This window comes from Salvelinus fontinalis, chromosome 26 (genome assembly GCF_029448725.1).
Source record: "Salvelinus fontinalis isolate EN_2023a chromosome 26, ASM2944872v1, whole genome shotgun sequence".
Taxonomy (NCBI): domain Eukaryota; kingdom Metazoa; phylum Chordata; class Actinopteri; order Salmoniformes; family Salmonidae; genus Salvelinus; species Salvelinus fontinalis.
In genome coordinates this window covers 10,399,336-10,669,549 of record NC_074690.1, presented here as the reverse complement: position 1 = coordinate 10,669,549, position 270,214 = coordinate 10,399,336, and the positions used below count along the sequence as shown (strand labels likewise).

General features: G+C 43.3%; 4 protein-coding genes across 9 annotated transcripts in view; 2 read left to right on the top strand and 2 right to left on the bottom strand.

Annotated features, from left to right (window-relative positions):
- Positions 1 to 50,228: 50,228 nt before the first annotated feature.
- Positions 50,229 to 137,464, bottom strand: LOC129823637 (PH domain leucine-rich repeat protein phosphatase 1-like). The gene is made up of 17 exons (XM_055882499.1): positions 135,527 to 137,464; positions 77,296 to 77,492; positions 75,796 to 75,921; positions 73,577 to 73,725; positions 67,849 to 67,995; positions 66,595 to 66,822; positions 64,612 to 64,814; positions 64,082 to 64,142; positions 63,853 to 63,948; positions 58,590 to 58,745; positions 58,066 to 58,266; positions 57,773 to 57,935; positions 57,529 to 57,659; positions 57,280 to 57,393; positions 56,683 to 56,877; positions 56,356 to 56,584; positions 50,229 to 52,745 (listed from the first exon to the last, which is right to left on the bottom strand). The coding sequence occupies exons 1-17, from the start codon at positions 137,130 to 137,132 to the stop codon at positions 51,459 to 51,461; spliced, it is 5,289 nt and encodes a 1,762-aa protein (XP_055738474.1). The 5' UTR covers positions 137,133 to 137,464; the 3' UTR covers positions 50,229 to 51,458.
- A 2,936-nt stretch (positions 137,465 to 140,400) lies between these two features.
- Positions 140,401 to 232,738, bottom strand: LOC129823635 (phosphatase and actin regulator 1-like). Of its 4 annotated transcripts, none has more exons than XM_055882496.1 (12): positions 232,448 to 232,738; positions 184,302 to 184,466; positions 173,657 to 173,737; positions 167,473 to 167,679; positions 165,954 to 166,362; positions 164,154 to 164,344; positions 163,843 to 163,999; positions 147,928 to 147,992; positions 146,633 to 146,694; positions 145,522 to 145,666; positions 143,747 to 143,819; positions 140,401 to 143,542 (listed from the first exon to the last, which is right to left on the bottom strand). In XM_055882496.1, exons 1-12 carry the CDS (start codon positions 232,557 to 232,559, stop codon positions 143,527 to 143,529), a joined length of 1,683 nt encoding a protein of 560 aa, XP_055738471.1. In that variant the 5' UTR covers positions 232,560 to 232,738; the 3' UTR covers positions 140,401 to 143,526. The 4 variants fall into 4 exon arrangements, with proteins under 4 accessions (XP_055738471.1, XP_055738472.1, XP_055738469.1 ...); XM_055882497.1 differs by having other exon boundaries at positions 147,937 to 147,992; XM_055882494.1 differs by lacking the exon at positions 232,448 to 232,738 and adding an exon at positions 191,934 to 192,779.
- Positions 232,739 to 232,869: 131 nt separating this feature from the next.
- On the top strand, positions 232,870 to 240,603 carry LOC129823636 (NAD-dependent protein deacylase sirtuin-5, mitochondrial-like). Its single transcript, XM_055882498.1, has 9 exons — positions 232,870 to 233,094; positions 233,770 to 233,882; positions 234,623 to 234,756; positions 237,155 to 237,380; positions 237,744 to 237,831; positions 237,945 to 237,998; positions 238,229 to 238,352; positions 238,570 to 238,685; positions 239,102 to 240,603. The coding sequence occupies exons 2-9, from the start codon at positions 233,783 to 233,785 to the stop codon at positions 239,172 to 239,174; spliced, it is 915 nt and encodes a 304-aa protein (XP_055738473.1). The 5' UTR covers positions 232,870 to 233,094; positions 233,770 to 233,782; the 3' UTR covers positions 239,175 to 240,603.
- Positions 240,604 to 270,133: 29,530 nt separating this feature from the next.
- Positions 270,134 to 270,214, top strand: part of LOC129823634 (adenylate cyclase type 1-like) — a 71,038-nt gene continuing 70,957 nt past the window's right edge. For 2 of the 3 annotated variants that reach the window (XM_055882491.1, XM_055882490.1), the window contains exon 1: positions 270,136 to 270,214. This exon is cut by the window's right edge and continues 892 nt beyond it. The gene's annotated coding sequence lies outside the window, so the exon portion shown is untranslated. The other variant, XM_055882493.1, reaches the window with a different exon arrangement.

Sequence of the window (270,214 nt, the reverse complement as noted above, 5' to 3'; positions counted from 1 at the left end):
ATAACATCCAAGCCCCTAAGTCCACACAACCCATCACCAAAGTGTTTTTAAGTTGCATTGTTAACAGACAGATGAGTAAGAACTATTTTCTGCTCCAAGGCATAAAGAGGGATGGGAGCTGAGAGTACGCTTGATTTTTTGTGTGTATGTGTGTGAGTGCGTGCGTGCGTGTGTGTTTGTGTGTGTGTGTGTGTGTGTGTGTGTGGTGGGATATCAGAGAGAAATTAATGGGATTATACCTTATGGTAGTATATGATCCTTTCGGCTGCTAACAGCAATGATTTATGTGGTGCTTAGCACTGCAGGGTCATGTTAGCTCAGTATGAATCTGTTTGAGTGTATGTGGTCACACATTTAAACCAATGCATGGCGCTGGGACCATCGGTGGTAGTATGAAATGGATTTCTGCATGGATATTGGCATTGCAAAACTGCAATCTTTATGCATGCATCATTTACTGTAGGTTACTCTAAAGAAGATGGTGTGTGTGTGTATGAGCGAGAGACAGAAACAGATGGAGAGATGGGGGGGGATGATGTGGACTTACAGCGCAGAAGGCTGGTGACACCTTAATTGGGGAGGGTGGGATCGTGGTAATGGCTAGAGAGCAATGAGTGGAATGGTATTAAAACCATCAAACACATAGTTTCCATGTGTTGGATACCATTTAACTCACTCTGTTCCAGCCATTATTATGAGCCATCCTCCCCTCAGCAGCCTCCTGTGACTTATCCATCAACTCTCAGCCTGTTGTTGGTTCAATGTTATTCTCCCAAAGATGAAACATCAATCATTATATGAGATGCTTTTTTCCATTTTCACTTGAAAAGTATTACAGAAATAGGATATTAAATCTGCATTGAAACTAGCAGCCTGAACTAATTACATAATAACTAAGCTGTTAAAACAATAAAGGCTGTATCTAAACTATCCTTTACAGGTGATCCATCTTAATCACCTATTTTCTTTCAGGGGATCAAGTAAAGATCTGTTAGACATCTGATACACCAATGATGTCACCAGACACAGGGGTCACAGGGGTCAATTGCTTTGGGTTGCCTAGAAAGACCAGATATTGAGCAATGGCATAACTAACATCTCCAACCAGATATGAAATCCCAATTAAAATGTCAATGTATCATCTAGTTAGAACTCTTATTATCATTAGTCCAAGACAAGACAAGGATTAGACAAGAGTATCATTATGTTCCAAAACCACTTGTATTGACTTTGAACACTGTGTTGCGAGCTCTGTTTTAAACAACCACCACAACTGTTAAATGAGAGTTCGATTGACTCATTTGACAGAAGTAGGCTACACTATCCAATTGGATAGTAAATGTGAAGTGCAGGGTTTCCACTTACCTGTGTGGATGACAAGACAATGACCTACACTTTAGAACACCACTGCTTTAATCAAAAGTCACCCTGGGGGTTAGCAAACTAAATTCAACTCCATGCTGACTGGAGGAATGTTAAGTTGAAATGACTTTTCTTACGGTTGGCCAAATTCAGTAATGGATTTTCCGTGAGCTCCGTTTCGAAAGCAGAACACGTCATCAACTCTGAAAGGTAATTAATTACCAGGTATGCGCTAACTCTGATTTCATGTATCTTCAGTTGATGTTTTTGCAGCTGAGTTTTCTGTCACACCGATTCCACATCTTTGGTGAGTAACTTTAAATCTAGCCTAGACTATACCGTCTAGATTTTTTCAGTTCAGTGGAATTGAGATGGATTATGGAGTGATTTTTTATCATGTGTGAGTTCTCTCCATTTTTTATTCTTGGATATCCCAACAAAACAAAACTCTGTGGTTGTGAAAAATGTTGTACATGTTTTGTAGAATCCCAGCCTGGTTTAGACTAGACGTAACAAATCAGGGACACTCATATTAGTATATGTTGCGTTTGGCATGGTTACAGAAGACAGAAGCTAACTGAAGACAACATTGAATTGAGTGGTGGGTGGGTGTATAACGAGAATGTCTAGCAATCCAAAGGTTGAGCTTTCTTTGCTCATCACGGACAACTATATCATTTTAGCAACTTGGGAACTACTTACTACTTTTTCGGTACTTTGCAACTACTTAGCATGTTAGCTAACCCTTTCCCTAACCTTAACCTGTCACGTTCCTGACCTATTTCTGTTAGTTTGTTGTATGTGTTAGTTGGTCAGGACGTGAGTTTGGGTGGGCATTCTATGTTGTCTGTTTCTATGTTGGTTTAGGGTTGCCTGGTATGGCTCTTAATTAGAGGCAGGTGTTTGGCGTTCCTCTAATTGAGAGTCATATTTAGGTAGGTTGTTTCACAGTGTTCGTTGTGGGTGGTTGTCTCCTGTGTCAGTGTTTGTCTCACCATACGGGACTGTTCGGTTTGTTTGTTCATCGTTATTTTATGTGTAGGCTATTTTCCCTGTTCGTGCGTTCTTCGTGTTTATGTAAGTTCGTCGTCCAGGTCTGTCTACTCCGTTTGTTATTTTGTTTATTAGTCAAGTGTATTTCGTTTTCGTGTTTTTTCCGTCTTTACTTTAATAAATATTATGTCTTCACAATCCGCTGCATTTTGGTTCAATCCCTGCTCCTCCTCTTCGGATGAAGAGGAGGAGGACAACCGTTACATAACCCCTAACCTTAACCCCTAACCTTAACCCCTAACCTTAACCCCTAACCCAGGGATCATCAACTAGATTCAGCCACGGGACCATTTTTTCTTGAGCGGATGGTCACATAATTACAAATCATTTGTAGACTGCAAAATGACCTCAAGAAGCCCAAATATATATCATATTTGACTAAAACATAATAATTTCAAACCTTGCTTACATTAGTATACGATAACATTAGTGGTGGACATAAAATATTGTAAAAACACCAGCAAATCAGCTCCAAGTGATTATCATTTTGGAAATCTGTATTCCCACGCATAAGAGAGATACTGTATATTATATATATAATTGAGAGATACTGTATATTATACATATACAGTATCTCTCTATTATGCATGGGAATACTTTGGAACAGATTTCCAAAATTAAAATCACCTAGAACTGATTTGCTGCTGACTTTACAGTCTTTTATGTCCAACAATAATTCCCCAAAAGCATCACCAGTGGTGCTTAAATAACAGCAATAAACAGTGTTCTATTGTTATGTAAAATGAGAACTGTAAAAAAATCAAATTATGACACATATTTGATACCAACTCTTGCAGGCAAAGCTTTTATAAAAGTGTTGATAGTAGGCTACATATTGAATCCCATTCCAAAAGCCTAATTGTGCATTCAAAATGAAAAAAAGTCAAGCTAATTCAGTTTCTTACCTTGTCAGAGCGTTCTGCAGGATTCCAGGTATGTTGCTTGTCAATTTCTAGAAAGCCCCAGGAAGTTACCTGAAGATGCCCTCCAATCCACATTGGTCATGTCCAGCCGTGGTTATTCAATGAGTTGTGTGTCGAAAATATGCACACAAAACAATCAGCTCCCCCGGTCTCCAAAATGAACGCTGAGGATCCTGGTGAAAGGTGGCATAGTGCATCTGTGAGAGAATCGTCTGTGTGTGAATTGGGCTTCTGATAGAAATCTGACCACGTGTTCTGAAGCCTACTACACTGGCTTTGTCAAAACACTACCGAATGAATTCAACAGCATGACGCTTCTGTTAATGACTGACATCAGGTGGAAATTTGTAGAACTCTGGAGCCAATTGGAGCCCGGGGCTTTTACGCACACCGATACACGTATTTATTTTGTCAGCATTCACTCATGTATAACTTAGATATTTAAGACGCGCGTGGTATTCAAACAATTATTCATACATGACATTACCTGACTGCACATGATTACACTTATCTAACATTTTATTTGGATTATTTCCATTCAAAATCTAAAACTTCCTCTACTTAACAAATTATACATTGTATTGGACTAGACTCGTCTAAATATGATAATAGTTCCCTTTAATTTAGTGGGATGAGTAACCTACATGAAATGCATAATTTACTTTGTGGATTTGTGTGATGGCATTCCATGGATCAATAGCCTCTCCACTTTGTAGCTTGTGTGAGTAGGATCAGTATATGCTGAAGATAAAAAAAGGCCTTTAATTGTGGACAATACCCCATTATCTAAAAATCTCTGTGTGAAATTGTTGCCTGTATTCTGTGTGTGCATTCCCTGTGATATATTATGGTACACATGTCTAATTATTCCTTAGCTATGTGACAACCCAACCCTAAGGGTCTTTAGAGGTCTCATAACCTTCCAAAGTACAGTATGTACTGATCTATCACCATTTAATTGGATGTACTGTATCTGTACATAATTGTATTCCAAATGTATTTTCACATTCAAAAAGTATAGTGGACATTGGACAACATTCTAGAGGGTTTAATAGGTCAACAACTAGAGTGTTCAATACAAGCTGAACACAACTTTTTAAACAAAATGTATTATTATTAGGGACTCTACATGATTGGCTGACAGAACAGCCCCTACAGTGGAACTGTATGTCATTGGCATGTCACATCTCATTAATAATGAATTTTAGGACAAACGTAATTTCATGCAGTCATCCTCCACCCCTATTGCTTCATTTTAAATTGTTTTGATTGATGTGCCTCCCTGAAATATCTTTAATTACAAAAGTTGCTCATTGCATATCCCCCCACGTAACCTTAAATGGATTCCATTGCTTGGATTAAGCCAAAGGCCCTTTTGGTTACCTCTTAAATACATTCTCAATTTATATTTGTGCATCTGTAACTTTCTCACTCATCATTATTCATGATTTATTCAGGACTATCCGTTATTATGGTAGCAGAGATAAAAGGCTGAAATGTCTTGAGTCAATAAGTATTCTACCTCTGTTATGGCAAGCCTAAATAAATTCAGGAGTAAAAATGTGCTTAACAAGTCACATAATAAATTGCATGGACTCACATATCAAACCTTAATTTACAATATACAGTAAGTGACTCCAAAATGACACAAAATATTATTTTACCATTGATTTCTATTGGTACAAAATAATCTCAAACAGAACCAAAACAAATGGCAACGGCATCCAACACGGTTGTAGAGTCACAAGCTTGATGTAATCATTGTGTGCCAGGAATACGGAACCAACCATACTAAACTGTTTTGACTAAACTACTTTTGGTCCCCTAAAATGGGGGGACTATGTACAAAAAGTGCTTTTAATTTCTAAACGGTTCACCTGATGTGGAAATACCCTCAAATTAGAGCTGACAGTCTGTACTTCAATCATTGTACAGCTGAAGTCAGAAGTTTACATACACTTAGGTTGGAGTCATGTAAGCTAGTTTATCAACCACTACACAAATTTCTTGATTAACAAACTATAGTTTTGGCAAGTCGGTTAGGACATCTACTTTGTGCATGACAAGTAATTTTTACCAACAATTGTTGACAGGCAGATCATTTCACTTATAATTCACTGTATCACAATTCCAGTGGGTCCGAAGCTTACATACAGTAAGTTGATTGTGCCTTTAAACAGTTTGGAAATTTTCAGAAAACGATGTCATGGCTTTAGAAGCTTCTGATAGGCTAATTGACATAATTTGAGTCAATTGGAGGTGTACCTGTGGATGTATTTCAAGGCCTACCTTCAAACTCAGTGTCTCTTTGCTTGACATCATAGGAAAATCAAAAGAAATCAGCCAAGACCTCAGAAAAAAAATTGTATAGCTCGACAAGTCTGGTTCTGAAGGTACCACGTTCATCTGTACAAACAATAGTACACAAGTATAAACACCATGTGACCACGCAGCCGCCATACCGCTCAGGAAGGAGACGTGTTCTGTCTCCTAGAGATGAACGTACTTTGGTGCGAAAAGTGCAAATCAATCCCAGAAAAACAGCGAAGGACCTTGTGAAGATGCTGGAGGAAACAGGTACAATATGATCTATATCCACAGTAAAACGAGTCCTATATCGACATAACCTGAAAGGCCGCTCAGCAAGGAAGAAGCCACTGCTCCAAAACCACCATTAAAAAAGCCAGACTACGGTTTGCAACTGCACATGGGGACAAAGATTGTACTTTTTGGAGAAATGTCCTCTGGTCTGATGAAAGAAAAATAGAACTGTTTGGCCATAATGACCATCGTTATGTTTGGAGGAAAAAGGGGAGGCTTGCAAGCCGAAGAACAGCATCCCAACCGTGAAGCACGGGGGTGGCAGCATCACGTTGTGGGGGTGCTTTGCTGCAGGAGGGACTGGTGCACTTCACAAAATAGATGGCATCATGAGGTAGTAAAATTATGTGGATATATTGAAGCAACATCTCAAGAAATCAGTCAGGAAGTTAAAGCTTGGTCGCAAATGGGTCTTCCAAATGGACAATGACCCCAAGCATACTTCCGAAGTTGTGACAAAATGGCTTAAGGACAACAAAGTCAAGGTATTGGAGTGGCCATCACAAAGCCCTGACCTCAATCCTATAGAACATTTGTGGGCAGAACTGAAAAAGCATGTGCGAGCAAGGAGGCCTACAAACCTGACTCAGTTACACCAGCTCTGTCAGGAGGAATGGGCCAAAATTCACTCAACTTATTGTGGGTAGCTTGTGGAAGGCTACCTGAAACATTTGACCAAAGTTAAACAATTTAAAGGCAATGCTACCAAATAATAATTGAGTGTATGTAAACTTCTGGGAATGTGATGAAAGAAATAAAAGGTGAAATAATTCATTCTCTCTACTATTGTTTTGACATTTCACACTCTTAAAATAAAGTGGTGATCCTAATTGACCTAAGACAGGGAATTTTTACTTGGATTAAATGTCAGGAATTGTGAAAAACTGACTTTAAATGTATTTGGCTAAAGTGTATGTAAACTTCTGACTTCAACTGTAGCTCATGAATCTATATAGGCAAAAAAAAATACAATCCACACGAATAACTATATTATAATGCAGGGGGTGCAACTTTGGTTTAGATGTGGGGGGGACATAACCTGGCGGGGGGTCTGGTGGAGGACCTTTTTTTACCATCTAAAGCTAATTTCCTGAATTTCAACACAATCCAATATGTCAGGTCTATTTAGAACAAGAAAAAGTAGGCAAAATTTCCCACAGTTGTCACTGATGCCCCCGGTACTGCTGCTCATTCCGCTCACCAGCTCCGGAGGTCTACGTCACCGGCCTTCTAAGCGTTCACTGAACTGGATTCATTACCGCCAACCCCAGACTGTCTTGTCTCATTACGCACACCTGGTTCCCATTCCCCCTGATTAGCATGTTATATATGTGCCTCTGAGTTCGTTATGGAGTTCCGGACCATCGTGGCCTCCACCGGATGGAACGTGTCGGCTCTGGTCACCGTGATCCGCAGCGGACTGCGGGAGAAGGTACAGATGGAGATAGCCTGCCGTGATGGCAACCTGTGACTCGACCAGCTCATCAGCATGGCGATTTGTTTGGACAACCTCCTGCGGTCCCGACGAAGACCTGTGCAGAATCCGGAGTCCATGGCTACATATGCCCAGTGGCCAGAGCCGATGGAGATGGGCTCTGCACGTTTGCCCAAGGCAGAGCGTAGGAGAGGGAGGAATCTGGGCCTCTGCTCCTATTGTGGAGAAAGTGGTCATTTCTCCCCGACCTGCTTTCTATCCACTAAGAGGTGAGGAGGTGACAAGCCAGGGAATTCTCCTGCTCCAACCAAGGTAGGATGCAAGATCTCCCTTCCTTTTCTGTCAACTCAAGCAGTGTGTTTTCCCATTACATTCCCTGAATACCCTAGCCTCTCACTCCCATTAGCTCTGATTGATTCCGGAGCTGCCAGGAATCTTTCAGATAGTGCACTGTCCTTGTTTGCAACACTCACTACCGAGTTCCAAACTGCCTCTGGAAGCAACGTCAGCACAAGAACTGTTTGTCGGGAGCGTCATAAAATGGGTTTCCAAGCAAGTGAGATCTATACAGAAATCGTTTGTTGAGATCGATGTGGAAGAACTTGACTGGCCTGCACAGAGCCCTTACCTCAACCCCATCAAACACCTTTGGGATGAATTGGAACGCCGACTGTGAGCCAGGCCTAATTGCCCCACATCACTAATGCTCTTGTGGATGAATGGAAGCAAGTCCCCGCAACAATGTTCCAACATCTAGTGGAAAGCCTTCCCAGAAGAGTGGAGGCTGTTTTAGCAGGAAAGAGGGGACCAACTCCATATTAATGCCCATGATATTGGAATGAGATGTTTGAAGAGCAGGTGTCCACATACTCTTGGTCATGTAGTCTATTATATTAAATGCAGTCCATCTTACTTGAGAATCTATATTAACAGATCGCACCTCAAGATCTAGATACTTTTTTTAATGGGATCATAACACCTTGTGAAGGCGTTAGCACATGACATATATTTTACCATAGCAATGTTTTTCCCAGAATATCCTGTAAGCAATACATATGGTAATCCTTCTTCTTTAGCCATGTAAAAACTGTTCTTCTTTTGCTATTGTCAGCCAAACCATTTGAATTATAGCTACCTATACTCAATTCACCAGGATGGGTTATATTTTGATATACTTACCCTTATTTTGAGATGTTTATCCATACCTACCAGTACCACCAGAATAAATGCCTGTCTGTTATCTACGTAGCTGTACCACGATAGATGCCCTGGTAAACATACTGTAGCTCCAACTGACTCTAAGTAGACCTCCAGTTGTCCTTCAATTTCCCTCCCTCAAAAACCACCCCCCATCCCAGGTAGGGTTGTCGTCCCTGTGAGTAGCAGACCACCCCTGAACACATGGATCCTATGGCCCTTAAGAAGTTGGGAACCATCCCTTGAAAAGAGCACAAAGTGCCACTTGCACAACAAAACCAGGTTAGCAGCCATAAGCATTTATAACCCTTTTGCCTCGGTTGTACTATATATAATTATTTCATTTTTATCCACATACATTAATTCATTCAACAATTGAATAATAAGATGCATAATACTGTAGGCACTTCCTGCAAAGGATTGTTTATATGGTTAAAATGTGCATATGGTTACCTCTCGAAAATGTAATTTGCCACAGAAAATGAAAAAAGGGTGAAACATTCACATTTGTCATACCGTGAAAGCTGAGAGGAATTATCCTCAAACAAATTGCATCTGCAGAGGAAGAGTTACCCGTCTTGCATGTTTAAACTATCTCCATTGGCCCCTGGATAGTCACATGCCTTTCTCTCCCCTCCACTACAGCGCAGCGTTGGCACGCAGAACAGTGAATCATGCTAGGATTCTGCTAAGCTAGTTTATCTCAGAAATGTTATGGTAGTGACCATGAATTAATTGTCTACACAGAAATCCACAGCGGTTAGAATTAATTTAATCTTGATGATGAGATTAAAACCAGCATTACCTGAGGAGAGTTCTGCCTACCAGGAATGAAACAGCATTGTTTGGCAGAAACTTTTTGTTCCTTAGTTCTTGTTTACTATAGCTAGAAAGACCTGGGATATAAACATGGGCTAAACATTGATCCCTTTACATTCCTTTAACCACAGGTTGTTGTTATTGTACCATTACTTGGTGGCGCAGTTAAATATTGTTTATTAAAAGTAACATGAACTGTATGTGACCTGGCAAAGGTCTATTTTGCATCTGTGTTTCCCAAGGGACATTCAATTAGTGGCGTTGCTATAATTGGTCTAATGAAGCACAAAGCTTATCTGACAGATTGTAATGTAGTGTCCTTGAAGCACCCAGACATCCATGAGGGTTAGAATTAATTTAATGTTGATGATAATACTGAACACAGCCTCAGACATAAAAATGAATTGTTTGGCAAAAACGTCTCACAGTTGTTAGCACTTGTTTGCAGTTCAATCAAGGATAAAAAGCCTTAACTGAAGTTTGGCTTCATGTTGATCCAATTTATTTCCTTTATCTACAAGCTGTTGTTTATTGTCATTTTACTATGTTGTATTATAAAGTGGAGAACTTCATCATGAAAAATATCTATGGATGGAAAACTCAATGCTTATTAGGACCCAAGTCACAGGCCCATTTTTACCACATTCTTGCTAGGATAAGGCTTTTATATCTCCGTTGCTCATGCCGGCAAGTTTAGAAGTGGGCATGGGCATGGACTGGCTTACTGAGAACTTTACCACAATTATGAGTATGTCGATTTGAGGAAAAAAACGCTTAGGCTTTCATACCAGTAACACCTTTCAGAAAAATTTGACGGGATGCTGAATTTAGCAAAAAAAAAACGTCTTGGTTTGATAGGTGTATATGATTGAAGTCTTCATCATCATTTAAAATTACACATATGCCTCCTCAAAATTTCTTCAAGAGTCCAGGCACTAATTATAACATGTTTTATTTGTATCGACTGAAAAGATCCACTGGGCAGAAACTGGTTGAATCAGCGCTGTTTCCACGTCATTTCAACCAGAAATCAATGTGATGACGTTGAATCAACGAGGAAAAATCATTGAATTTGCAAAAAGTCATCAACGTAAAGACATTCTGTTAATTTTTCACCTACTTTTGAACCTAAATCCAAAGACATGGTGAAATGTTTTGTTGATTTCACGTTGAATTCACAATAGTTGACAACTCAACCAAATGTAAATCAAAACTAAACGTTAAACTTACGTCTCTGCCCAGTTGGAAATGTGTATACTTTATCTGATTTTATTTTCATTCCCATTTGGGGAGAATTTGAATCTGACAAGACAAACATTCAGACTCTCTCGCAGACATTAGCATATCCGTTCTCCCTGTACATCAGTTCACTACAGCCTCAGCCAAGATGTGAGTCTTTTTGGCACAGGTGGAAGTGCACTCTGATTCCACAGGGTTGCTTGTTCAAACCTCACATCTACTCTTCCTCCTTAATTGCTACATGACAGTAAAATGATTTCTCCCTAGGTACTGCATTACAGGTACAGTGCTTTCAGGAAGTATTCACACCGCTTGACTTTTTCTGCATTTTATTGTGTTACAAAGTAAGATTAAAATTGATTGAATTCTCATACGCTGTCAATGATTTACACAAAATACTCTGCAATGAATGGAAAATATAACACTGATATATGTTGATTAGATAACTATTCAAACCCTTGAGTCAATACATGTTAGAATCACCTTCGGCAGTGATTAATGCTGTGAGTCCTTCTGGGTAAGTCTGTTAGAGCTTTGCACACCTGGATTGTACAATATATGCCCATTATTCTTTAGAAAATTATTCGATCTCTGTCAAGTTCATTTTTGATCATTTTCAAGCTGATTAAAGTCGAAACTGTAACTAGGCCACTCCAGTGTATATTTGGCCTTGTGTTTTAGGTAGTTATCCTGCTGAAAGGTGCATTTGTCTCCCAGTGTCTGTTGGAAAGCAGAACCAAGTTTTCCTCTAGGATTTTGTCTGTGCTTAGCTCTATTCTGTTTATTTTCCTATTCCTAAAAAACTCCCTAGATCTTGCCGGTGACGAGCAAACCCATAACATGATGCAGCCACAACTATGCTTGAAAATATGAAACAACTATGCTTGAAAATACTCAGGTACTCAGTGATGCATTGGATTTGCCCCAAACATAACACATTTACATTTACATTTAAGTCATTTAGCAGACGCTCTTATCCAGAGCGACTTACAAATTGGTGCATTCACCTTGTGATATCCAGTGGAACAACCACTTTACAATATCCACTTTACAATATCCACATATCCCTACCGGCCAAACCCTCCCTAACCCGGACGACGCTAAGCCAATTGTGCGTCGCCCCACGGACCTCCCGGTCGCGGCCGGCTGCGGCAGAGCCTGGGTGTGAACCCAGAGACTCTGGTGGCACAGCTAGCACTGCGATGCAGTGCTCTAGACCACTGCGCCACCCGGGAGAACACCTTGCGTTCATGACAAAAAGTTTATTTCTTTGCCCCATTTTTGGGCAGTTTTACTTTAGTGCCTTATTGCAAACAGGATGCATGTTTTGGAATGTTTATTCTGTATAGGCTCCCTTCTTTTCACTCATTTATGTTAGTATTGTTGAGTAACTGCAATGTTATGGATCCATCCTCAGGTATCTCCTATCACAGCCATTAACCTCTAACTGGGGGGGGGGGGGGTTCTACTAGGCTAATATATGGAATTGTTTTAAGATGGTAATACCATTGATCATTTATCTAATTGATTTTGAATTTTAGGACCCCTGTAGCAGTGGGGGCTGGTGAGGACAGGGCCGTTTTGAACGCCTTTGGCGCTTTTCTTCAGCCGGTTAGAGGGGGTTTTGAGGTTCACACCGTTCTCGGCCGAATTATCCCTGCCATGCAACAAGATACCATATGTAGTTTCCTTCACGATAACCTTGAGAGAGGACAGATCAGAACAACAGTATAGTTCAGTTCATTTCTGATTCCGGAAATCCAGACAAACTATTACTCTTGCCAATTATTCTTAATACATATCTCTAAACACATGTCAAAGAGAATAACAACACATTCTGTTGAAACATTTTTTTTTTAAATGGCTTAGATATTTATGTATTTCATTTTCAATACATTTGCTAAAATATCTAAAAACATGTTTCCACTTTGCCATTATGGGGTACTGTGTGTAGATGGGTGAGATAAAACATATATTTAATACATTTTGAATTCCGGCTGTAACACAACAAAATGTGGAATAAGTCGAGGGGTATGAATACTTTCTGAAGGCACTGTATCTCAGTGGGTGTATAAATGGCTGTTAACGGGAGTCCATTACTTACTTTAATGAAAGGATTCTCTTTGAAAAACAATTACTTTGTTTTTTCCCCCAAAATCTTTCAAATGTAAATGTATTTTGAAAATGACAGTTTTTTTTTACTTGTCTGTAGTATTTGCATAAACAGAACTAAAAGAAAATGGGCTTCAAGCTAGTCTGGGTCTTTCCCACTTCAGCCATTAGGCTGCATTAAATTGCTCCATGGTGATGCAAGACCATCCTTTCCTTCCTCCATTTCCCTGCACAGACTGAGTATATTACTGTTGAACATGGATGATTCAAGGTGTACCATAAAGTATATATTAAAATCTCTCATCTTTATGGATGTGTCCACAGTCTCTAACCTTTAGTCTGTTCATTTACAGGTCTAAGTCTTAGAAAACAATTAGAAAATAATTCAATATTTTAAATTCTGAACGGGAGTTAGTTGAGTATGCAAACTAACTCTCCTTCAGAATTTAAAATATTCAATTTTCTTCCTTTGTCTTTTTCTCTCATCAATATGCAATTTTCAAAGAGCTCTAAATGAATTTTTTCACTGGTTTGAGATTGTAATATAACAAATAGCCTAGCGGTTACAGTGTTGGGCCAGTAACCGAAGGTCGATGGTTTGAATACCCAAGTCAAAAAGGGTAAAATCCTGTCGATGATCCCTTGAGTAAGACACTTAACTTGAATTTGCTCCAGGGACGCTGTACAACTATGGCTGACTCTATAAAACAACACATTTCACTTTACCTTTCTAGGGAATGTGACAATAAAACATGTATAATTAAATACGCTGCAAATGGAGGTGACAGCTGTAATTGAAATGTTGTCGATAGGAAATGCTCTCCTTCCATTGCCTTCAATGTTTTGAAGAGCAGGAGGGAGGTTGTTCTCAAAAGCCTTGCAACTGAACGGACAGAGAACCAGGACAAAGGAGCGGCTGGAGTGACAAATAACACAACATATAGTATTTCCTATCACCTTGACAACCTTATTATTCACTTAAAAAGACATAGACCATACACAAGTCATTTACAGACCATTATGGAAAGCTAAGCAAAGGTGTATGCGTTCTGTATGTTAGCCTCATTCGAACCCCAACTTGAATGACAGGCAAAATAAAATGTCACTGTTATTCTTTCTTCTGCAGAAGTTGAAAACCACCCTCTGAAATTGTATTACTCCACTTTGACCTACTGTAACTTGTAATTGCTATAATTGGGTTGGCCCTACGTCCACCTACATCTAAAGTCAACATCACAATGATGGAAAAAGGTTTTAATACTAATTATTTGCACTTTATACTAAATCCTTATCAGCACCAATTGAGAATGCATTAGGTAATACATTAATTATGGCACTAGTCCTCAAGAGAACATTCATAACAACATTGTGACGCAACGTGCAGTAGGCATACACATGAAAGTAAAGAAAGCAAACCTAATATTCTTAAAATAGCTTTCATGAAACACATTGAAAGGTTCTGGGCCATGCATGTCAGCAGGGTTTCCTTCCTATAATCAAAATACGCCTACAGAAAGAACCAACTACTATTGACTACTGATCCTATACATTAGAGTTTACCATAATAAGCACATGCTCTGTCCTCTTGTCACTCCGATGGGGTGAAAAGAGAAACCTTTGAAGGAAAGACCCCCCCTTGACACTCCTCCTCATCGCCGGTCCTACTCTTCCTTGACCTTGTTTTTCCTTATATTGATCGTTTGAATCAGGAGAGCAGAACGAGATACTCAGGGGGAGATGGAGAGAGACACTTTGTGTTAGAAGCACTCCATCTCACTGGGGAAGCAACGGTGTGGACTGGGGAAGACATTAACCCACCGTTCCCAATACACTCACCAGCAGCTCTATGAATCAGGCTGGCAGGGCGCTAATTAAATTAGCACCATCTCTCATCTCAAAAAGACCTGGTTATCTCACATGGTCAGCCCTTGGCTGTTTGAATTTTGCAGATGGAGGTCGCATGTAGAAGGATGTTCAGTTAGCTGAAGACGTGCATTTAATATGACATATTTGGAAAATGCGATCCCAAAGGTAGAACAATTGGGGAATATAAAATGCTTTCAAAAATAATTCACACCTTTTGACTTTTTTCACATTTTGTTGTGTTAAAGCCTTCATTTCGAATTGAGATTGTGTCACTCATCCACACACAATACGCCATAATGTCAAAGTGGAATTATGTTACTTGAAATGTTTACAAATTAATTTAAAAAGCTTAAATGTTTTGAGTCAGTATCTATTCAACCATTTTATGGCAAGCGTAGTGTTGAGGAGTAAAGTTCAGGAGTAAAAATGTCACATAATAAGTTGCATGGACTGGTTTTTAAATGACTACACCATCTTTGTGTCCAACACATACACAATGGGAAATATATTGATTATTCACGTTGTCCTAGAGAGATTTACACACTTATGAAAACGTCACCCCAGGGTAAGCCTACACGAAACACAGCCCTTATTTCTAAAATCCCCCATGGGAAAAATGCATGGTGGAAAAATTATTGGAATAATTTCCTTGTTTGACCGCTAGGTTTTATGGGTATTATGACTCATACAATGGTGGTATGCTATTGAGCTCACTCAGTTTAGCTCAATGCTGTTTGGCTATTATTTTATAATTATTTTATCAAGGAAGGCCAAATACTCGCTGGCTTCCCTTGCATTCAATGCTATGGACGACAACAATGTCATACTGTTTTTGACCAGACAGCATCAGGTAGATGGCCTACATGTACAAAGACAGTGGGGCGCTGTTTCGCTCACTCGGATGCTTTCTAATGGTGCGATACATACAGCGTTTTGAGAATTGAAGAAAAATTATGAAACACAGAGAGACAAAAGCTAAAAAATAAATAAAAAAAATTAAAAATCCTGGTTAATGTTTTGAGGAACGCTGATAGCCATGAATACACGTCACTGCTGTTCAATCTATGTCATGGAAAGAGCAGGTGTTCTTAATGTTTTGTACACTCTGTGTACAATTATCTGTAAGGTGCATCAGTCAAGCACTGAATTTCAAGCACATATTCAACCACAAAGACCAGGACGGTTTTACAATGGTTCGCAAAGAAGGGCACATATTGGTAGATGGGTAAAAAAAGGCAGATATTGAATATCCCTTTGAGCATGGTGCAGATATTAATTACACTTTGGGTGGTTTGTCAATACGTCCAGTCACTACAAAGACACAGGCGCCCTTCCTACACAACAAAAATAAGGGTATTTGGATTTACTTAATTCAATTTTGGAAAGTAGTTACACCTAATGGAAACAAGTTATTTTTTACATTACATTAGTAATACAGATCTCCTTAAAACTGTTACGGCTAGACATTCCGTTAGCGGAAATTCAAATTAAATTAGAAATATTTAACTTTAATAAAATCACAAGTGCAATACACCAAATTAAAGCTTAACTTCTTGATAATCCAGCCACCATGTCAGATTTCAAAAAGGCTTTACGGCAAAAGCAAACCATGTGATTATCTGAGGACAGCACCCCGCCATACAAACACATGAAAATCATATTTCAACCAAGCAGGTGCGACACGAAAGTCAGAAATAAAGATATAATTCATGCCTTACCTTTGAAGATCTTCTTCTGTTGGCACTCCAATATGTCCCAGAAACATCACAAATGGTCGTTTTGTTCGATAAACTCCTTCGTTATATCCCCAAAATGTCCATTTATTTGGTGCGTTTGATTCAGAAAAACACCCCTTCCAACTCGCCCAACATGACGAAAATTATCTAATAAGTTACCTGTAAACTTGGTCCAAACATTTCAAACAACTTTCCATCCTTAGGTATCCTAAAACGTAAATAATAGATCAAATTTAAGACGGAATATACTGTGTTTAATAGCGGATAAAATCAACGTGGAGTGCATGACCTGGAGCGCGTACCAAACAAAAGAGTCCACTTGGCTTGACACTCATTCTGAATAGCCGTACCTCTTAATTTCTCAAAGTAAAAACATCAACCAATTTCTAAAGACTGTTGACATCTAGTGGAAGCCATAGGAACTGTAACCAGGTGGCTCATAAATCTAGTTATCCATAGAAAGCCAATTGAAAACACAGTGAACTGAAAATCTACCATTTATATGCACATCCTAGCTTCTGGGCCTGAGTAGCAGGCCATTTACTTTGGGAACTCTTTTCATCTGGACGTGAAAATACTGCCCCCTATCCCAAAGAGGTTTTAATTTACTTGGTTATTGAAACACTGAATTGCCAAATAATAATTAGAAATGCTTGTCAGATTGACAAAATGTGTTCAGGTAATCATGTTTAAATCATCTTTAATATTACAACAAGTAACTCCTCAAATTAATCAATTGTGTCAGTTCTAGCTCTCCGAGTTGCATTCATCCTAATTACTAAATAAAAAAAGCACTTCTTTACATTCAAAAGTTTTATTTCCAATGAAGAATGGTATAGTGAAGATTTCAGTAGGGAGCTTTGTGTTCCCATCTGCTTCTTGCTCATCCATGCTCATCTCCGCCAGCTCCAAAGCCAACAGGTCTTAATTAAAGTACCGTGATCTAACCAACAGACCTGTTTAACTATAAGGACATTCTTAGTAACAGTTACATAAACATTTTACATGTGGTTGTCTACCTACCTTAGTTTAATGCACGTACTGAAGTCGATCTTGACAAAATCTCTGCTAAATGACCAAAATGTAAATGTACAAATGTATGGTGGCAGAGCATGCTGGGTATTATTATAATGAGCTCTGCCACCCAAAAAGACAAACTCTTTGACCAAATGAAATTTGGTGAGTTCATTTCTACATGAATGAATCTGGTGCACATCAAGTTCCACCGAGTTAAGTAAATTCTACAAGAGACAACTATATTCTGCCATAAAACATTAATTGATTGTGAAATGTTAACAAAGTATTATAGAGCTAAATTTAAGGGCAGCCAAAATATTTTTGGGGAGTGCAACTCAGTTGCCGTAGAGGAAGTAAACTGCTCAGAGATTTCACCAGGAGGTCAATGGTGATTTTAAAACAGTTACAGAGTATACAAATCCTTAAGCTACTAATCTGTCATTATAATCGTGATAAAGTTAATACTAGAATTATGGATAATTATACTGTATGTTAATATCAATTAACATTCTGCCAGTGTCGATGTGTTACGTTGAGGGTTTTAACATTGAGTGACAGGACCAAATGTGAATCACTGAGAATATCATTCTATCTTTTGGTGGGATAATCATTTGGGTTTTGATTATGATTTGTAAACTGACTGATTGATTTGAGTAAGTTGTTAGTATGTTAATAACTATAAAAGTGAAGCAATTCCTCTATTACGGATTGATTGTTTGATTGTTGTTATACTAATTGTGACATGGGTAAAGAAGTTGTGTGAACTAAAGATGCTGACACACTTATCAGCATGCCCTAGTGAATAGAGAGGGTGAACTCTGATCCTGAGAGTAAAACTGATCCCAATCTATTTGACCTATATCCATTACCAAATTGCATTTTTGATGATAACATTAACACTCAGGAAGTATGCTTGTCCTGGGTCATGTTCATTAGGCACCAACGGAAGACATTTTACTTAAACCGGGAATCACTACCTGTATTTGTCAAAGAAGATATGCTAATTTTAGCTTCTACAGATGGTGTTATGGGATGGAGATAGTTATTTCCACTGTGCTGACCAATGGGAGTGTGCTCAGTATCACCATAATGATTTTGTTTTGTACTGATGAAAAATGAGAATGTTTTATGATATTTTAATGTTTATATATTTTAGGTTTGTCACGGCCGTCGAATGAAGAGGACCAAGGTGCAGTGTGGTGAGCGTACATATTCCTTTATTTATCTGACGCCGACAAAAACAATAAACAATCCAAAACAACCGTGAAGCTAAAGAGCTATGTGCCACAAACAAAGTTAACTTCCCACAAAGACAGGTGGGAAAAAGGGATACCTAAGTATGGTTCTCAATCAGAGGCAACAATAGACAGCTGTCCCTGATTGAGAACCCTACTATTAAACCCTAAGTGTTTAATGTGGAACTCTTAGAGCAAAACATTACAATTCACCACAGACAACTAAATAGGCTTTCCTTCGATACACCATACAGTATGGCCCGTTTTAATTTGTATGACCAGCAACATCGATATTCAATCAGAGAAACATCTGTGGTGAGTGTCGGTGTAAGGGGTGCATGCTGGTGACACGGAAGTCAGGCGCAGGAGATCGAACTTGGTATAAACGGAGCATTTAAATAAGTGCTCAAAAACTCAGAAAACCAAAATAATACAATTGGGTACAAAACCCGTCGCAGTTAAACCCGTCACAGACCAGAACATATCTTGCACATAGCTTACAAACAAACAATCACTGACAAGGACAATGAGGGGGAACAGAGGGTTAAATACACAACATGTAATGAATGGGATTGAAACCAGGTGTGATACAAGACAAGACAAAACCAAAGGAAAATGAAAGAGGATCAGCGATGGCTAGAAGGTCGGCAACTTCGACCGCCGGACGCCGCCCGAACAAGAGGAACCAACTTCGGCGGAAGTCGTGACAGTACCCCCCCCCCCCCCCCCCCCCCCCCCCCCCCCCCCCCCTCGAGCAGCGCGTCGACACCGGCCTCGGGGACAACCCGGAGGGCGAGGCGCAGGGCGATCCGGACGAAGACGGTGGAACTCCTGCAGCATAGATGGGACCAATATGTCCTCGACCGGGACCCAGCCCCTCTCCTCCGGACCGTACCCCTCCCACTCCACAAGATACTGAAGGCCCCTCACCCCCGGTTCCTCGAATCCAGTATGGAGCGAACGGAGTACGTCGGGGCTCCCTCGATGTCCAGAGGGGGCGGAGAAACCTCCCGCACCTCAGACTCCTGGAGCGGGCCAGCCACCACCAGCCTGAGGAGAGACACATGGAACGAGGGGCTAATACGGTAATCGGGTGGAAGCTGTAACCTATAACAAACCTCGTTCCCTCTCCTCAGGACTTTAAATGGCCCCACAAACCGCGGACCCAGCTTCCGGCAGGGCAGGCGGAGAGGCAAGTTTTGGGTCGAGAGCCAGACCCGTTCCCCCGGTGCGAACACCGGGGTCTCACTGCGGTGGCGATCTGCATCTGGCGCGTCACGGCCTGCTGAAGGTGGACACGGACGGCTTCCCATGTCTCCTCCGCGCGCCTGAACCAGTCATCCACCGCAGGAACCTCAGTCTGACCCTGATGTCAAGGCGCCAGAACCGACTGGTACCCCAGTACGCACTGGAAGGGAGAGATGTTAGTGGAGGAGTGGCGGAGCGAGTTCTGTGCCATCTCGGCCCAGGGCACGAACTCTGCCCACTCCCCCGGCCAGTCCTGGCAATAGGACCGCAGAAACCTGCCCACATGCTGGTTCACTCTCTCCACCTGCCCATTACTCTCAGGGTGAAACCCTGAAGTAAGGCTGATCAAGACCCCCAGATGTTCCAAGAACACCTTCCAGAACCTAGACGTGAACTGGGGACCCCGATCAGACACTATATCCTCAGGCACCCCGTAGTGCCGCAAGACGTGTGTAAACAAGGCCTCCGCAGTCTGTAGGGCCGTAGAGAGACCGGGCAGAGGGAGGAGATGACAGGACAGAGAAACGATCCACAACGACCAGGATCGCTGTGTTACCCTGTGAGAGTGGAAGATCAGTAAGAAAATCCACCGAGAGGTGCGACCAAGGCCGCTGTGGAATGGGTAAGGGGTGTAGCTTATCTCTGGGCAGGTGCCTAGGAGCCTTACACTGGGCGCACACCAAGCAGGAGTAAACATAGCCAAGGTAGGCCACCAGTACCTCCCGCTCAAACAGCGCACTGTCCAACCGATCCCAGGATGACCAGAGGAGGGTAACGTGTGGGCCCAATAGATCAACTGGTCACTGACAGCAGATGGGACGTACAGACGCCCAGCGGGACACTGGACGGGAGCGGGTTCTGCACGTAACGCCTGCTCAATGTCCGTGTCCAGCTCCCACACTACCGGCGCCACCAGGCAGGAGGCGGGGAGTATGGTAGTGGGATCCATGGGCCGCTCCTCTGTGTCATACAGCCGGGACAATGCGTCTGCCTTCGTGTTCTGGGAGCCTGGTCTGTAAGAAAGGGTAAACACAAAACGAGTGAAAAACGTGGCCCACCTTGCCTGGCGAGGGTTCAGTCCAGATTGCGGTGGTCAGTACAAATGAGAAAAGCCTTGACGACAGCCAACAACTCCTTGTCCCCAACGTCATAGTTCCGCTCCGCCGGGCTAAGCTTCTTCGAGAAGAAGGCACAGGGGCGGAGCTTCGGTGGCATACCCGAGTGCTGGGAGAGCACAGCTCCTATCCCAGCCTCGGACGTGTCCACCTCCACTATGAACGCCAAAGAGGGATCCGGATGGGCCAGCACGGGAGCCGATGTAAACAGAGCCCTCAGGTGACTAAAAGTCCTGTCCGCCTCAGCTGTCAAATGCAAGCGCACCGGGCCCCCCTTCAGCAGTGAGGTAATGGGAGGCGCTACCTGACCAAAACCCCGGATAAACCTCCGGTAGTAGTTGGCAAACCCTAAGAACCGCTGCACCTCCTTTACCGTGGTGGGAGTCGGCCAATTACGCACGGCTGCAATGCGGTCACTCTCCATCTCCACCGCTGAGGTGGAAATGCGATACCCTAGGAAAGAGACGGACTGTTGGAAGAACAGGCATTTCTCAGACTTGACGTACAGGTCATGCTCCAACAGGCGACCAAACACTCTGCGCACCAGGGACACGTGGTGAATGTGAATGTCATCAATATACACCACTACACCCTGCCCATGCAGGTCCCTGAAAATCTTGTCTACAAAGGCTTGGAAGACTGATGGCGCATTCATCAACCCGTACGGCATGACAAGATACTTGTGCCCAGAGGTGGTACTGAAAGCCGTCTTCCACTCGTCTCCCTCTCGGAAACGCACCAGGTTGTTAGCGCTCCTGAGATCTAGTTTGGTGAAGAAGCGCGCCCGTGCATTGACTCTATCGCTGTGGCTATGAGAGTTAGCGTGTAACTATACCTCACAGTGCTCTGATTCAGACCCCGATAGTCAATACACGGGCGCAGACCTCCCTCCTTCTTCTTCACAAAAAATAAACTCGAGGAGGCGGGTGAAGAGGAGGACCGAATGTACCCCTGACGCAGGGATTCGGAGACATTTGTCTCCATAGCCTCCGTCTCCTCCTGTGAGAGGGGATACACATGACTCCTGTGAAGTGCAGCGTCTACCAGGAGATCTATCGCACAATCGCCCCGTCGATGAGGTGGTAATTGAGTCGCCTTATTTTTGGAGAAGGCGAGAGCCAAATCGGCATATTCAGGGGGAATGCGCACGGTGGAGACCTGGTCTGGACTCTCCACCGTAGTAGCACCAACGGAAACCCCTAAACACTTACCTGAGCACCCTCGCTACCACCCCGTGAGGGCCCACTGTGGCCAATGTGCACCGGGGCAGACATTTTACAACTCACTTGGAAAGGCAGCATCCTATGACAGTGCCACGTTGAAAGTCGCTGAGCTCTTTCGTAAGGCCATTCTGCTGCCATTATTTGTCTATGGAGATTGCATGGCTGTTTGCTTGATTTTATATACCTGGGTGTGGCTGAAATAGCCAAATCCACAAATTGTAAGTGGTGTCCACTTACTTTTGTTTATATAGTGTATATACATGTTTACTCCGGACTCTGACATTGGTCATCTCAATATTTCTATATTTCTTATTTCCATTCTTTTACTTTTAGATTTGTGTATATTGATGTGTATTGTTAGATATTACTGCACTGCTGGAGCTAGGAACATAGGCATTTTGCTCCACCCACAATATAATCTGCTAAATATTTGTTTGTGACCAATAAAATGTGATTTAATTTGACCCTTGTGAGGAGGACAATTACGCAGATGAGCTTCCCTGAGATGGTTTCTAACAGTCTGTGCATGAATTCTTCAGTTGTACAAACCCACAGCTTCATCAGCTGTCTGGGTGGCTGGTCTCAGATTATCCTGCAGGTGAACAAGCCAGATGTGGATGTCCTCTTCTGGCATGGTTACATGTGGTCTGCGGTTGTGAGGCTGATTTGACGTACTGCCAAACTCTCTAAAGCAATGATGGAGACGGCTTATGGTAGAGAAATAAACATTAAGTTCTCTGGCAACAGCTCTGGTGGACATTCCTTTTGTCAGCATGCCAATTGCATGTTCCCTCAACTTGAGGCATCTGTGGCATTGTGTTGTGTGACAAAACGGCACATTTTAGTGGCCTTTTATTGTCCCCAACATAAGGTGCACCTGTGTGTAATGATCATGCTGTTTAATCAGCTTCTTGATATGCCACACCTGTCAGGTGGATGGATTATCTTGGAAAATGAGAAATGCTCACTAACAGGGATGTAGACACATTTCTGTATAACATTTCAGTGAAATAAGCTTTTTGTGCATATGCAAAATTTCTTGGATGTTATATTTCAGCTCATGAAAGATGGGACCAGCACTTTACATGTTGCAATTATATTTTTGTTCAGTATGGAATCAAGATGTTCATCTGTATCTGACCGCTGATGAATTCAGAACGAAGATGACAAGAGATACAAAGTTGCCAATGTCTTTGCAGTTTGTTTTTATTTTATTTATTTAACTAGGCAAGTCAGTTAAGAACAAATTCTTATTTTACAATGACGGCCTACCCCGGCCAAACCCTCCCCTAACGACGGTTGTGATACAGCCCGGGATGGAACCAGGGTCTGTAGTGACGCCTCTAGCACTGAGATGCAATGCCTTAGATCGCTGCGCCACACAGGAGCCTCTGGAGCGTGTTACAATCAAGCGAAGGAAAGAATTGCTTAAAATGAAAACCGAGATGATTGCATTAAAATATAGAATACAGTAGGCTACACACAGGCCTATGTATTTCAGGAATTGAGCTATTGAAATCTATTTCATATTCAATCAATTTAGTTATTCTGTTTTGCTAATTGTAGGCTATTGTAGCCTAGGCTATGTTATTTTTGCCTCAATATGTTTCATGATGTGTAACAACATGTTCACAATGTGTCACATCTCTGATTTTGTGCTTTAATATATGGTAAGATTAGAATAAGCCACCTCAATATGACCTATTAGAAGCCATAGATGATCATATCTCTATAGGAGCTGATCAGTCATCAGTATTTTGGAATAATTCTACTAATAAGTTAAGGTAATATTTGAAAAGAGAAAGCTGGTCCGAGAGAGACGCTGCCTTGCTTTCGATCCTATCAGTATCAACACATGCTCCAACAACGAAAGTTGTCTTTGCCTGGTGTTTTGGGAAATGCATATTACATCTTTGGCCGTTGTAGGAAAGTTGCATGTTAAAAGACTTGTAAGCCTAAGTTCCATCGCTATCAGGAAACCGGGCCCTGGGCCTTATCCCTTATAACCATATCTAAAGTATTTGGCCCCTGCCCTATTATAGGCTAGCCTCTTATGTAACTCAATCTGTCTGTGTGTGTGTCCTTGAGTGTGTGTGCATGTGTGTGCATACATGTAAAGTGATACTATCTACATCAGGGGCTCCCTACCCTCCTGCATGCTTTCGTTCCATCCTAAATCTAGCACACCGTATTCTACTAATTAGCTTCTCACCACGACCTTGATCAGCTTAATCGTATGTGTTAAAACAAGGTGGGATTAAAAGCCTGCTGACTAACGGCGAATAAACTATAAACTATCAAAATAAAGAAAGTCACACACTCCATATATATTTATTTAGATAGTTTAGGGTGAGTTGGGAGCACATGGATCATTGTGTTAATAGAGGACAGTCAAATGAGAGTAATGCGAGTTCTAACTAGTCTGGCTGTGTAACAAGGGGACTTCAATTAACCAGATTTCTCTGAGAATGGAACTCGTAAATGTTTAACGCTCAAATGAAGCTCTGCCACAATAGGGGTTGATGATCCATGCATGATTAAGTGCTATCATCTTTCCATTTCACTTGACTCACTTGACAAATATGTCCGGTGCTAGACTGGTCAGGCGGTTAATTAACTTCTTCCTCCTCCTGAATCCTTCTGTGTGAGAACGTGCCTCTTTACTTTGGGCAGCCCGCAGGCACAACTCTTTTGGTGTATCAATGGTGTTTGCTGTTAAAGCAGGACAAAGATCAATACATGCCTATTATGACCATATTTCAACGTAACTCACATACTGTATAGTAATACTAGGCCCTGCGGATAGGGGTTCAGCAAGTTTCTCAAAATGTCAAATAAAAAGTTTAGATTTTTCTCCTACATGTCTATACAATACATGAAATCAAATTCTGCCTGTAGTTTGATCTATATGGAATGCAACAGTGTTGTTTGTTCCGTAACTCTGATCGCTCGACAGTTCCAGGACATCACCGTTCATCCACCTTGATATGAACAGCTGTAGCCAGTGGTTGCTGAGCCAATGATGCTCTAACATAGCAGTTCAGTCGACTACAGCGCCTTCATAAATCCTAAATAACAAATTCCAGAACACACAGCAGTTCAGTCACACAACCATTTCCAACTGCCACAGCACTGCCCAGCCATGTGGACAGGACCACAGCTGCCGGCAGAGATAGGTCAGAATTCAGGATACCATCGGACGACCGATTCGCTAGTAATGAAACCTTCATCCACTCGCCATCTCACATTAGACATGATTGTAAATGTAGATATGACTATTAATGGCAAGAAGAGATAGATAGAGGGAAGTCCACCAGCATCCTTCCATTCAGTGGTAACACGATCAATAGAAAGATAGAAAGCGTGAAATGAACACACAATCAATGAAGAGAGAGAACGAGAATGAGAGAGGGAATGAGTGAAGCATGGTTGAGTTAGGCTCCGCACAGCAGGACTGACCACCTGCAGGAAGAGGAGATGTTATTAATATACAGTAACAGTCAAAAGTTTAGACACACCTACTCATTCAAGGGTTATTCTTATTTTTTAGAATAGAATAATAATGATGACATCAAAACTATGAAATAACACATATAGAATCATGAAGTAACCAAAAAAGTGTTAAACAAATCAAAATATATTTTAGATTTTAGATTCTTCAAAGTAGACACCCTTTGCCTTGATGACAGCTTTGCAAAATCTTGGCACCATCACACCTCCTCCTCCATGCTTCACGGTGGGAACCACACATGCAGAGATCATCCGTTCACATACTCTGCGTCTCAAAAAGACAGTGGTTGGAACCAAAAATTTCACATTTGGACTCATCAGACCAATGGACAGATTTACACTGGTCTAATGTCCATTGCTCGTGTTTCTTGGCCCAAGCAAATCTCTTCTTATTATTGGTGTCCTTTAGTAGTGGTTTCTTTGCAGAAATTCAAACATGAAGGCCTGATTCACGCAGTCTCCTCTGAACATTGGATGTTGAGATGTGTCTGTTACTTGAACTCCGTGAAGCATTAATTTTGGGGCTGGTAACTCTAACAAACTTTTTAAAATAGAGTTACCAGCTTCAGAAATTACAGCCCAAATAAATGCTTCACAGAGTGGTGGTCCTCATCAGAGCCAGTTTTATCATAGCGCTTGATGGTTTTTGCGACTGCACTTGAAGAAACTTTCAAAGTTCTTGAAAATTTCCGTATTGACTGACCTTCATGTCTTAAGTAATGATGGACTGTCGTTTCTCTTTGCTTATTTGAGCTGTTCTTGCCATAATATGGACTTTGTATTTTACAAAATAGGGCTATCTTCTGTGTACCACACCTACCTTGTCACAACACAACTGATTGGCTCAAACAGCATTAAGCATTAAGGAAAGAAACTCCAAAAATGTACTTTTAACAAGGCACAACTGTTAATTGAAATGCATTCCAGGTGACTACCTCATCAAGCTGGTTAAAAATGATGTGTTAGCTGGCTACACAGTTGTCTTTGCTATCTTTGATTTGTTTGATCTTAGCTAGCTACTTAGCTGGCTACATAGCCGTCTTTGTATCAAAGATAATTGTGTAGTTATCGAGGTTCGCTGAGGTTCGCTAGCCAGGTATTCTCGTCCTAACGTAACGTAGTCAACCCTGCTAGCTAGCCAGCTAGCCACCGATTAGCAGCACTGTAGAAACGATTACATTAAAACGGAACGACTTGATTTGTGTAGTGTTAGCTAGCTACATAGTTTTCTTTGCTATCTTTGTATCTAAGATAATTGTGTAGCTTTGAGTAATTATCGGTTAGCTAGCCAGCTATTTTCGCCTGCCGCGCTGCCGTCCTCCTACCTAGCCAACACTGCTAGCTAACACTGCTAGCTAGCCAACTTCTACCGAATAGCAGCACTGTAGAAACTTACATTACAACGGAACGACTTGATTAGCGTAGTGTTAGCTAGTTGTCTTTGCTGTCCTTGTATCCATGATAATTGTGTAGTTTAGAGAAATTGTCGAGGTCACCTAGCCAGCTTCACTTTCAACAACGCAGCCACTGCTAGCCAGGCTACTTCACCAGCCAGCAGTACTATATCATTTTAGTCAATCAGATCTTTTATTTTATTTTATTTTTGCAACGTAAGCTTAAATCTCTGAACATTCGAGACGTGTAGCCCACTTGTCATTCTAATCTCCTTTGCTTTAGCGTAGCCTCTTCTGTAGCCTGTCAACTATGTGTCTGTCTATCCCTGTTCTTTCCTCTCTGCACAGACCATACAAACGCTTCACACCGCGTGGCCGCGCCCACCCTAACCTGGTGGTCCCAGCCCGCACGACCCACGTGGAGTTCCAGGTCTCCGGTAGCCTCTGGAACTGCCGATCCGCGGCCAACAAGGCAGAGCTCATCTCAGCCTATGCGTCCCTCCAGTCCCTCGACTTCTTGGCACTGACGGAAACATGGCTCACCACAGATAACACTGCTACTCCTACTGCTCTCTCTTCGTCTGCCCACGTGTTCTCGCACACCCCGAGAGCTTCTGGTCAGCGGGGTGGTGGCACCGGGATCCTCATCTCTCCCAAGTGGTCATTCTCTCTTTCTCCCCTTACCCATCTGTCTATCGCCTCCTTTGAATTCCATGCTGTCACAGTTACCAGCCCTTTCAAGCTTAACATCCTTATCATTTATCGCCCTCCAGGTTCCCTTGGAGAGTTCATCAATGAGCTTGATGCCTTGATAAGCTCCTTTCCTGAGGACGGCTCACCTCTCACAGTTCTGGGTGACTTTAACCTCCCCATGTCTACCTTTGACTCATTCCTCTCTGCCTCCTTCTTTCCACTCCTCTCCTCTTTTGACCTCACCCTCTCACCTTCCCCCCCTACTCACAAGGCAGGCAATACGCTTGACCTCATCTTTACTAGATGCTGTTCTTCCACTAACCTCATTGCAACTCCCCTCCAAGTCTCCGACCACTACCTTGTATCCTTTTCCCTCTCGCTCTCATCCAACACTTCCCACACTGCCCCTACTCGGATGGTATCGCGCCGTCCCAACCTTCGCTCTCTCTCCCCCGCTACTCTCTCCTCTTCCATCCTATCATCTCTTCCCTCTGCCCAAACCTTCTCCAACCTATCTCCTGATTCTGCCTCCTCAACCCTCCTCTCCTCCCTTTCTGCATCCTTTGACTCTCTATGTCCCCTATCCTCCAGGCCGGCTCGGTCCTCCCCTCCCGCTCCGTGGCTCGACGACTCATTGCGAGCTCACAGAACAGGGCTCCGGGCAGCCGAGCGGAAATGGAGGAAAACTCGCCTCCCTGCGGACCTGGCATCCTTTCACTCCCTCCTCTCTACATTTTCCTCTTCTGTCTCTGCTGCTAAAGCCACTTTCTACCACTCTAAATTCCAAGCATCTGCCTCTAACCCTAGGAAGCTCTTTGCCACCTTCTCCTCCCTCCTGAATCCTCCTCCCCCTCCCCCCCCCTCCTCCCTCTCTGCAGACGACTTCGTCAACCATTTTGAAAAGAAGGTCGACGACATCCGATCCTCGTTTGCTAAGTCAAACGACACCGCTGGTTCTGCTCACACTGCCCTACCCTGTGCTTTGACCTCTTTCTCCCCTCTCTCTCCAGATGAAATCTCGCGTCTTGTGACGGCCGGCCACCCAACAACCTGCCCGCTTGACCCTATCCCCTCCTCTCTTCTCCAGACCATTTCCGGAGACCTTCTCCCTTACCTCACCTCGCTCATCAACTCATCCTTGACCGCTGGCTACGTCCCTTCCGTCTTCAAGAGAGCGAGAGTTGCACCCCTTCTGAAAAAACCTACACTCGATCCCTCCGATGTCAACAACTACAGACCAGTATCCCTTCTTTCTTTTCTCTCCAAAACTCTTGAACGTGCCGTCCTTGGCCAGCTCTCCTGCTATCTCTCTCAGAATGACCTTCTTGATCCAAATCAGTCAGGTTTCAAGACTAGTCACTCAACTGAGACTGCTCTTCTCTGTATCACGGAGGCGCTCCGCACTGCTAAAGCTAACTCTCTCTCCTCTGCTCTCATCCTTCTAGACCTATCGGCTGCCTTCGATACTGTGAACCATCAGATCCTCCTCTCCACCCTCTCCGAGTTGGGCATCTCCGGCGCGGCCCACGCTTGGATTGCGTCCTACCTGACAGGTCGCTCCTACCAGGTGGCGTGGCGAGAATCTGTCTCCTCACCACGCGCTCTCACCACTGGTGTCCCCCAGGGCTCTGTTCTAGGCCCTCTCCTATTCTCGCTATACACCAAGTCACTTGGCTCTGTCATAACCTCACATGGTCTCTCCTATCATTGCTATGCAGACGACACACAATTAATCTTCTCCTTTCCCCCTTCTGATGACCAGGTGGCGAATCGCATCTCTGCGTGTCTGGCAGACATATCAGTGTGGATGACGGATCACCACCTCAAGCTGAACCTCGGCAAGACGGAGCTGCTCTTCCTCCCGGGGAAGGACTGCCCGTTCCATGATCTCGCCATCACGGTTGACAACTCCATTGTGTCCTCCTCCCAGAGCGCTAAGAACCTTGGCGTGATCCTGGACAACACCCTGTCATTCTCAACTAACATCAAGGCGGTGGCCCGTTCCTGTAGGTTCATGCTCTACAACATCCGCAGAGTACGACCCTGCCTCACACAGGAAGCGGCGCAGGTCCTAATCCAGGCACTTGTCATCTCCCGTCTGGATTACTGCAACTCGCTGTTGGCTGGGCTCCCTGCCTGTGCCATCAAACCCCTACAACTCATCCAGAACGCCGCAGCCCATCTGGTGTTCAACCTTCCCAAGTTCTCTCACGTCACCCCGCTCCTCCGCTCTCTCCACTGGCTTCCAGTTGAAGCTCGCATCCGCTACAAGACCATGGTGCTTGCCTACGGAGCTGTGAGGGGAACGGCACCTCAGTACCTTCAGGCTCTGATCAGGCCCTACACCCAAACAAGGGCACTGCGTTCATCCACCTCTGGCCTGCTCGCCTCCCTACCACTGAGGAAGTACAGTTCCCGCTCAGCCCAGTCAAAACTGTTCGCTGCTCTGGCACCCCAATGGTGGAACAAACTCCCTCACGACGCCAGGACAGCGGAGTCAATCACCACCTTCCGGAGACACCTGAAACCCCACTTCTTCAAGGAATACCTAGGATAAAGCAATCCTTCTGCCCCCCCCCCCCCCCCCTTAAAAGATTTAGATGCACTATTGTAAAGTGGCTGTTCCACTGGATGTCATAAGGTGAATGCACCAATTTGTAAGTCGCTCTGGATAAGAGCGTCTGCTAAATGACTTAAATGTAAATGTAAATGTTCTTAGTGACAGGTGATAGGTGAAATCAAACAGTTTTCTTTACCAAGTTACACTTCTCAAAAGGCTCCACATTGGTTGAACAACCCAATAATTTCAATAGTGCTGTAGTAGCCAAAGTACTAAAACTAGAAGTACTAGTATTAGTACTGTGGTACTACTAGTAGTAGTATCAGAGAGAGAAGTAATGATTGTGGTCATTTTGATAGCAGAGGTATAGGCCTAGCCTAGGCCTAGTACCTGACTACGGTGTGTGGTGGCATATTTCTGCTTTACCAAATGAGGAGAGTTACAAACTACACACCAGTCGGAGTTATATTTAAACTACATCTTTAATAATAATAATAATAAGCTTTGCAATAGCATTTGACTTTCAACAATTCACAATTTCTAATGAACCGTTGAGAAGTACCAACAGAAAAATACAAAGATCTTTTATAGCCAAGATACACCCCTCTCAACTAGCATGACGAATCACAGATCTTAGGAACTGTTCACAAAGAAATACTTTTTCTTGAGAAAGGAGTATCCCTTAGCCAGATAACATTCGCTATTAATTATCGTTGAGTTTGGTCCCTCAGACGAGGTTCTAATCTCGTTCCTGGTACTTCATAGTACAAAAACACCAACTCATCCAATGGCATATATCAATAATCAACTCTAGATACTCCCATCTCAAGTAAACCCCCTTTGACCCCACTCCTGGACAAGCTCACTGAGGGGAGTGAGCCTCTAGGTCATACACTATCCCAGGATAAGTGTAAGATCAGAGAGGACATACAATGTTTCCAGACACTGCCATACACCTCCCCCAATTGGAAAAGGAGGGAGTAACTGGCACACAGACATTGTGGAGACAAGTAATTGGTTCCCCATTAATCACGCCATCCCTTCACATGGTTTAAGAATAGGTAAAGACCCATTCACATATGAAGACAATGTTCCATTCTGTCCTCTTCCCTTCCTGATATTCTGCATAGCACCAGGGACATGTGAAAGACAAGCCTGACCTCTCCCCTCTCTGGGCCCCAAGTGACTGAACCCTAGCTGAGGGAAAAGTGCAACTGCCAACACTATAGTCCAAAAGGATACATTCTAATGACAAGTATCTCACATAAGCATATTATGCTAATAAAACATCTTAGTTATCTATGTTACCCAACTAATTCTGATTCATCCGCCACAGGTGGCAATGTTTTTTAATTTTTAAAATGCATTTAACCTTTATTTAAGTGTTCAAGAGGCCATAGTGCTGTAACTATCCAGAACTATTCATGGCCAGTGAAGGTGAATGCATGGCCAGAGCTGAGACTGAATCAGTTCTACATTATTAGACATCTCCCTAAGATCCTATTCTTTTAAGTAAAATAAAGCAGCGTCCTAAGAATATCAATAACCAATCACCTGAGTCCTGAGTCCTAGTTCCACAACAGTGAAACTACTCAGATTCTATATTAAGTTCACAACTCAGTTTGATTGGTCGATCTTTACCTTGTCCCAGTTGCAACCTATAATCAAGGACAGGACACATTGTATTGGATCTTCAACAAGAGGACAGAAACTTTTTCATTTAATTGTTCTCTTTGATGATAAATCGTCCGAAGTGACTACATTTGTGAATAACTTGTGAAGGTTTTAAAATGGCTAGATATCATATGTGACATATAGTATATCAGCCACAGACTTAATTCTGATTTACAGGTATGGATGCAGTGTAATCATCCCTTCCATCAGCGTTCTCTTTTCTCTTTAAATAAACCTTCTGTTTAGAGTTCATGGAGATTAAGCAATAAGGCCCGAGGGGGCGTGGTATATGGCCAATATTCAGCTAAGGGCTGTTCTTCCGCATGACACAACTCTGAGTGCCTGGACACAGCCATTAGCCGTGGTTTATTGGCCATATATCACAAACCCCAGAGCTGCCATATTGCTATTATAAACTGGTTACCAAAGTAATTAGAGCAGTAAAAAAATTTTTTTTGTCATACCCATGGTATACGGTCTGATATACCACGGCTTTCAGCCAATCAGCATTCAGAGCTTGAACCACCCAGTTTATAATCCACAAATTGCCACTGGCTAAATCTATGACTTTAAAATGTCTATTTACTCTATTCCATCTGACTGCGCAATTCACTGTCTCATCAGCTCAGGCAGGCAACTTATAAACCTGATCTCCACTATAAAAAGCATCTAGACATTATCTCACATTTCTTTTAGACTAACATTTTGGTTTTCAACAGTGGAGATTTGTACAAACCTTGCTGTCTGTCTCTCCGACATGTGCAACATTGTTTAAATATTCAAATTGGATCTCCTGCTGTCCCGTAGTAATGAATGAGTCGAGACGGGACAGGCAGTGTTTCTCAGCCAGTTGAAATCATGAATCAGATGCCATAATTTTATGGATATATACAAAAAAATGTAAATTGAAAAAAGGTCAAACAGAACACAGCTACTTTGCAGGATTTCCAGCTTCAGTTTGAAGTGATTGTGTTATTGTAACTGTGTTGTTGGCTAGCTCCTATGCCAGGCAAAATCACGCCTCATTAGCTCATTGTTATGGATGTACTCAAATAAATGTCACAGTTTAAACAAGTGCAAATGCAGCTACTTTGCTGTTATTCTGGCTGACATGACAGTAACTTAGCCTAGGTTACTAGCTAGCAAGCAAGGGATTCGAATGTTGCCAGCCAGTATGGCAATGGAACATTTAGAACGATCGACAAGGTCCATAGATACAGAACAAATAGACTGAACGACTGGGTCTCGTCTCTAGCAACCCTAGATTTGTGTCGTTGTGTCGGGACTATATCTTGTGAAAGGATGAAATAGTATGAATAAATTAAAAAATAACGTTATTTGAATATGTTGGTAACCCATTGTATAAAAGTGATAATGCCCTCAAAGCCGGTGTTAGGAGATTATATTGGCAAGATTTGCCTAACACCCATGCCAATATATCCTCCAAACACCGGCTTGTTGGGCATTATCACTTAAGGAAACCCTAAATTAATAATACCAAAAACTTACCTTGACTTGGAAGAGTTCCAGTGTTGGAAAGTCATAGCCAGCTAGCTAACATAGCAGCCCTCTGAGTAGGGTGTTTCAGTAGTCAAACTAGCTAGCTGCATTTGCTAGCTAAGTAAGTGAAACTGAAAGTGAAAAAATATGGCAATCTCTCTATTTCTCTTGCTTCTCTTTCATTTTGGAAGAAATGAATGTTCCAAACTGTTCAACTCTCTTTGAGTCAACTACTCGCCACATTTGATACACTGCAGTGCTAGCTAGCTGTAGTTTATGCGTTCAGTACTAGATTCATTCTCTGATCCTTTGATTGTGTATTCATTCATGCTGCAAGAGATCTGATAGGCTGGAGGGCGTCCTCCATGAGTTGTCATAATTACTGTGTAAGTCTTTGGAAGGGGGTGAGAACCATGAGCCTCCTAGGTTTGCATCGAAGTCAATGTACCCAGAGGAGGACGGAAGCTAGCTGTCCTCCAGCTACACCATGGTGCTACCCTACAGAGTGCTGTTGAAGCTACTGTAGACCTTCATTGCAAAATAATGTGTTTTAATCAGTTATTTGTTGACGTGATTATATTTAGTACAGTTTTATCTAAAAAGGATAACTTTTTAAATGTTTGACGATTTAAATCTTTATGAAATTTACTGAGGAGGATGGTCCTCCCCTTCCTCCTCTGAGGAGCCTCCACTCAAAGATCTATTATATGTGACTAACACATTTTTGACATTTGACATCTCGAAATTGTAATATGTTTGTGGGGAGAAAACAGATGTCTGTTTTTCCAGACATTGGAAGACATGTTTTCCAAAGAAATGCAATCAGCATGTTTCTAATGACAAATACAGTCACCTCAAATTATTGGCACCCTTGATAAACATGAACAAAAAATACTGTATAAAATACTATAAATGAACTACATGTAACTGCCAAAATAAAGGAAACACCAACATAAAGTGTCTTAACATAGGGCGTTGGGACACCACGAGCCGCCAGAACAGCTTCAACGCACCTTGGCATAGATTCTTCAAGTGTATGGAACTCTATTTGAGGGATGCGACACCATTCTTCCACAAGAAATTCCATAATTTGGTGTTTTGTTTATGGTGTTGGAAATGCCATCTCAGGCACTGCTCCAGAATCTTCCATAAGTGTTCAATTGGGTTGAGATCTGGTGAATGAGACACACACTTTAATCCCGCTATGCTCATTTAAGACCTTTCAAAGCCACAGCTCACTGGGCAAAAACTGGTTCAATCAATGGTTTTTCCACAATTTCAACTCAGAAAATCCATGTGATGACTTTGAATCAACGAGGAAAACTCAATTTGCAATAAGTAATCAAAGTAAAGACATTTTGTATTTTTTTCACACAACTTTTAACCTGAATCCAATGAAATTGTTACATTTGTTGTTTATTTCACATTGAATTCAGTTAGTTAACAACTCAACCATGTAATTCAGAAGTATGTGCCCAGTGGGTGAGATCTCTTCTAGCTGTAACGGCAGCCTTCCTCCTCTTCGTCTGAAGGGGAGGTGTAGCAGGGATCGGACCAAAACGCAGCGTAGCTCATGTTCAACATGTTTTAATAAACAAGACGAAACACTTACAAAATACCAAACGTGGCAAACCGAAACAGTCCTCTCTGGTGAAACGAACACAAAGACAGGAAACAACCACCCACAAAATCCCAACAGAAAACAAGCCACCTAAATATGATTCCCAATCAGAGACAACACAAAACACCTGCCTCTGATTGAGAACCATATTAGGCCAGACATAGAAACAGACAAACTAGACACACAACATAGAATGCCCACCCAGCTCACGTCCTGACCAACACTAAAACAAGTAAAACAGACAAGAACTATGGTCAGAACTTGACACTAGCCAAGGTAGCAACTGGGTATTTTTATACATGACCCTAAGCATGATGGGATGTTAATTGCACACAACTGTGTAGAAGCACCTGCTTTCAATATACTATACATTTACTCAAGTTTTTCCTTTATTTTGACAGTTACCTTTATATTGTATGCACAAACATATGGGGTAATTATATTATTTTATACCTATACAGTTGCTCAGAGAAGGAGATTTTGTTAAACAAGTATTATTATTTTTCTCAAAAAGATGTGTCAAAATTGTCAGCCATAATTAAAAAATAAAAATAAAAACAAACATAATTAAACCCGCATTAACATTCTGTCACGTTCCTGACCTGTTTTCTGTTGTTTGGTATGTGTTTAATTGGTCAGGGCGTGAGTTTTGGGTGGGTAGTCTATGTTATGTGTTTTCTATGTTGGGTTAATGGGTTGCCTGGTATGGCTCTCAATTAGAGGCAGGTGTTTGGCGTTTCCTCTGATTGAGAGTTATATTAAGGTAGGTTGTTTCACATTGTTTGTTGTGGGTGGTTGTCTTCCGTGTCTGTGTATGTTGCGCCACACGGGACTGTTTCGGTATGTTTGTTCGTTCGGTTTTTGTGTAGTCTGTTTTCCCTGTTCGTGCGTTCTTTGTGTTTGTAACGGTCCTGACCTGTTTTATGTTGTTTTTGTATGTGTTTTAGGTCAGGGCATGTGTTTTGGGTGGGCAGTCTATGTTATCTGTTTCTATGTTGGTTTTGGTTGCCTGGTATGGCTCTTAATTAGAGGCAGGTGTTTTGCGTTCTCCTCTAATTAAGAGTCATATTTAGGTAGGGTGTTCTCACTGTTTGTTTGTGGGTGATTGTCTCCTGTGTCTGTGTCGATGTTACACCATACGGGATTGTTTCGGTTTGTTCGTGCGTTTTTGTAGTAAGTACTTGTTCGTTCGTTCTGCGTGTGTTATGTCAGTTCGTTGTACTAAGTCTGTCTATTTTCGTTTTGTTATTTTTGTTAGTTTATTCAAGTATAGTTTGTTTCGTTTTGTATTATAAATAAAATTCATCATGTATTCACAACCCGCTGCGCCTTGGCTCGATCACTACTCCTCCTCTTCTTATGAAGAGAGAGAGGAACGCCGTTACAGAATCACCCACCATACCAGAGCCAAGCAGCGGAGTAAACGGAGTAAGGGACAGGAAAAGAAGGAGCAATGGACATGGGACGATATATTGGACGGAAAGGGTTGCTACACATGGGAGGAGATCCTGGCTGGTAGGGATCGCCTCCCATGGGAACAGCTGGAGGCACTGAGGAGAGCAGAGGCTACCGGAGAGAGGAACCGGAGCTATGAGGGAACGCGTCTGGCACGGAAGCCCAAAAAGCCCGTAAGTAACACCCAAACATTTCTTGGGGGGGGCTAAGAGGTAGTGGGCCAAGGGCAGGTAGGAGACCTGCGCCCACTTCCCAGGCTTACCGTGGAGAGCGGGAGTACGGGCAGGCGCCGTGTTATGCAGTAGAGCGCACGGTGTCTCCTGTACGAGTGCATAGCCCAGTGCGGGTTATTCCACCTCCCCGCACTGGTAGGGCTAGATTGGGTATTGAGCCAGGTGTCATGAGGCCGGCTCAACGCGTCTGGTCTCCAGTGCGTCTCCTCGGGCCGGCATACATGGCACCGGCCTTACGCATGGTTTCCCCGGTTCGCCTACATAGGCCGGTGCGGGTTATTCCACCTCCCCGCACTGGTCGGGCGACCGGGAGTATTCAACCAGGTAAGGTTGGGCAGGCTCAATGCTCAAGAGTGCCAGTACGCCTCCACGGTCCGGTATTTCCGGCGCCACCTCCCAGCCCCAGCCTAGTACCTACAGTGCCTACACTACGCACTAGGCTACCAGTGCGTCTCCTGAGCCCAGTTCCTCCTCCACGCACTCTCTCTGTAGTGCGTGTATCCAGTTCGGTGCCTCCAGTTCCGGCACCACGCACTAAGCCTCCTGTGCGTCTCCAGAGCCCTGTACACACTATCTTCTCCCCCTACTAATCCTGATGTGCTTGTCCTCAGCCCGGTGTCACCAGTGCCGGTACCTCGCATCAGGTATAGAGTAGGCTTTGAGAGTACAGTGTGCCCTGTTCTTGCTCCCCGCACTAGTAGGAAGGTTCTTATCCTTAGCCCGGTGCCTCCAGTTCCGGCACCACGCACCAGGTCTGCAGTGTGCCGTATCCGGCCAGAGCCATCCGTCTCCCCAGCGCCATCTGAGCCATCCGTCTCCCCAGCGCCATCTGAGCCATCCGTCTCCCCAGCGCCATCTGAGCCATCCGTCTCCCCAGCGCCGTCTGAGCCATCCGTCTCCCCAGCGCCTGCAAAGCCGCCCGTCTGCCATGAGCCTGCAAAGCCGCCCGTCTGCCATGAGCCTGCAAAGCCGCCCGTCTGCCATGAGCCTACAGAGCCGCCCGTCTGCCATGAGCCTACAGAGCCGCCCGTCTGCCATGAGCCTACAGAGCCGCCCGCCAGACAGGAGCCGCTAGAGCCGCCCGCCAGACAGGAGCCGCTAGAGCCGCCCGCCAGACAGGAGCCGCTAGAGCCGCCCGCCAGACAGGAGCCGCTAGAGCCGCCCGCCAGACAGGAGCCGCTAGAGCCGCCCGCCAGACAGGAGCCGCCCGCCAGACAGGAGCCGCTAGAGCCGCCCGCCAGACAGGATCTGCCAGAGCCGCCCGCCAGACAGGATCTGCCAGAGCCGCCAACCAGACAGGATCTGCCAGAGCCGTCAGCCTGCCATGAGCGTCGAGAGCCGTCAGCCTGCCATGAGCGTCGAGAGCCGTCAGCCTGCCATGAGCGTCGAGAGCCGTCAGCCTGCCATGAGCGTCGAGAGCCGTCAGCCTGCCATGAGCGTCGAGAGCCGTCAGCCTGCCATGAGCGTCGAGAGCCGTCAGCCTGCATAGACCTGCCAGAGTCCCTCAGCCAGGATCTGCCAGAGTATATCAGCCGGGACCTGCCCCCTGTCCCGGTGTTGCCCCCTGTCCCGGTGTTGCCCCTTGTCCCGGTGTTGCCCCTTGTCCCGGTGTTGCCCTTTGTCCCGGTGCTGCCCCTTTGTCCCGGTGCTGCCCCTTTGTCCCGGTGCTGCCCCTTTGTCCCGGTGCTGCCCCTTTGTCCCGGTGCTGCCCCTTTGTCCCGGTGCTGCCCCTTTGTCCCGGTGCTGCCCCTTTGTCCCGGTGCTGCCCCTTTGTCCCGGTGCTGCCCCTTGTCCCGGTGCTGCCCCTTGTCCCGGTGCTGCCCATTGTCCCGGTGCTGGCCGTTTATTTAGGGGATGTGAGTTTTAGGGTGGTCATTTGGAGGGAAAGACAGAAACGGGGAGTGACTATGGTGGTGTGGGGACAGCGTCCAGAGCCGGAGCCACCACCGTGGTCAACTGCCCACCCAGACCCTCCCCTGGACTTTGTGCTGGTGCGCCCGGCGTTCGCACCTTGAGGGGGGGGTTCTGTAACGGTCCTGACCTGTTTTATGTTGTTTTTGTATGTGTTTTAGGTCAGGGCATGTGTTTTGGGTGGGCAGTCTATGTTATCTGTTTCTATGTTGGTTTTGGTTGCCTGGTATGGCTCTTAATTAGAGGCAGGTGTTTTGCGTTCTCCTCTAATTAAGAGTCATATTTAGGTAGGGTGTTCTCACTGTTTGTTTGTGGGTGATTGTCTCCTGTGTCTGTGTCGATGTTACACCATACGGGATTGTTTCGGTTTGTTCGTGCGTTTTTGTAGTAAGTACTTGTTCGTTCGTTCGTTCTGCGTGTGTTATGTCAGTTCGTCGTACTAAGTCTGTCTATTTTCGTTTTGTTATTTTTGTTAGTTTATTCAAGTATAGTTTGTTTCGTTTTGTCTTATAAATAAAATTCATCATGTATTCACAACCCGCTGCGCCTTGGCTCGATCACTACTCCTCCTCTTCTTATGAAGAGAGAGAGGAACGCCGTTACAGTGTTACATGTAAGTTCTTACGTTCAGGTCAGTCTACGTTATTTTGTAATCCTTCCAAGTGTTTGTTTTCGTGTTTTGTCGTTTGCTTTAATAAATAATTATGTATTCACATCCCGCTGCATTTTGGTCGAATCACTACTCCTCCTTTTCGGATGAAGAGGAGGAATTCCTTTACACATTCTCCTTTTGAGTTAATCTCAGTTTATAAAAATTTGGGAAAATGCATGTAAAATCCATTTGTCATCCAAAATCAGTTTGTTATATTTACAAAAATAAGTTTCATTTACATTAGTCATGTCAATATTACAAATATATATATTTATATGATTTGAATATGAATTGCAGTTCCACTATCGCACAGTGTTGGCAACAAATGCATTCGATCAATTTCCCAATTGCAAATTCTAGGAAAATGTGATTTAATGTTGAATATCACCTCTTAACAAACCTGAGATTGATTTAAAAAGAAACATTTGAAAGGGGAATGTTAAGATTGTTTCATGAGAACAATTTGTGGGGCATTTTAGTTCCTAGCTCATAGCTAGCTATGTGCCCGGGAAAGGGAGTCCTACAGAGTGGATGCATGTAATGTCACTTTACTAAAGCACATCATTGGCTAGTCTTTCAGCCACACATGTTGCTGACAGCTGTATAAAATCGAGCACACAGCAATGCAATCTCCATAGACAAACATTCAATCGCCGAGAACCCGCACACAAGCCTAAGATCACCATGCGCAATGTCAAGTGTCGGCTGGTGTGGTGTAAAGCTCGCGACCATTGGACCCTGGAGCATAGGGAAACCCGTTCTCTGGAGTGATGAATCACGCTACAAGTTCTGGCAGTCCGACCGTCGAATCTGGGTTTGGTGGATGCCAGGAGAATGCTACCTGCCCGAATGCATAGTGCCAACTAAAGTTTGGTGGAAGATGAATAATGGTCTGGGCCTGTTTTTCATGGTTCGGGCTCCTTAGTTCCAGTGAAGGGAAATCTTAACACTACAGTGCACTACACTACAATGACATTCTAAAGGATTCTGTGATCCAACTTTGCGTCAACAGTTTGAAGAAGGCCCTTTCCTGTTTCAGCACGACAATGCCCCTGTGCACAAAGCGAGGTCCATACAAAAATGGTTTGTTGATCAGTGTGGAAGAACTTGACTGACCTGTAGAGAGCCCTGACCTAAACCACATCGAACACCTTTGGGATGAATTGGAATGCCGACTGCGAGCCAAGCCTAATCACCCAACTTAATTGCCCATATTAATGCCCATGATTTTGGAATGAAATGTTCGACAAGCAGGTGTCAACATACTTTTGGTAGTGTATCAACTTGTATCATCTTGTATATTGTACCATCATCACCAGTGCTGTGTAAATCAAATCAATCACCATTTACACCTCTACCTGCCAACCTACTGCTGAATTGTTGTCCCTACGACTGCTAGAAGGACCCAATTTTACACCAGGCTGGAATGCTGTTTTAACCAATCAGCATTCAGGATTAAACCCACCCGTTGTATAATAACATGTTAGTTATATTAGCGATGCTGACTATGACGTTACTTTAGATAATATGGTGACAAGGATGTAGGCTGTTTGTAAAGGTTTGGCCTGGTCACATACAGCTGATTTGTTGCGAACTGAAGTCCACGAGCGAATGGAAGAGAGGGAATACAATTTTTCTGTTATGAGAGTGAACTCAGTTTACGCGTGATCAGGTGTGTATTCATTCCGCTGATTCTGTTGAAAAACGTTTCTTAAACGGTAGTAAACAGAACAAAACGGGGATAAACATAACTGTTGGACTAATGATTACACCACATATCAGCTAGATGTAGGCAAGAGCACTATTTAATGTCACTGTCTGTCACCTCAAGTTTGTTTCTCGACGTGTGTGCACCTAGGTTGTAAATTTCATTCATAGGCTAGGTTGTAGCAACCTCATGATGGCTATAGGGGACATTCAGTATCATGTAGTAGCCTAAACCTATCGCTGTTACATTGAACTGGGTGAATGGAATATGATTGAGTCATCCAATATGCTGTAATAAAAAAAAGGCTATGCTCATAAAAAAAAAAAATCCTCCCTCATCTTAAAAATGGCACTGACCGCCACTATGATTTTTAGATGATTATTCATATGCCTGTGAAGTACATTTTAAGTGAAATGTTTCTTTTTTGAAAGATCTATCTGCGTAAACCCATTTGAACGTGGAGCTGTAAGGTTCTATCTGCAATCCAATCACAAGCCGGAACAAATAAAGTTAGACCAATCAGAATACGTCTTTGCCATTTCGATCTAAGAATGGTCTAGGCTACAATGGTATGCAAGCAAAAAACAATGTCAGAAATCTTAAAATAAATGATGTTATCACATCGTTGTTCAGTTATGACTATTTCGTCTGATGATCATAATACATTTCTTAATGTATTTGATGATGCGTTCTGACTATCTTGGTGAAATAGTGTTATTCTATCATGTATTTATTCAATTAGCTACAGTTTTCTTAAACTTGCCTCAGGATTTTTATACTATGCACTTTAGGTACCTTTTAAGGTGAGAACAAAACAGATCTGAGATCTGGGATGTGAAAACTTTGATGCTCAATATCTCAGAACTATGCTTTTTGCAGATAGAACAATTTAGTCAACATGACAACAAAAAGGCAGATTAGTGCTAGCCTAATAAAACACTAGTTGTTTAACACACAATACACAGTTGATTTATCTTGCCTTTTTCCAAGAGCAATAAGCTATGTGACCAGGACAAACAAATATGTCTAATTGTGCTGATCACGTGCCTAATCTTCCCAGATAAGCAGGCTAAGGACACCATATAAGCATCAAAGGAAGCATAAAGTGAGATTTGCGATTAGGGCATGGTTTATCAATTCATTGTTATCAAGTCATTGCTTTACTTTTGTCAGATGTAATTGAAGGGCAAAGAGCAGCGACATGATTTGTAAGATTCCAGTCAGCATGCTGTATTCCACATGAAGTCCTAACCCTGCAGATCTGCCATTGGGGAGATTCCTTGTCTCCCTGACCTTTTAGGGGATGAAGGTCAATTACATGTCAACTCCGTCCATTCAGGAGACAAATTGAAAATCCAAGGCTAGATTTGAAAATAATGGCTAAACTGGCCAAATTTAAATGAAATTGAACCCTCCAACCCGGCTGAACTTTCTCTCTTTCGCCCTCCCTCTCACTCCCTTTCGTCCCAGCTCTCTCTCACACCCCCTCTCTCTCTCCATCCCTCCATCCCCAGGCAGTGAACACAACTTCAACACTTACAACGACACCACATCGAGTTCTCTGGGCGTCCCCTACAACTACAGTTCCATGATGCACTACAGTGAGACAGCGTTACGGCGCCGAGCCCAACATCATCACCAAGATCCCTGCCTTCGCCGATGTCGTCGGACAGTGCATGGAGTTCTGCGACAATGACCTCGACAAGGTCCGGAGCCTTGTACCATCTCCTGCCTTTGTGCCCTTGAACAAGGCACTTAACCCCCACAGTTGCTCACCATCCAGAGGTGCTGCACTGTGGCTGACCCTGTGCCTCTCAACGTGTGTGTGTATCTCTGGTTGTGTTGGAAAAGGCAGAAGACACATTTCCGTCATAAAGTATATATTCTATTCTACAACTGTCTGAGCAGACTGACTGATCTACCAAGTCAGCAGTAAGACACAGTCACATTTGGTCTGCTGATCTACCGATATATTTATCAGTGTCTGTAGCTCAATCAAACCCACAGTGCAGGAGATCTCTTTTGCTGGAATTTCACATTTTTGTTATAAAAAGCATATCTGAAGAATAGTGATTTAGTTAGGTAATACGTACAAAGCAAAACTCCTGTTGATTTTGATGAAATTGTGTATTTTGGAAAAACGGGAACAGTAGGTGTATTTCTTAATGTGTATTTGAGAACCCTAGTGGATAAATAAAACATGATTTGATTGTTACTTTATGAGAGAATATATGTCTTAGCTGCCTGGGTACATGGTAAAACTAGATAAAAAGGCAAAACATTTGGCACATACTGTATCATTGATATGTGTGTCTGGATGGAGTCTACAGCAAGTCAAAGTTGTCCTGTGATTGCTGTTTAGCTGTTGGCAAGTCGATGTTCAGTATGTGTCCTTTTGATCCAGCACGCTCCACCACTTTCTTGGACACCTGTCTTAGAGAGGGAGAACATCTGTGGTATGATCCAAGGGCCGGAAGGCCAGGCAGACTGGAGCACAGTGACCCAGGCCCCCAGCGGGCCCACCACGGAGTAATCCAACATGGGCAAACGCACCGGTGAGCACCCCCTCAGTACACAACAACCACAAAACAACACTTATCAACCTCCATTCCTCAGTACCTGACAGGGCAGAAAATAATTATTCCTATCTTATAGTCCAAAGGATGATCAAAGGTCCTGCAGAGTTCATTTGTGTGTTATAAAAACTGCAGTTATAAATAGAGTCCAGAGTTTTCCCTGACCGTGGTACCTGGTCAGGGAAACTCTGAGCCCTAGATATAGGCTCAAGTTATCGCCGGCTCTACTTAACAATCCAAAGGAAAATTGATAATGGTGTCCATTGTCCACAGGCTTGGGCTACTTCATGCACTTGAGCACTGCCACAGGCAAACCAGCAGACACAGCCAGGCTGGACAGCAGACTACTCTAACTTGAGAGGCTACCAGTGCCTGCAGTTCTTTCTCTAGAACAGTGAGACCGCCAACGATCAGCTGGTTCGAGAGTAGGATGAAGCCCACCCCAACCGGAACCAGCGAGTTATTTAGCTCGTTAGTTGGTAACATCTCTAACATCAGTAGTTTAGACCCATCGTATTGGTTTTAATTCACCTGTTTAATGTGTATAATATAGAATCATTAGGGAGACTAGCCTAGCAGTAAGTGTTGGGCCTGTAACAAAGGTTGCTGGTTCGATTACCCAACCTGACAAGATTAATAATCTGACAATGTACTCTTGAGCAAGGCACTTAACCCTAATTTGCTCCAGGGGGCGCTGTACCACTATGGCTGATCCTGTAAAACAACACATTTCACTGCACCTATTAGGTGTATGTAACAATATTTATATACAGTACCAGTCAAAAGTTTGGACACCTACTCATTCAAGGGTTTTTACGTTGTAGAATAATAGTGAAGACATTAAAACTATGAAATAACAATATGTAATCATGTAGTAAGATTCTTCAAAGTCTTGATGACAGCTTTGCACACACTTGACATTCTCTCAACCAGCTTCATGAAATAGTCAGTCCAGGGCCCGTATTCATTAAAAGCATAGTTCACCCAAATTACTAAATTACACATTCTCTTACCCTGTAAGCAGTCTATGGACAAGGTTTTACAGAAATCCATGCTTTGGTGTAGTTTCCCTAGCACAAGTTTCCAAAAGCTAACGTTTTAGCATTTGTAGCACAAATCCCATCCAAGTCCTGGTACCGATATTAGCATTTTGGGCTCATCATTTTCAAATTATCTATAAGTGACTTTGTTGAGCTTTACAGTCAGTTTTAGATACTTTAATTCTATCGGTCCATAGACTGCTTACAGGGAAGGAAACCAATGTATAATTTGGGTGAACTGTCCCGAGTGGCACAGCGGTCTAAGGCACTGCATCTCAGTGCTAGAGGTGTCACTACAGATCCTGGTTCGATTCCAGGCTGTATCACAACTGGCTGTGATTGGGAGTCCCATAGGGCGGCGCACAATTGCCACAGCATCGTCCGGGTTAGAGTTTGGCTGGAGTTGGCCGTCATTGTAAATAAGAATTTGTTCTTAACTGTCTTGCCTAGATAAAATAAGCACCTCAGAGTGGGAGTACTGATCTAGGATCAGGTTCCCCCTATCCATTAAATATTATTCATTATGATCCTAATGAGATGCTTAATTAAAATGGACCAAGACAAGTGCAGAAAGATTTGAGACAAAGGGAATTCCTTTAAGACATGGAGTTACATTCCATTGACAGACGAGTGAAATTACCATTATTTTCTGAGATTTTCCACCTGGTTTTGCACTGACTTAAAGTAGCAGTCTTGTAACGTCATAGATGAAGTCATGTGTACAGTATATTGAGAAACCTTTTTACCTTTCAGAGACTTCAGAGCAGTTCTTCTGGGAAGACCCTCGTAAGGTGGGCATTGAGGTGTCAGAGGCGGATGGTACCAAATATATCCATGGGCCGGGCACCGGGACACCCGTGTACCAGGGCCAAGAGCAGGGATTTCATCAATGGGGGAGACACCATCTTCATGCTCACCATGGAGGGTAAGAAGCCCTGAAATGTTCCACTGGTCCCAGATCTGTTAAGTGCTTTCTCGCCAAGTCCTATGGTCATTGCCACGTTTGACAAGATTACACAAACAGATCTGGGACCAGGCTACCGTATTTAGCAGTTGATCAAAAACATGCTAAAACTATTCTCTACATTCTCTGAAAGTATGATAGAATCTATCTTTAGCATGCCATGTTCCATACATACAGTATCCGATTAACGCTACCTTGTTGGTTATCATCACACTCATTGAAATACCATAGGTTGTGGTGGTCCCCCTATTTACCAATACATCCACATCATATGAAGGTATGAAATTCACACCCACTCGCCATTTCTATAACAATCATGCTATCCTATCCGTGTCTGTACATTCATTTCTATGTTAATACTGTATGTGCTTGTTCTCATCACTTATATGCCCCCCCCCCCTTCCCTCCCATCTCGTTACTCTCTTCAGATGTGTCCCATCTGACGGTGATCCAACCCATCCCCTCTACCGTGCCACCCGTCACCATGGTTACCACCGCCATGCCGCACTCTGACCCCTGCACTAACATCACATGTGGGAATGAGGGAGTCTGTGTATTGGATGCTGGAAATGCTGTTTGCGGGGCGTTTTACTGTCGGGGCTTGTAGCTTACACAGTACAATGGTCTGTACTGTATGTATCTCTCTCGCCTCATTAATAACTACTGTGTGTTTCTCTTCTCATTGTATAATCTCGCTCCAGCGTCACAGAGCTACTGTAATTATTCCCTCCTTTTTCCCCAGAGGGTGTTCAGTCTTTCCCTTTACAAACACACAAACAGTCCAGCAGGCAAAACTGGTTAAGTGTTATAATGACGAGCTTGTGGTTATAACGATGTTATTTCAACTGGTTTTGCCTGTGTAGTGACTCCCTCTTTCTCTCTCCACCCTCTAATATAGGTGTGCCGTGTTAGATCTCTCTTTCGCTCAATGGCAGTGGGTAGATTGTTGACTGACTCTCTCACTCGTTCTCTTCCTCGCTCTATCCAGATGTGCAGTGGGTAGATTGTTGACTCTCTCTCTCTCACTCGTTCTCTTCCTCGCCCTATCCAGATGTGCAGTGGGTAGATTGTTGACTCTCTCTCTCTCACTCGTTCTCTTCCTCGCCCTATCCAGATGTGCAGTGGGTAGATTGTTGACTCTCTTTCTCACTCGTTCTCTTCCTCTCTCTGTCCAGGTGTACAGTTGGTGATGACTGGTGGTACTATGGAGAGACTTGTCAGTATCCTGGCTTCACCCAGGACACGGTGACCACAGCGCTGATAGCCTCTTTCTCTGTGCTGGGTGGCATGTTGGTGGTGACCGTGGCCAGTGTGGTTGTGTGTGAAGAGGAATTACAAGAACCGTGGTGGTGGAGACTGGGGCATCACAATGTTCAATGTCAGCATTACAGGGATGTAGTGTGTTTTATCCCTGCCAGCACCAAAATGACCCATGGCCAGCATTAAGTAGATGTAATGAAGATGGAGAAAGGGTTATAAATACATATGCTATGAAGTGTGCCTACAGTATTGTTTACGGTAGATGCTGCATTACTGTTGCTGACATGTCGTTTCCATCATACCAGGATCTTAACAGTTTTAAATGCAGATAATTATTTTTAAAATATGCATAATACCCTTTTTTTTCTATAGTTGCAGTCATAGAATGGATGGTTTTAGCGGCATATCATTACAGTGCTTCTATGGTTAGTTTAATATGTTCTGTAATGACCTTAGTGATCACTGTTTTACAGCCTGTGTTCATATTGGCTGCTCAGTGAAATGACCTGTCCTGATTTGTCATAGACGCTTGCTAAAAAACTTTAATGAGCAAGCCTTCCTTCATATACTGGCCTTTGTAAAATGGTATAGAATCAGCTTGATCCTCTCTGTCAAAGATGCTTGGACTTTCTTTTTTGGTATTTTCAGTGGTATTTTTTTAACAAACACGCCTCCAAAGAAAATGAGAATTAAAAACAGGTTCAGCCCCTGGTTCGACCGTGATCTTGCAGAGTTACTCCACCTCAGGAATTGCATTTGTCAAAAGGCTCAGCACACGCGTACTCAGGCTGACTGGCTCTCGTTCAGGCAAATGAGAAATAAGTGCACTCAGGCTATCCGGAGAACCAAAGTTAGTTACTTAAAGGAGCAGTTCTCTCTCTGTGGGTCTAACCCCAAGAAGTTCTGGAAAATGGTGAAAGACCTGGAGAATAAACCCTCCTCCTCACAGCTGCCCATGTCCCTTAATGTTGATGATGTTGTTACTGACAGGAAGCACATGGCTGAGCGCTTTAATCACCACTTCATTAATTCAGGATTCCTATTTGACTCAGCCTTGCCCGTCCAACATTTCCTCATCTCCCCACCCCTTCGAATGCGACTATCCCCGATACCTCTCCCTCTTTTTTCCCCCTGCCCCAATATAAAGTTTCTCTCTGTAGGCAGTCACTGAGTCCAAGGTGCTAGAGGAGCTCCTGAAACTTGACACCAAAAAACATCTGGATCAGATGGTTTAGACCCTTACTACTTTAAGGTTGCTTTCCCTATCATCGCCAAGCCTGTCTCTCCGGGGAGGTTCCCATTGTTTGGAAGGCAGCCACAGTTTGTCCTTTATTTAAAGGGGGAGATCAAGCTGATCCTAACTGTTATAGGCCTATTTCTATTTGGCCCTGTTTATCAAAAGTGTTGGAAAAATGTATATAATCGACTGGCTCAATAATCGACTGGCTTTCTTGATGTCTATAGTATTCTCTGGTATGCAATCTGGTTTACGCTCAGGTTATAGATGTGTCACTGCAACCTTAAAGGTCCTCAATGATGTCACCATTACCCTTGATTCTAAGCAATGTTCTGCTGCTATTTTTATTGACTTGGCCAAAGCTTTTGGTACGGTAAACCATTCCATTCTTGTGGGCCGACTAAGGAGTATTGGTGTCTCTGAGGGGTCTTTGGCCTGGTTTGCTAACTACCTCTCTCAAAGATTGCAGTGTATAAAGTCAGAAAATCTGCTGTCTCAGCCATTGCCTGTCACCAAGGGAGTACCCCAAGGCTCGATCCTAGGCCCCAGGCTCTTCTCAATTTACATCAACAACATAGCTCAGGCAGTAGGAAGCTCTCTAATCCATTTATATGCAGATGATAGTCTTATACTCAGCTGGCCCCCCTTGTGTTAAATGCTCTACAACAAAGCTTTCTTAGTGTCCAACAAGCTTTCTCTACCCTTAACCTTGTTCTGGACACCTCAAAAACAAAGGTCATGTGGTTTGGTAAGAAGAATGCCCCTTTACCCACAGGTGTGATTACTACCTCTGAGGGTTTAGAGCTTGAGGTAGTCACCTCATACGAGTACTTGTGAGTATGGCTAGACGGTGCACTGTCCTTCTATCAGCACATATCAAAGCTGCAGGCTAAAGTTAAATCTAGGCTTGGTTTCCTCTATCGTAATCACTCCTCTTTCACCACAGCTGCCAAACTAACCCTGATTCAGATGACCATCCTACCCATGCTAGATTACAGAGACATGATTTATAGATCGGCAGGTAAGAGTGCTCTCGAGCGGCTAGATGTTCTTTACCATTCGGCCATCAGATTTGCCACCAATACTCCTTATAGGACACATCATTGCACTCTGAAAACTGGTCATCTCTGTATACCTGTCGCAAGACCCACTGGTTGATGCTTATTTATAAAATCCTCTTAGGCCTCATTCTCCCCCTATCTGAGATATCAACTGCAGCCTTCATACAACACCCATTCTGCCAGTCACATTCTGTTAAAGGTCCACAAAGCACACATCCCTGGGCCGCTCCTCTTTTCAGTTCGCTGCAGCTAGCGACTGGAACGAACTGCAACAAACACTCAAATCTGGACAGTTTTATCTCAAAGACTCAATCATGAACACGCTTACTGACAGTTGTGGCTGCTTTGCGTGATGTATTGGTGTCTCTACCTTTTTGTGCTGTTGTCTGTGCCCAATAATATTTGTACCATGTTGTGTTGCTACCATACTGTGTTGCTGCCATGCTATGTTGTCTTAGGTCTCTTGTCGTGATGTGTGTTTTGTCCTATATTTATATTGTATTTATTTTTAATCCCAGGCCCCCGTTCCCGCAGGAGGCCTTTTGGTAGGCCGTCATTGTAAATAATAATTTGTTCTTAACTGACTTGCCTAGTTAAATAAGAGCTTCATTGAGGTAGTGCTAATAAAAATATTGGACAATATCGACCTCTTCTGGTGATAAGGTGCACATACACCTGTGATTTTAAACGTACTCAAACTGTTCGACAGCCACGCACGCAACATTAAAGAGATTATTATCCTGCATTTCTTGATAATATGTCATGTGTTGTAAAATGTAAATACAAAAAAAAGTGTATAGTAAAGTCTGAGTGGTACTAGTAGCATTTCTGTTTGTTTATATTAACTTAAAATTGTGTGGCCTTTGCAGTTACATTTGCATCTGAAAAATACAAAAGGGCTGTACATTGAAAATATTAGACACACACGTTTCAAATACACAAAGAGAGAATTTGAATTTTGACCCCAAAATATACAAATACCACCAGAACAACGCAGCTTATATTCACAAATGTAAGATTTATTATACCAAAGACAGGAACGTTTGTGGTTTACTTTCCATGTGTATATAGAATTTGTTTGCATTACTGAACTGGACACAGTCATGCTGATGACAACAGTTAGGAGGGAGGTGGGACGGAATACTGTTTGTATGTATTCTACTGTGTGTGTGTTGTGAGCACACTAGTGGGACTGCTGACTTAACCAAGATATAAGACAGAACTGAAAGAAAAGAACCACTGTGAATTGTATAATAGTGTGTGTGTGTGCATTGAGCATATCTCTGTATGTATGTCTAGGAGAGAAAGGAAGGTGAGCTCTCATTAATGGCTAAACCTGGTCTGACCCACACCCCCTCCACACCATTAAATCCATCAACAGACATATGTGTACACAGTTCCTTTAAAAGCATCAGCATACATTTCTCTTATTTACAATCATTGGAGAAAAAAATCACAATTTCTCTCAGAGAAGATTAGTAAAAGTGACTAGGTCACCATAAAGAGTATGCAACTCCTAAGAGTTAGTCTTTCAAATTTCTATGCCTTTTTACAGGCCAAGAGCCAGGATTTACTGAAAGAATACAGTATCATTAAGTGCCCTATCTACAAAAATTAAGCGTGTTAATATTGGTGTGTACCATTCAAATGTATTTCATTGATAATAAGATTGTGTCTCCGTGTTTCATTTTTAAAAAGTGACTTAATTTTCTTCACATTAAAAGATATGGTAAGTAAAAAATAAATGTAATCATATTATCCATTTTAACTGTGTGTTGTGGTAGGCTAACCCTATTGCAGAGAGACTAGTGTTGATTACATTGGTACTCAGAGGTTTGTTGTCTAATGTAAAAACAACATCCCGTACAGTCTGAGTAGTCATGGAACTACTTTGGACCATAAAAGGTGTGTCCATAAGTAGGATACCCTATAGGGTTCGGTTATCTTAAAGGTCTCATTTGCATGTCCTATCCTATAGGCCATTTTGGGGAAAGGGGTGGAGCAGGTTACAGTGCATGGTACTCCAGTGATGTGGTCTCAGGAACGGGTTGAGAGCTTGTAGTCTGTTGACTGCTCAACAAGGTGCTGTTTTTCAGACATAGGCTACTCAGCTAGTCTGCAGACTCTGTAGGGACTACCCACTGTATGGATTTATCAGGGGTGTGTCCTAGAAGTCTGCAGGAACATAGTGGAGGGTTGTAGTAGACTGCAGTAGGGGGTGTGTCTGCTCAGAGGGGTGTGTCGTAGTAGTCTGCAGGCTGGTCGGGGCTAGGTGCTTTCTGTTGTTTCTGCTGATGCTGCTTCATGATCTCCTTGACTTCCTCCTCCAGCTCTGGAGGGATGATGAACTGGTCATCCGGGTCGGGCTGGGCGGGGGCTGTGAAGTACCCTCCGCCCTTCTTAGAAGGGGCGTCTGCTGCCACCTCGATCAGGTTGTGGCTCTTCTCCTGAGGGGCCACGGAGCCATTCCCCCTCCTCTTGCCCAGGGTCTTCCCATCATCACCCTTTCTGCCAGACCCCACTGACCAGCCCTCCTCTCTCTGCTCCCTTGTCTCCGCCTCCCCCAAGGTCAGCTCCACCCCTTCCTCCAGTGGTTCCGGGGTGCAGGGTGGAGGAGGTGGAGGAAGGGCCAGCAGGCGTTCCCATCCTGATGATGATGATGATGAAGAGGCCTCAGCCCTAAGGCAGTGGATGTCAGCCTCCACCTCCACTCTGCTCCCGTTGGAGAAGACCCCGGCGATGGGCTCCTCGTCCTCACTGTCCAGCCCGTTGTCAGACAGCGCGCTGGAGAAGGTGGCACTGGACAGCTGCCTCTGGAAGGAGCCGCTCAGACAGGCAGGGTGGAGTGCACAGCAGCCCCGGGCAGGGAGCTCTGAGCCTGGGTGAGGGTATGGGCAGGGTTGGGCGGCATGCTGGGCCTGGAGGGAGAGCTGGTTGGCCTGGTGGTGCAGGTGGAGCTGGTGGTGGTGGGGCTGTTCGTGCAGCAGCACCAGGGAGCTCTGGGGAGGCTCGTCAGAGGAGGCTGTGGATCCCACCTCGCTGCTCATCTCACTGGTACTGATCTCACTGCTTATCTCGCTACAAGACGACGGAGGGACCGGGAGGGAGCCATCCCCTGAGGGCCGCTCCTTTATTGACGAACCCCCCGAGGAGGGGTAGCCGCCCAGGCCGGGGCTGGGGGGCGGCTGGGGTGCGTCGCTGCAGCAGCAGGAGCAGCAGTCCTCGCTCACAGAAAGCTGGACCACCACGGCACAGAGACTGTCAGTGCAGCCATAGCCCTGGGCCAGCGTACACAGCTTCTTGGCTGCAGCCAGGCCGTCTGGGACGTTACGAACAGCCTCCACCGCCTCCGACTGCGACAGAGAATCCCACAAGCCCCGGCTGCCCAGGATGAAGAACTCGTCCTGCGGCGTGAGGGTTACCTTGGAGACATAGGGCCGTGGGATCACCGCCGGGTACAGGAAGGAGTAGCCCATGATGCGGGTGGAGTCTGTCACTCCATTTACCTTGTTGTCCTAGAGGGGTAGAGGAAGAAGATGATTACTTTGTTGTTCAATAGAAACTTGTCTTCTGCTTTATCCCAACCCCTCCGAGAAACATATACACATACAGTATGTTTACAGTGGGAGCAGTTAGTATTTCTAACACATACACTACCGTTCAAAAGTTAGGGGTCACTTAGAAATGTCCTTGTTTTTGAAAGAAAAGCACATTTTTTGTCCATTTAAATAACATCAAATTGATCAGAAATACAGTGTAGACATTGTTAATGTTGTAAATGACTATTGTAGCTGGAAACGGCTGATTTTTAATGGAATATCTACATAGGCGTACAGAGGCACATTATTTGGACTAACAGAAATGTTCAAAGTTCTTCATGTGTTAAAGTAATGATGGACTCTCATTTGTCTTGCTTATTTGAGCTATTCTTGCCATAATAGGGACTTGGTATTTTACCAAATAGGGCTATCTTCTGTATACCACCCGTATCGTGTCACAACACAACTGATTGGTTCAAACACATTAAGAAGGAAAGAAATTCCACAAGTTAACTTCTAACAAGGCACACCTGTTAAATGAAATGCATTCCAGGTGACTACCTCATGAAGCTGGTTGAGAGAATGCCAAGAGTGTGCAAAGCTGTCATCAAGGCAAAGTGTGGCTATTTTGAAGAATCTCAAATATAAAATATATTTTGATTTGTTTAACAGTTTTTTGGTTACTACATGATTCCATGTGTGTTATTTCATAGTGTGATGTCTAATAATAGTGATGTATTCACTATTATTCTACAATGTAGAACTTACAATGTAGAAATAAAGAAAAACCCTGGAATGAGTAGGCGTGTCCAAACTTTTGACTGGTACTGTATACATGTTTTTTGTGTGCCTGTTTTGCATGTGTCACATATCAGTTTGCATACAATGTCAAATAAATAAATCATTGAGTTAATAAAGCTGCATACAAACATGGTCTTTTTTTTGCTTTCTTGAGTAAGGCCACTCCAAAACGCAGGTGTTTCAGCCTAGCTCAGTTCTTTCTGTGGTGGAGGGGTAGCCAGCAGAAAATACTGTAGGGGTTGGTAATGTTGTCTTGTTGTGCCGTGATTGGCTTAATGTTCTGTCACTCATGGGGACACAACAATCTACTGGTAGAGCTTGAAAATTAATGTCCCTTGGGTGCTGCCATAGACTTACATTAGAAGTGCCCATCCAAGAAGTCTCAAGGTCATTGGCCACAGATAAGATGATGTCAAATCACGTTATATCTACAGTTGCTTAGCTAGCAGTCATCATCATGAATCAAGTTGACAATCTACTGGCAAATCCTTTTCAATCCTTGACAAATTATAGATAAAACGTATCAGTGCTCATTGGCCATTGGACATAAACATTACACAACAAGTTGGAAATCGCAAATTCAACAATGAGTGCAGAGGCGCGACAGCAGCCTCGGGTTCAATCCCAGGCTGTGTCACAGCCCGCCGTGACTGGGAGACCCATTGGATGGCCGATGGCGCACAATTGGCCGAGTGTCGTCCTGGTTAGGGGAGGGTTTGGCCGGAAGGGATTTCCTTGTCTCATTGTACTCTAGCGACTCCTTGTGGGGAGCCGGGCGCCTGCAAGCTGACTTTGGTTGTCAGTTCGACGGTGTTTCCTCTGACACATTTGTGCTGCTGGCTTCCAGGTTAAGCGAGCAATGTGTCAAGAAGCAGTGCGGCTTGGCTCTCGACCTTCGCAGAGTCCGTAGTGGCGCTGCAGTGATGAGACAAGATCGTAACTTCTCGCCCATGGTGTTGAATGTAAATGTTTATACTTTTAAACTGTTTTACCTCCTTTTTCGCCACAATTTCGTGGTATCCAATTGTTAAAGTTTGAATACATTGGCCATGCTGTCAATCCAGCAGGACTTCTGCTGCGTTCAAAACAACTGGAAACTTGGAACTGGGGAATCTCAGACTTCAGTGAGTTCAAGAGAACTGGGAACTATCTACGACTGGGAGAACACAGACAATCATTTTGAATAGTCATCTAACTCGGAATTCCAAGTCGGGAACTCTGACCTTTTTCTAGAGCCCACAAGAAGGACCGCCGCGCCACCTTCCTGTTCCAAGTGAGCACAGCACAACAAGGTGAGTCCAAAAATGTATTGTATGCTGCTGCGTAAATGATGTAATATGCCACGGAGATATGTATACTGTAGCCAAGAAAGTAATGTATATGTTGTGTAATAAGCTGTTAGCAGCCCATGTGCCTCACCCTAATCATTTGGTCACTTTCCACCCTCATAATTTAGCCTACCGTTCTGACTTGGTGGTGCACCTGTAGCCACATTTAGAGAAATGTAATCATTGAATATTGTAAGCGTTTTCATTGTCTGCTTGAGGCTGAATGAACTGTTTCGCTGGCAGACAAGGCTCCTCTGATAGCCAGGTGTAGAGGTGGTAAGGATTCATTCCATGGTCCTGAAAGGAAAGCTCTGCTGTTGGGACAGCTTTATGTAGGCCAGTTTGTCACCGTTATAGTGCAATGAATGTATTGTTTAGTCTATTTTGTTGTGTAGTGGCTTTGCTGGCATGCATCAAAAATATATATTTTTAGTTTGCCATACCAAGATTTACCTCACCACTGGGTAGGAAAGATGTTCCAAGTTATGATATCTAGCAGTAAAAGAATGGCTATACAAACCAGAAGTCTTGGTTCAATATTTGCGATGCGTAAATCAGTCATCATGCAATGGATGAAATCGGGCATTTGGTCCTTGAAAAGTCCTTGACGTTGTGGTAGGCGAGCCGATTTAGAGGTTCTACAGCTGCAATATAATGATTCTGTGATTTCATTTCTGGTTCGTCTTTATGAACGTTTTTGTTTGTTTCCCGACATTTCAGTTAAAGAACCATGTGTGCTTATCATGGGCAACACAACATCTCAACTGGCTAGACTGACTAGCTACCACCTGGACAGACTTCACGAGCATGCACCGGGGACTAACGGTGCATGCAGTGTATTTAGTCAGGCAATGCCCACATTATTCTGAGATATTTTAGAATGTAAAAATAATATCAATGGCAATGCATAATGCCAATGGGAAAGCCTATTAAACGGAAGGCCTATTAAATGGAAGGCCTATTAAATGGAAGGCCTATTAAAAATGTTTTATGGTAATGGTTAGTTTTTTTCTATAGTCTATTACAACAATTAAATATACAATGCAGGTCCTTGAAAATTGCAGTTAAGTGCTTGAAAAAATCATGTCTGTATGAACCATGTATAGTATAGGTTTCTTGCCCAGCTCAAATTAAATATAAAATCACTTGCTAATTGAAATTATGTACGCATCATTCGCTTTACTGTTAGATCTTGACCCGGGCCAGTATTTCTTTCATTGGGGGCAAGTAGCTTTCTGTTGCTACTGGCCTCGTGTCACACTGGAAAATGTACCTGGATGTGGAGCCCTGCATAACCTTGGGGGTTATAGAATTTAAAGTGAAATGGAATTGATGTGCATCACAAGCTATAATATCAGTACTATTTCATTTAAATGAACAGCCTCTTACACACCCTCACACAACACGCATCATACACTCAACCTCTCCTCTCCCTCCACACCCCCCTCCCTGTGTACCTCAGTGATGATGGCGTTGTGTTGTCTGATGCGTCGGTACTCTTCCTCCAGGCCTACGTTGTGCAGCAGGGAGAGGGGCAGTGGTTTGCCGTCGCGACACAGGATGGCCTGGCACTTGCCTACGTTGGCAGCGGTGAGGGTGAAGCAGCCGCCTGGGTTGGTGGGGTCGTGTCTGATGTGGCACAGGGCTGCCGAGCCACCCAGCTTCTGCCCTGCCGTACCCAGTTTCCTGTGGCACAGACAGAGAGAAAAGGAGAAGGTTGACTATCTGATACTGTTTAAATGTGAAGGTGTCTGACCCTCTCTCTCTGTGTGTTCCATACATACCTCTGCATGACGAGGAAAGTGTTGGTCATATGTTCTTCTTCACTCTTGGTCTTGTGTAGCTCTTCGGCCAGCACGTCGTTCATGGTACACTGCAGCAGGTATGGCACTTCCACGTTCTTGTCTCCATCAAACACCCCATACAGGGCCTCACGACTCCCACAGAAACTGTTCACCGACAGGGCGGCCACACACAGCCTGGAAACACACACACACACACACACACACACACACACACACACACACACACACACACACACACACACACACACACACACACACACACACACACGCACAAAAACACAGACATGCAAAATGTTAATGATATGCCCTCGAGGATGTTAAGAGTTTAACACATACTGTAGCTCCACAGCACTGCATCTCTCTCTCACATGTGTCACACACACGGACAGATGGACGTGTGCATACATTCACCCAGACTATCTCTACTGCCCACCCCCCATTGACCTCACTGACTGATGTATTCGTCTCAGTCACCATGGTAACTTTGCTAGTGTTTTGAAAGCTCTCCCATGGTGGTCCATTTGATTCACACACGATGTGGCTGTATCCTGTAGTGTAGTGTAGTGCGTTACTCACTTGTTCTTGACGCCAGAGGCCTCTGTGTAACCATGACTCCACACAGCCGGCCCACCCGACGCCTCATTGGCTGAGAAGGTCGGGGGCGGGTCGATGCGGAAACAGCGGATGTTACTGCAACGAAGAGGAGAGAGGAAACTTATCAAAACGATCACAGTGCAGGAATACAGGTACACAGACAAACGAATAAAGAATTCAATTTGATTCCATCTTTAAATCACAACTTGTCTACACTAATAGAAGAATTACTTGAGATGTTCCAGGGTGTTGTGGTCCAGGTTGAGGCGAGGGTTGCCTGTCAGGTCCAGCTCCTGGAGTTTAGGAGGCAGGTTCTCAGGCAGGCTGATCTCACTCAGCTCATTACAGCTCAGATCTACACACTGAGGAGAGACAGGAGAGGGTTAACACACACACACGCACACACACACGCATCCACATACACACACGCATCCACACACGCACACAAATGCATATGCATGCGCAACACACTTACCTTCATCTCCATAAGCTGCATGACCTCGGGGAAGACCTCTATGGTGTTGGAGTGGGCGATGAGTGTGTGCATGCGTCTGAGATTCATGATGGTGGTGGGCACCGTCTTCAGCCTGTTCCCACTCAGGTCCAGCTCCTCCAGCTCCTCCAGCTTGGCCATTTTACTACAGTGAAGGAAAAGGGAGAGTCAGTGAGTATGTATGTATGTATAAGAGACAGTGAACTGTATTGTGAGGTAGACAAAGAAGCAGTTATTTGGTATGTGTGTGTGTGATGTAGCCTACATTCACTCACCTGGCAGGGAAGGTGTGCAGGTAGTTGTAGGCCATGTGTAGTACTCTGAGGTGTGTGTGTCCCGTCAGTAAGGGAACACACTTATCAGTCAGACGGTTGTTGGTGAGGTACAGTTCCTGTAGGACGCTGTTGCTCTCCTCTGATAGGCTGGAGGGAGGCAGGTGCTCCAGCTTATTGGCTGAGGCATTCAGGCAACGTAAACTGAAACAGGAAGTGAGCTCGAATGTCAGTCTTTCAACCATTAGACGTACTTTAGCAGGGATAGTAATAGCGTGTAATAACTTGTATTAACAGGTGTAATAACTTAGATTAACTAGTAAATAACTGGGGTAATAACTAAAGGACACCCATTGTCATCATGCTGTTATATTGATACAAACAACACAGATTGTACTTTATCTCAACACTACAGGCATATCATTCATTTACTTTTATTCACACCGAGTTTCATTCACTACCATGTAATCATATTCATTGTATGTTTACCATCCTATATGTAATATATATTCATAATGTTGTGTTACCTGTCAGATTTGAGGAAGAGGTTGCAGGGCAGCTCTGCCAGCTGGTTGTGTTGTACGTCCAACACCTCCAGTAATGGGCGCTCTACTCTCTCAGGCAGCTTCTGCAGGTGGTTGTGTCCTGCACTCAGCTTCCTCAGACTGCTGCTACACAGCAACCTGCCAGTAGGGGGGAGTGGAGAGACGTCAGTGTCAAACTAGTAACAACATCGCAGTCGCAATGGGTGGGACATGGGCTGCATCTCAATGGTCAGAGTAAGACAGGGAGAGAAACAGGGGCTGCATCTCAATTGTCTCAAGTGGCTTCCTCGCCTCTTCTCCTTCTCTCCAACTGTACTGACAAAGAAGTTAAGAGCGGGACAGGTGAAAGAAAATGCCTTCATATTACCTTCACTTAGTCTGTGTATTCAGATCAGTAAAGACAAAGGCGTGGAGACAAGGAAAGTATGCTTGTAAAAGATGCACCGATAAATCTTCAGAAAGAAGACACATACGTTTAGGGAATTGGCGATAAACCGACTTGTGGCTTGTGCTTAACGCAGATAAAAGACCTTCTGTGCTTACAAAGACACACAGACACACTGTCACAGTGCAGCTGGTCTGCTGGGGTGGTGTGTGCATGCGTTTCCGTGCGCGTGATGTGCGTCTAAACTGGGTCGTAACAGAAGGCATGGGATGGGGGTGGGGAAGGGATGAAGACATGAAAACAGAACATATCGGCACCTCTAGTGGAGCCTGCAGCTAAGATTCGTCATTCTGACACTTCCTGAGTAAAATATAGATCTGCAGAGGGAGATAGGGGATAGAGCGAGAGAGAGAGGGAGAGGGAACGAGAGAGAGAGAAGGAGCGAGAGAGAGAGGGCGTGAGAAAGAGAAAGAAAGAGTGGGGCGAGAGCAAGAAAGAGAGAGGGAGCAAAAGAGAGAAAGGGAGAGAGAATAATACAGTGAGAAAGACAGAAGGAAGGAATGAGCATCTGAAGTGAACTAGAGGGGGATATAAAAAGAGAAAGGATGGGATGGTGATTCATGATGATCTGGTTGATTCATGAGGATCTGGTTGATTCATGAGGATCTGGTTGATTCATGAGGATCTGGTTAATTCATGAGGATCTGGTTGATTCATGAGGATCTGGTTGATTCATGAGGATCTGGTTGATTCATGAGGATCTGGTTGATTCATGAGGATCTGGTAGATTCATGATGATCTGGTTGATTCATGAGGATCTGGTTGATTCATGAGGATCTGGTTGATTCATGAGGATCTGGTTGATTCATGAGGATCTGGTTGATTCATGGCGCTTAGAAGACTGTCCATGTGCAGGGCACACAGGCATAAGATGAAGTGTCCAGAGGGACTAAATGAGACTACTGGCTGCGTCTCAACAGTCCAAACTAGCTTCCTTTTTTCCATTCCTTGTGTCCTTCCCTCCATGATCACTGATCTGGCAGGACATGAGAGCTGGAATACACATGGTGAAAACCCATCCAGTCTTTCGAATTATCAGTGGTTACGAAGGAAAGGAGACAACAACAGGCTATTTTAGAGTATTGAGAAAGAGCCATTTGGAGAATACAGAGCGGGATTGTACAGTATCCTGTTGGACATTCTTCTAACGAATACCCCTCGCAAACACACATGGACTGGGATATTCTGTGATGATGTCAGTGATCACTGTGCAGTCGCTTGTGTTAGAAATACAAAAATGACCCAAGCCAAATCCCGTTATATTTAAAAAATATATTTTAGACAGTTTGATGAGAAGGTGTTCTTACATGATCTGTACCATAATATAGACAGAGTAAGTCTGTTTCCCCATGTTGACACTGCCTGGGACTAAGCATGCCCCTGTGAAGAAATTCTAAATCAGCGGAAGGGACAATTCCTGGTTTCCTGATAACTTTACGGAATTCATATAACGATGTGGGCTGAGAGTCGGGGCAGCAAGTACAGGGAGTGAATATTTAATACATAAACAGAACATAACACAAAACAAGAAACACTAACAGCACACAGACAAGAAACGGAAACAATACCACCTCGGGAAGGAACCAAAGGGAGTGACATAAACAGGGCAGGTAATCAAGGAGGCGATGGAGTCCAGGTGATTGTCATTAGGCGCTGACACGCGTGAAGATGGGGTAGGGTGTGCGCAATAATCAGCAGCCTGGTGACTAGAGGCCGGCGAGGGAGCACACGTGACAATTAATTAGAAAGAGAAATGTTTCTTGGGATCAAGCTAGGCATACAAATGCTCCTGTTGACTGGGCCTCCTTCAGAGCGCTAAGAACCAAATGCACAGGATTGATCAGGAAGTCCAAATCAGATTACTATTTAAATGCAGTCACAGAGAACATAAACAACTCTACCAAGTTCTGGACGCTGATCAAATCAGTGTCAGGTTCTAATGTCTTCTCTGTCCTTCCTGACCATTTAATGATGGATTCTAATGAAGTGAAGGATGAAGCAGATATTGTAGGAGTTTTTAAACAAGCACTTCATATCTGCTGGTTCCGGGCCCAGGCCTCTAATGTAAACTCTGTTACACTCAACTATGATATAGGCCCTCATGTGAACCATTTGATCTTTGAGCCTGTTTCTTATACTGAGGTCTATAAAGTACTAAAGGCAATAGACACTAAAAAGTCTACAGGTCCAGACAACCTGGATCCCTTACCTCTTAAAGATAGCAGCTGGTATTATTACTGAACCTGTGGCTCACATTTTCAACTTGAGTCTCTTGAGCAATTCCATACCCAGCATTTGGAAATCAGCTTATGTCCTCCCACTGCTAAAGGGTGGAGATCCCTCAGATGCTAATAACTATTGTTCTATCTCCAAACTCCCTATCCTGGCCAAGGTCTACGAAGCCCTAGTGAACTCAGTTAAAAAACGTCTTAATTGAAAAGAACATACTGAGCGGGGTTCAGTCTGGCTTTAGATCGGGGCGCAGCACCACAACTGCAGCTATGGCAGTGGCAAACAACATCATTAATGCACTTGATAAAAAGCACCATTGTGCTGCTCTGTTTGTTGATTCATCAAAGGAATTTGATTCAGTTGACCATGAATTGTTGCTAACTAGACTAGTAACATTGGTCTCAGTGAAGGGGAAGTAAATTGGTTTAGGAACTATCTTTCTGACAGAACACAATGTGTATATACTGACAATCACAAGTCTAGCTTTCTTAAGATTAATAGAGGTGTGCCCCAGGGTTCCATTGTAGCTCCTGTGTTGTTCTCAATTCTTTATTAATGATTTGGGAAATGGGATGCAATCAGCAAAGTTACATCTATATGCAGATGCTACAGTCATATATTCATGTGCTCCCTCTCTGGTTCAGGCTGTTGAAGAGCTCCAGACTGCTTTTCAGTCACAGCAGGCCTCCCTTTATGGTCTCAAACTGGTCTTGAATCTACAAAAAACAAAATGCATGACCTTTACCAAAGAAGGTTAGCGGTGTCACATCTGGTGGCTTATCCATTGAAAAAGTGTCATCCTACAAATACCTAGGTATATGGTTGGATGACAAGTTGTCCTTTAAAGTTCATGTGGACAATCTTGTGACGAAGCTTAAATTGAAACTGGGTTTTTCATTTTTGCAATAAGGCTTGCTTCCCGCTTATGTCTAGGAAGACGCTTGTTCAGGCCACTTTTCTCTCTGTCATTGATTACGGTGACTTGTTGTATATGCATGCAACCTCCTCCGTCTTACAGAGACTGGACTCTGTTTATCATGCAACCTCCTCTGTCTTACAGAGACTGGACTCTGTTTATCATGCAACCTCCTCCGTCTTACAGAGACTGGACTCTGTTTATCATGTAACCTCCTCCGCCTTACAGAGACTGGACTCTGTTTATCATGCAACCTCCTCTGTCTTACAGAGACTGGACTCTGTTTATCATGCAGCCTCCTCCGTCTTACAGAGACTGGACTCTGTTTATCATGCAACCTCCTCCGTCTTACAGAGACTGGACTCTGTTTATCATGCAGCCTCCTCTGTCTTACAGAGACTGGACTATGTTTATCATGCAACCTCCTCTGTCTTACAGAGACTGGACTCTGTTTATCATGCAGCCTCCTCCGTCTTACAGAGACTGGACTCTGTTTATCATGCAACCTCCTCCGTCTTACAGAGACTGGACTCTGTTTATCATGTAACCTCCTCCGCCTTACAGAGACTGGACTCTGTTTATCATGCTGCCTCCTCTGTCTTACAGAGACTGGACTCTGTTTATCATGCATCCTTGCACTTTATTACAAATGCCAAGTCACTCACCCTCCATTGCACCTTGTATCAAATGGTAGGTTGAACCTCACTTTATATGCGCAGAAAGCTACATTTGTATGTGTTCATCTACAAAGCCCTTTTGGGTAAACTCCCTCTTTACCTCTATAGACTGGTCTCCTTCACCACCAGCAGTTACCATACCTGGTCTGCTAGGTGTTGCTACTTAAAGTCCCCAGGACATTCACAGTATTAGGCAAGACTGCCTTCTCGTTTTGTGCACCAGAGGCATGGAATAGTCTACAACTCATGCTTCATCTAGATATGTTAGTGACACTGAATGAATTAACATTTTGATGGGAGACTCTGTTACAGGAGTGTAAATGCTTTTTTTTAGGCTGGATCATGTTGTTGTATTGTATTGTTGTATGTTTTCATTCTGTAAGGTATTGATTGTTGCTGCCTTCTTGGCCAGGTCTCCCTTGAAAAAGAGACTCTGGGTCTCAATGGGCTTTTCCTGGTTGAAAAAGTATTGAGCCATTGGGAGTAGACTGATCGTAGCTAGAGATAGATAGACAGGGAGACCGTAGATAAAGAGAGAGAGAGACCGTAGATAGAGACTGTAGATAGAGAGAGAGACCGTAGATAGAGAGAGAGACCGTAGATAGAGACTGTAGATAGAGAGAGAGACCGTAGATAGAGAGAGAGACCGTAGATAGAGACTGTAGATAGAGAGAGAGACCGTAGATAGAGACTGTAGATAGAGAGAGAGACCGTAGATAGAGAGAGAGACCGTAGATAGAGACTGTAGATAGAGAGAGAGACCGTAGATAGAGAGAGAGACCGTAGATAGAGACTGTAGGTGGAGAGAGACCGTAGATAGAGAGAGAGAGAGACCGTAGATAGAGATGATAGAGAGAGAGACTGGCGTTAGATAGAGAGAGAGATTTACATTTGGCAATGCTTCCCATGCCAATAAAGCCTTTTGAATTGAATTGAGAGAGAGCAAGAGAGAGCGAGAGAGCAAGAAAAACTGACCGTGCTGGGAGCTCAGTAACGAGGTTGTGGCTAATGTCCAGAACTTCTAGTTTCTTAATCTCACACAGCCACTCTGGGACGGCCTCCATACGATTCCTACAGAGAGAGAGAGGGAGAGGGAGAGAGGAGAGGCCAGGTTTGAAGAGGCTTTGTGAGTATGCTACGTTTTAGAGTGTCCGCACAGTATTTTCTGCAATGTTGAGTGATGAAGGGAAGTTGTTGGCCTCACCTGGAGATGTCCATGTAAGTGAGGGTGGAGGGCACTGGGCTGACCTCCAGCTCCCGTAGCTCTATAGAAGAGAACACATTAGAGAGCATTAAACCACCGACGGGGTGTGACGTGACGAATGGAAGCAGACGCTGTAGCTAGGTGGTGACAGAGACTGAGAATGACACTGGCAATAGAGGAGGAATTCCAGACGCAGTAGGCTCTCCCAATGTCCGTTTTGCGATATTACAACAACAAAGACGTTACTTCTAACAGCGAATGCTGTTTTTTGTCCCTGCACGTGCAATAGAACAGCAGTTATATTTCTTTACAACGACGCTGGATGATCATTTCCTCAAAACAAAAAGAAGAACCAATTCACCTGGGGCGGCCAGTGGCATTTGTTTCACCTATCGCGGATCTCAGCCTTAACCGTTAGTGTGAAAAACGCAAAACTGACCCAAGATCAGCGTCAAGGGGCAACGTCACCCTCCTACGTCCTTACAAGCACAGCAGGCACCGATGGACTCTAACTGGGGACGCAGACCCACCGTTGTTCTGTGCGTAGACGGCCTTGAGCATGGAGCCCTTGACCTTGAGGGTGGCGATGTGGTTCCTCTCACAGTGGAGGACCTCCAGGCGTGGGAACAGGGAGGCATCCAGCTCCTCCAGCCCGTTGTCACGCACATCCAGCTGGGTCACGTGTCTCAGCAGGTCTGGCTCGTCTGGAACCACCACCCGGATCTTATTCAGCCTGATGGCACAGAGGACAAAGGTTAGAAGTCATGCATAATTGGACAGTTGGCAGTATGGGCCGTAGCCTAATTAACCCTCATCAGATCAAGATCAATGTCTGTTTGGATTGAATTATTTTTTGGGGGGGGAGTTGTCAACTAAGGGGATTTTGAAATCAAATCTGATTTTACGTGAAGCGAACACATTGTTTCAATATCTACAGTCCTTCCCGAGTGGCACGGTGGTCTAAGGCACTGTATCTCAATGCAAGAGGCAACACTACAGTCCCTGGTTCGAATCCAGGTTGTATCACATTTGGCCGCGATTGGGAGTCCCATAGGGCGGCGCACAATTGGCCCAGCGACATCTGGGTTCGGCTAGTGCAGGCCGTCATTGTAAATAATAATTTGTTCTCAACTGACTTGCCTAGTTAAATAAAGGTTCAATAAATAACAAATAAGAGATGGTCTGATATCTCATATGTGTGACCAAATAAATGTACTGAGGTCTCCTCTGCTATACTTGAAATCTGACCTCAACGGCCCTGTCTCTGGGTATGCACCATCGGGGTTACTCATTAACAGCTTTACGTGCCAAATGACCTGACACTCAACACATTTCTACATATTTCTGTAAAAGACTGGAAAAAGCCGCACCGACCGACAAAAAGAACAGACCACTCCATATTCATCTCTAGCTACAATCACGTGTGATCTTTGGTCCTGGGCTTCACAACATGACACAGAGGCACTTCAGTGAATGTCCCATCGTCGTGACAGGAGTGATGTATTAACTAGACAAATAATGCTAAGTCACTCAAAGCCTGCTCTTTTCCAGGCAGGGAGAACATCGGTCTAGTAATGATTACGTGACTTTCCATGCTGATTCTGTTTAGCCCGGTTCTGTTCCATGCTGACTCTGTTTAGCCTGGTTCTGTTCCATGCTGACTCTGTTTAGCCTGGTTCTGTTCCATGCTGACTCTGTTTAGCCTGGTTCTGTTCCATGCTGACTCTGTTTAGCCTGGTTCTGTTCCATGCTGACTCTGTTTAGCCTGGTTCTGTTCCATGCTGACTCTGTTTAGCCTGGTTCTGTTCCATGCTGACTCTGTTTAGCCTGGTTCTGTTCCATGCTGACTCTGTTTAGCCTGGTTCTGTTCCATGCTGACTCTGTTTAGCCTGGTTCTGTTCCAGGCTGACTCTGTTTAGCCTGGTTCGGTTCCACTCTTTTTCTCTGTTTAGCCTGGTTGTCTTCCTTGCCGACTTTCTGTTCAGCCTGGTTCTGTTCCCTGCCGACTTTCTGTTCAGCCTGGTTCTGTTCCATACAGTTTAGTGTAGTTTCCTCTCACTGTTTGAGTTTTGCAATCGAGAGATAGGTCCAGTCAAACGTGTCCGGCCGGCAACACCCATGTGTCTACACATGCGCTGGATTATAAACATTCTGTGATTGGATTGTGACCAACATCAGTGAGATTGAATGTTTCCCGCCAGGTGTTTAGACATGATTACGGCTAGGTGTAGACTGTGTTCAGATCAGAAGAATGGACAAAACACGCATGGCGTTCATTGGGTGAACGAGTTGCATGCATCTGCCATTACTGTACATGCAATGGGAAAAAAACGGGACACCCAATGTTTTGGCCTGGGTGCAAAGCTTGACGTCTGCTTGTAATGAGGACACTCTGACTGGATTACAAAATGTTTCTTTATCACGATCTGTAGAATCGAATCGAGCTTGTCTGCCCGTTTCTCTGTCTCCGTCCGTCTATCTATCTGTCTATCTATATCTGTCTCTCTGCGTACCGTAGGTCGACGTGTTTGACTCGGAGCAGTCTGAAGCTCTGCAGCACCAGCGTGTCCAGGCTATTGCCAGCCATACACAGCCTCTCCATGGACACCAGACGCTCTAGCACCTGGGGCACGTGGGTAAACTGGTTGAAGGACAGGCCCAGGTAGCCCAGTCTCTGGAGTGAGCCCAGCTCACTGGGTAACTCACTCAGACAGTTACCGTCTAGGAGAAACGTCTGCAGGCTGAAGAGAGAGAGAGAGAGGGAGAGAAATAGAGGGAGAGAGAGGAGGGTGAGCATGATGTGAGAAGACAGCATCTTAACTTTGTGTGAAAAAACACGCTGACATTTCACTGTTATCTTAAGAATCCCTGTCTAATGGGTGGTGATCAAGTACAATCAAAAGAGCTACATTACAAACAGCCGAGTCCCTTTTTCAACGATGTCATTCTCCACATTCTGATACTAAGGTCTTTCCCTCTACAACCAGGAGGTGGCAGTAGTAGCATTGAGGCTCAGTGGGCATACTGAGGAATTCACAGGCTGCATTCCAGATCCTTCCATTAGAGGAGAGGAGAGGTGCTCAGCTGCTGCGAGGAAGCAGACATCACCTCATCACAGCTTCTCTCTCCCGTCCTAAAGTATCACCCCACGTGAACTACTATCAGTTTCCCTACCAGCTCAGTCTGCATTCACTTCAGGTTACCATCAGATCGTCAGACGATCATCTGAAATGTTAAACATATTTAATATATCTATGATATTTCAGAATCTATCCAATGGTCTCCTGTGTCTGGAGAAGGTGGATAGAAACTAACACTAACCACTGATACTTCATGTTGAAGGTTAGGGTCGCGGGTGAGGTCATCTGATCCTAGAACTGTGGTTAAGAGCAACCTTCGACCTCTCTGTCCCTCTCTATATGCCCATTGACCCCTCGCATGCATCCCAAATAGCACCCTATTTCCTATGACGTGCACTACTTTTGACCAGAGCCTCTGGGGGGAAAAAGTAGTACACAATATATGGAATAGAGCCCTACAGTGGTGATGTAATAATACCCATAAAACCTAGCGGTCATAGGGGATTTTAGAAACACTTCAAATAAGGGCTGTGTTTCGTGTAGGCTTACCCCTTATAGGAAAAATGAATGGTGGAAATACGATTGGAACCATTTCCCTGTTTTGACCGCTAGGTTTTATGGGTATTAACACTCATACTGTAGTACTCTATAGGGTGCCATTGACCCCTAGACACTTTCTGGTCTTACTTGGTCATGGATCCCACAGCTTGGCCCACGTTGGTCAGATAGTTACAGCTGAGGTTGACCTCGGTGAGGGTGGGGATGTCACAGATGACCACGGGGAACTGACCCAGCTGGTTGTTAGACAGGTTGAGGCTACGCAGACGAGAGAACCTGAGAGAGGGAGCAGAGGGAGGAGAGAGAGGGGGGTTGTGAGTAGTATATTTAAGCAATAAGGCCCGAGGAGATGTGGTATATGGCCAATATACCACGACTAAGGGCTGTTCTTAGGCATCATGCAATATACCCTTAGCCGCCGTGGTATATTGGTAATCCCCAGAGGAGCCTTAATGCTATTATAAACTGGTTACCGATGTAATTAGAGCAGTAAAAATAAATGTTTTGTCATACCCATGGTATACGGTCTGATATACCACGGCTTTCAGCCAATCATCACTCAGGGCTCGAACCACCCAGTTTATAATATGTATTATGTAGTTTGTTGGTTCAAGAGTAGTGTGCTGCTGTGCCCATGTAACCACACTGTTAGAAGAGTAACTGCACTCTGTTAGAATGCTCCCAAAGTTTAAAACAAGCGTCAAAAGACTATGGGACTTTCTCTGACCTTTTCTGTTCCTCTGTCATACTGTGGTAAAATGTTAAATATCACACATCTGTGATATTGTGAAGTTAGCAAAGTCAGTGGTCTGACTCAACAGTCAAAATGAAAATACAAATACATTGTCATGTAGAGGAAACAGGCAGTGTGTGTTGTCAGTAGCAACACCAGAGGCTAGTGGCATTTGGCTTTGTGTCTTATGGTTCAGCAGTGACCTTCAGTCAAGTCACCCTTACAGGGGAAAGGGGACAGGAGAGAGGTGGATGGCACACGGCCCCACAACTCCTGGGCCGATTGCCATGTTAGCGTCAAAGCTGATAACCTCACAAACAAGTCTGCTGGCTTTTAGTCTGGCAATGCTTTGAATCGATCACACGTACACACGCAAACACACACACACGCACGCACGCACGCACGCACGCACGCACGCACGCACGCACACAGCCAGTTCAGCCAGCCTCTTCATCATGTGTTATTAGAAAAAGGGAAGCTAGATGACAGGGCCATTTAATTCCAGCTGAGGTAGGGAGGGAGGCGTCCTCCTGGAGGAGCTGAACGAGACAAGGAGGCCGGGACAACCCTGTGCTCCTGTAGATCACCAGCTCAAATCTGCTGACTAACACCACATACCCCCCCTCTCTGCTCCCCTCTGTCTTTCTCTCCCGCTCTCCATCTCGCTGCATCTCTCTATCTGTCCGCCGCCCCCCCCCCCCCCCCCCCCCCCCCAGATTAGCCAGATTAGCTCTAGAGAGTGATGTGCCAATCAAATATGGGTAATCAGGTGTGTAGGATACTAGCCCCTCCCCTAATCCCATAATGCAATGCTCTATTACAAAGGTCATCACACAGGGAGGGGCTGGATCTGGTTCCGTGCATATGTTTAAACCTTTGACCCCGTCCGTGTATTATCATATTTATAATGCTGCCTAAAAGTATTGAAGGACGAGAGTGGGAGGTGTGAGAGAGCGAGAAAGAAAGAGGGAGGTAGGGAGGGGGAGAAAGAGAGGAGGAGGTAGGGAGGTGGAGAAAGAGAGAAAGAGGGAGGTAGGGAGGGGGAGAAAGAGAGGAGGAGGTAGGGAGGTAGGGAGGGGGAGAAAGAGAGGAGGAGGTAGGGAGGTAGGGAGGGGGAGAAAGAGAGGAGGAGGTAGGGAGGGGGAGAAAGAGAGGAGGAGGTAGGGAGGTAGGGAGGGGGAGAAAGAGAGGAGGAGGTAGGGAGGTAGGGAGGGGGAGAAAGAGAGGAGGAGGTAGGGAGGGGGAGAAAGAGAGGAGGAGGTAGGGAGGTAGGGAGGGGGAGAAAGAGAGGAGGAGGTAGGGAGGTAGGGAGGGGGAGAAAGAGAGGAGGAGGTAGGGAGGGGGAGAAAGAGAGGAGGAGGTAGGGAGGTAGGGAGGGGGAGAAAGAGAGGAGGAGGTAGGGAGGTAGGGAGGGGGAGAAAGAGAGGAGGAGGTAGGGAGGTAGGGAGGGGGAGAAAGAGAGGAGGAGGTAGGGAGGTAGGGAGGGGGAGAAAGAGAGGAGGAGGTAGGGAGGTAGGGAGGGGGAGAAAGAGAGGAGGAGGTAGGGAGGTAGGGAGGGGGAGAAAGAGAGGAGGAACACCACTTGGAAAAATACTAAATAGTCAGATGCCATGGTATGACGGAAACCCAGTGTTTATAGGGAAACAAAAAGGGAGACAAACCAGGCTTCCAACCTTTTTATGCGAGTAAAGTAAATGTCGGATTCAAAAATGTCACAGCAGGCCTGATGGAAACAGAACGTTTGTCCGTAAACTTTCAAAATGTCGGCAAAACAAAATACGCTAGACAAGGTGGGATCTTTTTGTGTCGGTAAAATTAATTATGCGAGAAATGGTGGTGGAAACGCCTTTTTGGGTAAATATTGATATCATTGCAATCATATTGAAGTAAACTTAGTCACGCAATGATATGTTGTTTGGTCCTCCCACTACGACGCGGGAAAGCAATGCCGTTTACTAGGCTACAGATTCTATAAATGATGATGAACTTCACAGGATGGTGAAAGTACAGGGTGATGAGCTTGATGCCCCTTTCAATAAACATCAAGGGTCTAATTCTGGTGACATGCTGATTGATGCTTGGCTGACATTTGACAAATAAAACTAATCTTGCTATTTTGTCCATAATAATCTCATCAGGTAGGCTATACCCACACTGTACCTGCCAGCTGTTGGCTAGAGGTACGTGCCAAGACCAGAGTGGCACATTTTAATTATTTTATTTGATTTATTTCACCTTTATTTAACCAGGTAAGCTAGTTGAGAGCAAGTTCTCATTTACAGCTGCGACCTGGCCAAGATAAAGCAAAGCAGTGCGACACAGACAACAACATAGAGTTACACATGGAAAGTCTATATACAGTGTGTGCAAATGGCGTGAGGAGGTAAGGCAATAAATAGGCCATAGTAGCGAAGTAATTACAATTGAGCAAATTAACACTGAAGTGATAGATGAGCAGATGATGATGTGCAAGTAGAAATACTGGAGTGCAAAAATGCAGAAACTGCAGTAAATAAAAACAATATGGTGATGAGGTAGGTAGATTGGGTGGGCCATTTACCAATGGGCTATGTACAGGTGCAGCGATCGGTTAGCTGCTCAGATAGCTGACATTGACTATATAACGCAACATTTTTCGTTACAATCAATCAATCAAATGTATTTTCAGCAGATGTTACAAAGTGCTTATACAGAAACCCAGCCTAAAACCCCAAACAGCAAGCAATGCAGATGTAGAAGCACGGGGGCTAGCAAAAACTCTCTAGAAAGGAAGGAACCTAGAGAGGAAGCAGGCTCTGAAGGGTGGCCAGTCCTCTTCTGGCTGGGCCGGGTGGAGATTATAAGAGTACATGGCCATTAAGGCCAGATCGTTCTTCAAGATGTTCAAACGTTCATAGATGACCAGCAGGGTCAAATAATAATCACAGTGGTTGTAGAGGGTGCAACAGGTCAGCACCTCAGGAATAAATGTGTAGAGTTGAAAATGCGATGGAAACCCATTTAACTTGTAGTTTTTATTCAATACATGGGAATTTCACTGCAAAAGTTATTTTGATGTGCACTACGTCATCACGCACAGCCTTTAATCAACAAGTCACTTTGGTGGAAACATCGCTGGTGGGAAAATGCGCATATTGTTTCTATGCAGATTTTTAGAATACTTGCATGAAAATCTGTCGCCAAGTGGATGGAAACCTAGCTCCTCACACACTCTCTCTCTCAGGAAAAATTTGTGTCTGAACACACACACAAACCTGAGCCAATACACATTGTGACATGCTCACAGACACGGTGAGAGCTGAGGAGTCTAGACTAGGCCATGTTGTTCTCTCTCTCGCTCTCTCTTTCCCCCTCTTCTCTTTCCCCCCCTCTCTCTCGCTCTCTTTTCCCCTCTCTCTTTCCCGGTCTCTTTCCCCCTCTCTCTCTCTCTCTTTCCCCCCCTCTCTCTCGCTCTCTCTTCCCCTCTCTTTCCCCCTCTCTCTTTCCCCCCCTCTCTCTCGCTCTCTCTTCCCCCCTCTCTCTCTCTCTCTCTCTCCCCCCCCTCTCTCTCGCTCTCTCTTTCCCTGTCTCTTTCCCCCCCTCTCTCTCTCTCTTCCCCCCCCCCTCTCTCTCTCTCTCTTTCCCCCCCTCTCTCTCGCTCTCTTTGCCCCTCTCTCTTTCCCCCTCTCTCTCTCTCTCTCTTCCCCTCTCTCTTTCCCTGTCTCTTTCCCCCCCTCTCTCTCTCTCTCTTTCCCCCCCTCTCTCTCTCGCTCTCTCTTCCCCTCTCTCTTTCCCTGTCTCTATCCACCCCCTCTCTCTCGCTCAGCCAATAACACTTTAAATACGAGTGACCCAACTAATGTAGTTAATACTCATTAGTACATTGTGTGAGTCTGATGCCCAGCAGGGATGCTCTGTAGCAATTAAACCCAAATACATAAACAACCTCCATATCACATCATATCCTTTTATCTCCAAACTAGCAGCTTTTCATCGGTCATGTCCGTCTTTTGAATTCAGATTATCCCCTGCATTAGCCAGGATATAGAATATGAAAAGGCCAAAGCCTCGTATAATGTTGACGGTCCTGGCACATGTTCAGACAGGATCAGACGAGCACATGCACACACTACTCTAATCTGCAGTGATCAAGATTCTGTATGCCCTAATTCTGCCTTCAACCAGCCTCTCTGTCTGTCTCACACAGACACACAAACAACCCAATATTCTCTCTCACGCACACATACAATCCCCCACTCTAGTCCTCGCTCTCTCTCTATCATCATAGACTACAAGGACACTAATATACATACACACTTGCACGTGCAGTTAAATGACAAATCATCTTCTGAATTTCTAAGACAGGCTGTGACAGGCGTGAGCGCGCACACACACACACACACACACACACACACACACACACACACACACACACACACACACACACACACACACACACACACACACACACACACACACACACACACACACACACACACACACACAAACACACACACACACACACACACACACACACACACACAGTGTATAGTACATCTTGGCTATGTGCTTTAATCTGGGGCCAGATGGTGCCCACTGAGCAGTACTGAGAGGGAGAGTGAGGGAGCCAGGCCATATTAAAAGCCTCCCTGCAGAGGCAGACAGGTCTGGGCTACCCTACTAGACTCCATCCACTCCGACTGTCCAGGTCAACTCAACTAGGCCCTGTCCTGATCCTGCCCAACTCTTTTTGACCAACCCAGCTCAGGCCAGCCTTACCCTGCTCAGCTCTGCTAGACCTGGTCCTAAGCAGCTCAAGTCTGCCCAACCAAAGACTACTGACACTGCCTTTCCCACTAACTGACACTACCCCATTCATGCATCTTAAGCCCAGCACTATTCTGCCAAGTCCACTCCAATCTAGGCTAGTTCAGTCTAGTCTAGCCCAGTCCAGCCCTACCCTAATTGTGACCCAGTCCAACTCTTTACTAAGCCAACCAAGCCAAACCATGCCATGCTCAGATCTGTCCAGGCAGAGCAACTTAACCAGGCCAAGCCCACCCCACCCTACCCCTTCTTGAGACCCAACCCATCCCATATCATTCCAGCCCTGAGTGTCCAGTTCCCCTGGATGGTACCACCTACCTCTGTAGCTGGTGTAGACGGTGGTCTGTGGGGAGGAAGTTGTGTTTGAGGTTGAGGTGGGTGAGGTCCTGGCTGTAGAAGAGGTTGGGAGGCAGCTGCTCCAGACTGCAGCACGACAAGTCCACAGAGTTGATCCTCTGGGACACCATCTGACCCACCGGGGGAGGGGAGAGAAAGGGGAAACCTGGTGTCAAACATAATTATCCCGACTCCGCTGGGATGTGTGTGTGACTGGGGGGGGATTGTGCATTTGTGGGAGGATTGTGTGTGTGTGTGTGGCCTAGGGCGGTTATTAACAGGTCATCGATAGGTCAGGCGTTTTAAGATTAGAAAGGCAGGAAGTCAACCATGAGTGAGACAGGGCAGGACATAACAGGCCACCTCATGTTATTTACTGTATATCTCCCGTATATCTACTGTATATTTACTGTTATCTGTCATAGCATGACTGAACACTTAGTCCAGTTCCACTATACTCTCCTTACCACTATACTCTCCTTACCACTATACTCTCCTTGCCACTATACTCTCCTTACCACTATACTATCCGTACCACTATACTCTCCTTACCACTATAATCTCCTTACCACTTTAATCTCCTTACCACTATACTCTCCTTGCCACTATACTCTCCTTACCACTATACTATCCGTACCACTATACTCGCCTTACCACTATAATCTCCGTACCACTATACTCTCCTTGCCCCTATACTCTCCTTACCACTATACTCTCCTTACCACTATACTCGCCTTACTACTATAATCTCCTTACCACTATACTCTCCTTGCCCCTATACTCTCCTTACCACTATACTCTCCTTACTACTATAATCTCCTTACTACTACACTCCCCTTGCTGCTATACTCCCCGTACCACCATCCTATCCGTACTACTATACTCTCCTTACAACTATACTCTCCTTACCACTATACTCTCCTTACCACCATACTCTCCTTACTACTATACTCTCCGTACTGTACTCGCCACTGTACTATCCACTGTACTCTCCAGTTCACTATACTATCCTTACTATATTCTCCTTACTATATTCTCCTTACTATACTCTCCAGTTACACTATTCTGTCCTTACTATACTATCCTTACTATACTCTCCAGTTACACTATTCTGTCCTTACTATACTCTCCTTACTATACTCTCCAGTTACACTATACTGTCCTTACTATACTCTCCTTACTACTATACTCTCCGTACTGTACTCACCACTGTACTATCCACTGTACTCTCCAGTTCACTATACTATCCTTACTATATTCTCCTTACTATACTCTCCAGTTACACTATACTGTCCTTACTATACTCTCCTTACTATACTCTCCAGTTACACTATACTGTCCTTACTATACTCTCCTTACTACTATACTCTCCGTACTGTACTCGCCACTGTACTATCCACTGTACTCTCCAGTTACACTATTCTGTTTCCCAACTCCAGTCCTCAAGTACCCCCAACAGCACACCGTGTAGCCCCGGACAAACACACCTGATTGAACTCAAAGAGGGCTTGATGATTAGTCAACAAGTTGAATCAGGTGTGTTTGTCCGGGGATTCTCAATAAAAATGTGTGGTGATGGGGTCAATTGAGCACTGGGGATGGGAAACACTGCTCTACTTTACTCTCCTTACTGCTATATTCTCCTTAATATACTCTCTACTATATGATCCAGTTCCACTATACTCTCCTTACTACTGTACTTTACAATACTTCCCTTACTGAACACGGTTAACTAGCTACTCTCCAGTCCTTGACTACTGCTCATGCCACTCCTCCTCCCAGTCCTACAGTAGGTTCTATTCTGAGTGTTCCCCTGGGCTTCCATGACACGCTCGTCCCTGATAATATTTATAAAATTGGTTTCCTGGCTTTGGCCTACTTCAGGATGAGAGAGAGGAGAGTGAGTGAGTGAGTGAGTGAGTGAGAGTTTGTGTGAGTGAGAGCGAGAGAGAGAGAGAAAGTGTGAGAGAGAGAGAGAGAGAGAGAGAGAGAGAGAGAGAGAGAGAGAGAGAGAGAGAGAGAGAGAGGAGAGAGAGAGAGAGAGAGAGAGAGAGAGAGAGAGAGAGAGAGAGAGAGAGAGAGAGAGAGAGAGAGCGAGAGAGAGAGAGAGAGAGAGAGAGAGAGAGAGAGAGAGAGAGAGAGCTACTGTTTCACCCCGAACTGTACTCCTCTGCACAAATAACAAATACACACTGATGTACCTTGGCTGCGTGTCGGTGCCAGCGCAGGTGTTCTGTGAAGCTGTCAAAGCTGACGTAGTAGGTCTGGCTCTGGGGCCCTGCTGAGCTGAACGCCAGGCAGTGGCTATGCTTCTTCACCTCCTCCACCTGCACACACACACACACACACACACACACACACACACACACACACACACACACACACACACACACACACACACACACACACACACACACACACACACACACACACACACACACACACACACACACACACACCCCACGTTAGGCCAAGAGACAGCATTAACAAACACACACCTTCAGTTCACACCTCCAGGGTAAGTCACACATTCAAGATAACCATTGTCGGAAAACAAATCGCCAGTTAGACACGACAACGACAACACACACGCCTTCAGGGTCAGACAAACAAGATAAACAAACCTGTAGGGCTATTGACTGAACAAATATCGATTGCGTACAGAAAACACACATAACCTATAGGAAAAGAATAACACATACAGCATCCAGGGACTTTTTCAGTACACAACACAGTCCCTGTTTTTAAATGGCGTCCATGTTACAGGCCATGGTCAATTTAGTGACGTCATCAGCACGGGCTGCAAGGTTCAGATGGTCATATTAAAAGGGCCTCAGGCTGCAATTTACGGGTCAAGCGTCAACATAGACATACACGAACACGCACATACAGTTATGAACGCACGCTGCGGAGATGTATGGGAATCTAGAGATCTAGAGGTCGTGTCTTGACATGACATGATATTTGAGCTGCGGATGCGGTGGGATGTGGGGAGTCACAGTCCTTTATATGCCTAGATATAGTATGTGGCAGGCTGATAGAAAGACCCTTTCAGGAGTGCCCTTAGGGCTTATTCAATGGGCCTATCTGTCCTTCCCTGCTGCAGATACACAGCCATAAAGCCATAAAGGGATAATAGTCATAAACCAAAGGCTCTCTCCCTAACTTCCTTTTTGGAATGTGAAATCCCAAGCCAGAAAATGTATTCGTGAGGATCCAGCCTGAACTAGGCAGAACCACGATAAGACTTTTAAATTGGAGGACAAAGTGAATAAAGGCCAACAGTCCATTTAGGGTATAGAATACTTGATGTGGAGAAAGCAGATATGATATAAGGATGTTGGAAGAGTAAACATGGATTTGCAACGATGACTTATTGGCCCTTCACCAGGACTCTGTCACAGAGTTGATTATTAAAGACTGTTGATTTAGCTCTGTGATTACACACTGATTAGACGGAGTCAAGAACGAAGACAAATGGAAATGGAAAGCTGGTGAGTAAAGTAAGGTTTGTAAAGTAAAGAGTAAAGTAAGTTTTGTGGATGCCACATTGGTGTCATAGAATTAGAATGAACTTTGCGATTTTTCTAACTGGCGTGGGTACTCTCAATATGGCTGCCGGTTCAGCCGTCACAAAACATTGTCAGTAGTGTCAGTAACAGCAGTCTTGTCAGTAACAGCAGTCCTGTGTCTTACTGTACCTTTCCTCCGATGAGGGGCAGGATGTGCATCTTGCCCGTGTGGCTGTCTTTGACGGAGGAGACAATGAGGCAGGTGCCACAAAGGATCACCTGGCGTCTGGTCCAGCGGTTGACTGGCAGCTGGAGTTTCCCTTTGCGGACATTATACGTCCCCGACAGTTGCACGCGTTCCGAGCTCTCGATGCTGTGGGGCTTTCCTGGAACACACACAAGGAGAGGGAGAGAGAGTTAGCATAGTTAACATCCAGCTAATAACACAATGGGAGGGGGATACAGTTAACATCGTTAGAATCCAGCTAACTCAACACACAGAAGAGAGGGAGCGAGAGTTAGCATAGTTAGCATTCAGCTAACTCAACACACAGAAGAGAGGGAGCGAGAGTTAGCATAGTTAGCATTCAGCTAACTCAACACACAGAGGAGAGGGAGCGAGAGTTAGCATAGTTAGCATTCAGCTAACTCAACACACAGAGGAGAGGGAGCGAGAATTAGCATAGTTAGCATTCAGCTAACTCAACACAGGGCCAGTAGCACAGAGACCTGTATCCTGGCCATGAATCTATTAACCCAAAGCTAATCAAGTGACATAGTAATTGTGTATTACTATAAAGCAGATAATAATGATAATTTTGTTTATTTGCATATTGTACATACAGTATATTGTCAACCCTGAGAGATATGAATAATTAAATAGCGTAGCAGCCTAGCGCTCAGCACCCAGTCAAATCAATGCTGTGTTAGCATAAGCGCTAAACAGTCACAGTCAGCACTGATGCCGCACTCTGTTAGCATACGGCGCTGAATAGCTTTTAGCATAGCATTAAACACAACACTGATAGTCAGATAATAGATTCGGAACTAATTCAACACTAATTTGTTATGGCATTCTTTGAGCTGTCTTTATTCCCTTATTCACCCATCGGTTCATCTCCTCTGTGACGTGTTCCCTCGTTCTCTCCGTTACCCTGCCAAATGGCTTGTTTATCAAGTTGTTCTGTCAATCAGTCTACCCATCTGTCTTTTCTGTCTCTCCAAGACATCCACCTGCTCTCCATCTTGAAAACTGGCCTGCCAACTCTCTCGCTCTCTCACATTCTTCTCCACTTGCATGTGCCTCTCTGTTCTTCTCCTATCTATCTATCTATGAACGGAATCTCTGCCTACCTGTACAGTTGTTTGTCTTTTATTATTCATGTGTCCACCATGTGTGCTAGGCCAAGACCCTACGCCAAAGCATCTGATGTAGAACACATGTGGAATGGACAGGACCCCGGGCCATAGAAAATGACTCACATATTACTGTAGACGACAGTTAATCACTCCTGCCCTCTACATCTCTCCCATCCACTCCACACTGGGTTTATGAGGGAGAAGGAGCTGCTGCCGGTAGTATAGAAGGGTATGGTAAGTACACATGCGGACAGGAAACAATCCCAGGTCAGAGAGATACAGGTAACTTCCAAAATAATGGAAACACTTGAGTAAATGAGGGATAAATAAATGAAAATACAAAGTATATTGAAAGTAGGTGCTTCCACACAGTAGTGTGCAATTAACATCCCATCATGCTTAGGGTCTTGTATAAAAATACCCAGTTAATACCTTGGCTAGAAGAGATCTCACCCACTGGGCACATACTTCTGATTTACATGGTTGAGTTGTTAACTAACCGTGAGTTAATTAAGCAATTAACATCCCATCATGCTTAGGGTCATGTATAAAAATGCTGGGGTAGGCCATCATTTTGGCTACCATGGCTATGCTCCCATAGGAGAGGGTACGAGTGGTCACTGAATGGTTTGATGAGCATGAAAAGCATGTAAACCATATGCCATCGTTTTCCACCACCATCAACAAAACCCCAAATTATGGAATTTCTTGTGGAAGAATGGTGTCCATCGCTGCTATAGTTTCAGACACTTGTAGAATCTGTGCCAAGGTGCACTGAAGCTGTTCTGGCGGCCCAACACCGCATTAAGAGACTTTATGTTGGCGTTTACCTTATTTCATCAGTTATGTAACCCACTGTAAACCACTCCTCCATCTCTCCCATTCACTCCAACCCAGACAGGGATAGAGAGAGAGCTGGTGGCGTAGTACTATGGGGTAAGTACTAAGTACCAGGACAAGCTCTTACAGCTTTGAATAATTCAACACAGGTCTCTTACATGCTGACTGTTAGACTAACACGAGAGAATGCTGTATGACACATGGCCCAGAGCTAACACTTTTAGCATCGCTTTAAAACTCCCCCAACTAGAGAACACTACACACAAGTTACCTACTCTATTGTAGGGAGCTTACAACCTAGCGACCGCCTCAAGAGGTTTGGATCTCTAGGGTTGTAGGGTTGACAGTTGCAAAGTCCCAGGTTCAAGCCCCGGTCAGGACCAAGGTACCCTCAAAAGATTATCGCCACTGAGCAAATTTCAGGTCTGCTGAGCGCAAAGTGTGGTGTTCAATGTAGGTCTACATTCCATGAGACTTATGGAAAAAAACATGCAGGGATTGACATTAACCTGTTTAGCCACTTGTCCTTCAGATAAGGTGACTGAAAATGTTGTTGTGTTGTTTGACGCAAGAAACCACTTCCCATACCATTATTACAGAGAATCAGACAAATTATGCTACACTCTGCCTATTGGCTACTTAGCTGATTCAAGCCTGTCTCAAAATACAACACTGCCCCTTTAAGACAAAATACATTTCTTTACTTGACTCTCTTTTCAAAGATGTCGAGAAATGTACACGTTTTGTGCTCTTCTAGAAAGCAATCACTCCCCTATTGCTGACTACAAAGGATCTATAACTGGGCTAATAATTCACTAACTAGCAAAGGATATTAACAAAATGTTTACACGTGGCTACACGCAGCTCTCACTTTGATCTCAAAACAAGCGCATCTACTCACGACCGCTCATGCTGTAAACACAGTCCAGTTCAAAGTAAATGGCACAGATCCATATACGCCAATGGTCTATTTGCATATAGGCCTACTGCAGCTCTGATTGGTTATGTCACACCGGTCTGTGTAAAGTACGGCTGAGTACTGTGTGTCAATGCACTTGGCAGCAGCTAATGGAGATCCATAATACATACAAATGCAATAGAATCCTACTCCGATTCATTCTGCCTCCAACAAAATCTCTTGCATAGTTCGTTTTGTTTCGGTATGTTGCATTGAAAGTGGCTAATATTGCATTGATTCGATCACAATTGCCACTGTGAAGGGAAATGTTGATAGTGTTAACAGGGAAAACTCTAGAACAGTGGTCACCAACCTTTTCTGAGTCAAGATCACATTGTCAAAATGCAAGCCGAGATCTTTTATTTTTTTATTTTTTTACACGACTTAAAAAAACATTAACCAATTAAAAACAGTACTGTAGCAATGAGGTTTGTGCAGTAAGCTATATCCCCAATACATTATCACCGCAAATTGGCTTTGCTTGAATTGCCCTGCCAATGAATGCATTGCTGTTTGGGCCATTTAAAAAATATATATATATATTTTTTTAAATGAGGAAGGTTATATGATCACACCGGTAATGATTGAGCATATATTTAAATAATGTGCTTTTTCTTTATTGTTTACTGATGGTGCCTGCGTCTGATGGTCAGTCTCAGCGGAGGGAGAGCGCAGCAGACTGAGGGTCCACCTCTCAACATCCCTTTCGTCCACTGACCAAAAAGGGACACAGTCTTCCAGCTGATGGTGAAACTCGAGTCGCACTGCATTATTTCTGCCTCTTGCACAAATTCATGTTGTTACTCCTCTGACCAGAGAAAGTGAAATATCCCTTGATATTAAAAAAGACCCAAGCCGCTAATAATAACAACGCAAGCCTGTAGATACACTTTCACCGCTTGTTGTAGCGCTGAGTGGAAATAGGAAGATCGCGCATTTTATGGCTTATAAAAGTGTTGAATATAAAGTATTGTAATGACCCGGCTGGGTCATTAAAGAGAAAAGAGACAGACTCCAGGTGTACAGGTCAGAACACAGGTTTATTCCTAAACTGGGCTATTGTTCAGGCCACAGCCCACGCCGCTAATGCCGAACGTACACAATTATACATGTCGAGTTAAGGTCACTCTCCAAGGAACAGATCAAGGCCCGAACAGAAGAGAGAGATATGAGACACTCATCCCTCTTTATGCATTTCCAAATCCCGCGGGATTACCCATCATACCCCCCCAACCTTTCCATCTGTCCTGACATATTTAACCCCTGCTAGTAGCCATGAGAACCATAACACACCCACAAACACAGAACACAATACCGGGTCGTTACATAGCCCCCCCCTTTCTAAACCCTAGCCCCTAGGGTTACACAACAAAATCCTTAAAACGACCCGGAGGTCGCATCAGTCTCTTGGGCCTCCCCGTGACTCTCCCCGGTGAACCCCCAGAACACTCCTCTGCCCCAATGTCATTTCCAGCGCCCTCCGAAGAAGCAGCCCCCTCCCCAGGCTCAGGTTGCGCTAGAGTCCCCTCGTTAGACTGTTCCCGTGGGCTCACATCAGAGACCGCACTCCCATTCCCTACCGTTTTCCTCCCTCTGTAGGGTGCCAATCGATCCCGGTGGACCACCACCTTCCTGCTCCGTGGAGGGACCTCCACCCGGTACGTCACCTCCCCCACTCTCTCTATCACCAGACACGGCCCCACCCATGCACTGTCCAGCTTTGGGCACCGCCCCTTCTTGCGCGTGGGGTTTTGAAGCCACACACATTCTCCCGCTCCAAAGTGCCTCCCCCTAGCGCGCGAGTCGTAGTGGCGCTTTTGGCGCAACCCTGCGTTCTCGAGTTGCTCTCTTGCGAAGGTGTGAGCCGCTTCTAACCGGTTCTGCAGACGACACACATAGTCCGGGCCAGGCAAAACCCGGTCGCCACTATCAGGAGGGTGGCCAAACGTCAGTTCGGCTGGGGTGCGCAACTCACGACCTAACATTAGTAGTGCTGGGGAGCACGCAGTCGATTCTTGAACAGCCGACCTACACGCCATAAGAATAAACGGTAAGTGGGTGTCCCAATCTCTCTGGTGTTTTGAGGTAACGATGGCCAGCTGCTGTGCTAATGTTCTGTTGAATCTTTCCACCAACCCATCACTCTGGGGGTGAAGCGGAGTAGTGCGCGTCTTCTCCGCGCCTAACCGTCTACACAACTCTGTGAACACCCGTGACTCGAAGTTTCTCCCCTGGTCGCTGTGAATAGACTGTGGCACCCCGAACCGGCTGATTATTCCCCCCACCAACGCATCAGCTACTGTCCCCGCCTCCTGGTCTGGGAGAGCGTAAGCCTCCGGCCACTTGGTGAAGTAGTCCATAGCGGTTAGAATCCACCTGTTACCGCTGTCTGTGGTTGGAAACGGCCCTACTATGTCTACCCCCAGTCTCTCCATGGGCTCCCCTACTGGGAATTGTTGTAGGAGGGCGTGTGACTGACCTGGAGGTCCTTTTTTAGCAGCACACTCATCGCACTGCCTACAAAAGTCCTCAACATCCCTCCTGTGCCTGGCCCAATAGAAGCCTTTACGCATGCGCTTTAACGTTTTGGAGACCCCAAAATGCCCTGCGCCTACTCCCCCATGAAGCTGCTGTAACACGCTCCCCTGCAGCCTTTTGGGCACCACTACCTGCCACGTAATTTCTCCAGTCGCTGGCTTTTTCCACCCCCTCTGGAGCACTCCCTCAGCCACTCTAAGGACTGTGAATTTAGCCCACAGTCCTTTGGTGACTGGTGATAGAGGGGCTACGTCCCCCCACGGCGGTCGTCTTCTCTCTTCCACCCACCGCAGCACAGGACGCAGCTCTGCGTCCTCCTCCTGGCGACGCCTCCACTCCCCAACATCCACAGCCTCAAGCTCCCGGCACTCTGTCACACTCAGCTGACTCACCGTGGCGGTGACTCCCTCCTCCCTGCACAGTTCTCTCTCTCGCTCCACCCGTTTGGCGCAGTACCCACAGCCATCCTCAGCACACGGGCGGCGGGACAAGGCGTCTGCATTGCTGTGGCGAAGGCCGGCTCTGTGCTCCACCTGGAAGTCGTAGGGTTGTAGCTCCTCCAGCCAGCGGGCAATCTGACCCTCTGGCTCCTTGAAGGAGAGAAGCCACTGCAGGGCGGAGTGATCCGTCCGGACCACAAACGGCAGGCCCCCCAGGTAGTACTTGAAATGGCGTACTGCTGCCACGACAGCCAAAAGCTCTCTCCTTGTCACGCAGTAGCGTTTTTCAGCCTTATCAAAAGTCCTGCTGTAATAAGCTACTACGTGTTCCCCATCAGGACCCCGCTGAGCCAGCACAGCCCCCAACCCCTCATTGCTTGCGTCGGTGTCCAGGATGAACGGACGGTTCGGGTCTGGTGAGGCCAGGACAGGGGCCTCCATCAGGGCCCGTTTGAGGGCCTCAAACGCCCGCTGGTGCTCTTCGGTCCACTGAAAAACAGTGTCCTCCTTGAGTAGCTGGTTCAAAGGAGCCGCTACCCCCGCAAACCCCTTCACAAACCTACGATAGTAGGATGCCAGCCCCAGGAAGCTCTTAACCTCTTTTTTTCCCCCTGGAACTGGCCACCCCCTCACAGCCTCTACTTTGTCTGGCATCGTGCTGATGCCCTCACCACCCAGCTGATGCCCCAGGAACGCCACCTCCCTTTGCATGAAATGGCACTTTCCCGGATGTAATTTTAGCCCCGCCCCCGAGATTCTCTCCAACACTCGCCTAATTGCCCCCAGTGCCCCCTCAAACGATGTGCCGTGCACCAATATGTCGTCTAGGTACACAACACACTCGTCTCTCGGAACCCCCGCCAGCACTCTGTCCATGAGCCTCTCAAAGGTGGCAGGAGCATTACAGAGCCCGAAGCACAGCACCTTGAACTGCCAATGGCCCCTATCTGTGGAGAAGGCCGTTTTTTCACGTGCCCCTGGCGAGAGGGGCACCTGCCAGTAGCCACTGCGCAGATCAAGGGAGGAGAACCACAAGGACCCTCTCACGTGGTCTAGCGACTCATCAATCCTCGGTAGGGGATAAGAGTCTTTAGTGGTGACAGAATTTAGGCCCCTGTAGTCAACACAAAACCTAAGTTTACCCCCTTTCTTAGGCACCATGACGACCGGCGCGGACCATGGGCTATCTGATGGCTCAATGAAATCAGCCCGCAACATGTCAACAATAGCTGTGTCTGCTGCTTCCCTCCTGGCAAGGGGAATACGACGGGGCCGAATCTTAATGGGTCGGGCGTCCCCAGTGTCTATTTCGTGCTGAACTAGGTGCGTTTGTCCTACCTCATCTTCCCCCCAAGCGAAGCTATCTTTAAAGTCCAACAGCAGCTGCTTTAACTGTCTCTGTTGTCCCTCATCCAAACCCTGACAGTTCTTCAGCCACACAGCCTCGACGGCGTCGATAGCTTCCTCCTTCCCCCCGTCGGGCTGATGGGTTGAAGGGGCCAGTGTGTTTTGGGCTACTGGGCTGCCTGTGCTTGCACCATGATGGGGAGTGAAGGCCGTCGCCGCCGGAGACAGCTGCTGGGATGGCACAACGACCAAGGGAGCAGCCGGGATGACCGGTGGAGTTTCTGCAAGCTTGGAGGAAGACGGAGGAACAGCCCTGCCCCCTGCTGGCCCTCCCGAAGGCGACATTCCCACTGTGGGCCCCCCCGACAGCCTCAAAGTACCTGACGCTAAGTCCAACTGAGCCCCACAGTTTTTCAAAAAGTCCATTCCCAGTATACAGGGGTCCTGCACCGCTGCTATCCACACCGGACACCCCACAGTTCTCCCCCCCACAGTCACAGATAGCTGACACTTCCCTAGCATGGGGGCTAGCTCCCCCATGACAGTCCGTAGCTGGACATGGGTCGGCTCCACCCGCACCCCAACAGGTAGTATGTCTGGTCTCACCAGGGTTACTGTAGAGCCCGTGTCGACCAGGGCCAAACATTCCACCCCCTCTACCTTGACGACGACATTGCAGAAGTCCCCAACGGTGGTACGTCCCACCACAACTACCGGACTAGGAAACACGGCGGCAGCTACACCCTGGGGGAGCAGGTCCCCACCCTCTTGTCTGCGCTGCTGGGTACCTCCTTTGCTTACATTGGGTTCGGGGGCGGGGGGGGTGGGCCCGCGCTGCCCCCTGCGCGAGAACCCGTTGTCGTTTCCCTGGTGACGGGGGAATCTGCCACACTCCCGCTGAATGTGGCCAGGTTGGCCACAACCCCAGCAGACAATAGGAGTTGAGCTGACACTGCGACGTTGCCTGGAGCCCCTCTCCATGACAAGCGAAGCAGTCTTGACTAGCCCGCCCAACTCGTCAACCCACTCTGGCTTTGTGACCCCTGGCACCCCAGCCACCGCTGCTCTCACCTCTGGTTGACTGGTGACTTCCACTCTCACTCCCTCACCCCAGATCAGCTCCCTCTTCCTGGCTATCTCCACTGCAGCCTGCAGAGATGGTGGGTCCGCCATCTGAACATGCTTACCCAGTTCGGTGGAAGAGAGCGCTCTAATAAAACTGTCCCGTGCCAGCTCGTCTTGCACCCCAATCGGCATAGTTGCATAAGCCCGCCTGGTCAGGCTCAGAATACCACTTGCCAACGCCTTTAATGATTCCCCCTGAAGTCTCTTTTTGTTACACAGTTCAATACGCAGCATGTTGGGCTGCGCGTCGCTGCCGAAACGGCCCCCCAATGCCTCCACTAGCGCACCGTAGTCGCCCCTATCGCCCGGGGCTAGCGTTAGCAGGCATTCCGACGCCTCCTCCGCCAGGCTCAGGGCAAGCTGTAACGCTTTCGTCTCGTCAGACCACCTCCCGGCTCTAGCCAACAACTCGAATTGAGTGAAAAAAACTTCCCATTTACCTTGTCCGTTGAACTTTGGTAGTTTAGCCGCTACCGTGGCTAATGGCAATAGGTCGCCGCCATCTCTGTTTACATAAGCAGGCCCAGCCATTTCCGCACCCGGTGACGTCGATATCCCCGTCGCCGTGACGTCTGCTCTCGAGCGATGTGAAGGAAAACCCGCCAGTTCTGCCATCTTGCTGACTGACAATTTAACTCCCGCCAAGTGGCTCTCAAGCCCCTCCACGGCAGTCGCCGCCTGACCCTCCCGACCGGGTACCCCCGAGCTCACAACGGACACTTTGTCCGACTCTTCCTTAATTTTCCGCCTCGCCCCAGGCATCATGACCGTAGATGCGAGTCACGCTAAAGCTAACCCGGCCTATACTGAACAGCTAACTCGCCTAGTCTCGATCCCTTAGTTCGAAAGCACTTCTGACACCAATGTAATGACCCGGCTGGGTCATTAAAGAGAAAAGAGACAGACTCCAGGTGTACAGGTCAGAACACAGGTTTATTCCTAAACTGGGCTATTGTTCAGGCCACAGCCCACGCCGCTAATGCCGAACGTACACAATTATACATGTCGAGTTAAGGTCACTCTCCAAGGAACAGATCAAGGCCCGAACAGAAGAGAGAGATATGAGACACTCATCCCTCTTTATGCATTTCCAAATCCCGCGGGATTACCCATCATACCCCCCCAACCTTTCCATCTGTCCTGACATATTTAACCCCTGCTAGTAGCCATGAGAACCATAACACACCCACAAACACAGAACACAATACCGGGTCGTTACAGTATTGACAGTGCTGGGAGAGAACTTAAACATGAACTCATCTCTTTGCTGTATTCGTTGACAGTCTCTCTCTAGTCATGGTTTTTAAACGTTTAGAAATCTCACAATATCAACTTTGCTGTAGCTTTCTTTAATGGCTGCTATATTACTGCAGACACGGTCGTCTGAGCCATCCGATTGGCCAGCGGTAGGCCTATATTGCACTTGATTTGCTCTCTGGGCCTGCTGGAAGGCAGAGTTTGTATCTTTAGACACATGCAATGGTTAAAAATGGCAACAATTTGCCTAACTAGCGCGCAGGGCAGCTGAATCGGGTGCACCTACCGCCAACAGCCCGAGACCAACACAGGCTTTATCATAGTTTTTTTTTTTTTTACAGAACTGTTTACCGATCGACTAGGAATGCTTGGAGATGGACCAGCCGTATGCGATCGACCGGTTGGTGACCACTGCTCAAGAAAGTTAAGTGAACTTCAATCTCCTGCTTTTCTCTGTGGGCTGATATTTCCTGCACAGCCGTCTCGGGCTACTGCTCGGCACAGCTTAGAGGGAGCATTGTTCAGGACTACATGTACACCCTTCTTCCACACAATATGTACCTAGTGCTTTCAGTCTGGTCCTAAAGCAACTGGATCACTGATTGTGCTCGTTTCTTTGTAGCTCAAGATACTGTGAAGTAGGCTTGATATTGTCAGAGACGAGGGTTGAAAAATAAATTCACTGAGGAAGTCCTCATGTTCTGAAAAGCAGACTCTGAGCCCAGGGCAAAGGGCAACATTTTAATATGAGCTACTGTGATCAGCACTTTTCCCCGCTGTATCATTACTATGCAGTGACCTTTGCACCATGCTTGCTTTGGCCTCATTTTCACGCTGAAATCAAATCAATAACCTACTTTGCAAATGGACTGGTTAAATACTGAGCAGGTGCAATGCAGTACCTTAACACATGGTCAGAAGTTAGATGCTACGATAGAGCTCAGACCTCTACAGTACAACCCAGTTCATTTTCATAATTAAGTTTGTGAGTCGGATGAGAAATTGTTTGAACAGACAAATTATTCACCAACTTTTAGCCTCAATAAGTCACACTGGCAATCTCACTATATCTAGGGCTTTGTTGTACACTTTCTCTCCCACACACGCATATGCACAAACACACACACACTCACACTGCACACACATGCACAGACGCACACACACAACCCCCGCCCTCACACACTCTGATTCAGTGACAGTGATAAACCTCCTCTATATGTGATTTGGGCTTTATTGTTCGCCTGGATGAGGATGGACCAAAGCAGGAACAAACGTTTTAAAAGGGGAACAATATGGAGTGGTGCAGTAGGAAGCCCTAATGATAACAGTGGGCCTAAAACAGCCTCTGTCTGCCCGGGTGTTGACTTGCCCTGGCGACTACAGTAACTCTCCCTCCCCAGCCCAGTCACATGGACACAGTGGATGTGCCTGTGTGTAGATCAGACCACTACACTGTCTAGGTTAGTTCAATTGAAGGAGAAGAGTGGGTGGCTGGGGCTCCCACATGAGCATGACTGTTTACATTGGATCTAGACAACCTCTTGACATCACAATGATAATATGGTTATGTAGTGGTCACTTTTAGTCTCATGCTGGAATCAAACCCACAACCCTGGTGGGGCAAGAACCAGGCTCCAGACAACCAACTGAGTCATCGGAACAAGGACGATTTGTTGTCCCAGGCCAGGAGTCTATTCAAGTTAAAGGTTGAGGATGGAAGCAATGCAGGGGATAGGGTTTGGGTCAAAAGGACACTATGGTCTTGGCTAGTTTGTGTGTGTGTGTGTGTGTGTGTGTGTGTGTTTGGAGAATGAGGTGCTTTCTTTACCTTTTGAGTGCTATGGAGAAAGGGACCTTTTTTTGTAAATTTGATTGGTGGATTCAAATAAAGTACTCAAAATATATATGTGTGTGAGTAGGGAGTGGCGTATGTTTACTTTAGGGTGTTCACTACCTGTGGTTTATCAAGATGTCTTCCTTCCCCTTCCCCAAGATCAGGAAAGGCCACGGTTTCCCCTCTAAGTGCCAGCACACACCCACGCACGCAAAGAGGAACTGTCTTCCAAACCCCACCAGCTCTGCTTGTTGACTAATGAAAAACAACGGCGGTGGGGCGGACAGTGGTGCTGTTTCCCCTACTGTGGATTCCATCTTTAACAGAGTGTAAGGCCCTCCCCCATGTGATAACCAGACCACTTCCAGAACCACCTCTCCTCCTTGCTTCACACGTGTAATCAGGCTGACCCCCCCCCTAATGAAACAAGACACTGCAACACACATACACTTCTACCACTGGGTCCGGGCACGCCGTACCTCAGGGCTCTGATCAACATGACACACTGGGTCTGGTCACGCCGTACCTCAGGGCTCTGATCAACATTACACACTGGGTCTGGTCACACCGTACCTCAGGGCTCTGATCAATATTACACACTGGGTCTGGGCACACCGTACCTCAGGGCTCTGATCAATATTACACACAGGGTCTGGTCACGCCGTACCTCAGGGCTCTGATCAATATTACACACTGGGTCTGGGCACACCGTACCTCAGGGCTCTGATCAATATTACACACTGGGTCTGGGCACACCGTACCTCAGGGCTCTGATCAATATTACACACTGGGTCTGGGCACACCGTACCTCAGGGCTCTGATCAACATGACACACTGGGTCTGGTCACACCGTACCTCAGGGCTCTGATCAATATTACACACTGGGTCTGGGCACACCGTACCTCAGGGCTCTGATCAATATTACACACTGGGTCTGGGCACACCGTACCTCAGGGCTCTGATCAATATTACACACTGGGTCTGGTCACACCGTACCTCAGGGCTCTGATCAATATTACACACTGGGTCTGGTCACGCCATACCTCAGGGCTCTGATCAATATTACACACAGGGTCTGGGCACACCGTACCTCAGGGCTCTGATCAATATTACACACAGGGTCTGGGCACACCGTACCTCAGGGCTCTGATCAATATTACACACTGGGTCTGGGCACACCGTACCTCAGGGCTCTGATCAATATTACACACTGGGTCTGGGCACACCGTACCTCAGGGCTCTGATCAACATGACACACTGGGTCTGGTCACACCGTACCTCAGGGCTCTGATCAATATTACACACTGGGTCTGGGCACACCGTACCTCAGGGCTCTGATCAATATTACACACTGGGTCTGGGCACACCGTACCTCAGGGCTCTGATCAATATTACACACTGGGTCTGGTCACACCGTACCTCAGGGCTCTGATCAATATTACACACTGGGTCTGGTCACGCCATACCTCAGGGCTCTGATCAATATTACACACAGGGTCTGGGCACACCGTACCTCAGGGCTCTGATCAATATTACACACAGGGTCTGGGCACACCGTACCTCAGGGCTCTGATCAATATTACACACAGGGTCTGGGCACACCGTACCTCAGGGCTCTGATCAATATTACACACAGGGTCTGGGCACACCGTACCTCAGGGCTCTGATCAATATTACACACTGGGTCCGGGCACACCGTACCTCAGGGCTCTGATCAATATTACACACTGGGTCTGGTCACACCGTACCTCAGGGCTCTGATCAATATTACACACTGGGTCTGGTCACGCCGTACCTCAGGGCTCTGATCAACATGACACACTGGGTCTGGACACGCCGTACCTCAGGGCTCTGATCAATATTACACACTGGGTCTGGGCACGCCGTACCTCAGGGCTCTGATCAATATTACACACTGGGTCTGGTCACGCCGTACCTCAGGGCTCTGATCAATATTACACACTGGGTCTGGTCACGCCGTACCTCAGGGCTCTGATCAATATTACACACTGGGTCTGGTCACGCCGTACCTCAGGGCTCTGATCAATATTACACACTGGGTCTGGTCACGCCGTACCTCAGGGCTCTGATCAACATGACACACTGGGTCTGGACACGCCGTACCTCAGGGCTCTGATCAATATTACACACTGGGTCTGGTCACGCCGTACCTCAGGGCTCTGATCAATATTACACACAGGGTCTGGTCACGCCGTACCTCAGGGCTCTGATCAATATTACACACTGGGTCTGGTCACGCCGTACCTCAGGGCTCTGATCAACATGACACACTGGGTCTGGTCACGCCGTACCTCAGGGCTCTGATCAATATTACACACTGGGTCTGGTCACGCCGTACCTCAGGGCTCTGATCAACATGACACACTGGGTCTGGACACGCCGTACCTCAGGGCTCTGATCAATATTACACACTGGGTCTGGTCACGCCGTACCTCAGGGCTCTGATCAACATGACACACTGGGTCTGGACACGCCGTACCTCAGGGCTCTGATCAACATGACACACTGGGTCTGGTCACGCCATACCTCAGGGCTCTGATCAATATTACACACAGGGTCTGGGCACACCGTACCTCCGGGCTCTGATCAATATTACACACTGGGTCTGGACACGCCGTACCTCAGGGCTCTGATCAATATTACACACTGGGTCTGGTCACGCCGTACCTCAGGGCTCTGATCAATATTACACACTGGGTCTGGTCACACCGTACCTCAGGGCTCTGATCAACATGACACACTGGGTCTGGTCACGCCGTACCTCAGGGCTCTGATCAATATTACACAATGGGTCTGGTCACACCGTACCTCAGGGCTCTGATCAATATTACACACTGGGTCTGGGCACGCCGTACCTCAGGGCTCTGATCAACATTACACACAGGGTGGGAATGAGAACGAGCCCATTTACTTACAATGCAATACATGCTATGGTGCTGTGGACTGGCACAGATGAGACTAATGTATGGGTCGTAGTGTAGAGGAGGGTTTGTGTTCAGGCTGTAACTGGCTCCTGCTGCCTGGCCTTGGCTGCCTCTCACATCTTCCTGCGTCCCAAATGGCACCCTCTTCCCTAGATAGTGCACTACCATTGACCAGAGCCCTATGGGCCGTGGTCAAAAGTAGTGCACTATCTTGGGAATAGGGTGCCATTTGAGCTGCCAGCCTCTGTCTCGTCTCCTGTATGAGATTGTTACGATCTGAGGTGTTGTATCAAGGCCCTCCTTGCTACTGAGGAGCTGTAGAGACACATCACTGTCAAATAGTGCTAAAAATAACACATACTGTCACGTGTCCTTCAGAGGCTTGTTATTATTATCAAATGATGCTTGATGGCTGTTGTTTTCCGCCACTGACAGTGAAAAGGAGTAATGAGATATTGAAGAAAGAGGAAGTGAGTAAGCGCCAACACATTTGGGGAAGAGAGAGAGAGAGGGGGAGAGACAGAGGGAGGGAAAGAAAGAGAGAAGGAACGACAAAGAAAGAAATCAAGCTGTTTCTGTGGCCTGTAAATTGCTGTCCTCCTATAGGGGCACGCGCACCATGTGGCACCGAACCTGCCTGAGGGTGAGAGAGTGTGTGTGTGTGTGTGTGTGTGTGTGTGTGTGTGTGTGTGTGTGTGTGTGTGTGTGTTGCCTGTCATCTCTTGATCTGACCTTCTGTCTTTCTCCGTATAAACCCAAATCCTTGCTTTTCCCAGCTGGCAAAACTGGTTGCAATGACGTCTTTGCAGACAGATTTCAACAAATTGCAATAGTGTCATATTAAACAGATGTTGTAATAATGTCGTATCAAACCGCTTTACTACCTGGATTCACTCTCCCTCTCCCCCTCAATTCAACTCAATGGGCATCATCGGCATGGGAAACATACTGTACGTTTACATTGCCAAAGCAAATGAAATAGACAATAAACAAAAGGGAAGTAAACAATCAGAAATGAAGAGCAAAACGTTTTTTTTAAATATAGACATTTCAAATGTTATTATTGCCTATGTACAGTGTTGTAACAATGTGCAAATAGTTGAAGTAAATCTCTCTCTCGGGAATAACCGTTTTTAGTGCTGCTAGGCCCAAGGCAACAGGAATGGGCTCATTTGGACATGCTCTAAGGTAGGTGACACACACAAACAGACATGGGCGTGTAATGGTAGTGACGGTGAGGACCAGACGAGGTGACAGCTGCTAGGGACAATTAGTGCGCGGGCCAAGGCAGTGCTATTATCCCCTCCTCCCATCTGCCAGCCTGGCGCAACATGTTACAACCTTCCAACAATCATGGGACAACCGTCAGGGCTATCTACCATACTGCACTGTCGGCCTTCAGGGCTATCTATGGTATTGTGTGTGTGTTTTTTTTAACTACATAGCTTTGTAAGTATGTAAGCAACAGGGTCGTAACTAGTTACCACAGCCACAAAGTCCGAAGGCCCGCTTACTCGGCCAATCAGACGAGGGAGTGTGTTGACACGTATGCCAGTTTACGGTATATTTCCAGTTCAAGTTTGAGGACCAATTTATTTTATGTACCGATCCATAAATTATTTGGTTATTTATTAGCTATAATAAAACCAACAGTTCAGAATGTAAATTGGTAATCAGATGTCTTATTCAAACTCAGCTGGGAAGCTTATCATGATGTTTGCTCTAATTGTTTTTAAAATGGCATGTAGACAAACAAATTGACATCTTGATTTTAGATTTATATTTTCAATATAAAACGTACAGTTTCAGGGAAATGAAACATTTTGAACTTGGCTGCTTTAAGATATAAACGTCAACCCTGTTTGCCACTTGGGCACTTATTATAGTATTTGTTTTACTTATTTAAAATCTTCCAATGATAAAACACGTTTTAATTGGAGTTGGGCTGCCTGAGTAAACGCAGCCTTAGACTTTGACCAACAGTAGGTTGATGATATACTTTAAAATATTTACCTTAAAAGCAGAAAAGCAGATAGCGTGGGCCATTTTTATTATAGCCTTTTATTATAGTCCACCTTTTTGGTATTTTGCATCAAATCAAATGTTATTTATCATGCGCCGAATACAACTGGTGTAGACTTTACAGTGAAACGCTTGCTTACGAACCTTTCCAAACAATGCAGAGTTTAAAAATAAAATACACAAGAATGGAGCTATATACAGGGACCAGTACCAGATCAATGTGGAGCTATATACAGGGACCAGTACCAGATAAATGTGGAGCTATATACAGGGACCAGTACCAGATCAATGTGGAGCTATATACAGGGACCAGTACCAGGTCAATGTGAGGCTATATACAGGGACCCGTACCAGATCAATGTGGGCCTATATACAGGGACCAGTACCAGATCAATGTGGAGCTATATACAGGGACCAGTACCAGATCAATGTGGAGCTATATACAGGGACCAGTACCAAATCAATGTGGAGCTCTATACAGGGATCAGTACCAAATCAATGTGGAGCTATATACAGGGACCAGTACCAGATCAATGTGGAGCTATATACAGGGACCAGTACCAAATCAATGTGGAGCTATATACAGGGACCAGTACCAAATCAATGTGGAGCTATATACAGGGACCAGTACCAAATCAATGTGGAGCTATATACAGGGATCAGTACCAAATCAATGTGGAGCTATATACAGGGACCAGTACCAGATCAATGTGGAGCTATATACAGGGACCAGTACCAGATCAATGTGGAGCTATATACAGGGACCAGTACCAAAACAATGTGGAGCTATATACAGGGACCAGTACCAAATCAATGTGGAGCTATATACAGGGACCAGTACCAGATCAATGTGGAGCTATATACAGGGACCAGTACCAGATCAATGTGGAGCTATATACAGGGACCAGTACCAAATCAATGTGGAGCTATATACAGGGACCAGTACCAGATCAATGTGGACATATATACAGGGACCAGTACCAGATCAATGTGGAGCTATATACAGGGACCAGTACCAGATCAATGTGGAGCTATATACAGGGACCAGTACCAGATCAATGTGGAGCTATATACAGGGACCAGTACCAGATCAATGTGGAGCTATATACAGGGACCAGTACCAGATCAATGTGGAGCTATATACAGGGACCAGTACCAGATCAATGTACATTTCGACCTCAAGTAACTTGTACCTCTGTACAAGTTACTTGGAGTCAAAATGTACATGAATGCAGGGTAAAGTGACTAGGGTAAAGTGACTAATAATAAGTGTAAAATAAAGAACAGAGTAGCAGCAGCAAATGATGTGTAAAGCTGTGTGTAAACATCTTATTCTGAAATCATGGGCATTAATATTGAGTTGGTCCCCCTTTGCTGCTTTAACAGCCTCCACTCTTCTGGGAAGGCTTTCCACTAGATGTTGGAACATTGCTATGGGGACTAGCTTCCATTCAGCCACAAGAGCTATAGTGAGGTTGGCCACTGATGTTGGGCGATTAGGCCTGGCTCGCAGCCAGCATTCCAATTCACCGCAAAGGTGTTCGATAGGGTTGAGGTCAAAGCTCTGTGCAGACCAGTCAAATTCTTGCACACCGATTTCAACAAACCATTTCTGTACGGACCTCACTTTGTGCACGGTTCATTGTCATGCTGAAACAGCAAAGGGACTTCCCCAAACTGTTGCCACAAAGTTGGAAACACAGAATCCTCTGGATTATTATTGTATGCTGTAGTGTTAAGATTTCACTTTACTGTAAATAAGGGGCATAGTTCGAACCATGAAAAACCGCCCCCATTATTCCTCCTCCACCTAACTTTACATCTGGCATTCGGGCAGGTAGCGTTTTCCTGGCATCCGCCAAACCCAGATTCGTCCGTCAGACTGTCAGATGGTGAAGCGTGATTCATCACTCCAGAGAATGCATTTCCACAGCTCCAGTCTAATGGTGGCGAGCTTTAAACCATTACAGCCAACGCTTGGCATTGTGCATGGTGATCTTAGGCTTGTGTGCGGATGCTCGGCCATGGAAACCCATTTCATGAAGCACCTGAAAAACAGTTATTGTGCTGACGTTGCTTCCAGAGGCAGTTTGAAAGTCGGTAGTGAGTGTGGCAACTGAGGACAGACGATTTTTACACACTATGCACTTCAGCACTCGGCGGTCCCGTTCTGTGATCTAGTGCGGCTTACCACTTCGCGGCTGAGCCGTTGTTGGTCCTAGACGTTGCCACTTCACAATAACAGCACTTACAGTTGACCGTGGGAGCCCTAGAAGGACAGAAATTTGACAAACTGACTTGTTGGGAAAATGGCATCCTATGATGGTGCCATGTTGAAAGTCACTGAGCTTTTCAGTAAGACCATTCTACTGCCAATGTTTGTCTATGGAGATTGCATGGCTGTGTGCTCGATTTGATACACCTGTCAGGAACGTGTGTGGCTGAAATAGCCAAATCCAGTAATTTGAAGGGATGTCCAGATACTTTTGTATATATAATGTATGTATGTTTGTTGGTATTGTTTCGGTATGCGTGTGTGTATTATGTGTGTGCGTATGTAGAGTTTGAATGTTTTAGGGATTTCTGTGGGAATTACAGTGTAGTGTGTTTGAGTGAGTGTGTATATGGTATGTATATAAAGTCTAGTGAGTGTGTATATGGTATGTATATAAAGTCTAGTGAGTGTGTATATAAAGTCTAGTGAGTATGTATATAAAGTCTAGTGAGTATGTATATAAAGTCTAGTGAGTATGTATATAAAGTCTAGTGAGTATGTATATAAAGTCTAGTGAGTATGTATATAAAGTCTAGTGAGTATGTATATAAAGTCTAGTGAGTGTGTATATAAAGTCTAGTGAGTATGTATATAAAGTCTAGTGAGTATGTATATAAAGTCTAGTGAGTATGTATATAAAGTCTAGTGAGTGAGCGTAGAGTCATTGCAAGATATAGTCAGTGCAGATACTGTAATTTGGGTACCAATAACTGACTATTTGGCAGTCTGGTTATTTAGCAGTCTTATGGCTTGGGGGTAGAAGCTGTCTCGAAGCCTGTTGGTCCGAGAGCCGATGCTCCAGTACCGTTTACCGGAGGGTAGCAGAGGGAACGGTCTATGGCTTGGGTGGCTGGAGTCTTTGGCAATTTTTCGGGCCTTCCTCTGACACTGCCTGATATAGAGGTCCTGGATGGCAGGGAGCTCGGCCCCAGTGATGTATTGGCTGTCCGCACCACCCTTTGTAGGGCTTTGCGGTGAAGGGCAGTGCAATTGCTATACCAAGCGGTGATGCAGCCAGTCAAGATGCTCTCAATGGTGCAGCTGTAGAACTTTTGAGGATCTGGGGGCCAATGCCTTTTAAGGGGGGAGAGGCGCTGCCGTGCCCTCTTCAGAACTTTGCGGGTGTGTGTGGACCATGTCAAGTCCTTAGTGATGTGGACGCCAAGGAACATAACGCTCTCGACCCGCTCCACAATAACACCGTCGAAGTGGATGGAGGCGTGCTCTCTCCTCTTTCTCCTATAGTCCAGCTTCTTGGTCTTACTGTTGTCCTGGAACCACACTGCTAAGTCTCTGGCCTCCACCCTGTAGGCAGACTCATCGCTGTCTGTGATCAGGCCTACCATCTTCTTGCCTACCACAGTTTGAGATTTTGTTTGTAAACAGGAAGCCTGCGAATGGAGTCAGGGTCAGATTTGCCGAAGGGAGGGCCTTGTATGCGTTTTTGTGGGTAGAATAAAAGTGGTCTAGGGTTGTCTCAAGTTTTGAGGGAGAATGCCATTGGCATACTGACTGCCGGAATGTCCACCAGAGCTATTGCCAGATAATTGAATGTTAATTTCTCTACCATAAGCCACGTCCAACATTGTTTTAGAGAATTGGCAGTATATCAAACGGGCCTCACAAAAGCAGACCACATGTAACCACACCAGCTGAGGAACCTCAACATCCTGCTTCTTCTCCTGCGGGATCATCTGAGACCACCACCCGGAAAGCTGATGAAATTGGGTTTGCACAACCGAAGAATCTCTGTAGAAGCTGTCAAAAAAACGTTTCAGGGAAGCTCATCTGCGTGCTCGTTATCCTCACTAGGGTCTTAACCTGACTTAGTTATTTGGTCCTCAAAATTTTACTTGAAATATTCGTCACACTCCCTCATCTGATTGGTCAAGTAGGCGGGCCTTCTGATTTTGTGGCTGTAGTAACTAGTGACGACCAAGCAACAGTTAGGGAGACACTGTTGCTTACTTAGAGAGTGAAACCTACGAATCCACACTTTCACAGTTTCTGAAAGGCCTAATCTGTAATTAGTAGCTTCTTAATCCGCTAAACATCCTCTTTAAAAGTTCCCAGATGTTCTCACACTAAACGAGTCTGCACAGAAGATTTACTGGGGGTTACTTCTAGTGCTAGCTTCTGGATGTGTGTGTGTGTGTGGTTTTTCTTGGGAAGAGTGTTGAGCGTGCTGACAACTGCCCAAGTCCCTCTAGGCTGGGCTGAGTGACATCTGGTTTAGTGCTCTGACTGCACTCGTCTCCTGTCACACAGATTGACAACAGGGTTACATTGAGGGAGCATCTCACAGTGAGTGAGTGAGTGTTACAGCGAGGGAGCATCTCTCAGTTAACTCAGCTCATAGCGCCTCTAGACATGTTCTAGGATGCTGTCCAACAGGCCTTGATCTCCTTCGTGTTTTCTCCTCCATTTCCTCTCCCCTCCCCTACTCTCTTCTCCCCTTCCCTACTCTCTTCTCCCCTTCTCTACTCTCTTCTCCCCTTCTCTACTCCCCTTGTGTTTTCTCCTCCATTTCCTTTCCCCGCTCCGCATTGTTAATTTACCACAGGAGCTGGGGTAAGGGACAATCTGTTGCCATGGAGCAGGTGACCATGAAACCTCCATGTCAAATTAGGGAGACTACGGGAGGGAAGAAGAGGACGATGAATGATTTGATGGATGTCACAGAGGAGTCCTGGTGACTTGACTCAGGTCCAGTGTTTGATGAGCAAGAGACAAATATAAATGAGCACACACACACTCACGACATGACACACACACACAGCTGAAAAAAATACATTTCCTAGAATTCAGTGAAAAGAAACGACAGATCAGCAATATACAGTAAGAAGTGAACGTTGATACTGTTCATAGGACACCACCCTGGTCAGCTAAACATTCCCAATCAAACCGTTGCCCTTAGAGGGTACAGAACTAAACAAAACAGAAGAGCCTACTGCTAATCCAGTGGAGGACTTTTCCAATCATTTTCATAAACCCTGCAAATGCTATATATTGGCTAAAGAAAAGCTCTGAAGCCACCAGTCAGCCCTACTGGCACTCCCCAGAAGGGCCAGTCCTCCATAGGAAGGAATGGAATTTACAGTATTTCAATTAAATGTTTAAGGTACAAAATATTTGTTGTTGTGGGAACAGTAACATTACGCTAGCGCTAGTTAGCCAATACTAACTAGCGTTAGCGCAATTACTGAAAGTCTATGGGTATCTACGAGCGTAATATAATTTAAAAGTATCCCTTTAATGTGTCTGTAAATTGAATAAACGTGGCAAACACAAATGTAGACATTAACAAATGCATTCCTATTGCTTCCAAAATATTTTATTATAACGGTGGGGGAGTTCCATGATGGAGGTGGGGTGTCTTCAACACAACACACCCTACAAATCATCTAGTGTATATATAAATCATTGGTGCTTTCCCACCAGGTCAGTGCAGTAGCACCGAGTGCCACAATGGGCAGCGTGGGGGTGAGTTCCTCCTAGGGGGAACACTCTGGCTGGCTCTTGCTCCAGGTGTTGTGTAGTGCTGAATAATCTTTGCTAGACTCCAGTGAACTTCGCCCACGTTCACATTTACTGCATCTTCTGTGGGTTTATATAACAGCAGTGGGCATTAAGCAGCTATCTACCACCACCACCACCACACACACCAATAGCCAGGACGCCCACACACAGGGCACGCATGGGGAAACACTGCCTCCCTGGCCGGGGATGTAACTATGATCATTTAGAAGGAGTAGGTAGAGAAAGGGATGTCATGCTACAGCCTTCCACATGAATCATGGCTGGCTAGTAGAACTGGAGACCACAAACATATGATTCCATTCTAGTTCTATTCTATTCCATCCAGAGATAGAGGGGAAAATATGAAATGCCAACAAAACCAATACAGTAGTAGTCCATCTATCGTGTTGTCAGGGAGGCACCTGCCTACCTTCCTACCATGTATTATCAATGGAAGTACTTGTACAAACACTTCAGATCAACTCCAGATATTTCATATGCCTAATGACCAAAGAAAGTTGTCCTAGCCAAGGGTAGGCAATAGGTATATTCTTAAAAGTAGCCCTGAAGATTAAGGGAACCTTTTAAGTGACCATAAATCTAGATCAAGTAAAGGTCGTCGATTGGGAGTGCATTCCCTGTACAGCGTTCCGAATCCCAATTGTGTATGTGTGTGTGAGAGAGTGAGTGAGCGAGCGAGAAAGGATTTTCCCCAGTGATTCCCTCCTTCAATGGAAGGGTGGGAGGTTGACGTAGATGTGATGCTTGTGTGATGTGTGTGTGTGTGTGTACTCTCTCTCTCCTCTCCCGACTCCCGCTGTTATGCAAGTGTTACGAAACCTTACATTGGAAAACATGAGCCCTTTGATCAGCCAACACAGAGCCAGGGAGATCACAAGCGTGTGCGCACGCACACACAGAACATTGTCTTTAGTGACAGAGGCCTGTGTGTTTGTTTTTGTGTGTGTGCGCATGTGTATGTATGTATGTATTTGTATATATACAGTTGAAGTCGGAAGTTTACATACACTTAGGTTGGAGTCATTAAATCTCTTTTTTCAACCACTCCACAAATGTCTTGTTAATGAACTATAGTTTTGGCAAGTCGGTTAAGACATCTACTTTGTGCATGACACAAGTCATTTTCCCAACAATTGTTTACAGACAGATTATTTCACTTATAATTCACTGTATCACAATTCCAGTGGGTCAGAAGTTTACATACACTAAGTTGACTGTGCCTTTAAACAGCTTATAAAATTCCAGAAAATTATGTAATGGCTTTAGAAGCTTCTGATAGGCTAATTGACGTAATTTGAGTCAATTGGAGGTGTACCTGTGAATGTATTTCAAGGCCTACCTTCAAACTCAGTGAAAAAAATGAAGAGACCACTGCAAGATTATCAGTTTCTCTGGTTTTACCATTTATAGGTATGTGTTTGGGTAAAATTAAAGTTTTTGTTTTATTCTATAAACTACTGACAACATTTCTCCCAAATTCCAAGTAAAAATATTGTCATTTAGAGCATTTATTTGCAGAAAATGACAACTAGTCAAAATAACAAAAGAGATTGGGCTGGCCATGACAGGGTCTTGATCTGATGGTCCTCCATCCACACCTTGATTGACCTGGCTGTGTGGCATGGAGCATTGTCCTGCTGGGAAAACCAATCCTCAGAGTTGGGGAACATAATGTTAAAACATTACTATTGTGTTGTTTAAAAATGAATATGAACTTATTTTCTTTGCATTATTCGAGGTCTGACAACACTGCTTTTTTAAATATTTTGACCAATAGTCATTTTCTGCAAATAAATGCTCTAAATTACAATATTTTTTATTTAGAAATAGGGAGAAATGTTGTCAGTAGTAAAATGTTCATTTTACCCAAACACATAACTATAAACAGTAAAACCAGACAATATGGAAGGCTGTGAAAAGTGTGCAGAGGACATCTAAATGATTGAGTGTGTTAGTTTGTTTGTGAGCATGTGTATAAGAATGTGAGAGTGAGAGGGACAGAAAGATAGGGGGAGGGGATAAGAGAGAGTGACAGAGAGCAGAGGGTAGAGAAACCAAGGACAACATAAGAGCGAGAGAGGAGAAATAGAGAGAGAGATAGCAGCTAAAGGCACATCCTTTAGCCTAGGGGGGAGACTGAGACCCAGATGAAGGGAACTGTACAGTAACATTGTGTGTGAACATCAGTCATCTGCCAGCATGGCAAAGAGCAGAAAAATCAGTGTACCTAGCCCACATTTATATACACACACACAGAGTAGCATGGATTTTTCTGCAATTGTAATCCTTGGGCAGGCAGCCTAAATGTTTGTTCAGGCAACCTAAGTCCAAACAGTGTAATGTAATATATATATATTTATACAGTTGAAGTCGGAAGTTTCCATACACCTTATCCAAATACATTTAAACTCAGTTTTTCACAATTCCTGACATTTAATCCGACTAAATATTCCCTGTTTTAGGTCAGTTAGGATCACCACTTTATTTTAAGAATGTGAAATGTCAGAATAATAGTAGAGAGATTATTTATTTCAGCTTTAATTTCTTTCATCACATTCCCAGTGGGTCAGAAGTTTACATACATTCAATAAGTATTTGGTAGCATCCATTGTTGGGTGAATTTTGGCCCATTCCTCCTGACAGAGATGGTGTAACTGAGTCAGGTTTGTAGGCCTCCTTGCTCACACACGCCTTTTCAGTTCTGTCCACACATTTTCTATGGTATTGAGGTCAGGGCTTTGTGATGGCTACTCCAATACCTTGACTTTGTTGTCCTTAAGCCATTTTGCCACAACTTCGGAAGTATGCTTGGAGTCATTGTCCATTTGGAAGACCCATTTGCGACCAAGCTTTAACGTCCTGACTGATGTCTTGAGATGTTGCTTCAATATATCCACATAATTTTCCTGCCTCATGGTGCCATCTATTTTTTGAAGTGCACCATGCCCCCACAACATGATGCTGCCACCCCCGTGCTTCACGTTTAGGATGGTGTTCTTCAGCTTGCAAGCGTCACCCTTTTTCCTCCAAACATAACAATGGTCATTATAGCCAAACGGTTCTATTTTTTTCCCATCAGACCAGAGGACATTTCTCCAAAAAGTACAATCTTTGTCCCCATGTGCAGTTACAAACTGTAGTCTGGCTTTTTTATGGCGGTTTTGGAGCAATGGCTTCTTCCTTACTGAGCGGCCTTTCAGGTTATGTTGATATAGGACTCGTTTTACTGTGGATATAGATATGTTTGTACCTGTTTCCTTCAGCATCTTCACAAGGTCCTTTGCTGTTGTTCTGGGATTGATTTGCACTTTTCGCAGAACGCGTCTCCTTCCTGAGCGGTATGACGGCTGCGTGGTCCCATGGTGTTTATACTTGCATACTATTGTTTGTACAGTTGAACGTGGTACCTTCAGGCATTTGGAAAATGCTCCCAAGGATGAACCAGACGTGTGGAGATCTACAATTTTCTTTCTGAGGTCTTGGCTGATTTCTTTTGATTTTCCCATGATGTCAAGCAAAGAGGAACTGAGTTTGAAGATAGGCTAATTGACATCATTTGAGTCAACTGTGGATGTATTTCAAGGCCTATCAGAAGCTTCTACAGCCATGACATCTTTTTCTGGAATTTTCCAAGCTGTTTAAAGGCACAGTCAACTTAGTGTATGTAAACTTCTGACCCACTGGAATTGTGATACAGTGAATTATAAGTGAAATAATCTGTCTAAACAATTGTTGGAAAAATGACTTGTGTCATGCACAAAGATGTCCTAACCAACTTGCCAAAACTATAGTTTGTTAACAAGAAATTTGTGGAGTGGTTGAAAAACGAGTTTTAATGACTCCAACCTAAGTGTATGTAAACTTCCGACTTCAACTGTATATATAGCCTTATTCTACAATGTATGAAATACATTTCCCCCCCCCCCTCAATCTACACACAATACCCTATAATCACTTTTTTTTTATACATTTCTAAAAACTCTTTCTCCTCTCTCTCTCATGCTGTCCTTGTTTTCTCTTCCCTCTGCTCTCTGTCACTCTCTCTTATCCCCTCCCCTATCTTTCTGTCCCTCTCACTCTCACATTCTTATACACATGCTCACAAACAAACTAACACACTCAATCATTTAGATGTCCTCTCTGCACACTTTTCACAGCCCTGCATAAAAAAACGGAAATATGACATTTACATAAGTATTCAGACCCTTTACTCAGTACTTTGTTGAAGCACCTTTGGCAATAATTACAGCCTCGAGTCTTCTTGGGTATGACACTACAAGCTTAGCACACCTGTATTTGAGAAGTTTCTCCCATACTTCTCTGCAGATCCTCTCAAGCTCTGTCAGGTTGGATGGGGAGCGTTGTTACACAGCTATTTTCAGGTCTCTACAAAGATGTTCGATTGGGTTCAAGTCTGGCCTCTAGCTGGGCCACTCAAGGACATTTAGAGACTTGTGCCGAAGTCACTCCTGCATTTTCTTTGCTGTGTGCTTAGGGTCTTTGTCCAGTTGGAAGGTGAACTTTGCCCCAGTCTGAGGTCCTGAGCGCTCTGGAGCAGATTTTCATCCAGGAACTCTGTACTTTGCTATGTTCATCTTTGCCTTGCCTAGTCTCCCAGTCCCTGCTGCTGAAAAACATCCCCACAGCATGATGCTGCCACCACCATGCTTCACAGAGTTCAAGTAAAAGACACATCTCAACATCAACTGTTCAGAGGACTGTGTGAATCAGGCTTTTGTGGTCAAATTGCTGCAAAGAAATCACTACTAAAGGACACCAATAATAAGAAGAGACTTGCTTGGGCCAAGAAACACGAGCAATGGACATTAGTCCGGTGGAAATATGTCCTTTGGTCTGGAAATCATCCGTTCAGACACACCGCGTCTCACAAATACACGGCGGGTGGAACCAAATCGGAGATTTTTGGTTCCACCCGCCGTGTATTTGTGAGACGCGGTGTGTCTGAACGGATGATTTCCGCATGTGTATTTCCCACCGTAAAGCATGAAGGAGGTGTTATGGTGTGGGGTTACTTGGCTGGTGACACTGTCTGTGATTTATTTAGAATTCAAGGCACACTTAACCAGCATGGCTACCACAGCATTCTGCAGCGATACGCCATGCCATCTGGTTTGAGCATAGTGGGACTATCAATTGTTTTTCATCAGGACAATGACCCAATACATTTACAGGCTGTGTAAGGGCTATTTTACCAAGAAGGAGAGTGATGGAGTGCTGCATCAGATGACCCGGCCTACACAATTGAGATAGTTTGGGATGAGTCGGACCGCAGTGAAGGAAAAGCAGCCAACAAGTGCTCAGCATATATGGGCACTCCTTCAAGACCTTTGGAAAGGCATTCCAGGTTAAGCTGGTTGAGAAAATGCCTAGAGTGTGCAAAGCTATCATCAAGGCAAAAGGTGGCTATTTGAAGAATCTCAAATATAAAATATATTTTGATTTGTTTAACACTTTTTTGGTTAATACATGATTCCATGTGTGTTATTTCATAGTTTTGATGTCTTCACTATTATTCTACATTGGAGAAAATAGTAAAAAATAAGAAAAACCCTTGAATGAGTAGGTGTTCTAAAACTTTTGACCGGTAGTGTATATAGGACAAAAGATACATCACGACAAGAGAGACAACACACCACTACATAAAGAGACAACTAAGACAACAACATAGCATGGCAGCAACACATGACAACACAGCATGGTAGCAACATGACAACAACATGGTAGCAACACAACATGGTAGCAGCACAAAACATGGTACAAACATTATTGGGCACAGACAACAGCACAAAGGGCAAGAAGGTAGAGACAACAATACATCAGATGAAGCAGCCACAACTGTCAGTAAGAGTGTCCATGATTGAATCTTTGAATGAAGAGATTGAGAACTGTCCAGATTGAGTGTTTGTTGCAGCTCGTTCCAGTCGCTAGCTGCAGCGAACTGAGAAGAGGAGCGGCCCAGGGATGTGTGCTTTGTGGACCTTTAACAGAATGTGACTGGCAGAACGGGTGTTGTATGTGGAGGATGAGGGCTGCAGTAGATATCTCAGATAGGGGGGAATGAGGCCTAAGAAGGTTTTATAAATAAGCATCAACCAGTGGGTCTTGTGACAGGTATACATAGATGACCAGTTTACAGAGGAGTATAGAGTGCAGTGATGTGTCCTATAAGGAGCATTGGTGGAAAATCTGATGGGCGAATGGAGAGCACCCTTACCTGCCGATCTATAAATTATGTCTTCGTAATCTAGCATGGGTAGGATGGTCATCTGAATCAGGGTTAGTTTGGCAGCTGGGGTGAAAGAGGAGCGATTACGATAGAGGAAACCAAGTCTAGATTTAACTTTAGTCTGCAGCTTTGATATGTGCTGAGAGAAGGACAGCGCACTGTCTAGCCATACTCCCAAGTACTCGTATGAGCTGACTACATCAAGCTCTAAACCTTCAGAGGTAGTAATCACACCTGTGGGGAGAGGGGCATTCTTCTTACCAAACCAAAATACCGTTGTTTTGGAGGTGTTCAGAACAAGGTGAAGGGCAGAGAAAGCTTGTTGGACAATAAGAAAGCTTTGTTGTAGAGCGTTTAACACAAGGTATGGAGTCATACCTTGTGGGATTGTTTATAATCTGAGAAAGATTTAGGGCTTGGTCAGGTGGTTTAAGCATGTCCCCGTTTAGGTCACCTAGCAGGACAAATTCAGACTTAGTGTAAGGGGCCAGGAGAGAGCTTAGGGCAGGTAGGCTACAGGCCGGTGCTGATGGAGGACGATAACACCCAGCAACAGTCAACAAAGAGCTATTTGAAAGTGCAATGCTTAAAACCAGCAAATCAAATTGTTTGGGGACAGACTTGGTGGAGACAACCGAGCACTGAAGGTGATCCTTGGTAAAGATTGCCACTTCCCTCAACTTTGGAAAATCTGTCTTGCCCAAAAAAGGTTATAACCAGAAAGGTTAACATCAGTATTCAAAATACTCTTCCTTAACTATGTCTCAGTAATGACCAACACATCTGGACTGGAGCTGTGAACCCACACTTTCAATTTATCCATTTTAGGTAATACACTTCCAGTGTTAACGTGCAGAAAACCCAGGCTTTTACGAGAGCAGAAATCAGTGAAGCAGATATCAGAGCACAAGTCAACAGTAGATGGGCCAGGGTGTACATGCACATTTCCAGATATAATCATCAGTAATACAATCAGGGCACGGCAGAGGCCAGGGAGAGCTCTGCAGTGTTCATTTATGACATTTGAATGTGCATTGGCTGGGAACAAGATCATATTGTACAGCAATTTCATCAGGTAACATGAATACAAAGCCAGCGAGAGGTGGTTATTATAGGATGGGATGCCAAAAGTCTGTGTAACCAATAGAGAGTCAGAGTCCCGGGTGTGGGAACAAACAGTTTGTCCCACGGTTGGGTAAACAAGAGAGTTCATAGTCAACAAAGCAAGCAGGAGTTTTGAGGCAAATAGCAAAATAGCAAAATGCACAAGAAAAAAATATATAACGACTTGGGGCTAGCCATTGTAAGTTCAGAGTCACTCGCACCAACAGAGCGCGAAAGCTCGGGAGAGAGGGGGGGGGGGGGGGGGGTGTGGAGGGTGTACCTGTACCAGACAGGGGGAAACAGGCCACGGCTAACGGTGAACAGATCACCAGTTGGAATCCAAGCAGCAGTGCAGCAGGCAACAGGCGTAGGTGTCAAACCCACTTGGGTGAATCTTTTATTTCTGGAGGCAGATTTCTTTTAGAAATTGCCAGTGGAAGTTCTCTGAACAGAGGGAGTGGGCTTCAAAGGCCTCTTGATTTGGGTGGGGTTGGCTGTGAGAGACTCCTGCCATTTGTTAGGCTGAAAGGCTTCGACACCTCTCACTTCACCCCTCAGTGCTAATTGAAGTTGTCTCAGAGCACCCTCTGGATAGCTTGGAAAAAGGAATCCTTAGTAGTAGTAATCCTTCCAGGTAATTTTGTCCAAAATTAGGTTGTAGGTTTGGAGTTTAGAATCTGGAGTGAAGGTTCTGCTGTGGAGGGTAGCATCCTGTTCCTGCCCAAAAATCCAAGTTTATCTAACTCCAAAAATATAGTTTTGTAAAAAACATATTGAAAAATGTGATAGGTCACATGCAGCGGTGTCTCTCTCTCTATAAAGAGCTATGCTTCACCTGACAAGTGAAGCATATCAAGAAGCTGATTAAACAGCATGATCATTACACAGGTGCACCTTGTGCAGAGGACAAGAAAAGGCCACTAAAATGTGCAGTTTTGTCACACAACACAATGCCACAGATGCCTCAAGTTTTGAGGGAGCATGCAATTGGCATGCTGACTGCAGGAATGTCCACCAGAGCTGTTTCCAGATAATGTAATGTTTAATTTCTCTACCATAAGCTGCCTCTCCAACGTCGTTTTTGAGAATTAGGCAGTATGTCTAACCCTTCCTCACAAACGTACCAGACAGGGGAAGACAGGCCAGGGCTAACGGTGAACAGATCGCCAGGTGGCATCCAAGCAGTGCAGCAGAAACCGTCTCAGGGAAGCAAATCTGCGTGCTTGTCATCCTCACCAGAATCTTGACCTGACTGCAGTTTGGTATCGTAACTGACTTCAGTGGGCAAATACTCACCTTCGATTGTCACTGGCACGTTGGAAAAGTGCTCTTCACGTCAAGTGTGGGCGAGCGGTTTGCTGATGTCAACATTGTAAACAGAGTGCCCCATGGTGTCATTGGGGTTATGGTATTGGCAATTTGAATGCACAGAGATAACGTGACATGATCCTGCCATTCATCCGCCCCGCCATCACCTCATGTTTCAGTATGATAATACACAGCCTCATGCCGCAAGGATCTGGACACAATTCCTGGGAGCTGAAAATGTTCCAGTTCTTCAATGGCCTGCATACTCACCAGACATGTCACCCATTGAGCATCTTTGGGATGTTCTCGATCGACTTGTATGACATAGTGTTCCAGTTCCCACCAATATCCAGCAATATACAGCATTCCACAGGCCACAATCAACAACTCTATGCGAAGGAGATGTGTCACGCTGCATGAGACAAAGGGTGGTCACACCAGATACTGTCTGGTTTTCCGATTCACACCTCTACCTTTTTTATAAGGTATCGGTGACCAACAGATGCAAATCTGTATTCCCATTCATGTGAAATTCATAGATTAGGGACTAATTTATTTAAATTGACTGATTTCCTTATAAACTAACACAGCAAAATCTTTGAAATGGTTGCATTTATATTTCTGTTCAGTGTGTGTATATATATATATATATATATATATATATATATATATATATATATATATATATATATATATATATATAAATAGAATTGGGATGCAAAACACTTTCAATGTAAACTTACATGACTAAAACCAGATAAAGTATGTAGAAAAGATAATAGACCTTTATATTTAGGGAATATAATCTTTGAGAACTACCCATAACCTAAATAAAAGCTCAACAGGGAGAATTGAAATTTTCAAAACCAATTAATTTTGCAGTATTGATTTTGTTATTATGTTTGAGCATAAGAACACAGCCATGGCAGAATGTGTAGAACTGCAGGAAATTAGCTTTAAAACTGTACAGTATTATCTCAGCTCCATGGAGGAAATTGCAGTAAATTGGCTTCAAAATGCCCCAAAAAGTCTACACCGCCAAGATGGAAGAAATTAAGCCACACAGACGGGCCAAACGCACCCGTTGCCACGCCCCTTGTCACACCCCTTGTCACGCCCCTTGCCACGCCCCTTGCCACGCTCAACACATAAGCCAGAAATAGATTTGAAGCATCACAGTAACCACGTTTCCATCCACAGTTTTTATGAGTAAAGTCATATCGTGAATTTTAAAAAAGGAGCACATTTTCCCAGTCTAACTCCAATGCAATGACACTGTTCAGCTCATTGGGTTGTGTTGTAGCTTTGTTGCGAGACATTGCATCAGAAATAAGGTAGACAAGCCGTGTCTGAGCCAAAACAGCCTATAGAGCTCCTGTAGCTTGTGGGTCTTACAACCAATCCATCTTCTTAATGCCAAGCAGAGATGCATTGGGTGTCATTTTTACAGTCTTTGGTAGGACTGAACCGGGGATCAAACCCCCAACCTTTCCATCTCAGGGCAGACACTCTAACCACAAGGCCACTGAGGTACTAGTTGGGCCACTGAGCAATGTTGAATTCTAGGTCAAATCTATAGCCTCAAACCTCCACAAGGCTCTCTTGTCTGACTCACTGTGAACACAGTTGTGTGTGTGTGTGTGTGTGTGTGTGTGTGTGTGTGTGTGTGTGTGTGTGTGTGTGTGTGTGTGTGTGTGTGTGTGTGTGTGTGTGTGTGTGAGAGAGTGTGAAAGTCATGACATGAATGATGTGTCAGGTCATTGGGATGAGCAACACCACGCCATGTTTGACGATAACATGCTAGCAGAGGGCAGGAGATTTCATTGAATGGTATACAGTATGGGAGGCTGTATACAGTATACACACACAAACACAACCCACAAACATGTGTCACGTGTGAATTGAACGACACGCACAGGACAGCGCTCAGACATCATCCGGTTTCTGGTTCCAGGCTGTGACCCTCCCAGGTTTGAGTAACACCCCTGATTGTGTCTCTGCTTTTTTCAGATGTGTGTGTTTGGGAGGTGAGAACAATGAGGCACTGGACTCCCCCTCCCTCTCCCCCTCATTCCTTTCCTATTCTATTCTCTCCTGTCTTCCCTTCCTCCCTACCGCTCACCACCTCTCCATCTCACTTGCTCCATCCTCCTCTCATCATCTCTCTGTAGATAAAGTAGATGGTGGTCTGTGTTAGTGTGACAACAGATGAATCCCTTCTGCCTGCTAAACTTCAACCCCAATCCCAGCCTCAGCCCGAGCCTCAACCCCAGTCCCAGCCTCAGCAGTGTGTCCTCGACACAGCCAGTGGCCATCAGGCTCAAGGATACACTGTTGACAGTCATGGGTCATTGCAGTCCAAGGGAGAGGGTGACACACTCATGAATGATGCAGGACACCGACACACAAATACACTCACTGCTTAAGCCTTACAGGTCTGTCACGCACGCGCACACACACACACATACACATAACAAAGCCCATAAACAAGACTCCACACATCTCAAAGGTCTCTGGAACGCTACACAGTGAACATAATATGGAGAGAAAATTGGGGGTAGAACATAATGTGCTGGCCAATTTCACACGTCACAGAGAACAAGGTACAGAGCCTTCGGAAAGTATTCACATCCCCTGACTTTTTCCACACTTTGTTAGGTTACAGCCTTATTCTAAAATGTATTAAAATCGTTTTTTCCCCCCTCAGCAACCTACACACACTACTCCATAATGACAAAGCAAAAACAGGTTTTTAGAACTTTTGCAAATTTATTAGAAATGTACAAATGTAATATCATATGTACATAAGTAATCAGACCCTTTACTCTGTACTTTGCTGAAGCACCTTTGGCAGCGATTACAGCCTTGAGTCTTCTTGGGTATGATGCTACAAGCTTGGCACACCTGTATTTGGGGAGTTTCTCCCATTCTTCTCTGCAGATCCTCTCAAGCTCTGTCAGGTTGGGTGGGGAGTGTTGCTACACAGCTATTTTCAGGTCTCCAGAGATGTTCGATCGAGTTCAAGTCAGGGCTCTAGCTGGGCCAGTCAAGGACATTCAGAGAATTGTCCCGAAGTCAGTCCTGCGTTGTCTTGGCTGTGTACTTAGGGTCGTTGTCCTGTTGGAAGGTGAACCTTCACTCCTCTCTGAGGTCCTGAGCGCTCTGGAGCAGATTTTCATCAAGGATCACTCTGTACTTTGCTCTGTTCATTTTTGCCTCGATCCTGACTAGTCTCCCAGTCCCTGCTGCTGAAAAATATTCCCACAGCATGATGCTGCCATCACCATGCTTCAACGTAGGGATGGTGCCAGGTTTCCTCCAGACGTGACGCTTGGCATTCAGGTTTAAGAGTTTAATCTTGGTTTCATCAGACCAGAGAATCTTGTTTTACATGGTCTGAGAGTCTTTAGGTGCCTTTTGGCAAACGCCAAGCGGGCAGAAGAGTGGCTTCCATCTGGCCACTCTACCATAAAGGCCTGATTGGTGGAGTGCTGCAGAGATGGTTGTCCTTCTGGAAGGTTCTCCCATCTTCACAGAGGAACTCTGGAGCTCTGTCAGTGACCATCGGGTTCTTAGTCACCTCCCTGACCAAGGCCCTTCTCCCCCAATTGCTCAGTTTGGCCGGGCAGCCAGCTCTAGGAAGAGTCTTGGTGGATCCAAACTTCTTCCGTTTAAGAATGATGGAGTCCACTGTGTTCTTGGAGACGTTCAATGGTTCAGAAATGTGTTTGTACCCTTCCTTAGATCTGTGCCTCGACACAATCCTGTCTCGGAAATCTATGGACAATTCCTTCGACCTCATGGCTTAGTTTTTGTTCTGACATGCACTGTCAACTGTGGGACCTTATATAGACAGGTGTGTGCCTTTCCAAATCATGTCCAATCAATTGAATTCAACACAGCTGGACTCCAATCAAGTTGTCAAAGTATCTCAATGATGATCAATGGAAACAGGATGCACCGGAGCTATATTTCGAATTTCATAGCAAAGGGTCTGAATACTTATGTAAATAAGGTATGTCTGTTATTTTTATTACATTTGAAAAAAAAAAATTACCTGTTTCGCTTTGTCATTATGGGATATTGTGTGTAGATTGCTGAGGATTTATTAAATGTTTTATCCGTTTTAGAATAAGGCTGTAACGTAACAAAATGTGTGGAAAAAGTCAAGGGGTCTGAGTACTTCCTGAAGACCACTTCAGAACATTAAATTGAGACAAGCATCTGAAACGCAACATGCCATATGGACTAGGGCGATATGGCCTAAAAAAATCATATCTTCATTTTTTCAAACTTATGGGGAATTCACAATAAATATCTACATTTTTTGTGAATGTGGAAGCCTTCCGCAACCATGAGATCCACTAATAATTTAATTAATTCATCAAAATAGTTTAACCTTTTTTTTTTGCAATAATCACTGATCTGGCTTTCAAGTCTGTTGCAAATTTTGCTATAACCATTCATAACGCACATTCACTAATAATGTGAATGTGCATTATGCAGTTCATTTGGCTATAGAAAATGAACCCGTCTCATCAACAATCTCTCAAGCACACATGCTAGTGTTCAGCCAGCTAATCTTTATATTTCACAGTTAGCCAAATGTAATCTATTTGCTAGATAACAAGGTTGAACAGTTGAACTGTTATGAACACCCCCTTCTGTCTGTCTCCTACTGTTTAACAGCACGCTAGCCTGTCCACTTGGTTCAGATCTGATCATCTATGTTGCAATCAAGTGGCCTACCTTATTTCTCAAAATGAGAAGTTGCCAATTCCTTATATAATTGTGTTTTATGCTTATTTTACATTTGTAAAACACAGACTAGACAGCACAGGAGGTTGGTGGCACCTTAATTGGGGAGGATAGGCTTGTGGTTATGGCTGGAGTGGAATAAGTGGAATGGTGTCAAATACGTCAAACACATGGTTTCTGTGTTTGATGCCATACTATTTACTCCGTTCAAGCCGTTATTACGAGACATCCTCCCCTCAGCAGCCTCCACTGGTAGACAGCTAGTACAACAGTCTCGGGGCCAAAATGCTGCTAGCAGTACGTGGTGCTCCAATGATGAGAGCGACAAACTGAGTATTCATTTTCCAGAATCAATGTTCATTGATACTCTTGTTTTTGTAGTGTCTGCTCAACGCACAATTTAAGTAGTTGAGACATAAAAAGTATTTCGTTAGAAAAGTTTACTTCTCTATTACAATAAATAATGTGTTTTGGTGTCCATATGGCCGATTCTGTTGGAACAAACATGCAAATATCGAGATGAAACTACTTGGCATGAGCGGCTTGGTGTGTGTGTAAACCATAGAGGAAGAGGCAAAGTGAGAGGTTTAACTCTCGCCAAAATCTGTCCAAAATAAGGCCAATGCATTTTTCTATGGGCTTATGTTGGACCTGAGCTTGTCACCTGCCTTCGGGACAACGACTCCCAATGTTAGGGCGGAGCCATGCATCTCGTCATTATATACAGATCTCTGGTGTAAAGGTGGTGCCCCCAGCACAGAGGAGAAAATACAACATTAGAACAAGCTGACAAGCGCTCACAAAAAAATACAAAATAAAACCTTGAATATCGCACAAAAACAATAATTCAAATGAATTCGATATATCGCCCAGCCCTAATATGGACCATTCAGCATCACCATCTAGTTAGCATGTTACTATGTCAACATTAACATTCTGTCAATCAACACAGTCATTAGTTCACTAAGCAACCCACTCCCATATCACTCCATATGGTCTTTGCAGGTGGGTGTACTTTATTGTGAGGGAGGGAGAGAAAGAGGGAGAGCGGTAACAATATTGTTGTTGTCTTGAGGTAGGATACAATAGGCCCCTCACACAGTGTCATTTTGGTTTACCCCAGTAGCATCGGACCCCCAAGAGAGTACACCATGGGAGGGTGTAACGTGAGAGCAAAGGGGTGAGGACGGGTGATTGAGGGATGGACAGATTTCTCTCTCCAATCCCTATATAAAATGACCTCAGTCGGGTAGGTAGTCCTGAAACCTGCATACAAACACTGTAATGACATGTTTCAGTAATCACACATGGTATGTGTGTGTGCATGCTTGTGTATGTGTGTGCTTGTCTCTGTGTGTGCGATTACATCTGTGTGTTTGTGCGTGTGTCTGAGCACGTCCATGTGTGTGTGCGCGTCTCTCCGTCCTTGTGTGTATGTACTCAGTGATTAATTACCTTGCACTGGGTGACTCCTGCCTGTCTTTAATATGGTCCTGTGTTTCCTTGTTTATTTGCAGCACTGCATTATTAATGGCTGCTGGACATTTCACCCTGGCCTGCTGCTGCTCCTGCTGCCAGGACACCTGTCTGTCTGCATCTCTCTCCATTTCTCCCTCTCAATACCTTTCACCCTCCCTCGCTCTCTCTCAATGGTCTTTTGTCTCTCTCCCTTTTCTCAGTGCCTGTCTTAATATCCTTCTCTTTCCCAGTCTCCCTCTCTATGTCATTATTTCTCCATCTTGTCTCTCCCTCTGTCACTAAAGCATTGCAGGGAAAGTCTGGCAAGTAGTCAGTGAGTCTCCACTCACTGCAGAGCTGTAGGTCCATGTACCTACTACTAGGGCTTGGCAATATATTGAATGAATGTATGTTTTTGCGCGATATTCCAAATGCCTGTACCGTAATAATCAATGTTTTGTTATTTTTTGTTTTTATGAGCGTGTAAGTCGGCTTGTTCTCATGTTGTATTTTTGACGCACGCCTCCACCCTAACAATGGGAGTCGTTGTCCAAAAGGCGGGAAGGTAGGCGACAAGCTTAGGTCCAACATAAGCCATTAGAAACGCAATGGCCTTATTTAGGACAGATTTTATTTAGCAAGAGTGAAACCTCTTGCTTCACCTCTTCCTCTATGGTTTACTCACACACCAAGCCCCTCCCCCTGGCTCTAACACCAATAAAATGAGAGATCACATCTTCCTCTCTGACAAGCGGTGTCAACTCGATATTTGAGGTTTGATCCAACAGAAATGGTAATATGGACACCAAAACACATTGAGACATTATTTTACTGTAATAGAGAAGTAAACGTTTCTAATGATAGCCTTTCTATGTCTCAACTACTCAAAATGCACGCCGAGCAGACACTAAAACCAGAGTATCAACGGACAGTCAGTTTGTCGCGCTACCCTGCGTTAGGGTACCATTAGCGGCATTTTAGCCAAAGACTATTATACTAGCTGTCTGGTCTGTTTTATAAATGTGCAATAAGCATGACATACAATTATAGAAGGCATTGGCAGTTCGTTCTGAGAAATAAGGTAGACAACTTGAGTTCAACATCTGAACCAAGTGGACAGGCTAGCATACTTTTCAAACAGTTGGAGACAGACAGAAGGGGGTGTTCATAACAGTTCAACTGTTCAACCTTGTTATCTAGAAATACATCTAAGTTGGCTGAAATGTAAATATAAAGATCAGCTGGCTATACACTAGCATGTGGGCTTGAGACGTGTTCATTTTCTATAGCCTAATGCCTTCTCCAAGAAGTTGGTCATTATTAGTGAATGTGCATTATGCTTGTAGTTCAATTTGTAACAAAAAAGGGTATTTTCATAGACGACTTGAAAGCCAGATCAGTGATCATTGCAAACAAAAAAGCAGGCTAAACTATTTTTGATAAAATAATTCAATTATTAGTGGCTCTTATGGCTGTGGAAGGCTTATATTTAGGTCTTCATTAGCCTTGAAATCATTTCATTATTGCTGACTGTTTGAAATGCAGTGTATTTTACCTTTAATTGTACAACAATGCTTATTTAGAGAAAATATTTTTACAAATCTAGATACTGTACAGTATATATTGTGAATCGCCCATAAGTTTGAAAAAAACATTAGATATGATTTTTAGGCTATATCGCCCAGCCCTACCTACTGGACGGAATGTGGTAACATTATGGGAACAAAGACCTGTCATCAGCAATAACCGAGAACAGGACAATATGACACACACACGACTGATGATAAGTGAGTTAGGTCACATATCCAAAGGTCAATGTTTAATAAAGGCATTGAAACAGTGTCTCAGTCTGTTTTTCTGAAGTTTCAGGATGTACAGTAGAATACACTGCATAGCCTACACCTGTAGTACATACACTATAACCACAACACAGTCCATACTAGACTTCTGCTATTGTATTGGTGTGTAGTGTAATATATACAGTTGAAGTCGGAACTTTACATACACTTAGGTTGGAGTCATTAAAACTCGTTTTTCAACCACTCCACACAATTCTTGTTAACAAACTATAGTTTTGGCAAGTCGGTTAAGACATCTACTTTGTGCATGACACAAGTCATTTTTCCAACAATTACTCACAGATTATTTTACTTATAATTCACTGTATCACAATCCCAGGGGGTCAGAAGTTTACATACACTAAGTTGACTGTGCCTTTAAACAGCTTGGAAAATTCCAGAAAATTATGTCATGGCTTTGGAAGCTTCTGATAGGCTAATTGACATGATTTGAGTCAATTGGAGGTGTACCTGTGGATGTATTTCAAGGCTTACCTTTAAAGTCAGTGCCTCTTTGCTTGATATCAGTGCAAAATCAAAAGAAATCAGCCAAGACCTCAGAAAGAAAATTGTAGATCCACAAGTCTGGTTCATTCTTGGGAGCAATTTCAAACTGCCTGAAGGTACCACATTCATCTGTACAAACAATAGTACACAAGTATAAACACCATGGGACCACGCAACCATCGTACCGCTCAGGAAGGAGATGCCTTCTGTCTCCTAGAGATGAATGTACTTTGGAGCGGAAAGTGCAAATCAATCCCAGAACAGCAAAGAACCTTTTTTTTTTTTTTTTTTTTTTTACTTTATTAAACTAGGCAAGTCAGTTAAGAACAAATTCAATGATGGCCTAGGAACAGTGGGTTAACTGCCTTGTTCAGGGGCAGAACAACAGATTCTTACCTTGTAAGCTCGGGGATTAGATCTTGCAACCTTTCGGTTACTAGTCCAACGCTCTAACCACTAAACTACCTGCCGCCCCCTTCGCATTGTGAAGATGCTGAAGAAAACAGGTACAAAAGTATCTATATCCACATTTAAAACGAGTCCTACATCGACATAACCTAAACGGCCGCTCAGCAAGGAAGAAGCCACTGCTCCAAAACCGCCATAAAAAAGCCAGACTACGGGTTGCAACTGCACATGGGGACAAAGATCATACTTTTTGGAGAAATGTCCTCTGGTCTGATGGAACAAAAATAGAACCGTTTGGCCATAATGATCATCGTTATGTTTGGAGGACAAAGGGGGATGCTTGCAAGCCGAAGAACACCATCCTAACTGTGAAGCAAGGGGGTGGCAGCATCATGTTGTGGGAGTGCTTTGCTGCAGGAGGGACTGGTGCACTTCAAAAAATAGATGGCATCATGAGGCAGAAAAATTATGTGGATATATTGAAGCAACATCTCCAGACATCAGTCAGGAAGTTAAAGCTTGGTCGCAAATGGGTCTTCCAAATGGACAATGACCCCAAGGATACTTCCAAAGTTGTGGAAAATGGCTTAAGGACAACAAAGTCAAGGTATTGGAGTGGCCGTCACAAAGCTCTGACCTCATCCTATAGAACATTTGTGGGCAGAACTGAAAAAGTGTGTGTGAGCAAGGAGGCCTACAAACCTGACTCGGTTACACCAGCTCTGTCAGGAGGAATGGGCTAAAATTCACCCAACTTATTGTGGGAAACTTGTGGAAGGCTACCCGAAACATTTGACCCAAGTTAAACAATTTAAGAAGGCAATTCTACCAAATACTAATTGAGTGTATGTAAACTTCTGACCCACTGGGAATGTGATGAAAGTAATAAAAGCTTAATTAAATCCTTCTCTCTACTATTATTCTGACATTTCACATTCACAGTGGTGATCCTAACTGACCTAAGACAGGGAATTTTTACTAGGATTAAATGTCAGGAATTGTGAAAAACTGAGGTTAAATGTATTTGGCTAAGGTGTATGTAAACTTCCAACTTCAACTGTATATATTTTTTAATTACAGTGAGACCGACACCTCTTCCAAACCACTATTCACTGATTCACCGTATCTCCGTGTGTCTCTCTGTGTGTCTCTCTGCCCCCGACCTGTACTGTTTGCTCCATGCTAATGGCTTTCATTTGCAGCAGTCATGAAACATCAGGTTGCTTAATGAGACTGGAGGATGAGACCGGGACTGGGGAAGCTGGAGTCATCAGGGTCGCATTCATTAGGCACCACACAGAAGAAAACATTTTCAGTTTTCTGTTGCAAAACGTTTTACAACACGGGTCTCTCACAGCCGTGTATCAGTATGACTTAGTCATGGGTTGGCAGTTAACATGTTAAATATTAGTTTGTATAGAAAGAAGTATTATGAGTTTAGAGGCTATGCAACAGGGAGTAGGTAGACTGACACAGGATCAGATACTTTTTTCACTCCCCTATTGGTTAAGGTTCAGATGGAGGTTGCGGTAATCTGATTATAGATGAGTGGTTAAGAGCAACTCCTACCTCGAACACAGAAACAAGAAGGCTTTCATACAAGAAGAGATAGAGCAAGTGGGAGAGAGAAGGAGAGGGAACGAGAGAGAGCACAAAGAAAGGGAGAGCAATGAGGGGAGTGCCGGACTTATTAAAGGGCTGTGCTCTAGACTTCGCAGTGAGATCGACCGAACCAAGCAAATGGAGGAGAAGAGAGAAGGAGAGAAAAGGAGTAGAAGAGTGAATGAATGAGATTGTGATTCTGTTGCACATTCCATGGGCCCAGTGTTTAACTACACTGCTCAAAAAAATAAAGGGAACACTTAAACAACACAATGTAACTCCAAGTCAATCACACTTCTGTAAAATCAAACTGTCCACTTAGGAAGCAACACTGATTGACAATAAATTTCACATGCTGTTGTGCAAATGGAATAGACAAAAGGTGGAAATTATAGGCAATTAGCAAGACACCCCCCAAAACAGGAGTGATTCTGCAGGTGGTGACCACAGACCACTTCTCAGTTCCTATGCTTCCTGGCTGATGTTTTGGTCACTTTTGAATGCTGGCGGTGCTCTCACTCTAGTGGTAGCATGAGACGGAGTCTACAACCCACACAAGTGGCTCAGGTAGTGCAGTTCATCCAGGATGGCACATCAATGCGAACTGTGGCAAAAAGGTTTGCTGTGTCTGTCAGCGTAGTGTCCAGAGCATGCAGGCGCTACCAGGAAACAGGCCAGTACATCAGGAGACGTGGAGGAGGCCGTAGGAGGGCAACAACCCAGCAGCAGGACTGGTACCTCCGCCTTAGTGCAAGGAGGTGCACTGCCAGCGCCCTGCAAAATGACCTCCAGCAGGCCACAAATGTGCATGGTCACCACAAATGTGCAGGTCACCACCTGCAGAATCACTCCTGTTTTGGGGGGTGTCTTGCTAATTGCCTATAATTTCCACCTTTTGTCTATTCCATTTGCACAACAGCATGTGAAATTTATTGTCAATCAGTGTTGCTTCCTAAGTGGACAGTTTGATTTCACAGAAGTGTGATTGACTTGGAGTTACATTGTGTTGTTTAAGTGTTCCCTTTATTTTTTTTATTTTGATTTTGATTTTGATTTTTTGATTATTATTACATTTTGTGTGTGTATATATATATAAAACATTCACACTACCGTTCAAAAGTTTGGGGTCACTTAGACATTTACTTTTTTTTTAAAGAAAAGCACATTTTTGTCCATTAAAATAACATTAATTTGATCAGAAATACAGTGTAGACATTGTTAATGTTGTAAATGACTACTGCAGCTGGATTTTTTTAATGTAATATATGGAATAATAGATTTTTTCATGGAATATCTACATAGGTGTACAGAGGACCATTATCAGCAACCATCACTCCTGTGTTCCAATGGCACGTTGTTAGCTAATCCAGGTTTATCATTTTAAAAGGCTAATTGATCATTAGAAAATCCTTTTGAAATGATGTTAGCACAATCTGAAAACTGTCATTCTGATTAAAGAAGCAATAAAACTGGCCTTCTTGAGACTAGTTGAGTATCTGGAGCATCAGCATTTGTGTGTTCGATTACAGGCTCAAAATTGCCAGAAACAAAGAACTTTCTTCTGAAACCCGTCAGTCTATTCTTGTTCTGAGAAATGAAGGCTTTCCATGCGAGAAATTGCCAAGAAACTGAAGATCTCGTACAACGCTGTGTACTAATCCCTTTACAGAACAGAACAAACGGGCTCTAACCAGATTAGAAAGAGGAGTGGGAGGCCCCGGTGCACAACTGAGCGAGAGGACAAGTACATTAGTGTCTAATTTGAGAAACAGACGCCTCAAGTTCTCAACTGGCAGCTTCATTAAATAATACCCGCAAAACACCAGTCTCAACATCAACAGTGAAGAGGCGATGCTTGCCTTCTAGGTAGAGTTGTAAAGAAAAAGTTATATCTCAGACTGGCCAATAAAAAGAAAAGATTAAGAAGGGTAAAATAACACAGACACTGGACAGAAGAAGATTGGAAAAAAGTGTTATGGATAGACTAATCTATGTTTGAGGGGTTTGGATCACAAAGAAGAACATTTGTGAGATGCAGAAAAAATGAAAAGATGCTGGAGGAGTGCTTGACGCCATCTGTCAAGCATGGTGGAGGCAATGTGATGGTCTGGGGGTGCTTTGGGGATGGTAAAGTGGGAGATTCGTACAGAATAAAAGGGATCTTGAAGAAGAGAGGCTATCACTCCATTTTGCAACGCCATGCCATACCCTCTGGACGCCGTTTAACTGGAGCCAATTTCCTCCTACAACAAGAGAATGATCCAAAGCACAGCTCCAAACTATGCAAGAACTATTTAGGGAAGAGCAGTCAGCTGGTATTCTGTCTGTGCTGGCCACTCCATTATAGTCACCAGATCTCAACCCTATTGAGCTGTTGTGGGAGCAGCTTGACCGTATGGTACGTAAGAAGTGCCCATCAAGCCAATACAACTTGTGGGAGGTGCTTCAGGAAGCATGGGGTGAAATCTCTTCAGGTTACCTCAACAAATTGACAACTAGAATGCCAAAGGTCTGCAAGGCTGTAATTGCTGCAAATGGAGGATTCTTTGACGAAAGCAAAGTTTGAAGGACACAATTATTATTTCAATTAAAAATCATTATTTGTAACCTTGTCAACATCTTGACTATATTTCCTATTCATTTTGCAACTCATTTCATGTATGTTTTCATGGAAAACAATGACATTTCTAAGTGACCCCAACGTTTTGACGGTAGTGTGTGTATATATATATTTTAAAATATATATATTTCTTTGTTTTGATTGTGGAAGATTTGTCAATTAAGCCCCTTTTCTACTTACCCAGAGTATTATGTTTCTGCATGCAGATTGAATGAAGCAAGTCGCTAACTACCATTAGCGCAATTGCTAACTAGCGTTATCGCAATGATTTGAAATCTATGGGAACAGTTAGCATAGACTAGAATAGCATCTACTGTTCCAATAGAGTACCAGTTAAGGTTGCAAAGGGTTGGAAACTTTCCGGGAAATTTCCCATGGTAGGTTAAGCCCGGGAATTTGAGGAATTTTGCTTAAATTCATAAAAAAAAGTTAGCTTATAACAGTGAACATTTGTTGTGGGATACACATAAGGCAATTCTAGGTCTTGTGGCATATTTTGGTTAAACTATCGCCAATTCAATAGAATTGCAACCCTCTGCATGCAGTGCACTCTTCCATCACTAATGAGATGCTATTGAGCCCACACTACTACACTGTCTGAGCCAAGGAGTTGCATGCTTTCTGTTAAGTTTTGATTACAATATTGGGTGGTAAGAATATATTTTATATTACATACATCATTTTTTGTAAACTAGTAAATAGTAGCCTACAGCAAAGTGTGTTTAAATCATTTCTAACTTGTTAACAATTTCTGCTAGTTAGTTTTTGCTACCATGTGGGTTTTAGCTTGAGCCTGCTAACTGAGGAGTGTTAATTCACTTGTTTTCATACATGTTTCATTTTAAAACATTTATCTTACAAAGGAGTTGTTTAATCTAACTGCTTAACTATTTATCTGTAAATGGAATTGTATTTGGGGGTTTTTACTCATTTTCCCCCTAATCTTTGCAGAAAAATGCCACGGGCCATATCACACTGCAAGAGTATCCGGTATCCTGTGGATCTGAGGCTCTTTCCCCTGTTGCCTCCATCGTCCTACAAATCCAACCAACATCAGCCGCCTCAGAGCGCAACCGGTCCTTGTTTGGGAACACACACACCAAAGCACGCAACAGGCTGACCAATACAAGGGTTGAAAAATTGGTGACCATCCAGGCAAATGAAGCTTTTTGAGCCTGACAACGAGCCATCCTCAACAAGGTTGGAAAGTGAGAGTGAAGATGAGGCCTCAGAGTCTGATGTTCAAGAGGTGGACATTGAGGAGGTCCAGGGAGAAGACATGGAAGCCTGAGAGGAAGACAACCAAAGCTTTAGTTTCATTTTACAGATGTTTGTTGAAAACACTTTTGGGAGATGTGATCATTGGGGATCATTCAATATTCTCTTTCTTTTGTTGTTCAGTTAAATTGTATTAATTTCATTAAATTAAAGTTCAATTCATAACTAAATTGTTTTTTATTTCTATTGGAAGGATTTAATAATTTGCAATGATGTCTACTTATGATAAGGTAAAAGGTTTATGTTTCTGTCTCCATATGATATGGTCAATATATCCACTGCAAAAAAACATCTACATTTAAATGGTATTAAAATTAATTTGCCTATATTTCCATAATTTCCTATGGAAAGTTTCCACCTCTGAATATTCCCCAAAATGTGCAACCCTACTACCAGTCATTGCGCTAAAGCTGAGAGGGACCTTTAACATCCTTAAAACTGCATGCAGACACAAACATGGTATCCATGAGTTCATCTGACTCTGGGTAAGTAGAAAAAGGGCTTATTTGCAAAAATCTCACACTATCCCTTTAAGAGGAACAGGTTACAACGTAAATTTGTAGCAAACAGAGCGAGCAGAAAGGAGAATGAGACCCACCAGCTTACAGCCACCGCTTGTTCCTCAGTATCTCCCTACAGTGCAGTGGCACCAATCAGTTATATTTCCGATGGTATCAACATAATTAAATGTTCATGCATTTTGGAGTAGAATCACAGAGTTTCTATACCCAGAGGCGCAACATCGCAAAACTTTGGGGAACGCTTGGCAAGCAAACCAGTCCAGGGTTTGAGAAGTAAACTACAGAAGTGAAAAATGATTCCTTTCTTGTTCATTTTCTCGAAATCTAAATGCACAACCTAGTTTGGAACCAATGTCTTAAGTAGTTGAACATGTTATTACTCCAACCTCGTGAAAGTGACAAACTGAGACGTTTTCAATTTCATCAAAAATGACTTTATATCGAAGGAGTGCCTTTGATTTGATGGCCTGCACATGCACAAGACGACCATTAGACCGATGATGTTTTCCTGAGCATAAGTTTAGCTAGCCAACGTCACCATGACATCGCCTACAAGCGTGATTCTATTGGAGAAGCAGTTTCAGCATGCCCCCTGACCTCCCCCAGCAAAGACCAAACGTCCACAGCACCCCCCCCCCGGCTGAAACAAATCCTAGAGGAAACACTGAGGCCGCTTGCTCTCTCTTTCTTCTCCCTCTTTCACTCTTACTTTCTTTTGTTTTGTTTAAAATTGAACGAGGCCTGGTTGGAATGGCAGACAGGCAGAGAGGAGGGAGGCTGAGGCTACAGCGGGCATGGCATCCGGGGTGTCTTGGCTTAGCTCCCTGTCACATGCTGGGGCCATGTGAACGCAGTGGCACTGACAGAGAGAGGGTGGGAGGGAGGGAGGAGGGGGAGAGATGGAGTGTGATGGGAAGAATATAACTAAAGAGGGGAAGTCTTTAACCAGAGGGGCACACAGGCAGAAAGAGAGTCAGAACAGAGAGAGAGAGACGGAGAGAGAGAGAAATAGTGCAAAATAGGGAGGAAGAGTGAGAAAAAGAGGGAGAGGGAGAAAAGAGATTGAGAGTGCCTTACTGCCTTCACAGAGAGAGCTACAGAGAGAGAGAACTATATGGAAGAGAGACAACAATAGAAAGAGTGTGAGAGAGAGAGATCTCCTCGGCCGGGCTGGCGCAGCAGGTGACATTTTCTCCTTTCCCATGGCCTGGGACATTATCAGAGGCCACAGCTGAGAACAATAGCCTGCAGCGCTGTAATGAATAAGGCTAGCTGCACACTGGGCCTGGCCTGCTCCTGTCCTTGGGCCCTTCACTGTGGAGAGGGGAGGCAGAGGGGCCACCAGGGAACCACTCACTGTCCCTTTAAATTGGCTCTTTAACTTTGTGCTGCTTCACCAGCACAACATAGTGCTGCCTTTTCTCAGTACAGAAGCACTGAGCAGAGCTACAACCTCTAACACTGTAGAACCATTGGTGCTGATACAAAACCACTGACAGGGCAGAGCTGAGCTGGTATAGAACCACTAACAGTTTGTTCATTTTGTTTCACCTACAGAACAGGTTATCTGTTTGTACTCAATAAACACAAAGCTTTTCAACAGTGCCTTGCGGGACAACACCACACATAGGGAAGTTATGTTAGTTAGCCTACTTCCTGGTAGTACCAGTGGTACAAAGTAGTTGGAGTTTTAAATGAAGTCAGATGGTATCAGTGACTGTGACCTTTAGTTTCCCACCAGAGAGAACGCCACCCAAACACAACTTATCTATCTGTCTGGACAATGGTTTAATATTTTCCCGGTATTTTTCAAATGTTCCAGCACTTTTCTCCCAGGTAACCCAATATTTTCCGCCACAACCGGAAGTGTCTTTCAAAAGCATTATAAAGAACATAGTGTCTTCAGAAAGTAAGTATTCAGACCCCTTGACTTTTTTTCACATTTTGTTGCAGCCTAATCCTAAAAAGGATTGAAAAAATCTATCCTCAGTAATCTACACAAAATAACCCCATAATGACAAAAATTAAACAGGTTTTAGAAATGTTTGCAAATGTATTACAAATAAAAAACAGAAATACCTTATTTACATACACTACCGTTCAAAAGTTTGGGGTCACTTAGAAATGTCCTTGTTTTTGAAAGAAAAGCATTTTTTTGTCCATTTAAAATAACATCAAAATGATCAGAAATACAGTGTAGACATTGTTAATGTTGTAAATGACTATTGTAGCTGGAAACGGATGATTTTGAATGGAATATCTACATAAGCGTACAGAGGCTCATTACCAGCAACCATCACTCCTGTGTTCTGATGACACTTTGTGTTAGCTAATCCATGTTCATCATTTTAAAAGGCTAATTGATCATTAGAGCACCCTTTTACAATTATGTTAGCACAGCTGAAAACGGTTGTTCTGATTAAAGAAGCAATAAAGATACCGCCATCGAGCGTAGGCTATAGCAAAAAAAGAGCTGGCGTCCCTCTTCGAATACTCTACTGGTATAAGAATGATTAAAAAAAAATGTTTTAAAACAATGCCAAGCAAGGTATTCTAGTCTAGCTTTTCCTGCATGGGTCTCCAACAGCTAAGGAGCTTCTTTTTTTTAAAGGAGGCCAGCGGAGCACAGTTGCTTGCGTATTGCGCAAGAGACAATAGGCCATAAATTAGAAGCTTCTTATGCATAACCCATCATTAATTAGCTAAATATAAGGCTAATACTGCAATTAATTCTATATATAGGGCTATACATCAATCTAAAATAGGATGATCTAATGGAGTTGATGGAGGGAAAGACTGCGAGAGTGCACTCACTGATTTAAAGCAACGATATTCGAGTGACAGGTTGTTTTAAAACTCTGCAGATGCAATAAAAACAATTCTAATCTTTACAATTCAAAAACATGGTGACCCCTGAAAGCCAGATAGAGATGGGTAAATTAGACGCGTATTCGGTCTTTATATTACTGTACCATAGACAATGCAGCAACAAATGTAGGCCTAACTGTCACAAGAAAATAAGTTACCATGATGAGATGATAGGTCTACATGCATTGTGAACTGTGCTCCATACTGAGATGGGCTGTCTGTCCTCACCCCGAGTGTTGATTCATCATGCAGAGGTCGTAGAGAAGCCTGTTCATATAAATAATTTATTATAATTTACCGGTTTCTCTGAGTTATTTATACTGGGAAAATGGAGTAGATTTGGGTGATAAATCCTGGTGAATCTCGGTAACCAGGTTCCCGCCATTCAACCCTAGTCTGGACCACACACACGTAGGTGTTGTAACCATTTATGTTCTGACCACAGCCGTTGTATGTGATTGTCAAGCAACCACTTATCAGTCCAAAACCCATGGCAAACTGTCATAAAATAAAGTGTCTAGCCATAGAAAATGATAGCAGATTAGACCTAAATTCTGACAACATCCAATTGATCGCCATCTAATGCATCAGTTAGAAACGTGAAAGTCGTAATGATTTCCCTGGAGACTTGAGTGAGTTGAGGCAGAGCGAATTGGTTAAACAACATTTGAGATGGCATTTAAGGACCCAACTTAAAGCAGGCAGGCAGCAGTGTTTCCTAATCAGAGTGTTTTGGGTTTTGAGCTGCTTTTTTGCTATGCTTTAATGCCGAGGGTTGCACATGCAGGCTGGCATTAGGCTGGGCTGCTGTTGATCAAAGCTGGGTAGAGTGCGCCCTGCTGGCCTGGACCTAATCCCCCTGCATGGGCATGAGGAGCACAGGGGACTGGGAAGGAGGAGAGGGGAGGAGTGAGCAGGGGAAAAGGGGGCTGGGGAGGAGTGGAGAGGAAGAGGGGCTGGGGAGGAGGGGCTGTGGAGGAGGGAGCTGGGGATGAGTGGAGAGGAGAGGAGGAGGGACTGGAAAGGAGGGGCCTGGGGGGTAGTGGAGAGGAGGAAGGGACTGGGGAGGAGTGGAGGGTAGGAGGGGCGAGGATGGGCTGTGGAGAGGGGGAGACTGTGGAGGAGGGGGCTGGGGATGAGTGGAGGGGGCTGGGGAGGAGTGGAGAGGAGAGGAGGAGGGGACTGGAGAGGAGGGGCCTGGGGGGTAGTGGAGTGGAGGAAGGGACTGGGGAGGAGCGGAGGGTAGGAGGGGGCTGTGAAAAGGAGAGGAAAGTGGGGACTGTGGAGAAGAGTGACTTACTGGGGATTGGGGCTGACAAGAGGATGGGATTTGGGGAGGGCTGTCCTGACTTTGGGGAGACCCCTTCCCTGCCATGTTAACCCCATGTGGGCTCACTCCCTCCTCTATATCCAAAGCTTCTCACAGAATAAAGCTTTTCCTTCAGGCCAGTTTGACAGACAGCTGAGAAGGCAGGCATTTCCCATAGGGTGTATAGGCTCCCGCCCCCTTCACGCCCCCCTCCACTCCTTCCCTCCCTCAGCAGGCTAGACAGGAATGGCATAGCATGACATTCTTTAGCCCAGAGAGATTCAGCTGCTTACCACAAAACAGTGTTCACTTCAAAAAGTGGTTATCGGTTCCTGCTCTACATTTGAAAACCACAAGCCTTTCTCAGAACCACCTCGGGCTAAACTCAATCACCATGGTCACCACGAATACTGTGCATTACTGTTCATCACAGTACATGAGGAAAGGAGAGGAGGGGGAGGACAGGAGAGCCCTAGATGAGGGTGGCAGAGAAAAGGTAGCCTGTGGACAGTCAGAGATGGAGGGAGAATCCAAAAAAGAAGATGGTCTGGTGAGGGAGAGAAAGATATAGCGAGAGATGAATGGAATCTGTCAGATGGTCTGAGGGAGGAGATGTGAGAAATGATAGCGAGAGGAAAGAGATGAGGACAGATTGAGGGATAAATTGAGAGCAGGAGGGGTGGAGTGGGAGAGAGGGAGGGAGGGATGTCGGCCAAGAGGGGGGGGGTCTATATTAGAATGAAAACAGACATGCTCCTCTGGCTCTGCAGGCTGACACCACTATCATAAAAGCATCTCGCTGCACGCATTCACACACACCACCAGCCAAAACCACCGTCCTCACATCCCGGAGCAGACCACCTCCCCCAACACACACATCCTCCCTACCCCCACACACACCTCTTATGTAACAGCGTGTTCCACCCGTGAGGAGACAACGCAACAGTGCCCTCTTGCCCCCCCCCTCCTTGGGTGTGCACACACAAAACACATTGGATTCGAGTCCTGGAACGTGTGAAATCTGATTAGACAATTACATTGACTCACCAATGGGCTGTTTAGGAACACACCATTAGCTTCCAGCCAGGAAAGGAGATGAGATGAGGGGAGACAACTACTGTTAGGGGACTCATTCTCACTATCGGTTGGCATTCATTTTGAAGCGATTTTCTCTCTACTACTAAACTACTAGTAAAACCTTGAGGACCTTGAATCTAATAACTTAAAACACATTGAAAAAATGAAGAGCTCCTAAATGTGTTGCCAAGACAACCAGTGACACATACATAAAGAAGGTGTCAGAAACCGTGTTCTTCTGCCATGATGTAAAAGATTTGGAGAAGACAGATTTGTGAATGTGGGACCAATCTGGGGTGTTGAGTGAGAGGAGAGCAGATCAGAGGAGCAGGGAGAGGAAGACTCCGAGTCAGCTGTGAGCTTAACGGCTGCCGAGGCTGCTTCAGAGAACTTCAAGCTTCATTAAGCCTTTAAACCCCTAGCTAGCTGCGGAGTTCTTAAAGTCACCATGTCACCACAATTCCTGCTCACTACTCAGCTATGTGACGGGGGAAAACAAGACGCGCAGTAATCTTTTGTTTTGTTTTATGTATTTAAATGTGTGGACTGTGGACAAACTAATCAAACAAACTAATGTAAGGTAAATGTTAATGGCATGAAATGGCCACATGTATGCAAATACTATCACCAAAAGAATTTCCTCTTTATGTAGTGAAAACATCCTCTCTCTGGCCTCACTGTGCTATGAGTGTGTGTACGTGGAAATATGACCAGCCTGGATTAGGGCATTTTTAAGACAGCTGAGTCTGACTGATTAGCCTTTTTATTCGAAACTCGTATAATGGTCATGTGACATTTTCTGAGCGGGCATGTATTAGTCTGCTACGTGTTGTGTACAAAGGGGTCCTTCAGCTTGGGCACTGGCTGGCTGCGTTGGATATCTCCTTCGTCATCAGTTCCACATGAGGACGCATTCCCATGCTGCACCTGTCCATCACGCCGACACACGCTGCCTCAAAGACGTGTGACACAGCAACATTGTAAAACATTACCCAACTCTTTACCCGAGTGAAGGAAAAAACATCAACTCTGCCCTCTCAGCTGACGGTCTAGCTCACCCATAGTATCCTACTCTGAAGTGGAGACAGCAGTAGCCTAAAAGCACAATAGGCCAAGTAATGTATTGTCTGAGTGACTTTTGAATAAATAGGCCAACCAATAACAGTATAATGGCAGTGAATCTCAGTTTAAAAGCAATGCACTGTCAACTAAGCGCAAAGTTTCACTCAACTGGAGCACTGCAGTTTGTGATACGTTTGATTGAGACTGGAAAATAAAATATATATTTTTTAAACAAGTCCGGGGCAGACAGTTATTAAAAGTAAAATCCTCCATTTTCCTAAATGTGGGTTGTTTGCTAAGCTAAACTAAGGAGTAGCCTAATACAAGTACATTTTTCAGGGCTGGTACAAAGCACTCTGGCACCTAAGCCTCTGGGGAAGCCCTGTGTGCTCCGATGCTGAGGTTTAAACCACTGCTTCTGTTCTCTCTCACACACTCTGAGTTTGTTAGTGGGGAAACAGTTACATCCTCTTGGCAAGGGAGAGCTTTGTTAGGTTATTCTCCTGGGAGGTCTCTGGGCTGATCCTAGTTAAGTGGAGTCACAGAGGGACACTAACCTAACGTAGAAATACGCCCGAGCGGAATCCCCACTTCTGTTTTTCAGGGGAAATGGAAGTTAGGTTGATCATACTGTTTCCTGAAAACCAGTACAATCCGCTTTCTGACAACGCTGCTAAGGGTGGAGGGACACTGAAGTCCCTGAAATATGAGCTGATCCTAGTTCAGTGGGATTCTGGAAAAAGGTACCAGGTTTGGGAATCGCCGATTCAACCACAGCTCCCCTGAGTCTTAAAAGCCCTCAACTCACATGGCACCGGTTGTCAACACAACATGTTTTCTCACAGCCTTGAACTGTGAGTTTTTACTTGGGTTAGGTCTATCTTCAGTTTATGTAATAAGTATTGTAATAAACAATATTTTGTCTGTGTAGGTGTCGGTCTTATTATCCTGCAATAAGTGTTAAGTCATTTAATTACCAACATACAGTAATGTACTGTACTACTGACCTGTCATAGTAATGGCCCCTGTGTGGGCAGAACTGGACGTCTCACTCTGCAGACTGTCAAAGAGCACCGCCATGGCCCTTTGATCTGAGCCTGCTCTGTGTGTGTGTGTGTGTGTGTGTGTGTGTGTGTGTGTGTGTGTGTGTGTGTGTGTGTGTGTGTGTGTGTGTGTGTGTGTGTGTGTGTGTGTGTGTGTGTGTGTATCTCTCTGGCAGACCCTCTGCTCACCCAGGTAAGATACTGTATCTCATCTGGTCACCGAGGGAGGGAGGGCAAGGTCTGGTTGGATTCACAGGCTTTAGAGTAAAGGTTCTACAACTGAGCAATCTCACTGCATCTGCCCGCCGTTCAGGCCTATATCTCCAACAGGCATATTTCACAGGTACCAAACAGGTGTTGTTGATTGTAAAGACATGACCGTCTCCGCTACACACCTAAAGACCTAATAAGGCATGACTGTAGAGATGAGATATTAGAGTCTACTGGACTTCCTGTTACAGAGGCTTCACACACATCTAACACAGAAAGGTCTGCGGTGCCACAGTGGCCTACAGTAAAAACAGCTGTGCCTGCAGCAAGTCAGCAAGTCAGCCAATCAGCCGAGGCAGCTCCCGTTTCCTCTCTCCTTATATTCACTATCTGAGAGGAACAGTCACTCAACGTCAGTCAACTGAAGACGTGGCAGTAGCACTACTAGCTTCCCTCCTCTGATCCTCTCCATCCTCCCACTTTATATTTCATTGAGAAGACGCTCTTATCCAGAGCCACTTACAGTTAGTGCATTCGTCTTTAAGATAGCCGGGTGAGACATCCACATATCACAGGCGTAGTAGTAAGTACACTATTCCTCAATAAAGAAGTTAGCTGCTAAGTCAGTGGAAGTAGGAAAAGACAAGAGCAAGCTGTGTTTTTTTTATGGGGGAGGGTCTTATTCTAAGATATTCTTTGAAGAGGTCGGGTTTCAGACATTTTCAGAAGATGGGAAGGGACTGGGCAGGGACACTTCCTCCCCAGCAGACGTGCCCGGCATTCTAGAAGAGCCAGCGTACATTCCTCCACCATTCGAGTGCCTCACACAAGGGCATATGGGCTGCTGCTTTTGAACCACCTTGTATGCTGCTACTCCTGCTCCACTGGCCTTTAAGACCAGAGTCAGGCGGTTGGACTTTTGAACGACCTTGTATGCTGCTACTCCTGCTCCACTGGCCTTTAAGACCAGAGTCAGGCGGTTGGACTTTTGAACTGTAGAGAGACAGGGACCTGGGCATTGGGTAGTGGCCCAGGGGGGTGAGTAAAGGGTCAGACAGGGCCTGAGGAGGGCTCAGATGAGCAGAGTTAAGCTGACTTACGTGGGACAGGGAGGGAGGGAAGTGTTGGCTGGCTGGCTCCTGGAGGAAGAGCAGCATCAAAGCTACTGTACTGTAATGGCTGTCACAGCTGGATGGTTGGCTAGCTAGTTCGACTCAGCTGACTGCACATCTATGCCACACAGGGAGGCTGCAGGCCTAGTGTTAAGCATATTAACTAGAGCTGGGAGATATGGACAAAAATCCATATTGCAATAAATTGCCTGAATTGGTGCGATAACAAATAGAACAATACGTTTAATAACAATGTGCACCATTTTTCTTGTTATTATCCTTTAAAAACTACTACTACTAGTTTAATGGTTATGCCATCAATTCTCCCATTAACACTCACCCATATAGCAAACTTATTTCATTTCAAACTTCACATTTCTGTAGTACAGGCTACTTCCGCACCTCTCTGATTCAGAGGGGTTGGGTTAAATGTGGAAGACACATCTCAGTTGAAGGCATTCAGTTGTACAACTGACTAGGTATCCCCCTTCCCCCTTCTCGTAATGAACGATATCAGCAAAATGCCTGCGATAAGTGGTTGGTATGGTCGGTGTCGATCATTTTTGGTTAATCGTCCAAGCTCTACTGTTCACCACCAATATCACACACACACACTTTCACACACCATCTACATGAACTGATTCTAGTATCCACTCAAGTCAGCAGCATACCACCCTGCATACCACTGCTGGCTTGCTTCTGAAGCTAAGCAGGGCTGGTCCTGGTCAGTCCCTGGATGGGAGACCAGATGCTGCTGGAAGTGGTGTTGTAGGGCCAGTAGGAGGCACTCTTTCCTCTGGTCAAAAAATATCCCAATGCCCCAGGGCAGTGATTGGGGACACTACCCTGTGTAGGGTGCAGTCTTTCAGATGGGACGTTAAATGTGTGTCCTGACTCTCTGAGGTCATTAAAGATCCCATGGCACTTATTGTAAGAGTAGGGGTGTTAACCCCGGTGTCCTGGCTAAATTCCCAATCTGTCCCTCAAACCATCACGGTCACCTAATAATCCCCAGTTTACAATTGGCTCATTCATCCCTCTCCCCTGTAACTATTCCCCAAGTCGTTGCTGAGAATGTGTTCTCAGTCAACTTACCTGGTAAAATAACAGATAGATATATATATTTTTTTTTAAGTCACTGTTGGCTTTTAAACAAAGACACAAAAGGACTATGGGCCTGGCACATTTGACAGTGAATGGGGACAACAACGTTAGCCATTTTCAGTTTCACATTGACAACGACCTCTGCAACAATAGCTAGCCTCTCTCAGTCCGGGCAGGACAGGACACACGTTTGGGGAGACAGAGAGTGTGTGTGTGTTTTGGCCTCTGTTCACGTGCAGTACCAGGCTCCTAAATTTAAAAAGCTCACCTTCACGTTTCTAAGACCTTCATGTCCCTGGTGAACGTTCTAGAAACAAAGACACAGTCAGACAGGCAAGCACAGTGTTTGTGCTAATCATCCCCTGCTTACCCAGAAGCCTTGGTTATATTACTGCCACTTCTCTGTCTCTCTGTTTCTCCCGCCAGCTGAAGCAGAGGTGGTGTATCAGTGGTGGGAGAGTGAATGAAAAGCGCTTCCTGCTCTCTGGTGGGGCTGGGACTGGGGCTAGTGCTGAGGATGGGACTGGGGCTAGTGCTGAGGATGGGACTGGGGCTAGTGCTGAGGATGGGACTGGGGCTAGTGCTGAGGATGGGACTGGGGCTAGTGCTGAGGATGGGACTGGGGCTAGTGCTGAGGATGGGACTGGGGCTAGTGCTGAGGATGGGACTGGGGCTAGTGCTGAGGATGGGACTGGGGCTAGTGCTGAGGATGGGACTGGGGCTAGTGCTGAGGATGGGACTGGGGCTAGTGCTGAGGATGGGACTGGGGCTAGTGCTGAGGATGGGACTGGGGCTAGTGCTGAGGATGGGACTGGGGCTAGTGCTGAGGTTGGGACTGGGGCTAGTGCTGAGGATGGGACTGGGGCTAGTGCTGAGGATGGGACTGGGGCTAGTGCTGAGGATGGGACTGGGCTGTGGCTGAGGTTGGGACTGGGCTGTGGCTGAGGTTGGGACTGGGGCTAGTGCTGAGGATGGGACTGGGCTGAGGTTGGGACTGGGGATGAGACTGGGGCTGAGGTTGGGACGGGCTGAGGTTGGGGCTGAGGATGGGACTGGGCTGAGGTTGGGGCTGAGGATGGGACTGGGCTGAGGCTGTGGCTAGGGCTGGGGCTGAGACTGGGGCTGGGGTTGAGGATGGGACTGGGCTGAGGCTGTGGCTAAGGTTGGGACTGGGGCTAGTGCTGAGGATGGGACTGGGGCTAAGTTTGGGACTGGGCTGAGTCTGAGGCTGAGGCTAGGGCTGGAACTTAGGCTAGGGCTGGGGCATGTAAACCCAGCTTGGCAGGCAGGCAGTTACTGTGACAGTCCAGGATGCAGGGTGCCTGGAGGACAGGGCCCGTGCAGCATTTAAATGACCACAATTTACTGAATACATTTAAGAGCTGGGGTTTTATGGTCCCCCAAGCCCCCCTTACATCCCTCTCTCTCTACCCATCTACTCCTCTATCCCTCTCCCTCTCTCCATCCATCCATCCATCCGCCCACACAGGCATTCATGCCTTTCATTGCAATGATAATGGGCCAAAGCTGTAACAGGGCCCATGTCTGAGGGCCATAAGTTGCAGCGCTGGCTTTGTGGCCATATCATGCGTGTCGATGGGACGGAGTGTGCTGCCACGGTTCAACAAAGACGGAGGGAGAGTAGGGGCAAAACAACCACACAAGACTGTCCCTACTGCCTTCAGCAGGGCAACTTTCCCCAAAGCATAGCTTCCCTGTTATTCTTAAAACACCAGTCATGCCAGTATTTACACACAGTCAGGCCTGGTCGGCAAGCCTGAACACGATAGGTGACTGGTGTTCAAAATGTGTGTGAGCTATACACACACTATGGTGATACTGGATAGGCAGTTATTGTGTGGTGAGCTTCACTTCCTACTTACCTTGTCAATACTTGTTCCCAGAGCCTTATATCTGCCTATCATTACCGCCCTGCATGGAATATGGACTGTTACGCTCACCTCGCCTGTCAAAGTTCACAGTTAATGACAACAGGGAAGAATGGGCACGTCCTATACCATCTGCAGGGCATTGTAACAGAGGACAATAGTCTTTCTACACTGGGGATGAGGAGAGGTGAGGTGCAGCAGGGTTGACTTTGAGCACCTGCAGGGTAGGCCGAAATCAAAGTTACAATGGTATAGCATGGCTTTCAGCTGCGCCATGTAGGCTAATGCCATTCTCTAATACAAATAGATATTGTAGGCTTTGGAATGACATGCAGGGAGGTGTACACCAACGCACAAGTGTACATTAGGTGCAACAGTTCCTTCCTTGAATTCCATCACCAAGAATGGCACAAAATGCACAAGAAAGTGAATTGTGCACAATGATGAAGACAAGGTACATGGCTTTTTCTTTTCTTACCAACTTCAAGAGCCACCTATTAAATCAGGCCACTGATTCTCTGACCATGTGTCAACATAAGGCCCAGGGTAATAACATCCACACCTCTCTCACACCTCAACAGCGCCTCATAAACATCATTGAACAAGTGGCTTTTTACCTGCGTAAAACCGCAACAGAGAGCCAAGCTCGGTGTTCATCCCTTCCTCCTGCACGCGCCACGGGTCCTTAAATCCCAGTTTAAAGAGAAAGTCATTCTGGATCTGGAGAGGCCTTTCGTCTTGCCCAAGCCTCCTGACCGCTTCACCGTGGAGCTGAACGTAAAGTGTGGGACTGGTGTCACCTGCTGCGTCTCTATCCTGATCAGTCGCCCCTGACCCTGTTTTCAAACCGCCTTGCCGATTGTCAGGTTCTTGGATGTCGGGCCTATTAACTCTCAAACAGGCCTGGGGCAATGAGCAACTGCTACTGCTGGGTGGCAGGCTGCCCAGACTGAGAAGTTTGAGTCTGTCACCTGCCCCCATATCATTTGTCACGTCATTTAAATGCCCACCATTGCTAAACTTGTACTTGGCAGAGACAGTGTTGCCATTGGGGAGAATGGGGTCAACGTTTGTGGTAGGACAGTCGAGCTCGAGTTCGTCTGAGGAGCTTCCATAGGTTTCGTGGCCCTCCATGGCTCTATCAAAAGTAGGGCTCAGGATGGATGCGTCTGTGCCCAGGATCATGTCGTCACTGAGGGAGTCCCGGTGCTCACTGAGCCGGACCCCGGAGCTGCTGAGGTCATCGAATGCACTGCTGCTCTCCACGTCTGAACCAGAATTGAGCCCGTAGCTGTCCAGTCCGTTCAGCCTCTGTTCTGAATCATAATCGTTAGGAGTATCCAGGTTAGAATTCAGATCCGACGAGTTAGTTATATTATCTTGCGACTCTGAGTCTGGAGTAAAAAGTTGTGCATCTAAATCCTGTTGCTTTTGCCTCTCATCGCCGTTCTCCATAAGCAGTAGCCTCAGCCTGTCACTTGGCTGGTCCGATAGGCCGCCACTGAGTTCCGGGGGTCCCGAATGGTTGCACTTGATACTTCCATCTTCATTTAGTTTAGACTGGGCGTCATTATATGTATACTTCACATTACAGTTTCCGTTTTGATCAGTCTTTAAGTTGTCTTTACAAAATATACGCAATACGGTGCTCGACTTACTGCAGAGTTTGCTCATACGGAGCGCCATCTCGCCGGCTGTGGTATCCATCGTGCACACCACCGGCCTAGGATATGAAGGCGACGTGAGTTTATCGTGGACATGTATGGATCCCCTGTGAAGATCCCCTCGCACCCACTCTCTATCTGAAGGCTGTAGTTGCATGTTTTGCCGATGCCGCAACAACGTCTTCCTATCCAGACTCCGAGTATGCAGAGACGCAGAGGAGATGGCCGAGTTCATCTTGGCGCCGAAGGCGGCAGTGACAGCTGAGGTGGCAGTGGTTGCAGAGAGGTTCCTCTTCAGCCTCCTCCGTCTCAACAGGAGCGAGTTGGAGTTACTGGATAAACTCCGACCATTCGTAGATGTGTTTCCATTACTTTTATTCGAAGCACTAGACCCCAACGCAGCCTGGGAATTTCTAATATCTAGACGAGATGCTGCCAAATTTCCACCGCCATCATCCACTGGCGTCCCCTGGGCGACAGACAGTCCACTAGGCTTCTTAAACTTATTCGCACTTACATCTGCCGAGCCTTTATCAACGACAGTCCGCGTACTTTCCATTTTGTCAAATGAAAAGTACACTAAATCTCCGTGCGTACTTCGCTTAACATCAGCCTTCTACATTAAAAAAGCGCGTCAATATGAGCACAACACAGTAAATATCCGCCGGTTGGGCGGTGTACTTATCCCGTTCTTCATTCACTTATTTGCCTTCGTGCTCCAGTTGGAATCTCCCCTGCTGTACCCGAAAACATTTTTACCAAGGAAATCCGCAAAAAGAGTCTGGACTCGAAGTTTGAGATCGGTACAAGGGCGGAGACGTGACTGTGTGTCTCATTTACACTGAATACTATGGTAGAATATGAAATGAACGTCGGGAGACCGCTTACGCAAATACAGAACGATATATATTCATGATGTGACAAATGGGGCGCAACACCGTTTTGCCTTCTGGGAAATGTATTTTAATGTAAGGATTTCATGTTGAAATACCGAAGTGAAAACTACATTTCCCAAATGAAGTGAATACCCACAGCAGACAATGTTCAGAATGGTGTAAATAGATATGTAATACACAGAAATACAGCTTCTGTTTGGTAGAGAGCCTTATCATGTTTAAGCAAAGGGCAACATTTCTGCCGTGCCTTCAGAACATATTAATCATACCCCTCGACTTATTCCACATTTTGTGTTACAGACTGAATAAAAAAAGTATAGATATATATATTTACCCATCTACACACAATAACCCATGAAGACAAATTGAAAACATGTCTTTAGAATGATTGCAAATTTATTGATTAAGAAATACAGAAATCTAATTGACATAATTATTCACACCCCCGAGTCTCTAAGAGCTTTCCACGCCTAGATTGAAAAGAATAATGGGCAAATGTTGCACAAACTTCAGCACTGTCAAATTGGTTGTTGATCAATGCTAGACAACTATGTTCAGGTCTTGCTTTTCAAGTAGATTTAAGTTAAAACTGTCTCAGCCACTCAGGAACATTCACTGTCATCTTGGTAATCAACTCCAGTGTAGATTTGGCCTTGTGTTTTAGGTTATTGTCCTGCTGAAAGGTGAATTCCTCTCCCAGTGTCTAGTGGGAAGTGGACTGAACCAGGTTTTCCGCTAGGATTTTGACTGTGCTTATCTCCATTCCATTTAATTTTCATCCTGAATATCTCCCTAGTCCTTAACGATTACAAGCAGACCCATAACATGATATAGCCACCACTATGTTTGAAAATATGGAGAGTGGTACTCAGTAATGTTTTGTATTGGATTTGCCCCAAACATAACACTTTGTATTCAGGACAAAAAGTGAATTGCTTTGCCACATGTTTTGCAGTATTACTTTAGTGTCTTGTTGCAAACAGGAGGCATGCTTTGGAACATTTCTATTCTGTACAGACTACAATGTTATTGATCCATCCTCAGTTCTCCTATCATAGCCATTGAACTCTGTTTTAAATTCACCATATGCCTCAGTGAAATCCCTGAGTGGTTTCCTTCCTCTCCGGCAACTGAGTTAGGAAGGACACCTGTATCTTTGTAGTGACTGGGTGTATTGATATACCATCCAAAGTGTAATTAATAACTTCACCATGCTCAAAGGGATATTCAATGTCTGCTTTTATATTTTATTTTGACCAATCTTCCAATAGTTGCCCTTCTTTGCGAGGCATTGGAAAACATTCCGGTCTTTGTGGTTGAAACGGTTTCAAATGCACTGCTCGACTGAGGGACGTTACAGATAATTGTATGTGTGGGGTACAGAGGTGAGGTAGTCATTCAAAAATCATGTTAAACACTATTGCACATTTTTACTCCTAAGCTAATTTAGGCTTGCCATAACAAAGGGATTGAATACTTATTGACTCAAGACCTATTGACAAATCAATACAAAAATTAAGTTTAAACTATTCCACTTTGACATTATGGGGTATTATGTGTAGGCCAGTGATTTTTTTCTCTCTCAATTTAATCCATTTAAAATGCAGGCGTTATTAAACAACAAAATGTGGAAAAGGGCAAGGGTTGTGAATACCATCTGAAGACACTATATATGCAACAACCTTATGTACTGCCCATGTGCTTAGTGAATATCCCTCTTGTGGAGTTGTTTGATACCTCAGATTCAACCTTTGACTATGTAGGAAATGAAGTTACTGTACCTGGAAAATAAACTTGTCAAGTGTATCAAGCATAAAACCATTCTAAAGCCTATATCAAAATGTTACAATAGGAGACGGAACATGTATTTCCCAACACTAATACAAATATATTCCAAATCTAGCAGCAGTTTTATTAAGATTTGTGCTTGCATCAAATACCATGGGAAAATAACATTAGTCTTCTTGACCAGTGATGACCATCAACTTCAGTTGAGCACCATCTCATCAGGACGCCATTTCACAAGGCCACAACTATTGGCCGACTTGCTGTCCTCGAGGATATTCTATTGTCCTCTTCTGCCACCTAGTGAAGCTTCCTCTCAGTATATTGACAATAATCCTGGTCGCAATCATGATCTGGGAACCCACTGGGTGTGCAGGCTTTTGCTGAAGCTCAGTACAAACACTCCTTATTCTAATGAAGTCATTCAATTAATCATTTAGTACACTTGACTGTACACTGTTCCGAATGCTACCCCAGACCTTTAAAGAGATTATTCGGTACAGTTGTATACTTTTTTGCCAATAGTTCTAAAAGTAGCGCTCGCAAGCCAAAAGTAGCCCCCGTAATATTGCATATTACGTCACATATGTGCACCACGTCATCGCTCTCACTCTGCTGTGTGCGCATCTTGCTAGCCGTCACTCAAGAGCCAGGGGCTGAAGCTCACTGGCTAGAACTCGAATTGCTAGGGGGCTGGCCTACATTGGGGAAAATGTAGGGGAAAATGGCACAGCACAGCTTCCAGAAAAACAGTTGCTTTCAAACTAGGGATTTCATGGCAAATTGAAGTAAAACAGTAATTCTGCTCACATGTTATGCATGTATGAACTACACTGACCCATCCAGCCCAAAATACTTATTTACTGAATTTTGAGCATTTTTTTTTTTTACCTATACCCACAGTGTTAGTAGGTTACAGTGTAACAACTAGACTGAGTAATAAAACAGTTTGACTCACTTGATTTAAACCCATGGCTCCTATAAGGTGCAGAGGCCATGGAATAACGTCTTCCATCACTCTGATCGGGTCATGTTTATCCAGGTCACACCAGTGCTGCTCTCGGTGATCTATGCCTGAACGTCTCTCCAACTGTTTAAGTCCTGGAGTTTGACAAACGCTGAAATAATTGACACGAGTCAAAAAGGTGATTGCTGGAAAAATCCTTTTAATAAAGATTTATTGGACAGACACAAATCAGTCTACCTGTTACATGCATTGTCCACCTGTGCAAAGTAAAGCATGACAGAGTGTAGGCTATGGGAGACTCCTGTAGTTCTGTACATAGGATTTATTATACATTACTCTACTAGTGTAACAAAGGACCTTTAAGTATACTCAATACTTATTTCTGAGATGTTTAAACAAGTCATTGTGAACACTTGCATGTCATGGAAGTATTATAAAGACAGAGTTGTCAATGGGGTGGCCAGGGCCATTATAGCCAAGTGATTGTTATACCATGTCAAAATTGACTTTTTAGTTTGACGAAAATAGTTTGAATGGTTTGAAATTAGATATTCAAATCTAATATGAAACCCAAAAACAACAAGTGGCACATCCAGACTATTCGGGATCAGGAGCTTCACGAACTCATAAACCGAGAGGATAACCCATAGAATTACATAGTGATTTATACGATCTCTGTGGGATAACCTCTTCAATGAGAGACTGAAGAGGTTGTAATCAATGTAAAGATCCCAAAAGCATAAATGAGATAGACACAAAATATGCTTTGAGATTAAAGGGGATGGAATGAAAGCCAAAGTAGTAAGGCTACATAAGTATTATACTCAAATCACATTAGCTACAATTCCTGGGCAGCCATAGAGCCAATAGCCTCTGATGGTAATATTGCCATGGTTTGAGAAAATATACGTCAAATAAATGATCGTACAAAGACTGCAACATACATCATGATGTTTAATAAAGACATGGTGGTCATTCACATGGCAAATGGAAAGGAATCTATATTTCCAAATTGGAGAAGAAAAAAAAAGCTCATTTTCAAATTACTTAATTCTCTCCACGTACATGTAACTGAAAACAGTTTATTGCGGAATTTATATTCCTCAATTCCAACATTACACCATCCTCCTGCTCTGAGGCGATTTGTCAATAGACAAATGGAGAAGGGCCTCTTCAAAGTATTGATCAAAAGCTTTAAGATTCTTCAAAATGCCCAAAACGTGTTGGGGGAAAACATGTGGGTGGCATGATGCTGGAATCAAAAAGGTAGCTGGTTTGAGCAGAAAACATAACCTTATCATCTTCTGAAGGTTTTACTTCCTTAAGGTACCCCATTGAAAATTAGGACAAACACACAGGGACAATATTGTAAATGAGAATAACCGGTGTAATAAATTAAGCAATATGTGGAACATAAATGCATCAAACTAATATAACATCGCTGATAACCAAATGTGCAATACCTTCTATGTTCCAGAATGTTTTTGCAAATTTCATTGGGGCATCTTCTCACAGAACTACAAAGATGTTCAAAATGACAGAGCATGTCTTTTTGTTCGTACATTTTCCTATGCAGGTACATGGCCAGTCTGGCCCTTCACCATAACTAATCTGTCTTATGACAAGCAAACGTTTTCATATAGCAATTTTAAGAGTAAAGCATATTGGGTACCATTTAAAAACAACTCAAACAGTGGCCAATGAAAATCCAATCCCGATATGCCCATTGGAGCCTTTTGTAAAATCATAACAAAAAAACAGAAAAGTAGAGGACCATTTTCAAGAAAAGTAAAAAAAGAATACTCTGGGATTTAAACATTCACAGTAAGAAAACGAGAACAACAAAAAAAACAGGGTTTTCATACAGTTTGCCCAGAGGCAGAAAGAAAATAGCTTGTTCTTAAATAGACACAGGAAGAAAAAAATACAACCCCCCCCCCAAAAAAACAGAACCAAGTAAGTGCAGGGCACTCACATCAGCAGAGTTCATTAAACATAAGAAAACCTTGATTCTCACCAATAAATAATAAAAACCATAAAGTATTCCTGGATGGCAAACCAAGGGTCCCGTTCTAAATGGCACCCTATTCCCCATTTAGTGCACTACTTTTGACCAGGACCCATATGGCTCTGGTCAAAGGTAGTGCACATTATAGGAAATAGGGTGCCATTCGGGAAGCAGATTCTCTCTTCTCGGAGGAAGTCTATATTCAAACGTCAGAGGCCTGTGACATCCCCTAAAGCCATAACTCAGTTTAAAATCAAAGCACCACTTTTAAAAACAAAACTAAAATGATATAAAAAGCTGTTCAACCTTAACACATATATACAGTTAGTGCATTATCTGCCAGCTGCATTTTTCATTGAATTTACCCTTTTACGATCCCAACATAAAATGGACAATATTGAAGCGTGATTCTCTTGTTACTTTCATGTCTGTATAAACAAAGTATAATTGGAGAGTGTAAAACAAAAAAACAAAAATTGTCTGCACTCTCAAATTCACAGTTCGCAATAGACAACATTGTCAGTAACAGCGGGAACTGAACTGTCCATGTCGGGGAGAAGTAGAGGTGGGATTACATGATACTGACACAGGGTGAGCCCCAGAGGGTGCTATAACCCAAGAAGAGCAGAGGAAAAATATTGCACATAATTCTGGAGTGTCGTATGGATTCCCCCACTTCTTTTTCTCTTTCACCATTCAAACACTACAAGTGACGCTACAAACAACACCAGGTTAATCTTAGCCAAGCCAGGATAACATTCTCCAAGTGGTTGAAGTCCATCTCTCCAAAGGTCCATGGGTAGATGGGTTAAAACTGTCCTTTTCATGAAGAGAGAGTGAGGATGTGGAGGCTCCTCTCACCAAGAGCAACAGATCAATCACAGCCAAGAATGACACCGTGAGGGTGTCATCACAGCCAGTCAATGATGTAGAGATGGCAGGTGTCCAATCCCAACCAGCCCATCCCACTACCATCAGCCCCAAAGCACGGAGGTGCCTTCCTGAGCATTCAGCACTAGGGTGTGGGACAAGCTAGTCAGTTACACAGAAAGAAAATATGTCAAGAAGATGGGTGGGAATTGGGGGGTTAGATTATGTGCTGCTAAATCAGGTGTCCATCTACTGTTTGTCTCTGGAGGGGAAGCTACCGACCAACTCAGTTGCAGGGTATTGAAAGGCATTTCAGATCAGAAGACATGGCCTTATTGTAGAAATGGGCACCATTTACTGTCCAGCACTTATGGTTCTCAGTGGAAAACAGCCAGTCTGTCTAGCGTTCCAATCAGACAGTGATGGTCTATGGTCTGTGAAACCTGAGGGAGAAGGGAGCAGAAAATACTGCCATTTGTACAGATTCCAAAGGTCAAATATTGCAATTCCATTATTATAGATATGCTATAAACATATTTCAAGTATTTACAGGTTTGTACATCCATTGCTTTCCACCATGACATTCAGTGGTGTGTTGATGCTTACAAATGCATAGCATTAAAACATGCTAACGCAAATCTCTTTACCTGGTTAAATGGCGACTTGACTCATGCACTTCCATCTCGTTGCTCTTGAAATCGTTGAGTTCCTTCCGTATGGCTGCCTATAAGGGACAAACAGAGGGGGAAACAAAGGGTTAGTGCCAAGACGAAAAGAAAGTCGCGCAGTCTTGCACCGTGTCCTTTCAGAGACACTTTATACATAATTTACTCGCTTCTTAAGGTCAAGAGTGAATAAACTAAATTCTCTCCACTAAACACTCTTCCTTCTCATTTCTCCACCCCTTCCCCTCCCACTGGTTTGAGAAAGGGACCAACAGGAAAGTGCAAGCTAGGCATACTTTAGACGGTGAATCTTTACATTGTGGGAGAACTTGTTATGCAAATTGTCTGCATTATCTTGTCATCCTAAAGTCTGCGACCGGTGTGCTCACATCGTGACCCCTCTACACCCCTCTACACCCCTCCCCATCCTGCGATTTCCAGCTGTGTCGTGGCATCATTACCCCTCCTACTCTGTGGCTGGTTAGCTTAAGTTGGTGCATTAAGCTGATGAGATTTCAACACTTACAAGGGTGAATAATGACATCTTACAAAATAACTAAAATCATTCTCGTCATCTTCCCCTTCTTTTAATCTATTGAGATAAAGGTGCCTCCAGTGTTAAGTTTTGCATTGTGCAACCAGTACTTTGTCTCTGATTAGATGCTATAAATCCCTAAAATGATCTTGTCCCAAAAGATGACTCAATCTTCCAGGAACGACATAGGTGACTCAGTCGAGGCTTTTGGATAATCCCCCTGACATGTTCCGACACAGGCCGGTGATGTCACAGACAAGTCTAATTAACAGGATGACACAGGGGAACATCTCGTCATCTCATCCCCTGAGCAGTGTTGGATGCTACTGAACTGAAAACAGGAAGACATAAAAGCCCTGACCTCTGGTAACTTAAGACGCAAGGAACGTAATTTAATGTCAATGGAGCGTGTGCAGTTAAGGGCGAGGGGTCCTGCGGCGCCGTCTGTCCTCCCCCTCGTTACCATCTTACGTAACGCTGGGGAACATTGTGTAACGGAAGGCAGAGTTAGTGAACTTCGGGGTTTTTTTGTGCTTTTTTCGCCCAAAATGGTCCTCAGGTGTTGACCCCGTATGCTCGGATCCCAGCGCTGCTGCTCACGTCATAGGGATAACTGAGAGAGAGAGAGAACGGCTCACTCTTCTCAGAACTACAAGGCTCATTAAAAGTCAGAACCATGTTCTGACAGCCGGCGTACAGCGGATTGCTCGGGGGTGTTGACTCTCGGAATGGTAAGGGGGGGGGGGACAACGAAGACATCTGAACGAATAAACAACAGTGAGGAGGAGAGGAGCACACATCTCCTGGCATTGAACTTCTGCATCATGCTTTTCTTTGAGTTCTGAACTGAAGGACGGAGTGGGATTGATCCAGGGCAGTCTGCCGAGAGAGGCTATAACAGCAGAGGGAAAGTACAACAATACAGACCTACAGGCTTTGAACCTTTGTTTGGACCTAAATAATAGATATAGAGGAATAGATGGGAAGATCCACATTGTGAGGCTGAAAATGTTAATGTGCTCCCCAGGGCTGTGCATGTGTACAGCAGGCATACATGGTTTTCTCTGCAGCATCTACCGACTTTAAATAAGCTATATACACACACACAAACACCTCATAATGGTACACAACCTCAAAGGCCATTTGATGCTAAATGACAATGCCTAACAAAGCGCTGAGTAAATATCTCTTAACCCACCCATCCATCCATCCCCACCACTACTTGCCTTGTCGGCTGCTGTGAGGCGTGTCCAGGGTTTGTCTGCCCGTCGGTCGTGTTCCGGGGCGTCAGACACCTCTACGTAGTCACTGAAGCGAATCAGGATCTTCGCCTGTCTCAGCTCCTCCACCGTGGGCCTCTGACTCAGCTGGAAGAAGAGAGAGGAGCAGTAACTATCTGGGACTGTGTGCAACAGACATTTCAGAGTAGGAACCCTGATCTAGGATCAGGTCCCACCACCATATACTATATAAACTGACCCTAGATCAGTACTTTAAAAGCTACTAGGTTGAGTATCTTTCCAACTTCGATACGGCTTTGTTTCTGAAACAACCTAGTTATACTGTACTCCACGTGATAGAGTAGTGCGTTGGGAGTATAGCCTGTACAGAGCAAAGACCACTACGTCAACCGTTGACCAGGAGGCGGCAAATCAGGCCTGAACGCTACTGAACTGAAGGTAACCTAAACATCAATAGAGCATGGTTTCTAAAACCACCAAGTTATACCGATTGATCAGACTAGTGAATTTGGCTTGACTAAATACAAGTCTCTGGGGCTACATTACTACATCTGGTAGTGATAAAGGGCTTCTTTTTTACAACGAGAATGAAAGACTAGTAGTTGTGTATGAGTTCCCGATCATTACGGTATGTTCACGAAACGGCAGCAAGTACAGAACCGTATAGCTGCTACAGCCAATCCCTGGGACGACAGCAAGGTGTTTGTAGAGACAGCAGGTGCAGGAGACAGTGCTGCTATGCAATTTAAGGTGATAGGAACATGTCCGACACCTCACTGTGGGGCAGAGAGAATCTGGCTTGGGTCACTGATAGGCCAAGGGCACTGAAGACACGATCGTCTCCTGGGGTGACCTTGGATATATAGTGCTGTGACACCTTTCTCTCCTCTCACCCTGAGTGAGTCATTTTTGTGCTTTTTGTTTTGCTGTGTGAATGTTGTCACATCCAACACCTTAGAGAACAACAGGGAGCATTGGCAGTTGGCACGCTGTTGCGCAAAGGGGTTATGCAGCATTTTTCTAAAGCTATTTAGATTGAACTGCCAATTCTACCGTTTTTGGACACCCCTTTCTTTCCTTCTCCTGCCTTACCTTTCGCGTTAGTCGTCGTTTTATCTCCCTCTTCTCCTCCAACTCCTCCTGCTCGTTGCGCGCTGTGGGAAACACAAGGAAGCAGAGGTTAGTCCGTGTCTCAGGGCACAAATGGTGGTGAGTGGGCTGAGGTGCTTAGACAACATTTGAACACTACTGGAAGGAGAATAAACACCTCATTTACATAATGTAGCTGATTAAAAATGCAGCAGCAGCACAAACGCACTTCTTAATATTCAACGTCGCTGAATTTCTCAAAGCCTTAAATTGTTTATCGTTGCCTCTTTGTAATGTTGGACTATTTGCATGGCAGAAATGGAGGAAGGGAAACGCTGTCTCCCTATCCATCATTCCCACATGGCTAGTTCTTCCACGTTCATTAACATGGGGTTGGTTGGCTCGTTTAAAGTTAGATTAAAATAACAAATCGCTTGCTTCTAGGGAACGTCGGGACTATTCAGACCAAAAGTCACATCCAGTTTTGCTCAGAAGAAAGAAATACTCCCATCTCACTAGAGATTCCCCTTAGGCTGTTCCATGGATGCTCTCCAAACTACCAGACAAGCACTCTCCAGCTTTAGAGGGAATGAGTTAAAAGGAAAAGCAGGCAGAGGACCGAACACATACTAGACTAGCTCATCTAAAAACACACCACAGAGTTCCGTGTTAAATACGTAACGATGCCACTGTTCTCTTGGTTTGGAGTGCCAGTCCCAACAGAACGTTGAAAGACGTGCCACATTTCTCTAACCTAGGCAGTGTTGTGGGGGAGACTTCCGTTCCTGGAGTCTTACAGTTGCACCCCGCGGTTTCCTCTTCTCTATGTTTTTCTTCTCCTTACACACATAGCCAATCACAGCGCAACCTCTGGGGGAACAAGGCACTGGTATTAAACAGGTCTCCATCGCCTGCGTCTCTGATATGGAGTGTGCGTTTGACCTGAGAAACTAGCCTCTCTGGGCTAGAATCCGGAGGGAACCACACTGCCTTGCCTTCCCGGAGGAGGCAGATGGGAGGAGAGAGAGAAGGCAAGATGTATGCCACTCGCTCTGGGATAAGTAGGCCTCTGAAATAACCAGGGTAACTGTGGTTCGAGGTGGCTTGCGTAAAATACTTATTAAACGTGAAATAATAAATGGTACAAATCGGGTTAGTCAAGTAGTCACTGGGAATAGTAGTAAACGGGAGAACATTAGTGTGGTTTCATAAAGTGGTGATGATGATAAGCAAATGGCTGCTGTCCTGTTTATATATTATGATGGTATGTTATAATGATAAGGAGTAGAGGTACATACAGTACTCACGTTTCAGGATATTCCGCTGTTCCAGCTCCTCAGCACTGGGCCTCTGACTCAACCGCCTGCACAAAAACACAACCAAAACATACACCGTCAAATCAACCGCACAGCAAACACGGTCCAAGGCAACCTCCAACTAACATGATAAACCCCTGAGCAACAAAAGCAAACTTTGGCAACTAGCCTAATCTCCACAGACAACTATAAGAATCAAGTCAAATTACCATTCTAAAAAAACATATGCAAACATGAATAAATTCCCCCTCAATTTAGCAGCTCACTACTTCTGTGCGTGTCGTTTCAGGACAAGTTCTAAAATCACGAGGAAAATTGTCAGTTTCTCTTCCTACACGTCTAGCCAGTTAGTCACTCCCCTGCTGTCACTTCTCCTTTAACGGACTCCATCCTGCCAGTGTAATCTAAGTGACCGTTTGAGTGACAGCTTGAGTGCCAGGCAGCACCAGTGTCAACTATGTCCGAGTTGGCACGCCAGGACTGGTGGCATCTCAGTCAGTACAGAAATCTACACCCATTATCTGCCAGACATGAATAGAACCTGACTGAATTCAAGGCAGTGAGCAGGTCTCTTTCTTTCATCTTCGTATATTTGTTATAGACCAGCACCAGTATACGCAAGATCATGTGCATATAAGACTCCTTTGCTTCATTGAGAACCTAATGTACTTCCAGATGGATTACCCTCTTTATGACATCTGGTTCACACACACGTCAACCATGACCTCTATTCTCCCTCCTAGTTACTTTATCTAGGGAAGTCACATTGAGGGAGAGTGAGCGAGAGAAGGGAAGAAGGATCTAGGCAGAAAGAAAAAAAATAAGTAGGGAGAATGCAAGAGCTAAGAAAATAGTAAATACATTGAAAAGATGCCATTACTAATTTGACTTTACTCTCGTCTTTTATTATGCCTGCACGGTCTACGAGCGAGATCTCTCGTATCAAATCTCCAATCTTTAGCATCAAGTGCCTGACATGACTGGCTGAATACAGTATGACATTTTTTATTATTTCACCTTTATTTAACCAAATAGGCCAGTTGAGAACAAGTTCTCATTTACAACTGCAACCTGTCCAAGTCAAAGCAAAGCAGTGTGACAAAAACAACAGTTACACATGGGATTTTTAAAAAATGTAGTCAATAACAAGGACGTTGAAAATGCTTTTAGATTGAGATCACGTGATTGGTCAATTGCACAAGGTCCAACCAAAATGTTATTTCAGCTTTTAACCCAGCCCTTCCGAAAGACACGCATACTGGTTTTAGAGGTGTGAGGGGATGCCACACTGGGCACTAATGAGGGGTTAATTGCCTTGCTCAAGAGCACAACGGTAAGCAATGGTATCTAGGATTTGATACCGGCGACCCTTTTAATTCGTTTTTTTTGGAATACACTTTGAATAAGTTCTGAACACAGCAGAAGTAGCTATTCGGACTGAATCGAATATGGCTAGCTAGAGCTCCTTTTACCGCAGTGCTTCTTGGTAGTCTTAAATCTACTTTGAAACAAACGTATACACCTCACACATGGTTATGGGCTGTAAAAACAAAACACACCTGTACTATGTCAGATATAGAGTTGAAATGTATTCAATTTTGAGTTTGAATCCCAATATTACCTTTCACACACACACGAAATAACAAAACCGTTTGACATAGAAACACTGGATTTTTCACATTTCTTTCTTTTTATAATAACAACAACATTCCACCCATAAGGCCATTAGGTAATTTGACTGCAGGAAATAGCTAAGAGGTTGACAGGCATCTGCTGCTACAATGTCAAGAACCCAGAGACACAGCGAGACGGATTGGTTCGTCTCGTCTCACTCGGCCGCACACATCCTGGAGAAACAAGACAGGGCCCGTGTCCAAAATCTGGCTTGCCTACTACTTACTGTGTACTAATCGTACTACATACTATTGTGAACGTACTGTTTAGTAAAAATGCAGTAAGCAACTACCAACACACTAGGTTCATCGACACTCAATGTGTATGAATGACTCAGAATGTGACGCTCGCCATTCGTTTATTTATTTTGGTACAATGCCTCAATTTATCTGATTATCAGCCATTGTCAAAAGCACTGAAAGGTCTGAAAAGACAATTCCATTCCTCTAGTGTGCAGAAAATTCTACCAGATCAAACGTCGCAATTACACTGAACAAAAAATAAAACGCAACATGCAACAAATTTCAACGATTTTAATGAGTTACAGTTCATAAGGAAATCAGTAGTTAATTAATTATCCCCTAATCTATGGATTTCACATGATAGAATACAGATGGGTATATGTGACCAACAGATGCATAGAAAAAAATAGAAAGAAAAAAAAGAATTAAAAAAAGGGTAGGGGCTTAGATCAGAAAACCAGCCAGTATGGTGTGACCACCATTTGCCTCATGCAGCGCAACATCTCCTTTGCATGATCAGGCTGTTGATTGTGGCCTGTGGAATGTTGTTTCACTTCTCTTCAATGGCTGGCCGAAGTTGCTGGACATTGGCGGGAACTGGAACACACTGTCGTACACGTCGATCCACAGCATTCCAAACATGCTCAATGGGTGACATGTCTGGTGAGTGTGCAGGCCATTAAAGAACTTGGACATCTTCATCTTCCAGGAATTGTGTATAGAGTCTTCTGACATGGGGCCACGCATTATCATGTTAAAACATTAGGTGATGGCGGCAGATGTATAGCACGACAATGGCCCTCAGGATCTCGTCACGGTATCTCTATGCATTCAAATTGTAAATCGATAAATTGCAATTGTGTTTGTAGCTTATGCCTACCCATACCATAACCCCACCATGAGCCACACTGTTCACAGCAAAGTGCTCACCTACACAACGCCCTACACACCGTCTGCCAGGTACAGTTGAAACCGGGTGTCATCCGTCAAGAACACACTTCTCCAGAGTGCCAGTGGCAATCGAAGGTGAGAATTTGCCCACTGAAGTTGGTTATGAAGCCAAATGGCTGAGGACAACGAGCGCACAGTTTGTGCAAACCCAGTTTCCTAAGCTGTTCGAGTGGCTGATCTCAGAAGATCCCTTCGGTGAAGAAGCCAGATGTGGAGGTCCTAGGCTGGCGTGATTACACGTGGTCTGCGGTTGTGAAGCCAGATGGACGTACAGCCAAATTCTAAAATGACGTTGGAGGTGGCTTATGGTAGAGAAATTAACATTAAATTCTCTGGTGGGCATTCCTGCAATCAGCATGCCAATTGCACGTTCCCTCAAAACTTGAGACATCTGTAGCATTGTGTTGTGTGACAAACCTGCACATTTTAAAGTGGCCTTTTATTGTCCCCAGGACAAGGTGCACCTGTCTAATGGTCGTGCTGTTTAATCAGCTTCATGATATACCACACCTGTCAGGTGGATGGATTATCTTGGCAAAGGAGAATTGCTAACAAACATGGATGTAAACAAATTGGTGCACAACATTTGAGAGAAATATGCTTTTTGTGCATATGGAACAATTCTGGGATGTTTTATTTCAGCTCATGAAACTGACACTTTACATGTTGTGTTTATATTTCTGTTCAGTATAGTATAACATGCTGGCATTTTTTTTCTTCACATAAAACAAAATTTTCGCATACCCAAATTGCCTACAATTTCAGAACGTACGTACCGGTACTCGGACACGGCTAGCTAGTGACTGCCGGACGTCTCCGCTTCTTAGCATTCTGCTCCCAGCGTCAGCATTCTGCTGATCCACACACACACTGACCTCAACCCAACCTCAGACAGTCTGACCTCTGCGCTTGTCCCAAACCATCAATATTCATCTTCGTCATCATCCTCATTGTTATACAATGCAGTGCCCTGTGCATAGCCATAATCAATGATATTACATAAGGAATAACAATAGGCAGGCGAGTAAGGAACGAATTACAAATACAATAGTTAAGGTATTTGAGAAGGTATTCCGAGCACTTGTACCTTGAGTATAAGTACATTTTACTTAAACACACCCTTTTTCCACATTGTTACTTTACAGCCTTGTTCTAAAATTGCTTCTTTTTTAAAAAATCCCCCTCAAATCTACAAACAATACCCAATAATGCCAAAATAAAAAACAGAAATACCTTAGATAAGAATTTAGATGCTTTACTATGAGACTCGAAATTGATCATCGAGATGTTTCTACAACTTAATTGAATTTACCACAGGTGGACTCCAATCGAATGGACATGATTTGGAAAGGCACAAACCTGTCTACAAGGTCCCACAGTTGACAGTGCATGTCGGAGCAAAAACCAAGCCATGAGGTCAAAGAAATTGTCCAAAGATCTCCGAGACAGGATTGTGTCAAGGCACAGATCTGGGGAAGGGTACCAAAAAATATATGCAGCATTGAAGGTCCCCAAGAACACAGTGAGCTCTGATTCTTAAAAACGGAAGAAGTTTGGAACCACCAAGACTCTTCCTAGAGCTGGCTGCCCGGCCAAACTGAGCAATTGGGGGAGAAGGGCCTTGGTAAGGGAGGTGACCAAGAACCTGATGGTCACTGACAGAGCTTCTGTCGAGATGGGAGAACCTTCAAGAAGGACAACCATCTCTGCAGCACTCCACCAATCAAGCCTTTATGGTAGAGTAGCCTGACAGAAGCCACTCCTCAGTAAAAAAAGGCACATGACAGCCCGCTTGGAGTTCACCAAAAGGCACCTAAAGGACTGACCATAAGAAAACAGATTCTCTGGTCTGATGAAACCAAGATTCAACTCTTGGCCTGAATGCCAAGTGTCACGTCTGGAGGAAACCTGGCACCATCCCTACGGTGAAGCATGGCAGTGGCAGCATCATACTAGTCAGGATCGAGGGAAAGATGAACGGAGGAAAGTACAGCGATATCCTTGATGGAAACCTGCTCCAATGCACTCAGGACCTAAGACTGGAGCGACGGTTCACCTTCCAACAGGACAAAGACCCTAAGCACACAGCAAAGACAACGCAGGAGTGGCTTCGGGACAAGTCTCTGAATGTCCTCGAGTGGCCCAGCCAGAGCCAGGAATCGAACATCTCTGGAGACCTGAAAAGAGCTGAGCAGCGATGCTCCCCATCCAACCTGACAGAGCTTGAGACGATCTGCAGGGAGGAATAAGAGAAACTCCCCAAATACAGATGTGCCAAGCTTCTAGCGTCATACCCAAGAAGACGAGGCTGTAATCGATGCCAAAAGTGCTTCTACAAACTACTGAGTAAAGGCTTTGAATACTTATGTAAATGTGATATTTAAAAAATATATATTAAAAAAGTGATTCTAAAAACCTGTTTTTGCTTTGTTATTCTGTGGTATTGTGTGTAGATGAGGGGGGGAAACAATTTAATCTATTTTAGAATAAAGCTGTAACAAAATGTGGGAAAAGTCAAGGGGTCTGAATACTTTCCAAATGCACTGTATACAAAATAACTATATAGAAAAACAGGTCAAATGAAACTAAGTGCAGCTAATTTGCAGTCTTTCCAGCTTCAGTTTGAAGTGATTGTATTAGCTGTGTTGTTGGCTAGCTCCTCTGAACACCAGTGTTCTGACAAGAGAGACCATTTTCTATGCCAGTTGAAATCACACATCATTAGCTCATTGTTTTTTTAGATGTATCCAAATAAATTTCACTTGAACTGCTTAAACAAATGCAAATGCAGCTACTTTGTTGTTATTCTGGCTGCGCTGTGTGATGCGAATAAGTTAGCCGTAGTTGGCTAGCTAGCAAACAAGGGAAAGGAACATTTCTATTGCCATATTGGCTGGCACATTTTAGAACGAACGCGTCCATAGATGCAGAACAAAAAAGACGACTGGGTCGCGCCTCTGGCAACCAAACCAATAGAACGAACGACCAGCCGGCTTAGGTAGCATCCCTAGATTTGTCGGGACTATATCGTGTGGAAGGATGAAATAGTATGAATAAATTGATCAAAACATCAATGAAAATATGTAAACCATTATTTAAATATGTTGGTACTGCCGGGGTTTGGAGGATATATTGGCACGGGTGTTAGGCCCAAGATTAAGTCGAGGGTCGGCAAACCGTGCTAATATCCTCCAAACCTCGGCTTCTCTGGCATCATCACTTAAGTGGAAACATCTAGGAGCAACAACGGCTCAGTCGCAAAGTGGTAGGCCACACAAGCTCACAGAACGGGACTGCCGAGTGCTGAAGCGCATAAAAATAGTCTGTCCTCGGTTGCAAAACTCACTACCGAGTTCCAAACTGCCTCTGGAGCAAAGTCAGCACAATAACTGTTTGTTGGGAGCTTCATGAAATGGGTTCCCCATGTCTGAGAAGCCGCACACAAGCCTAAGATCACCATGTGCAATGCCAAGCATCGGATGGAGTGGTGTAAACCTCACTGCCATTGGACTCTGAAGCAGTAGAAACAAGTTGTTATCTTCACCATCGGGGAGTCTGACGGACAAATCTGGGTTTGGTGGATGCCAGGAGAATGCTACTTACCCAAATGCATAGTGCCAATTGTAACGTTTGGTGCAGGACAAATAATGATCTGGGGCTGTTTATTCATAGTTCGGGCTAGGCCTCTTAGTTCCAGTGAAGAGAAATCTTAATGCTACAGCATGCAATGATATTCTAGATGATTCTGTGCTTCCACTTTGTGGCAACAATTTGGGGAAGGCCCTTTCCTGTTTCAGTATGACAATGCCCCCATGCACAAAGCGAGGTCCATACAGAAATATGTATCAAGATTGGTGTGGAAGAACTTGACTGGCTTGCACAGAACCGTGACCTCAACTTTATCGAACACCTTTTGGGATGAATTGGAACACCAACTGCGAGTCACGCCTAATCATCAACATCAGTGCCCGACTTCACTAATGCTCTTGTGGCTGAATAGAAGCAAGTCCCCGCAGCAATGTTCCAACATTAGCGGAAAGCCTTCCCAGAAGAGTGGAGGCTTTTATAGCAGCAAAAGGGGGGGGGGGGACCAGCTCCATATTAATGCCCATGATTTTGAAATGAGTTGTTAGACGAGCAGATGTCCACATAGTTTGTCATTTAATGTATATAGAATTTTGTAGGCCATCCATTATAGTAGATCATGAGGGCATGGAAAGTTTGAGAGCCCCTCGGAGCCCCTCACCCAAAAAAAGATTGTCAAATTTCACACATCATGCCAATACAGGGCAATCAAATCGAGCTGTGTATACAAACTGAACGATGATAGTCAGAAGATTTTGAAAAATAACTTGGTTTAGGTCAAGACGTATAGTGAAAGAGAGGAAAGGTTTTAATCAAAGCGGTGTGTGTGAAAACAATGGAGCCTGACCAGTTCTCCTTCAAGCACAGGAGAGGTGATGCAATGCAACTCAGGATGGCGAAACGTGGCAGCTTCACAAAAAAAAAAAAAAACGCTTCAAACCTGAGGAAACATTGTAGAGGTAAGATAGTGCCTTCAGAAAGTATTCATAACCCTTGACTTATTGCACATTTTGTTGTTGTTTTACAGCCTGAACTCAAAATGTGTTAAATTGAGCCAAACACTATCTCATAATGACAGTGAAAACATGTTTTTGCAAATGTACCCCATTTACATAATGCAAGTATTCACACCCGAGTCAATACTTTGTAGAAGCACATTTGGCAGCGATTACAGCTGTGAGTCTTTCTGGGTAAGTCTCTAAGCTCTTTCCACACCTGGATTGTGTAACATTTGCCCATTACTCTTTTATAATTCTTCAAGCTCTGTCTAATTGGTTGTTGATCATTGCTAGACAACCTTTTTTCAGGTCTTGCAATAAGACTTAAGCAGATTTAAGTCTAAACTAACTCACCACTCAGGAACATTCACTGTTTTCTTGGTAAGAAACTTGTGTAGATTTGGCTTTTTATTTTAGGTTATTGTCCGGCTGAAAGGTGAATTCATCTGCCAGTGTCTGGTGGAAAGCAGACAACCACGTTTTCTTCTAGAATTTTGGCTGTGCTTACAGTAGCGCCATTCAGTTTCTTTTTTATCCTTAAAATCTCCCCAGTCCTTTACGATTACAAGCACACCTATAACATGACGCAGCCACCACTATGCTTGAAAATATGGAGTGGTGCTCAGTAATGTAATGTATTTGCCTGAAACATAACACTTTTCTATTTAGGACAAAACATTTATTTTTTGCAGTATTACTTCAGTGTCTTATTATCGAACAGGATGCATGTTATGGAACATTTTTATTTGGTACAGGCTTCATTTTTTCACTCTGTCAATTATTTTAGCACAGCTCAAAACAGTTGTCCTGATTAAAGAAGCAATACAACTGGCCTTCTTTAGACTAGTTGAGTATCTGCGGCATCAGCATTTTTGGGTTCGATTACAGGCTCTAAATGTACAGAAATAAAGACCTTTCTTCTGAAATTTGTCAGTCTACTCTTGTTCTGAGAAATGAAGGCTGTTCCATGTAAGAAATTGCCAAGGAACTGAATATCTCGTGGTCTACCTGAAGCATAATCTTGACACAATAACAGTGGACGAAAGAGCAAAAGAGGCAGCATTCATCTGATGAAGAGGATTTCTCCTCATCACTGATGTCAAAAAGGTCACTAGGTACAGGGGAGCTGGATGGGTACCTTGCCTGTGTTTCAGACAGGATGGACTTGCTGCATTCCTTTCCATATAAAAAAAGAAGTTGTCCCTCAAACTGAGCACAAGTCTTCCTGCCTTTACCATCTGTGCGTGTCTTTTTAGCTGTGTTGGTCTGGTCTTCACTGCAAAGCGAGCCAGGATAGACTCGATTCAGTTTGACAATCAGCTCCTGCTGAAACTGAACAGCAATTTCAGAGAAAAGTGAAGGCGTTAGGACATACTTTAACACCTTGTTTTTGCTCAAGGAACACTACATAACCTGATGTACTCTACTAGTGCTCTTCCCGGGTCAACCCGAACTCCCGAGACCCGACCAGGTTCAAAATAAAAATAACTTTCCTTTGGTCCGAGTCTGGTCATATTTGATTGTCATCGGGTGTATGTAACTACAGCTGATAGAGTGGACCCAACCGGAGCTCTGCATAGTCTAGAGCATATTTATTGTAAGTTAAATGAAAGCCAACATATAAAGACCTGTTTGTTACTCAGAAGAGCTGATAATCAATTTTGGGTCTAGTCTAGACGGGGACTTTTTAGAATAGGGGTCAGGTCTGAGTGTCATCGGGTCCGGTAGAGTTCAGGTCTTATTGTTCTTGGGTCCGAGTCCCCCTCTCTAAATATGAAGTTGGGTCCGGGTAAAAATTTTCTGAGCCGAGAAGAACTCTTCTCTGTTACATGTAGCCTATATATAATTGATCAGTCTAATGCAACATCTATAGCCCCTTCTGTATTTCAGGGAGGTTTGCTCACAAATGAGTATTTCCATGATGTTCCATTGTTGCATCCAGAGCTAATTTGACATCAAATTCTTTAGGTATGTCCAGTGTGCCCTGCCCTACCCCATTTAGACTGTTGTGAATTTGTTAAATTCATCAACACATTTTAATTGCTTTGCAATGTTTAATTTATTTCCAATTATTAGTATGGACAAATCCTTCATTTTTTTATATACAGGTGTGCCTTGCTGCAACTCAAACAATAAATTAACTTAATTCATACTGTACATTAATTTCTTCTTCCTTTTCAATTTATTGCATGGAAAAGATCAAATTCAAAAGGGGTGATGGTTTTAATTAATAATAACTTTGATCCAAATGTGCAACTTGTCCAAACAGATCCTCAAGGTAGATGGATTATTTTAAATATGTTATTGGACAATAAACATATATGGCTTATTAACCTATACGGTCCGAATAATGATGATCCAAGCTTCTTTGACAATATATATAAGAATGTATCAACTCTACAAGCAACACTAGACTCTATTATTATAGTGGGAGATTTTAATACGGTCTTAAATACCTCTATGGACCGGAAAGGAAATCACACTACAAACTATCACCCTCAGGCACTTAAGGAAATCAGGAATGTCATGGATATATTGGAATTAGTGGATATATGGAGACTTAAATACCCTGACCTAGTGAGATATACATGGCGGAGGCTTAATCAAGCTAGTCGCCTTGACTACTTTCTTATATCATTCTCTCTGGCACCAAAAGTTAAAAAGTGTTTGATAGGGGACAGAATGCGGTCGGACCATCACATAATTGGCATATATATTACTCTTACAGAATTTCCACGTGGGCGAGGATATTGGAAATTTAATCAAAGCCTACTAGATGATAAATTGTTTAGAACTAGGACAGAAGAATTTATAACTGACTTTTTTAGACATAACATAGGTACAGCAGATCCCCATAATGTATGGGACACTTTTAAGTGTGCCTTTAGAGGCCATGCAATTCAGTACTCATCTATAAAACAAAAGCAATTTCGATCAAAAGAGTCCATATTAACAAAGGAAATTGAAGGACTAACAGTACAGTTAGATAACAATAAAAACGGTACCATAGAGGCACAGAATAAGTTAGAGGAAAAACAAAAAGAAATGGAGGAACTTATTCAAGAAAGATCCAGTGTAATATATTACAAAAATAAAGCGAACTGGATGGAATATGGGGAAAAATGCACCAAATTCTTTTTCAATCTTCAATATAGAAATGCTACCAAAAAAAACGTATTAAAACTTGTTACAAATGATGGAGTCACGCATGATTCACCAAATGATATTTTGAAAGAGGAAGTAAAGTACTTTAAGAATATATTTTCGTTTCAGGCTCCTCCATCTCCACTAACTGAAACTAATTGTATGGATTTTTTCCCTAATAATAATGTAAAATTAACATCTGTACAGAAAGACTCATGTGAAGGCCTAATTACAGAGGAGGAACTACTTGATGCAATTGGGGCCTTTAAGGATGGAAAAACTCCAGGACTGGATGGCATACCAGTGGAAGTATACAAACATTTTTTTGATATACTCAAAGGACCATTATTAGCTTGTTTTAACCACTCCTATATAAATGATAGATTATCAGACACGCAACAAGAAGGTGTGATATCATTATTACTGAAACAGGACCCAAGTGGTATATATAAAGATCCAGTCCATTTAAAACATTGGAGACCTCTTACACTTCAGTGTTGTGATGCAAAAATCCTAGCAAAATGCTTGGCGCATAGAATAAAAAAAGTTTTGTCAGATATTATTCATCCTAATCAGACAGGTTTTTTACATGGACGATACATTGGAGATAATATAAGGCAAGTACTGGAAACAATGGAACACTATGAAATATCGGGGACACCAGGCCTGGTTTTCATAGCTGATTTTGAAAAGGCTTTTGATAAAGTACGACTGGAGTTTATATATAAATGCCTAGAATATTTCAATTTTGGGGAATCTCTTATAAAATGGGTAAAAATTATGTATAGTAACCCTAGATGTAAAATAGTAAATAATGGCTACATCTCAGAAAGTTTTAAACTATCTAGAGGAGTAAAACAAGGTTGTCCACTATCGGCATATCTATTTATTATTGCCATCGAAATGTTAGCTGTTAAAATTAGATCAAACATTAATATTAAGGGATTAGAAATCCAGGGCCTAAAAACTAAAGGTGTCATTGTACGCTGATGATTCATGTTTTCTTTTAAAACCACAACTAGAATCTCTCCACGGCCTCTTAGAGGATCTAGATACATTTGCTATCCTCTCTGGATTAAAACCAAATTATGATAAATGTACCATATTACGCATTGGATCACTAAAAAATACACATTTTACATTGCCATGTAGTTTACCAATTAAATGGTCTGACGGTGATGTGGACATACTCGGTATACAAATCCCAAAAGAAAGAAATGATCTCACTCCAATAAATTTTTATAGAAAGTTAGCAAAAATAGATAAGATCTTGCTACCATGGAAAGGAAAATACCTGTCTATTTGTGGGAAAATCACCCTGATTAACTCTTTAATCATATCACAGTTTACCTATTTGCTTATGGTTTTGCCTACACCTAGTGACCTGCTTTTTAAATTATATGAACAAAAAATATTCAATTTTATTTGGAACGGCAAGCCAGATAAAATTAAAAGGGCCTATTTATATAACGAATATGAATTCGGAGGGCAGAAATTATTAAATATTAAAGCATTAGACCTCTCACTAAAGGCATCAGTCATACAAAAGTTATACTTAAATCCAAACTGGTTCTCTAGTAGATTGGTACGAATGTCTCATCCTATGTTCAAGAAGGGCCTTTTTCCCTTTATTCAGATTACACCTGCTCACTTTCGGTTGCTTGAAAAGGAAATAATCTCCAAAATATCTTTCTTTTTTAAACAAGCCTTAGAAAGTTGGTTGCAATTTCAGTTTAATCCACCTGAAAGGACAGAACAAATAGTACAACAAATCTTGTAGTTAAATTCAAATATAGTAATTGATCAAAAAACTGTATTTATCGAAGAAATGTTTAAAAAAAGGTATAATTTTTGTGAATGATATCATAAATAGGACTGGTGGAGTAATGTCACACATGCAGCTAACACAGACATATGGAAATGTCTGCTCTACCCAAAATTACAACCAATTAATTGCAGCATTACCACAAAATGGAAGAGGAAGGTGGAAGGCGATAAAAGTAAGGAACTTGTATGTCGGCCTTATATTAAAGAACATAAATGGTTAAAGAAAAGTGTGATAAATAAAAACATATACCAATTTCATTTAAGGACCAAAATACTTACAGCTGTGCCATTTAAATTGCAAAATAGTTGGGAAGAGATTTTCGATGTACCCATTCCATGGCACATGGTTTATGAATTGATACGCAAAACAACGCCGGATTCAAAACTTCGAATTTTTCAATTTAAATTATTGTACAAAATTCTTGCAACTAATAGAATGTTATATATATGGGGGATACAATCTTCCCAGCTCTGTAGATTCTGCTGTGAGGAGGCAGAGTCATTAGACCATTTATTTTGGTATTGTCCGCATGTAGCTCGTTTTTGGTCACAGGTCCAGGAATGGTTGAAGAATTGCAACATTTGCGTAGAACTAACGCTACAGATAGCAATACTGGGGGATTTGAAAAGCCATAGTCAATCAATCAATAATATAATAATTATTTTAGCAAAAATGTTTATTTTTAATTTACAATCCGTGGAAGCTATGAGAATGGGAAGATTCAAATCTTTTGTGAAACATCACAGCACAGTTGAAAAATATATGGCAAATAAAAATCCGAAATGGATGATGTTGGAAGATAGATGGGAAAGGTTGAGTGGAGCTGAAGGGTGGGACTAATAACAAGATAAACAATGTAGGGCACAGGTGTCAAACTCATTCCACGGGGGGCCGAGTGTCTGCGGGTTTTCGCTCCTCCCTCATACTTGATTGATGAATTAACATCACTAATTAGTTAGGAACTCCCCACACCTGGTTGTCTAGGGCTTTATTGAAAGGAAAAACCAAAACACTGCAGACACTAGGCCCTCCGTGGAATGAGTTTGACACCCCTGATGTAGGGCATACGGGATCTGTGAAATGTGTATAGGTGCGGAGCTATTGTGAAATAGCACAGTTACAAGTGGAAATCAAACTGGATGGACAACAGAAATAGAGGAAGGACTATGAACAAACAAGAGAGAACTATTATAAAGTAGACTGTGTCTGTAAAATGTGTATAAGATGTATAAATTGAAGGTAAAAACAGAAATGTTTATCAGTTTACTCCAATTGGGGGATCGGTGGTAGGGTTTGCGGGGAATAATAATAAAGGTATACTCTTTTTAAAAAGTATGTATGTCTATGTAGGTATGTGTATGTATATATGTGTATATGTATGCATACGTGAATGGATATATATATTTACCCCAAAAAATATGGGGGATTGGAAATGATGCAGACAATTACATTGGAAGCAACATTCTTTCCGCAATATTAAGCTGATCCATCCCCCAAAGATATATATATAAAAAAAAAAAAATATATATATATATATATATATATATATATATTATGCCGTCTAACACATCTTAACCTCGTCTCCGTCAGAATAAGGAGAAGAAAATATGTGATGGTTAAGGTCCTACTGACCTCCTCCAGGATTATAACCATCCATTTATACTGGCCTGCCACAAAGAGACCTGCTACAGAGGAGCACAATGCATGTGGAAAATAGCATGAAATTGGGAGTTGATGCTGTGTGAGTCCCAAATGGCACCCTATTCCTTATATAGTGCACTACTTTTGACCAGAGCCATGATTAAGCATCAGCTGCCAGAGCAGCTGTACCTGTATGTACAGTACACAGCCAATCTGTAAATAGCACACCCGACTACCTCATCCCCATATTGTTATTTATCCTCTTGCTCTTCTGCACCCCAGTATCTCTACTTGCACATCATCATCTGCACATCTATCACTCCAGTGTTAATGCTACATTTGTATTATTTTGCCTCAATGGCCTATTTATTGCCTTACCTCCCTACATTTGCACACACTGTACATAGATTTTTCTATTGTGTTATTGACTGTAGGTTTGTTTATGTGTAACTCTGTTGTTTTTGTCACACTGCTTTGCTTTATCTTGACCAGGTCGCAGTTGTAAATGAGAACTTGTTCTCAACTGTCCTACCTGGTTAAATAAAAGGTTTGAAAAAAAAAGACCCCTGCTCAAAGGTAGCGCTAGGGCTGCACAATTCAATGGAATTCACGTCGTTATGTAATGACATGTGCAATATCCATATCGCAAGAGATCCACTCCACTCTCAGTGTAACGTCCATTTTTAGAGTTTACTCCGTTTTCCTTCTCCTCTTGCGGCTGCTTCCCACATAACAAGGCCTTCAGCAATCACCACACCGTGTGCCAATCACCACACCGTGTGCCAATCACAGCAGGGATTAGTAGCAGAGTACGGCCTCTTCTCTTTCACATCAAACCATAATGTTCCCTTTCTTCTCCTCACATTCCTCGCTCTTCTACTCCCCCCTTTCCATTCTGTCCAGCCTTTCATTCACTACCATCTCATTGTCTCCCCACTCGCAGGTTCTGTTCGGTCCAAACCGAACAGTTCGGTCCAGCATCCATTTCAGTGATGGTAGATTCATTGAAACCATAAATTCAAAAACCATAAAATCATTAGGGAAGCACTAATGATAACAGTGTGCCTTAGACAGCCTCTGTCTGCCGGCACGGCCATGTTATTTTCTCCTTGGATTAAAAATAACCCATCTGTATTATTGCCATGTTCAAATTATAAATGAATCGAGTGTGTTACTGCTGCGGTTGCATGAGATCGGCTAGCGTGTGTGTAACCACCGTGTTCCGCCAGTACAGAGAGAGTGAGGAGGAGTGGGGTGGTAATGGCTTGACACATATCACAGTGGTGATTCAGTGCGCGAGGGAGGACGGCAGGCCGTGGGAAGAAAAGAGGGAGAGCGAACAGAGAGACCGAGATTATGCATTGCTGAAATGACGTCAGCTCATTTCTCAGCGCCCCTCTAAATGAGATGGCGGGTTTAAGTTTTTTTTAAATTAAAAAAAGACGGAAGGAGAATAAAAAATGTTTGAGATGAGTCATAGCAAGTTATGATAGAAGGGATGTCAGACCATTTTCCCAGTGGGCCAAAGTGCCATATTTATTGTTTAACAGTTTCCTGACAGCTCTTATAGAGTAGAAATGGACGCGCCTTTCAAAACACAGAGCTGCCAGTCTTCACTGCAGCAGACAAGAGGCATACTTAGACTAGTGCTACATTAAGGATGATGAAGATATTTAACATATAAAGTGGGCATGGCTCTCTACTTACAGAAATACAATTGAGTCTGTTTTAGTCATTATCCGTCTGTGGCTGATAATTGCACTACTGAGAAGACTCTGGTCCACCTCGTTATGAGAGTTCTGCCTGTGCAGTCTGTGTGCCCTAGCTCTCTCACCGTGTGAGCTTGGTGCCTATCTGCTGCCTGGACTCCAGCCTCTCCTCGTCAGTCTGCATTGGCAGGATGTTCTTCTCCTCCAGCTCACTCTTAGATGGACGATTACTCAGCTTGACGGCCAGAGAGTCCTTCCTCAACACCTTCAGAGCCAGGGTACCTACACACAGACAACAGGAGTTATACAAAGAAATGACCAGAGCAGGGTACCTATAGTGCAGAGACGCCACTAGTTTAAAAAAAAAAAAAAAAAAAAAAAACCTGTGGCTTAGGGAACTACATTTTATCTGTGTGTGTGTGTATGAACCCCTTACTTGTAAAGAGCGAATCATCATCATCATCCTCGTCATCATATTCATCGTTATCATCCTCATCTTTGTACATGCTGGGTAGGTCTTCGTAGTCGGACTCGTTGGGCATGTTCTCCTTGTTGCTCTCGTCGATGACCACAGAGGGCACCTGGCTTCTGTCCAGCAGACTACACTGACCAGAATGCATTGCATTGCTGCAGGGAGAAGAGAGTCATAATGATGGATATAATCTTCTTCAGAGTAATCTCACCCATCTACCACTTCCCCATGTTCCCGTGGGAATCTAATGGTTGCTATAGAAATGCAACGCGCTATCGAGTCATTATGACCATGACTCTACAAGTGGTTGACTCATTCCCATCTCCTGTGTAAGTCATCTGAGAAATGGAAGTCTGGCTGGAATTACCTTGACGCACCTCGGTGTGAGACGGAGGCTATGAGCTAGCCATTTTTGGATCATGGCCATTAGCACAAAATTGTCCATCTTGACTTGCAACCATTGAGCTAGTAAGACAGTCACACATTCCTGGTTATCTGAGCCATAGGTTCCTAGCTGGGAGTTCAGTCTGACAGCCACAGTCTACATACCATGAGATGATTTCCCATATCCTTCATGTCACAGACCATTCAGGTCAAATCAAACAAAGTGGTCAATTAACTGGGTCGGTGCGAGGGACTGGCTGCATACTGGGGTTTTAAATCAACATATCATACGGCCCACACGGATATCACACAGACTACCCACAAGCCCCTGCTGTGAGCGCCCACTGAGGGCCGTTCAGCTCACCATGAGACACGCAAAACAAGTAATCAGAGGACCAGGGAGGAAGGGTGTGTATGTTTTACTATCCTTGTAGGGACCCCAAGTCCTCACAAGGATAGTAAAACAAGGTAAATTAGGACAAGTGGGGACATTTTCCCCACAAGGAAAACAGCTATTTTAGGCTCAGATGTTAGGTTTACAATTAAGTTTAGGGAAAAAAGGATTTTGAATGGGAATCAATTATTTGGTCCCCACAAGGATAGTAAAACAAACGTGTGTGTGTGTGTGTGTGTGTAATATATATATATATATATATATATATATATTGTTTTCCTTGTGGGGATATATATAATAGAGGACCCCTGTTGTGAGGCTGTATTGTACTCATGCATACATAGTCTACCTGAATAATTAAAAAGGTACCTAGCGCTTCTAATCTACCCCTCTACACATGCGATATGTTCCGTTTCAAGTCATCTCAATTGAAAGATGGGGGCGATGAAGAATGGCTGACAGATTGATTCTTGTCGAGTTTTTTATTTTTTTGTCCTATTTTTAGATTTCGGCAACCAAATGTTACATAAGCTGTAGAGAAATGACATGTTCAATTTACCAATACATTTCTCTGTATTCCATTTTACAATGTCTGGTAGGGTAGAGAACAGGACATGCTGTGCCAGGTTTTCCTTTGGAAGAGATCCGGGTGCCATGGTGCACACACAGACTGCTGTCAAAGTGGGCCACGCTGTATCAGTAGGACAGGGCGAGCTGGGTCAGACATCTACAGCAGAGCCACATGGTGGCAGCCTGACCCCAATATCACAAGGCAGGGGTGACCTGAACTACAAACCAGCTGGACCTGCTACACTGAACATGCATTGAAAATAAGTATCATTTTTTATTTTGAAATAGAACTGATGTTTCACTCAACTCCCATTATAAAGTTGTGTCATCTCAAAACTATTCATTTCTACCTGCTATACAACCATATAGATACATCAATTACAGTTTTATTTAATACGGTGTATACAACAACTCACTTCTCCAGCCTCTGCAGGTTGAAGGCCAGCGTCTTGTTGAGCTCCTCGATGATGCGGCTGGGGGTGTGGCCTTGCATGGATCCGTATTGCAGCTGGAGCGGGTGGCTGTGGCCATGGTTGTGGGTGTGCCCGTGGTTATGGTGGTTCCCACCTCCCAGGAGGCACTGGTGGAGGTTGGTCAGGGCTGTGAGCTGCGAGGGCAGCAGAGGGCTGTGGTGGGGGGGGTGGCCCTGGGGGTGACCCTGTGGAGGGGGACACTTCTGCTGGGAGAAAGTGCCGAGGGGGGAGGGAGAGGAGCTGTCCATTCCCCCTTGAGGCACACAGATCATAACCTTCTTGGGAGGTAGAGGAGGAGAGAGCTTCCCTCCCTGGCCTGGCATACAGGACAGCTTCATCTGCTGGCAAGAGTCTGGAAAGAGAGAGATGGGTAGAGAAAGAAAAGAGACGGAAACAGGTAAACGTCAAGGCCACTTTTTTCTGAATTAGTGCAGGGACTTTGACATGTTACTTTTTCAAAGCCGTTAATTGTTGAGTATAATTAGGCCCATGCATGAGTTTCCTGGACATGTGACCTGCTCTTGGCCATATTGTAAGACTCGGGCAGCAGTCCGATACAGTGGACAGACATGACCATGTACAGTAGAAGGCCCGGACTTGAGCAGGGAGAATTAGATTAGGCTATTACCACTTCTAGCTGACTAACAGATTGTCTGTCAGGGCCTGAGTACAGCTGACCTGGCTACACTGGGACTTAATGACACTAATCTCTCCATCCGCATAGACACAGTGTGCGTGCATGTGCACGTGTCCACAGACAATATGTTTAGGATTATTCAACTACGTAACTGCCCAAACAAACGTTCAATGCGTCTCCGTCTCAGAGCTCTGTACCGTAAACCCTTGGCCAGTTCAGTCAATCTTTAATCTTGGTAATCAATGTGCGGAGTGCCAAACATGATTATACTGTATATAAAACACTTGTCCCCATGTCCCCGTTGCTGACAGGTCTGAGCCTTAGATGAAGACATGTGGTCGTCCTTCAACACCCTCAGGGGAGAGACAATTACAAGAAGCGCTTGTGACTCTGTCCAGTCCACTTTCTCTTCGTTGAAGAGGATAAGCAAATCTTTGCGGGGTTGTCTTTGTGGAGCTGAGATGAAAATTAAATCTACACTGACCACTTATCACAGGCATTTTGCTAATATCGTTCATTGCAATAAGTAGCCTGTACGACAGAAATGTGACGTTTGAAATGAAATACGTTTGCTATATGGGGGATTGCTAATGGGAGAATTGATGGCGACAATAAATCAAACTAGTAGTAGTTTAAAGGGTAATAAAAAATGTAAAAAGAACTAGTGCACTTTCATAAAGGTATTGTTCTCGCATCAATTAATTTAATCGCAATATGGATTTTTTTCATGTCGCCCAGCTCTACGTTTTTGGCACATTAAGTGCGTTTGTATAAGTCTGATACAAGGGGCATCAGTGGCAGGGCTGCTGGTGTATGTACGCTTACCTGTGCTGTAGTTGGGAATCCTGTTGAAAGGTTTGGGGGGGAGCGCAGGGGGCTGTTTGTGGTACATGGGGGGCTTGGCGGCATTGTCCTGAACGTTGCAGAGGAAACCAACAGATTTCTTTGAAGGAAGGACCATAGACGACTTCATACTAGAGGGATCCTGAGTACAGACTCCGCCCTCCATCGAGGATCGGAACTCCACGGTTGCTGGAGAGACAAACAAATCATGAACATAATGTACAGATGAAATGGAAATGAAGGTCTATAAAGGTGAAGAGAAATTAGGTGCTGCATCATTCATGAGAAGGATATGGTTGCGTGATACAAACACACACAGTGCATTCAGAAAGTATTCAGACCTTGACTTTTTCCACATTTTGTAACGTTACAGCCTAAATATAAAATGGATTAAATATTTTTTCCCCTCAATCTACACATAATACCCCATAATGACCAAGCAAAAAACTTTGAAATGTTTGCAAATATAAAAAATGTAAAATACACAGAAAAACATTATTTACATAAATATTCAGACCTTTTGCTAAGAGAATCGAAATTGAGCTCAGGTGCATCCTGTTTCCATGAGCATCTTTGAGGTGTTTTTACAACTTGATTGGAGTCCACCTGTGGTAAATTCAATTGATTGGACATGATTTGGAAAGGCACACATCTGTCTATATAAGGTCCCGCAGTGCATGTCAGAGCAAAAACCAAGCCATGAGGTCGAAGGAATTGTCCATAGAGCTCCGAGACAGGATTGTGTCGAGGCACAGATCTGAGGAAAGGTACAAAAACATTTCTGCAGCATTGAAGGTCCCCAAGGACACGGTGGTCTCAATCATTCTTAAATGGAAGAAGTTTGGACACACCAAGACTCTTCCAATAGATGGCCACAGACAAGCAATCGGGAAATAATGGATTTGATCAGGGAGGTGACCAAGAACCCGATGGTAACTCTTACAGAGTTCCTCTGGAGATGGGAGAACCTTCCAGAAGGACAACCATCTCTGCAGCACTCCACCAAATCAGGCCTTTACGGTAGAATGGCCAGACGGAAGCCACTCCTCAGTAAAAGGTACAACAGCCCACTTGGAGTTTGAACTCTTAGGTCTGAATGCCAAGTGTCACATCTGGAGGAAACCTGGCACCATCCCACAGTGAAGCATGGCAGCATCATGTTGTGGAGATGCTTTTCAGCGGCAGGGACTGGGAGACAAGTCAGGATTGAAGCAAAGATGAACGGATGAAAGTACAGAGAGAACCTTGATGAAAACCTGCTCCAGAGCACTCAGGACCTCAGACAGGGGTGAAGGTTCACCTTCCAACAGGACAATGACCCTAAGCACACAGCCAAGCCAATGCAGAAGTGGCTTCGGGACAAGTATCTGAATGTCTGAGTGCCGAGGCAGAGCCCGGACCTGAACCCGATCAAACATCTCTGGAGAAACCTGAAAATAGCTGTGCAGCAACGCTCCCCATCCAACCTGATAGAGCTTGAGAGGATCTGCAGAGAAGGATGGGAGAAACTCCCCAAATACAGGTGTGCCAAGCTTGTAGCGTCATACCCAAGAAGACAAGGCTGTAATCTCTGCCAAAGGTGTGTCATCAATGTACTGAGTAATAGGTCTCAATCCTTATGTAATGTGATCTGTTTTTTTTTATAAATGTGCAAACATTTATAAAAACCTGTTTATTCCTTGTCATTATGGGATATTGTGTGTAGATTTAACAAAATGTGGAAAAAGTTAAGGGGTCTGAATACTTTCCAAATGCACTGTGTATATACACACACACGCACAAATCAATCCTCCTAGACAGGTGTGTTTTGCACCCATCAGATCCTGCTGTGAAACTCAAATGCACCACAGCTCCTTGTTCCTTTCGCATCAAGAGGTCGCCTCCCGCTAGCAACGACGGCGAGGAAAGAATGACTCATTCTTAAGTGAAGATACTCTAAGAGATGTTCAAACAGTGGAGTCTGACAGCTTCCCATGGACCAATTCCTCACCACGTCAAAAGAAAATTATGAAACGGTTGCATAATGACGATTGTGGCAGGCTGGCTGCATGAGGTCCATGGACGTGTAGCTGGGAAATTCCATAGAGAGAGACTGATGTCTAACACATGGGGCCTCATCTGGGCCCTCAGATGAGAAAATACCCCTTTGAAACCATAACTTGATAGCAGTAGTAAACTTTCCTTGGTTGACTGTTTCAAAATACTTTTCTTTATGGACATTGTCAGGTAAGAGAGTTGTTTCTAAAAGGACCACAAAAGCTTGAATGCAAATGAGTAATCCTACTACAGCACGTGAGCAAAATCAGACTTGAGGAACCATTGCTCCAATAAAAGGACAAGGTTTGAGAGCGATCAGACAATCCTGTTTCACTTATTCCAATTCCCAAATGCCATCATTACAAAGGAAGGGTGAGTATGAAAACAGGCTATACATTTATTTTATATCATTCATGTTTCCGATTATTTCGTGCCCAATAGAAATTGTAATTAATGTAGTGTCATTTTGGAGTCAAGTTTATTTTAAATGAGAATGCTTCTAAACCCTTCTACATGAATGTGGATTCTACCATGATTATGGACAGTCCTGAATGAATCCTGAATAATGATGAGTGAGAAATTTAGATGCACAAATATCATACCCCCAAGACATGCTAACCCAGGGGTGGGCAACGCCAGTCCTCGAGGGCCTGATTGGTGTCACACTTTTGCCCTAGCTAACACACCGGACTCCAATTATCAACTAAATCATGATCTTCAGTTTAGAATGAAATTCGTTTAAGCAGCTGTGTTTGCTAGGGATGGGGAAAAAGGTGTGCCATCACTCTGGCTCCCAAGGACTGAGTTGCCCATCCATACCGGTGCCAACCAAATTTAATTTTATCGTCTGTACCGTCCGAATGGTTTAGACTACAAACTAATAATGACCACTCTATGGAAAGATGCTACCATGATTATGGATAGTCCTGAGTGAATAATGGTGAGTGGGAAAGTTAGACGCACAAATAGGGCTGTGGTGGTAATGAAAATGTGTTAGTCAGTTATTGTCATGCAAAAGACTGGCAGTCTCATGGTAATTGACCTTGAACATAAACACCTTTAGGCTCTTCAGTCCTCCACACATACAAGGCACTGATGCACGCCTTTGGAACATCTACATAAAAAATTTAAAATGTCTAATAAAATCTATTTAATATACACCATCACAATAAATCCATGAGTTATTTTAGGCAGGTCTAATGAAACATGATAGGAAGAATATGAGTTGGCCTACTGTATGCTATCTGGCTATGCGCCATCCCATTGGCGTGTTAATTTTGCAGACAAGATATAAAAGTAAATGTGCCATTATTTTATAGCAAAAAATGAATAATTGAAATTAGCTGAAAAAATATATATATATATTTTTCCCCATTCCAGAGCAAATGCAAAAGCATATGAAGTGGCTATGACCATGACCTAATAGGTCCTATTCACAAGATTTATAGTTATGTGGCAACTTTAGTTATGAATGATGCAAACTTAGAATGTCTTAGAAATCAAAACGTATAGCTTATGGCCTGCATGATGAGACTATAGGATTTGAGAAAGTCGCGAAAAATGCTTGCGCACTGTTCCTTGCCTCAAGCTGCACACACTGTTCTCTCATAAAGTAACGAGACTATTCTCAATTTAATATTGTCTTTATTATGTCAAATTAGTTTTGATTTAGAATGGCCCAATATCAAATGGGCAGGAACAGGGGCAAAAATACATGTCAGCATATGCACTGGAATAATTGATGCAGGCCACTTTCCCGCAGGTTATTTATTTTCCCCTCACTCATGCTGGTAGGGTGACCACATTTAAAATAACCAAATACAGGACAAGAGGATGATTTTGCAGGACACCCTGGAATATGCATTTAGATCTTCCTGCAATTGAATAACTGTTTAGTGAGCAAATTGGAGCAGCTGTTGTTAAAACCTCTACGGGATTGTGTCCCTATACCGGGACGGTTGCGCTAACGTGCGCTAATGTGATTAGCAGCCATCTTTTCCGGACATAGACATGTCTTATATGGGCTTGTTTGATACATTCACCTCTGAAGGTAAATAATGTACTTACATTCAGTAATCTTACTCCGATTTGTCATCCTGAGGGTCCCAGAGATAAAATGTAGCATAGTTGGTTTGATAAAACAATGTTTATATTCAAATGTAGGAATTGGGCTCTACAGTTTGAATCCCTGCTGTCTCTGGCTCCACACCCATCCCGCCATCTAGATGTGTGAAAGTTAGTGTATAAGCTAATGATCCATCGTGTATGACATTCCTGGGAGTGTGTAAACTTAAAAATGATATAGTAATACAAAATGTATGTTCTATAGTTATGTACCTGAAAATGTATCAATTGACCAATTCGGCACACTTGATCCAACATATTGTCCAGTACTGCAACACTTCACTGGATCAATCTGAAACTTTGGACACACTGCAAAATCTAAATTGCGCCTAAACTGCAATATTACATTATGGCCTTTCTCTTGCATTTCAAAGATGGAACAAAAAGAATATAGATAACATGACTTTTTGTTTGTATCACCTTTAACCAGATCTAAATGTGTGTTATATTCTCCTACATTAATTTCACATTTCCAATAACTTCAAAAGTCTTTCCTTTCAAATGGTATCAAAAATATGCATATCCTTGCTTCAGGTCCTGAACTACAGGCAGTTCGATTTGGCTGTCATTTTAGGCATTCTTTTTTTTAAAGGGTATGATTTTTTAAGAGGTTATTAAGACACTATATAGCCTTCCTGTATTTTGTTTCAATCAAACCACATTCAGTCTAGTAGCCGACATTCGCACGCTGTTGAGTTTTGGCCTCATGAGATTTTTTTGGGGTTGGACTAGTCATCAAAATATCCTAAATATCATAAGAAATTAGGTGGTGTTTGTAACAGTACCATTATATAGAAAATGAATTAATCATTATGTGATCTTCCAAGACTGAGTGAGCTTTGACCTATCTTTCCTAAATGTGCACCACCGTGTGAGATGTGGCAGAGTGTCTCCAGTGCGCTCTGGCAGCACTACACCCCTGCACTGAATGAGTTAATTGACGCGCACCAGCTGCACCTAGCCTATTCTTTTTCCGAGCACAACATTTGATGCAAAAAAGGAGACCACAATGAAAATCAGGGAATATGTGGCCAAGGACCTCCCGTTATTGTAATTCCTTTAAATTCACGCTGTAACAACAAAATGTGGAAAAAGTCAAGGGGTGTGAATACTTTGAAGGCACTGTCTCGCTCTTATGTTTGGGAGTACTTTGGAAAAGATTTCAAAAATGAACATCCTTGGAGCTGATTTGCTGGTGTTTTTAGTCTTATGTAAAACATAAACAACATTTTTTGCTCAGAACTTGGTGGGCCAAATAAAATAACCTGTGGGCCATTACAAAAATAAGCGAGGTTAGCATTCTTTTCTGGGGGGGGGGGGGGTGGTGTATGATATTTATGCATCTTTCTTACTCAGCATTATTCACGATTCATTCAGGACTATCCCTAATCATGGTAGCATCTTTCCATAGAGTGGTCATATTAGTTTGTCGGCCAAATCATTCGGTGTTTTTGAGAAGACCAATTTCTGGGACCATTTTTTAAAATGTATTTTTATAATGTTACCTAGGTTGATGCACGGGTGGTCAATAGACCCTTAAGGATTCAAATGAATGGATCATGGATGAATGACTGAATTCTACATTTAATGCACTTTTCACAGCATTTGTCAATAAAATAAAATAAAAATACTCTGGACACATTTAGTAACATAGTAAGAAGAATCATAAAACATTTTGGGGGTAGGTGCAACATAAAAAAATAAAAAACAATTACAAAGCGTTTGAGTGAGAGGATTAACTGGTGTCTCCAAGCCACACACACAAATCACTAACTGATTTCAATGCACTTTTAGGAGTCAAGAAAAAAGCCTTAAACTAGAAAGTGGATGAATGACTTTCTGAAAGTAATGCAATTTGCATTTAGCTGAGCAGAACATGCAATAAATACATTTTTTTTTTTAATTACTGTAGGATGACAAAACATTGATAAGCAAAACATTTTAGGGGCACAGGATTAAATTAATTTGATCCTTTTAATTTTTGATAAGGAGGAAAGCATCTCACCTTTCTCAAAGATCTCCTTCAGCACGCCTCTCTTAATCAGCTCCTCTCTGCTTTGCCTTACCGACATCTTCCTCTCCAACGCTGAAGGAAAAACATGGGAGAAAACATGAGGATTGTTAAATCATGTAAACATGAAATCATATCAATGGTGCAGATGCAGTTGCGTGTGCAGGAGCATTCGTGTATGGAAAAACATCGTCAATATCAAACCTACACGGTAATCCTTGATTAAGGTTGTTGTAGTGCGTGTTTCCCCAACTTTTTGGCCCCCCCATGTAAAAAAAAATATTTTGCTCAGAACAAGTGTTTTATTTGTATTGTTTATAAAATGTATATATAAATAAAATGCAAATCAGCACCAAGTGATTTTTATTTAGGAAATCCGTTCCAAAATATTCCCACGCATAGAGGTACACGGCCTTCAGAAAGTAGTCACACCCCTTGACTTTTTACACATTTTGTTGTGTTACAGCCTAAATGTAAAAATTGATTACATTTTTTTGTCACTGGCCTACACACAATTCCCCATAATGTCAAAGTGGAATTATGTTTTTCAAAATGTTTGCGAAATTCATAAATGAAAAGCTGAAAATGTCTTGAGTCAATACGTACTCAACCCCTTTGTTATGGCAAGCCTAAATATGTTCAGGAGTAAAACATTTCTTAACAAGTCACATAAGTTGCATGGACTCACCGTGTGGAATATGACTACTTAATCTCTGTATCCCACACATAATTATCTGTAAGGTCCCTCAGTTGAGAAGTGAATATCAAAACAGATTCAACCACAAAGACCAGCGAGGTTGTTGGTGGATGGGTAAAAATTAAAAAAGCAGACATTGAATATCCCTTTGAACATGATGTAGTTATTAAATTACACTTTGGATGGTGTATCAATACACCCAGTCACTACAAAGATACAGGCGTCCTTCCTAACTCAGTTGCTGGAGGGGAAGGAAACCGCTCAGGGATTTGGCCAATGGTGACTTTAAAAACAGTTAGTTTAATGGTGATGGCTCAACATTGTAGTTACTCCACATACTTGTACAGAATACAAATATTCCAAAACATGCATCCTGTTTGCAACAAGGCACTAAAGTAATACTACAAAAAATGAATACAAAGTGTTCTGTTTGGGGTAAATCACTCAATATTTACAAGCATAGTTGTGGCTGCATCATGTTATGAGTATGCTTGTAATCGTTAAGGCCTGGGGAGTTTTTTTTAGATGGACATTTTTTTACGGAATGGAACTAAGCACAGGAAAAATCCTAGACGAAAATCTGGTTCAGTATGCTTTCCACCAGACACTGGGAAATGAATTCACTTTTCAGCAGGACAATAACCTAAAACAAGGCCAAACCTAAATTGGAGTTGCTTACCAAGAAGACAATGAATGTTCCGGAGTTACAGTTTTGACTTAAATCTGTTTGAAAATCTATGCCAAGAAATGTAAATTGCTGTCTAGCAATGGTCAACAACCTATGACAGAGCTTGAAAAATTATACAAAAATATACACTGCTCAAAAAATAAAGGGAACACTTAAACAACACAATGTAACTCCAAGTCAATCACACTTCTGTGAAATCAAACTGTCCACTTAGGAAGCAACACTGATTGACAATAGATTTCACATGCTGTTGCGCAAATGGAATAGACAAAAGGTGGAAATTATAGGCAATTAGTAAGACACCCCCAAAAAAGGAATGGTTCTGCAGGTGGTGACCACACACCACTTCTCAGTTCCTATGCTTCCTGGCTGATGTTTTGGTCACTTTTGAATGCTGGCGGTGCTTTCACTCTAGTGGTAGCATGAGACGGAGTCTACAACCCACACAAGTTGCTCAGGTAGTGCAGTTCATCCAGGAATGCACATCAATGCGAGCTGTGGCAAAAAGGTTTGTTGTGTCTGTCAGCGTAGTGTCCAGAGCATGGAGGCGCTACCAGGAGACAGGCCAGTACATCAGGAGACCTGGAGGAGGCCGTAGGAGGGCAACAACCCAGCAGCAGGACCGCTACCTCCGCCTTTGTGCAAGGAGGTGCACTGCCAGAGCCCTGCAAAATGACCTCCAGCAGGCCACAAATGTGCATGTGTCAGCATATGGTCTCACAAGGGGTCTGAGGATCTCATCTCGGTACCTAATGGCAGTCAGGCTACCTCTGGTGAGCACATGGAGGGCTGTGCGGCCCCACAAAGAAATGCCACCCCACACCATGACTGACCCACCGCCAAACCGGTCATGCTGGAGGATGTTGCAGGCAGCAGAACGTTCTCCACGGCGTCTCCAGACTCTGTCACGTGCTCAGTGTGAACCTGCTTTCATCTGTGAAGAGCACAGGGCGCCAGTGGCGAATTTGCCAATCTTGGTGTTCTCTGACAAATGCCAAACGTCCTGCACGATGTTGGGCTGTAAGCACAACCCCCACCTGTGGACGTCGGGCCCTCATACCACCGTCATGGAGTCTGTTTCTGACCGTTTGAGCAGACACATGCACATTTGTGGCCTGCTGGAGGTCATTTTGCGGGGCTCTGGCAGTGCACCTCCTTGCACAAAGGCGGAGGTAGCGGTCCTGCTGCTGGGTTGTTGCCCTCCTACGGCCTCCTCCAGGTCTCCTGATGTACTGGCCTGTCTCCTGGTAGCGCCTCCATGCTCTGGACACTACGCTGACAGACACAACAAACCTTTTTGCCACAGCTCGCATTGATGTGCATTCCTGGATGAACTGCACTACCTGAGCCACTTGTGTGGGTTGTAGACTCCGTCTCATGCTACCACTAGAGTGAAAGCACCGCCAGCATTCAAAAGTGACCAAAACATCAGCCAGGAAGCATAGGAACTGAGAAGTGGTGTGTGGTCACCACCTGCAGAACCATTCCTTTTTTGGGGGTGTCTTATTAATTGCCTATAATTTCCACCTTTTGTCTATTCCATTTGCACAACAGCATGTGAAATTTATTGTCAATCAGTGTTGCTTCCTAAGTGGACAGTTTGATTTCACAGAAGTGTGATTGACTTGGAGTTACATTGTGTAGTTTAAGTGTTCCCTTTATTTTTTTGAGCAGTGTATATAATTGTACAGCCCTGGTGTGCAAAGCACTTAGAAACTTACCAAGAAAGACAGCTGTAGTGGCTACCAAAGGTGATTCTACAAAGTATTGATTCAGGGGTGTGAATAATTATGTAAATTAGATCTCTGTATTTCATTTAATACATTTGCAAAAATGTCTAAAAACATGTTTTCACTGTCATTATGGGATAGTGTGTAGACGGGTGAGAAGAAAAAAAATCACTTGAATCCATTTTGAATCCAGGCTGTAACAAAATGTGGAGTATGTCAAGTGGTAGGACTACTTTCTGAAGACACTGTATATGATCATATACACATGTTAAGCAAGGTTTGAAATTATTTATGTTTTAGTCAAAAATATCTGTTTGGCCTTCTTGAGCTCAATTTGCAGTCTACAAAATTATTTGTAATTATGTTCCGGCCTCCTGACAATCCACTTTTAAAATGTATTTTAATTAAATAAAAATTCTCCTGCAGCTAAATCTAGTTGGTGATCCCTGTTGTAGAGCTAATCATAAGATTAGAAAAACAAGCATGAGGATTATGTTGGATCACCCACATCATCAATTAGTTAATATTGGCAATTTTCCCCTGGTAATTTCCATAATGTGTTCACTTGGCTCCCAACACTGATCTGCACACTTGGGACTGAACACACACGTCACTGGCACTGGCCATCATGGGTACAGTGCGTCACACTACGTTCCCAAGAGGTCATGCATTCACCATAGGGACACGGGTGACATGAGGGATGGGTGCAAAAATGTTAACACACTCAGTTTCACATCGCCTTCACGTAGTCTAAAATATTATGAATCGATGCCCAACTGCCCATCAAAATCAAGCAGAAGAATTTAGGGATTAGTCAAATGTGTAAAAAAAAAAAAAACTGTCTAACATAATTCAGTTGGAAAGTACTCAAGGTATTTCTTCAAAGGCATGAAGGAAGATCTTAACCTCATTTGTAATAATGAAAGAGAATAATATAAAAGCAATGCAACACCTCCCAAAGTAATGCATTATGTATGAGCATGTCAAGCAGGCATATCCCAAAGCTAACCCTTCTATATTTAGATCTCAGCAGTTGAGGGACATTATCTATCGCTGGGCTGAACCGAGGCAGTTCAGCATCACGTTAGTCATTTCAAAATCTACCCCTGCAAAGGAACCAATTAAGAATGTGAAATGAGGATCAGCAAGAACACTTGAGTAGCACACTGCGCAACATTCTCCCTGCAGACCACCAGCTCTTGATCAAGTGAGAATACTGTGTGTGTGTGTGTACTCAAACGTATAGTACGTGTGCATGCAAATGTGGTGTGTGCACATGTGAGTGGACTAAGGAGCCGCCTGCAACTCTTTCGACAGTAGGGGCCAGGGCCAATGCTAATGGACGTTCACCAAAATTATTAGAACACAAAACAGCTTGGTCCCTCAATCCCCTCCACAGGGGGCCCCCCTCCAACCCCTCCGCTCAGTCAATACACTGTGTGGATTATAACTAATGGCTTAAACTCAAAAGGGAAGGCACACATGAGAATGATTTTAAAATGTCAGAAACTGTTGAGAGCCTCTAGTGCAGCCAGTCAGCGTGAACCCAGGTGTTCTAAAATGTCACGTTGAATAAAGTTACCGTAACCTTATGTTTCATTATGAGCTCCTCCAGGACATCCAGATATCTAATACACCATCCAAACTTCAAAGGCTACCCAGCGAAACTGGTTGGGCTGGAAGCCACGGGTTGGCTGCCGCAGAGATAGTTTGGCAAGTAGACGGGATCAAAACAGCCCTACACCGTGCAGAAAGAGTCACCTCTACTGGAGCCTCAGGAGAAATGGAATTTGGGTAGTGTGCAAAAATATGCCATTTTGCAGAAATGGACTGCTGTACAAAAATAAAATGCCATGAGAAGGATCTCCACCTACATAATAGTACAGCAGCCAGGCAGAGGAGTAGGAAAGCAATGTTAGAAAAATAAAAATAAACTTCCTCCCACCCTATACTGTATATACCCAAGAGGAAGTTAGCCAGTTTCAATGATGGGAGTGTGTGGAGTAGATCAATACCTCCCTCCACTCTCCTGGTGTGTGGAGGATATGGCTGAGGGAGGAGCAGGCCGTTTGGGTCCAAATGGCCTCATTTCAATAATGCACCAATCAAGTCCCTCCGTCTAATTCACAACGTCGGTCACAAGCTGGCCAATCAAATGATAATGATTCTGTAATGGCAGCTGTGGCAAATCACGAGATCACATTTGTAACAGCCAAGAATGAAAATCACAGAGGTATTGCCGCACTGCTGCGAGGCTAGGAGTGTTACAACTGAGATTATTGGTAGAGACTGGTGGTCACCATGATGCTTTCTTTTTAATTAAGCCTCAAACCTAAATATATATATATAAATATATCTTAGTTTGTCAGAGAAGATTCACTTTAAGCCTCATCTAAATTCTATCAAACTGCTACATTTAACACAACAGATACATTGTTACTCTGATTAGCATGATTTGAGTTTATAAAATGAAAACAGACAAGGAGCAAACATGCTTCACAAAATATTTCCCATGATTCCAAGCAGCTGAATATTGAAGGTAAATCGGGTTGTGTGTGAGAATGTCAAAACGCTTTCTGAGATTACATTTAAAATGTGATCAAGGGAGGAGGGGGGGAGTAATTACCAAAAAGGTTTATGACATAACAGCTTGCGTAGCGATATGCGCAGTTATGCAAAAATTCCACTGATTCGGACTAAACCTCGGCCAGCTACGTCTTCAGGTTTGTCTCAAAACATTTGGTTCTAGAAAACGGGAACGGAAAGAATATTACTGTACACTTAGAAATAAACTATTCAGTGTTCACAGAAAACGTCAAACTACAAAATCACCACTTGTCACTCGGTTCCAGAAACTGTATTAAAAACTGATATTCAACAGTAATAGTGTGCGAGTTGGTTCAAACCAAGAGCTTGAAAAAGTGACAATGTGAAGTCAGAGTTATTCTTTCCACAGTCCGTTCACAGTAAACCTTGACGATCATGGCTAAACTAACTACCCGTGATCTGCACCGAGATGAGCAGATTATGAAGTCATTGGAAGGACTCGTCTCGGAGCATATTAAATTAAACTGGCATCGACTTGCAAATGCTACGCTTAGTTTTAGAGAGAAATCTATTCTGCTGTGAATTGACCCAGATAGAGGAGAGGCAGAACATTCTCTACAGTACCAAGCCCCAGGCATGGGATATGCAATGGGAGGCTTTTAGCGAGGCAATTCACTCACCAGTTAGCCTCACAAAACCACTGAAAAACTTCCATGCCGTGTCAGAGATGTTGTGGTGCTCACATCTGGAGTCAAGCATCTGTTTAGGGAAAGCTAGAGAGGGTTTTTGTACACAAGTGACAAAGCAGTGTGTGGCTGTTATGGCATCTGGTGGCATTACCTTTCGTTACCCTTTTCTTTTTTAGAACAGGTATAAATTATTCTAATGATTTATTAAAATGCAGCTTGAGGACCGCTGCCCATCCGGAGCCTAAACCCAACAATTATCATGGTGCATACAGCATTTTTAAATAAGGTCTAGCTACATAACATGAAAAACAAAAGGAATCCAAAATAATCTGCATATTTTTACTGTATTTTCAATGGCATTCAAAATCAAAAGGAATCTTTAAAAAAATATTTAAAAAATAGGCTACATTAAATACAAACCTAGGAGTGGTCAGATTAGTGCCCCGCCCCCCAGGGAATGAAGACTGATCCATGAACCTCTAGTTCCTATGGTGTTCTGTTCCATAAGATCACTAGACTACCTGACAGACAGGGAATAGGGCAGGAGGCACAGCTGTCAGTTCTCTCAGTATTCAGAGTACTGTTGCTAGCTCACTCCTAGAGTTATGAGTAAAGCCCCCCTGCCTGACTAGAATAAATAATCCTCTTGTGCACATTCACATTATCCAATTACCTGGCTGGAACATCTGCACGCCCAGCAGCTGGTCTGCTTCCTGCCTGCCGTCAGAGTCACAATGATAAACATCATGAAACAATCACCAGAAGAGAAAAACAGCCAAGCCAAACAAGGAGTCATGTTCAGTAAGGATAACATTTGACCGGCCTTGACCAATGAGCAAACCTAAGCTTAGCACAATATTTCAGTTTAACTACTGCACAATCAACGACCACATTTACATGCACATAGTATTCCAGATAAAAAAGCTCACATCCCGGTTAAGGTCTAACTCAGGATCATCCATTTACATACACCTTTGATATCCTGCTCACGAGTATCCCTGTCACCATGAATAAACATACGTTTTTTTTAAACGAGGTGCAATTAAATAACAAAAACCATGCTTATAATTTCCGACATTTGGCAGGCTATTTGTTAGTCAACTTGTATATAAATTACTGTAGATACACGTGGCTTCTCTTTTTCATTCCTTATAGTTGCACTACGCAGTAATCGCGCTGCTATTTCCTGGTTGCTGAAAAACTTGAATAGTTTGCCTAATTTCAGTTTGTAAAAAAAAATAAGCTAGTATAGTGTAGAGAATCATTGTACCATCTAAACCTCTGAAATATTTTCCATAAGCAAAAATATTGTTTCAACTGGTGTACACACCGAAAGGATTTTTTTTTTTTTTTACTTAACAGGAAGCATAGAAATAGCATACATAGAACAGTTATACCATCTCTTAGACTTGCTTTCAAGTAGAATGATAGAGCTCAAACTCACAGTTCCGTGTGAATTTGGTCAGGTCACAAAGTTACATATTGCCACTAATGCTCTAGAATACTCAAAGCCGTGCTCACCAGAATATCATAAATCAATAGAATGAAGGCATCATCAACAATCTAGTTGACATCAGTAAAGTCCTTTCATTTCTGCCAGAGTGAGGTGGTTTAGGGACCGGGGAGATTTACCACAAACTTTCCAAATGCAGTTTTTTGGCCAGTTTTAAGGAAATGTAAAAGCTGTGAAAATTATCCAACATGTTACCTAAAGTATTTCAGTTAGTCTTGATGCATATTTAATGTGGTTGAGAAGTGAAAATGTCAGTTTTTATGTAGCTAAAAAGATTTGCATGTTTAGGCTACACACCACGGTCCCTAAGCACAGTCACACTTTCAAGATGCACTCCACGCCTGTTCCTGAGACAAAACTAACATTTGGTTTATAATTTTACTGCATGAAACACTTCATTCTGCAGGAGTTAATATTATAATAGGCTACAGTCAGTGTCTAGATTTCCATTACTATGTAAGTAGTTAAATAAAAGGTTAAATACATTAAATACAGTGGCAAGAAAAAGTATGTGAACCCTTTGGAATTCCCTGGATTTCTGCATAAATTGGTCATAAAATTTGAGCTTCGGGAATTCTGCATAAATTGGTCATAAAATTTGAGCTTCATCTAAGTCACAACAACAGACAAACAATCTGCTTAATCTAACAACAAATAATTATACGTTTTCATGTCTTTATTGAACACACCATGTATGTTGGAGTATGTGAACCCTTAGATTTAATAACTGGTTGACCTTCCTTTGGCAGCAATAACCTCAACCAAACATTTCCTGTAGCTGCGGATTAGACCTGCACAACGGTCAGGAGGAATTTTGAACTATTCCTCTGTACAAAACTGTTTCAGTTCAGCAATATTCTTGGGATGTCTGGTGTGAACCACTCGAGGTCATGCCACAGCATCTCAAATCGGGTTGAGGTCAGGACTCTGACAGGGCCACTCCAGAAGGCGTATTTTCATCTGTTGAAGCCATTATGTTGTTGATTTACTACTGTGTTTTGGGTCGTTGTCCTGTTGCGTCACCCAACTTCTGTTCAGCTTCAATTGGAGGACAGCCTAACATTCTCCTGCAAAATGTCTTGATAAACTTGGGAATTCATTTCTCTCGATGATAGCAAGCTGTCCAGGCCCTGAGGCAGCAAAGCAGCCCCAAACCAAGATTCTCCCTCCACCATACTTTACAGTTGGCATGAGGTTTTGATGTTGGTGTGCTGTGCCTTTTTCTCTCCACACAGTGTTGTGTGTTCCTTTCAAACAACTTTAGTTTCGTTTGTCCACAGAATATTTTGCCAAATATTTTGCCAGTAGCGCTGTGGAACATCCAGGTGCTCTTTTGCGAACTTCAAACGTGCAGCAAGGTTTTTTTGGACAGTGGCTTCTTCCGTGGTGTCCTCCCAAGAACAACATTCTTTTTTAGTGTTTTACATATCGTAGACTCAGAGATGTTAGCATGTTCCAGAGATTTCTGTTAGTCTTTAGCTGACACTCTAGGATTCTTCTTAACCTCATTGAGCATTCTGCGCTGTGCTCTGTGCAGTCATCTTTGCAGGACGGCCACTCCTAGGGAGAGTAGCAACAGTGCTGAACTTTCTCCATTTATAGAGAATTTGTCTTACTGTGGACTGATGAACATCAAAGCTTTTAGAGATACTTTTGTAACCCTTTCCAGCTTTATGCAAATCTTAGGTCTTCTGAGATCTTTTGTTCGAGGCATGGTTCACATCAGGCAACACATCAGGCAATGTGAATAGCAAACTCAAATTTTGTGAGTGTTTTTTATATTGCTGGGCAGCTCTAACCAACATCTCCAATCTCATCGATCGGACTCCAGGTTAGCTGACTGACTTCAATTATCTTTTGGAGAAGTCATTAGCCACATACTTTTCCCAACCTACACTGTGAATGTTTAAATTATGTATTCAATAGAGACAAGAAAAATACAATAGAGGCGACTACATTATACAGACTAAACAAAAATATACTACATAGAGAGAGAAGTCTTGTTCATTGGGCTTTATCGTTGATTTAACACGACAACAAATTGTGTTAAATTTTGCTGCTCCGTTTCACTCAGGAGAGAGGGGAAAAAGCAAAAATCTGGGCGTAAAAACATTCGGTCCACACCATGCATACAAAGCAGAAAGAGAGCGAGGAGTCGTAAAGTCAAGGTCTCAGCTTTCACTCAGAGCCATTGGACTGTCGGAGTTCCCGAGGCTAGAGTAAAGTGTTGGGACAGCAATACAAACCAGACTCAAAGCTAAGAGCACTGGAGGGGAAGGCGACAGTCACAGTAGAGAAGACCTCAACACCTTAAGTGAACAAATAAAAATTAAAAAAGTGCATATCGCATTATTGCCAATCTCAATAAAATAACTGACTGATGAATGATCAACTGCATGAATAGGAAATGTGAACACTAAAGAAAGCACCATTAAAATCCAGTACTACGCAGCACAGCTTCAGGGAAGAAAACTCTTGGGAACAGAGAAGCGGGGTAACATCAAAATCTTCAGTAGCGCCTGGAGGAGCAAGAACCCAAATATAGAGAGGAGTTGAGCTCTCCACCTCACTGACCTAATGGAAAGTCTGAGTGAGGGAGCTGATTCAGAACACCAAGACATCTTTCAATCTTTTCATGTCCAGTGGATAGTCAGGCGAGGGCAGTAAATTGACAGGGGAAGAGGTCAGATTGACAGGGGAGTTCACACCAAGGCTAGCGGCAAACCAGGGCCGTGTGCAGAATATCTAAGAAGCGCTCACATCTTGGGCCCTTACCTGCAGAGGTCTGCTTGAACTTCTCACTCTTCTTCTTCCTCCACTTCCAGGGCTTGAGGAGACGGCCCAGAGTGGCAAACTTGCTGCGGCGGCGGATGGGCGGGGTGTGCGTGCCAGGGACCAGGGACTCAGAGCGCATTGCGGCCAGCCTCTCAACCTCCTCCGCTGTAGGGACACAGGAGAAAGGGGCTGATTAGGGTGTTTTCACATTATACTCCTCTTTAAAAGAAACAATCTCAGTGAACTCTGGGGTGAAGAAAAAAAGCTAAAGACCTCCGTTCTCTCTGGATTCACACTACCCTTGGCATTAAAATGAGGACTTGGCTCTCTTGCCAGTTCACTTCAAGATTCCTGTGGTCCGAGTCCTCTTTACAATCACTTGCTATGTTTAGAAAGGAACCAAGATCTTTTTTTAAACATTCACTCAATGCACTCTGGGTAAATCAACATTTTATTGGTCACATACACATATTTAGCAGATGTTATTGCGGGTGTAGCGAAATGCTTGTGTTCCTAGCTCCAACAGTGCAGTAGTATCTAACAATTCACAACAATACACACAACAAAAAGAATGGAATTAAGAAATATATAAATATTAGGACGGACATTTCAGAATGGCATTGACTAAAATAGAGTTAAATACATTTGAGATGAGTAAAACAGGATGTAAACACTATAAAAGTGACTAGTTGCAGGTGCAGTGACTAGTGTTCCATTATTAAAGTGGCCAGTGATTCCATGTCTATGTACATAGGGCAGCAGCTTCTAAGGTGCAGGGTTGAATAACTGGGTGGTAGCCGGGTAGTGACAATGACTAAGGTTCAGGGCAGGGTACTGGGTGGAGGTTGGCTTGTGATGGCTATTTAACAGGGATGGCCTTGAGATAGAAGCTGTTTTTCAGTCTCTCGGTCCCAGCTTTGATGCACATGTACAGACCTCGCCTTCTGGATGATAGCGGGGTGAACAGGCAGTGGCTCGGGTAGTTTATGTCCTTGATGATCTTTTTGGCCTTCCTGTGACATCGGGTACTGTAGGTGTCCTGGAAGACAGGCGGTGTGCACCACGCGATGTGTTGGGCAGACTGCACCACCCACTGGAGAGCCCTGTGGTTACGAGTGGTGCATTTGCCGTACCAGGCGGGGACACAGCCCAATAGGATGCTCTCAAAAGCTGTTGCGCCTTCACCACACTATCTGTGTGGGTGGACCATTTCAAATTGTCAGTGATGTGTACGCCGAGGAACTCGAAGCTTTCTACCTTCTCCACTGCGGTCCCGTTGATGTGGATAGGGTCGTGCTCCCTCTGCTGTTTCCTGAAGTCCACGATCAGCTCCTTCGTTTTGTTGACGTTGAGGGAGAAGTTATTTTCCTGGCATCACGCCACTAGGTCCCTCACCTCCTCCATGTAGGCCGTCTCGTCATTGTTGGTAATCAGGCCTAATACTGTGGTGTCGTCTGCAAACTTGATGATTGAATACAGAATGCAGGACAAGCCACACCACCAGGACAGGTTATCGGACAGCCAGGGATGTACCTACATACAGTTTGAATGATAATACTTTGCATTTAGCTAAAAAAAAATATATATATATATATATAAAATATACATAACAGGATAAATGAAAGTATAATAATTGCAGATTAAATAATGCTTTAAATGAATTGTGTACTCCAAATTGCACATTTGTTCATGGCAGTTTGTGGTACTAATGTGAGGGGCTATGGCAGAGGAAACGGTGTTGCGGTAGTCTACTGCTTGATATGGGAATAATAAGTGAGCCTGGCGAGGGTAAACAGACCTGTGTATTATCAGACAGCATAATGCAGGATATATTCAGAATCTGAACAGCAGGAAGCTGCATGCTGCGGATTAGTTCGCACTAGCTTGCCAAAAAACAGACCAGGGAGAAATAATCGTGTTTAGCCTACTAGCTCCTTATATTCACTAGAGCGTTTGTCCTCCTTTGATGTAGTTTTTGATATCATCAAGAGGACTAATTGAAGAGAATATGTGCTCAAGATAATAGCAACAGAATAAGTGATAACGCATCCATATTGAAACAACGACAGACTCTCCCAGACTTGTCCTGATAAAATCAGTGTGTTGGCCTATGCTACGGTCGTAATCCACATACGCATCACATCTACACTGAAAAGGATTAGTCTCTGGAGGTCTATACTTACAAAACTTGCGCTTTAAACTTTCTCAAAAATGCTATTTGTTAGCTTTTCTCATGAGATAACATAGCACACTTGGTCTGTGACAAGTTAAGTGTACCATTTATTTTAATATACTGTAAAATTATTTGGTAGAATGTGCTTTGTGTATGCCCGGGCAAGTGAAATTGTCTTAAAGACAAATGTTAAATTTGCTTTGACTCTAGTGTTCCATTTGTACATGTGTATTTGCAGGGCACAACCAAAAAGAAACAATAGTCTTCTACAAACAAGCGCGCCTGCTGAGATTACTGTCTTCTTGATAACGTATTGGGGATATCACTTACTGCACAAACCTCAATGCTACAGTTCTGTTTTTAATTGGCTAATGTTGCTTAGGCTTATGTTTAAGTTGTGTAAAAAATGTATTATAATAATCTGAGCGTTAGTTCTCAGCTTGCATTTTCACTCCGTGGTCTTAAGCTTTCTGACCACTGGCCTAGGCTTACCAACTCTAAATGGCACTAGCAGTTCGCTAAGTAGCGTAAGCGGAAAATCGATGGGACGTAATTATTACAAAACTGCAGCTCGTTGTTGGAACACACATTTGCCTACTTTAATCAACCAGTCGATTTTGAATTTGTGATAACTGTCATTTGGCAAGGAATGTAGCTTGTGTATCTCATCAGTTAGATACGTTTTTATAGGCATTTCTTTTTTCAGGCCTAACTGGTGCGTGTGTGTGTTGGTGTCAGAACGCAATTGAGTGAATGAGACTCAGAGGGGAAAGGGAATTTAGGGAGAAGAACTGTGTGATGCTTTTGCCCTATTGCCCTGCCAATCTTCTCCTCAGACCATGTAGGTATATGATCACACTGGTAATAGATCATTTGTTGCATTACTTGTGAGGCACAGCTGAGTGAACATAATTAGCTTCTTTTTTTTTTACTGGACTGATGGCCTGCATCTGATGGTCAGTCTGAGGGAGGGAGAGCGCAGCGGTGAGGCTGCCCCTCACCCGACTCACTGTTCCTCATCCCTCCCTTTGCTGAGAAAAGGGAACAGTCTTCCAGCTGATGGCGAAACTTAAGTGGGACTGCATTATTTCTGCCTCATGCACCAATTCATATTGTTACTCCTATGACCAAAAAATAGGAAATATTCCTCAATTAAAAAAAAATAATGTTTTAAAAAAGACAAGCCGCAAATAAGAAAGTAAGCTTATTGAAACACTTTGCTATACTCATTCATTGCAGCTGCAGTGCCGGTTGTAGCGTGAGTGGAAGTAGGGAGAACGTGCATGCTGAATCAGAATTTAAACATGAACTCAATCATAAAAAAGTAAAAATAAAATCAGCTCTTTGCTGTATCGTTGAGTCTATAGTCATGGTTTTAAAAGTTTGGAAATCTCACATGATCAACTTTGCTGTGCGTTCGAGGCTTCTTTTTACAGACTATGGCGCGAGGAAACTGTGCCATGATATGAAACTGAGCTTGATTTGCTTTCTGGGCCTGCCGAGTTGGTCGGAGTTCTACCTTCAGACACATGAAATTATTAAAAACCTTCCCTGCGTTAGGGCTGCTAAATCAAGTGCACTACCAGCAACAGCATGAAATAAAATTGGAACTCAAGGCTATATCGTTTTTTTTTTTTACTTACAAAATGTTTTCAAATCAAAATTGTATGTCACATGCACCGAATACAACAGGTACAGTGAAATGCTTACTTACAAGCCCTTAGCCAACAATGCAGTTAAGAAAAATAGATTTTTTCAAAAATAAAAGTGACAAATAATTAAAGAGCAGCAGTAAAATAACAATAGTGAGGCTATATACAGGGGGTACCAGTACATAGTCAATGTGCAGGGGCACCGGTTAGTCGAGGAAATATGTACATGTAGGTAGAGTTATTAAAGTGACTACGCATGGATAATAAAAGAGAGAGTAGCAGCAGCATAAAAGAGGGGGGCAATGCAAATAGTCTGGGTAGCACTTTGATTAGCTGTTCAGGAGTCTTATGGCTTGGGGGTAGAAGCTGTTTAGAAGCCTCTTGGACCCAGATCTGGTGCTCCGGTACCGCTTGCCGTGCGATAGCAGAGAGAACAGTCTATGACTTGGGTGGCTGGAGTCTTTTATCATTTTTAGGGCCTTCCTCTGACACCGCCTGGTATAGGAGGTCCTGGATGGCAGGAAGCTTCGCCCCAGTGATGTACTGGGCCATACGCACTACCCTCTGTAGTGCCTTGCGGTCAGAGGCCAAGCAGTCGCCAAACCAGGCAGCGATGCAACCAGTTAGGATGCTCTCGATAGTGCAGCTGTAAAACCTTTTGAAGATCTGAGGACCCATGCCAAATCTTTTCAGTCTCCAAATTGAGCCCTGTTTCAAATTAAATATGAGAATAACCGTTCCATGCACATCACTTCACACTGGCAACTTTTCCCATTTGGAATAATATTATTTTTCATTTTATTCTGTTATATTACATCATGTTTTTATTTTATATAAAATAGGTGTCTTAACTGTGATAAGGGCTCAGGATTTTTTTTTTTTACAAAACCTGGCTATGCCATTACACAGCCATAGGCTTCTACAAGCAAACGCCCCTGCTGAGGTAACTGTCTTTTTGAAGGCAGTGTTTCAAAATATATCCAGTTGATATTAAAGTTTCAATATACTAATCTTAAAAATGACACTTTCTTTTAATAATTGACTGAATATACCAATGGGCCAATTTAGCAATTAGGATTTGTTATCTGTAATGGTTATGATAAATTAGGCATTGTTGCCATATAGATAAATGCGCCAATTTTTTTCCAGTGCGAGCATTGTGTTATAAAAATATGCTGTTTTCTTAATTGAAGTACTAAAAAAATTAAAATATTTTTTTTTAAACTTTTTAAAAAATGTAAAAAACTTGCGAGTACTAGAACAGCCAAAAATTGCCAAAGGCCCATCCCCAATACAGGATACAGCAGGAAGACACAGTTTAGATAGCGTTTACGCATTGGCAAGACATCTTTCAGATGCATTTAGATTCTATATCGTTCATGTCGGTCCGAGGTCTCGCCGACATCTTCCCAGTGTACCAACACTCTCCAAACTACATAATCCTCACGCAATTTAATACGTTGGCCAAACACATGCGCTTTCTGGTTTTGGAATATCAAAAATCGCAAAACATATTGGCACCTAAGTTTCGTATTGTGAGGTCCTGGCAATTCCCAGGCCTAGTAAAAAAAATACATCAGAATAAGTAGTCAGAATGTTGAATAAACTTACTCTACCCGTTCGCTGATTTCGTCCTTATGCCGTTGGGAATTTGACAATATCCACAGGAACGTATTATTAAACTGACTTCAAAACAAGGGTCTGTGTGTGGCTCTCAAGATTGGTTTGTTCATCACCTGAGGTATATGCACAAGACGTAAATACATGCATGTATACTATGTATACTAACCAAAGTCTTGGAAGTGTTCGAGCCGAGTTCCCCAACTGGACCAAATTGACCCGCGGGGTTTTGCAAAGTCGATTTAATAATACTTTCCTGTGGATATTATTTGAACATTAGGACCAACTGCATAGACAACCTGTAGCGTAAGTTCAAATGTAATTCATTTAACATTCTGGCTTATACATCAAACTGTGAAAGAGGTTTTCTTACTAGGCATACACACGGCTACAGAAGCAGTAATGGCCACAGACCAACCTAGAAAGTATTCGTCATATAACAGTTCAATAGTGAGTTATATACTTGAGTAATAATATAGGCAAGGTCTGCCCTGATGACAGCCATGCAATCTGCCACCTCAGTTATCACTAGCTCAGGGACAGGGCGACAGTGTCAGTGTCACACCACCCCTGCCATGTGCAGACAGACACCGACCACAGCGTGCATAATTAAATTAAAAATCGCCATCATGATGGTTGACAAGCGACAACATGAGTGTCACTTCACAGGTAGGCAGTCAGCCGCTCCACCGGGGGTATAGCATGATAAATCATGTGAAGCAAGGTGGACAAATGCAGTGAAACAGACTATTACCCAAACGCAGTGCCTGATGCCTCTCACGGCCTCAGCCTCACAGCCAACCATCTTAGGAATCCTGCCACATCTGTCTATAAATAGATTCAGACTCGATGCTAATTGAATCCAGTGGTGCTTCAAATGGAGTCCAAAAAGAAAAAGAAGAGATGGGGGGGGGGGGGGGGGGGGGTTAGACCTGAGCTCAGAAATATTCATAGATAAAAACTATGCATTTGAGACAACAACAAAAGACAGCCAGCCAGCCACACACACTTCCTAGATTTGTTGACAGGGATGCAAATTGAAAGCGACATGGTTAATTTTCCCGGCTGCGTTTGGTGAAAAAAAAAAAAGACTCCAATAGTAGCCCATTAACACACCAAACACCCTCGAGATCCACCATGTTATATGAGCAGCAGCCAACAAATAAAAAGTACTTTGCAGTCAAAAGTTAAACTTCTTCCAACACAACAAAAACTAAAGATAAAGCTACAAAGACTAATAAGAGGCTTTAGACTGTAGACTACTACAGCCCTAGTGTTTCTTTACAAGCATCTATTTCTCTGATACACACATCTATACTCCTCTGGCCAGTTTCCCAGAACCAGCTTATGCCTAGTCCAGGAACCAAAATGTATCTGGGTCCAAGACACTCATGAATTGCACATCCTCAATCATCTTGGCTGAGTGAGTGACATTCTCCTTCATGTTTGGGTGGGGTGGAGTAGAATCACAGTAGGGGACTGAGAATGACCACTTCAGGTGCTAATCGGGAGGAGGAGGGGGGGATTGGGTAGTGGAGTCTGGGATGGAGGGGGTCATCAAGAGAATTCTTCTGAGTAGGAAGTCTATGAGTAGTAAACCACTATGCATATTGTGGAGCAGGCTCTTTGTGGTGTTAGAATAAGGCCAATTCTACACCCACACCAGTAACTCCAACAAAAATACCAGTTCAAAAACTCATATAATTTCTCCAAGTCTAAAATGGGTAACGCCATTCAGCTACACTGTAGCTGCTGTTACATACCACCTTTCCCAGAAATAATACACTACAGCTGCCAATTTCTCTTGATATATGTGTGGCCCACTACGCATTGTGTCAAACTAAGTGATGTTACATTGATCCCAGAATGCAACAGAATGGCAGTGTAAAGAATAGTATGACCATAAAGCAAGTACAGGATTACACATAGCAATGGAGTCAAGGCTCCGCTGGAAAAGTACATTGTGCCTGTGATTAAGGTTACCAGGATTAAATACATCATGCAATTTTAATCTCATAACTCTAGGACATATATAATCGCGGAATGGGCAAACAAGAACTGCGCATGTTACCCCCCTATTGAGTGTGTTCAATGAAACCACTCTGTGTTTGATGGCCAGCAGAGCTGAAGGGAGACTGTACAACAACGCATCCATATCCATATGCCGTTATAGACTAGGCTACTCACCGTCCTGGGTATCGTTCGCGCGGCTGCAGTTGCTGCAAATGTGCTTGATCTCTTTCCCGATGTGACAGTGGATCATGAAGGGCATATTGTTATTCTGGTGATGCTGATGGTTGGTTTGTTGCTCTTTCTTATTGTTGTTGAGAGACATCATTCTGACCAGGTAAAATGCCTTCTTCTTCGGTTTCTCCACCGCCACAGGCGTATTGTTTTCCCTGAAGCCTGTGTTGTTGAACCAACTCCCATGCATGATGGTGGGCGCGGGATCCGCAGCCATCGGGTAGTTGGCCGTCTTGAACATAAAGACACGAAAATTGATTCGCGTCTAAATGCACGGCATACGGGGAGGGGTTTTTAAACAACCGGCGCCTCGACTCCTACCTGACCTCACCCCTTCAACCAATCACGAGGGTTTCGCTCCGCGCGTTTGCTGAACCCCTTTCTCTTCTATCAACGACGTCAGATAGAATATTGTAATTTCCACACCTGCACCTGAGGTTCCGATCTAGCGCACTCACATCCGCCTGCCTCCGCAATGCCAAGGGCAGAAGTCAAAACCACGGATGCTACTATACTATGATGATGGACCAGTGCCGCTAGAAGACATATCGAGTGTGTGAATTGCAGTGCCTCTGCCTCTCCCTCGGTCCCCATCCTCGTCTGCAAAAATAATCCGCTCACGGCAAGCATAATTGGCTACCCAGTGTTCACTCCTGCAGTTATATTAGCCTACAGACAGAAAGTAAAGGTTTAACATCAAATCCCAAGACTTGATAATGACAAGAATGATTATAGGCTCCAGCTACATGACCGAAAGTATGTGGACACCTGCTCATGGAACATCTCATTCCAAAATCATGGAAATTAATATGGAGTTGGTCCCCCTTTACTGATATAACAGCCTCCACTCTTCTAGGAAGGCTTTCCACTAGATGATAGAACATCTGCAGGGACTTGCTTCCATTCAGCCATAAGCGCATTAGTGAGATCGGGCACTAATGTTGGGCGATTAGACCTGGCTCACAGTCGGCGTTCCAATTCATCCCAAAAGTGTTCGATGGAGTTGAGATCAGGGCTCTGTGCAGGCCAGTCAAGTTCTTCCACACTGATCTCTACAAATAATTTCTGTATGGACCTCGCTTTGTGCATGTGGGCATTGTCATGATGAAACAGGAAAAGGCCTTCCCCAAACTGTTGCCACAAAGTTGGTTGCACAGAATCATCTAGAATGTCATTGTATTCTGTAGCGTTAAAATGCCCCTTCACTGGAACTAAGGGTCCTAGCGCGAACCAAGAAAAAAAGCCCCAGACTATCATTCAGTCTCCACCAAACTTTACAGTTGGCACTATGCATTGGGGCAGGTAGCGTTCTCCTGGCATCCGCCAAACCCAGATTCTTCCGTTGGACTGCCAGATGGTGAAGAGTGATTCATCACTCCAGAGTCTAATGGTGGCGAGCTTTACACCACTCCAGCTGACGCTTGGCATTGCGCATAGTGATTTTAGGCTTGTGTGCGGATGCTCGGCCATGGAAAACCATTTTCATGAAGCACCTGACGAACAGTTCTTGTGCTGAAGTTGTTTCTAGAGGCAGTTTGGAACTCGGTAGTGAGTGTTGCAACCGAGGACAGGCGATTTATATGCGCTACGCACTAAAGCACTCGGCGGTCCCATTCTGTGAACTTGTGTGGCCTACAGTGGTGTAAACTATTTAAGTAGAAATACTTTAGAGTACTTTTGGGGGGGTATCTGTACTTTACTATAAAAACATTTTTAATTTTTTTTATCCCATTTTCTCCCCAATTTTCGTGGTATCCAATCGCTAGTAATTACTATCTTGTCTCATTGCTACAACTCCCGTACGGGCTCGGGAGAGAGGAAGGTCGAAAGCCATGCGTCCTCCGAAGCACAACCCAAGCCGCACTGCTTCTTAACACAGCGCGCCTACAACCCGGATGCCAGCCGCACCAATGTGTCGGAGGAAACACCGTGTACCTGGCCCCCTTGGCTAGCGCGCACTGCGCCCGGCCCGCCACAGGAGTCGCTGGAGCGTGATGAGACAAGGATATCCCTACCGGCCAAACCCTCCCTAACCCGGACGACGGTATGCCAATTGTGCGTCGCCCCACGGACCTCCCGGTCGCGGCCGGCTGCGACAGAGCCTGGGCGCAAACCCAGAGACTCTGGTGGCGCAGTTAGCACTGCGACGCAGTGCCCTAGACCACTGCGCCACCCGGGAGGGCCTTTACTATACATTTTTTGACAACTTTTACTTTACTACATTACTGTACAAAATAATGTACTTTTTATTACATACATTTTCTGTGAACTTGTGTGCCCCATTTTAAAAACAAGAAAATGTTGACGTCTGCTTTGCTTAATAAGGATACTTAAGTATATTTTAGCAATTACATTTTTATTTTTGATACTTAAGTATATTTAGAACCAAATACTTTTAGACTTTTACTCAATAAGTATTTCACTGGGTGACTAACTTTTACTTGAGCAACTTTCTATTAAGATAACTATACTTTTGCTCAAGTATCACAATTGGATACTTTTTCCACCACTGGTGGCCTACCACTTCGCGGCTGAGCCGTTGTTGCTCCTAGACGATTCTACATCACAATAACAGCACTTACAGTTGACCGGGGCTGCACTAGCAGGGCAGAAATTTTACGAACTGACTTGTTGGATCCTATGATGGTGCCACGTTGAAAGTCACTGAGCTCTTCAGTAAGGCCATTCTACTGCCAATGTTTGTCTATGGAGATTGCATTGCTGTGTGCCTGATTTTATACACCTGTCAGCACTGAAAATTCACTTCTGCTCTTGTTATGATAGTGTGAAATATTAATCCCAAGGGACGATAAAATTTAACTTGCCTTTATATCTAAACACACACACCATTTTTGTGCATGAAGCAAAATTCTCTTGTCATTTTAGAGGAAAATCAATCATTAGCCTGCTAACTTTAAATAATGTATCTACCTGCAATTGTACCAACTATCCTTCAAATGTGTATAAAGGGAGTCATTAACCTTACTGTGCCTAACAAGAATATGCAATAGGCCTATAGATCATCCTCTTTATCAATAAACTAGTCACTAGCTACTGCTTTTCCTGGGTTTTAGCTACATCACACATGTTATTGTACTTTTCTAGTAAAGTACAGGATGCAATCATGAGGCTCCTGGCAAGAGGCAAAAGCCCTCCGAGGAAAGTGAGGTGGACAGTAATGGTGGACGCTCTATGCCCGCAATGGGGCAAAAAGGACCAAGTTAAATAAGTACACTTAGCTATGTATTTTTTTGGACAATGAAGCTACAACTTTTAATTTGGCTCTATATTCCAGCATTTTGGATTTGAGATCAAATATTTCATATGAGGTGACGGTACAGAATGTCATTTGAAGGTGTCATAAGTATTTGGACAAATTCAGTAATATGTGTATTAGAGTACTAATAAGTTTAGTATTTGGTCTCATATTCCTAGCATGCAATGACTACAAGCTTGTGACTCTACAAACGTGTTGGATGCTAGAAATATGAAACCAAATACTAAACTTTTGACTTCTTTAATATACTATAAGTGAATTTGGCCAAATACTGAAAACACCTTAAAATGTGGGGACTAGATACATAAAGTGCTTTCATTCCTAAACGGTAAAACAGATATGTATAAAAAATACCTTCAAATAAAAGGTGACATTCTGTACTGTCGCCTCATGAAACATTTGATCTCAAATCCAAAATGCTGGAGTATAGAGCCAAATTGAATGTTTCAGCTTCACTGTCCAAAGAAACATGTTGAGGATGGAAATCGTGATGCATAGTCATGGTAGGGAAGGAAGGGAGAGGTTACGCAGTCATGTTAACAATCATCTCATAACAACTACTCTATAACAGTGCGTCATGCTGTTTTATGCTGGCGGCGGCCGTACCGTCTTTATCATTTGGACTTGGAGAATTGCATGTCCGGAGCCTGGCAGATTGAGTTACTGCCTCTTCAGCCCAACTACCGACCGGGGCTTCAAATCCTAATTGAAGGATAAGATTGATATATCAAAAGAGGAGATCTATTTAGACTGGGAACTGGTAGGTTGGGTACAGCCTATTGTGCATAATGGCCAACCACTAACCCAGCCACGCCACCCCATAGCCATGCAGTCCCCTTGCACCCCGACTCTCGATCCTCACAAAGTTCAACTCCAGAAGTTAAATGAGGCAGTAATAGGGAAGAAATCTAAAAGGTCCCCATGGTATTTTCAATCATGTTTCAGACAGAATATATTTTTGGTGTGTGTGTGCGTGTGTGCGGTGCCTTTGATGTTCCTTTCAATGAGCTGAGGCTTATTCCAGTGACATCAAAGCCCCTATCCGAAATGAGGGACAGAAGCGCCGCCACGGTGCGATGCGGTGGAGTCAGTGCCCTCGGCCATTTTTTTGATGACAGAATATGACCATGTGCTTTTCACACCAACTGCTGGGAAGATGGACATTAAGGTTCTCTACACTTCCACACTTGACCAGTAATAAATGAACTTAAACAATTCTTGTCGGGTCATATTAATGGAGTTCCAGGTGTGCGTGTGTAAGGGTGAGGTATTGTCCATAAGACATCCATAAGCTGACAGGGCTAACTTAGCTCACAAGGGATCAATCTTAAGCCTCAGATTCACTACCTTCTACTGTATGTATTGTATGTAGGTCTATGTGTTTGCGTACTTCAGCTCTCTATGCGAAGGCTAGCGTCTCCTTTCGATGACTCCTCTAAGCAGCACATGTTCAAAGCTGCATGCCAGACCCTATCAGTGTGTGCAGCTTCAGTGTTAGCTGTTGGCTCACGTGATATGTGGCAGCATTCTTATGTAACTACAGGCTGTGGATAGGGCCCAAGCACATTACTTGGGCTCATTCATGGGGAAACAAGCCAAGTATGTTTTATGTATTTTAGGCTCAGAGCAAGGTTGTTTGGTTTTAGCTACAGTAGCATTTCTTGAAGGGGGGAAAAAAATATTTTAGGTAGAGATTTTTTAAGTGATTTTTTAAAGTGAGTTTATGCTTTAGATGTAAAAGGCTGTAGACACGGGCCATACCATTCTTTCACCAGAGTGGAAATGTATTTGGTCACTCATTCCCTCTACAGCAGGTAGTAGCCTCGGCTCCAGGCTTCGCTCACATTCAGCTAGCAGTAAGCCACAAGCATTTAAACCTATGTTCAAAAAGTACAGTATTCGTCATGTTTGTCTATGTTTGATTATTTAACTTGTTGGATAGATTTGAACATTTACAGCATGGTAGAGTATTACACCTATTGTTCCTGTTTCATACATGGCTCACATCATTTGTATTATTTTTAAATGTAATGTTAATGCTTATTCACTCCCTGCAGTGTCTAGCCAGCCACCTTAGTTCCCCTAAACCGATTACTGTCGAACATTTCTGTCAGCACGTTACCATCCCCCCAAAAACGGTATTAGAAAACCTACTGTTCTGTACAGTCAGTTTGTCCCAGTGGATTGGAAAGTCACTCATCCAGACAGAGAAGTACATGAACCGCTGAAGTGGAGGAGGTCCTCAACTTCTTACTGTTAGTACCTAGGCTGAGATAGTCCACTGGGCGCGCTCTTTAGGGTCCTGCTGCTGTGTTGTGAGTTAGGGCATGAGTCTGGCACTGACACACACAACCACCCCGTTGAATATCTCTCTCTCTCTCTCTCTCTCTCAAAGGTCACGCACATCTCCTATATTCCCTCCCCATAAACTTGAAAGGGAATTAAATGTACATGATAAAAGCAGGGTTGCTTTTTTTGTCTCTCCTTTCAGTTTCCCAATGTCAGTGTTGAATCGTTATGCAATTCTAATCTGGGAGGAACCTAATCTTCCTCCATTTAGTTACACAGTTATTGGTTCCACCCTGAGACTAAACTCAATCTTCCACTTGACAAGACACAGAACGTAATGTAGTCGCTTATGTAAAGTCTGAAAAATATGAAAGAAAAGGTAACTGAGGCCACACACACACCATATTTTCAGGGACAGCAAAGTCTCTCAGAATAGACTTAATTATAGCTGTAGTATCTGCACAGTGTTATGGATTGGAATCAGGGAGTGAAGAGTAAGGAGCCAGCGTGAGGTGGTTATTCAATTAGCACAGAGTCGGAGTACAGGGGATAACTGAAAGAGCATCACAACAGAGGTAACTTGCCACATTCCAGGAGAGAACTATTAGACTGTATCACTAGCTATGGAAACAAACTACCCATTTGACGCTGTAGGGGAGCACCTTGGCTACAAGGTTATAAATCCCATCCCAAGAGAGAAACATTAAATAATTGATAGCCAACGGAGACACAATTCCATATTCCAGCAGAGTACACTGCCCACATACAGTTAACTACTATGTCTGAAATACATTTTATCATTTAATCCATCTGGTGTAAACTTTCATTTAAATTATACAGTATGAACATTGAGACAGCAAAAACAGCACACTCCCATCCACATCAACAGGGAAGTGGAGAAGCTGAAAAGCCTAAAGTTCCTCGGCATACACATCACTGACAATCTGAAATGGTCCACATACACAGAGAGTGTGTTGAACAAGGCGCAACAGCGCCTCTTCAACCTCAGAAGGCTGAAGAAATTTGGGTTGGCCACTGTGACCCTCACAAACTTTTACAGATGCACCATTGAGAGCATCCTGTTGGGCTGTATCACCACCTGGTACAGCAACTGCACCGTCCGCAACCGCAGGGCTATCCAGAGGGTGGTGCGGTCTGCCCAATGCATCACCTGGGGCACACTGCCTGCCCTCTACAGAAAGGCCAAGAAGATCATCAAGGGCCTCAGCCACCTGAGCCACGGTCTGTTCACCCCGCTATCATCCAGAAGGCGAGGTCGGTACAGTTTAGAGGTCAACCGGCATGGCCGATTAACTAGGGCCAATTTCAAGTTTTCATAACAAATCCGTAATCGCCAATTATGGCCAATTACATTGCAATCCACGAGGAGACTGTGTGGCAGGCTGACCACCTGTTACGCGAGTGCAGCATTAAAAGGACCTTGTGGCTGCAAGGAGCCGAGTTAAGTTGCTAGCTTGCATTAAACGTATCTTATAAAAAAACAATCAATCTTCACAATCACAAGTTAACTATACATGGTTGATGATATTACTAGGTTAACTAGCTTGTCCTGCGTTGCATATAATCAATGTGGTGCCTGTTAATTTATCATCGAATCACAGCCTTCATTTAACAAAAAGAGCATTGCCAAAAAAAGCACAATCTTTGCAAAAATGTACCTAACCATAAACATCAATGCCTTTCTTAAAATCAATACACAGAAGTATATAATTTTAAACATGCCTATTCAGTTAAAATAAATTCATGTTAGCAGGCAATATTAAATAGAGAAATTGTGTCACTTCTCTTGAGTTCAGTGCAAGCAGAGTCAGGGTATATGCAACAGTTTGGGCCGCCTGGCTCGTTGCAAACTGTGAACTAATTTGCCAGAATTTTACATAATTATGACATAACAATGAAGGTTGAGCAATGTAACAGCAATATTTAGACTTATGGATGCCAACCGTTAGATAAAATAAGTAACGGTTCCGTATTTCACTGAAAGAATAAACGTTTTGTTTTCGAAATTATAGTTTCCGTATTTGACCATATTAATGACCAAAGGCTCATATTTCTGTGTTTATTATATTATAATTATGTCTACGATTTGATATTTGATACAGCAGTCTAATTGAGCGGTGGTAGGCAGCAGCAGGCTCGTAAGTAGGCCAGCAGCTGTTAGCAATGCTTGAAGCACAGCGCTGTTTATGACTTCAAGCCTATCAACTCCCGAGATTAGGCTGGCAATACTAAAGTGCCTATAAGAACATCCAATAGTCAAAGGTATTTGAAATACAAATGGTATAGAGAGAAATAGTCGAAGCGTCATAATTCCTATAATAACTACAACCTAAAACTTCTTAACTGGGAATATTGAAGAACTGGAAATATTGAGCAATAAACTTAAACGTTAGCTTTTTTACATGGCAAATATTGCACTTTTACTTTCTTCTCAAACACTGTTTTTGTATTATTTAAACCAAATTGAATATGTTTCATTCTTTATTTGAGACTAAATATATTTTATTTATGTATTATATTAAGTTAAAATAAGTGTGCTCATTGTTCATTAAGTATTGCTGTAATTGTCATTATTACAAATATATATATAAAAATCTTCCGATTAAATCGGTATCGACTTTTTTAGGTCCTCCAATAAATCGGAATAGGTATCAGCGTTGAAAATTCATAATCGGTCAACCTCTAGTACAGGTGCATCAAAGCTGGGACCGAGAGACTAAAAAGCAGCTTCTATCTCAAGGCCATCAGACTGTTAAATAGCCATTGCTAGCCGTCCTCCACCCAGTACCCTGCCCTGAACTTAGTCACTGTCGCTAGCCGGCTACCACTCTGTTACTCAGCCCTGCACCCTAGAGGCTGCTGCCCTGTGTACATAGACATGGAACACTGGTCACTTTAATACTGTTTTACCCATTTCATATGTATACTGTATTATAGTCAAGGCCATCCTATTCAACCCCTTTTCCTTCCCCTTTCTTTGGCGGCAGGTGGTCAGAGCGTTGGGCCAGTAACCGAAAGGTTGCTGGATCGAATCCCCGAGCTGACAAGGTAATAATCTGTCATTCTGCCCCTGAGCAAGGCAGTTAACGCACTGTACCCCGGGCGCCAAAGACGTGGATGTCAATTAAGGCAGCCCCCCGCACCTCTCTGATTCTGAGGGGTTGGGTTAAATGCGGAAGACACATTTCAGTTGAAGGCATTCAGTTGTACAACTGACTAGGTATCCCCCTTCCCCCCTTTCAACTATTGCTGTACATATACTATTATATATTCTACAGATACACTACATGTTCTATCCACATACTGTCCATAATGTCTGTACATCCCATCCAATACACACACACACACACACACAAAGCTTTTCCTTCACTCTGCCGTCCAACTCAACCCAAACCAAAAGTTTGGACACACCTACTCATTCAAAGGTTTTTCTTTATTATTACTATTTTCTACATTGTTTAATAATAGTGAAGACATCAAAACTATGAAATAACACATATGGAATCATGTAGTATCCAAAAAAGTGTTAAACAAATCAAAATATATATTTTATATTGACGGTGACACCGTCAGTGATTCATTTAGAATTCAAGGCACACTTAACCAACACGGCTACAACAGCATTCTCCAGCAATACGCCATCCCATCTGGTTTGCACTTAGTCCCACAATCATTTGTTTTTTTCAACAGGACAATGACCCAACACACCTTGAGGCTGTTTAAGGGCTATTTGACCAAAAAGGAGAGTGATGGAGTGCTGCATCAGATGACCTGGCCTCTACAATCACCTGATCTCAACCCAATTGAGATGGTTTGGGATGAGTTGGACCGCAGAGTGAAGGAAAAGCAGCCAACAAGTGCTCAGCTTATCTGGGAACTCCTTCAAGACTGTTGGAAAAGAATTCCAGGTGAAGCTGGTTGAGAGAATGACAAGTGTGCAAAGCTGTCATCAAGGCAAAGGGTGGCTTCTTTATATAAAATATATAATTTGGATTTGTTTAACACTTTTTTTGGTTACTACACGATTCCATGTCTTATTTCATAGTTCTGATGTCTTCACAATTATTCTACAATGTATAAATAGTCAAAATAAAGAAAAACACTGGAATGAGTAAGTTTGTCCAACCTTTGAACTGGTGCTGTATATACTGTACAGTGCGTTCGGAAAGAATTCAGACCCCTTGACTTTTTCCACATTTTGTTACAGTCAGCCTTATTTTAAAATGAATTAAATAACAAAAAATACTCAGCAATCTACACACAATACCCTATAATGAAAAAGCAAAAACAGGCTTTTAGAAATGTATGCAAAGGTATTAATATAAAACAGAAATACTTTATTTACGTAAGTATTCAGACTCTTTTGCTGCGAGACAAGAAATTTAGCTCAGGTGCATCCTGTTTTCATTGATCATCCATGAGATGTTTCTACAACTTGATTGGAGTCCACTTCTGGTAAATTCAATTGATTGGATATGATTTGGAAAGGCACACACCTGTGTATATAAGGTTATTCAGTTGACAGTGCATGTCAGAGCAAAAACCAAGCCACGAGGTCGAAGGCATTGTCTGCAGAGCTCTGAGACAGGGTTGAGTCGAGGCACAGATCTGGGGAAGGGTACCAAATAATGTCTGCAGCATTGAAGATCCCCAAGAACACAGTGGCCTCCATCATTCTTAAATGGAAGAAGTTTGGAGTCCTCAAAGACTCTTCCTGGAGCTGGCCGCCCGGCCAAACTAAGAAATTGGGGAGAAGGGCCTTGGTCAGGTGACCAAGAACCCGATGGTCACTCTGACAGAGCTCTAGAGTTCTTCTGTGGAGATGGAAGAACCTTCCAGAAGGACAACCATCTCAGCAGCACTCCACCAATCAGGTCTTTATGTAAAGTGACCAGACGGAAGCAACTTCAGTAAAACGCACGACAGCACATTTGGAATTTGCCAAAAGCCACCTAAAGAATCTCAGACCATGAGAAACAAGATGCTCTGGTCTGATGAAACCAAGATTGAACTCTTTGGCCTGAATGCCAAGCGTCACGTCTGGGGGAAACCTTGCACCATCCTTACGGTGAAGCATGGTGGGGGCAGCATCATGCTGTGGGGAATTTCATTCGGCGGCAGGTACTGGGAGACTAGTCGGGATCGAGGCAAAGATGAACAAAGCAAAGTACAGAGAGATCCCTGATGAAAACCTGCTCCAGAGCGGTCAGGAACTCAGACTGGGGCAAAGGTTCACCTTCCAATAAGACAATGACACTCAGCACACAGCCAAGACAATGCAGGAGTGGCTTCAGGACAAGTCACAATGTCCTTGAGTGTTCCAGCCAGAGCCCGGACTTGAATCTGATTGAACATCTCCGGAGAGACCTGAAAATAGCTGTAAAGCAACACTCCCCATCCAACCTGACAGAGCTTGAGGGGATCTGTAGGAAGGAATAAGAGAACCTCCCCAAATACAGGTGTGCCAAGCTTGTAGCGTCATACCCAAAAAGACTCAAGGCTGTAATCACTGCCAAAGGTGCGTAAACAAAGTACTGAGTAAATGGTCTGAATACTTATGTAAATGTAATATTTTTGTTTTTAATTTAATACATTTTCAACCATTTCTAAAAACATGTTTTTGCTTTGTCATTATGGAGAATTGTGTGTAGATTGATAAGGGAAAAAACAATTTAATTAACTTGAGAATAAGGCTGTAAAGTAACAAAATGTGGAAAAAGTCAAGAGGTCTGAATACTTTCCAAATGCACTGTATATTTATACTCCGGTCTCTGACATTGCTCATTCTAACATTTCTATATATTTCTTAATTCCATTCTTTTATTTTTAGATTCCTGTGTAGTGTTAGAAATTACTGCACTGTTGAAGTGAGGAACACAAGCATTTTGCTACACCCGCAATAACATCTGCTAAATATGTGTATTAGACCAATAAAATGTGATTTGGAAAGTGTTCCACCTTGTGTCTATTATATGAAAGTGCTACAGTGGAAAGGTGGTAAAGATGACTTCCCATGTGTGGCTTCCTGCTACCATCTAGTGGTCAGCCAATTCACATAACTCATGTCACACACCTCATTCAGTTTAGGAGTGTCATAAAACTACAAAATGATATATCTCATACCTTTACATTTTGTCTAGTACACCATATACGCTGTCCCAGGGACACCATACCCATTTGTAGTCCCAGGACATCATACGTTTGTATTTTTCTTTCTTTTAAACAATACTCTATACCAAAGAAGGCTGGTGAAGGGAGGACGGTCCATAAAAACTTCTGGAAGGGAATAACTGGAATGGTAATAAACACATGGTAACCATGTGTGTGCAATGGTGGAAAAAGTACCCAATTGTCATACTTGAGTAAAAGTAAAGATACCTTAATAGGAAACGACTCAAGGAAAAGTGAAAGTCACCCAGTAAAATACTACTTGAATAAAAGTCTAAAAGTATTTGGTTTTAAATATACAGTACATAAAAGTATCAAAAGTAAAAGACAAGTAAAAATAATTTCAAATTCATTATATTACATTATTTTGTATTTATGGGTAGCAGAGGGCACACTCCAACATAATTTACAAACAACACGTGTTTAGTGAGTCCGCCAGATCAAAGGCAGTAGGAATCACCAGGGATGTTCTCTTGATAAGTGTGTGAATTTGACAATTTTTCAGTCTTGCTAACCAATAAAAATAAAAGTATTTTTGGGTGTCAGGGAAAATGTATATTATTTTATTTAGGAATGTGGTGATGTAAAAGTAAATGTTGCCAAAAATATACAGCATATTTGAAAAGTATTCGGACCCCTTGACTTTTTCCGTATTTTGTTACGTTAGAGCCTTCTTCTAAAGTATTTTTCCCCCTAGTTAATCTACCAACAAAACCCTGTAACGACAAAATGAAAACTGTTTTTTGTAAAATTTTACAAATGTATTAAAATTTAAAAACAGAAATACCTTATTTACATAAGTATTTAGACCCTTTGCTACGAGACTCGAAATTGAGGTCAGGTGCATCCTGTTTGCATTGATCATCCTTGAGATGTTTCTACACCTTGATTGGAGTCCACCTGTGGTAGATTCTATTGATTGGACATGATTTGGAAAGGCACACATCTGTCAATATAAGCTCCCACTGTACACAGTGCATTTCAGAGAAAAAGCCAAGCCATGAGGTCAACGGTATTGTCCGTAGAGCTATGAGACAGGATTGTGTCGAGGCACAGATTTGGGGAAGGGTACCAAAACATTCCGCAGCATTGAAGGTCCCCAAGAACACAGTGGCCTCCATCATTCCTACATGGAAGAAGTTTGGAACTACCAAGACTCCTCCTAGTGCTGGCCGCACGGCCAAACTGAGCAACCGGGGGAGAAGGGCCTTGGTCAGGGAGGTGACCAAGAACCTGATGGTCACTCTGACAGGGCTCCAGAGTTCCTCTGTGGAGATGGGAGAAACTTCCAGAAGGACAACCATCTCTGCAGCACTGCACCAATCAGGCCTTCATGGTAGAGTGGCCAGATGGATGCCACTCCTCAGTAAAAGGCACATGACAGCCCGCTTGGAGCTTGCCAAAAAGGCACATAGACCATGAGAAACAAGATTCTCCGGTCTGATGAAACCAAGGTTGAACTCTTTGGCCTGAATGCTAAGCGTCACGTCTGGAGGAAACCAGGCACCGCTCATCACCTGGTCAATACCATTCCCTATAGTGAAGCACGGTGGTGACAGCATCATGATGTGGGGATGTTTTTCTGCGGCAGTGACTGGGAGACTAGTCAAGATCAAGGGAAAGATGAACAGAGCAAAGTACAGAGAGATCCTTGATGAAAACCTGCTTCAGAGCACTCAGGACCTCAGACTGGAGCGAAGGTTACCCTTCCAACAGGACAACAACCCTAAGCATCCAACCAAGACAACACAGGAGTGGCTTCAGGACAAGTCACCGAATGTCCTTGAGTAGCCCAACCAGAGCCCGGACTTGAACCCGATCAAACATCTCTGGAAAGACCTGAAAATAGCTGTGCAGCGACGCTTCCCATCAAACATGACAGAGCTTGAGAGGATCTGCAGAGAAGAATGGGAGAAACTCCCCAAATACAGGTGTGCCAAGCTTGTAGTATCATACCCAAGAAGACTCAAGGCTGTAATCACTGCCAAAGGTGCTTCATCAAAGTACTGAGTAAAGGGTCTGAATACTTATGTAAATGTTTTACTTCTGTTTTTTATTTTTAATACATTTTCAAAACAATCTAGTAACTTGTTTTTGCATTGTCATCATGGTGTATTGTGTTTAGATTGACAATTTAATCCATTTTAGAATAAGGCTCTAACGTAACAACTGTGGAAAAAGTGAGGGGCCTGAATATTTTCCGAATGCACTGTATATAGTACAGATACCCCAAAAAACTACTTGAGGATTTTTTCACTTAAGTACTTTACATCACTGTGTGTGTGGTGTGTTTGATACCATTCCATTGACTCCGTTCCAGTCATTACTAAGAGCCCGTCCTCCCCAATTGAGGTGCCACCAGCCACCTGTGCTCTGTACCTTCAGTGTCAGAAATGGGTTGTGCTGAGTATTGACATACTGAACCCCTCGGTAGCAGCTATACTCCATAAAGGTGTAATGGCCTACTGGAAAGGAAAATAAATGCCTCGTTTGGGCAAAAGTTCGTCCTCCGTCTTCTCTCCTGCGTGACCCGGGAACCGATTAATGGTCGAGGAGTGTGTCCATTGGGCATTTGAGTGCTAAAACGGGAAGTAGCCGACTGTAGATTGCATGTCCGCATCTCTACAGCCTGCAGCGTATTTCTTTAATTCGCAACCTTTGTTGCTTTTGTCAGTAAGCATGTAAAGTCTAGAACTTGATTCAATCACATGAAGAACAAAACACTCACTGTACATAAAAGGATTAGACTACATGTACACCAGTTCACATAATTTACTCAGTTAACAATATGCCAAGCAGTCAAAGGAACTTGGTATTGACCCCTAGACTAGTGTCTGGGGTATTTGCTCATTAAGGGACAGTTTCCTGGACACAGATTAAGCCTTAACCCCAAACCTGACCCCTACTATAAACTGAAGTAGTAGCATGAGCAGTTGGTTTACTGAGCGGCATCTTAACTGGAGCGTTAGATTTCCATCCAATATTCTCATTAACGTCTTTCCCATTGTTGCTGGAGTCATCAGATTCAAACTCGACATCTTCATTCATCGTCCTCAATCCTGGATAGACATAACCATGACCATCCACATCGTTTTCGCTTTCGGACGCACTATTAGAGGCCATGCACCCTCCATTACTCTCAACCCTTTAACCTAACCTTAACCTTGTATAAAGTGAATGTCTAGATACCCATACAGTAGGTTGCGTGTTTGAATATCATCAGGGACAACTTCAGAATTTTAGCAACTGTTCAACTACTTCCTACTTTTTAGCTACTTTGCAGCTATTTTGCATATTAGCTAACCCTTCTCCTAACCTTAAAACCTTTAACATAACTCCTAACCATATCCTTAATCCTAACCTTGATCCCTAACCCCTAGCCTAGCTAACATTAGCCACCAAGCTCTGCTACCTAACCCGAGCTTGATGGGCCCCGACACTATACATCTGGTTAGGGCCAGGTAGGCCCTGTTTTTCATCAATTACTGGGGTAAGGGCAGGGTTGCAGTATCACAAAATTGATCACTAACATTATGAAGCTGAGCCATTTGCGCGTGCTCTGCGCAGTAAGTACAGTTCTGACAAAGATCATAACATGATGTCAGAAGTGCTTCAACCTCGTCAAATAAAAGACAGCAGAGATTATTTCACAGAAAATAATATGTTTAGCGTGACAAAAATGAGCTAACAGCTAACCGCTCTCTTAGGTCTCTTCATTGAGCAGCCGAAGCAGAGCCGTTGCTATGAATACTCAGACTCAGAGCACCATGAACAGAGTGCATGCAGAGCGAGCTGCAAGCAGGGAGTGAGTGACAGCAGCTTACTACGATTTTGGCCAGGGCCTTAAATTTGGCAGAAGCAATTGGGCCTGGGTAGGGGAGGGCGTGAATGTCGTGGGCATGGTTAGGACTCGGACTTAACATTCATGCCTGTGCAGGGCTCTAGTTAGCATTAGCCACCTAGCCACATATCTAACATTAGACTCAACAAATTGGAATTGGTTAAATATCATACGCATTGCTAATTAGTAACATATTTGAATTGTAATATGTAATATAATTATATTATATACACATTGCATATAAAATAAAATATATTTTCTCATATAAAAAATATAATATGTAAGAAAATCTTCCTCTCTGCAACATGCATTCTGATATGCTTTCTGGCCTTGCTAAACATGGTAACCATTTACTGTAGCTGTCAGAAAATAATTGAATATACCCATTAAAACAGTCTATTATGACTTTTCCCCTTATTAGAATGCTCCATCAAATCTTTCCTCCTCTGTGGACTTTAAATATTAATTGCCATTGTGACCCTTTTCCTGGGGTTTAGTCTCATAACGGTCCAGTAACTGCATGTATTAACCCAGAGGCATATGCATTTTCATCACTGCACTACTGTTGCAGTAGCCTTATGTTCTCCACGAGAGAGCAGCATTGTTACATTATGTGCTACAACAAGACCCGCCCCCTTTGATCAAATTAGCTAGAGAATACTCTTTCTTCTATGATGGGAGTGAACAGCTCCCATGATCTCAGGATCTGCTGTGTGGCAGATAGCAAAGCAGTTCAAACACCAGGCTAACTCCTATGGTTGTTGTGACCAAAGGAGTTGGCAAGAGAGCACAGACAGATCTGGGACCAGGCTAGGTGGCAGAGGCTGCAGGTGTGGTTCTTCTCCTCCCAGTTAGTGAAACCTCTTATAACCTGTTTCCGATGGTTTTTACAACAATCCAGCCTCTGACATAAATCAGCGCACGTGACTCCTGTCTCTAAGACCTCTCAGGAGATGTGGAATGCAGAAAACATTAATATTTCATAAAGACAGGCACTCAAGCATTAAAAAGCTACACTGACATGGTGATACAGTACCTTCAGAAAGTATTCATACCCCTAGACTTATTCCACATTTTGTTGTGTTACAGCCTGAATTTAAAATGGATTGAATTTATATTTTTCTCTCACCCATCTACACACAATACCCCACATAAGTGAAAACATGTTTTTAGAAATTCTTGCAAATGTATTGAACATTAAATACAAAAATATCTCATTTGTATAAGTATTCACGCCACTGAGTCAATACTTAGATGAATCAATACTTAGAAGCATCTTTGGCAGCGATTACAGCTGAGTCTTTCTGGGTAAGTCTCTAAGAAATTTCCACACCTGGATTGTGCAACATTTGCCCATTTATTCTTTCAAAAATTCTTCAAGCGCTGTCAAATTGGTTGTTGATCACCGCTAGACAACCATTTTAAGGTCGTTCCATAGATTTTCACGTATAATATTTTTTACCCATCTACCAATAGGTGCCCTTCTTTGTGAGGCATTGCAAAACCTCCCTGGTCTTTGTGGTTGAATCTGTGTTGGAAATTCACTGCTCGACTGAGGGACCTTACAGATAATATGTGTAGGGTACAGAGATGGGTTAGTCATTCAAAAAATCATGTTAAACACTATTATTGCACACAGAGTGAGTCCATGAAACTTATTAGGTGACCTGTTAAGAACATTTCTACTCCTGAACTTATTTAGGCTTGTCATAACCAAGGGGTTGAATACTTATTGAATACTCATTTTTTATTAATTTATAAACATTTTGAAATACATAATTCCAATTTGACATTATGGGGTATTGTGTGTAGGCCAGTTACAACTAAATCTAAATTTGATCCATTTTAAATTCAAGCTGTACGACAACAAAATGTTTAAAAAGTCAAGGCGTGGTAATACTTTCTGAAGGCACTGTTTTCTAGCTAGAGCTACTGAAGGGGAAAATCAAACAGTATTAGTAGACAAAATGAATTACTCAATCTAAAATGCCATAATCCGATGGTTTTTCTTAGTGGTGTTCACAACCCAAGGAAATTGACATTCAGAAATGCTCAAGTCAAAAGTTGTGACCATAATCATACATACATTTACCATATTGTTGAGATGACCGTTTGCTTTTGGAAATGAACAGAGCTCATACTATTTTGGGCATCTTGGTCTGAATGCAGTCTAACTGGGTTCCTTGGATAAAAAAATACTATAATAAGCTCTTATCATACTGACCAGAGAAATCCCCCCCCCCCATCCCAACACCAAGGTCATTTGAAACACACTGATCTCTACTGAACACTTGGACAAGAGGGGAAAGTCTTCGGTGTGACCAAGCAAAAGTGTTGAACACACTGATATGCAATTGAGAATGATGGTACAAAAAAGAACCAAGACTCATGTCTTTAAAAAACAAAGCCTATCATTGAGAGCTACTCTAAACTGCTTGGAAATATAACACATTTCCCTCTCCTTTAAATATTTATTATCAAGCTGTTAAACCAATGCCCCTCAGTACTATGAGAAGACAGCACAGCATTTCCCAGTGGAGACATTAGTCAAAGTCAACTGCATGGTTTACACAGCCATTAACAATATAGTTCACATTGGTCTTTCATGTTGGAAAAAAGCCTATTGAAATGACTCAAGTCTCTGTAAATGCAATACTACCTTCCCAAAGCAAAGGCATTTAACTATTTTGGTGTTACGGATAGCGTACTTGCCTTGGGGACCCGGGTTCAATCCCCACAGTGGATGTACCTACTTCCACCAATGGCTGCAGACATAGCCTCTATTTAACATTGTAGTACATAGCTCCCAACGCCAGGCTTCTAGTGACAGAGACTGACTGGCTAGTGAAAGTGACTTCAGTAAACACACAACACGCACACCTGCCAACAGGCACACAACAGGCACATCCTCCATCTATAGTGAAAATCACAAGGTGTTGACGACGGGTTTGATATTCTCTGATTAGTCAGGACTGCAAGCCAGGCTGAGTAGCAGGAGATGGTGTATTGCAGGGGTGTCCAACTCATTCCATGGTTTAAGTTTTTTTCCTTTCAATTAAGACCTAGACAACCATGTGAGGGAGTTCCTTCCTAATCAGTGACCTTAATTCAATCAAGTACAAGGAAGAAGCGAAAAACCCGCAGACTCTCGGCCCTCCGTGCAATGACAGTTGCTCTCAGTACTGCAGACAGCTGAACAGCAGTAGACGTGCTCTTGATGCTCTGTGCAGCTAGCTAGGCTACATCTGTACATCTCCCAGAATATGGCTTTCTCTACCAAGTAAAGAGCACAGAAATCAGTCCACCTCATCTGCCTCAACTCCTGAACAGTGCCTGAGCCGCAGTCTGCTGATCTACCTTCATCTACTGAACGGTGCATTGGGGATGGGTTGAGGTGCAGAGTGAGAAATGTGGTCCTACTCATTTTCGAGTACAAGAGTAGTCTTGTATTGTTTCTGTTCCTGCTGTAGTGTGTCATTGGCAGTCTAATACAGCAGGAGCAGAGGTCCAAGGATGTGGACAGTATTGACATGGAAATTAATATTCACCTACTACTCCACCACCAGGGACACGAGACAGAGAGAGAGAAAGGGAGGTGTGTGGGGGGAGACATGACAGATCCGTAGACGTGTCGATACAAGGGAAAATAATGAGGGACAGAGAAAGAGACATGAAGTGGTATAAGAGGAGGAACAAATCAAAATAAAATCTTGTTGGTCACATACATATATCTAGCAGATGTTATTGCGGATGTACCAAAATGCTTGTGTTCCTAGCTCCAACAGACCAGTAAAATCTGACAATACACAACAATTCACACAATCTAAAAGTAAAGAATGGAATAAAGAAATATTAGGCCAAGGAATGTCAGAGTCCGGAGATTATATATAATGTACAGTTGAAGTCGGAAGTTTACATACACTTGGTTGGAGTCATTAAAACTTGTTTTTCAACCATTCCACAAATTTCTTGTTAACAAACTAGAATTTTGGCAAGTTGGTTAGGAGATCTATTTTGTGCATGACACAAGTAATTTTTCCAACAACTGTTTACAGACAGATTATTTCACTTATAATTCACTGTATCACAATTCCAGTGGGTCAGAAGTTTACATACACTAAGTTGACTGTGCCTTTAAACAGCTTGGAAAATTCCAGAAAATTATGTCATGGCTTTAGAAGCTTCTGACAGGCTAACTGACATCATTTGAGTCAATTGGAGGTGTACCTGTGGATGGATTTCAAGGCCTACCTTCAAACTCAGTGGCTCTTTGCTTGACATCATGGAAAAATCTAAATAAATCAGCCAAGACCTCAGAAAAAAAATTGTAGACCTCCACAAGTCTGGTCCATCCTTGGGAGCAATTTCCAAACGCCTGAAGGTACCACGTTCATCTGTACAAACAATAGTAGGCAAGCATAAACACCATGTGACCACGCAGCCATCATACCGCTCAGGAAGGAGAAGCGTTCTATCTCCTAGAGAAGAACGTACTTTGTGGTGAAAACTGCGAATCAATCCCAGAACAGCAAAGAACCTTGTGAAGATGCTGGAGGAAACAGGTACAAAAGTATCTATATCCACAGTAAAACGAGTCCTGTATCGACATAACCTGAAAGGCCGCTCAGCAAGGAAGAATCCACTTCTCCAAAACCGCCATAAAAAAGCCAGACTATGGTTGGCAAATGCGCATGGGGACTAAGATCGTACTTTTTGGAGAAATGTCCTCTGGGCTGATGAAACAAAAATATAACTATTTGGCCATAATGACCATCGTTATGTTTGAAGGAAAAAGGGTGAGGCTTGCAAGCCGAAGAACACATCCCAACCGTGAAGCACGAGGGTGGCAGCATCATGTTGTGGGGGTGCTTTGCTGCAGGAGGGACTGGTGCACTTCACAACATAGATCTCATCATGAGGATGGGAAATGATGTGGGCATATTGAAGAAACATCTCAAAACATCAGACAGGAAGGTAAAGCTTGGTCGCAAATGGGTCTTCCAAATGGACAATGACCCCAAGCATACTTCCAAAGTTGTGGCAAAATGGCTTAAGGACAACAAAGTCAAGGTATTGGAGTGGCCATCACAAAGCCCTGACGTCAATCCTATAGAAAATTTGTGGTTGGAACTGAAAAAGCGTGTGCGAGCAAGGAGGCCTACAAACCTGACTCAGTTACACCAGCTCTGTCAGGAGGAATGGGCCAGAATTCACCCAATTTATTGTGGGAAATTACCCAAAATGTTTGACCCAAGTTAAACAATTTAAAGGCAATGCTACCAAATACTAATTGAGTGTATGTAAACTTCTGACCCACTGGGAATGTGATGAAATAAATAAAAGCTGAAATAAATCAAAATCTGACATTTCACATTCTTAAAATAAAGTGGTGATCCTAACTGACCTAAAACAGGGAATATTTACTGGGATTAAATGTCAGGAATTGTGAAAAACTGAGTTTAAATGTATTTGGCTAAGGTGTATGTAAACTTCCGACTTCAACTGTATAATTATACACACACACACTATATATACTAAAGTATGTGGACACCCCTTCAAATTAGTGGATTTGGCTATTTCAGCCACACCCGTTGCTGACAGGTGCATACAATCGAGCACACAGCCATGCAATCTCCATAGACAAACATGGCAGTGGAATGGCCCATACTGAAGAGCTCAGTGACTTTCAAAGTGGCCCCATCATATGATGCCACCTTTCCAACAAGTCAGTTCGTAATTTCTGCCCTGCTAGAGCTGCCCCGGTCAACTGCAAGTGCTGTTATTGTGAAGTGGAAACGTCTAGCAACAACAACGGCTCAGCCGCGAAGTGGTAGAACCAAGCTCACAGAACGGGACCGCAGTGTGCTGAGGCGTGTAGCGAGTAAAAATCGTCTGTCCTCAGTTACAACACTCACTACCGAGTTCCAAACTGCCTCTGGAAGCAACGTCAGCACAAGAACTGTTCGTTAGGAGCTTCATGAAATGGGTATCCATGACCGAGCAGCTACACACAAGCCTAAGATCCCCATGCACAATGCCATGCATTGGCTTGAGTGCTGTAAAGCGTGCCGTCATTGGACTCTGAAGCAGTGGAAACGCGATCTCTGGAGTGATGAATCACACTCTACCTTCTGGCAATCTGCAGGAAGAATCTGGGTTTGGCAGATGCCAGGAGAACCGACCTGCCCCAATGCATAGTGCCAACTGTAAAAAGTTTGGTGGAGGAGGAATAATGGTCAGGGGCTGTTTTTCATGTTTCGGGCTCCTTAGTTCCAGTGAAGGGAAATCTTAACACTACAGCATACAATTACATTCTAGACAATTCTGTGCTTCCAACTTTGTGGCAACAGTTTGGGGAAGGCCCTTTCCTATTTCAGCATGACAATGCCCCTGTGCACAAAGCGAGGTCTGGCCTGCACAGAGCCCTGACCTCAACCCCATCGAACACCTTTGGGATGAATTGTAACGCAGACTACGACTCAGTCCTAATCACCCAACATCAGTGTCTGACCTCACTAATGCTCTTGTGGCTGAATGGAAGAAAGTACCCACCGCAATGTTCCAGCATCTAGTGGAAAGCCTTCCCAGAAGACTGGAGGCTGTTATAGCAGCGAAGGGGGGGACCAACTCCATATTATTGCCCATGATTTTGGAATGAGATGTTTGATGAGCTGGTGTATGTGTATCTGAATGGGTGTACAGTGCATTCGGAAAGTATTCAGACCAATTGTCTTTTTCAACATTTTGTTACGTTATAGCCTTATTCTAAAATTGATTATATAGTTTCCCTCGTCAATATGCACACAATACTCCATAATGAAAAAGCAAATACAGATTTTTAGAAATTGTTGCAAATGTATAAAAAATTGAAAACTGAAATATCTCATTTACATAAGTATTCAGACCCTTTACTCAGTACTTTGTTGAAGCACCTTTGGCAGTGATTACAGCCTTGAGTCTTCTTGGGTATGATGCTACAAGCTTGGCACACCTGTATTTGGAGAGTTTCTCCCATTCTTCTCTGCAGATCCTCTCAAGCTCTGTCAGGTTGGATGGGGAGCGACGCTGCACAGCTATTTTCAGGTCTCTCCGGAGATGTTCGATCAGGTTCAAGTCCTGGCTCTGGCTGGGCCACTCAAGGACATTCAGAGACTTGTCCCGAAGCCACTCCTACGTTGTCTTGGCTGTGTGCTTAGGGTCGTTGTCCTGTTGGAAGGTAAACCTTCACCACGGTCAGGTCCTGAGCGCTCCAGAGCGGCTTTCATCAAGGATCTCTCTGTACTTTGCTCCATTCATTTTTTCCTTGATCCTGACTAGTATCCCAGTCCCTGCCCCGGAAAAACATCCCCACAGCATTGATGATTAGTTAGAAATAAGTTAGTCCATTTTAGAATAAGGCTGTAATGTAACAGAATGTGGAAAAAAGTCAAGGGGTCTGAATACTTTCCGAATGTATTTGATAGATTTATAGACAGTATGTGGATAGAATATATAGTATATCTGAAGAATAGAATAGTATGTACAGCAATAGTTGAATAGGATGACCTTGACTAGAATACAGTGTATACACATATGAAATGGGTAAAACTGTCACGATCGTGTGGAGGATTGACGGACCAAAACGCAGCATTAGGAAAATAAGCCATCTTCATTTATTTAAGAAGAAGGAGAACCGAAAACAAAACACTCTTACAAAACTAACAAAACAAGAAAACGATCGTGAAGCTAAATAACGATGTGCACACACAGGCTACAAACGTATCACATAGACAACGCTAGACACATGTACTCAACACAAACCCATATACTACACCCAACAACCCCTTTACCATAGAAACACCCAAAACCAACAAAACACAAACATTCCCCATGTCACACCCTGACCTAACTAAAATAATAAAGAAAACAAAGAATACTAAGGCCAGGGCGTGACAAAAACAGTATGTAAACATTATTATAACGCACCAGGGTTCCATTATTAAAGAGACCAACAGAGAGAGATAGAGATGTACTGGTCAATACTTATCTATTACATAACAAAGCCAAACAACGACTAATATCAAATACTATAACAGCAAACCACCTTATTAACTGTATTTATTAGATACCTGTAAAATAACAAAACTACACAACTGGAGATAATAGACATGAATACAGTGTAGTATATTCAGCACATCCCCTAACTGTCCTTGTATGTGCCTGCTTATGGAGTAGGCTGTCGCTGCTCTAGATGTTTACATTAGTGTGCTAAAGATGAAACAAAGCTGCAAGCAGGGTGACCGAGGGTGACACCCGGCAGCTTTTGGGGAAAACGATGTCCCCACAATGTCAAATGCTATATTTCTACAGGGGTTTATGGTTAAGGTTAGAATTAGTGTTAGGGATAGAATTAGGTTTAGGGTTAGTTTTAGGTTAAGGAGCTAGGGTTAAGGTTAGGTTTGGAGGTTAAGGATAATAGGATTTTGAATGCGACTCAATTGTGTGTCCCCACAAGGTTAGTGAGAGGAGTGTGTGTGTGTGAGCACATAGCTAGAGTAATGAAGCAAGGCCTTCCAGGGGAGAAGGAATGGTTCCAATCCTAATTCAGTTACAGTGAAGTATAAACCCTACAGTCAGCGCCTCCGTGAGGAATTGTAGGACATATGCAGCTCTTTGAAGTAACAAAGATGTATTTTTTCCCTCATTCCAATACAAGCTTTGTTAGCGGATCATACAATATACTGCGATAGGTAGAATTCAAAACCTTCTCTCTGTGAGTTTGATATTCCTCCAGATGACTGTGCTTCCTTCCTGCATCTGTTCTCAGTGTACTGTTGCTATGTGGGCACTGAGACGAGAGAGAGCAAACACTCCACCACTGAGTTGAGCACAGCAACAACACTCACAGGTAGGCTGACGGCTTGGCAGCAGCTTGGCACATGGCGGCCCTCTGGGAGGTGCATAATAGGTAGCTAGGCCTCTCTCACACACACACACACACACACACACACACACACACACACACACTTGCTCTGTGTATCTATACATCTGTAACTCTCTACTACTCCCTCTTCTCATATCTTCTTTCTATAGCTCTCCCTCTGGTGTATCTATACATCTCTAATTTGTAACTCTAGCTACCGCTGCGCTCCTTGTTGTCTACTCTCCATCGCCCTCTTTCCCCTCTCTCCCTCCTCTTTTGTGAATGGATTGCTGACTCTCAGAGCTCAGTCGTTCCCGCTGGCCTGCGATGACTCAGTCGAAGTTCAAACGCTATACATGCAGCTCTGGATCTCATGGGTGGGTGGCATTGCTTTACGTAACTGCTTACACCCAGTAGTTTTCACTGGCGACACAGCACACCGCTAAGTCCCAACACAATTATGCTAATTGCACAGGACTCGTCCCCAAGATTCCCAGGGGAAATAATGCAGAGGGGATGGGGGATAGGGGGGGAGGAAGACAGCTGTAACCGCTCCCAGTTTAATGCTGACGCAGCTCTACAACACAATGTAAAGTATCGAGCAATTTCAATCTTGCATGGTGGAAGTGAAGTAGTAGTGTGTGTTGAATTCCAGATCAGTATACTGCCTCCCCTGATTCATGCATTGCTCCAGGTAAGAGCATCATATGAAAAAATGAATATAACATTAAGCACTTAATCCAACCTCTCTTGCCTTTTACTACACCTACTGTACCCATTTCCTCTTCATATAGCCTACTGGTCCGGCTTAATGTGAACTTACGTAACTATCGGAATGGTGGGTACATCATTTCCCGTAATGAGCTGTCTTAATGGGTGAGCCACAAGAACCACAACGTCAAATATGGCCCATTCTCATTGGCTGCTCTAGTTCTGCACAATGAAAACACATCTGCCCACTGGGCACACCACGTAATTTCAAAGTGGATAATTGGGTAATATTTGGTACATTACATCCTATCTTCACCCACTCAAAAAGTTATTTGAATTTTCCGAGCAACCACCTAAAAGCACAACCAAATTCCAAATATCTATCATTGCGCATTCAACCATTTAAAAGCCGAGCAAAGTTCAAAAAGGAATACAATGTCAGATATTTTGTTTATTTACACAACAGATTGTCTTATCACTGTGCTTGATCTAATAGCAGAACCAAATGACCTGGATTGCAGTAGAGAATACATTAAAAGTACACAGTGCAAGGGATCAATTCTATTTGAGATACTGCACAGATTATTACAAAGTTACTGCAGTGTAACTTGGACTGAATGGCCGCCAAGGTTACTGCTGTACAATACACTCAGAGAGAAAAAGGGTTCATTGGCTGTCCCCTTAGGAGAACCGTTTTGGGTTCCAGGTATAACCCTTTTTGGTTACATGTAGAACCCTATGTGGAAAGGGTTCTACATGGAACCCAAAATAGTTCTATCTGGAAACAAAGTGGTTCTACTTGGAACCAAAAAGGGTTCTGCAAAGGGTTCTCCTATGCGGACAGCCGAAGAACCCTTTTAGGAGAGAGTATTGCATTGTGAGAGTTCTTTCTGAGAGCTCTCCTCTGTCAGCAGAAATATCATAAAGAGCTGGTGGTGTGCAGTGGGAACTGTACTGCGATACTACCAACAAGCAGTTATGCCATTCCCTCCATATTGTTTCACAACAATGCTGACTGCCTGCACAAACTCTAACAGAGGTAAATTCACTGCGCTCCACCGGGTTTCCTGCAGATTGACTCAAATAAAACAGGCTGTGTAGAGAAAGAGACACTCATCCACCTCCTCCAGGCAGCATATTGGCTTTTGGCAGTGGTGGAGCTGTCATTGGGATTCAGTGCCTCAACACCTCCTATCCCCCCCCACCGTCCTTCCCCTACCCCCTTACCCAACGTTCTTCCACGTTGACTATAAATATGATTAATAACCTCATTGTCACGCAGCGTTCCCCATCTTGGAGAGCTTTTGCAGAACGCATTATTTCACATGGGGGATGGGAGGGCACGTGGAAAGCATATTACAGCTAGTCATTCCCACAATCCAGGAGAGAGATGGGGAGGGCAATAGAGGGACAGAGAGAAAGACAGAGAGAAAATAAATGCAATCTCTTCAGGCCTTTCATGGTTGACATCTGCCTGTCTCCTTCTTTCATCTGAAGTAGAGGATGATGGGAGATCTCCTAGTCAGGTGGTTGGTTCTGATGTTTGAAAGGATTCGTAGCACTATTAGTTGCCTCAGTGCAGCACAGCTATACAGCCATTTTTCAATATGATATGTTTTATTCAGAGATGATACAGTAGGGTACAACCTATGCTGATTCACATGGATGGCTATAAGAATACGTGTTGCATGACTGTAAAATGAGAGTGTGCGCGTGTGTGTGTGAAGGGTGTAACCTCTTGCCACTTTGTTGAACATGCTTTATAATAGTCCTGCGTATTGTTACCAAACAGCTAACATGCTGCAGGTTCAGCAGAGTCCATGCTGGCACCCCACCAAAGCAATCAATCTCACATGCACTGCACCTTAACTGGAACAAGAATCGGCACGGTAAGACTGACGACTGACTGCAAATGTTGCCAGACAATCTTGACCTTGCAAACACCTCCAGAATATATGATTGAATTTGTACTGGGGCTAAAAAAGAAGGAGGATAATCTAATCCGGTTGTGGTAGGAGTCGAAATTTAAAAAGAGTAATTAAACTCGTTAATCCTTAAACTGGTGGTAAACTCAAACTGTCATCTCTGTTAAAGCCATAGTTACGTAGATGCCCATGTCCAGGACGCAATGACTACTGGGTCGTTCTTGAATTGAGGTGGCATTTGCATCCCTTGAAAAACACTCTAATATTACAAAAAGTTAAATATCCTATGTTTGTTTATATTGAACTGTTTATCAATGATAAAACATAATGCAAGTCAATTATACTGCAACAATTTATGTTTACGCATTGTTTAAAGTACTTAGTGTAAGCAATTTGATTTGTCCCAGTAGTGATGTGTAGAGTTGTAGCAACATGTTTTAGGGATTTAGAGATATATTATTATCTATTATTTTTAATACTAGAAGGTGAACAAAAGTATTTAATATATTGTATAGAGAACAAGGCTATTAAAATATATTTTTTGTTGCTAGTATAATGTCTGACCCTCAGTTTTAAGTCAGTGGTGTTACCGCCTTAAAAATCCCTCATTACAAAGATACAGTTGAAGTCGGAAGTTTACATACACATTTAAACTGTTTTTCACAATTCCTGACATTTAATGCCAGTAAAAAGTCCCTGTTTTAGGTCAGTTCGGAACACCACTTTATTTTAAGAACGTGAAATGTCAGAGTAATAGTAGAATGACTTATTTCAGCTTTTATTTCTTTCATCACATTCCCAGTGGGTCAGAAGTTTACATACACTCAATTTGTATTTGGTAGCATTGCCTTTAAATTGTTTCGGGTAGCGTTCCACAAGCTTTCCAAAATAAGGTGAATTTTGTCCCATTCCTCCTGACAGAGCTGGTGTAACTGAGACAGGTTTGTAGGCCTCCTTGCTCGCACATGCTTTTTCAGTTCTGCCCACAAAATGTTCTATTGGATGAGGTCAGGGCTTTGTGACGGCCACTCCAATACCTTGACTTTGTTGTCCTTAAGCCATTTTGCCACAACTTCGGAAATATGCTTGGGGTCATTGTCCATTTGGAAGACCCATTTGCGACCAAGCTTTAACTTCCTGACTGATGTCTTGAGATGTTGTTTCAATATATCCACATCATTTTACTTCCTCATGATGCCATCTATGTTGTGAAGTGCACCAGTCCCTCCTGCAGCAAAGCACCCCCACAACATGATGCTGCCATCCCCGTGCTTCACGGTTGGGATGGTGTTCTTCGGCTTGCAAGCCTCACCCTTTTTACTCCAAATATAACGATGGTCATTATGGCCAAACAGTTCTATTTTTGTGTCATCAGACCAGAGGACATTTCTCCAAAAAGTAAGATCTTAGTCCCCATGTGAAGTTGAAAACCGTAGTCTGGCTTTTTTTATGCCGGTTTTAGAGCAGTGGCTTCTTCCTTGCTGAGCGGCCTTTCAGGTTATGTCAATATAGGACTCGATTAACTGTGGATATAGATACCTTTGTACCCGTTTCCTCCAGCATCATCTCAACGTCCTTTGCTGTTGTTCTGGGATTGATTCGCATTTTTCGCACCAAAGTAAATTCATTCGTCTCCTTCCTGAGCGGTATGACGGCTGCGTGGTCACATGATTTTTATACTTGCGTACTATTGTTTGTACAGATGAACGTGGTACCTTCCAGCATTTGGAAAATGCTCCCAAGGATGAACTTTTTTTCTGAGGTGTTGGCTGATTTCTTTTTAATTTCCCATGATGTCAAGCAAAGAGGCACTGAGTTTGAAGGTAGGCCTTGAAATACATCCACAGGTACACCTCCAATTGACTCAAATTATGTCAATTAGCCTATCAGAATCTTCTATAGCCATGAGGTCATTTTCTGGAATGTTCCAAGCTGTTTAAAAGGCACAGTCAACTTAGTGCATGTAAATTTCTGACCCACTGGAATTGTGATACAGTGAATAATAAGTTAAATAATCTGTTTGTAAACAATTGTTGGAAAAATGACTTGTGTCATGCACAAAGTAGATGTCCTAACCGACTTGCCAAAACTATAGTTTGTTAACAAGAAATTTGTGGAGTGGATGAAAAACGTGTTTTAATGGCTCCAACCTAAGTGTATGCAAACTTCCGACTTCAACTTATATTTAAAGAAGTATTCAGACCCTTTGTTATGTGAATCAAAATATAGCTCAGGAGCATCTTGTTTCCATTGATCATCCTTGAGATGTTTCTACATCTTGGAGTCCACCTGTGGTACATTCAATTGATTGGACATGATTTGGAAAGGCACATATAGACAGGTCTAAGATCCCACAGTTGACAGTGCATGTCCAAGCCATGAGGTCGAAGGAATTTCTTGTAGAGTTCCGAGACAGGATTGTGTCGAGGCACAGATCTGGGGATGGGTACCAAAAACATCCTGCAGCATTCACAGTGGCCTCCAACATTCTTAAATGGAAGAAGTTTGGAACCACCAAGACTCTTCCTAGAGCTGGCCACCCGGCCAAACTGAGCAATCGGGGAAGAAGGGCCTTCCAACGGGATAACAACCCTAAGCACACAGCCAAGACAACACAGGAGTGGCTTCGGAACAAGTCTCTGAATGTCCTTGAGTGGCACAGCCAGAGCCCGGACTTGAACCCGATCTAACATCTCTGGAGAAACCTGAAAATAGCTGTGCAGCAACGCTCCCCAGCGTTGAGGATCTGCAGAGAAGAATGGGAGAAACTCCCCGAATACAGGTGTGCCAAGCTTGTAGCGTCATACCCAAGAAGACTCAAGTCTGTAATTGCTGCCAAAAGGTGCTTCAACAAAGTACTGAGTAAAGGGTCTGAATACTTATGTAAATGTGATATTTCAGTTAAATGTTTTATAAATTAGCATGTCTAAACTGTTTTTGGCTTTGTCATTATGGGGTATTGTGTGTAGATTAATGAGGGGGGAAAAACGATTTAATCCATTTTAGAATGAGGCCGTAACGTAACAAAATGTGGAATAAGTCAAAGGGTCTGAATACTTTTTCAAATGCATTGTATATGAAACCCTACCCTGCATTGAGGCAGTCAGAGTAACCAGGCACAAGCAAAGTGTATGAAGTAGAGGAGATAGATCCGCTCAGAGTAGATCAGAGACGGGCTCAAATAGATATCAAATAAAGGCAGCCTTAAAACTGGGAGTGGATCTTGTCCGGCGGTGGTTATGTGATGTGCTTCCCTCTGACACACTATCGTTTCCCCCAGAAAGGCCCAGGTGAGACAGGAAGATAGAGGGTGGCGTTGGATGGGCTCTGTCCTGCCGCCCTCCACCATCCGTCTGGCCATATTGATTGTACTCTGGAACAGGAGTGATTAAAGAGACCAGGAGGGAATGAAGGAGAGCGATCCAGGGAGGGTGAGAACTCAACATTACTGTACCGCAATGGGCTGGTAATATCAGGAATCAAGGTAAGATCCAGACTGTTGAAGTAACAATGTTTATTGTGGCAACAGGGGCAGGCAAAGACAGGTCAAGGCAGGCCGTGCCATTGATGACACGGGGGGGGGGGGGGGGGGGGGAGCCTAGAAACAGAAGACAAAGGGCAGTCAGACATGGTTTTGACTCTAGACACAGAAAAGTTCGGGAAGATATGGAGGGTACAGGGCAAAAGAGGACGAACAGCAAAGGGGCTAATGATCTTGGAGCGCGGGGGGGGGGGCAGGTCTCAGCTTCCGGGGGTGTGGCCGCAGCCCTATAGCAACATGCCAGTGCTTTAGACTTGACCTTTTTGGATATCGGTCGGTGCTGCAGAAGCGAAGTGGCCCAGGCCTTACTTAACCCAGACTCGGAGGTCTTGGTACTCTGTGGAGGGAACTCTCCGGAGGAATTTCCACGCCCCCAGGAAGATGTCCCGGGGCAGGCAGAGCTGACTTCAGGCAATGAGTGTGGCAGGACAGGCTCCAGCCCACGAAGGCACCATTAGCCCAGTCAATGGAGGGATTGTGTCGCTGGAGCCAAGAGAATCCCAATACCATGCAAACCTGCGGGGACTCAACCAGCAGAAATAGGATAGCCTCGCTGTAGTTCCCCGACACTCATAGGCTGACAGGGGTGATCTAGTGTGTGACCCGGCCTATAGAGCGCATGTCCAGCGCTCTAACACCCATGAGAATGGAGAGCTGTTGAGTGTGGATGCCCAGCTCGGACGGTGGGGTAACGTCCATGAGACTCACATCGGCCCCTGAGTCGATGAGTACCTGGAGAGACTTGGACTGGTCGCCCCACAGCAGGGTGGCATAGAGAGGGGGGAGACTAAGGGGAGAAGAACAATAATCATTCAGACCCACCAGTGTACGCACTCCAACGAATGAGCTATCTCTCTTGAAGGGACAAGACACAAAATGACCGTCAGTCGCAATACAGACAACTCTGGGTCTCAAGTCTGCGTACGCATTCGGCTGGAGACAGCCTAGACCTGCCGAGCTGCATCGGCTCGGGAAGAGGTGAATCGACGGTCTCCGGAGGCTCTTGGAGGGACACAGGTAAACACGGATCCTTTCAGGGACGCGGGCTGCCAGCTCATCCTTTACCTCCTCTGATAATCCATGCAGGAACGTGTCGAACCGCACTTCCGGGTACCAGGTACCCTCCGCTGCTAGCGTGCGGAACTCCACCGCATAGTCTATCACACTGAGGGTGTGCTGCCGGAGCTGGAGTAACTTCCGGGCAGCCTCTCTCACGGACACCGGCGCCTCGAACACTTTTCTCACCTCCGCCACTAATATTTTTCTAACCTTCGCCACGAATACCTCTGAGGCAGACTGTTGCTCCCAAACCGCCGTGGCCCAGGCGAGTGCCCTCCCGGACATCAGCGTAATAATATACGCAATCGTTGAGCGGTCCGAGGGGAACCAAGAAGGCTGCAGCTCAAAAACAAGGGAGCACTGGGAGAGAAATGCCCGGCAGGTTCTGGAATCTCCATCATAGCACTCCGGGGGAGGTAAACAGGGTTCCCGGGAAACTGGGGTGATGGCACTGCTACCAGACGGGTTACAGAGGGGCTGGGAGGTTACCCTTCGTGGCTGGCTGCCTAGAAGGCAACCCACAGACTTGCTCCCGCAACATGTCCAATGCTTGGTCGTGACGTTCGGCCGTGGCCTGGAACCCCTCCATCATGCCGCGAAGCAACTCCTCATGCCTACCAATGGTGGCTCCCTAGGAGGAGATGGCATAGCGGAGCTGGTCCAAGTCTGCTGGGTCAGTCATGGCCAGTTCGTACTATCAGAAATCAAGGTAAGAACCAGATGCAGACTGTCGAAGTAACAATGTTAATTGTGGAAACAGGGGCAGACAAAGACAGTTCAAGGGAGGCAGGGATCGAAAATCCAGGGTAAGGCAAAGGTACAGGATGGCAGGCAGGCAGACAGACTCAGGCAGAGTTCAATAATCCAGGGGTGGAGCAAAAGTACAGGACGGCAGGCTCAGGCTCAGGCAGAGAGGTCATGCGGGCGGGTACAGGGTCAGGACAGGCAAAGGTCAAAAACCAATAGGACGAGAAAAGAGAGGCTGGAAAACGATAGGCGCTGACAGGAAACCAATGGTTAGCTTGAATGAACAAGACAAACTGGCAACAAACAGACAAAACACAGGTATAAATACACAGGGGATAATAGGGAAGATGGGCGACACCTGGAGGGGGGTGGAGACAAGCACAAGGACAGGTGAAACAGATCAGGGCGTGACAGGTAATGCTTATACACTGATACAAGGCATCTGGGAATGGGAAATAATGTTCCCGTAACATTGTAAAGAGGTTGTCAGTATGTTTGGTGCTGAGGAAGGGAGTCATGTGTTAAATGGAGAGTGTGTGTGTGTGTGTGTGTGTGTGTGTGTGTGTGTGTGTGTGTGTGTGTGTGTGTGTGCGTGTGCGTGCGTGTACTGCATGTGCATGTGTGCATCCATGTGTAAGTGTATGAAAATAGCTTCAAATTCATGTCCCCTGCAATGCAGCTCAGTCCAGTCCAGGCTCCAGCCCATACAGGCTATTTACATTCAGCCCATGTGCTGCAATGGAGATCTAGCCATCAGTGTCCCCTATCCCACACCTCAGTCTGCACACACAGTATTCAGCTGCCCAGGACATCTAACTACTGCACAGTAGCCCGCCCCTGTGAAATGCAGTGTATCACATCCATTACATTACAAGATAAACCAAATACTGTGTTAGACAGATCAACAATGAGTGTAGCAATCCTATATTGAGTGTACAAACGATGTGATTAAACTAAACCTAAAACAGATAAAATCTAAAAATCACACAGATGGAAAGGCTCCACTGTCTGATTGGATTTTTTTTCACAATACTTTAGCGGAGTGGTATTCAAAGTCGGGGGAACTGCAGTGGGGTCGCCAAAATGTACAGCCGGTATATGTTACTTTTTGGGAAACCTCACAAAAGTCACAGAAATGTGAGTCTAAAAGTCTAAGAAGCAGTAGATCTGTTCTATATGCACTAGTTCTATACTTCACATTTTTTTCAAGTTTGGTTTTTGCGTCTTTTACTTTTGGTAAAAACAGCTTCAAAACAGCTGAAAATACAATATTTGTTGTTATATTTCACAGCTGTTCAGATGGTACGATGATTTTCTACAATATACTTGCTTGTTTTGTCACAAACTGAAATTAGGTGAAATATTATACATTTTTGCAACCAGGAAATGGCACAGCAACTTCTGCATAGTGCATCTTTAAGAGTGCAGATTATTGTATGGGACAATATACAAACGTTTTTAAGAAAGACAATTTGAAAGATACAATTTTATTGAGTAAATGTACTTATTGTTTTCTTTTCAATTTGATAAGAAAGGAAAATGCAATGAATTTAAGGTTATTTGTTGATGGAAAAATCTAAATGTACACATTTTAAAGTTTTCATTAGATTTGGGGTGGGGGGGGGTCGCAAGAAATTTGAGAAAAAAAAATTGGGGTCCCTGCTGAAAAAGTTTGAATACCACTGCTGTAGGGGTTTTGAGGAGTCAACAGTCACAGCTACAGTATAACACATCTTTCTGTATGTCTGTCACACAAATGCACGGGCACGCGCACACAGAGAAAGTATATATCTCTTTCCATCTGACCGCATGTTAGAGAGCCAAAGAGCACCATTCACAAAGGTAAGGTTCATGCCTTCCACAAAACACTGTAACAGCTAACTGAAGGGAGCACTGATAACCAGTACATCTGAACTTAAAACACACTGTGTGACTGTGAGATAGAGGCAAAGGTGGGCTTCAGTAAGTGGAACTGTGTGAAACAAGATGACAGTATGCTAGAGTGTGACAGAGAATGAATGAGGAGAAATAAAGGGGAGTGTGTATAGGGAAGGGAGAAATGTATGTGTGTGTGAGAGTGTGTGTGTGTCCGTGTATCTGTGTGGGAGAGGGAGATAACAGATGTGACTGTTGTTAAGCTATGCCTAAGTGATGCGCAAACAAAACAGACTAATCTAATGAGAGCTGCTGGACTGACCGGCAGGCAGGCAACACACACAACACACACATCGTTGCAAGCACACGCATGCACCCACGCACACAAACATGCATGCAAGCAAGCATGCACACACACAAATGCACACACACAGCTCCCACCCAAACATTCACTCCGCAGCCTGTCATTCTAATCCATAATTTGCCAGTACAGATGGGACTGGATTCTATTCATTCTGCGTTTGTGTGCACAGTGTGAAATGGAAGTGACGACCAGCTTCTCAGGTTAGCAGTAATTTCCTGTTGGGATGATTGATTGGAATCCTGTCTTCACCTTGTTAAGTCATCTGACAGATGCATTTCCAATCGCTCAAAGCAGAGCCATGTATAGCTTACAGATACATACATGATAGAGGTCAACCGATTATGATTTTTCAACGCCGATACCGATTATTGGAGGACTAAAAAAAGCCGATAATGATTAATCGGCTGATTTTTTTTACATTTATTTGTAATAATGACAATTACAACAATACTGAATGAACACTTATTTTAACTAAATATAATACATCAATAAAATCAATTTAGCCTCAAATAAATAATGAAACATGTTCAATTTCATTTACATAATGCAAAAACAAAGTGTTGGAGAAGAAAGTAAAAGTGCAATATGTGCCATGTAAGAAAGCTAACGTTTAATTCCTTGCTCAGAACATGAGAACATATGAAAGCTGGTGGTTCCTTTTAACATGAGTCTTCAATATTCCCTGGTAAGAAGTTTTAGGTTGTAGTTATTATAGGAATTATAGGACTATTTCTCTCTATACCATTTGTACTGTATTTCATATACCTTTGACTATTGGAAGTTCTTATAGGCACTTTAGTATTGCCAGTGTAACAGTATAGCTTCCGTCCCTCTCCTCGACCCTACCTGGGCTCGAACCAGGAACACATACAACAGCCACCCTCGAAGCAGCGTTACCCATCGCTCCACAAAAGTGCATATAGTGCACCACTTGCAGGGCAAGAGGAACAACTACTCCAAGTCTCAGAGCGAGTGACGTTTGAAACGCTATTAGCGCGCACCCCGCTAACTAGCTAACCATTTCACATCGGTTACACCAGCCTAATCTCGGGAGTTGATAGGCTTGACGTCATAAACAGCGCAATGCTTGAAGCATTGCGAAGAGCTGCTGGCAAAACGCACGAAAGTGAAGTAGTGCCCTAGACCACTGCGCCACCGGGAGGCTAGCTTTTAAAGACTACTTTTCCAACCTTACGAGCCTGCTGGTGCCTACCATCGCTCAGTCAGACTGCTCTATCAAATCATAGACTTAATTATAACATAATAACACACAGAAATATGAGCCTTAGGTCATTAATATGGTCGAATCCGGAAACTATCATCTCAAACAAAACATTTATTCTTTCAGTGAAATACGGAACCGTTCTGTATTTTATCTAACGGGTGGCATCCATCAGTCTAAATATTCCTGTTACATTGCACAACCTTCAATGTTATGTCATAATTACGTAAAATTCTGGCAAATTAGTTCGCAACGAGCCAGGCGGCCCAAACTGTTGCATATACCCTGACTCTGCGTACAATGAACGCAAGAGAAGTGACACAATTTCACCTGGTTAATATTGCCTGCTAACCTGGATTTATTTTAGCTAAATATGCAGGTTTAAAAATATATACTTCTGTGTATTGAATTTAAGAAAGGCATTGATGTTTATGGTTAGGTACACGTTGGAGCAACGACAGTCCTTTTTCGCGAATGCGCACCGCATCGATTATATGCAACGCAGGACACGCTAGATAAACTAGTAATATCATCAACCATGTGTAGTTAACTAGTGATTATGATTGATTGATTGATTGTTTTTTATAAGATACGTTTAATGCTACTAGCTAGCAACTTACCTTCGCTTCTTACTGCATTTGCTTAACAGGCAGGCTCCTCGTGAGGCAGGTGGTTAGAGCGTTGGACTAGTTAACCGTAAGGTTGCAAGATTGAATCCCCGAGCTGACAAGGTAAAAATTTGTCATTCTGCCCCTGAACAAGGCAGTTAACCCATCGTTCCTAGGCCTTCATTGAAAATAAGAATGTGTTCTTAACTGACTTGCCTAGTTAAATAAAGGTGTAAAAATACAAAAATAAAATGTTTAAAAAACGGCCAAATCGGTGTCCAAAAATACCGATTTCCGATTGTTATGAAAACTTGAAATCGGCCCTAATTAATTGGCCATTCCGATTAATCGGTCAACCTCTAATACATGATACATACTCCTTTGGAATGGTCACCTGCTGCTCTGATTTTCGACTGCGTCCCATAGGGCTCTGGTCACATGTGGTGCACTATATAGGGAATAGGGTGCCATTTAGGACTCACCTGTACAGCATCACATCACTGGGTGCTTCATAACAGTGAGAGACAACAAGGCTTAGCCTAGCTGCTGTTTCCAACAACAGAAACCTCCGCCTGTATTAAGGATAAACTCACATGGCAGCCAGCAGCATGACTCAGCTTCGGTTAATCTAATCAAAGAGACCAATCAAATTAGCCACACGATGCTAACCAGGCCAATTCAATATACCTATGTCTTGTCATACTCAGTCCTTACTGTACTCACCCCTGATTCAATTATGAGGTAATTCCTATCATAAAGTAATTGGATGCCATGGTGCTATAACATTGCAGGGCTGAGCTAGCCTCACAGCAGAGCCTACTCTGTGACCCTGGGGTGCCAGGGAACCAAATGGTTCACTTCAGAAAAGAACTGCATACTGATTTCTTCAAGCCAATACATGAAAAATCTTTATTGTGTTGATCAACACGTTCATCGGCCAGTCAGACAATCGAGTGCCTTTGGAACTGTATCCTCAGACAATTGTACTGTTGTCCTCTCAGAATGTTGTGTCTGTAGGAGTTTGTGTGTGTCTATGAGTGAGTGGGATATCTGACACCATATTGTGATCTGTGGTGTCTGGCAAAGACAGATTTGTGGTCATATACAGTGGAATATACATTAGCAGCTTGCTTCAGGCCTATTCCAAGAATCCCGTAGGTGCTGGTGGGGTATAGTTCAGCTGTTAGTAGTGGTGGTCCCCAATTCTCCTGCCCCCTCTCCACAGTGGCAAAAGGAAGACTGAGACATGCAAAGTCATAACCCTCCCAGCCTGCTCCCCTCCACCGGTTGACAGGCTCATTAGAACAGACAGTGTGAACCAGGTTCTGGTTACCTCAGGGCTCATCTGGGCCAAATGGCTTGGTGATTCTCTGTCTCTCTCTGCAGATTATAGTAAAACATGTTTTGGGGCAAATCAAAACACAAGAATGTAGACATTTCCAAAATACATCAATAGCCTGCAAAGTATTTCTTCCCAAAACTATGCAAAGGACTACCAGCTGGTGTGCAATATTGTGTGTTAATCAACACAGCAAAGCCAATCTTAACACCATCGGGACTGATGCTGCAGTTTAGTCACAGCAGAATTCACAGTGTGGGTGTGACTGGAAAAACAACTGCAATTCGCCTGGATGGAGGAATGGATGATGATGATCAAAACAGAAATGTAGCAATATGGTTTGGTTTAACAAAATATAGCAGATTAAGACAAAACAAGCCCAGAAAATAAAACATTCAAAGACTTTACCTTAAGTTATCTGAAGTCTTGCACGTACGCAACTGGCGGGCAAACTTGGCCAGCTAGCAGTTTCAGCACCACAGCCAGCCAGCTGTGTGACAGAAGCACTGCAAGACTATTGAACTGATGCATTGACTATTTGTCAACTAAATCCGTGCAAGAGGCTCAGAGACTATTTATTTATGAACATATTCATCATGGCGGCAGGTAGCCTAGTGGTTAGAGCGTTGGGCCAGTAACCGAAAGGTTGCTAGATCAAAACCCCGAACTGACAAGGTAAACATCTGTCATTCAGCCCCTAAACAAAGCAGTTAACCCACTGTTCCTAGGCCTTCATTGTAAATAAGAATTTGTAAATAAGAACTGATTTGCCTAGTTAAATAAAGGTAAAAATATATGTTTTTAAATGGCAATCACTCAGACCATATTTTGCATGATATCGAAATATGAATAACTACGATATTTTATGGAAAGGCTGCATTTGGTTCAGGCTGTATGCTATTACAATGCAAAACATATGAATACCTCATGGGCTAACAACTGACTCAGCCCGAAATATGCCAAGTCACCATGGTAACAAGGAATGCAATACACCTAGGTGCGCGAGGGGAGCAATTTGTGCACGTTTCCCACAAGCCATAACCAAAATCTAATCAACATCCAATACACTAATATATTCTTACACTGTATGTAATAACTTGGATGTATCTAACATACAGTGCATTCGGAAAGTATTCAGACCCCTTGACTTTTTCTATGTTTTGTTACTTTACAGCCTTATTCTAAAATGTATTTTTTTTTATTCTCTCATCAATCTACATACAATACCCCACAATGACAAAGTAATCAGACCCTTTACTCAATACTTTGTTGAAGCACCTTTTGCAGCGATTACAGCCTTGAGTCTTCTTGGGTATGACGCTACAGGCTTGGCACACCTGTATTTGGGGAGTTTCTCCCATTCTTCTCTGCAGATCCTCTCAAACTCTGTCAGGTTGGATGGGGAGCGTCACTGAACAAGGCCCTTCTCCCCCCATTGCTCAGTTTGGCCGGGTGGCCAGCTCTAGGAAGAGTCTTGGTGGTTCCAAACTTCTTACATTTAAGAATGATGGTGGCCAGTGTTCCTGTGGACGTTCAATGCTGCAGAAATGTTTTTGGTACCTTTCCCCAGATCTGTGCCTCAACACAATCCTGTCTCAGCGCTCTACGAACAATTCCTTCAACCTCATGGCTTGGTTTTTGCTCTGACATTCACTGTCAACTGTGGGACCTTATATAGACAGGTGTTTGCCTTTCCAAATAATGTCCAATCAATTGAATTTACCACAGCTGGACTCCAATCAAGTTGTAGAAACATCTCAAGGATGCTCAACGGAAACAGGATGTACCTGAGCTCAATTTCGAGTCTCTTATCAAAAGGTCTGAATACTAATGTAAATAAGCTATTTCTGTTGATTTATTTGCAATAAATTAGAAAACATTTCTAAAAACCTGTGTTCGCTTTGTCATTATGGGGTATTGTTGGTATATTGATGAGGGGAAAAAACACATTGAATCCGTTTTAGAATAAGGCTGTAACGTAACAAAATGTGGGAAATGGGAAGGGGTCTGAATAGATTCCGAATGCACAGTACACGGGAGCTTTAACAGTCAACACCAATCTGTTCTCTGTCAGGGATCTATCCGGTGTAGCCTAATCCTAGACACCTTGCTGGTGACTACGATCACGTAGGGGCTCAGATTGCCATTCGAATGCTTCTCTATTATGTAACTGAATTGAATTAATGCCTAATGCCGTTCTCTTACGAAATCAAATCGCACACGTTGAACAATGACCATTAGTCTTGTTTTTCTTCTTACAAAGCCTAATCGCAAACGATCAATTTACCAATCAGACAATTCGATTGATATGATAAACTTGTCCAAAATGCTACCAAAATTGCAAATTAGGCAAAACCAAACTTCCACATTATAGGCTACATGCACTAGAGCCCACTGGCAATAGTGCAGATCAAGCACAGTCTCAGTAAAACAAATACTATAAAATAGAATTATGTGTTACAAAACCGTTAGTTTACAATAGGCTAGTAAGGTTAGGTGCAGTGCATTATATGCTACAATGCCTCGAACGCTCTGAAAATCACTGGCCAAACGTGAGAAGCAACCTACCTGTGCGCAGGTTGAAGGAAACTCTGGCTTCGGCGAGGTACGGGGTATCGCTCTTGGACCGGACTCTCCTGATCGGCCGTCGGTCTATATGTTCCTCTGGAGAAGCCGCCATCAATTTGACCAGCGTCCAGTGACGACTGGAGGGTTGGGACAGACACAGAGCCACCGCCGCTCACGAGGAGGTACTGATGGGGAGGGAAAAAACTGAACGGGTAGAGACCGGAGAGGGAGATGTGACTTTTGAAGCGAGGTGGAGCCGCCACTACAAAGCTCCTTAACCCAACAGCAGACAGAGGAGAATGAGAATGGAAAAAAAGGGGAAAAATTATGAATAATCAAGTAAATGGCCTACATTTTCAAAATAGCCTATCCAATACGGACTTGTGGAGTTAAATTATAAATATAAGCTCCTGTATGGATGTATCAGCAAGTGGAAATCTTGTCTGAGGTCAGGGGAGATTTTTTTTAAATGTATACCACCAGAGGGCACTATAAACTAAACTAACCTACAACTTTCCCCTCAATAGTGGATTTTGGAGCGGAATCTTCAATGCTTTGCGACAGCAAGGGAGTCTTTACGGTTTTTCAAATTAATTACATTAAGAAAAGTAAACAAACTCTGCCTCGCCATCTGGTAACTCTGCTGGGTATGTATAGACGTGTTATGCATGAACTCGAGTTATTCTGAAAAAGGCAATTACATGTAATGATCGTTGTAGAACTTATTTGCCTGCATGTAACATTTTTACTTTTGGTATTTAGCTACTTTTAGTATTCAAGATGGCTCTTCTTTATACCCCTGTTTTCAAAGTTTTAGAAATGTAGGCTATAGTATCGTTGAGGAAATTATATTTATTTCTTCAATATTCTGTTCATTTTTATAAAAAACGATTTGGTTTACGAGCCGCAGCTGATTTGAGTTTGCTCACTGACAATCACAACTTTTAACACTTCTTGTGTAGACTGCTGGTCTGGACACGTTTTAGCCTAAATACCATTTAGAATGCGTAATCTTATGCCCACGCAAAACTTGTTCAAATTCAAGGCTGTCATACACAACGCGATGTAAAATGTAACAAGTAAATATGTATATCGCAGCCAGTTGACATTGATCAGGCGCTGGTGACAATTCTCATTCCCACATTCAAACAAGTAAATTACACGATGAGGATACATGTATAAATGACCGTGGCCTTAAAAGTTGATCAATGCAAATGTGTAATGATATAGTTTGTCCATCTGTGTCACCTATATTTAACTAGGACAAACTATTCTAAGGCAGTCAGAAAATAATTATCCTAACATTCTGTCTTCTCTTACAGAGCTGTAGTGACAATGATTCTTCGACATCTAGTTTCAATTGGACTTGGTCCTCGCGTGTCTTCTCCAGTGACACGTGGGCCTTTGGTAGAGCTGACCAGGTCTGCCAGTTCAGGTAAGGTCCTACCACATGCATAAGCTGAATTCATAAGTTCTTCTTTTCATCCAGGCATGTAGTGCTCTCCATACATTGACTTTACATTGTAGTGTACATTGTAGTAGGCCTAGGCTGCTGCTGAGTGAACAGTCTAATGCAGGGAAGGGCAACTCCTCAGATCACCCCCCCCCCCCCCCCCCCCCCCAATTAAAAAATAAATAAACTAATTTGGTTGGGCATCAGCGGTTTTTCTATTGTTATGTCAGTCACTGACAGTCACTCAATTACCCCATGTCAGCTAAACATTTTTAGGTTGCTAAGGTAGTCTAGCCAGCTATATAAACTTGTTGTAATCATGATCGAATTACCGACCAGGTCCAATTGATTTTGTTAGTCACTCTCACACAGCTATCATATTCAAAACTGCAAACTTTTCTTTCCGCCCCATGGGAAAATGAGTGGAATTGCATGAAATTAACTCTAACCCCCCCCCCCCCCCCCCCCCCCAAAATGTCTCCTCGTTGTTAAAAGGGTGGTGGAGAAAATGTTTTGTTCGCAAGTTGGGCGGGCCTTCCAACAAAATTTTACTTGGGGCCCCCAAAAGGCTAGGGCTGGCTCTGACTGCATGTGTAGGTACGAAGACCCCCAAGCCACTGCGGCCCCTCATGATGAGTTCAGGTTTTTGTGGCCCCCCAATCAATGATTCCCATCCCTGCTCTAATGGCTCTTGTTAATGTATACATTTTTATCTTCTGTAGATATGTCTGAATTCCGAAAAGTCTTCTCTAAAGCCAGGCACATAGCCATCATTACTGGGGCGGGTGTGAGTGCAGAGAGTGGAGTGCCTACCTTTAGGGGTGCTGCGGGCTACTGGAGGAAATGGCAATCTCAGGTAATGTAAAACAGACATACACAGACCTACAGGCATTCATTTTACAATCTTTTCATGCTCATGTACACGCAGACATTTACATAATGCTATAAACATTCCCCTCCGTATGTATTTGAACAGTGAAGCTAGAATTTTACATTTGGCTCTATACTCCAGCGTTTTGGATTTGAGATCTTTCATATGAGCCGTCAGTACAGAATGTTACCTTTTATTCGAGGGTATTTTCATACATTTCAGTTTTACCCTTTAGAAATGAAAGCACTTTATATATCTAATCCCCGCCATTTGAAGAAGTCATACGTTTTTAGACAATTTCATTTATAGGGTATTAAAGTAGTCAAACATTTAGTGTTTGCGTGCTAGGAATATGGGACCAATGACTACATCAAGCTTGTTACTCTACAAATACATTGGATGCATTTGCAGTTTGTTTGGTTGTGTTTTGGATTATGTTTTGCCCAATAGGAACTGAATGGGGAATGATGACTAGAGTCATTCTTTCTAAGTGTGTAAATAAGATGTTTCTGAACAATTTAGAAAAATCATGAATTAATAGTGATGAGTGAGAAAGTTCCGAAGGCTACAACAACACATGCTTACCTCTCACGATGACCAATAGTTCGCTTTTTTGGGGAGGTATGATCTTTGTCCGTCTCACTCATCATCATTCACAATTCATGATCGTGGCCGTGACCCCACTCTCCTAGAGTGTCTTGGTGAATTGGTATATGCGAAAAACACATTTCCAATTCATACATGCATTTAAAAATGTTACCATAACACATGGGCTCAAGAGTATTATTGCTTTTATGCAATGGGTTACCAGCATTAAAAAGCAAGATTATTTCCCGAACCAACATTTTTCAACAAAACGTGGTGCTACATTCACAAACACTGGTGGTCAATTGCAATTTTAGCCATACCCTGGTCATTAGTTCAATTCATATTGACTGCCATGTAAAGCAAAACTACCCAAGTGCTGGTTGATAGTTCCAGAACTTTGTAGGTTGCTATGGCAAAAAAGCTGCATTTTGTTTCATTTGACCTCTTTTCTATTGACATTTCTTTGTCTATATCCATAAAAATGATGCCAGCTGATTCATGATTAAGTGGCTGAGAAAAGCTCTATGTCTGTCTTGTCCTGACTCCCGACACGTTCATTACTATGGGACAGCTGGAGATTTGTTTCAATATTGAAATTCAATGTCGCAAATGTCGAAGAGAAAGACCGCAAGGTTTATACAAATCTCTGCTGTTGAAAATCAAATGCTAGTCTAAAAGAAATGGGAGATAATGCCGAGATGCTTTTTATAGTGGAGATCAAGTTTATAAGTGCCTGGCTGTGCTGATGAGAGAGTGGAATACGCAGTCAGATGGAACAGAGTAAATGGGCATTTCAACGTCGTAGATTTAGCCAGTGGTAACTTGTGAAATAGACACCGTCTGGAATGTGGTTTTAACCAATCAGCATCCAGGGTTAGACCCACCCGTTGTATAATGTCCAGTATATCATGGGCAGGATAGACTCTACGGGAATTCCAAACTACCCGTTGTATAAACGCTTGTACATGTGTGAAATAGGATAAATATAAGCACCCACATAATAATAATAATAATTTATTATTATTACTTACAAATAGTGACTCAAATGACACAATACATTATTCACATTCACTTTCTATTGGGCAAAACATAATCCGAAACGGAACCAAAGCTGTAAATGCATCCAACAAGTTTGTAGTCACAAGCTTTATGTAGTCATTGTGACATTCTGTACTGTCGCCTTATATGAAACGTTTGATCTCAAATCCAAAATGCTGGAGTATTGAGACACACTTAAAGTGTTAGCTTCACTGTCCAAATACATACGGAGGGGAGTGTACTCCCGTGTCAATGGATTTGTCTTGACAACAACAATGAGGAGGGGGGAGGGTTTAGGCGTAACCACGGTTACTGTGTGCGGTTCCCAGGGAGAGCTGAGGAGCTGGAGCCAGTATCAGTTAATCTAAGTAGGACAGTCTCATCAGAGATTCACTTTGAGAGAGAGAATCAAAACAAACCTTCAACTTGTGTTTGTTCTAACCTGTGCCCCCAAGTGTTTATTTATGGGAGCTTGTTCACACTCTTTTAAATATGTGAAAATGTCATGTTTATTTAGTTTTTTCCCTGAGATCTCTATATCTACAACTCAACGTGCCTTGCCGTTCTCTGCTCTAACTATGACCCAGTCCTCCCACCTGCTATTTACCTAGTCACTTACTCTCATCCAGTCTGCCCATAACAATGTAGACTTATCCCATCCATCTCCACCCTGACACCCTTAGACTCTACCTCCTCATCCTGTGAACTCTGTTCCCTAACCCTCCCCACCCATGTCCCTGTCCATCTCTGTCCACAGGACATAGCCACCCCTGAGGCCTTCTTTCGGAACCCTTCCCTGGTGTGGGAGTTCTACCATTACCGACGAGAAGTGATGCTGAGTAAGGTGCCCAATAAGGCCCACCTGGCCATTGCAGAGTGTGAGGCCCGGTTGAGGAAGCAGGGCCGCTCTGTGGTAGTCATCACGCAGGTCATAGATGATCTGCACCGCCAGGCCGGATCCAGACATGTCCTCAAGATCCACGGTGAGAGGGCTGGGCTGGGACAGGGCTAAGCGGGTCTTTTAGATGGCTGGAATGGGCAGGGCAGCAGGGATTGGTTCAGACAAGGCAGGCAAATATGTTTTAGAAGGCACTGTTTCAAGAGAGGCTCCATTGTTAATAAGTAAGCTCAGAAGATGTACTCAAATAATTAGCCCTCGCTCGAGTGGTGGCTTCCAAAGCTTGTTGTCAAACGTTGAACATAAGATAAGGATAAGATTGACTTTATTGTCCCTGAAGGTAAATTCTACTTGGACAAATGTTGTCATTATCCACATGTTTTTGCGAGACTTCTCCAAAGTGTCTGGACGGTGCTCAGTTCTGTTTTTCTCCCTGGTGAATCATCAGGAAGTCTGTTTGAGACGCGCTGTGTGAGCTGTGGACATGTGGCTGAGAACCAAGGCAGCCCAATATGCGCTGCCCTAGAGGGGAAAGGGTAAGCAGCAGTACAGCGCCTCAGTACAATACAACCACCTGCTCAGGCGAATCTTCTACATTGGATGTGTAACTTGACTTTTAGAAAAATGGTTGTCTTCAATTGTTCCACAGTTCTCCTGACCCAGATACCAGTGATGCCAAAATTCCCCCAGAGGAGCTGCCAAGGTAGGGGAGGATTAGTATGGTTCTGTCTATTTTTTTTTTTTTTTACACAAGTCTACCACAGAAAATCCAAGCCACAGTGATAAAATCTTTTCCACATGGTGGCGGTAGTGTTATTTGCTTTTAACTTGACCTCTTCTCAATCCTAAGTAACCATACACCTGTTATGTGTGATGTTTGCCTGCGTCACACATAACGTGTGTGATGTCATCCCTTGGTGGTTTAATGTGCAGGTGTGAGAAGATCGACTGCCATGGTCTGCTCAGGCCCAATGTGACCTGGTTCGGGGAAACTCTGGACTCGCACGTCTTAACCAAGGTGGAGACGGTGCTGGACACCTGTGATCTGTGTCTGGTGGTGAGTTGGCCTCATAGTCGCTGGATAATCTTGTTGCTATGTATCTCAATCTTTATATACACACTTTAGTATGTAGTAAGATTTTGTCATACACTGTAGAGACAGAGCCTGATGTAAAGCACCACACACCTGAAACGGATGTTCAGACCAATGTATAATATACATACATATCTCCTATATGGCTTTGCTGGTGCCTATGCCCTATATCTGCCCGCAGGTTGGCACCTCCTCCATAGTGTACCCGGCAGCCATGTTTGCCCCCCAGGTGGCGTCCAGGGGCGTGCCAGTAGCAGAGTTCAACATTGAGACCACCTCTGAGACCACACGCTTCACGTAAGCCACAGCACACCACTATTAGAAAATGATATGTTTTTGTCCTAATACAAGTTTCTTTGGGTATTTTCAGTTCATTTTCTTGATGTGCAAAATACAAATACATTTTGGGGAAGTCAAATAGTATTTTTTTTTTTTTTAAGTTAAACGGGATATATTTAATCAAATAGGGATTCTTCGTCAAAACGGAGCCTGATAAAGTGTGTTTTATTCATGATTCTACTGCATCTACAGTTTGTCAGGTTTGAAATCAGTCAGCGTTATTAACTCTTTGGTCTTAGATCTGATTGATCAGATGTGTGTCAGGGAAATTAAGAACCAAACACTTCCTTAGGGACACTGGTGAGCATTTCTCAGATTTCTCCTTTTATCCTTGCTTTGTCGTGTGTGTGTGTGTGTGCGCTTCTGCTGTACAGGTACCATTTCCAGGGCCCGTGTGGGGCCACGCTACCCCTGGCGTTGGCGCGTCACGAGTCTGAAGTCGTCTGAGCGGTCAAGGGGTGGAGTCTGATGGTGTCCGAACCTCTGGGGCTCCTCCCATATCCACTCCACGGCCGTTTGATTCCATGGTGATTATTCCCTTATCCAAAAAACATGCCTTAAGACACTTTCAAACGCGCTCCTCTTGGTGGAGGGAGCGCTGCTGTCTGCAGCAGAGGACTGAATAGTCGAATAGTCTTCTGGATACTTGATACTTATTCGGTTAACTAAACTGGAACTGAGATGTTATGTGTTATTGTCTCTTCTTGAAAGGCAGAAAAGAGTATTCAGCTGCAATAAGGAGAAGTATTTCTTGATATAGGACGGGCAAATGTTTTCTTCTCCGGAGTTTTGAGCGTGTCATGTCTTTATACATCATAATATAATAATAGTACATGCCATTTAGCAGACGCTTTTATCCAAAGCGACTTAGTCATGTGAGCATACATTTCTCTCTCTCACTGCTAATTCAGTATATTTCAGATGTACAGGCTTTGCTGATTGCTCTGTTTCTGTGACATTAATGAGGCCAGTGCGCATGCTGTACATGACACACACACATTATATAACATGCTGATGTAGCTTGTGAGATCAGATGATATTATTCTTTGTAGCGTACAGTAATATAATCATATAGCTGAACCTTTTTCTCACTCTCTATGGAGGATATACTGTATTAACTCCAACACAGAACAATACCTAATCCATGTGCCTGGCCAACTGTTTTCCACAACCTTGGCCAAATACACACAACCATGACCAAATACATGCTTTGAACCTCAAGTACATAGCAACGTCACAGAGAGAGAGTCAGTTCATTGAACTGGCTATTGCTGAACCTGGACTATTGTATTCCCGTCCATGTACAGTATTTACCATATCAATATCTATCAATAGGTATACTGTGGTTACATGGCATGAGAATGTGTGGATGAAAATATCATGTCTCTGCATACAGTTTGGAGGAAGTTACTAACTAGTGTTAGCGCAATTGCTACTAGCGTTAGCACCATGACTGGAAATCTATGGTAACTGCTAGCATGCTAGTAGATACCGTAGACTTCCAATCATTGTGCTAATGCTAGTTAGCATTGGCTCGCAAATTACCTCTAACTTCCTTCATACTGCATGCAGAGACATACAAATGGTATCCATGAGTTCATCTGACTCCGGGGAAGTTGATCAAATCATTACCAAAATCCCAAAGTGTCCCTTTAAAAATATAATTTGTATTACTCATTGAATATATTGTTTTGCCTAATCACGCACAATAACTCTGTTGTTGGAAATGTTCTATACCGAACCAAGTGTATACTTCGATATCATGATTGTATTTGTACTTTTTTACAACTACTGCTAGCTACTTTAGGTGTTTTTGCTTTTATGCAACGTAATGAGATCTCATGCAACGCTTCAAAATATAATACTGTCAACAACATTATGAATTCATTTGCATTACTTTTGTCCTTTTTTCTCTCACACAATTGTATCATCACTGCAGTCTTCATAATCGGCTATATGTAATTGGGGGAGTTTGCATTCCCAAAGCTAACAGTAGATGCCAGTATGTAGACTGTAGATTCAATAAAACTCCTCTGAACAGACAGAGAAGCCAGGAGAGTCTGCAGTCAGTCAGGCTATCTCTCAATTAGAATGCATGGGTAAGAGGAAATATAGATTTGTATTCTTCTGGGACAATGTTTTGCTCTGCTCAAGGTGAAGTGAACACTAGCATTATTTCCGTAGATAGCAAAACCAGAGAGCTCATTTGGACCATCATAATGTTGTACATTAGCTTTTTAATTTTACGTGTGAACTACTCGCCATTTTGACGGCATAATCCTGGTCCTTTGATGACCATCTTTAAGCTATTTTTGTTATTTATCTGGTCCTCTGTGTATTCTGAAATGAGTCTCCATTTGTATTGATCTATTGAGTGAGAAACCTAATGAAACCAGAGAGAGCATGAGGTGGAGGCATTGCTATGGGAGAGGATTTGCCTGCTAAGGTCCAAACAGGACAGACCTCTCTTACAACGCACAAGGTCAAAGGTGAAAGGTCATACAGAGGGAAGGACCTCACTTAGAATGTCTTAATGAAAACATCCACAAAGATGTGGGGAAAAAAGAGACCACGGTAAACATCCCAAAACAATAGGCAAGTTTACTCATCAGAGGTGGTTCTGCCTGACTCCTTACTGTTCATTTGGTTGTTGATGGCTGAGGTTAGTGCATATTGTGTGAGAAAAGTTCCCATCCAGCTGAGTCACCATCTGTTTAAAGGTCTGAATCTGTTCTTATAGGCCTGGTTGACGAGAAATCGAGGGGGAAGGAGAGACTGACAGGGAGGTTACCTGAGCACTGTGTGTGTGCATGGTTGCACCAGTGTGTTCCAGTTTGTGTGTCCCAGTGTTTGTCTATGTTCCCCAGTGTGAATGTCCAGACTTAATGGCATGAGTCTCATGTTCAGGGTCCTCCAGTGTTAGCGAGAGGCAAGGTTATTATGAATCACTGTAAGAGCTGAAGTTCCACGCTAATTTTTCTAAAACACACAGTTATGATGGCAGAAACTGACATACGGGTGTCAGTGAGGATTGGGAGGTTATTACTGTGTCTGCGTATGTCATTTCTAGTTAATTTGTGAAATTTGGAAATGGCTAAATCTGTCAGATTTACAGAAATGTTGATTATTTAGCATTACCCCTGTGAAATAAACATAACCGATCATAATGCAGCTGCAGGCCTACTGGTCCGTAGTCCCTACATGTTCATCTGAACAGGCAGGCTGTAACCTCGAACAGACCTGTGTGTGTGCGTGCGAGTGAGCGAGGAGTCATGCAGGGCCAGCTCATATCATGCCCACCATGCACCCAGCGCTCTCATCAAATTAGTGTCTGGCACACACACACAGGCAACCGAGGGAACCAAACACACAATAAACACATACATCAGAACCCTGTTTAGAATCATATGTTCCAAGAATACCCCATCCCATTTCCCATTCATTAAGGATTAATTCCCTCTTCTTCATTGCTTCTCTCTGCTTCATTTCTTTACCGACAATCCCCTACTGTAAATGTTCATTATCATTGATGATTATCATCATAACCTTTCTCCTACTCTTCTTACCTCTTTCCTTTGATTTTGTTTTTCTTATTCTCTACATTCTACTAACAGTGTGTCTAATGTCAGGAGTGAGGTGAAATCTGTTTTTCACATCATAAAATTAACTAATGAAATAGACAAAGGGATAAGATTCTTCTTGCATTGATAGGATGATATAGTCGTTTGAAGCCTCAATTGAGCAGGCCTGCTGGAGTGTGAGTGGTGATATTGGCAGTGACTGGAGGTCATACAAGAATGCAGGAGAGAGGGATGAGATGGTAGATGTGTAAAGGTCCTTGTCTGACCCAGCAGCCTGCAGGTTAATAGAGCCATCATCATTGGTATCACTTCTGCAAATATCCCTGTGTCTCTTTGAATGATAAAGTAGATTGACTAGGAGACCAGCTGAAGTGTGTGTGTAAGAGAGACAGTTAATAAAAGGTGAGATAAACTGAGCATGTTGAATCTGGTGAAGCGACTTGATGACATCTATTTGGAGTGTTTGAATTTTGAGATGGTTGAAGGTGGCATTTGGGGTCAGTTGTGTGTGTGTGTGTGTGTGTGTGTGTACTTCAGAGTGTATGTCTTTGCCAGGGATTGGTAAGGAGGGGGGAACATTCATGTTTCTCTTTATGCAGACTGACAGGACTGTCAGAGCTATCCAGGTCAGCAAAAATATCCCATGATTATGACCCATTCAAAGAGTATAGTAGCTTAGTAAAAAATAGATATGATTTGAATCACCTACAAGACAAGCTATGTGAAGAGAGATCTGGTGCATAAAGTGAGGTGTCTTGTCCCTGTCGGCCCAGATTCTTTTCCCTGTATTGGGCTGATGCTAGGGGTTCTGGGTAGTGAGGCTGGGAGGGAGTTGTTGTTAAGACTGAGAATAGGGTTCAGGTGCAGGCTAATCTCATCTAAAGCTAGGCTAATTAGGATCAAGGCAGGCGGCCACTGTCACCTGATTATTGATCATTGCCACAGGCCCTGGCCTGCCTCAGAGCACGGTCTGAACCCTCACAGAATAAGATCAGAGCACAGGACACACACATGAAATGAACCAATGTATATTTTTTGATATAATAGATGGATTGTATAGGACTTGAACAGGCTCTATTCTATTCTGTACATTGGAATTATATTTGGGAATGTATTCAGTACTAGCATTTTAATTAGTTTATGTTTATAAATGTAACTTCTTATTTTCCACAATCTGTGTTCTTGTTTTTGTTCTTCTGGACTTCCTATATGTATACCTAACTCTCTGACAGCTAGTCTTTATGAGTGTTGACCCACGACCACATGTTCATCTCATAACTTCCTGCACAATCTTCACTCGTCAAGGTCCTCAATATATCTATATGAATAAATCCTATCTGACTCATAGGTGTTACCTCTCTATTGCCATCAGATACCAATTTATAGTTTTTCCCTCCTCTCTTCATTTTGTCCTCTCTGTTTCTCTCGCTCTTCCTGTTTCTGTGTCTCTCTCCATGTGTGTGTCTCTCTCCAAGTGTGTGTCTGCTTGTGTGTGCATGGGTGTGTGGCCTCCCATGTTAAGGGTAAGCCCCAGCCCTGCACTCTGTATTGTAGTTCAGCACAGGGCACGTGAGTCTCTGGAGAAAAACCCTAGAGGGAAGAGACAGGGCACATGGGCACACACACACACGGTGGCTGGCCTCTCCCAGATTACTTGCCATATCAGCAGATTCCACAGTGGGAATAGGGCTCCTGGCTATTGATCCAACCTAAACTAGAGTACACACACCCACACACAGAAATGTGTGTCTTGGAGCCTTTTCAGTCTAATGGGTTTTGAGCATTAGCACTTCATTGCGCTTGAAAAGTTAAAAAAATAAAAAATGTTGTCACTTGCGCCGAATACAAATGTATTTGTTTTATTTTTTTATGTAACCTTTATTTAACTGGGCAAGTCAGTTAAGAACAAATTCTTATTTACAATGACAGCCTACCAAAAGGCCTCCTGCGGGGCTGGGATTATAAATATAGGACAGAACACACATCACAACAAGAGACAACACTACATAAAATGAGACCTAAAACAACAACACAGCATGGTAGCAACATAACAAAAACATGGTAGCAGCACAAAACAATGTACAAACATTATTGGGCACAGACAACAGCACAAAGGGCAAGAAGGTAGAGACAACAATACATCATGCAAAGCAGCCACAACTGTCAGTAAGAGTGTCCATGATTGAGTCTTTGAATGAAGAGAACACGCTTTGAGAACACACCCTGCTATTCCATCTGGCCCAGCGATCTTTTTTAAACAGGTAAAGTCCTTGTACCAGTCCTCACAGGTAAAGATGTTTATATGTTATCCTCTAGCGATAGGAGATGGTCTGCTGCTTTGGGGTCTGGAATGCACACACTGATGTAGAATAAGCCCAGTTTAATAACCACAGTTTTCTGGTTGATACTCCAGATTGGGGTTTTGGACTGAAATCCTCAAGAAAATAACTAATCTGTGGTTTGTTAAGAGGAACAGAAATGACCTGTTGCTATTTTTAGCCCATCGAGTAAATTCACTCTGGAGTGCCAGAGTGCGCTTTGGGCATTGGTAAATTCAGAGCCTTGTCAGATTGTTCTCAGAGCGTTGGCCAAGGAGTAGGGTTGATCTGAGTGTTCTGACCTCACAACAGCAGTCAAGCACCCAAGCTAACCGGTAAAGTTGGCTAGCTTGCTAGCTACTTCCAGACACATGAGTGAAAACCTCACTCTGATCATTTTACTTGCCCTTGCAGAGCTGGTTAGACTGTTTTCATGTTATCTAGTGAGCTGGTGACTGTAGCTGTGCTGCTGGCAACAATTGATTTACTTTTTCCCCGACATTTACTGACATCGGTCATATTCAACGGGTGTTGCGGATGCTGAAATTATAATAGATAGTCAGAGTGAATGCACCCCTAAGCTCTTTAGTGATTCACTTTAGTGACTCACTCACTGTTTACACACTGATTTCCTTCATGGTAACCTAAATAAATTAATAGGTAAAATAAATAAACAAGCTGGCACACTTACAATACAGGGAGTGCATACGTTTTTAGTAAGTCGCTTTATGGATATTACAGCTGGCAGTAGGACTGCCACTCCTGGGCCAATATTCATAAAGCTTTTTAGTGTAGGCGTGCCTATTTGGACAGGGAAGAACTGATGCTAGATCAGCACTCCTACTCTGAGATGCTTTATGCATGATCTGATGGTCATCCAGAAGGAGGAGCTGTGTTATGTTGTATGCAGTAACTGAGTCTGTGTACAACCCAGGAGATAGATCAGTCAGACAACCAAGCAGTTAAATCAAGTCAAAGTTTATTGGTGCGTACACACATTTACAGGTGTTATTGCAGGTGCAGTGAAATGCTTAAGTTTCTAGCTCCAACAGCAATACAATAACAATACACATAAAAAAAACATGAAATTAAGAAATATCAGAACAAGCAGTATCAGAATGAGCCATGTCTGAGTCCGGAATATAAATAAATATACAGTGCCTTCAGAAAGTGACTGAGTGTATTGATACACCATCCAAAGTGTAATTAATAACTTCACCATGCTCTAAGGGATATTCAATGTCTGCTTTTTGTTGTTGTTGCCCATCTACCAATTGGGAAAACCTCCCTGATCTTTTTTTGGTAGAATCTGTGTTTGAAAATCACTGCTCAACTGCGGGACCTTACAGATAATTGTGTGTATGGGCTATAGAGATGAGGTAGTCACTCAAAAATAATTATTAAAAATATTATTGCAAACTAAAGGTGTGATGGTCCACACTCAAGAAGATGTCGCATAAAACGTACTTTATGTTTCATTATTTTGTAAATAATTATTTGTCATTACCAGCCTTATTCCCCTAATTTTGTTGAATAGGAAAGAAATCATATGATTTTTAAATTTTTATCATATTTGTACTGTGAACTTGAGTTTGTATCCTCAAAAGTATCTACACCTCAGCAGTGCCTAACTATTTTTTACCAGAAAGGTGAGATTTTTTAAAATTTGGTGCAGTTTAAGCATTACTATGTATTGTTTATGGCCCTTTCATGATAATTAATTACTCTGGAGAGCCCATAACCGTAAGGCTCTCCAGAGGGTAGTGAGGTCTGCACAACACATCACCGGGGCAAACTACCTGCCCTCCAGGACACCTACAGCACCTGATGTCACAGGAAGGCCAAAAAGATCATCAAGGACAACAACCACCCGAGCCACTGCCTGGTCACCCCGCTATCATCCAGAAGGCGAGGTCAGTACAGGTGCATCAATGCGGGGACCGAGAGACTGAAAATCAGCTTCTATCTCAAGGCCATCAGACTGTTAAACAGCCATCACTAACATTGAGTGGCTGCTGCCAACATACTGACTCAACTCTAGCCACTTTGATGTAATAAATGTTTCCATTATTAATGTATCACTAGCCACTTTAAACAATGCCACTTTATATAATGTTTACATACCCTACATTACTCATCTATTATGTATATACTGTACTCGATACCATCTACTGCATCTTGCCTTTGCCGTTCTGTACCATCACTCATTCATATATCTTTATGTTCATATTCTTTATCCCTTTACACTTGTGTGTATAAGGTAGTTGTTGTGAAATTGTTAGGTTAGATTACTTGTTAGATATTACTGTTAGATATTACTGATATAACTGTTCTGCCTGCGGTTACGGAACCCCTACCTGTCCCAGACCTGCTGTTTTCAACTCTTAATGATCGGCTATGAAAAGCCAACTGACATTTATTCCTGATTATTATCTGACCATGCTTGTCATTTATGAACATTTTGAAAATCTTGGCTCTCTCTAATTTTCTCCTTCTCTCTTTCTCTCTCTCGGAGGACCTGAGCCCTAGGACCATACGTCAGGACTACCAGGCAAGATGACTCCTTGCTGTCCCCAGTCCACCTGGGCTTGCTGCTATTCCAGTTTCAACTGTTCTGCCTGCGGTTATGGAACCGCCACCTGTCCCAGACCTGCTGTTTTCAACTCTTAATGATCGGCTATGAAAAGCCAACTGAAAATTATTCATGATTATTATTTGACCATGCTTGTCACTTATGAACATTTTGAACATCTTGGCATAGTTCTGTTATAATCTCCACCCGGCACAGCCAGAAGAGGACTGGCCACCCCTCATAGCCTGGTTCCTCTCTAGGTTTCTTCCTAGGTTTTGGCCTTTCTAGGGAGTTTTTCCTAACCACCGTGCTTCTACACCTGCATTGCTTGCTGTTTGGGGTTTTAGGCTGGGTTTCTGTACAGCACTTCGAGATATTAGCTGATGTACGAAGGGCTATATAAAATAAACTTGATTGATTACTGCCAGGTCGGAACTAGAAGCACAAGCATTTCGCTACACTCGCATTAACATCTGCTAACCATGTGTATGTGACAAATAAAATTTGATTTGACAATTCCTGGAAGCTGAAAATGTCCCAGTTATTCCATGGTGTGCATACTCACCAGACATGTGTCTCACCCATTGAGCTTGTTGCTCTTGATGGAGGTGTGCTTCCAAGTGGCGCAGCGGTCTAAGGTACTGCATCTCAGTGCTTGAGGCGTCACTACAGACCCCCTGGTTCGAATCCAGGCTGTGTCACAATTGGCCGTGATTGGGAGTCCCATAGAGCGGGGCACAATTGGCCCAGCGTCGTCCGGGTTTGGCCGGTGCAGGCCGTCATTGAAAATAAGAATTTGTTCTTAACTGACTTGCCTAGTTAAATGATAAATAAAAATAATAAATGTGTGGTGTGCTCCATTCTCTATGCTGAGTTTGCTTACCAGTGATCTTCCTAAACTACTTCCAGAGATCAGGCAGAACACCATTGTTAGCAGCACAATACGAATATGGCATGATATATAAAAGTATACAGGGGAAAAGGAGACTCATACCAATAACATAAAACGAGGATTTCCTCCCAGGTATTGAGAGTGGTATCTTTGACTCATGGCACACCAGATGGGTGAAGATAGGGAATGATCTATTCCAGGATAAGGTGGTCATGTCTTTCCAACATATTCAAACGATATATGGTATCCCTGTTAAGAACTTTGTGGGAATTTTGTTCAAAGTTCTCCTTCGAAGAGGAATCAGAAAGGCTCTGGCTGGGCCACTCAAGGACATTCAGAGACTTGTTCTGAAGCCACTCCTGCGTTGTCTTGGCTGTGTGCCAAGGGTTGTTGTCCTGTTGGAAGGTGAACCTTTTCCCCCAGTCTGAGGTCCTGAGCGCTCTGGAGCAGGTTTTCATCAAGGATATCTCTGTACTTTGCTCTGTTCATATTTCCCTTGATCCTGACTAGTCTCCCAGTCCCTGCCACTGAAAAACATCCCCATAGTATGATGCTGCCACCACCATGCTTCACCAGAGGGGTGGTATTGGCCAGGTGATGAGTGGTGCCTAGTTTCCTCCAGATGTGATGCTTGGCATTCAGTCCAAAGAGTTCAATGTTGGTTTCATCAGACAACATCATCTTGGTTGTCATGGTCTAAGAGTCCTTTAGGTGCCTTTTGGCAAACTCCAAGCGTGCTGTCATGTGCCTTTTACTGAGGATTGACTTTTGTCTAGCCACTCTTCCAGAAAGGCCTGATTGGTGGAGTGTTGCAGAGATGGTTGTCCTTCTGGGAGCTCTGTCAGATTGACCAAAAAACTGTTTTCATTTTGTCGTTATGGGGTATTGTGTGTAGATTGATGAGGAAAATGTTTTTATATAATCCATTTTAGAATAATGCAAAATGTAACAAAATGTGGGAAAAGTGAAGGGGTCTGAATACTTTCTGAATGCACTGTATGTAGTTATAGAACTGTCATTCTCATTGACAGCAAGTCTAAGAAGCGCTTCTATGTTCTATGTGCCCTATTTCTATGTTTCCTGTTCTTAAGTTGTGTTTTTGTACACCAGCTTCAAACAGCTGAAAATACAATATTTTGCAGTTTTTTCACAACGGTTTAGATAGTACAATGATTCTCTTCACAATGACTGCTTGTTTGGCCACATAAACTGGTATTAGGGAAACTATTTGAGTTTTAGCAACCAGGACAATGTGGAGCGATTTCTACACATTGCACCTTTTAACTTGTTAACTAGTTATATGTTGGATTCACGTCTCTAACTCAACCAAAAGTTAAAGAATGGGATTAAGCCAGTGGCTCAGATGAAACTATCCAAGCAGTAGATACCACTCCTTTAAATGTTGATATTTGGTTGCATTGTCAACCAAACACAATTCAACATTACTTGTGTAATACAGTACCATAGTATGAGTCATAACACCCATAAAACCTAGAGGTTAAACAGGGAAATGGTTCTGATCTTTTTTACCACCATTCATTTTTACTCATAGGGGATTTTGGAAACACTTAAAATAGGGGCTGTGTTTCATGTAGGCTTACCCTGGCGTTACATTTTGATAACTGTGTAAATCTCTCTAGGACAAGGTGACTTTTATCAATATATTCGCCTGTATTTACCCCCCAAAATGAAATGCTAATTAGCTGCTGATGTGGCTGTCATAAGAAACTACAATGCCATGGTGATCTGGACAAGACTGCTGGATCGAGGCAACGGTAAGAATCTCTGGACTAGCTATCTAATGTTAGCTAAATGTACTAATGAATAAATTGGCTACATTTCTTAAATTGACAATTATGTGAACTGTCTTGTGCAAGTTTTAAATTGACACAATACCTGTTAGCAAAGGTGTCAGCTAGAGATGACGTGCAGGAGCTTGCAGGGATTTGTAGTTTTGCATGATGTCTACTTTGATACTAATTATCATTTTTGAAATTATAAGAGTAAATAGAGCCAAATATATTGATAAGTCACCTTGTCCTAGAGAGATTTACATGGTTATCAAAACATCACGCCAGGGTAAGCCTACACAAAACACAGGCCTTATTTGTGTTGTGTTTCTAAAATCCCCTGTGGGAAAAATTAATGGTGGGAAAAATATTGGAACCATTTCCCTGTTTGACAGCTAGGTATTATGACACCTCCAATGTGGGGCTCTATGCAGTAAATAGCCTAAAGCCTATCTAACATTCAACCTTAAAATGAGTAACACATCCATGGCCACATTTTGAGTTTAGTCTAACTATAAATGTATTCTTATGTAATCACATAAAGCGTGCATGTTCAAGATAGTAGCTTGCATAGGTTGTCGCAGGTCTGTGGAGATCTTCACAATTGCTGTAATAATCTGTGCAGAATCTCAAATGGCAATCCAGGTCATTTGGCTCTGCTATTAGACGAGGCACAGTGATGACACATGAATCTGTTGAATAAATAAACAAAATATCGGACATTTTAAATTCCCATTTGAACTGTGTGTATTTTTTTTTTTAGGTTTGCTGGGCTTTTAAATAGTTGATAGCGCAGTGTTAGACATTTAGGTGACAACTAAACCAAAAACCTGACTCTGTTTTTACACTAGCATTTGGTTGTGATTTTAGATGGTTTAGACTGGAGCACAGTGAAATTACATTTGATATTCAACTAACTTTTGTCTCTTTTTGAGTGGATGAATATAGGTTGTGATCTCATTGATCAACATCTTTAACCAAATATTACCCAATTATCCAGGTTGAAATGACTTGGTGTACCCAGTGGGTAATGACAGTACTAAATTGGCACCATTTCATATAACTGATGACAGAGCATTTTCTGAATGCTCTGCACAGACACCGTTCAAGTGCCTGTTGACTCATTACAACTTAAGCTTTAAGTACAAGGTGATTTTGAGAAAGTGGTGTTCCAATTCTATGAAATCATTTTGTATTTTTTCATGTTAAAAACCCTCTTAATCCATCTGAGAACATCACAGTGAGATGAGACTGCATTTACTGCAACCGCTAGTCTCCCGTTACATGTGCCATATTGTAAACTGAACTGCAACGTTCACAGCCAGGGGAGTTCCATCATTTGGGTCGATAGGCCAGAAAATGTGACGTGTCACTCCCTATGCAAATGAAGTGTCAGATTTCACAGACTGCATCTGAGATTAGAGGGGAGAATGGCATGCAAAGTGGTACAACCAGAGCTGTCACGGACTGCACAGCAATTTATGTTGCGCCGCTCAACGAGTGCAATGTACACAAACAAATTGGTCGGAACCGGTCCAGAACCTCTTAAAATCCCCTAACTAGAGGACTTAAATGTTTAAGAATTGATGGTGGTTCTCATTCTGGCTCAATTAAGATAATGTTCTCTTCAGCTCAGGTATATAGTGTATTGAAGCAACATTTGCCTTACTAAAAATAGCCTTTACTGTATTGTTTGTTAAATGGCAATTCAGTTATGTGAACTGTAACACTCTTCCAATGGTACTTGAAGTGTTTGTCACTGTTCCATGTTATCATAGATACTGTTTCACTGTTCAGCAGTCACTCACCGTTAATTAGTTAATGACAGGATATACATTTCAGACAGATGTTTAGAGCATCTGAACTGTAAATTAACAAAGGTTTGGAGACACATTTTGACTGACATTTTCATTTTGTGTTTACACCTTTACATTTCTTGGTTGTGTTATGGGTGAGGCTAATATTATGGAAATGTCATCTTCTATAATACAGTAGCCTAGGCTACTTGTTATTTTAATCATCTGTCTCTGATATGATGACAGTTCGGTTTTAATCTCTGAGTTTGGCCTTTAGAGCCCTTTGTCACGCGTGGCTGAATCATGTTGCTTTTCCTCTGCCTTTGTGAAATATTGTGCTCGCTCTGTGTTCGTATTGGACATTCACGCACTAATATGACAGATAGAACCAAAACAAAAGTAGTTTTACTCACCACCTTCTAACAGCTGCCATCAGCTGATTTGCACTATGCTTCAGGCTCTCTCTCTCTCTCTCTCTCTCTCTCTCTCTCTCTCTCTCTCTCTCTCTCTCTCTCTCAAGCATGGCTTTTCTGTTTCATTAGGATGATGTTGGCACAAACTGTCTCAGATTATACCAGAGCCTTGTTCCAAATGGCATCCTATACCCTACAGTGCATTACTTTCAACCAGAGCCATTTGGGCCCTAGTCAAAGGTACTAGGTAAGGAATAGGTTGCTATTTTGGACATAGCCCAGCTCTACTTCTATCACGCCCGGACACCAATGGGACCTGCATGCACCTCTATAATCACTGATGATCACTTGATGACAGATAGTATAAACACAGATTTAGCCTAGGGTAAAATGTACAGTGCATTCGGAAAGTATTCAGACCCGTTGACCTTTTCCACATTTTGTCACGTTACATCCTTATTCTAAAATCGATTAAATCGTTTTTTCCCCCCTCATCAATCTACACACAATACGCCATAATGAAAAAGCTAATTCATAGAAAAAAATAACCCGGAAATATTACATTTACATAAGACCTTTTATTCAGTACTTTGTTGAAGCACCTTTGGCAGCGATTACATCCTCGAGTCTTCTCGGGATGATGCTTCGCACTGTATTTGGGAGGTTTCGCACATTCTTCTCTGCAGATCCTCTCAAGCTCTGTCAGGTTGGATAGGAAGCATCGCTGCAAAGATATTTTCAGGTCTCTCCAGAGATGTTCGATCAGGTTCAAGTCCAGGCTAGGTTTTGGCTAGGCCACTCAAAGACATTCAGAGTCTTGTCCAGAAGCCACTACTGCGTTCTCTTGGCTGTGTGCTTAGGGTCGTTGTCTTATTGGAAGGGGGACCTTCGCCACAGTATGAGTTTCTGAGCTCTCTGCAGACGGTTCTCCCATCTCCACAGAGAAACTCTGGAGCTTTTTCAGAGTGACTATCGGCACTTGGTCACCTCCCCTGATTTATCAGTTTGGCTGGGCGGCCAGCTGTAGGAAGAGTTTTGGTGGTCCCAAACTTCTTCCATTTAAGAATGATGGAGGCCACTGTGTTCTTAAGGACCTTCAATGCAGAAGAAATGTTTTGGTGCACTTCCCCAGATCTGTGCCTCGACATAATCCTGTCCCAGAGCTCTACGGACAATTCCTTTGACCTCATGGCTTGGTTTTTGCTCTGACATACACTGCCAACTGTGGGACCTTATATAGACAGGTGTGTGCCTTTCCAAATCATGTCCAACCAATTGAATTGACCACAGGTGGACTCCATCAAAGTTGTAAACACATCTCAAGGATCATCAATGGAAACAGGACGCACTTGAGCTCAATTTCGAGTCTCATAGCAACAGGTCTGAATACTTCTGTAAATAAGGTATTTCTGTTTTTTATTTGAGATACATTTGCAAACATTTTTAAAAACCTGTTTTTGCTTTGTTATTAGGGTGTATTGTGTGTAGATTGATGAAGTAGAACAATTATTTCATCAATTTTAGAATATGTAACGAATTAGGAAAAAGTCAAGGGGTCTGAATACTTTCCAAATGCAAGATTCTGACCATAGCTTTCTGCTTGGTTTTTTGTTGCCTTGTTTATTCCCACCTTTGTGTGCGTGCGTCCATGTGTGAGCCTACCCTAGTGCGGGGGATGTTTTTAGTCAGCTTGAGGGACTGTGACAGGCAGCTCAGACAACCAGTCTGTCAAAAAGATTTTCTCAGAAGGAGTTTCTCATGTATGTCTCTATCCACTTGCCAATCTCAAATGCTAAACTGACACCAGAAGCAACCAGGTAAATCGTCTGGTAAACATATTTTATTTTTTCTGACATCTTTTTTTTCCAGATACTTCTCTCCCAGTCAGAAACCATTTTTACACCCATCTACTGAACACATGGGGATTGTAATACAGAGTCTTTTTTCGATGTTTATTTAGATTTGTAATCAGCAGCACACGATCCTGGAACCATAAAGGAATGTTATGCTTGTCCCTGATTTTGGACAGTTTTTTGTCATAGTTTTTGACACATACTGTAAAGGAAACCTAAAGTATCAGATCATAGTGAACAAAGATCTTTATTATTGCATGAAACCCATTGAAAAGACAGGAAAGCCATTGATGCAATATTCATCAACTGTATACCAGAGACATCAACAGCAGATTCATCAGATACTGAGAGCTCAACTCTGTCTGTCTGTCTCTCTGTTTTTTTGCTAAACACTGAAGAGAGTGTTTGCCTGGGTGAAATAGTGTTCTGCTTCACGTAGGTGTGCCTATGGTAGAGGAGAGGAGAGAAAGACAGACATGAGTGGTAGGAGAGAAAGAAAGGAGAAGAGAGGAGTCGTCGGTTTGAGGGAGGATAATTGGAGAGAGCGCTGTGTTCTTGGCCCACTTCCCCGGTGGAGAGACAAGTCCAACAGTTGGACAGGTGGTGTGGGGATGGTGTGGGGACCGGCAGGACTGACGAGCTGAGACTCTGCCTGGTGGGCATGTGGCTTCGCCCGCTCCTCATCTGGGACAGGAAGAGACTGTGTGTGTGTGTGTGTGCCTCTGACAGATGACTAATCTTCTCTTGGTAATAACTGAGGAGGAGCTACCTTCTAAATGCCAAGCGGCTGAATAGGAAGAGGAGATGGAGAGAGAGAAGGAAAGAGGGCGGAGAGAGTGAGAGATGAAGCGAGAGTGAGAGAGAGGCAGGCAGGCAGGCAGACAGGCAGGCAGGCAGGCAGGCAGGCAGGCAGACAGGCAGGCAGGCAGGCAGGCAGGCAGACAGGCAGGCAGGCAGGGTGGCTGCAATGCTACCAAGCATTGCAAAGATGAGAAACGTGTTTCTGATTCCTCTAACTGTGTCTGATTCAGACTGATGTTATCTAGATCTCCTGTTAACAACATGAGCTTTCATGTTTAATTGCTTTTGACCATGTAATACAATACACACATACAAGGGTGCAATAGCAGAAGGGGCTGCTATAAGGAAATTATTATCTTCAATCAGCTAGCTTAGTGCAGTAACCGGATATGGTGTTTATTTCATACTGTATCTACACACTCGCTTAGAGATACATAATATGTATGTTCACAACCATGTCCAATATGGGAATTTTTCATGTAGATTCACATTCTACAGTATCTTATGGATTCTCTGTGTGTTCAATGTGTATGATCTAAAGATAACAAAACATTGTAGTGTACTAGAGAGGGAAGAGGGGGAACTGTGGGTTCAGTCTAAAGTGAGCTCTGCAATATTGAGGTTTTTTTTTGTTCAAGAGAGGAGAGAGACAGAGAGGGAGAATGACAAAGCGATATTTTGGATTCACCATCCTCTCATGCGTCTGAACGCTTGGCTTTTTGCTATTTGCTCCACTTGTGGTCTGGAAACAGGTCAGGGTGTTCAGTCTGCCTCTCCTCACATCACAACTTTACTTTAAACTTTAAAGATGACATAGCCTTGAAAGAAAATGCTCTCTCTTTCTCTCTCCCGCCCGCCCGTCCTCCCTCTTTCTTTCAAACAAACACACAGGCCTTCAGATACGCACACACACACACACAATAGTTCACACAATGATTCACACATCCAATATTATTCCTGGTCTCTTCCAAACAACTCTCTTCACCTGGCAGAGGTGATATGACTGTCTATTTAAAAAGACACCGGTGGTCTCCTCCCTTGTGCATTGCTATTTTGTACAGCTGCTTACAGATGTGTGAACATGTCACTGCTCCTCTAATTGGGCAATGCACACAGTCTATAAATAGATATCATGTTATACTGCAATACAACCATTATACAGCATTTATTTTATTCATAGGCCTGTAGCTGATACATGTTATACACAGACTTTAATTGTGTTCTGTGCATGGGCCTCTAAGGGCCATACGTGTTGTAATTTGTATACATAAAACTCAGTAAGCTGCTTAAGTTTAAGCAAATTCAATTTTCTAAGATATATTCAAGATACCTATCTTTCTGACTGAAACCTACAGTAAATACAGTATAACCTAGAGAAAGATGTTTGCTGTGTGTGTGGACTGTAGTGCGACCTCTCTATGGAGGACCAAATCTGCCGTAATTAGAAATATATTAATAAATGCACACACAAATGGATAAACGCACACGTAAATAGCTAAATAAATCGATGGACGAATGTACATATAAACAGATAAATCATTATTTAAATAATTAATCCCACTTGCTTTCTTTAATTTGAAATAATTTATATTATTTCTTCATTTATTTATGTATTTCTTCCTCCAATATGATAATGAAGGGGTGTCAAGCAAACGTACGTGGGTGGTAAATCTAACACGCCATTGGTTTATCAATGCCACGGCACATTGCTCAATTGCATTTGCCTGGGCTGCGTTCAGTATAGAACGGACAGAACGGTGTTCAACAAAGGCCATGTTTCACATTAGCACCCCCCAAACAATAATGTGTAGCGCATATAGCTACACTACATGACCAAAAGTATGTGGACACTTGCTTGTCGAACATCTCATTCCAAAATCATGGGCATTAATATGGAGTTTGTCAGTCTCCCCTTTGCTGCTATAAAAGCCTCCACTCTCCACTAGATATTGGAACATTGCTGTGGTGACTTGCTTCCATTCAGCCACAAGAGCATTAGTGAGGTCGGACACTGATGTTGGGCGATTAGGCCTGGCTCGCAGTCGGCGTTCCAATTCATCCCACAAGTATTTGACGAAGTTGAGGTCAGGGCTCTGTGCAGGCCAGTCAAGTTCTTCCACACCAATCTCGACAAACCATTTCTGTATAGACCTCACTTTGTGCACATGGGCCTTTCATGCTGAAACAGGAAAAAGCTTTCCCCAAACTTTTGCCACAAAGTTGGAAGCACATAATCATCTAGAATGTAATTGTATGCTGTAGCGTTAAGATTTCCCTTCACTGGAACTAGGTAGCCTAGCCCAAACCATGAAAACAGCCCCAGAACATTATTCCTCATCCACCAAACTTTACAGTTGGCACTGCATTCGTGCAAGTAGCGTTCTCCTGGCATCTGCCAAACCCAGATTTATCCATCGGACTGCCAGATGGTCAATTGCGGAAAGCTTTACACCACTCCAGCCGACGCTTGGCATTGCGCATGGTGACACACAAGCCTTCTGTTTCCTGGTCTTCTTCTAGGTTCAAAACCATTATAGGCAAGAAGGTCTTGACCGGAATTTGCCAGGAAATCATGGTAAACTAACGTTACTGAGTGGGTATCAAGCTAGCTAGCTTGGCTACAACTGATAAAGTAGAGTTGGCTACCTAGCTGTGTTTTACAGCCAGACTCAGTTTTACACTTAGCTAGCTAGATAATAAACTAAACTGCAATGATCATAAACCATTATTAGCTAGCTAGCTACGATAGAAAAATATCTGTCAGATGGAAAAGAAGCAGGACCATGGCATGTGTCAGAAGCAATGCATGTTGGCTAGCTCATGTTAGCTAAAGTAGATCACCTTTAAGCAAATAGTGGATACTTAATTAATAGGGTTGTCATTTAGCTAGCTTGGCTAATTCTCGACATCATTGATGTTTGAAGCAGTTTGTTTGCATAATTAGGTCTCAACAATCACATAAGCTAATAGCTAGCTAACTACAGTCAAATAAGGAGGAGAATGATGTCATTATGTAATAAGTCACTTATGTGAAGCTAGTCACAATATGGATTAGCCATAATAGTGGAATTTGCATTTCGACTTAGCAATTGTTAGTGAGATGTGACGTGGTGCCATAATATAAATAATAGCTTAGCTAGCTATAAATTCACGTATGCCATGTAATTTGTCATAGTCTTATCAATTTTAATCAGCTCAATGATTTTAATTAGCTCTATTATTGTCATTTGTGGACATGAGTGTGAAGTAGGCCAACTGATACATGAACGCTAAATACAGCAGTGGTGGTCGGTGCCATTTAAGATGAGGGAAGCCGAAAAGAAAATATGAGCATGGCCTTAGTTCTATTACAGCATATTGGATAACTGCCATTCATATTCCATTTACCCAGCTCAATGTAACATCAATAGGTTTAGGCTATTACAAGAAACACATTTTCCCTATACCCATCATGAGGTTGCTTCAACCTAGCCTTTGAATGAAAGTTTACAATGTAGGCGAACAGGTCGGGAGAAATGACAGACATTGACACATTCAATACCGCCTTGCACACTTGCCTGCATCTAGCTGATCTATGGTGTAATCATTAGTCCAACAGTTGCAAACGAGAGTTTCTATTGGACAAATTCATTTATGTTTATCCCCATTTCGTTCTATTTGCTTCCGTTTAAGAAACGTTTTTCAACAGAATTAGCAAAATCAGCGGAATTGCTTGTGGACTTTAGTGACAACACATCAGCTGTATGTGAACTAGCAAAAAAACTTTCCAAGCCAAACCTTTCTATCATAACCGCTAACCGCTACACACAGCCTACATCGTTGTCACCATATTAACGTCAACATTGCTAGTAGAACTAATGCATTAGTAAACCCACTACAATCATGCAGTACAGTGTACAGTCAGCAGGAATTACACTGGTGGGCCAGGGTGGCAATAAATTAATAAAACCAAAAGCTTACCTTGACTTGGAAGAGTTTCAGTGTTGGATATCCATAGCCAGCTAGCTAACATAGCATCGCTCTCTGTTGAGCCGTGTGTTTCAATAGGCTAAACTAACTAGCTGCATTCACTAGCTAAGTGGGGAACAAATACAACAAAATATAGCTAGCTCTCTCTCTCCATTCCTTCTTCTTAATTTTTTAAGAAATGTATTTGTTCAACACTGTTAAGCTATTGCCTTTCTCTCTCTTGAGTCAACTACTCACCAACTACTCTGATAGGTTGGAGGACGTCCTCCCGAAGTTGTCATAATTACTGTGTAAGTCTATGGAAGGGGGTGAGAACCATAAGCCTCCTAGGTTTTGTATTGAAATCAATGTACCCTGAGGAGGACTGAAACTAGCTGTCCTCCAGCTACACCCTGGTGCTACCCTACAGAGTGCCGTTGAGGCTACTGTAGACCTTCTTTGCGAAACAGTGTGTTTTAATCAATTATTTGGTGACGTTAATATATTTAGTATAGTTTTATCTAAAAAGGATCACTTTTAATTTTTCACTTTTAATTTTTCACTTTTAATTTTTCACTTTTAATTTTTCACTTTTAATTTTTATGAAATTCACTGAGGCCGATGGACCTCCCCTTCCTCCTCTGAGGAGCCTCTACGGAAAAACATGTACCATTTTCTTTTGTTAATCTCTGAAAGTTTATCATCGGATCTCTTAGAGCCTGGTGGAGATAGATATGCAACCATACTACAAGTCAGGACATGTCTCTGCATCCAGGTTGAGGCTTGCTACCAGCAAGAACATGGACCACTCCAATTCAGTAAGTCATAAAATGTTTGTAAGTCATAAAATGTTTGTTTTCCTTTATATTGCATGATACTAGGCCCTGGGCCAGTAGGAGGTCAGTGCTATCTTTCTAGCACACTCACTACCTCTCTCCGTCTCTCTCCAGGTGCTACAGAGACCAAATGGTATTCCAGAGCCATCTGACCGACTACCTGCGATCACTCCAGAGCACAGAGATGTAAGCTACACTCATAATAGTATACTTGATGGTCTATGTAAGCCTCCTTCTCTATGGCAGTCTGCCTGTGTGACAACATCGTATATTATCAAGGGTCACTGGTTGGATTGGATTTATTGTATTCGCTCCAAAACTCATGCGCTCTCCTCCCTGTAAAAGTCTCCCGGACTTTTATCAAAACGAACATGTCCATCACTCTATCCCCAGGTGAGTCTGCTAGGCTACAGAACTTTAGAGCAGCCCATCATACCTGCCACCCTGTTGTCAGCTATCTGCAGACAGTTCCCTGAAGAAGGATGCAACTATCAAGTCTTTCAATTGCTACATTTTGGGAATTACCAAATGCAATAAAATGGTGTATAAACAACTTTTTTATTTTATTATTAGATTACAAAACAATAACTTTTTCATGGCATGTATGTCACATTGGTCTTCACACTAACTTTTACTAACTTCTGTGGTAACTTAAACACAAAGACATCCCTTAGAGCTCATTATTCATCAGGTCTAAAATATGTATTATGTCCAGGGTGAACATTTTTATATTCATGTAAACCAGATACATCACAGAGGTGTAAACTTAAACATATACAGGTGGAGTCGGAAGTTGACACAAGTCAAGTGCATGACACAAGTCATTTTTCCAAAAATTGTTTACAGACAGATTATTTCACTTATAATTCACTCTATCACAATTCCAGTGGGTCAGAAGTTTACATACAATAAGTTGACTGTGCCTTTAAACAGCTTGGAAAATTCCAGAATATTATGTCTTGGCTTTAGAAGCTTCTGATAGGCTAATTGACATAATTTGAGTCAATTTGAGGTCTACCTGTGGATGTATTTCAAGGCCTACCTTCAAACTCACTGCCTCTTTGCTTGAATCATGGGAAAATCAAAAGAAATCAGACAAGACCTCAGACAAAAAAATTGTAGACCTCCACAAGTCTGGTTCATCCTTGGGAGCAATTTCCAAATGCCTGAAGGTACCACGTTCATCTGTACAAACAATAGTACGCAAGTATAAACACCATGGGACCACGCAGCCGTCATACCACTCAGGAAGGAGACGTGTTCTGTCTCCTAGAGATGAACGTACTTTTGTGCAAAAGTGCAAATCAATCCCAGAAGAACAGCAAAGGACCATGTGAAGATGCTGGAGGAAACGGGTACAAAACTATCTATATCCACAGTAAAACGAGTTCTATATCGACATAACCTGAAAGGCCGCTCAGCAAGGAAGAAGCCACTGCTCCAAAACCGCCATAAAAATGCCAGACTATGGTAAAATGATGTTGATATATTGAAGCAACATCTCAATACATCAGTCAGGAAGTTAAAGCTTGGTCGCAAATGGGTCTTCCAAATGGACAATGACCCCAAGCATACTTCCAAAGTTGTGGCAAAGTGGCTTAAGGACAACAAAGTCAAGGTATTGGAGTGGCCATCACAAAGCCCTGACCTCAATCCTATAGTTTGTGGGCAGAACTGAAAAAGTGTGTGCAAGCAAGGAGGCCTACAAACCTGACTCCATTACACCAGCTCTGTCAGGAGGAATGGGCCAAAATTCACCCAACTTGTTGTGAGAAGCGTGTGGAAGGCTACCCGAAACGTTTGACCCAAGTTAAACAATTTAAAGGCAATGCTACCAACAACTAATTGAGTGTATGTAAACTTCTGACCCACTGCTAATGTGATGAAATAAATAAATGCTGAAATAAATCATTCTCTCTACTATTATTCTAACTTTTCACATTCTTAAAATAAAGTGGAGATCCTAACTGACCTAAGACAGGGATTTTTTACTAGGATTACATGTCAGCAATTGTGAAAAACTGAGTTTAAATGTACAGTATTTGGCTAAGCTGTATGTAAACTTCCGACTTCAACTGTATATCCCAGATAAGATTGAAAGTAGACAAAATGAATATAAGTCGGTGATTGCATCCTAATCAGTTTGTATACGTTTGTGTGGTTACGTACAATACATGTTGACAGAACGGCTGTGAGACAGAGAGTGTTCCTGTACCGTCAGGTAAGGCCCTTGCTTTTGGTACCTCTGAAGGCCACAGTATTCTATCAGGCAATTTTTTACCTTTATTTAACTAGTCAAGTCAGTTAAGAATAAATTCTTATTTACAATGAACAGTGGGTTAACTGCTTTGTTCAGGGGCAGAACGACAGCTTTTTACTTTTTACCTTGTCAGCTCTGGGATTAGATCTAGCAACCTTTTTGGTTACTGGCCCAATACTCTAACCACTAGGCTACCTGCCGCCCCTGAAGATGTGTCACCATCCAGGCCCATGTCACAGCATGCAGTGGCATGATACCAAATACATTATGTACCTTTCATCACCAAAGCCATGTTAACATTTACTGCACATGTTGAACAATTCAAGCCTTTTGTTAGTGTCACTGATGTTTGGAAATTAACATAGAAACTCAGCAAAAAAATAATTGTCCTCACTGTCAACTGTGTTTACTTTCAGCAAACTTAACGTGTAAATATTTGTATGAACATAACAAGACTCAACAACTGAGACATAAACTGAACAAGTTCCACAGACATGTGACTAACAAAAATTTAATAATGTGTCCCTGAACAAAGGGGGAGGGGCGGGGGTCAAAATCAAAAGTAACAGTCAGTATCTGCTGTGGCCACCAGCTGCATTAAGTACTGCAGTGCATCTCCTCCTCATGGACTGCACCAGATTTGCCTGTTCTTGCTGTTCTTCCACCAAGACACTGCAAGTTCCCGGACATTTCTGGGGGGGAATGGCCCTAGCCCTCACCCCTCACTCTCCGATGCAACAGGTCCCAGACGTGCTCAATGGGATTGAGATCCGGGCTTGTCGCTGGCAATGGCAGAACACTGACATTCCTGTCTTGCAGGAGGTCATGCACAGAGCGAGCAGTATGGCTGGTGGCATTGTCATGCTGGAGCCTGCATGTCAGCATGAGCCTGCAGGAAGGATACCACATGAGGGAGGAGGATGTCTTCTCTGTAATGCACAGCATTGAGATTACCTGCAATGACAACAAGCTCAGTCCAATGATGCTGTGACACCGCCCAGACCACGATGGACCCTCCCCCTCCAAATCGATCCCGCTGCAGAGTACAGGCCTCGGTGTAACGCTCATTCCTTCGACGATGAACGTGAATCCGACCATCACCCCTGGTGCAACAAAACCGCGACTCGTCAGTGAAGAGCACTTTTTGCCATTACTGTCTGGTGCAGCGATGGTGGGTTTGTGCCCATAGGCGACGTTGTTGCCGGTGATGTCTGGTGAGGACCTGCCTTACAACAGGCCTACAAGCCCTCAGTCCAGCCTCTCTCAGCCTATTGCGGACAGTCTGAGCACTGATGGAGGGATTGTGCATTCCTGGTGTTACTCGGGCAGTTGTTGTTGCCATCCTGTACCTGTCCCGCAGGTGTGATGTTCGGATATACTGCTACTGTGCAGGTGTTGTTACACGTGGTCTGCCACTACGAGGGCGATCAGCTGTCCATCTTGTCTCACTGTAGCACTGTCTTAGGTATCTCACAGTACGGACATTGCAATTTATTACCCTGGCCGCATCTGCAGTCCTCATGCCTCCTTGCAGCATGCCTAAGGCACGTTCACGCAGATGAGCAGGGACCCTGGGCATCTTTCTTTTGGTGTTTTTCAGAGTCAGTAGAAAGGCCTCTTTGATGTCCTAAGTTTTCATAACTGTGACCTTAATTGCCTACCGTCTGTAAGATGTTAGTGTCTTAACGACCGTTTCACAGGTGCATGTTCATTAATTGTTTATGGTTCATTGAACAAGCACGAAGATCTGTGAAGTTATTTAGATTTATACGAATTATCTTTGAAAGACAGGGTCCTGAAAAGGGACGTTTATATTTTTGCTGAGTTTAGAATTGGCCCATGAATAAAATGCATCCTCCAATTGCAACGTCTTCCTACTGTATGCCCACACATATTGTCAGAAATTGTTTTTCTATTTTTAATACTCTCAAACACGAAGTTAGGCATACCTTATTTCAAAATGGGCCATTATCACTGTCATTCGTGAGGGATAATTCTTGACGTTTTACAGGTGAAATGTCCAAACTACTTGCAAATCATTTGATCTCAATCAGTTCCATGGGACTATGCATTTTTCGATCTTCTTGAATGGCTGTTTCGTGAGCGAATTAGAGCAGATGGTGATAACAAACTATAAGTCTTTCTTGTAGGCCTATTTTGCTTCTATCAAAATATATTTCCTGCCTAGTTGCATGCACTGTTACATTTTGGCCGCATGAGAAAATAAATGTGACTATTGAGCTTCAAATAAGAAATAACTGAGGTGTTTTTGGTGTGACAATGTATTATAGGACTGCTATGCTATAGTAGCCTTTATACTATTATATTTAGTTATTTTATGTAAAATTTGAATGAATCATTATGTGATCTTGCAAGACATTGATTTAGCTTTGATCTAACTTTACTAAATGAGCACCATTGTGAGGAGTGATACTCTTCTATTTTTATTAATAAGTGATGGGTACGACTATTAGACGTAGACAACAGAGGGGTCCTGTGGAGTTTTATGAACATCAAGGCAGAAACGCAGAGAATTTGGTTCCTAGATCTCGTTGATGTGATAAGGTTCATGAAGTGGATCGGTTTGTCTGCGTTTCTGTAAGCTAAGCAATCAGACACTAGGGCGAGTTCAAGTGTGATTTAGGCCTACATGAGCCCCAATTCCCTAACAAACTGTTATGAGGACAGCTGTTTTAGCAACCTCTGGTAGAGTTTTCTGTCTGTGAATGTTATGTCAGATTTGGCCAGCTCAAAGTGGTCAAGCCTCTGACAGACGGGCCTCAGCACACATGCCAATAGTTATTCATCATTCACGCCACCGCCAGAGAGAGAGGAAATGGAAGAAATCTCTATTTACCTACCTATAGGCAGCCATAGCCTACATATTTATTTAGTTTGTCAATCTATCGTTTTCATGGATTTCTTTTTTTTACAGAAATATTTTTACAGCTCCGTGTATTTTCAAATTAAAAAAAAATAGTGAGGGAGCGCTGCTCCACTGCGCTATTGCAGCGCATTTCATGGACCCAAGATCCATAGGCAGACTGTACAATGCAAACAAAGGGCTCCCGAGTGGCGCAGCGGTCTAAGGCACTGCGTCTCAGTGCTAGAGGCGTCACTACAAACACCTTGGTTTGAATCCAGGCTATAGCACAACCGGCCGTGATTGGGAGTTCCATAGGGCGGCACACAATTGGCCCAGCGTCGCCCGGGTTTGGCCGGTGTAGGCCGTCATTGTAAATAACAATTTGTTCTTAAATGACTTGCTTAGTTAAATAAAGGTAAAAGAAATATATATATTATAAGAAATAAAATTTAAAAAATATATATATACATATGCACAGTATACCCCCAATTAAATTCTGAAGTCTAACGCACTGTCACGTTCCTGACCTGTTTTCTCTTGTTTTGTATGTGTTTATTGGTCAGGGCGTGAGCTGGGTGGGCATTTCTATGTGTTGTGTTTCTATGTTGGGTTAAAGGGTTAATTGACCTTGTATGGCTCTCAATCAGAGACAGGTGTTTTCGTTTTCCTCTGATTGAGAGACATACATAGGGAGGTTGTTTCTCACTGTTTGTTTGTGGGTGATTGTCGCTGTGTCTATGTCGATGTTCTATGTTGCATGTATGCACTAGTTCATTCTTAGCTTCACGTTCGTCAGTTTTGTTATTTTGTTAAAGTGGTTTCGTTTTGTGTTGGTTCTCTTCTAAATAAAAGAAGATGGCTTATTTTCCACATGCTGCGCCTTGGTCCTCACTCTCTACCTTTGACGATCGTGACACGCACCCACAGTGCGATTTCAACTGATTTAAATGTTTTGTCAAATTAACGAATTATTGTCTTTTGTTGAATTTGTATAACAACATTCCAAGCTTGTTAAGCATTTACTAGTCCAAATATGGCATGATTCCACTATTTGTGTTGGTTTGCATCAGTTTCACTTTGGGACTGCTATTTTGAAAGTGAACTGCAAATTCCACAATTGTGGCTAATTGTTATTGTGGCTAGCTTCACCGTGCAATGCTGACATTGATCAACCAATGGTGTGTTAGATATCACCCACAGATGTTTGTTTGACACCCACCCATTATCATGTTAGAGGAAGAAATACATAAATACATATCTATATATATACACTACCTGTCAAAAGTTAACACCTACTCATTCAAGGGTTTTTCTTTACGTTGTAAAACATTTCTACATTGTAGAATAATAGGGAATAGATCAAATCTATGAAATAACACATAAGGAATCGTGTATTAACCTAAAAAGTGTGAAACAAATCAAAATATATTTTAAATTTGAGATTCTTCAAATAGCCAACCTTTGCCTTGATGACAGCTTGGCAATCTCTCACCAGCTTCATGAGGTAGTCTTCTGGAATGCATTTCAATTAACAGGTGTGCTTCTTAAAAGTTAATTTGTGGATGGAGAGTGATAGAGTGCTGTATCAAATGACCTGGCCTCCACAATACCTCAACCTCAACCAAATTGAGATGGTTTGGGATGAGTTGGACTGTAAAATGAAGGAAAAGTAGCCAACAAGTGCTCAGCATATGTGGGAAGTCCTTCAAGACTGTTGGAAAAGCATTCCAGGTGATGCTGGTTGAGAGAATGCCAAGAGTGTGCAAAGCTGTCATCAAGGCAATGGGTGGCTATTTGAAGAATCTCAAATATAAAATATATTTACTACATGTTTCCATATGTGTTATTTCATAGGGTTGATGTCTTCACTATTATTCTACAATGTAGAAAATAGAAAAAATTAAGAAAAAACCTTGAATGAGTAGGTGTTCTAAAACTTTTGACCGGTAGTGTATGTGTGTGTGTGTATATATATATACAGTGGGGAGAACAAGTATTTGATACACTGCAGATTTTGCAGGTTTTCCTACTTACAAAGCATGTAGAGGTCTGTCATTTTTATCATAGGTACACTTCAACTGTTAGAGACGGAATCTGAAACAAAAATCCAGAAAATCACATTGTATGATTTTTAAGTAATTAATTTGCATTTTATTGCATGACATAAGTATTTGATCCTCTACCAACCAGTAAGAATTCCAGCTCTCACAGACCTGTTAGTTTTTCTTTAAGAAGCCCTCCTGTTCTCCACTCATTACCTGTATTAACTGCACCTGTTTGAACTCATTACCTGTATAAAAGACACCTGTCCACACACTCAATCAAACAGACTCCAACCTCTCCACAATGGCCAAGACCAGAGAGCTGTGTAAGGACATCAGGGATAAAATTGTAGACCTGCACAAGGCTGGGATGGGCTACAGGACAATAGGCAAGCAGCTTGGTGAGAAGGCAACAACTGTTGGCGCAATTATTAGAAAATGGAAGAAGTTCAAGATGACGGTCAATCACCCTCGGTCTGGGACTCCATGTAAGATCTCACCTCGTGGGGCATCGATGATCATGAGGAAGTTGAGGGATCAGTCCAGAACTACACGGCAGGACCTGGTCAATGACCTGAAGAGAGCTGGGACCACAGTCTCAAAGAAAACCATTAGTAACACACTACGCTGTCATGGATTAAAATCCTGCAGCGCACGCAAGGTCCCCCTGCTCAAGCCAGCGCATGTCCAGGCCCGTCTGAAGTTTGCCAATGACCATCTGGATGATCCAGAGGAGGAATGGGAGAAGGTAATGTGGTCTGATGAGACAAAAATAGAGATTTTTGGTCTAAACTCCACTCGCCGTGTTTGGAGGAAGAAGAAGGATGAGTACAACCCCAAAAACACCATCCCAACTGTGAAGCATGGAGGTGGAAACATCATTCTTTGGGGATGCTTTTCTGCAAAGGGGACAGGACGACTGCACCGTATTGAGGGGAGGATGGATGGGGCCATGTATCGCGAGATCTTGGCCAACAACCTCCTTCCCTCAGTAAGAGCATTGAAGATGGGTCGTGGCTGGGTCTTCCAGCATGACAACAACCCGAAACACACAGCCAGGGCAACTAAGGAGTGGCTCCGTAAGAAGCATCTCAAGGTCCTGGAGTGGCCTAGCCAGTCTCCAGACCTGAACCCAATAGAAAATCTTTGGAGGGAGCTGAAAGTCTGTATTGCCCAGTGACAGCCCCGAAACCTAAAGGATCTGGAGAAGTTCTGTATGGAGTGGGCCAAAATCCCTGCTGCAGTGTGTGCAAACCTGGTCAAGAACTACAGGAAACATATGATCTCTGTAATTGCAAACAAAGGTTTCTGTACCAAATATTAAGTTCTGCTTTTCTGATGTATCAAATACTTATGTCATGCAATAAAATGCAAATGAATTACTTAAAAATCATACTGTCACGATCGTGTTGATATGAACGAGAGGACCAAGGCGCAACATGATTTGAATACATCTTCTTTAATTTATAACGACGAAGATGATCACCAAACACTTATACAACACTAACAAAAACAACAAACGATCGTGAAACTTCAAACGTAAGTGCACACACAAACTACTTACGTCGACATATACATATACAATGACCCACAAACAGCTAAAGCCTATGGCAGCCTTAAATATGGCTCCCAATTAGAGACAACAGAAATCAGCTGTCTCTAATTGAGAACCCATTCCGGCCACCATAGACTTTCCTAGACAACTACACCCAACATAGACACAGCTAGACACATACACTCAACACAAAACCATAAACTACAACCAACACCCCCTCTACCATATAATACCCCAAAATACACACATACCCCATGTCACACCCTGACCTAACTAAAATAATAAATAAAACAAATAATACTAAGGCCAGGGCGTGACACCACCCCCCCCTTAAGGTGCGAACTCCGGACGCACCAGCACATAGTCTAGGGGAGGGTCTGGGTGGGCTTCCTTCCACGGCGGCGGCTCCGGCACTGGTCGTGGTCCCCACCCCACCATAGTCATAAGGGGCAGCACCGGGATAAGGGGCAGCACCAGGATAAGGGGCAGCACCAGGATAAGGGGCAGCACCAGGATAAGGGGCAGCACCAGGATAAGGGGCAGCACCAGGATAATGGGCAGATCCTGGCTGGATGACGGCTCCGGCGGATCCTGGTTGGACGGCTCATGGCTGGCTGACAGATCTGGCTGCTCATGGCTAGCTGACGGATCCGGCTTCTCATGGCTGGCAGACGGATCTGGACGCTCATGGCTGGCTGACAGATTTGGACGCTCATGGCTGGCTGACGGCTCTGGCAGATCCTGTCTGGTTGGCGGCTCTGGCAGATCCTGTCTGGTTGGCGGCTCTGGCAGATCCTGTCTGGTTGGCGGCTCGCCTGGTTGGCGGCTCGCCCGGAGCCTGAGCCACCACCGTGGTCAGATGCCCACCCAGACCCTCCCCTAGACTTTGTGCTGGTGCGCCCGGAGTTCGCACCTTATGGGGGGGGTTATGTCACGTTCCTGACCTATTTCTGTTAGTTTGTTGTATGTGTTAGTTGGTCAGGACGTGAGTTTGGGTGGGCATTCTATGTTTTCTGTTTCTATGTTGGTTTATGGGTTGCCTGGTATGGCTCTTAATTAGATGCAGGTGTTTGGCGTTCCTCTAATTAAGAGTCATATTTAGGTAGGTGTTTTCACAGTGTTCGTTGTGGGTGGTTGTCTCCTGTGTCTGTGTATGTCGTTGCGCCACACGGGACTGTTTTCGGTTTGTTTGTTTTTCGGTTTATGTAGTCTGTTCCTGTTTCATGCGTTCTTCGTTATTTGTAAGTTCTTATGTTCAGGTGCGTCTACGTCGTTTGTTGTTTTGTTAGTGTATAGTCGAGTTCGTGTTTTCTTTAATAAATATGTCTTCAAACTCCGCTGCATATTGGTTCAATCCCTGCTCCTCCTCTTCTGATGAAGAGGAAGAGGAAAGCCGTTACACATACAATGTGATTTTCTGGATTTTTGTTTTAGATTCCGTCTCTAACAGTTGAAGTGTACCTATGATAAAAAATTACAGACCTCTACATGCTTTGTAAGTAGGAAAACCTGCAAAATCGGCAGTGTATCAAATACTTGTTCTCCCCACTGTATATATATATATATATATGTATATATATATATATATATATATATATATATATATATATATATATATATATATATGATTTAAGGTTAGAATGTTTAGATAATACATAGATACATAATTAAATACATGTAGATATGTAGAGAAAATTAATACATTTCACTCACAATTTTTCTGTTAACTTGCTCATTTATTTAATTATGTGTGGATTTATTTATTCATTTATTTATCCTTTTATATGTGCATTTATGTATTTCTAATTTTGGCAGGTTTGGTCCTCCATACCTCTCAAGTCGGTTTTGTCTTGTTGTCTGTTGAGTTACTGAGACGTGTCTTATCTCTTCCTCATAATGCGCATGCGTGATCCAATCTGAGCCTTGCGAAAAGCTGTTAGATTCAGAACTCGACCGTCGTGTGC

What these genes read in the sequence shown, in the direction of transcription:
- LOC129823637 (XM_055882499.1), bottom strand. Translation starts at nt 137,132, where the DNA reads ATGGAAAGTACGCGGACTGTCGTTGATAAAGGCTCGGCAGATGTAAGT. An exon ending in CGTCTACGCACAGAACAACG is followed by an intron (nt 64,143 to 64,611) that starts GTGGGTCTGCGT and finishes TCTCTTCTATAG; the next exon opens with AGCTACGGGAGCTGGAGGTC. An exon ending in GCCTCTGGCGTCAAGAACAA is followed by an intron (nt 56,878 to 57,279) that starts GTGAGTAACGCA and finishes GTGTGTTTCCAG; the next exon opens with GCTGTGTGTGGCCGCCCTGT.
- LOC129823635 (XM_055882494.1), bottom strand. Translation starts at nt 192,231, where the DNA reads ATGTTCAAGACGGCCAACTACCCGATGGCTGCGGATCCCGCGCCCACC. An exon ending in GTTCAAGCAGACCTCTGCAG is followed by an intron (nt 173,738 to 184,301) that starts GTAAGGGCCCAA and finishes TTTTTCCTTCAG; the next exon opens with CGTTGGAGAGGAAGATGTCG. An exon ending in GAAGGAGATCTTTGAGAAAG is followed by an intron (nt 167,680 to 173,656) that starts GTGAGATGCTTT and finishes TTGTCTCTCCAG; the next exon opens with CAACCGTGGAGTTCCGATCC.
- LOC129823636 (XM_055882498.1), top strand. Translation starts at nt 233,783, where the DNA reads ATGATTCTTCGACATCTAGTTTCAATTGGACTTGGTCCTCGCGTGTCT. An exon ending in GGAGGAAATGGCAATCTCAG is followed by an intron (nt 234,757 to 237,154) that starts GTAATGTAAAAC and finishes CTCTGTCCACAG; the next exon opens with GACATAGCCACCCCTGAGGC. An exon ending in TCTGAGACCACACGCTTCAC is followed by an intron (nt 238,686 to 239,101) that starts GTAAGCCACAGC and finishes TCTGCTGTACAG; the next exon opens with GTACCATTTCCAGGGCCCGT.